Raw genomic sequence first — 288358 nt, 5'->3', positions numbered from 1 at the left:
TAGATGCGTTATTTTAGGTTAGAGCTGTTTTAGGTACTCAGATACTGCCTGATACTGATTCAGTACATGCTTCCATACTTTGCCTGATATCAGCGCTCACTCAGCAGCTGTACATCATTTCCATTGCCTGGTATCCCAGCATGCTCTGAGCAGTGAAGCTGCTAGTGAGGTTATGTTGTCAAAGACGTGCTTAAAAGGACACTTTGATTATTATTATTATTATTATTATTATTATTATTTATCAAATAAATCTTGGAGGCTAGTTAGATTGAAATGACAACTCAGTCCACGACCACAAGTAACAGGAGATTTGGGATGTATCATTCATGGACAAGCTGGCTCTAAGAGCTGGCTCCTGTTGTGAATGACAGGAACTGGCTCTCATTTCAGAGATGCAAGAATCTGGGCAGATTTAAAAGAGGTAGATAGGATGATTTAAGATAGTTGATAAATGTGCACATGAGGTCAGGCATTTGACTGAAGCACTAGACGCCGATGCTCATACAAGACTGTCTCTCTGTTATGTTTGAGGATTAAGGATTAACACTTGGTTTCTGAATGGCCAAAATTGGATATAAGTAAGGGTTAATGCCTGACAAGGTGTCCAGATATGGAGGCCTCCACTGTCCAATGCGCAGTGAGGTCACTTACCAACGAAAATAATTAATAAAACTACTAATTTATTATTTCATTCATTTTGTGATCAAAATAAAGTTTTACTAAAGCAACAATTCCTTTCCCCCAGCAACACCTGGGGGCTTGACTAATAACTGGAATAGCCATTCCAATCCCATAGTGTTCTTAGGGAATGTAAACATTATTCAGTACTCCAGTAAACAGGGCGGGCCATAGATATGAAGACACAACTGAACAAAAAAACCAGCCCGCTCAGCGCACTTTCTGAAAGGATTTATCAATGAAAAGGCATGAAGACGAGTGAGATGGAGAGTCATCTGTGATCAGAGTATAAACCTGTACGTTAACATGAACAGTCATCTGATAGAAAGCTTAGTTTTATCAGACCAGCTGTTTGAATAAACAGAATAATTCCTCCCTCTGCACTGCGAGGTCACAGACGTGAAACGGCGCTGTCCACGCCCTGCAGGTGTGGATTCTCCTTCAGACACGTCAATATTTATCAGATATTATCAGAAGTGTTTCCTTTGGCTCTACAAAGAAATAATGGCTTCTATTTTCTTTTGTTTATATTATTTGAATCTTCTGACTATAGTTTATAGCAGGAGGGAAGTGAGTTTTTTTGCGACACTCACTTCTCAGAGTAAAGGTGAGCCTGGAAACAAGACGTACATCGGATATAGAAGATAAGACTGTCTTATGGTGCTTTCACATTAGGGGCCCAGTCCAGGGTCTGAGTACACTTGAGCCCAAAGTTCAGTTTGTTTTGGTAGTGTGAATGCTAACGAACCTTAAAAACCTGTCCCCTCAAAAACTGCTGTATATGCGCAGCACGAGTCCATTTAATCCTCTGAGTTGTAGTAGATGTGCAGATACGAAGAGCAAAGTTACTGGCATCCTAAATAGGGATTTTAATCATCCATGGCTGCAGGATGGACTTTTTGCCGGGTCAGAACAAAAACAATCTTCGCTCAGGTAATGACCCCAGTGGTTGCCATGGTAGCTTCTTCTTCTTTCTCCTCCTTGGCGGGGTTGTAAACCAGCTACGTGCATACTGCCACCTGCTGTTTTGGACTGAGTAAATACGCAAGTGGGCCCAGTTATGGATTGATGTTGCCAGCGGTGCTAGTGGTTCGAAACAACTGGGCCAATATGAAATCACCGTAACGTTACTGGTCGTAAACCTGGAGTCTGTGATTTTATTTATGTCCGTTAAAGAGGGGGTATTATGCCTTTTTTCAAGGCTTTACACCATCTCTCTGATACCCACGTAGTAGCTTCACATGGTTTACAGCTCAAAAAACTCCTGGTTCTCACACTGGCGTCCTGAAAAAGCCTTATTTTAACCTCCGTCTTAAATGCTTGGTTTTCACTGCTGTCTCTTTAACACCCCCTCTCCACGGACCTGCTTTCCTCCGATTGACCGATTTTCCGGAGGCTGGCCGGCGGCAGGACTCAATGTTTTGTGCCCGCCCCCTCCAATGTGACTATGTTGCTGTGCTAGTGCTTGTAAACTTTGAATGAACCGGTCCGACTGAGTAAAATATGGCGAATTTTGATATACGTCCATACGTGTTAGACCCGGAGTCTGACCCTGATAGTTTGGAGAGAGCGGGGAAGAAAACCAGCAGCAGCGAAGGATAGAGCAGGACGTATCTGTTTGGTAAGTGTTTAATTACTGTGTTACTAAATGGCTTTGAGAATGGTGGACTTATCCCTCGCCGCACTTAGCGGTGTTATTTATTCATCTCTATTCATCTTGTGGGGGCGGTCTGTTCCGCTTTGCCGGCAGCACGGACGAACCAGTCAGGAGATCCTATTGTGATGACCTCATCAGTTCGCGACATATTTATGTTTTAAAAATCGGAAAAGCATAGTACCCCCTCTTTAAGTGACGGTTGATGCCGGTCTGCAGGCTCCTTAGGCTGGCAGCGCTACACTCCCTGCTCAAGTAATGGAGTTCGAACAGTGTCCATATATCAGAAGTTAATGGACACCAATGGAATTTCCAGAGCCAATCAGAATCGAGTATTCACAGAGACCAAGGTATAAATCCCTGTTCATGCACTGTCAGCTCTGTGACTGTCTGGTGACAGTCCAGTGTACCCCACCTCTTGCCCACTAACAGTTAGGATCGGCTCCAGCTCTCCTGAACGGGACAGGCAGTCCTGACAGGTCCTGTTCAGGCAGTTTATGGATGGATGTCCATGGAGCGAGTGTCACATCTAGGTGGTGAGATTAAGGAAGCATTAAGAAGGGTAAATTCGGTTTCTGTTGCATTGAAACAGCTTCTTACCTGAAGTCTGCCTGCTAACATTATTGCTTCAGGTTTGGTTATATCATGCTTTAATCCACTTTTACAGGAAACAGCATGTTACATTATTAGATTGGAATACCATTATGATCTCAAATGTGCATCAATATAAAATTCTATAGTTGTTATTGTCCTTATCTTTTCCTGCTTTGTGCAATTTTATTGTGTGGAGAGAGTGAAGCACTTTTCCCACCTCTTCTAATCCAAACCCTTCCCAGAATCGAAGTCTTATTAAAACAGATCTTTAGACAGCTGCCGACTAATAAATACGGCGTTCATGTTCCTCCCCTGAGAAAATAAAAACATTTCCAGTGTCCTCTGTGTTTAAAGTGACGGTTAACTAGAGCGCTGTAATCATTCATAGAAGAATAATGGCGGTGTCTGACATGTGTTGCGACAGCTTGAATCTCTGTAAACTCTTTCCATGTGTAGAGACTAAACCACATATCCATTTCACTCGCAACATTAATTGTCTGTGTGAGTGTTGTGTTACAATTTCCACTTCCAATTAATCACACGTACGAGATGTGGAGCCACGAGGAAGCAGGCGGAGGCTGGACGTCAGGAACACTTTATGAAATGTGCTCTCTGCTGTTGTAGCTCACTTATGAAAATATCCTGATTGTTTTAATTTCCTTGCAGAGCTCTCAGTGTGACAGAAGTGTTAGATGATTTTAAGACAAGGCTACAACAAACTTAATAAACAGAGATATGTCTCTGTAGCCTGGTGCAGCAGCTTAGTTATAAGTTCTAGAGTAAACTGAAAAAATCAACGCTAATATACCTCCTGGTTTCTAATGTTGGCTGGAAAATATGGTGCCCATAAAAAAGAATAACCCCCTTGGATGTTTTACCATTGCTGGTTAATTAGTATTTCTTGCTACCATTACATCACGAAGACAAAAGAACACCCCAAGCAACTCAGAGAAAATGTGATTGAAAAGTCTAATTCAAGGGATGGAGACGAAAACATTTCCAGGTCTCTGAACATCCCCCAGAGTTCAGTTAAATCCATCACGAAGAAATGAAGGAATATGTCACACGTGTAAATCTGCCTAGATCAGACCGTCCTCACAAACTGAGTGAGCGTGCTAGAAGGAGACTAGTGAGAGAGTCCACCAAGACACCTATGACTACTCTGAAGGAGTTCCAAGCTTCAGCAGCTGAGATGGAGAGACTCTGCAGACAACAACTGTTGGCCGGGTTCTTCACCAGTCAGAGCTTTATGGGAGAGTGGCAAAGAGAAAGACACTGTTGAAGAAAACTCAGATTCAGTCTGGACTAGAGTTCACCTAGTCCAGGCATGTGGGAGACTCCATGGTCAAGAGGAAGAAAGTTCTTTGACACTATGTTCGACATTAAACTCTGTGCATCGCCACAAACACACTGTGGAGCACAGTGGTGGCAGCATCATGCTGTGGGGATGCTTCTCAGCAGCCGGCCCTGGTAAAATGAATGCTGCAAAATAGGAAAATTCTGGAGGATTTATTATTTAGTTTAACAGAAGTACAGCTTGGGAGGATTTGTTTTCCAGTAAGACAATGAGGAAAAGCATACAGAGAAAGCTACACAGAAATGGGAATGTTCTGGAGTGGCCGAGTCAAAGACCAGACCTCAATCCAATACGGAATTTGTGACTGGGTTGAAAAGGGCTGTTCACACCTGATCCCCGTGCAACCTGACAGAGCTTGAGCAGTTTATCAAAGAAGAATGGAGTAAAATATCAGAGTCCAGATGTTTGAGCCTGACTGAGATTTATCCACACAGACTCAGAGCTGTGACTGCAGCCAAAGGTGACTCTGCTAGTCACTTACTTACATTACAGACTTATATTCAGTTGACATTACTTTGCAGAAATCTCACTTTTTTAAATCAAAAAAAGCCAAATTATATTGACCATGATTGATTTATCAAATGATAAATGGGTGAAATAATCAAGGAGGTGAATACATTTTAAAGGCACTACACTTACACAGCAGGCTTTAATTGTCAAACTCTGTTTTTTGTCTGCATATTTCAAATGCCCTCATTTGCAATTTTTGCTACTTTAATTCCATACTTTAATTCCTTTACAATTAAATGCCACTATTCTCCATTTTGCCACTCTTTCATGCTTTTTGCCACTTTATCCCCACCTTTTTTCAGATTTTTGCCCATTTTAGTCACTTTTCACTCATTTTTCTCCACCTTCATGCACCTTTAAATTATTATTTTTGCCCATTTTCACCCATTTTGCCACTTTGACATTTTTTCCTTTTTTTCCCTTTTTTTCACTTTTCCCCCTTTTGACACCTTTATCCTGCTTTTTTGTTCAGATTTTGCCCATTTTAGTCACTTTCCACTCATTTTTCTCCACCTTTTTCCATTTTTTGACCATTTTTGCCCCTGTAACTCATTATTTTTTCCAATTTTCCCCCATTTTGCCACTTTCTGCCCTTTTTAGCCACTTTTCTACCAGTGTTTGCCGCTTTAAGCCCATTTTTGCCACTTCTTTTTGCCACTTTTCCCCCTTTTTGACATTTTTATCCTCCTTCTTTTCAGATTTTTGCCCATTTTAGTCACTTTCCATACATTTTTCTCCACCTTTTTGCCACTTTTCGACCATTTTTGCCACCTTTAACTCATTATTTTTTGCCAATTTTCACCCATTTTGCCACTTTCTGCCCATTTTTGCCACTTTTCTCCCAGTGTTTGCCACTTTTTGACCATTTCTGCCTTCTTAAACTTATTTTAATTGCCACATTCACCACTTAGATTGTGGCTCCTGCAAAGGTATTTTTCAACAATTTGGCTCTTTGGTTGAGCACGGTTGAGTAACACTGCTCTACATAGTCGAGTGTTGGCTGGCATATACTGAGATTGGTTGTGACTTGGAGTAACTTTCTGAAAATGCTGGAGGAAAACCTGGTTTGTCATATTTTGGGCCTCAGGCATGCACCTTTATGCATTTCTGGTCCAAGCTGTGGAAACACACAGTAACAATAGAGGGCGCCATCAGCTCTAGAGTGTACGGTTGGTTTTAGATGTTTCTTTGAGGAATCTCAGCTAGTGCAATGCCTAAAACTAGAGTAGTGGTTTAAATCCATCCTTAATTAGAAACGAGACTCAAACTAGGCTCCGTTTTAACTCTGAGCTGGCGCTGATGTCAAACCAAGATGAAGCACCTGCCTCTTCAGAGCGTTCCAGAGACAGCGTCTTTGCTTTAGCATGACTACATGTAACCTACTTTTCCTCCACGTAGCAGCTGTGTGAAGGAGGAGGAAGCAGCTCTATTTCTGTGTTTTTCAGAGTCTCTAGTTGACTCGCGCTGCTGTTGGCTGCTCCGTCTCTGTCGTCATCTGGCAGGTGACTGACAAGAGCAAACACTCCGGCAGCCTGGGCTTTGTTCGTGGGAGGGAAACCTCCTGGGAACCCCTCAGCAGACTCCACACTCCCACATTCACAAGGCCAGGATTGTCTCCCATTAGTTAGTATTCATTTCTCCCTCGCTGTGACTGTCAGGCCCGGGGTCGCCATTGTTGGGGCTGTGTAGTGTGGTTTTACATGTTGTGTAATGTGACAGTTATGGTTAGGAGAGCTGACTGCAGCCTGGCAATGAGCTTGTTATGATGGAAATGAAAGCACATTTTGTTTGAATCTGTAATAAAATGTTGGCGTGTCATGGGAGTTTAGCACCAGGCGAGGCATTCAACAGTTTATGAGTGAAAAAGCTTCGTCGGTGTTTTATCTGCGGCGCTCCTGTGTGCACCGCTTTTATAATTAACCTTTAGTCACACGTGTGAGCCAATGCACAGAGCAGCAGAACAATCCCACGTCCTAATGCTCACAAACACAAACGCGTCTCCAATGAAATGAAGACGAGTGGAAAGATCTTGGCAGGAGAGCTAATGTGATTATGGAGGGACTCTCAGGTGTAACATTTTCAATTACGGCTACTTGGAGTTTAATCAAACCACAACCACCCCGAGCACGGCTGCGTTTACATGGACGGCTGCACAGCTTCTTAATATTTCTCTTTGTGAGGCAAAAATAATTAAAATAGTTTCTAATCAGAGTTAAATTAATCCTCCTATGTCTACAAATATCTACATTTAGCTTTTCATTCTGGCGTTTCCATGAATTTGGAGGATAGAAAGGTGTGATAAAGAGCTTGGTGGTGGTTGCTGTGAGCGTTTGGCAACCCAAAAACTGAGATTATTCCAAAGCCAAGATTTAGAACAATGGAAACCGTTAACATCCATGGAAAGATGCCAAAAACTTTCAGAGAGAAATGAGGAAGAAAAAGCTGTTTTCAGGATTCTCTCTGGTGTTTTTACTCTGACACTAAAAAAAATCTATTTACAACTTAAAGATAATGAATAAACTCTTTAAGACTGAGAGCTGTTGTTTACATTTGACAAAACAGAAAGTATATTCAATGTGTCCAAAAAGGTCCCAATTCCCAAAAAAGTTGGGACACTGTCCCAGGAAAAAGGCGCTACAAATCAGAGGAGAAGAAAGGCCTAAGATCTACAATAGCACCTTTCTGCAGACAAGATGGCCGACATACATCCAGTCCATAACAGAAGTCTCAACCGGAAGTCTGTACGTCTAAGGTTAGGCTTAGGCATTAAAACCAGAGTGGTTAGGTTCAGGGTGAGGCAGTGGGGAAGGTGATATATTGAGAGGGACCCAACTGCAGTCAAGATGGCCGACACAGGCGTCGCTATACATCCAATCCATGCCGGAAGTCCCAAGCGGAAGTTTCTTCTTTGTGTTGGACTCAGCTGCCAGGGTTTGTCAGTCTTTTTCACGCCTAAGCCTAACCCTTAGTGCTGGATCTCAAATATATATATATATTAGGGCTGTCAAAGTTAACGCGTTAAAATTGCGTTAACTCAAATTACTTTTAACGCCATTTTTTTTTTGTCGTATGATTAACGCATGCGCATTCTGTGTGACCCTCGACCCACCCCGTAGTTTGCCTAATCAGGAAGTGACGCCATCGTGATGCAATACAAGCAAGCATAAATGGATAAAGGACACTTTTGAATGACAGGTTCAGCTTTCATATCATGCCAGATAAGACTGAAGTTATTTTCTGTTACTGTCGACATGAACGGAGTTATCAGGAGTTTGTACTAGTAGAGTCTTAAACACCCCGTACCACTCGCTAGCCGAGCACACCACTAAAGCAGAGCGCCGCCCCCCTCACCATGCTGGATTGTTTACGCTCAGACAACTGCAAGCAGTGATGGACTCACTCAGCTCCTGCTTGAAAGTGGAAGTATGCGGACAAAACGAAACTTACTGAAACGATCGACTGGAACAGTAAATGAATGCCAAATTAAAAAAAAAAAAAAAAAAAAACAATCAAGATGCTGCAAAAGTGTAAAAGACTGCAGTCCCTATAGGAGGGTCTGACGCTGGTGAATATAGGCCTACAGCTGCTTCTTGAGGAGGAGGAGACAGAGCAGCAGAGGCTGGTGTGTAACAGGGGAGCAGAGGTTACAGGTGAGCCTGAGAGTGAAGAAGCTCTGTAGAGTATCATAATATAAGCTAAAAGGTATTATTAGACTGTGGGTCCCCTTTATTTATGAAAAAAAAATAGTTGAGTAATCTGTAGTGTAATTCCCTGACTGTATTTAGTCTTTTTGTATCATCCTGTTGTGAGTCCTGTTGAGGGATGATTGTGAGCCTTTATTTCCCCCATGTGAGACCAAAATTCTCTGCTTTAGTGTGAAGGATCCAGGAATGATCTTTAAGTGATTTGAACTTCACTGACCATGCTCTTTATGTCAATGTGTGATGATTAGATCTGTTATTCTGTGTTAAGCTGCTGAGAACAGAGGAGTTAACTTCTACAAGTCTGTGGTATTATTCAGTAATGTTACATTAAGGTCAGTATTTCATCTATTGTGGCTTGGTGGGCTTGGAGTTTACCATGTTATGCTCCCAGAAGATTTTTAGAGCATTCAGTATCTTTGAGATTAGACTAGAAAATTTTCTGGACATTATCTGTTGTGTTTTTTGGGTTGTTAGGGGGTTAGGGTTAACAAAGATGAACAAAGATTTGCATAAAAAAGTACTGTTGTCCACTCATGTTGATAAGGGTATTTAAATCTTGAGAAATCTTGAAAAATGTCCTGTAAGAGGCATTTAGAACAGACAAGGAAAGTGTGATTAATTTGTGATTAATCGCGAGTTAACTATGGAATTTGTAAGATTAATCATGATTAAAAATTTTAATCTATTGACAGCCCTAATGTATATATAAAAGGCATCAGGCATCCTAAACAAAAGACATGAGGTCAGTATAAATGTGTCAGGATAAATGCCTAAGGTCTCAGAAAATAAGGTCTCAGACTTCAGATAAAGTAGTCTCAGGAAAAAAAGAAATCAGTCCTCAGGGGAAACGGCATCAGGTTTCAGATGAAGAAGGTCTCTGGAAAAAAGTACCAGGTTTGGACAAAATAGAATCAGAAAGGAAATTTTATTCAGAGGGATAAGGCGCGATTCATCATTAATATAAACGTCTCTTTACAGGACTTTAGCCATGTTTGGAGGAACTCTGTCAAAGACTGTAGTCTTAATAACCATTAAACTGTACCATTTTCCCATTATTAGCTTTTAAACTCCATCTTTTTCATTTGCCACCATTCATTTTGATGGAAAGTTAATTGGATGGGTATGAGATTATGGCTAAAGTTTAAATCTGCAAAAGAAGCACGGACTAAATGATGTTGCAGAAAAAAGTGAGCTGGTTTGTGTTATCCCCCTCCCTCCAGCTCACGTCATGACATTTTAAAGTCATTTTTTGAGATTCCAGGGTAGATGAATCTCAGCTGAAACTCTTGGGTTCAGTAACTCTTCAAACTTTTGTGTCATGGTTTAGGAAAACCCATCCTTTAAACATGCATGTCTCTCAGTTGCTCTATTAAATTGTCTTAATGGCTGGCGATTTCAAAAGCCAACATTATGACTGAATGTGTCCATGAATGACAGGAAAATGCTCTCCATCAGACCATCTGCTGCAGGCTGACTGAAAGGAGGATTGTAAAGTTTCAACCTCGCCAAAAGGAAAAAGCCTCTCCATGCCAGAAGAGCTCACGCCGTGTTCTGTTGCCGCAGCACAGAAATGAAGTCATACTGTGAATTTTAAAAGAAATCTCTGAGTGGCCAAAACTTGATTGGATCTCAAGAAAATACTCTCAGCTTGCCTGCCAATCCATCTCTCTGCACAACAGCAGAAAGCAGAGTGACGGTGAGGCCAGCAGTTATCATCAGCGAAGCAGTTCCTCCATCTCTTCACAAGCTCTGATGCTTTCACGCTCCCATTCTTCACCAGGATTGATACTTAGTAGGAGGAGAGGCAAACCAGCAGCTTGGCGATTCCATTAGCATAATTGCATCATTAATTGTGAATCCCTTTCAGTGGGAGAAAGAGTAGCTGGTACTGGGTGCAGCTCCCAGTCCAGAGAAAAGCTTCAGACACAGCGGTTTGTAACGCGCCAGAGAAATGCCTGCTGCCTCATTAGTGCGAGATCCCTGCAGGCCCCTCTCTCTCTGTGCAGGGGGGTCTGACGCCTGTGAATGACAAACCCATGGTGTTTGGTAGAGTGGAGGCATTCAGGTGAAAGTTATTACACTTTTCTTCCCACACTCGGCTGCATAACTCAGCTTTAGAGTTTCTCCCACAGGGACACTCCAGGGTCGATTGTATCTCTTCGAGTAAAGCAGCAACCAAACTGGTGTTTGAAGACGATTCTCAATCTGCCGTCTCCTCCATAATGAGGACGCTCTCCCAGCATTCCTGCATGCTTCTGCAGAGAAACAGAGTGGGAGAAAGAGAGTGTGAAGAGGATGAATGAGTGAGTAATTAGCAGTGTGAGGCTGATCTTGAATTAGCAAAGGAATGACAAGAGTGAAAGCAGGCTCTTTCTTTGAGCACAGAGAGAAACCTAGTGAGGGGCAGAGCAGGATTCACAACAGCCTAGGAAACAAAGGATGAGAGCCCAGTGAAACCAGTTAACGCTCTCTCACTTCACTGCTGTATGATGATCATTAGTTCCTCTGATTGGTGCACATTCAGACCATTTCAAGTGGTTTAAGTGTTTGCAAAAATGCACTTTATCTGCTTTTGCAGAGTTAGATGGGAGATCAATACCAATCTGATGTATTTACAGAAAACTGGAGGCCAATGTCTAACAGCTGCGCAGGGCTGTACTCAAGGAACGCTTCTAGTTCCAGGGGGAGTCCGAGGGATTTGGGGGTTTGGATCAGTCAAGTGGGATTCTCTGTTTCCTTTTTTCCTTTTGACCCAAACAGCAGGAAACAGGAGCTAGCATCAGCTTCAAAATCAGCTTGATTTCACTGATTCCTATAGAAGAATCCTGACAGAATGTGAGTGATGCACAATGCAGCATTTCCTCTATGTTCCTTTTGTTTACATAGTTAAGGAACAAGGCAAGAAGGAGATGACAAGGCACCAGGCCTCACTAGGCCCATGCCTCATCTCTCTAGGTATCCTCAACTGTTACACCATCCTCAATCTCCTGAGCACATGAGCATCAGACACACGGTCTCGCCAACGATACCCAAAGATGCACTGAAACAAAGACGTCACAAAGAAGTCCAGTTGGCACCTCTGGCCATCACTAAACATTCAAACCTCACAAGTATATAGTAAGACTGGAAGGACCAAGTACTGAAAGACTTGTCTGCAAGCTCAGATACCAGAAACAACACACCGTCTTGCTCAGTGAACCCATCCCTCCATGACTGAGTCAAAGTCTGTGGTTGATCTTAGCCATGCAGTCAGGATTGATGATGGCAAATGCCTGGATCTTTGTTTTGTCCCAGGAGACGTGCATTCCCAATGCTTCAGCTTCCTCATACAATAATACCGCTTTTCCACTAAAATCAGAGTGTAAACGCAGGTTTATTAAACGCGAGTAAACCCGCTAACAATTGGAAAGTGACTCCTTTCCCATTGCTAGCAGACTTGAGTCTGATCGCCAGCAGACGAGCTGCGTGGCTGATTTTTTTTTCCCCCTCTGGTGTGTCATACGCACGCCGATGTTGTGCGTGTTGTATATAGTTGTGTCTTGCACAGTCCCTGTGACCTGGCGCCGAACCTGCTCTACTCCACGGATCAATAGAAGCTCTCTGATCTCGCTGTCCTGCAAGTGCATAGTCATCTTGCAAATATAGATCTCACAGGCTGAGTCCAAAAAATAACACTGCTCGTCCCTCAGCTGCTGGCATCCTTTTGTTGCCCCAAGTTACAGGCGCGATAGTATGGTGTAGGCACTTTATGCCAAAGTCATCCCGTGTTCACCGAGCCGATAAAAACCCATGTCCATTGCAGGGTCAGTCAACATGGGTCTGAATTCCGATTAGAGCCTTTCCCACTGCCGGCAGGAGCTGATTGTTACCATGTTTAAACACGTTTTTCGGCCAGTGGGAAAGGGTTATAATTTAAGAGCCCCCAAAAGGACATCTACCATCTCCACTAGGATCTCCATAAGGACCAAGATCAGTGATCTGGACATCACCAAATGACACTCCACAGTTCGCTATTCCTGTCATCAGTCCCATTATCCCGCCCATACAGGTACTGAAGAGCACAGGGGTTAAAATGCATCTCTGCTTCACCCCAGAATCAACTGGGAAGAAGTCAGAGGTGGAGCCAACACACTTTCCAGCATCTGGGATCCAGCTGAGCTCCAGAATCCTCCTGAGTCAACATAGGCTGCAAGCAACCCTCTATGAATCCTGAAAGTGCAGAGTGAGGACCCAAAGTGCCAGGACGCGATCTTCTGTAGACCTCTTAGGTGTAAAGCCCAAGCATTCAGGCTGCTGGTGTTGGAGCAGTGGATCCTGTTCAGCAGTATCACTGAAGGATACCACTGAACAGGTGGCTCTGAGAGAAGTGTAATACCCCTGCAGTTGGTACACTGAGAGAGCAGAGGGGGGGTTTCACCACCCGCCTTGAGCCTCTTCAGCAGGATAGCATTAATTGCTATTGCCTTCCCGCCATACCCATAGAGACCACCTCTTTCTCCTCAAATAACACTGATTGGTCAGGTTCATTTTCAGACCTGGCATTATCAAGCTTTGCAAAATGGATCTGCCTAAAAGCACACATGGAAACAGGCCAATTAATCTGCTTTGCAAGTTTAAGGTTTGGTATTTGGACAACAGACATTAAAGAGTCAACCCTGCTTAATCTGTAAGTGTTTTGTCCACATCTGCATCTAAATGCATTGTGGAAAACATTATTTTCAATATGCATGACGGTGCAAGGATTAGCGCTGTTGCCTCACAGCAAGAAGGTTCCTGGTTTGCTTCCAGGTCAGGGTCTTTCTTGTGTAGAGTTTGTGTGCTCTCCCTGGGTTCTCCAGCTTCCTTCCACCACCAAAAACATGCTTGTTAAGTTACTTGGTGACTCTAAATTGGCCGTGAGTGTGAGCGTCCATGTTGTCTGTCTCTATATGTCAGCCACGTGATTGACTGGCGACCAGTCCAGGGTAAACCCGCCTCTTGCCCCATGACAGCTAAGATAGGCTCCAGCTCTCTACAACCCCCAGTGGGATAAGCGGTGTAGAAAATGGATGGATGGATTATTTTCAACACCTCTAATGTCCATGTTTGAAAAGTTATATCCTGACCTTTGTAAGAAAAGAGGCAAAGCTATGAAGCTCACAGCAGTCAAAGGCTTGTCAATTATTCTCTGGTCCTCCACATTTTAAATAAAATGCAAGATGGCATTTTTTTACAAGGAGAAAATGTGATGATGTGATGATGTGCCATGTGAAGGACATGGTGCCATTCAGTCGATCCTGGTTCCCCAAAGCCAAGGTGCGAGCCGAACCATGACATCTTAAGTAGTCTGGCATTAAAACCGAATAAAGGATGTAGCTCTTACTCTAAGAAAGTTGCTGGTCACCAATCATCAGAATGTCGCAGTAGAAGGAAGACAAATGGTAGCATAGCCGCTCACAAAACTGGATTTGGACGTTTCCTTTCAGCCGTTCTAACTTTTCCATTTCCTCTTTGGACTAAATGAACTGTGGTGAACGAAGAAGCTAATTATCATGGTGGAGCTGCTGAGCAGTCCACATCCTGAAACATTCGGTGATTCCCAGAAGAAAACAAGCCGACAGAATGAGTGTAAGCTGGTTGAAAACTGGTCTTTCTTGGAGGCATAAATGGTTTCTTTCAAAGGCAATTAGTGGCTACATTTCCTGCATGATTGATTAATTATTCAGCAGCAGATTCGGAAAAATGCCTAAGTGAGATGCAAATGGAGAAACCCATGAGGGGAAAGTTCAGAAACCAGCATGAAGTTCAACATTGTTTTCTGCATACAGACCTTGTTTTCCTGCAGCTTAATGCAACAAAACTGATCATCATCATGCTTAAAAATGCACTAAAGTTTCTATCTGCTGTCTCACTGGGGTGTTTAGGGCTGTTTTGATGTACAGTTAAATATTAATGAATGATAAATAATGCAGTAAATGTCAAATAGGTCAGATGCACGGATGCTTGTATTTTCAGGGGAACATGGATGATTTAACGTGGTGTGCATTTTAAATGTAAAGTAGCTTCCAGCGTTTGATCTGCTGAGAAATAATTCAGATTTCTCTGACCTTTCTCGCTGATGTGGAACTTCAAAATGCTCATAATGAACAACGGCCTCAGGGGAATGTGGTCTGAAATGGTGAAAAAACAAACATACTAAAAGGCCGGGCTGTTTCTGTTGGATGGTGGCGTCTGGGATAAATGACAGAGGAAAGATCCCAAACCCCAACATGTATTCAACATTTACAATTAGTTATTCTTTATTTGTGCTAACATTCCTTTTTCTTAGCAGCATGCATAAAGCCAAAACTCTATAGCTTAGCTTTTTAAATGTCTTATGCTAAAAATTTTGTATCTCTTTTTTAATTGGTCACATGATTTGGTTCATTTTCAATTTTCTCAAGCTGTCTGAAAATACAACTGCTATTAATTCAAGGAGAAAAAGGAATACTGAAACCTTCCAAAGCCGATGGATAGTCTAGATTCCATGTATGACACCGGGCAGATCCATTTTGCAGAGCTTCTAGCTTTATTTGCACACTCCCGGTCAAAGAATGACAGGACCAATCAGCAGTCGGGGCAGCCCTGTTAAAAATTAAAATGATTTTTTTTTCCATAATTGAAAAGTTATTCTGAAATGTGCATGGAATCAGTCACTGTACAGAAATTTCCTATGTCCTAAACACGTCACTGCTCCTTTCCGGGGTCCAGCGGTCGTTACATTTCAAGCCTTGAATTGAAGCTGGGAGTTACTGTTGGGGATCCAACGTTGAGTGACAGTGTCATCAGCCAATCACATTTTGATGTGCAATTGACAGAAAGCCCTAAGGACCAGCGAAGTTTCCTGTGCTGGTCTGGGTGTTCCCATTCAAATGAATTGAGGAGATTGGCCCATGGGCAGGTGTAACGTGATGACTCATTGTTAGTTAGATAATTTGGGTAAGGCGGTGGATTTGACGGTGAGCGTTCAATCAGTTGTTGACCTACAAAGACAAACTTGCACTGTTGGCAAAGCATGACATATTTAGCTAGGGCTTCCAGGTAATGACAAGAGTCCCTGAATGCAACCGAGACGTTCACACCGGAAGTTTGAAAATCGCTGCCATATCTCGTCTTCTAATACCAGAAGTAACTTGAACTGAACATCTTCTTCGTGGTTTTCTCCATGCAACGCCACCATATTAACTCATTGAGTGCCATTAACGTATATATACGTCAAAGTGTTTTTTTGGCGTCTGGAACAAGGGGGTGCTCTCACACTCCCTGTGAGTAATTTTGGGGCTTCTGGGATACGTAGTTGGAACACGGAAGAGATGGTAAAGCAAAGCCCCTGAGATCAGAGCAGGAAGTGGAGATGCAGGGATGGAGGTAATCTAAGCTAAAAGTTCCAAAATATTCAGTATCGGCACAAAATTCCCCCAAAAACGGAGGGATCAAGTGGCCAGTTTCGCCAGCGGACACTGGAAGAAACTTTAAACCTTTGCGTGAGAAATCGGTTACTCACTGAAACTGACAGTGAATTCATGGATCAGTACGTTCATTGATCTGCCTCGGCCGGCCAAGAGGCAAAAGAATGCCGCCAGGTCTCCCCCAGAGAGAAGCCATCTGCTTGCCAGCTTGATACATACAGCGACAACATATCAGAGACAGACTTTTCTGACCCAGACTCTGAGGAATGGCTGCGGAGTGAGCGGAGCGGATCTTGTTCTCTGTCCCAGAGCGATGGAGGTAAGTTAACATTAGGAACCCACTGATTATTCAGCCAGATTTATCGAATGAAACCATCACTCATGCTCCTGTGATTTCAGAAGCAGACTTGAGAGAAGAGCAAGCCCCATGCAGTTCTACAATACCATCTGTTGGCAGTGAAAGAGGTAAGAACAAAAATAAATTCTATTATAGATTATATATTATATAAATAATATATATAACATATTATATATTATACTACTTCTATAATTTACAGGCAGTGCCAGGGGACACACAAGCAGGACAGGACGTGGGCGCAAAGAAGGTCCCGTGGTGGCCGTCCAGTTGTATTGTGCTGTATTTTGTATTTATTTTCATTTATTTTATTTATTTTACAATAAAATAACATTTGTGATACAATTTTCAGATGTCTTTTATGTCATTGAAGGCAAAATTATAACATTCAAATCACTGTTTTGCTTGACCGACTCTCTTTCACAAAAATGCATTTTTCTCAGCGTTCTAGAAAAAAAGTGGTCTTTTTGGTGAAACTAGCCTCTATTCAACTTCAGATAAATCAAGAACGGAACAAGCTGCAAACAAACTTTTTTTTCCATGATGAAATAGAGTTTCTTCTTTCATTTGGTGTTTTCAGAGTCATAGCACAAAATATTCTGTAGGTCTTGAAAGATGACACAAAATGGCCAAAAACACTGGCACAAGCCACATTCCATTTTATGAAAGGGCTGGCACTCAATGAGTTAATTGAGGCAGGTCTGCCACATAAGGAAATACAAGTAGACAAGTTTTTGGGTTAACAACCACAGCGATAACGTTACATTAATTTTCATGACTCGCTTTATGATCCAAATTCAGGTATCACTGAGCACAGACATAATATCCAACGAGAGATTGGCTGGCTGGCCAGACAGTGACATCACCACCATGTTGCCAGAGGCAAGTCGCTACATCATTCAATACAGTAGATAATAATTGTGCAGGTTTCCGGAATAAAAAGCTCAAACAACGAGATTGCATGGATTTGAATGAATCATTTATAACAAATGATCCATGTTAAAATAAGAACTGATAGTGAAACATAAAAGCAGAATCTGCTTTCTTGTATTTTCTCAGTTTAATTAAAAGGTGTACTCCATGATTTAAAATAAAATAATTTTATATATAATACAATTTCATATATGTAAAGATATTTTTTATTTTGAATTCATTTATATACAGTGCTTAACAAATTTATTAGACCACCTGTCATATTTGTCTCGGAGACCATCCAGCATCATGAAGTGCTTTAATGCAGACTCTTTCATTTTCAGTCAGCTCTCCATGTTTTACCATTTTGAAGAGGAATGAGGGATTTCAAACTGAATTCACCCAAATTTGAGCCAGCTCACTGGGCTTCTCTGAGAAGTCAGAAATTTATCAAGCATAACATTCAACCACTAAAACTCATTTTTCTGTTCAGGAATGCAAGTAAAATACTATAATTTGACATATTAATCAAGAAGTATTAATGTGCTTTACTATTTTTTCTGTTTTTTTTGTAAATCAGTAAATTTGAAAATTCATGGATAACAATAATAATTAGATTTTAGCATTAAAAATATCATTCGAGCCTCTACATATTGGTGTATTAGCCATTGCAGAAACATAAATGATTTTGGTAATTACCAATACTGTTAATTCAGGGCAGCTGTGGCATAAACCTTACATTGGGTGGTGGTCTAATAAATTTGTTAAGCACTGTATCTTAATCTGATTGAGCTTTTTATTCTGAAAACATGCACAGTCCTTGTCTACTGTATTGAATGACGTAGCAACTTGCCTCTGGCAACATGGCAACGGCGTCCAGCCAGCCAGCCAATCTCCGGTCACATATTATGTCTGTGCTCAGTCATACGTGAATTTGGATCATAAATTGATTTATTAACTATTTAAAGCTTGCATATTTTTCGTCTTCTTGTATTTTCTTATGTGGCGGACTTGCCTCCATTAATATGGTGGCGATGCACAAAAAAAACCCCAACGAAGTTCAAGTGACTTCCGGTATTAGAAGATGGGATATGGCGGTGATTTTCCAACTTCCCGTGTGAGGCCCTCGGCTGCATCCAGGTCCCTCTCGGTAATGATGGCAAATCTATGCTGCTAAAACAAAGACAAGTTTGAACGAGCTATACCTCACCCTCGGCTAGACCTGAGTCACAGTGGGTATGAGTGAGAGAGCAACTTTAGCTACCTCCTGCAGGAGGAGATAGGTTTTATAGTTTTAATGATATATTTTAATGTGTCAGTGTTTTTGGTGATGGATGGAGGGCTTAAATATTTCTATCTGTCAAAGGGGGGGCCTGGCAGAAAAAAGGTTGGTAATTGCTGCTCTAATGATGGCGACCACGCCACAGGGGTTTATGGACAGAAAGCTGGAGTAATTGTGGTTGCAGAAGAAAGGACAGACATTCACAGAGTTACAGTCTCATTAAGGAGACATTTTCAACCAAAGCAACGTACGGCTGAGAGTAAATACAGCCACTATGCTTAAGTTTACTGTGGTATTTAGTGCTATAAATTCATACTTTGCCTTTGAGACACATAAATACATATGATCTGGCTGATCCTCTCTCTAATACACTCACCACACATCGTGGGCTGAACTCTGGCAAATATCAGCATGATGAAACAGGAGGATCTATCATATCGGATTCTCCAGCCTCTGTCTCCACTGTCATACCGTGGCATGACAAATAGGCCCCTGTCAGCCATGAAAACCGTCTCTACTTTTTCATGTTCAGAACAAATGGAGCATCCTGCCCAGCGGGAGCCTTTTAAGTGATAAGCTGTATTTATTCCCCAAATGTTTCCCCGTCCCGGTACAAAAGCCGTGGACATCTGCTGAGGCTGATCACCAAAGCAGACGTGTTTCATGCGTTCCTGTGTTTTCTCCCTGCACGCCGACCTTTGGGATTGTTTATTGAAAAAAATTACGAGCGGTGAAAGGAGCCATCCCGGGTAAGGACGCATATGATGAAACACAGATGTGGGAGCATCCGAGTCTTGATGATGTCATTTTGAAAAGAGCAGACAAGTGAGCTCTGCAGAGTGAGGAGGACAGGGACTGAGAGGTAATATATGTGATTAATGTCGGGGGACGCAGCAGGCAATCTGTGCAGAGTCAAAGTCAGTCTTCATTATAATCAGGAGGGTGAACCTGTTTATTATACTCTCATTTTTAAGCAACAAAGGAGAAATGTCACTGTTAAATAATAGTTAAAAGTTGATCTAAATGTACAGTACTGTGTAACTTTAGGTGCTACTCCACACATCAGCCTTCAGCTTAAAAGAAGCTCATCTGTTTGACTTGAAGCCTAAGGGTGCACTGACACTCTGCAATCCTTACCACACCCAAGACTGTTTGGCACCAAAAGCCCGGTGTGTATAACTGGACTTAATACTTCCTCGGCCCTGGCATGGGTGCTTGGGTACACAGCACGGCGTAGCAAATTGGTGCTTCTGCCCCGTAAAGATGGACCAGAGCCTGTGCTGTAGAACTGAACAGATTGACCAGAAAAAAAGCTAACAATTTGCTACAGAGCTTGATTTGCATCTTCTCAGGTGAAATATGTGGAATTTGAGGGTCAGAGACAGAAGAGGACAGTAATGTACACAGATAACCTGACACGCCAACCTTCAATTCTAAGTGTTTGGGAAAGGGCAGAGGCTTTGAAAAAAAAAAAACTCTGAGTATGATTGGATGAATGTTCTGTCTGTCACATCTTTACAGACCAATCAGAGCAAAAAAAAAAAAAAAAAAAAAGTGACATAGGCGACAGAGGTGCGCGTGCACAGCTACTAAGGCATAACGCAAACCATGACAACTGTAGACATGTCAGTACACGACTTTTGTCATTTTGAAAAGAAAACAACTCACTGCTGTTCTTTTAACAAAAAAATGTTGTCAAGTTCTGATAAAGCTGGTGCTTTAGCAGCATCCACGCTAATATCTTCAGCCATAATTGCACCAGCCTCTTGTTGCTGCTTGTTTACGTCACGACTCTGCTGTGCATGAAAGTACTGCCCCTCTTCACTGATTGGTCCTGTCACTTTCTAACCGGGCCCAAACGGTTCAGACGGGAGCTGGAGTATCCATCTGCTTTGCAAGCTTAGCAAGTTGGTGCTTCTGCCCCGTAAAGATGGACCAGAGCCTGTGCTGTCGAACTGAACAGATTGACTAGAAAAAAGGCAATAATTTGCCACAGAGTTTGCTTTGCTTCTTCTCAGGTGGAATATGTGGAATTTGAGGGTCAGAGACAGAAGAGGACAATAATGTACACAGACACATGTACAACAAACTAAAATCCATTAACACCAAAAAGTTTCTTTTGAAGTTTGAAACAATGCAAACCTATGTCATCTATCCATCCATGCATTTGCTACACCGCTTATCCCGGGGCTGGAGCTACCCCAGCTGTCCTTGGGAGAGGTGTGGTACACCCTGGACTGGCTCTATCTCAGCTAGCATGTGAAAATTTAACCTCTGCAATCCAGGCTGTAGAAATGATACAGGGCTTCTCCATGACAAGGAGCGGCTCGACTCTACTTGGTTTGACTCGGCACGGCAGCCCAGCACGGCAGTGGCTTTGCTTTTCCACCACAGTGGAGCAGTCCGTTTGTGGGCGGGTTTGGAGCTAATGATGCGTTTTTCTGAGTCCCCCTCAATCTCTCTACAACAGTGCTACTCAACCCTGCTGGACCAAAGAGCCAATTTGTTCAAGATACCTTTGCAAGAGCCGCAATCAAAGCTGGAAATTTCTTTTCCATCAATTTCTTTATCAACGGTAAAGTAAGATGATTAGTTATGTGGGCCAAAACTCAAGTTTGAGCTGTTAATTTTTTATTGTTAACTCTGTCAGAAGCTGGTTTTGTTCATTTTATTCTGCTTAGTTATAAAATGGTTAATATTCAAGATAAAGTTAGGAAATCACAAAAATTCAGAGATCATTCAGATGAGTTGAAAAAGAAGTGAAAATAATGCATTTTATTACTAAATATCATCCCTGAATACCAGTGGAGAGCTGAAGCTGAGCTCTTTCCACATTCCCTCTCTCTCTTTCCGTGATCAATAAACAAACAATAATTCACACTTATCATCAACAATAGAGAATTTTCCTCCATAGAATTTTGAGAACAGTCTTCTGATTGTTGATTTTTGGGTTTCTAGATAACAGAAAATGAACACAATCATATTTCTGGACTGGGCGATAACAACGACATGCTTTAGCACCAATTAATAAATTAAAGACTGACTCTGTCATGGGCCAAATGTTTCAAACATCTCCAGCATTTTATTTTTTAAAAGAGGAGGATTTATTTGTCTGTAAGAAGGTAAAAGGGTCAAACTTTTGTTATTAGTAGGTGCAGAAAAAGTTGGAATCCTGGATCAGCACCTGGTCCGTCCTGATCTCTCTCTTCAGTGTGAGAACTCCAGCAGTGTGCAACTGTCGGACCATAGTAAGGGCTTGAAAATCTCACGTTTTGGTTATGTGTCATAAATGCAAATCGCACCCTGTGCACCGCTGTGACGTAGGGGGGCGTGCTTGGAGGCGGGGCTAGCTCACTTTGGCCTAGCTCATGAGCAGGAACATTCTGGCACGGCACGGCTAAGTGTGGCCAAACTTGTGATGGTAAAGCAAATTAGCACAGCTTGGTTTGGCTTGGCATGGCCAGTGGAAAAGCCCCAATAGTAACAGCTGAACACTCCCCACATGCTAACAGTCAGGAAGTGACAGGCTGCAGACACTAGTGGAGTTATATCTACACAAAATCTGATATTTCTTTGTCGGTGGTCACCAAAGTGCTTCAAACTTCAGTCCTCCATGCTGTTGCCTTTAGCTCATACTTTGACAGAAAGTGTGAGGCCTTTAGAGAAGGCAAGATGCAAAAGAAGGAGATTCTGTGAAAGCATTTCATAACCAACATAAACATCCTTGAAGCTGGAGAAACTATTGAGTTTTCCCCTGTTTTCATTTTTACTGTAACAACACCTAATATGATTTCCTCGTTTACTCCAAAATATTCTCCTTTAAACTCTTTTAACCCAAACAAATCAAGATGAGGTAGTTTCTGCTTTTGCTTTCATTCTTGAAGGAGAACGGCTCATAACCATCAGCTACCTTGCAGCATTTACTTCTGCTCAGAGCTCCAGCTGCTCATACATCGAAATGCTCCTGATATGCATAAACACAACTGAAGGTCACATTTCTGGATTTCTTAAAACTCCACATTTGACCAGAGAGTTAGTCTCATTGTGCACAAGAACAATGCCTAAGGTAGAGAGGTCTTAAATGTTCTGTTCCTGCATGTTTTGTAGGAATGATGCACGCTGAAAATGCCTGATTATTTAGTTTAAGGTGTGCACACCAGCAGAATTTATGCTGCACATCTCTGAGTATTTCAAATGCTGGTTTTCCTCTCCTGTGATAACTGAAGCCTCATGCAAAACACAGCAGAAGTAAAAATGGAGGCTTTGCTCTGCAGACAATATGTGCAAAAGATGATCTATTCAAGCATTTTTAACAGCAAAAATCTTCATATTTGGCATGCTTTACCTCCTGCTTACTCTTCTCTCTGGCTCTGCAGCCTATCAGAGAGGAGCAGCTCTGCAGAATGTTTGTGTTTACCTTACAGATTTACACTGAAATCTGTTCTACAAGATCCGAGCCGTTTAAGATGGATTGTGAAGAGAACATGCTTTGGATCATGTTTAAATGGTTGAAATGTTTTGCTTCCATAAAGCAAACACTATGGACACATACCATTCACAAGCAGCGCTGGTGTTTATGAAACCAGGCCTGGGAGTGATTTCAGCATTACTCTCACTAAACATGACGTCTCAACCCTGGAGGAGCACAAGAAAAGGAGCTTGGACGGATCTGCTTCAGCCTGAAATACGCCCTTTGACAAAGAGTTTTATTGTCTGACATTTTTAAAGTTCTCTCTTTTAAGGTCAAAAATTGGGGCCACACAAACTTGGGATGCTCTCATCCAAAATTATGTGTGCTGTTGGCCTTTATCAGAGCACACTTATGCCCAAAGTCCAGTTAGTGTGGCTGCAAACATGCCGTACCTGGGCCACAGACCTCAGTCCACTTGGAGATGTGGTCTCCAGTGCATGAGGTGTGAATGCAGCCATGTCATGTTCAGCCACAAAACTGAACATGACTTTGACCTATGACCTTCAAAATCTAATCACATCACCCTCCAGTCCAAATGTAAGTTTGAGCCAAATTAGACTAAAATCCCTTCATGCATTCTTGAAATATTGAGGTCACATTGACTTTGACCTCCAGGGTCTAACCATGTCATCATTTCTTTCAAAGCTTGAAGAAAACCGCTCAAAGCATTCTTAAGATACTGGGTTTTCAAGCAATGGATGAACATAAGGCCCATCACCTTGACCTTTGAACTCCAACAAGCCAGTCAGTGTAACCCTGAGTCGGGGCGGACATTAGTGCAAACTCTGAATAAATCCCACAATGTGTTCTGAATATACGATGTTCCAAAGAATGGCAGAGAACGCACTTAATGAACACAAGGCCCAGTGACCTTTGACCTCCACAATCTAATCAGTTCTTCCTCCAGTTGGTGTTGGTGTATAGGCCAAGTCTGGAGGAAATCTGTCCAAGCATTTTTGAAATATTGCGTTCACAAGAAAGGCTCCAGTATGAACATATGGATGAAGACATTGGCTCTGCAGCAGAATGTTAATCTACAGTATATGACGTGTTCAATACTGGCTCCAGCCTGCCCACTGTGCCTTTAATTCATGAAAACCCATCTGTTCATGCTGGATAGCTGGAGAGAGTACAGACGGAGAGCCTCCTTTTGAAGACCATGTTATTTTCTGTCTAATTACCGTTCATCTTTGAGCTTCAGCTCTCGTGTCAGACAGAAACTGTTCCCCAGATATCTCCAAACAGCCTAATAGAACTCCTCTCTGACAAAAACATGAATAAAGCCTCCACAAATCTGAAAAAACAAACTCTAATTCATGCAAAAGAGGATGCTTACATTTCCAAAACAACAGTTAAATTAGAGTGTGGGAGAAGCTGATCACAGAGCAGCGATTATTCACTGAGAATCATTCAGAGCCTATTAGAGCTCAGCGGTTCAGGCTCATTATCAGTGGGACCGCTGGAAAAGTGACGGGCTAATGGCTGTGAACGGGCGTCGTTAACCACCAGCTGCTTCACTTCCATGTGAGACTCAGAGTGAAGTTAACGTCTTTTTTACCAAATACGTAAAAATGTTGGTGATTCTCCAAGAACTCAGAGTCACAGACAAACTCAACCAGCGGCTCTGGAGACACATGTGGCTCTTTTCTGATGATTTGTGGCTCTTTTCTGTCTTAATTTAAAATACTATTCCCCCAGAAAACCTTAAAAATGGGGAACTTTGACCTTAGAAATTTTCCATTGCAAGTCATTTTGAGCTGTTTGTTTCCAGCACCTATAAGTAGGATTTGTGTCAACCTTTATTTTTTTGTCTGCATATTTCTATCGCCCTTATTTGCAATCTTCACCCCTTTTCTCTTTTTCTGCCATTTTTTATCCATTTTTTCCACTTATTTTGTCACTTTTAACCCAATGTTGCCACTTTTCCACCATTTAAGCTGCCTTTTGCCATTAGATTCAATTGTTGCCAGTTGAACTAATTTTTTGCATAACACTTCTTCAGCTGATTTTTTTTAGTACCACTTACTTTTCCAGCCTTCTGTTGCCCTGTCCCTACTTTTTCAAGATGAGTTGCTGCCATCAAATTCAAAATGAGCTCATATTTTAATGAAATGGTAAAGTATATCAGTTTGAACATCTGACATGTTGTTTACATCTACTGTGAATAAAATATGAGTTTATGAGCTTTTCAGATCAATGTAATCTGTTTTTATACACAGTGCCCCAACTTTTTTGGAATTGGGGCTGTAAATATGTTAATAGGGGCTTCTTGTTGTGCAGACAGTGAACACAGGTGAAGTGTTATCATTTGTGTTGAAGTTGGAAATCCGATTGCTGCTTCTGTGTCTCTTACTCTGCAGGAAATATCGACGGCCTGCTGGATTTATAAGCAGTGATTTTCAGAGGGATTTATTCTTTATTTGAACATTTACAAACCCAATTCATGCTTCAGTTGAATGAAGAGATGCATTATGAGCGCTGCTTTAGAGGGAAAAAGGTTCGGTTTGAGTCACACAGCGGCTCTTTGTGTGACGGACACCTGGAGGAAACGCCGAAGGAGGAGCAGACGCAGGAGCGTGTGCTTCAAAGACCTGGTTCCGTTTGATTTACTGTGTGACTCGGAGCTTTGTAAATACGATCAATCACGCTCTCTTCAGTTAAATAATCTAAATAACTAATGAAAGTGGTAGCATCACGGACATCCATCAGTCTCTCTCTGACACTGGTGCCTCTCTGGCTTCCAGACTTTGGACCAAACTCTGATGTCCACTGAACTTCAAGGAGCCTCAAACGTTTGCCTGTAATTACACGTTTACCACAGCTTCCTCAGATTCCCAGGAGATCATCAGTCACTGCTGCAGCGGTCAGCTAAAACACTTGTGTTAATACAACATCAACAGCAAATGAGCCTTTAAATGAACATCTGCAGGCCACGCTAGGACCAGCCTCCCTTTAGCTCTGAGAGCAGCAGACCACATGTGGAAGGTGTTGCTGATTCACAGTCAGGCAAACACAGAGTTACAGGTGAGATTTAGAAAAAACACAGGCTTTTATATCCAGCCGCAGCGGGGGGAGGCGACCCCGGGGCGGTGCTGTAAAAGTTGCTGAAAGAGGTAGAGGGAGGTAGAGCCCTCTGTGTTGTTTTTCTTGCCCTTTTCTTTCTTTATTGAGGGAATTTATGCACTGACCTTTAGTTCACACCTCAGTTTGGTAACCTTAGAGCCAGCATCGGCTCAGTCAGCCAATTTACAGAGAATATATGAGTGAAATGTTCAGCTTTGAAAGCCGTGTGTTTACTAGAAAGAAGCACCAAGCTCTGCAGGATAATGAATTTCTTCTGGGGTTCAGTGCTGCAGGAGGAGGTGAAATTATGAAACGTGTTTATGAGCAGCACTGACTAAAGCTCAGCTTTCACGGAAAGGTTATGTGAGCAAAAAACTGAGCTGTGATGATGCAGATGCTGCATTTGCGATAAAGTGAGAGACCTTAGACCAGGGGTTCTCAACGTTGGAGTCAGGACCCCATTGGGGGTCACGAGACACTGAAAGGGGGTCGCCAGATGCCTTTAAAAAACTAGGAATATTTTTGAATCTACACTGTTGCTACGTTACAGCAATTTTACCAGATTTCAACCCGTTGTCATCGCTTTTTTTACCACCACTTTTACCACTTAAAACCCTTTTTTTTGTCAGTTTTAAACCCTTTCCACCACTTTTTTTCTGCCACTTCTAAATCAAATCTTGCCACTCTGTCTATCATTGGCTCTGTTGACCCATTATTGACATTATTAACCCTTCTTTACAACTTTTCACGCCACATTTCATAATTAAATGCCCATTTTTCCCAGTTTAACCCATTTCTGACTATTTCTACCTCAACAAACCCATTTTGCCAGTTAATATCAATTTTTCATCCCATTCCACCAAATTCCCCCTTTTTTGGCTACTTTAACGCCATTTCAGCCACTTTTTTTATCCCCTTTTACCACTTTAACCAATTTTTGCCATTTTTTGTTACTTTTTGCCACTTTTATCCAATGTTTGGCACTTCTAACCCATTTCTGCTACTTTTTAACTCCAATTTCACCAACTTTCCCAGAATTTTTTCGCCATTTTTAAAGTATTTTAATTCTGTTTAAAACAAAGGATTAACATTTTAAAGAGGACTACTACACAAATGAATTAAAAAGATATTTCTTTCTTTGATGAGAGCGGTTATGATTTAGGTGAAATATAAAATACCACAGCTTGCTGCTGGTGCCTCTGGAGTCCCACCAACCTCAAGGTGTAGGATCCTCCAGAGGCTTGCAGTCTTGCATAATGTGAGGAAGATCGGCCTGGTAACTCACTGTCCCAATCCCAATGTCCACACTCACTCACTGACTTTGAGGCGCGCTCCCACTAAAGGCCGGCTCAGACTACACGAATTCAGCCAGATTTAAGCCCGACGCCGCAGCTTGTCTTCAAAACTCGGGCCCGATTTTGAGAGGCGGGAACGACAAAGCGTCTTGTAGTGTGACATAATCAACAACGCGTCCAACACTCTTCACGATTCAACAAGACTAGCAGAAAGTCCGAATTTTTCGTACGTCGTCGGCTAGTTTGACACCCTGACCTGACGTCAACGACATGAATCCTGACGTCTAACTACAGAAGAACCTTTACTAATTATCTTTGCATCATCATTTACAAGATTTACCACTTTTATCCCTTTTATTCCCGAACACCAATGTGTACATTTCATTTTATTTACGTTATCATGCATACCTTAAGTTCCATCTGAAGGAGCCAGTCCATACTGTCCTCCTTTTGATACATCCATACTTACATCCATAATCCAATCCATATGTTGTTTCTTAATTTCTATTTTATTTTATTTTATTAGCAAAAGACCGCTACGGTCACACAGAGCGCTTCTGTTGTGGAGTGATTGATACTCTTTGGCCCGCCCCCAACAACCTGTGAACTCGCACTCAGTCGCAGAGACAGTGGTGACGTCAGCATACGCTGAGCGGTCCGGACCACTCTTGTAGTGTGGCCAGGCTGTCGGCCAAGACAGGACAACATTTTAGTCGCATAGTCTGACATGGTGCCATCATGAACGACCAAAAGAATCGTGTAGTCTGGGCCAGCCTCAAGTCCGTGAGGGTTTAGGGCTGTGAGTGGGCATCTGTGCAGACTTTATGTGAGGGAATTACCCATAGTTCATTGTATCGTGACGTATGACGGGGATTCTTGGGGGATGCCCACTGGTGAACGCTACAAAAGTGAAGTGAAAAGAGCGAAATTATGAACAAACAACATGGAAGGTGCAAAAAGGGGTGGATGTTGCAAAAAATAAGCATTTTTTCCTGTAAGTATACTATATAAAAACAGCCTTTATCCACTGAGAAAATGGGTCTATAAGCGAGGCACGCTTGTTTCTATATTTGTGTAAGGCTCTGCAAGATGCCGACTATCAATAGAAAACAAAGGGCTGTCCCATTCCTGTTTCTGCCACTTTGAGCCCTTGCAGCTTTGTGCACTCAATCATTTTCCAGGTGCAGTCAGTTAAGACGATGAGGGCTGCGGGCTCAGGGTTTAGGGAGGAGTTTGAGATTCAGCCACTGAGTGTGTATCAATCAGAGCATAGCCAGGTGTGTGTCAATCAGAGGAGTGCCAGGTGTGTGTCAATCAGAGGAGTGCCAGGTGTGTGTCAATCAGAGCAGTGCCAGGTGTGTGTCAATCAGAGCAGTGCCAGGTGTGTGTCAATCAGAGCATAGCCAGGTGTGTGTCAATCAGAGCAGTGCCAGGTGTGTGTCAATCAGAGCAGTGCCAGGTGTGTGTCAATCAGAGCATAGCCAGGTGTGTGTGGCTGTTTGTCTGATTGGGTCCAGGTGTAGCAAACTTAAATGTCCTCCTGGGCTGCAGCACTCTGTGCTGACTCATCATCTCATCTTCAGAGATCTGAGAGCTTCTCCCTGGGTTTTCTTGTGTGTGTGCACGTGCATTTTTATGTGTGTGTGTGTGTGCGTATTCACGAATGAGGTTGCCGAACCATATCTGACATTTTCCATTAGAATCCTTACTTGAAGACCATTGTGTGTCAATGCTGAGGGTTATAACTCAGACATTTTTGTTTTCTCTTTTCTAACTGGTCTAGTTGCCTTTGCATTTCATTTTTGAGTTTTCTCAGTCTCCTAAATTGTTTCAGTTTGTTGTCAGCTGCGTGGCATAAGAAAAGAAACTTTTATTGATCCCCCATCAGGAGAAATTTGGTCATTACAACAGCTCAACAAGAGAGAAGTAGAAAATAAGTGAGCAATACAATTCTTAAATACAGTATAACTAAAATTAAAATGTTTGCAGTAGGAGAGTAAAAGCCAACACAAATAATGTGAGATATTTAAATGTAAAAGAAACCACCTCCACCACTAAAGCACTGATTCTCATTAAACCACCGTCAAAGATTGTGCTGAGCACAGAAAAGTCTCCACTGACCGCCCGTTAGTCCAGCAGTAGAGAGTGTGGGGTTCAGACGGTTCAGGAAATTAATCAGAGGGATTTAGATGAATGAAACCATCCTCAGGGCATGTCGAGCCAAATAATTAGCGGTCACACGTGGAAGTGGGTTTCCTCTCCATTTGCTACATAAACATGGAAACGGCCCGTTTCTGTCGTGGTCAGGCAAAGGTCAGGTATGAGTCGAGTTAAACGTCTTTAACGCCTTCAGTCCAAGCACAGTTGAAGAAGAAGAGCGCTGCAGAGCTCTGGTCGACTTCCTTGAGTCAAAGAATCTGTTAGATGGAGAGGATGCATTGATGTCACTGTAGCCTGCTGTCTGCTCGATGGGGAACAGATAAAAACAGGAGAAAAACAGACTAAAATCTGTTTTAAATGAAGGATATTTAGACTGGACAGAGATCCTTAAAGTTTCCTAAAGACCTTGTGGACCGTTAGCATTGATGTGTGGTCATATATCAAGTTTCCTGACATTTATAATGGACTTCAGGCAGTTCAGAGGCTGAAGGCCAACATCAGCCTGGTATCAGTGATGGATGGAGGCTCTAGCTCACTTGTTTCTCTGTATTTCAGGGTTTAATTGACTTCTTTAGCTAATCTTTAAAAAGATTGCTCTGTGGTTCTTAAATATGTTTGCAGAAATTCGGGATGTTCAAAACAAGATCTATGAAGCCTACCTCACCTAATCTCTTAATTTAGTTCAATTTTACCACCAGTTAAACCTTTTTATTATCTTAAATGTAGAAAACTCACACAGTGCAGCTCTAAACTTTTATATTTTGTCAAATTTGTTTGCGTCAGACGTTCCCTCATGGAACAGTCTCAGAAAAAACTTCAAAGGGGACTGTTAAAGGGGACATATTATGCATAAATCACTTTTCCAGGTTTTTCTAACTAAAGTATGTCACCTGGCCTGTCCACAATCCCCGCCCAAGAATCAGCAAAATCAATTCCCTCCCCCCTCTTTTTCTCAACGTTTCAGAAAATGTGTACAGAGATGAGCCATTCTCAGATTTTCCCCTCATGATGTCATGTGGGGAGTTAGCCCCGCCCCCAGGTTTGCTTGGTCCTCTCCGCTTGGAAGAAGTTCCACCTTCCTCTCCTGATCCTCCTCCCAGATCAGGAGAGCCACGTCCATTAAGCCACATCCGTGGCGGGTGCGGTCAGGGGCGGAGTCAGACGGCTCAGAAATATTTAAAGCCAAAGACACAGAAACAGCTCACCTGAGCAGGGCTGAAACAGAGGGGTTATTAGACAAGCAAAAATCCAATACTGGATTTTTTCTTCAGCAACAAACTTCACAGGCATGTTCTGGGGACTTCTGAGACCAAAATAAACTTGTCTTATAAGGGTCAAATATGTCCACTTTAAGCAGCCAGAATCCAACTGCAGATAAAATGGGACAGCATTCCTCTCCCAAAACTCCAGCAACTGGTCTCCTCACTTCCCAGATGTTTAAAGGACTGTTGTCAAAAGAAGAGGGGATCTTACACAATGGTAGGAATGGCCCTGTCCCTTCTTTTTTGGGATGTGTTGCTTCCATCTAATTCAAAATAAGCTATATTTTTCCTGAAAGGGTAAAAAGTCTTAGTTTCAACATCTGATATGTTGTTTATGTTCTATTGGTAATCAGTGCATTGTTTTTGTCACATTTTACACAGCGTCCCAACTTTTTTAGAATTGGGGCTCTTCAACATACGCTATAAAACATACCACAATCCAATTGACAAGGAGATAAGTTTGACTGATGCTGCTTCCACACCAGACTCCAGGTCTTATCTGATAAATGCAAAAGCCCCAAAATAATCTTTCAAACTAATCGAGGTGAAATACAGAGGACAACATGCTCACACACAAACCTACGGGCAATTTAGATTTGCCAATCAAGGTACCATGCATGGTTTTGGGAAGCAGGAGTCCCTGCAGAGAAGAATGCATGCACAGGAGAACATGCTAACTCCACACAGAAAAGCCCTGTCCAACAGGAACCAGCAAAACCTGCTGCAGCTGTGCAGCCCTCCCAAAACTGGATTCTTCTTAATAAACTGCTGAGCGTACATGCCAATTTCTGCTCAGAATTACCCTAAAAATGAGTATCACATTTGTAAAAGTACCAAAAGGCTGAATCATTCTGTTTCTATCAGAGAAACTACTCCACAGGATTCATGTAAAGCCCCATCAGGCCAGCTGGTAGTTGTCCAAACCACAGCAATGAGAGATTTTCCACTAGAGTCAGTATCAGAGCTGTCAGGGGGCCTTTAGGCAGGAATCCTGGTGTGATGCATCCTGAAACCTCTTTGCAAATGACCTCCTTCAACAGAGCGGAGGGTAGAATAACACAGCAGCCGGCTGTCTGTCCAGCTACCTGAGTCAGCTACTGCAGGGAGCAGAGATACGGGGCGAGACGGGGGCGAGGGGGGTTAGTGTCAAAGCTGGCTACTCAAACCGGGCTGATATGAGACCTGTTGCTCCTTCCATGCTCACTCACCGGTGTCCCATTTCTCTTATTCTGGGAGTTTTTTTAAGGAAGTGTCCAGAGTTGTTAGTAGCAGAGCTTTTACTGGTTTTGGACATGAGGGGATAATAAAGCTGACTGTGGTGGACCTGAGCGTGCTGTTCATGGTCCAGATTTGCATGATGGATGGTGGCGTTGGCTAAGCGGGACAGGTTGCCGACTCTAATGGGTCTCTGAGGATCTTAATCAGCCATTCCCACAGCGCTATGGGTAAATAAAGAAACCGGACAACTCTACTGCTGTAAGAAAGTCAGGCCAAAACAGAGCCCAGACGGATGGCACTCCTGCAGATAACAGCTAGATAATGGACTTAATCAAGACTGAAGGCTGCTGGAGATAGTCTCTTTGGATTTGTCTTCATTTCAGACATCTGAGGCCACGTCCCATCACTCCTAGCCTTGCTTCCCTATGGAAAGAGGGTTAGAGCCACTGAAAACTTTGCTTTAAATGCAACTTTTTTCTTCCAGTTCTTCCCTTTTTCACATACATCTGCATGCAACGTTTGCAACATTTGGTAACCAGCTTCCTGTCTTGATTCAAGCCGTGACGACTCAGGTCAGACATCTGCAACCTTTGCAAGCGACAATCTCAAATGGTTAAGCTGTGCCGCAAATCTTTGGTCCTTAATGGGCTTAAAGATTCCTTTGACATGGTTTCTTCATTTTGAGTGCCTAAGCATGCTCAAAAAACTCACCAAACTTGGCAGGCACATGAGGCCTAGTTAAATATGTGACCAAAGCCAGATAAAGTTTCTGCAAGTCGGCATTCCGGTGGTTGAGAAAAAATGGGTACAAAGTCGTTTTCTTCAAAATGATCATTTCTTGTTTTTTTCTCTATGCCCTGTTTTCAGAGTTGCTGCGGGGAGATTGAGGGGAGGGGAAAGCGAAACTGCTTGGTGATAACTGGCCACTCACCCTGCCATTGTTCCCAGTTTCGCCCATTGAGATGGACAATAACAAACACCACATGGCTCAAATGCCACCGCTCTAGTTATCACCTTTATCAACACGCCTCAAGATGCACCCTGCAGTGAAGAAAAGTAGAAGAGACGATGAAGAAGCGGCAAGAATTATCAACAGACTTGGGACAACTTCAGGGTCACTCGACAGTGAAAGTTTGATGAAGCGGATTTCCTATGGGAATATTTTGATGAGCGTCACCAGTCCGATTCAGAAGCTTGGTTTGGGTGGGCTTTATGTAAATGTGGTCCTATTGTTCACGCCCATTACCTAGGAGAAGTAGGAGAAGTAGGAGAAGTCCTGAAACTTTGAGCCTGGTTTTCTCAGAACAAACAGAAACTAGAAGTTAACATTCAAACAAGCATATCTTTGTAAAATCTGCTCAGATTAAGGTTTATGATACACCATTTGAAAGCTTAGAATCTACACTTTCATAATGTGTAAAATCTCAAAAATGACCTCGGACGACTTGCAGGAGTTTTTACCAGCTTTGGTCACAAATGTGATATCCTATGGGTCGCCAGTAGAAGTGGGAAAAAGTGTCTCAATAGTGCTCGCTAACTGCTGTCAAAGTGGAAGCTTCCAGAGCAAGTTCCACCAGTGAAGACGAAATGTGGTAGGCATATCCAGCATCATGAGACCTAAACAAGTCTACTGTCATCATGGAGAACTCAGAACAGGAGGTCTGCCACATCAGAAAACTTCGCCTAATTTGGAGGGGTTTGTTTTAGGGCCATTTCCAGGGGGTTCAACTCCTCATAGGGGGTTAATCCACAAACTAAGCTTTGGTAGAAAAAAGGAGACCTCAGTAATGAAAACTGATTCATTTCTAACATGGTTGTGGTTGTGTATTTTTTTTTACGTGAATAGGAAGTAGTTTATAGCCGTTTTTACACAGAGATTCTACAATAAAGGCGAAAAGGAATGCCTGTCTTTGTCCCACAACAAGCAATTCACACAAAGGTGTAACAGAGCTGTGCACGCCTGAGCTTACACACACACCCCGGCGTCCCATCATCAGATGGCAGCCACTGCCAGAGCTGTTGCTTTTTAATGAAACTCGAAACTCTGGATTTCTTGTTCAAAACTTTGTATTTTCTAAATGAAATACGGGTAAAATACCATGAACATTAATTTTGATCAATTAGATCCAATAGACTTTTTGTCCTCCATGTTTCTGAGTTGGAGGTCCGACTTTAAGCAGTGTCACAGCACATGTATTAACGTCAGAGGTCAGAAACTTCAGAGTACTGAGCTCACTTGAACACATCATAGAACTTTTCAGATGCTGCTGTGAGCAGAGATGTGTCCGCTCTCTCCTCTCCTGTGCAGAGTGTGATCAGCTCTCTAACCTCGCAGTCTCTCCAGTTAATCCACATTATTCTTTGTTTTATCCCGCTGTTGTTTTCTCAGATGAAATGCCGCTCTATTAAACCGCGCTGGTTTTTAAATCTCCCGTTTATGGAGACAGCAGCGCACACTCGCTGTTGCAGAATGCCGTGACGTCCTTTCACACTCGTTCCCTTCTCATATAATATTTTTAACTCTAAGATTCCCAATTCTAGTTTTTAAGTCATATTTTGACCTTTTTAACCAATTATTTTGTATTTAACCTCATATTTTCCAACTCTAGACTTTGACTTCATAATCTCATAGTTTGAACTTATATACTCACAATTTAAAATTTGGAATCATATTTTGACTTTTAATTTCATGATTGCTAATTTTATTTCATATTTTGAACTTTTAAACTCATAATTTTGAGTTCTTTCTAATATATTTGCCATTAAAAAACTTTTTTTTTTTTCAATTTCATTTTTTAACCTTTTTGAACTAACAAATTTACTTTTTCAGATTTGAGCCCTTAAATTTATCTTTTTAACTTTTTAAATGTCGAAATCGTTTATCATCAGTGCTGTTTTATTTCCATATTTTATTACTGGTGAAATGAGGTTGACAGTTTCTGGTTAAAAAGGTGACCCTGTTAGTCCCTCAGGTTAGTCCTGAATCCAGAATCCGGCCCCTGCTGTGATTGAGCTGGACACCCCTGCTCTAAGGTTTTGGCCTGTCTTTTTGTGCAGACATGTTTTCTTTCTCTCAAGGTCCAAACTAACATTTTTCATTATATCAATTTCCAAAACTTCAGAAACTTGGGTCTCAGTTCACATTACGGAAGTGGAGGTGGGTCCTGGACCCCTTGAGAACCACTATCCTAGACAATCCTATCAGAGTGAATAAGTCTGTATAGGAGGGATGCACTGCCCTGATATTTTGGCTCTGGACTCTGATACCACGGTGCTCATGTTCAGAGGAAACACGGGTGCTTTAAAGCCGGGTTAACCGTACTTAACACAGCGGAGTGTAGCACCCAGAGACAGCTGAACACACTGACATCCAGGTCACACGTTACTGAAGTACATGCTGTTCTGGAGAGAGATACGTACAGTAACATGATTAGGAACAAGAGCTAAGCTGTGGCTAGTTGAAAGAAAAGGCAACAGCTGTCAGAAATTGATGGAGTGTTTAGAATTTATTCTCCAACAGATGGTTGGAAACAGGGAGGGAAGGAAGCACAGCAGACTGGATCTACGGGCTAATGAACGCACAGCAGTCAGGAGGAGGATGTGTAGTATGAGATTTTACTCAGGAAAGAAGTTTAAGTGTTTAATATAAAAAACATTTGACTGAGAAGTTTTTGTTTTAAAGCAGCAACATGAATGTCCTTTTGTGCACAAACAACTCCAAACACTTTCTCTCTACTTGTGCTTTTTTCATTGTTTTAGGGATTATTTCAACACATTCTGCTCTGTAATCCTTCAGGATTGGATGAATGCACAGAACGTGTAACAGGAAGATAAAACAGAGGCAGCGCGGGCCGTTTCAGAGAGGTGGCTGCTCGCCATCAACACGGCCACCGCAGCAGACTCATGGAAACCTGCCCAGACTTACAGCTGCGTCATGAATCCCCCTGATGGATGGAGCTTTTGATAAAAATAGACTCTGTCCAAAAATACAACAGCAAAAGTGTTTCATGAAAGAGGCAAAGACTAAGAAGCAGGATAGACACACACAGTCAGAACGGTAGATCACTGCCAACGTTAACGTTAGCTTCACCTGCTGATGGTCGGTCATAGATCAAGATATCTCCAAACACGTCAACCCCAGGTCCCACAGCAGTTTGTCTCTGTATTCTATTGCCAAATAATTGTTTTTTAGTACTCCTGTTTTAAGGAACACCATATCTGTACAGAAAGGCCTTTTTGAAATATGTTACAGTAAGATGAGCCTTATTTCAAGCAGTCCACAAGTCCAGCACTGCTATATACTTGAGATCAGCTGATCTCACGCAAGCCCTCATCAGCTGACGGCCAGCTGATTTGCTTTTAAGCATGCTATTGGCTAATCCCACTCATGCTGCCATATTTAAACTGCTCCAACCTGGCTGTGCTTTGCTGCTGTGTGGTTTAGCATTGTCTTGCTGAAATAGCCAAAAGAAAGAGATGTTGCTCTCAAACCTCTCTCTACTTTCCAGCATTGATAGTTCCTTTCCAGACGTTAGAGCTGCCCACGCCATAGGCACTAATGCAACCCCATACCATCAGGGATGCAGGCTTTAGAGCTGAGCCAGGAGAACAAGCTGGATGCTCCCTCTCCTCTTTAGTCCACAGGACACGGCGTCTGTGGTTTCCTCTGACCACAGAACAGTTTTCCATGTCTCCTCTGTCCATGTTAAATGAGCTTTGGTCCAGAGAAGACGGCGGTGTTTATGGATCCTGTTCACATATGGCTCCTTCTCTCCATGATCCAGCTTTAACTGTCATTGGTGGATGGCACGGCCAACTGTGACAGACAATGATTTCTGGAATGTTCCTGAGCCCATGCAGGGATTTCACTACAGAATCATGCCTGTTTTTAATGCAATGGCCCCTGAGGGATGCTGACCTTCAGACTTGTACCTTTCATACAATTTTTTTTCTAGATTTCTGCATCTTTTATGATACTATGGACTGTATGTGGTGGTAGATTCTCAGTCTTCACAATTTTACTTTGAGAAACATTATACTGAAATTGTTTGACAAATTTTATATGCAATTTCTCACAGATTGGTGAACCTCTGCCCATCTTTACTTCTGAGAGACTCTGCCTTTCTGCGAGAGGTGGGGTACACCCTGGACTGGTTGCCAATCAATCCAGGGCTGACAAGTGGAGACAGACAACCAGGCACGCTCAGACTCACAACTACGGGCAGTTTAGAGTCACCAATTAACCTAACGAGTATGCCTTTGGTCGTGGGAGGAAGCCGGAGTACCCGAAGTAAACCCACACATGCATGGGGAACCAGGGACCTTCTTGCTGTGAGGAAACAGTGCTAACCCCTATGCCACTGTGCAGCCCCATACCCATTCATATTACTAACTTACTGCTAATTAACCTAATTAGCGCCAAAGTTAGCTGTTTTTGATAAGTACTGTTTTTGCAATTTTTCTCTGTTGCTGGTGAACAAAAGAAATATTGGACAGTCTGCTGGCCGACAAAAAGGTTTATTCTTGCAAGGTCAATCAACACATACAGCGGTCAGTATGCAGCAAAAAACAGAGAGATAGAGACAGATGGAAAGACAGAGAGATGGAGAGATTGAGAGAGTGCAAGAGAGCAGAGACAGAGAGAGAAACCCCTGAGAGAAGAGACTAGAACATTTTATGCTTGAGCTACGCCCCCTCCCCAAGTTATGCTTGACACCCCTCTGTCTGGGAAGAATCCACACCCGCACAGGGCTTTGTTTCCAGGCAGTGTGGACATCACAATTTAAAAGACATCACAATTTAAATGATTCAGTTATGGGCTCCAGGTTTAACACTTCATCAGGAAACCTGCAGAGTCACCTTTTGTTTCTTTGTATTTACACATACAGTAAAAGTCGACACTTTCCTAGCCCTATCGTTTCCCCATGTCTGTGAGAGGATAGGCTTCATAGAAAGAGAACAGTGGGGGGTGTTGAGGCAAAGGAGCTAAAACCCCATTACAGTACAGTAGCATGACTTAAATTAACAGGAATCATCTTTCTGTAGGTCAGACATCTTCTAATGTTCTATCAAACAGTAAACATCTCACCTTAAATCTCATCACATGGAGTCAACATACACTGAACATGCCTGCAGCTCATGTGATGCTGTCCAGCTGTTTACACCCCTGCCTGCTGTTCTGACTGTAAGTCCACAGCCTCCACAGGCCATGTGATACCAGGCCTTTTCCTAGGTATTAGAAATCCAACAGTGCCCCAGCACATCCACACTCATACGTGCTCCTACTCTCACATAGCTCAGTCCCAGCTTCACCGCCTCTCTACCTCAGTGACAGCAGGAGGAAGACAAAGTCCACTCTGTCTATGCAGACTTAAAAAACTAGACCTGTTTCCTGAGGAGTGGAGGCTAGAGCCTCCAAAGTACACACCGAACTGTGTGTTGAGAAGGCCTCGAGGGCTCGGCTGTTATTAGCGCTCTGTAAATCCTCGGGGGTGGCCCTTTAGGGGAGACGGGGATCTGGGTTGTGTCTCTAACTCCCTCTACATTCTAACATCGTACACCTGCACAAGCACACATGACCGCCCGTGAATATCACACACAGGAGCCTGTGGTAGCATGCAGGGAGAAAATCAAAGCTAAAAACAGAGCAGACCATCTTTCACTATCAATTAGTCAGAGGCTATAATTGGTTTTGGAGGATTCCTGCATGTCTGGGCGAGTGCTGGCACTGAAACTGTACATTTAAGCTCAGGGAATCACACACATCAGCAGCTTCAGCCTCAGACTTTCATGGAGGACATTTTCCAAGCACGTATTCCTCAACGTTCACCTGTCAGTGGGCTGGTGTGAAGGCTGCAGAGCTGCAGTGTTGAAGAGAAGATTAATGGCACGGCTGATGGAGAAATATCGACTGTTCATATCCTGGAGCCAGCCAAGCTCCTTCCCTCTCTACACTCACGTAAGCATATGCACACTAATTTCAGTGATAATATCAAAAACTCATTCCACTCGGCTGTTATTATTATCCTTATCTGCACATGCATGTTATCCTGAAAGCTGAGGGTTTGACATTATCGTCTTGATGAATGTGTTTTCATTTTGCAGCAATAAATTTAATTTGGTCTGGAGTCTTGATTCTTTATAAGTTTTATAAGCGCGGTATAATATTCTTTAAACTGACACTCCCAAAGACACGAGCACAATGGAAAGAAAGCTCTCAAACGTTTGCCCTCATGGGAGAAAGTCTAGCCCTGCAAAGCCAGTGGACCGGCTAGATTCCACATCTGGATCCATCTTCCAAAGCTTAGTCTGATGGTCTTGTTCCAGGGCAGAGAATGACCGGACCAATCAGGCGGTGGTTTTGGAAGTTGTTTAGTTGAAGAGACTGCAAGCCTTTAAACAATGGCAGCCAATGAAAAGTTTAAGATGCTGTAAAGTGAAGATAAATCTGTATTGAGGTTTGTTGCATGACAGGTCACTATTTTATGAACCACCAGGTCAAGTTTCAGTCAAATAAAACATCTTTAAGTTGATAAAATAAGCTTCAAAATCATGAAAAATGAGGCAGTAAAATCTGCTCCAGGATGGTGTGGGCGTGTCTGTTGAATGAGCTGAAGCCACACCCACTCAGGAAAAATACCATCCTCTCAAATTAAAAAATGAGAAAAGCACTCACATCTTTATCCTTCCCCTTAACCTTTCGTTGACCTTAGAGGAAGAGAGACAGTCTGTTTTCAAGCTCAAATCTCTGTTATGATGCTTTAAATCAGTTACTCAACCAAAGAGCCAAACTGTTCAAAAATATCTTTGCAAGAACCGCAATCTAAGTGCTAAGTAACATGGCAATAAAGGGTTAAAGTCAGTGGTGTGCACAGACTTTTTCAAGGGCAGGGGTGACCAGAAAAAAAAGGGCACATACACTGAAGAGGGCACTAAGTTTGGCATGTTTTTGAGGGCACTTTAACATGTTTATGTTCTACAAATGGCACATTATATAGCCTTAAACAGACTAATTAGACAGACTACTCAAGTTAGTTTGTAGTTAGGATCAGCATCCACAAGAACTGTGTAGATTCAACGCTGGACTGTGAAGAACACACAGAAATAAATAAATAAATCCCTAGGGGGTATAAATTGGAAAAATAGGCATAAGTTGACAAAATCTGGGTGAAAATTGGCAAAAATCTAGAGAAAAGTGGCAAAAAGAGCAGAAGTAGCAAAAATGGGTGAGACGTGACAAAAATATTAGTTACAGGTGGAAAAATGGTCAAAAAGTGGAAAATATGTAGCAAAAATGAAAAAGTGACTAAAATTGGTGGAAGAATGGGCAAAGGGGAATTTAAATGGGCAAAAAGGGGGAATAAAATTACACATCGCTGCTCTGATTGGCTCATGGTGACACAGATAAACTTGAAAAGCTTTTATAATGGAGAATATCGGATAGTTGGATTTTGCTTCATCTGAATAACATTTTTACTTTTTGAACAAGATTCCAGTGATAAACTTTTCACACAGTATTAAAATATCTCCAGATGATTTTTGATATGCTGCCATCAACTGGGTTGATCAGTCCTGACTCTAAAGATATACAACATGGACAAAAGTATTTGGCCACATCTAAAATCATTGATTTCAGGTGTTTCATTCAGACCTGTTGTCACAGGCAGATAAAATCATCATCCCGCCAACGATTGGGATCCTAAACAGGTCATTCTGAAGAGCTCAGTGGCTAGTACTGGTACTGCGATGGATGCCACCTTTGCAATAAGACAGTTCATGCTGGATATTCCACAGTTGAGTGTTAGTGATATTATCAGAAAGTGGAAGAGTTTAGGAACAACGGCCACAAAGGGAAAGACCACCTAAAATCACAGAGGAGGGTCAGTGACTACTAAGATGCAGGAGCTTCATGGTATGAGTTTCCCTCGCCAATCAGCTGCATGCAAGTCTTACATCACCAAGCCTAGTATCATCTCTAATTATGAGTGTCTGACATGTTTGATATTCATGGTCAGGGATGCTCTGATAGGGTAGGGAGCACATTTGGGAATTATTCATAAAAACTAAATAGCTTCAATGAAGAACCCTGACTCTAAACGTGCCCAGAGGGGGCAAATCTGGTCTAAAGTCCGGCTCAACACTGCCTGGTTTGTGGATTTGAATGAAATAAAGAAAACAGCTGACCAGCTTAAACCTGAGGCTATCGTTTAAGCTAGATCACATCTTATGTTGATTGCGGATGCTAAAGTCCAAAGCTTGCAGGTCCACTAAAGTGTGTTTCTCCACAAGACAAAGGCTCAGACACCCTCACATTGTGACCTCTGCCATGACCTTACGACACTTCCTTAAAGTGGTTTCTGATGTTACAGTAGTAGAAGATATTGCACAGTAACAAACGCCAGAGAGAGACAATTTCCTCTGTGAACATCAAAACATGTCAGTAATGTGAAGCAGGGTCTCATCTTAATGCTTCTTCTATCAAGGAATAACAGAGGATATTAGATCCAGAGGGGTGGACTTCTCAGCGTCACGCAGAGCTGAACGCCTCCAAAGAGGCGGCGAGTGCTTGGCTAAGACTCTGCAGATCACAGAGCTGATAGCTCATCACACATGCTAGGAAGCATGTGCTCCATGACAGCGGGAAGGTGGAAAAGTATGGAGGAATTCCCATAAACAAGGGAAAAACATTCACAGTGGTTTTAAGGGAGTGGATGGAAGCTGGATTCTGACCACAGATGAGACAAAGATTTTCTAGACTAATCAGACAGTTAAAGGTGCAGATACATAAGGAAATTTAAGATTGAGTCATGAGTGTATCAAAAAGGCAGAGTGAAGCATAACTGAACACAATGCATGTTTCCCTCCCCCCTCTCTTTTTCAACCTTTCAGAAAATGTGTACTGAAACAAGCCGTTCTCAGATTTTTCCCTCATGATGTCATGTGGGGAGTAAGTCCCGCCCCCAGGTTCAATTGGCCCTCCCAGCTTGGAGGAAAGTTCCACCCTCCATTCCTGGACCAGGAGAGCCACATTTATTAAGCCACACCCATTTCCTGGGTCAGGTGGAGTTAGGGGCGGAGTCAGACAGCTCAGTAACATTTAAAGCCACAGACACGTTCTGAGCAGGTTTTTGTAGTGCCGTAAATCCTGTTTTTCCTGTAAGATCTACTTTGAAATGAGTATTCTAAGTAACCTGACATGAGAAAAAGGCTGATTCATTTTTCCGATGGGGGTGACCTCCCTTAGAAGGTGTTTGGTAAGGGCGGGACTTGTCACAAAATTCTCAGAGGCTGATTGGACGAACATTCTATCTCAGCTTCGGTGTCTCTTTGTTCTTGTTTTAATAAAGATGTGGTCCAATCCTGGTAAAACTCCCGATATACTAAGGTGGCTTTCACACCAGGGTCCCGGTCCCGGATCTGAGTGCACTTGAGCCCAAAGTCCAGTTCGTTTTGGGAGTGTGAATGCAAACGAACCGCGACTGGGCACCAGGCCCGGGCCCACTTGGGGAGGTGGTCTCGGGCTTGATTCAAGTGGACTATGGCTCAGTTCGGATGAGATGTGAATGCAACCGTGCTCAGATATGGGACAGAGTGTCTATCAGCTTTATGACATCATCGTAAAAACTAAACTTCTTTCAACAGCGTGGCAATTTATTCACATTTTCCTCAATAAAGGGCGGAAATCATCAGAATCCAGTCAATAAACGGTCTGTTGTGACTCACCTTACAGATGAACACGAGTTGGAGTCAGTGAGAGGAGGTGCAAAGGCAGAAAAAGTCTCCTGTCACCTCAAAAACCGCTGTATCTGCGCAGCGCGAGTCCATTTAATCCTCTGAGCTGTAGTAGATAGCCGATACGAAGAGCAAAGTTGCTGGCATCTTAAAAAGTGATTTTAATCATCCATGGCTGCAGGATGGACTTTTTGCCAGGTCAAAACAAAAGAGTCTTTGCTCAGGTCATGACCCTTGTGGTTGCCATGGTAGCTTCTTTGTCTTTCTCCTCCTTTGCGGGGTTGTAAACCAACTACGTGCATACTGCCACCTGCTGTTTCAGACCGAGTAAATATGCAAGTGCGCCCGGTCACGGTTCGATGTTGCTAGTGTCAAAGCAAGCAAGGGGGGGAATTGCGCCGCAGCTCGGTTCGAAACAACTGGGCCTAATGTGAAAGCATCCTAAAGCTACATATGAGCTAATGCTACACAGGTGGCAGCCAATGCTATCAACTACCTCTGCAGGGGCCGCCTCTTTCTCCTCTGATGATCCGGACTGGTTTGAACCATTTTCAGTGTTGCAGATTGGAGCTATGGATCTGTCTGCTTTGCATGGTTGTATCTCAAGGTGACAAAGCTAAAAAAACACCAAGAATTTAACCTAACCAGGATCAGAGTGCACAGAGAGGTTTTTCTTTGTGACGGACCAAATGAGTTAACAAAGACAAACTAATCAATCAAACTGTCTTGTCTTCTCTTGCAGGCTTTTAAAGTTTTAACACGTAAAGTTTGAACAGTTCTTTTTCGTCAAACCACTGCAGTATTTCAGGATTTCAACAGGCCATCTCATAAAGCAATAACTCTCTTATATCATCATATTTTGTACCATGCAAAAGAAACTGGGACTCACTCTCCACTTCAGCGAAATTACACAACTCACAAAGTCTGTTTTCTTTGGAGTATTTTTGAATTGACTGACCTCAGTGACCAGAGGAAGAATGCCAGATTTTAATGGTGCAACCGAGGATCTTTGCCTTCTACTTAAATGAGATGTTACGTATAATTCAGCCATAAAATTCTGTTTAATCTGAACATGAGTTCTCAGCTTTGGTTTGGACAAAATGTTTTTCATGCAGCCATTCTTTTGAGTGCATCTCTTCCAAATGCTGTCCTCGAACTTTGCACAAGTTTGTCTTAACTCAAGGAAAAACTGCGTGCATTTTGGAGGCCAAAGGTCAAGTTCATGGGGCCTGTGTGCATACCTTGCTTTTATATCTTTTTTTGTCAAGCTTTGCATGTATGATGATGCTTTTGACATTTTGCACCTTAAAAAATATTTCATTGTTCTGCATTTAGAAACTTCGAGGAGGCTTAGACCTGCCAGGGTCTGCACCAGCTGACTCTGCATTGTTGATGCATTTGCAGCTCTTGCAATTGATCTGTGGCACTCCTTCTGTGGTAGCTCATGTCCAGAGCTGCCAGGGTCTTTGAATCTTGTTTCTGCCTCTGCTGCATGCTTTCTAGTGTTACGTTTGCTTTTGTTTAGCACCATGTTGTTGACACGCAACATCATTCTGTAATTCCTCATAAAACTTCATTCATGGTCTCTCAGCTCTACACAAGAAAAACTGGAAAAAGGATCTGTAATTGTCTTCATCATCAGCACTATAATTAAAGCTGTGCATTGCTAATAACATCTGCCAAATTATAGGCTTTCATCAACACTCCAGTCCTCAGAGGTTTAAATGTAAATGAGAGTGTTAGAGCAGAAGACTGGCTGTTTGTTTAAACAGAGATCTGAATCAACAGACCCTGTGTTTACCTGCTGGGTTCATTTAAAGAAGCTAACAGAAGTGTTACTGCTGCAGAATCATATCACAGATATTTATGAGAAGAGCATCTAAACAGCACGTGGTGCAGCTGCACGGCCTTGAATATGTCTGCATTCAGAGCAGAGAGCAGGTGGATAAATGTGCGGGTTTTCTACCAGATTGGCTTATCTTTAAACTGCAGATGCATGCAGAGAAGGCCGATTTAACAGACTTGTTCTGTGACCAGTGTGGACGCATGTCAGCTGTCCATACGTTTGATGATCCAAAACATTTAAGTGTGATAAATCAGCAAAAAACTCAGGAATCAGAAAGGGTGCAAATACTTTTTCACACCTCTGTATATATTTTTTTGTGTCTCATTTGATTCAATATGTGTTTTTGGTAACTCATAATCCATTTGAGAGCATTTTTATCATTTTTTTAGATTGTATTCAGAAGTTTTTTGAGTAATTTATTGATCATATTGATTAGATAGAAGTATCATAAAAGTATGTATCAAATATGCCATGACAGGTTTTAAGGAGTTAAAAAAGTCAACATGAGAAGTCTAAAGGCTCAAAATCTGAGATGAAAAGGTCAAACTTATTGGTTTAAAAGGTAAAAACATGATATGTAAAGACAAAATAATGTATTTAAAAGGCAAATATATGAGATAGAAAGTTGATATCATTATTTTTTTTGATAGTGAACATATAAAAGTCAAAATCATGAATTTAAAAGGTCAAATATGGGATAAAATTCATGATTGGGAGTTTTAAAGGTCAAAATATGAGATAAAACAAAATACAATAGTTGTAAAGGTCAGAAAATGAGATCAAATAAAAAACCATGAGTTTAAAAGGTCAAAATATAAGATAAAATTATAAAATCATGAGTTTCAAAGGTCAATATTTGAGATTAAACAAAAACCATAGTTTTAAAGGTCAAAAAATGAGATAAAATTAAAAAATCATGAGTTCAAAGGTCAAAATATGAGATAAAATTATAAAATTATGAGTTTAAAGGTCAAAATATGGGATAAAATTAAAAAATCACGAGTTTAAAGGTAAAAATATGAGATAAAATTAAAAAATCATGAGTTTAAAGGTCAAAATATGAGATAAAATTAAGAAATCATGAGTTTAAAGGTTAAAATATGAGATAAAATTATATAATTATGAGTTCTAGAGGTCAAAATATATGTAAAAAAAGTATAAAATCATGAGTTTAAAGGTTAAAATTTGAGATAAAACAAAAAACAATAGTTTTAAAGGTCAAAAAATTGAAAACATTATAAATCATGACATTAAAGGTCAATATATGAGATAAAATAAAAACATCAATATTTTTAAAGGTCAAAAATGGAATAAAATAAAAAAATCCTGAGTTAAAAATGTCGAAATATGAGCTAACACAAAATTATGAGTTTAAAAGGTCAAAAGATAAGATAAAAAAATTAACAATTTGAATCGAAAAAGGTCAGTACTGGGGATTAAAAGTCATAATTAGGAGTTGAAAAGGTCAAGATATGGGAAATAATTCTAAATCAAAAGTTTAAAAGGTGAGGATATAAGATAAAATTCAAAATACAAACGAGTTATGAAGGTCCAAATATGAGATAAAATTGTACGATTTCAAATCAAAAAGGTTAATATTTGGGATTAAAATTCAAAGTTAGGAGTTGAAAATGTCAAAATGTAAGATAAAATTCTAATTCATGAGTTTAAAAGGTCAAAATGTGACTTGGAAATTAAAATAGTGAGTCTAAATGTTCAAAATATGAGATTAAAGTCAGAACCATAACTTTAAGTCGTTATTGTGAGACGCAAAATACAAAATAGAAAATAAAAAATCAAGTTTCTTTTCCCACATTCCTGACGTTTATCAAATCATTCTCACTCTTTCTTATTCTAACTTTCTTTCTTATTCTTATGACTTAAAATGGATATTTTCAATGGCATGGTTAAGTTCACATTGTTATACTGGAGGAAATTTGCAGCCCTCATACTGGTGGGCCAGTTATAATTGAAATATATGATCTGGTGGGCCAGGTATAACCCCGGCCCCCGGGCCTGGAGTTTGACACCCCTGATCTAAGCTGACTGCCTACGTTTGCTACTAGTAAAACAGTCTAGTCTTAATCTTTACAGACTCTGCATATACGTTTTGAGTCTGTAGACAATCTACGGGGTTTTAGGTGAGAGAGGCAGCATTGCTTTGTTGCCATCATTTCTGCAGACACGGTCTGCAGGCTGCAGGAAGAAGATATTCATAACCTTTCAAAACGTGGAGCATGAACCAAACACATGCTGTAGTGCATCAGCGGTAGACTGTAGTTTATAACTATCCACATAGTGCAGGTGCAGATTTCCTCCTGACTCTTGTTCACACCTGCCTCTGCCCTGTGATGTTTTTCATCCAGGTGAAGGAAAAGTAAGGACTTTAAAGTAAGGGTGTTATTTTTTTAAACTTTATTAATGAACCCATAAGGACGACCTTAGCCGGACTCCAGTGGACTTTTGTTTTCCTACCTGGATTTATATCCTTGTATCTATTTTTTCTGTGAAGCTGTTTGAACCTGCTCTGATCCATGGACCTGGGTTTGTTCTGCCACAAAATCATGGAAATATTATATCAGAAGAAAGCCCCAGGTTCCCCTGAGAAGAAATAAAGGCATACTGTCTTTATAACACATCTCCACTAACCAAGCGTGCATGCTTTGCCCTTTGCCATTGTTTGCACTGATAATGGAGGTGCACCTGTGTTATGAGAAGAATCAAAGTGGAGCAGACAGCGTGGGCAGCGTCTCTGCATTCCAGTTCAATAAGTCCAGTCTGGGCACCCTGCTGGGCCCTGATCATGGGAGCATGTGAGAAACATCACAGGGCAGACTGCGTGGTTCTCAGGAGGGGCTTTCTGCATGTCAGCGGGGTCTGACTTGAGGGGGCGTTTGTAGCCGCATGCAGACACAATGCTAGCCTTTCCATATGGGAATATTTACGACTGCTTTGTCGAGCAAACTTCAAAGTAGAGGAGATGCATTTGGGTTGGTTTTATGACCTCTTTGGGCAGGTTTGCAGGGGGCGACTTTAAATGCCAGTAAAAAGCAGTTTCACATCATGCAGGAGCGACCCATAAAGCCCCATACAGTGTTAGAATATAAAGGCAATCATGGTTGGCACTGAAACACTAAAGGAAATGTATTTTGTTTTAAGAAGGAGTTTTTTATATATGCATGAATGATAAAACACAATCACAGACCAATCTGACAGATATAAGGTTTTGAGACTCATCAGCCCCAAAAGTGGTTTTATTCTGGGTACTGTGGGATCAAAGACAGCTGAGGCAATATCTGGAAACCTCCTGACCTCTCACGTGAGATTTTTTTCTCTCATCAGCAAAGGTGATCGATGTAGAGTCACAAATGTGAGCTGGAGAAATGGTGAATGACGAAGCTGGTGCTACAAGATGTATCTCTGAGATTGAGGAGAGGTTTGTTGAGCTCTGCCTAAATGATGTTTAGTTGAGGGAATACCATGACTGAAAAAAATCCTGGAGAGAAACAGCTGACGCCTTCAGCAGTGAGGTGTGTAACTGTTGTCACTTACAAACCAAGGCTAGCTCAATACTCGATGACTTTAAGCCCGACTTTAGATCAGATTTGACCCCCATTTTAAATCTTGAAATAACTGTGATTAAAAATGAGACGGACAGCCAAGTTTGGTTTCGCTAAAGACACCCAGACCTGATTACTGCTAGACCTGTTGAATCCTGAAGTCCCTGAAATAGAACTGGTCTAACAAAGTAGGCTGAAAGATCTCAGTCATGAAAGGGTTACTATGCAATATCTAAGGCTTTGGGACTCCAGAGAACCTCTGTGAGAGCCATTATCCACAAGTGAAGAAAACTTGGAACAGCAGTATATCTTCCCAGGCTTACCAAAATGACTGCAAGAGCACATTAGTGACTCATCCAGGAGGTCCCAAAAGGACCTAGAATGACATGAAGTCCTCCTAAAATCTCCCATCAGGCGGCTGACTGTGTTGATTCTGGACTTGATAAAACACAGTGGACCAACACCAGCAGGTGGACTTCAGGCACCTTGGATTCTGTGACTTTCAGATCTTCCCCCAAACTCTGGGACCTTGGTTTCCAAATGAAATGCAACCAGGACTTTGGACCACAGAGCAACAGACCAGTTCTTTTTTCTCCTTAGCCCAGGTGAGAAGCTTCTCTGGTTCAGAAGTGGGTCAACAGTAGGAACACGACACTTGTAGTCCATCTCCTGGACCCGACTGTGTGGTGGCTCTTGATCCACTGACTACAGTCTCAGTCCTTGTGAAGCTCTGCTTTGTTTGACAATCCTCTGCAGGCTGAGCTGATCCCTGTTGGTTGTGCTCCTTCTCTCACTTTTCCATGAATCTGCTTTGATGGAGCCTCTGAGAACAGCCTGGCCTTTCAGCAGTGACCTTCTGTGGCTTATCCTCCACGTGGAGAGAGTCTGTGATTGTCCTCTTGCACATCTGTCCAGTCAGCAGTCTTCCCCATGATTGTGGTTGTGTGAACTGAACCAGTGTGAGAGAGTGAAGACTCAGGAGAACTTTGCATATTGGACTTTTTCTGCAATATTCTAATATTGTGAGATAGTGATATTTTTCTGTGAGCTGTAATGAAGTCAAAAAAGTCTAAATATTTCACTAAATATTTCAATCGTACAAGTGGACTTGTTCACTTGTCTGCATGTCCATAGACCTTTATACCTAAGGTGTAGCTCTAAAATGACTGCACAGGAAACCAAATAAAAGCGGAACACCATAAATTTATTGTGGAAAAAAAGCAACATTGGGAAGAAAAAAAGTCTATTCTGGCACATTGTTCATCTTTATTTTACAAAAAAGGAGAAAAAGGCTACAAATCTTGATAATTTATACAAATACAACAACTTTCAAAAATAAATCTTTAATTTAGTAAACGCTCTGTGTACAAGTTTCTGCAACAACCCACTGCTGAAGATCCCTGAGCAGAGACACAGAGTGAAACACTTTTTTTTTTACATCTTCACTCGAGCAATACCGATTCTCAGTGTTTGTTCAGAAACACGTTATATACACACAAGACATTATCAGGAGGCTGTGGCTGTGAGACAAGTGGGACGGGGATGAGTGAGATCTGTGATTTCTGACTGCACACATCACTGGTGATCATCACATTAAAACACAGAACAGTGTTAACACTGATGTGACCAACGAGTGACTTATGACACACCGACCGCTTCATTAGGTACACCTGTTCATGTGCTTGTTAACTCATCAGCCAATTACATGGCAGCAGCTGCATTCAGGCATGCAGACATGGTCAAACCAAGATCATCTACATGCCTGATAGCTGCCAGGTGTACCTAATAAAGTGGCCAGTGAGTGTATATTTAATTTCTAACCCTCACTAACTTCATATATCTACTCTGCACTGACTATAACGGCCCACTCACTGTACTTGGACATCAACTCCACCTTCATTTAACATTAAAACACAGTGCCAGCTGGTTCTGTTGCTATGACAACACAAAGCAATAACTTACAATGCTCTGAAAACTAAGGACACAAATATTTCAGGAGGTTCGTGGCCTAAAAAAAGAACAAAAGATCACAAATGATGTACATACTCAGACTCCCTGGAAGGTGCTGTTTCACGTACGGTATGCTGACGACAACAAAAAGGTGTTAATAACACAGAATATATACAAAAACGAGACCTTTAAGACTAACAGGGAAACACTTCATGTAACAGACTAAACTGGCTCAGAGTCTGAGCTTCCTCTTTTAGCCTGGCTACTTTTTTGCTGCACGATTTTCTGTACACGATGTAAGTATATATTAAAATTCATTTATACAAACACAACGAAAATTAGTCTGATTCCAACAAAAACATAGGCATTACACCGTTTCCCTCGTGTCTTTGCATTGTTCTGTGGTGATAAAAAAATGTGGTGTAGGCATAGCGTCTGTATTTGGTTTGAACTCCTTCGTCTGCACTGCAAAAATGCACATTTAATAAGTGTATTTGTCTTATTCTACATTATAAATATCTAATTTCTTTTATTTTTAGCCACATTGGTCTGACAAGCCCAGATAAAAATCTTATTTCAAGATATACGAAGACAAAATAAGGAATGAATTTAGTTATAATAAGTAAAAATATCTACCAGAGCCATGCACCTTTTACTCATGAAGTGTCTTAATAAAGCACGTCAGCGTTGTTGAGCAAACTGAACAAAAATGCAGCACAGTAGATTGATAGTCTGCTGCTGCTGGGGTCAGTCATCCTTCATGCAAAGCAGCCATGGTAAAATCAGCCAAATTCAACAAGTAAGTAAAAAATATAAATCTGATGTTCAAATGCTGGCAGCATCAAAGCTGTTTAGCTGACTAAATCTGATATCTGAGCTGCTGATGTTACATACATGCTTCTGCTGAAATGCCTGGGTTCACATCTGGTGCTTTTAGCTCATGATTTCAGTTTCGGGGTGTTCTCAGCGGTGATTATTTTTGATAGGTTACAAAAATTGATTTCTGCTTTTCTCAGTCGAATCTGCAACATCTTTAAACGGCTCTGTGTGTTTCATATTTCCCTATTTTTGAAGGAAATATCACAAAGAAAAGGAAAACAGAAGAGAGAAATCTTGTCCTGACATCAGAGCAGCTGTGGACCGAAGAAACTTTACCATCAAAAAGTACGCCTGCAGTCAACCAAAGAAAAACCTGGTAGAGAAAAATTATGCCCAGGTACCAACCATCAAAATTACGCCTGAATACCAACCAGTTGAAATTACGCCCAGGCACCAGCTAATCAAAATTACGCCCAGGCGCCAACCAATCAAAATTATGCCTGAATACCAACCTGTCGAAATTACGCCCAGGCACCAACCAATCAAAATTACACCTAGATACCAACAAGTGGAAATTACACCCAGACACCAACCAGTAAAAATTACGCCCAGGCACCAACCAGTAAAAATTACGCCCAGGCATCAACCAATCCAAATTAGCCCAGGCACCAACCAATCCAAATTACACCCAGGCACAAACCAATCAGTCGTTCGGGTTAAAAAAACAAAACAAAACAAAACAAAAAAAATACACACCTGGTTGGGGACCAGTCAAATCAATGATAGGCTCCTTACTGCATCCGTTTGGTAAATACGTCTGGCAGGTGATCTTGAAAAAAGCTTTCCGACCAAACAATCGACCAACCAGAATGAAGCTGTCAGTCTTACAAAAAAGGTAAGTGGGATCAGCGTCTCTCTGAGAGGGGTCTGGCTGCAGACCGTAGATCTCAGACGCCCCCTCTTGCAGACGGTTACTGTTAGATGCCACACCTGCCAGAACAGAGATACAGGCTGAAACGTAGGGTTCACTTTTTAACCGGTTTTCTTCCTTGTCCAGTCGTAAGGAAGAAGGAAAATGAACAGTGCAGTGCAGTTGTCCCTAATGTTGGACATTTGTAGCACTGCTTCTCTGAAGGGTTTCATTCTAATCTGTTGAACAACGGAAGTAAAAGCATGTTGTTGAGTGAATAATCAGGCTGTGCTGCCACCTATAGGAAGTTTTGGTACACTACAAAGCTCAGTAGACTGACCAACTGCAGAACTAGCTGACATATGAAAACATAAAACATGGTCATTTTTGGTATCTCTCTACTGTATGACTGGTAATTGAAGTGATAGTATAATGGGGGTGCTGGTTGAGTCCAGTCTTAGTGCAGGTGGCCCTAGAGCGGCTACAGCTCTTGGTGCACTGGTTGCTGGTTTAAATCCCTACCCTAGGCATTGTTTAGTGAAAGTCGTCTCCTACTCTCTTTTCTTACATCTCTTCTCCAAAAATAAGTCCATACTAATGTGATATAGGCAGGTAAATGACTTACTAACATTTCTAGTGATGCAGATCTGATTTTATGCTTTTAATATCTTGAATTTGGATTTGTCAGTTGAATGTGGCTTATAGGAGTGTCAGGAGGTATTTCTGACTAGAAAAAAGGACAAATACACTTGTGAAGAGCTTTTGCAGTGTGCTCCCCACACTGGTTTGTTAAACTTTCTGGTGTGTAGAGAGGGCGTAACAAAATCAAACGTACCTGCCTCTTTGTTCTACGGTTCCTCCGCAGGAAGATAGCTTAATATTTCCTTTTATAGCTTCTTATGTTTGCCAAAAAAGCATGTTACCATGGGGACTCGGCTTTTTCTTCCCCCAGCAGCGTTGCCACATTTCTGCTCCTCTGCTCTGCTTTAGAAGATTCACACCTTTGATTTAGTAAGGCATTACACTGTGAGAGGATTGGGGTGTCGTTGCTGAAACATCCAGCCTTTGTCAAGCTTTTAGAGGCTGCTGTCTCGCTGACATGGCTACCAATTTCAATTCCCTTTTATGTTCAAGTGTTTACACCAAATATCACAACTTCTGCTACACATGGCTTCTAATGATGGTGCTAATTTTCTTCATTATCGACTGAAATCTCATTTGCAAAACAAAGAGAGGATGTAAAAGGAGATAGAACTTAATTAAAACTGTTAATCTGGTGCTTTAGGATGGTCGCCAATTCTGCAAATTCCATCTGATCAAACAAAAACTTCATTAGAACACCCTCACTGCAGTCTCATGAGATTCTCTTTATATATTATCTGATAAGAGGCTAGTTTTACCCCTTTGAAGTACAAATTCTTGTTTTGAGAACTTAATTTATCGCAAATGTTGAGGGATGTACCTTTCTGGATTCAAGTTTAAGTGCTGTAGTATAAAAGAAAAAAAAAGCAGAGGATAAAAAGTGGTTCCTGTGAGAGAACTAATAATGAAGAAAGTTCTGAAGAGTCCAAACACCATGCAGCGCCCGCCAAACTGAGCGTGTGCGGAGAGCTGCTGGCCTGAGGTGTATGCAGAGCCCAGGAGTTATTAGGAGGGCTTCGGCACAGAGTCACGGCCTCTCTGAGCAAACATCCTCCCCGAGCCTCTCCTGAATGAGACCAGAGAAAATGAGGAGCACGCGGGCCGTCCTTTGACCCAGATCTGGCGTGCAGATGGCAGGTAGGCAGGCGGTCAGGCGGAGCTCAGGGGCTCGTGGTCCTCAGGCCCTGTTTCTCCATGATGTTCCACAGCTTACGCAGGTTCGACTGGGTGATGGAGTCATCGGGTTTCAGCTGAAGAGCTCGGAGGTAATTGGCTTCAGCTTCGTGCAGCTTCCCGTTGAGGTGGAGGATCGCTCCCAGGTTCATCAAGGCTGCCGGGTACTGAAACAGGAGAAGAGGTGGATTTTAGGATGAGGTTCACGCTGATAACACACCTCAGGGTGGATTCAAGCTTTTCTGCAAAGATTAACTTTAATTTGTTTCAATCAAAGCCACAAAACACTTTTGTCTTTTACTGAAAAGAAACTGTGCTAGGTGTCAGATGTTTGTGAAACTTTATTTTTAGAAAGACAGATCCAGAAAAGAGCAGTAGGTAGTGCTGCTGAAATACAAACACACTCAGGCTGATTATTTACAGTATTTACATTTAGAAGTGCCACACATGGGTGTTAAATATTGACCACACCAAATGATATCATATCAGGAAAAAAGGCCGACCAGCTGTTGAAAAATTAAACAGTTTGATCTCAAAACTAAAGCAACAAACAGCAGAAAGAGACTGATCCATGCCTCATAATTACTAGGAATTAATAAGACTATGGCAGACTATCCATGCCTTTAAATTCTCATGGAAGCTTTTCTAGCGAGCCTAGAACTTTGGTGACTTTTCATGGCCTGTAAAGATTAAATCCACACTGGTAAATCTTATATTGAACATCTTTTTTATCATTTTTTAAGCCACTTTTCATCCATTTCTATCATTTCTGCCGCTAGCGGCTAATGCTCAAACTCATTGTTTGCTTTCAACCAATGGCAGGCTGTTCCATCGTCATGCTGTGTCAAACTGCACATGCCTTAACACTTAAAGGTCGTTTCCACCAAGCAGTCCGGCTCAGTTCGGTGCAGAACGGCATGCATTTTTTTTTCCTTTCCATAGAGAAAAAGTTGGAAAGGGTCCCAAAAAATCCACCCGTCCCACTTTTCGGCCCTTCCATGGTAGTACCAATCTCACCTACCCGTACCAAAAAGGTGGAGCTACACACAACAATAGGGGGTTGTACTGACATCACCCAGCGGGGGACACAGCTGCTCAGCTTCGGGCTGCAAAACACGGAAGTCTGCTCTGTGAGGAGCAGCGAAAACAGGAGAAAAATGTCTGCATTTATCTGGGATATTTGGACTCAACAGAGATCCAAACTGTTTCCTAATCTGTGGATATTGGTATGTGGCCACAAATCAAGTTTCCTGATCTTTATCTGGACTTGATTTAAGAACACAAAGCAGAGCCTAAAGGCTCACATCAGCCTGGTGGATGTGAAACTAAATTAATGCTGAAGTTTTTCTGAATACAAAGCTTTAGATCAGCTGATTCTCTGTACTGTAACTGGTTATTATTCATCTATTTCTTACTTTAGGTAACCTGTGAAAACATCACTCTGTGGTTGTTGAACGTGTTTGTAAAACTTGGGGCTGCAGCCTATTTTAAAATCAGACCAGTGCACCCCGGATTTTTGACTTAATCTAGTTTGATTTTAACACCAGCTGAACTTCTGTTTTATTTTTAAAGTGGTGAATTCTCACAGTACAGCTCTAAACTTTCATATTTTATCGTATAAACTGTTTTAGACTAAAAATATTCACATATTAACAAACCATTATGGTTCGTCATTGTACATGTATACCATCAGGTGAGGATCTGTACTGACAGCAGTTAACATCATTAAGAGGTATTTATTTTTTTCAAAGTACTTTCAGCTTAAATAAAGCTGTTTAATGCTTATTCCCTACTGATTTCTGTCACTCAACCTTTCAATAACTTTGCTGCTGGACCAGCAGACTCGCGCTGACTGTGGCGTCACATGCATAGCCTTTACAGTCCGCCCACTAAGTGAGGGCATGGGTGTCTGTCGAAACGCAAACTATCTTTGGGTTTAGCGTTAACAAACCATATCAAACCGTACTAAATCAAACTGGACCCCCTGATGGAAACACGGCTTTAGATCCTGCAGGAGATGGCCTGGATAACTCATAATAGAGAGAAAGAGACACAGAGAGGCTGTGATGTGTCCCTCTGTGTCTCTGCAGACAGGAACTGCTTTGAATGATGGCATGAATACAGCCAATGCATAAAAGTGAAAGGAATTCTTTTAGTCAAAATGTGAAGATTTTAAAGGACTTTTTTTGTCACAGATTTTCTTTTTTTTTTTTTTTTTACTTTTTGGTCTCCAAGAGATGGGGGAACATGTGTGTCATACATAAAAAATAATTAAATTTATTTTCTATTTAGTTTGTCTTTATACTCCCACAACTTTTTAAAAATCCCAGTGACTTCACAGCAGCACACATATTCTTAAAGCCCAGGTTGGCCTGGAGAAAAGGATGTTTAGAGTTTGACTGTGCACTAGGGTTGAAGTTTTACAAGCTTTTAAAGACAAAAAGTCCAGAGGAGACAAAAAGGTAAAGAAATAGTTAAAAGGCTTGAAGGGTTAAACTGTTTCACCTGAATGTACCACTACTCTCAGGACTTAAAAGCAGATTTTCTTTTGTCAGTATAAAACTTGATAACAATTTTCTATGCAGAAATCCTTCTGGAGTTCTTGTGGATTTTCTAAAAAGGGAGTAAAGTCAAACCACATCTGGGTTTGTTGTTATCAGCTCAGTGTTCACACACTGAAAGGAAGGAGAGAGCTTTGTTTGTTTTTCTCAGCAGCTCAAACATGTCTCCAACATATTATTTTAGATATGGCCCTGCCCACCGTGCAGGATGTTTACGTGGCATAATGGTGAAGTTTCACTGCAAGAGAACAAACAAAAGAACCAGCAGACTCTCAAGTTAAAGTAAAGGTTTTCTTTGGCCTTAAAAATCAAACAAGTCCCAACCATATGAAATGGGGTCTGGGTATCTTGTCCCATAGATGTTGGCACTGTCCTCTAATTTTAAAACCATGACTGTTAAACAAATGGACAAAGCATCAGCTGCCTGGGAGTGAAGCCACAATCTTATAGCTGTCACTGTTGACAGGTACGCTACAACCATCAACTGGTGTTGGTTACCAGTTCAACCAAGCGCAACAAGAAACAATGGAAAAAAATGTATTTTTAAGAGGAAGAAGAAGGTGCATGAATGCACAGATTTTTCATAAGCTAATGTCTACTTAAATGTTCTTAAATCATGATCAGTCCTTTGGAATTATAGCGGTGTTTTGGAAAATATAAAGTACAATTTAAGACAAATTCCTCCATTTGTGTCATAGGAACACTCAGATGTGGGTTCATATGTTCTTGAATGTTGGTAGTTTTTTTGTTTCTACTGGAGCATCAGGATCAGTCCCATCTTTTGGAGAGTTTTAAGCAGAAATGTCCCCCTAAAACAGTCGGTGAACGCGGCCCAGTGAGTCTAAGTACGGTGTGTGTGCTGCAGACAAAAACAGTTATTTACACACACGGACGGTCTGTTAGGAGGAAAGCATTATTTGATCAATATTCATGTTTTAAACATCAGAGGCCACCAGAGCATGTTTGCAGAGATGAATAATGCAAATAAACTTTATCTATTCACACTTTGGGGTATACATAATTTAGGAAGGAATGGGACTCTGAGCAGAAATGTTCTGCATCACTGAACCACATCCAATTCAATTCGACCCAAACTGTGGAGTCAGAACAGACAAACTTTGATCTGATTCTGGGCCTGAAAATGAGAAAAGGATTAAAACCCTAAAGAGGCTGTCCAAGTGAGTCGATAGGAAAGTTCTGGAGTAAATACACTGGAATCATCACAGTTCAGTGGATTTAGCATGAATAACCTTTCCACCTGCTGTTCTTAAGCTTCTACGTGACCGCACACTTTAGAAATCAGAGGTATGATCAGTGCTTTTTCATTTTGCATTGTCTTACTTTGCTCTTTTTTAATATTTAATCCACTATAGACCGTACCAACGATCACAGAAAGCTTGAAACCAGACAAGATTAAAAACTGGAACTATCTCTACTGCCAACTCAAACTAATAAACAAGACAAACAAGGACATATGCATCCATGACTCCTTGTTGCTTTTGTCCTGTTGAATCGCACCTGCACCAAACAGTGATCCAAAACTGTAGCTGTCCAACACAGGAACCAGAGTCAAACAGAGAGTAAAGCAGAGGAGCAAGAAAATCTTTTGGAAGACGACCCAGACCTCAGACACGTAATAGGCGGAGCACATGACACAGAAATGTAACAAATGTGTTGAATTTTTAAACAGAGCATTCAGAAAGTATTATGACCTCCATCATTTTTTCACTGATGTTCTGTTGCAGTCTGATACTACAATAAAAAAACCTTTTCCACTCATTAATGCAAGACAAAAAAAGTGAAAACAGAGTTTTAGCAATTTTTGCTAATTTATTAAAAATAAAAAACTGAAATATTACACTGACATAAGTTTTCAGACCCATTGCAAAAAGTGCATCCCATTTCTCTGAGCTTTGCTGAGATGTTTCTAATCTTGATTGGAGTCCACCTGGGCTAAATTAAACTGATTGGACATGATTAAGAAATGCTCACACTTCTCTATAGAAGCCCTCACAGCTGACAGAGATATCAGAGCAAAAACCAAGCCATGAGGTCAAAGGAGCTGCAGAGCTCAGAGACAGGATTGCTGCATCAACCAGGACTCTACCAAGAGCTGGTCACCCGGCTAAACTGAGCCATTGGCGAAGGGCCTTGGTAAGAGAGGAGACTAAGAACCTGATGGCCACTCTGGGCTCCAGAGATCCTGAGTGGAGACAGGACAAAGATCCAACCATCACTGCAGCCCTCCACTGATCTGTGCTTATGGCAGAGCAGCCAGATGGAAGCTTCTCCTCAGTGCAAAACACATGTAAGCCTGCTTGGCTCCGGAGTTGTTGGGAAAGTCCAACTAGGATTTCATGTGATTTTTTTTAACTGTAGCATCAGGATGCAAGTAACAAACTTGAAAGAAGTGAGGGGGGTTTGATGGTCTGAATGTTGCTCACAGCAAGAAGGTTCCTGGTTCATATTTCTGTGCAGCTTTTGCATTTTCTTCCTGTGCATGCATGGGTTCTCTCCGGCTTCCTTTCACCCCCAAAGATATGCTTGCTGAGTTGATTGGTGACTCTAAATTGCCCGTAAGTGTGAGTGAGAGCATGCCTGGTTGTTTGTCTCTATATCTCAGCCCTGTGATTGACTGGTGACCAGTCCAGGGTGTGCCTGCCTCTTGCCCAGTGACAGCTGGGATAGGCTCCGGCACCCGTGACCCCTAACGAGATAAGCAATGTAGAAATTGGTTGCATGGCTGGAGGGAGATCTGAATACTTCTGAATGCACTGAGTTTATTTATGACCTTTTTGGTAAAATCAGGTCAACATGACTCACTTTAAAACCTCTTTTATTCATCTAAAAAGTTTATCTACATAGTGTTGCAGCTGACACACCTTTAAAAATATTGAGACATGCTAATATATGCAGGGGTTGTCATTTCTGTTGATGCAGATATCATGCATCCTTAACAAATATATAAACCTGCTGGAGTGTAACCTTGCAAATCTAACCTCAGGTGGGAGGTGTCGGTGTGGCTTAGTTGAAACGACTACAAGCCTGTAAACCAGTGTTACTCAACCCTACTCAACCAAAGAGCCAAACTGTTGAAAATTACATTTGAAAGAGTCACAATCTAAGTGGTGAAAAGTGGCAATTAAAATAAGTTAAAGGTGGCAAAAATGGACAAAATGCAGCAAACACTGGGAGAAAAGTGGCAAAAATGAGTGGAAAGGGACCAAAAAATGAGTTATAAGTGAGCGAAATGAGGGAAAAGTGACTAAAGTGGGCAAAAAGTGGCATTTAATTGCAAAAGGCAGCTTAAATGGACAAATAATGGCAAAAAGCAGGATAAAAATGTCAAGAAGAGGTGAAAAGTAACAAAAAGAAGTGGCAAAAATGGGCTTAAAGTGCCAAACACTGGGAGAAAAGTGGCAAGAAGGGCAAAAAATGTCAAAAAATGGGTGAAAAGTGGACAAGAAATTGAGTTACAGGTGGCAAATGGTCCAAAAATGGCAAAAAGGTGGAGAAAAATGTGTGAAAAGTGACTAAAATGGGCAAAAATCTGAAAAAAGGTGAGAAAAATGGGCAAAAATCAACAAAGAGTGTCAAAATGGGAAAAGGTGGCATTTAATTGCAAAAGGCAGCTTAAATGGGTGAAAAGTGGCAAAAAAGGGGCCAAAGGTTGCAAAGAGTTGGATAAAAGCATTAAAAATTGGCTAAAAGCAGTAAAAATAGAATTAAAGTAGCAAAAAATTTCTAAATAAGGGTGATGGAAATATGCAGACAAAAAATAGAGGCTGACAATTAAAGCCTTCTGTGTAAGAGTAGGAAACAAACTGATTAATGTTACTTGCAATGGATAATTTCTAAGGTAAAATTTTCCTTTTTAAAGTTTTCTGGGGGAAAATGATTCAAATGAAGACATAAAATACAATACAATACAAGAACTTTATTTATCCCTGAAGGGAACTTAAATCGTCTGGGAGTCTCATCTGTCTACTGTAGAATTATACAGTCTAATAGCTGATGGTATGAAAGATTTTCTAAATCTTTCTGTCCTGCAGCGCAGGTATAGGAGCCGTCCACCACCGTTGTTTCTTTGCTCACTGAGGGAGATATGAAGTGGATGATCCATGTTTCTCAGAATGGCCTCCACCTTGCTCAGTGCGCGTCTCTCCACCTCATCCTCCAATGAGTTCAAAGAGCCACAAATCATCACAAAAGAGCCACACGTTGAGTATCACTGCTGTAAACAGTGGTGACCAGTGTAGAAATGATTTTGGATGCAGCTTTGTCAGGAGTTTAATCTGCCTACTGGCTCCACTGACAGTGAACAATGATAATGGATGCCTGTGAGGTTGTGATATGTATAAATGCCCAACCAAGTCAGATGTTTTATTGCGTAATGTCCATCCAATCACCTTCTAGGTTTCTGCTCTAACAGTCTTCATGGTGTGTTAGGTAAGTGGAGTGATGGTTTGATTGAAAACACCGTGTTAAAGCGAGCAGAGATGCAGAAACAGGCGTTTCTGACAGAGCTACACTGATCTCTGTTAACTACAAGCAATGGAAATCATCACACAAGAAGAGAATTCAACCCTTCCCCCTCTACAGGGGCCCAAAACTGTGGTCTTTATACTATTTTTCCTTTTGAGCGATAAAGTTAATCTAATGAGGCTGCAGGACAGATTACAAACATGCTTCTTCTTCTTGTTTTTGTGTTTTTGAGACGCTGACCCAGCTTCTCAGGCTGTCCCGGCGTCGTGGCCTCCGCTGTCACAGCGAGCACATCTTTGAAGTGGCTCTAGATAAATATTCCGTCGATTCCTGCCGCCGCCGAGGGGCAAAATCATCATCAGCGGGCCGGGCGGTGAGTCATGAGGACACGAGTGGAGGAAAAAGTCCAGGGTGCAATCACTTCTAGACCGTGGAGTAACCAGACCATGAGAGAGGAACAACATCTGATCTCCATTTTGGTTCAAAGTGTGGAAAAGACGTCTGTGCCGTATGAAGCTACTGTTTTACTGGTTTAGACGTTCACCATGTTTGTAATCAGAGTCCTAGGAGACCGGGAATGTTGGAATAAAACAGCGTCTGTAGAAAAGGTCCAGGATGTTCTTTTACTGGCCTAAATGTGGCTTTTTCCTGTGATTATCACCTCATAAATCACTGTCACATCACATGGCACATGATTATGGCTTCTTGATGATTTGTTATGTATTCTACCACAGGCCTAATGTTTTTTTCATGGCCTATTAACTAATCACGAGCAATTCTTGAAGAAAAATGCTCTGAATGAGACAATAGGGATTTTTTTCTCTCAGAAATGTTGAAGGCATGTGATATGCTCTGAGAAAATGAAACGGAGAAACACAGGAAACACTGAGCATATTTACAACCACCAAAGAAAAAATATTAATATTGTCTTCTCAACATTTGAATCAGAGCAGTCAACATTTCTGCTTTAATTGGGATCAATTAAGCTCCACAATTACAGAATCATTTTTAATTGTGATTAACTGCATGTTTTATTGTCCATCGTTTCTCTGTCCTCCTGGTCTTACTGTACCCTTCTGAGGCCTTGATGCTGGACTCCTCTGTGACCACTGCTCTTCTGGGCATTTTGGGCCCTTAGAAAGAATATCACACAGGGCTCCCCTTAGCTGGCTAGCAAAGCAACAAACATTGCATAATTTTTACAAATATATATGCATGGTAATGTATTGTTTAACCATGATTTCCCAATTTATGAGCAATTTTTTTTTAACTATGGCTAAATTAAATTTACTTGCATTATTTTGTAGTGCTGGACCACACTGTTTAGACATTTTTAAAAGAGGGCCCCCAACAACTGTATTTCACTCTATTTGATAAAAATTTCAGTCTGTTGACTGATTCATTTAGTCATTTTTGATACAATAATGACACTAATTATTAAGAAAAATTAAATAAAAACACACTATTCATTGTATGCATATGGAGGCCCATTTCCACCACTTTAAAAAGAAAAATGTGGAACTTAGGAAATAAAAAAGAAATCCAAAGTCATAATTATAAGATTAGAATTTAAAATAAGATGAAAAAAAAATAATCGAAAAATAAAAAGTTGAAATTATGAGATTAAAAAGTCAATTATAACTTTTTAGCTCATAATTTTGACCTTTTATCTCATAATTTTGACCTTTTATCTCATAATTATAACTTTTTATCTCATACTTTTGACTTTTTAGCTCATACGTTTGACCTTTTATCTCATAATAATAACTTTTTATCTCATACTTTTGACTTTTTGTATCATAATTTTGACTTTTTAGCTCATACTTTTGACCTTTTATCTCATAATTATAACTTTTTATCTCATACTTTTGACTTTTTGTATCATAATTTTGACTTTTTAGCTCATGATTATAACTTTTTATCTCATACTTTTGACTTTTTATCTCATACTTTTGACTTTTTGTATCATAATTTCAACTTTTTATCTCATAATTTTGACTTTTTAGCTCATACTTTTGACTTTTTAGCTCATAATTTTGACTTTTTAGCTCATAATTATAACTTTTTAGCTCAAAATTTTGACTTTTTATCTCTTACTTTTGACTTTTTGTATCATAATTATAACTTTTTATCTCATAATTTTGACTTTTTAGCTCATACTTTTGAATTTTTAGCTCATAATTTTGACTTTTTATCTCATACTTTTGACTTTTTGTATCATAATTAGAACTTTTTATCTCATAATTTTGACTTTTTAGCTCATACTTTTGAATTTTTAGGTCATAATTTTGAATTTTTAGCTCATAATTTCTGACTTTTTAGCTCATACTTTTGAATTTTTAGCTTATATTTCTGACCTTTAACTCTCATTATCTTGACTTTTTTTTCTCATAATCATGATTTTTTTAATCTTATAATTAATGACCTTTTTTCATAATTATGACTTAGAATTTGTTTTCAAGAATTTCTGTACTTTCATATTTTTTTCTTTTTTATTTGACCCAGGTCCTTCCATACAGGCATCACAAGGGCCCCTCCCTACCGTGGGCTTGGGGAATCAGTACCCTTTCCCCCCTGTGCTACGCCCATGATTTTGGGTATTGCATGAAGACGATGTGTATGATGCTGACGTGCTCGGAGAGTGGGGATGAGAAGGGTCAGCTGCCTGATCGACGCCGTAAATGGGCTTCCAAGCAGTGTTTATTTCATCAACTAAAACTATGATTAAAAATGTTTGTCGACAGCCTTTTTTCCCCTAAGAATAACTAGACTAAGACTAATACAAATAGATCTGTGATGACTATAACTACAGCAGCCGACCTCAGTGGTTCTCAACACTGGGGTTGAGACCCATGAGACACTAAGAGGGGTCAGATGCCTTAAAAAAATGGAGAATATCTTTAAATGATGTCTGTGTATTTTAGCCATTTTAATGAAAAAATATGCATGAAATTGGTTAAATGTAAAATAACAAAGTTTTCAGTAGCATCCTGCCTGTTTCCTCATTTGGGAGCTGAAAAGCGTGTCTAACTGTTATGAGTTTTCTGATATATTAAAATTTATATCAGTGCCACTGTTTAACCACTTCCCCAACCCAGTTTTGCCACTATCATTGGCAACCTATCATCAATTTTTGCTCAGGTTGGACCCTTTTAGCCACTTTTACCCACTTTTGCCACTTTGCCTGATTTTAACCGCTTTTCCTCACTTTTTCCCACCAATTTTAACACATTGTTTACACTTCTTTGTTATTTTTTTCCTGTTGTTTCTTCTGTTGATCCATTATTAGAATTATTTGCCCCTTTTACCACTTTTGACACCCATTTTTGGTCATTTTAACCACATTTCACTGTTGGTGATGCCTATTTTTGCCAGTTTGACCCATTTCTGACAATTTTGCCTATTTTCTGCTTCAGTTAACCCATTTTTGCCCTAATCCAACCACTTTTTTCCACTTTTAAATCCCATTTCACCAAATTTGACACCTGTTTTTGCCACTTCTAACCCATTTCTGCTACTTTTAAAATCCCATTTCATCACTTTTTCCAAAATTTTTGGCTATTTTTAACCCACTTTAATTCTGTTTTTAGGAAAATGGGTTTAGATTTTTTAAAAGGCTATATACTATGGCACAAATGAATAAGAAAATATATTTGGGATATTTGTTGCTTTGATAGGAGTGGTTATTATTCAGGTTAAATGTATGGATATCACAGCTTCACTTAAACACGGGCCCCAGAAAGCTCCCCCCTTATGAGCGGCCTTGTCTGCACATGACTGGTCTTGAATGTGCATGGCTGTGATCAGCCACCTTCAGGTACAATGGGGGTCCCCGGTCTCTGGAGGTTTTATTTTGGGGGTTGCGGGCTGAAAAGGTTGAGGACCTACCTGACCTGAACGACTGACCTATGAAATATTATGAATGTGCACAGAGCTTGATTTTAGAAGCATTGTCTGAACTTTTCTGAAAGGGAAATTTAAAAATGATTCTGTTGTCAGTGGATCGTGACCTGGTTGGTGATTCACTATCTCTTGTTGTTTTTTGTACATGCTAAATGAGTTACCCTCCTTTTAAATCTACTAGATTAGATTAATAGAACAGGACTGTTTCTCCCGCTTAAGTAATTCTAAATCAATGTGACTGTACCGTTTCTAGGGTAGAACATTCTTTTACTCTTTCCAGACTTTAGATTTTGTCCAGCAGAGATCCTAAAGAGTAAAAGAGCCTTCACAGCATAGATGTCTGGTTTGAAAATCACCCATCTGTGCAGCTGTAGGATGGTTTCACAACCATCTTTACTCTTTGTCCATGCAGAACTGATCAAATCCTGCGTTTTGTTTCCTTCCTCCTCTCTCCCCCAAAGACTCCCACCTCTCCTCACCTCACTCTCATACACCTTAGGCTTTAGTGATTTATATCCCACTCATAACACTCTGTGAAATGTTCCCTTGTCAGAAGCTTTGGTTTTTTCCCCCTCATTTCCTGCTGCTCTGTAACCTCTCTGCCTTCATACCCGTCCTAAAACTGGCATGTAGCAGCCGAGAGGAGGCCAGATGTGGAGGATATTAACCCAGGCCGTAAAGCAACATATGCTACAAAGACTGTGAAAGTCAGGACTGAAAAAAGAGCTGACCGTGGTGGCTTCAGATTCGGACAAAAAGAATCAGCATGGAGTGAGAATTTGCAGATAAAGGACAGATATGAAGAGCACAGGTTGACCACCAAACCAAGCATCCAATGGGATTACGCTCGTCCAGATAGGGAACTGCAGGACGAAAAGGACTTAATCCTCTGAATGGAGCCAGTTGTCCTCTCTCACTCAGTGAGCACACATGTGCTTAATATAAAACATCGGAGTCTTTGGAGAGTTAAGAGTCAGGCCGCAGTAAAGCATGAAACGACAAATGAAGATGGACAGGGTACATGGCTTCAGTCAAGTCATATCGGAGAGAACAAAGAGGAACAGTAAAGAAGATGGATGAAGATGCTAAATTACAATCATGCCTCAGCTGTAAGCAATATTAATGGCAAAAGACATCCAAGCAAAGTGACCAAGTAGGGGCATGAGGGCCTGAGAGTTTGGACAATAAATGCCTGTTTGTATAACAACTGAAGCCAAGAATACGTCTTATGAAAATGAAACAAATCTGGCCATGAATAGAAACGCTAAGACCTCAAACATCCTTAAAACTTTTAGAAGAAGTCGGTTTGTATCAGAGGGAGACGTGACAGAGATCTGTTGGATTCGGAATTTTGCAAGGATACAGGAAGTAGGGGTGCTGAAATGATCCATTTCTGTCAAAATTCATCATCGATTTTAGTCGTCTAATTCAGTCAAGAACAGTTATGTGCAGACAAGGCCGCCCACTCCTATCAAAGCAACAAATATCCCAAATATCTTTTCTTATTCATGTGTGCCGTAGTATATAGCCTTCTTAAAAATATAAACCCATTTCCAAGTAGCCAAAATTGGTGGAAAAAGTGGTGAAATGGGATTTTAAAAGTAGCAGAAATGGGTTAGAAGTGGCAAAAATAAGAAAAGAATGGCAATAATGGGTTAAAGCGGCCAAAACAGGTGGTAAATTTGGTGAAATGGGATTTAAAAGTGGAAAACAGTGGTTGGAACGGGTAAAAATGGGTTAACTGAAGCAGAAAAACAGGCAAAATTGTCAAAATTGGGTTGACACTGGTAAAAATGGGCATCACCAATAATGAAATGTGGTTAAAATCAGCAAAAATGGTGGAAAAAGTGGTGAAATTGGATTTTAAGAGAAGCAGAAATGGGTTAGAAGTGGCAAAAATAAGAAAAGAATGGCAATAATGGGTTAAAGTGGCAAAAACAGGTGAAAAATTTGGTGAAATGGGATCTAAAAGAGGAAAACAGTGGTTGGATTGGGCAAAAATGGGTTAACTGAGGCAGAAAAATAGGCAAAAATTGTCAGAAATGGGTTAAACTGGCAAAAATGGGAATCACAAATAGTGAAATGTGATTAAAATGAGCAAAAATGGGTGTCAAAAGTGGTAAAAGGGGCTAATAATGCTAATAATGGATCAACAGAAGCAACAACAGGAAAAAAATTAACAAAAAAGTGTAAACAATGTGTTAAAATTGATGTGAAAAGGTGATAAAAAGTGGTTAAAATCAGGCAAAGTTGGTGTAAAGTGGCAGAAATGTGAATAAGTTGCAAAAAGTGTCCAAATTGATGATAAGTTTCCAATGATAGTGGCAAAAATTAGGTTGGGAAAGTGGTTAAACAGTGGCACTAATAGAAATTCTAATATTAAAAAAACATTACATATTATATATATTTTTGTAATCACCCACAGGTCTAATCATGACAGAGCAAATCTTTGGTTATTTTCAGGATTTTGATTAAGTAAACATCATAATTTAATCAACTAATGAACTAAACAAATACATTTTGAGTGCCTCATTGACAGAGAGTCACTGCTTCATTTTCACAAGTGAGTGTGAAGTGCCAACCCTCAAATCTAACATGCAAAACCCAAGTTTATATTTATATCAACACCCACAGACATTTTTTATTTCATTTCTTTAGGCCTTTATTTCACAGAGCTATAGAAATTCCCACTGTAAGTGTGCCTTTTAAGTGCCCTACGGATACATGCTAGGCCCAAAAAGGATAATGGCGCCATCTAGTTGTTGGTAGTAAAAATAGTAAGTCTAAGGTCCCCATTCAAAATTGCATCACAGATAATGGCGGTAACAGTGATACATGGTATTGTGAATTTTCAATCAAAATAATCAATTATAATGGGTTTAAATGGGAAAGTTTTGTCCCTAAGGAATATATGTGAGTATTTTTGCTATGCACAATACCAAACAGGTCAAAGTAATGATTTGGCCATGCCAGTCCATGCCAGTGGCATTAATAGAAGACAAATTGGTTCAAGAATTTCAAAACAGAATGCAAAGAATGTGCCTGCGTATAGCTAAGGGTTAAAGTAATGAGCTGGTGAAGGAGAGAAGAGATAACTGAGTCCTGTTCGGATGTTGTTGGATGAAACTTAAGAACTATTTTACATGCATTTTTCTAAAACTATGAGAAAAATTACTTTCCTTTCATCTGGGTTAAATTAAATGTTTAAAATACACAATTTATTGGCAAAAGTTTGAAGTGTACATCTGCAGAGAGGAAAACAGTGGATGGGAGCTTAGGCTCATGTTTCTACGGACATCTTAAATTTTATCCTTTTGTTATAGTCTCCAGCGTTTGTTTGTCCTTGTTTGTATATATAATAGTTCACTGTGTTCACACAGAACCAAACTTCATTGTCTTTATAACCTGCTCCAGATATATTCTGATCATTAATCCTGGACCCATTTCTGCTAATCAAAACACAGAACAAACACGCTGACCACATGCCAAACGCATTTTTCTCCCTCCATGACCCGTGTTTAAACAAACCGACCCCTCCTGCCAAAGCTCAAAAGACTGGGGCCCATTCATTTTCAGGATGTCAACGTCCTGAGCGAGTGTTATTATCATTATTCTTCTCAATCCACTCACCCTTTGAAGTTGGTGATGGACACTGCGTAAACAAACCTCCCCTCAGTAGAAACCAAACCTGTTTCCTCAGCCCGCTGACAATGAGGGCCGTTGTAGAGCAGGCGGTGGTATTATTGGAAAGTCACCCAGACTGCGATTGCCTAAGTGTCCTCTGAGGTAATAGGGATGATTATCTAGCCGTGGTGGTACTCACATTAGGTCTCAGGCTCGCCGCGTGTCCGTAGTACTTCTCGGCTGCTTCATTTAGGCTGGCTTGTCTGCAAGAGAAACACAAGGAGAGAGAGGGGCGATCATTACTCATCTTTATTGCTGCTGGCTCAGGATGAGGCCTTGAACTCTGCGTGTTTACCGGCACTCAGGGGTCACTGAGAAAACAACATGAAGGAAAAGCATGAGAGATGACAGAAGCCCATCCAATCTCCATCAGGTCCTCGTCTCTTGAAAGCATCTATCACTCGATAACATCTGCGCCGAGCGCTGCAGAGCAAGCACTTTCTGCTCTAATGGAACCTTGAGGTCAGGACTTTTGGTGATTTCAGAAACATCATCGACAAACAGAGGAACATTCACGGTGCATTTCTGTTCAGGGGCATCACCACCCAAATTCCTGGATCATTCTGCTGCAACCTGCTATCTTTGGTGCTGTCAGACTGAGGAGGAAAGGAGGAGTTAAAACATGCAAATGTTTCTGATGGGCCACTCAAAAAGCATGTCAGTCCAAACTGATTACTGCCAGACCTGCTGAATCCAGAAACCTCTCATATAGAACCTGTCCAACAAAGTGGAGTAGGCTAAAACAGGGGTTCTCAACCTTTTCAGCCCGCGACCCCCCAAATAAAGCCGCCAGAGACCGGGGACCCCCACTGTACCTGAAGGTGGCTGAACACAGCCATGCACATTAGAAACAGAATTTAAATATGTTAAAAATAGCTAAAATTGGTTAATAATGGCACAAAAATGCTGGGAAAGGTGGTGAAATTTTATTTTAAAAGTAGCAGAAATGGGTTAGAAATGACAAAAATTAGATAAAAGTGGCAAAAAATAACCAAAAAAATTGAAAAAATTGGTTAAAGTGGCAAAAAATGGGCATATTAATTGGTAAAAGGGGATTCAAAAATGGCTGAAATGGCGTTAAAGTGGCAAAAATAGGTGGACACTTGGTGAAATGGGATGAAAATTGATATAGACTGGCAAGAAAGGGTTAGCTGAGGCAGAAATAATCAGAATTGGGCAAAAATGTGGCTTAAAAAGTGGTAAAAGGGGTTAATAGTGGCAATAATGCAGCAACAGAGCCAGCAAAAGGCAGAGAGTTGCAAGAAGTGGTTTGGAAGCGGCCAAAATAGGCAGAAAAAAAGTGGTGGAAAGGGTTTAAAATTGACAAAAATTGGGCTTTGAGTTGCAAAAATATGTTAAAATTGGCAAAATTGGTGAGAAAAGTGTTAAAACATGGGTTACAATTAGGCAAAATTGGTGAAAAGTGGCAACAGTGTAATTCAAAAATGTTCTTAGTTTTTTAAAAGACCCCCTCTCAGTGTTATGCGACCCCAAATGGGGTCCCAGATTAGAAACAAAGTCACTGACATCTATCAGTCTGGAAAGTTACAAAGACCTGCTAGGGCTTTAAGATGCAAGCCAACCACAGTGAGAGCCATTATCCACAAATGGGGAAAACTTGGAACAGTGGCGAACCTTCCCAGCAGTGGCTGACCTACCAAAAATACTCCAAATTTTAATCGAGGACTCTCTTCAACACAAATTACACTTCATGAAGTTTATTCACTAAACAGAAAACTGATGTTTTGTTTTCATTCATACATTTCTCATAGTGGCTGAATTCAAACAATTCTGCGAAGAAGAAAGGGTCACATGGAAGATGTGCTACATGGAGGTGAAAATATTGTGTAAATACAACTAGTGTAAGTTCTTTATTCAAATCAAACATTAATATTTGAATAATATGGCAGGTATTTCCAAATCTCTGATAACCTCTTTCATACTGAAGCTAAATAGGTTTTGTAACTGAAGTATCCCGACATGAATCGAAATATCGAATGTAATCCAGTCCTGACTGGGACCTTCTGGATCCAGGCTGCACCCATCTCTGTTTATATCTGGTTGAGGAGACTGTGGTTTAAAACGCTGGATGAATCCAAACAGAGGAAAAAACAAATTTATTGCTATAAACCAGGACAGCTGAGGAGATGGCACAGATGCACCAAAACAAGCTGAATCTGCCAAACTGCGACAAAAAGGCTCTAAGGGCAGATGGCTTGTCCGCATGGGTCCCTGGAACCAGGACTACTTTCTGCTCCTGAGGACATAAAACCTGCAGCCACACAGGAATGCTCTATATTTTCATTCAGCCGATGCTCTGCCTACTGTTGTCCTCAGACCCGTGGCTCCTCAGTGACAGAGCCTTTCTGTTATTCCTTCATCTCAGAATCACCTTTACGGCCTGCAGCTGCGTGCTTTTCACCGATGGTAACAATCGTCTCATTGCAAACTGCTTAACTCTGATGAAGTCAAGGGCAGAACCAGTGACGGCGGGCTGTGGAGCCCTTTAAGTCGTAACGATCAAAGAGAGAGAGGTCTGTGGAGCCGCAGTTTCATTTAGGCTGTCGCAGTCTATTAAGGGATCATCGTCCACACGGGGCCACATGAAAGGCAGAGCCAGGAGTCAGCGGATCAGGGGCCAACGTAAATACATGGCATTCATGTTAGGCTGAGAGACACCGTCTTATTCTCTTTAATGGTTTTGTTGAATAGTCTTCTAATAATGTTTTATTTAAATATAACACGGTAGAGCTACAGGAGCTTCAAAGAGGAAGCATGAATATTTAACTGATTTCTTCTAAGAAAAGACAGATTATAACACCATCAGGCATGCTTATTTTACAGACTAGATTCTGTAACCCTAATTCCCAAAAAGCAAATGATGTTTGTATAAACAGAAGGCCTGATTTACAAAAGACTGCAGCTTTTGCTCCTGCAAAAACCTGCAAATGAGTCAAAAGACAGAATGCAATTAAAAAATACTCAGGCCAGAGAGAAAGAATTATCTCCATGTGCTGGAGTTTTTGTGGATATTCAAAGAATCATTATACTGTGGAAAAATCAGCCCCTCCCTGTGAATATTATCCTCATTGGCTTGAACAATTTGCAAAAATCAATCAATCAATCAATCAACCTTTATTTATACTCGAGAAATCATTGAGGGGCACCCTCATTTACAATGTTGTTGAGTAAATTACAGAAAAAATTTCAGAGAATACAAACCAATAGAAACAGAGGAGAGACTGACAAAAGGGCATTAAAATCATCAGACTGGTGATGATAAAATGACAATAAAATTCACACTTCCATAAAACAATTACAGACATAAGGTTGGAGGTTTAAAATAACATTTCTAAAAAGCCCAAAAGGTAAATGCTCGGTAATCTTGAGCAGCTCCTGTAGCCTGTTCCACAGGAGCAGAATAGGAAAAGGCAGTCTTTCCCAGTTCAGACCTGACTCGTGGAACATGCAGAAGCAGCTGGCCAGAGGAGTGTGTGTGATGTTGATTATTAAGAGACAGATGGAGAAGCTCAGTGAGGTAAGATGGTACTTCTTCTAAAAGGGCTTTATAAATAAAAAGGTGCCAGTGAAAATTCCGTCTCATCTGTAGCGAAGACCAGCCAGCCTTACTATACAGAATACAATGATGTGTGCTTAAAAGGACCTTAAAAGAATATTAATGCAGAGTGATAAACGAAGTCAAGCCGTTTAAAGGTTGTAGGAGCTGCATGTCTGTAAATAACATCCCCATAGTCAAGGACTGACATAAAAACAGCCTCTGCTACCCTCTTTCTACTAAACATAGGGAAGTTTAACTTATTCCTGTAGAAAAACTCGATCTTTGCTGAAGTCAGCCAACAAGATCATTGATATGACAATTGAAAGTCATTTTATCATCAATCCAAATACCTAAATATTTGTAAGAATTTACTCTTTCAATCATTACTCCATTTCTCGCTACAACTGTCAAATCATTTTGGTCGACTGCTTTGGATCTGGAGAAGAGCACTAATATTTTTTTCTCTGCATTAAGGACCAGGTTAAGATCACTGAAATTATCTTGTAATATGTTAAACGACTGCTGCAGCATATTACAAGCAGACAGTACATTTTCTGCAAAACAATACAGAACTGTATCATCTGCATACAGATGAGCATGACAGTTAAAAAGAGAACTGACAACATTGTTAATATAAATAGTAAATAGAACAGGACCTAAGATGGAACCTTGTGGAACACCTTTAGTAACACTTAAAAAAATCAGAAAAGTGATTTCCTAATTTCACAGACTGTTGTCTGTCTGATAAATAGCACCTGAAACAATCACAAGCATGATTATCAAACCCAGTATTCTGTAGCCTCTGCAGCAGCAGGCAATGGTCAACAGTATCAACAGTATAAATCAACAGAAAGTGCTACACAGTGTTGCTTTTTATCCAGAGCTGACGTAATGTCATTCACAACTTTAGTGACAGCAGTTATGGTACTGTGCCCTGGTCTAAAACCAGACTGGCAAGGGCTCAGGGTATTAGCTCTTGATAAAAAGCTTTTTAATTGATTATTTATTAGTGATTTAAGGATCTTGGCTAAACAAGGCAGTTTGAAATTGGTCTGTAGTTATTAATATTTTTCTTGTCCCCGCCTTTATAAAGGGGTATGACGTGCCATTTTCCAGACCTTAGGAACACTACCAGATGTGACTGAGGAGTTAAAAATGCTTGTGATTGGACCTGAGATGAGTGGAGCAGACAGCTTGAGAAAGAAAGGATCCAGATGATCTCCTCCAGTGGATTTTTTGGGGTCAATAGCAAGCAGAGCATCTCTGACCATGCTTAAGGAGACCGGGTGTGTGCTAAACAGTGGAGAGGATGGGGAACACAGTAGGCTGCTGTCAGAGTGAGTTTTTGGATTATTCTAGAAAAGGTAACCCGTGGCAACAAAGTGTTCATTCTAATCTGTTCGTGGTCAGAGATTACGTGATCGTTGACCAGAATCTGAGTGGGGATGGAGGAATTGTTATTTTTATTTGAATTAATCACTTTCCAGAATTTTACAGGATCAGGATAAGAGTTAGAAACTAGGTTAACAAAATAATCTGATTTGGCTTCCCTCACCATTGTTGTACATCTGTTTCTCAGTTTTCTAAATGACAACCAATGTGAATGATCCCCAGACTGTCTGGCTAAGACCCAAGCAAGACCCAAATAATCTAATTCCAATTTTTTCCCCCAAATATTGCAATTGCAATTTAATATTTGATTATTCTTGGGTTAATCTTATTTATTTTTCAACAAAGTCAAGCTATAAATATTTCCATAAATAAGACCATGTGTATTGAAAACAAGTATTATTAGAAGAGACTTTGGTATGAACCTAATTCCAACAACCTAATAGCAGACCCCAGGTTGGGATCATAGTACTGCAGAAAGAACTGGACAAAGCCCGTGTGACGTCGGTCGTCTGCTTACAATAGGCAGACTCAAACGGCTCTTGAAGCCAATCCGCGGCGGCCTCCATATTGAAATCACGGTCTCAACTGAACTCTGGATCAATCTAACGGCCCGCCCACTAAACTCGACTTCCTGTCAGCTAGCTAGCTAGCATTCTGGTTGACAGAAACGCAGCTCCTGCTTGTTGAGCTATCTGTCAATCAAATGAGATGCACCAATCAGTGCGCAGTGAGGTTTATCCTAAATATAATCGAAAAGATTGTGGTACAAAAAAATTTACCCCCCCCCAACAGTGAGAGCACATGAAGACACTAGCTTAGGAGAAACATATGGTTTGTTAACCAGGCTGTAAACCAGTTTATTTCTAGTGCAAAAACTGCTTTTTAACAGGTCCAGACAGACTTTCAGTGTTCTTGCAGCCAGCCTCAAGTGGACACTCATTTTTTGCACTTCCACTTTGGCTTCATTTTTCAGAACCAGAGGTTGCCGCTTGGTTGGGAACCAAGGGTCTAGTTTGAACATCCAGTAAGTTCTTCCCTGTGATGAAGTTTACGCTCTACTAACATTTCAGGTGTTGCCCCAGCTGAGATAGTCTCAACGTAGGCTTAAGCTGTAACTTAAATCTTACACCTACCTCCTACCAGGTGTTAAAACCTCCATAGGCCGTTTTTACACCTGAGGGTCCAGGACTCGGTTGGGTTCAGGGCTTGAACTGCGACATTGTTAGACTCAGTGTTGTGCCTGAATGAGTTCATGAACTCATTCATATTTTGGGCAACAGCGGTTACACTTATCTATAGTTTGTTCCTCATTCACATTGCACCTGCTCCGTCTGGATAACATAAAGCAGTTTTACATTTGTGGTGCTGATGTCCCAAACAAAGAGAAGAGAAGAAAAAAGGAGATGTAGAAGAAGACGAAACCAGAAATCCATCTTCTTCTGCCAGTCCAGCACATCCAATGAATGAAATGAATGAACCGGTGCAGAAGAAAAAGGCGAGCCAACATGTGAGTGAGAGACCACGACGTGTTGCCATGGCTACACAGATGAAAAGCGAGGTACTGACATGTATTTGAGTGTATTAAATCACATGCATAAATCTGTTAATCGTTAGGTTTTTTTCCAGCCGTTAGCTTGTTTAGAGACTAACACATGAGAGGCAGTGCTGGAACAAACACTGGGTTAGAAAATGCTTTTCACTGATTGGTTAGATTGAAAAAAGTCATATCTATATATTTTGGTTAGTTTGGATGTTATTCCACTAGTTAGCATCAACCTCGTCTCCATGGTGCAGCCAATCAGTGACACAACCTCAGTTTAACCTTCTCTTGTTTCAGTGTAGGGCTGAGGACCTCTGTGCCAAAACTTCAGACAGAACCCTCACACTGAAAAATCTGCAAGAGGATTTTAGCAGGTATACTCCTCCTTTCATGCAAAAATCCCTAATATTTCAAGTATTTGTGCGTCACTCCTCACATATTTCTGATCCAGAGGAACATGCCTCTGCTGTTTATTTTCTCAGCATCAGAGTTTGTCCAGCTCTCTTCCAAAAAAGCCTCTCACATTCCAGAGGAGATCCAGACTCAGACTCTTGTTGCTGAATTTGTCCGGAGATTATGAATGTGGGTTTCATGTCCAACCACAACTCCATGTTTGTTTGCCAGAATAATATTTAGAAAGCATGACCTTCCGGCTAAAAAAAACAAGGCTCAATTCTAATTCTATAACATCATTATCACATTTATAAACTCATTATCAGGGCAGGACTGGAGAGCTGCCACGCCGCGACCTCCGAGGGCCGTCTGACTGTGGATTTTCAAACAAAGGAGGCCAAGCATGTGAACCACCAGCTGGGTCTGAGAGTGTGAGGTAGAAAGAGCACGGGGAAGGAGAAGAGAGAGAGAAATAGATGAGGAAGCATTCCCCAGAGGAGGAAAAATATTTCAGATCAGCGACTCAACCACTGATCTTTGTACGAGGACGTGCTGTTGTCTGGAGATGCTTTATTAACCCCAGACGAGCACAAATCACAGCTCTGACAGCTCGGCTTGTGAGCATGACATCGGTGGATACTAATGATGAAAGGAACAAATCGCACTTTTAACAACAGCTACATTTTTCTGTGGAAACCACACCGCTCATCTGTCCAAAGGGTTTTTCACAGTGAGATTCTCTGTTTTATAAAGCTACACTGAACACAGATATGGACCCTGATGGGAGAACTGTATGTGCACAACAACTGATGAGACCTGCTTTTATTTTTTTACCTGCTATAATTCTAAGATGATCAATTTAAAAGATTTCATCCATGGATGCTGTTAGGTCATTTTTGGGTGGGCTGAAGCCACCCTGAATGTTCCTAAGCCCCCCTAACCATAGTTACAGTAAAAACAGTGGCATTAAAAAAAGAATGCACATGCCTGGATAACTTAATATGAAGTTAAACTTGTGCAAACGTTGGTGTTTCATCAGATCTTTAATGTTCTACTGATAATAAAAACAAATGAGCAGAAACATAAAACCAAAGCTGAAGGAGGCGGGGCTGAACCACGTGTCTGGGACAGCTGCATGTGTGAGGCAGGGCCGGTGTAGGTACCAGATCTGTCCAGGGGCTGTGCCTGCTGATGACGTCACACATTTTTATTGGCTGGAAACTCACACTGTCTGATAGCGAACCCGTTAGCATTCTACGACGCTAACGTTGAAAGCTAACTTATGTGTCGTAACGTAATTTATACCTAGACGTTCTCTTTACCTCCGAATTACCTGCTTTAAACCCTCTGTGTGTTTGACGATGATGCTGAGCGTGTGAGAATTTAATTTTGAATTAAATGTTTTAAACATTTACTGTGTCTGAAATGGTCATGACTTACTGTTTGCTTTTGCTGTTTATCAGAGGGATGATCTGTGATCGATGTCTTTGCTCACGTTAAGTAAAAAACAAGAATATTTATCTTAAAATGAATGTTTACAATATTAATCTGCACTGTGGTTTGTCCACATTGAGTTGCCGTAGTCAACAAAGCTCGTCTTTTTGTTAAACAGCAAAAGCAAACATTCAAATTTAAGTTTCCCACACCTTCAGCATCACCGCCAAACACACAGAGGATTTAAAGCAGGTAATTCGGAGGTAAAGAGAATGTTTAGGTATAAATTACGACACTTAAGTTAGCTTTCAACGTTAGCGTTGTAGAATGCTAACGGGTTCGCTAGGTTCGCTATCAGACAGCGTGAGCTTCCAGCCAATAAAAATGTGCGACGCCATCACAGCCAATCACAATGTGTGACGTCATCAGCGGGCGCAGCCCCCGGACAGATCTGGCAGCCCGGACACATCTAGTACCTATGCCGGTTTTAGTCATTCTGAGGGCTAGTGCAAAGACCAGTATGAGGCCCCCTTTAGCTAAAAACATCAATACTGATTAAAAAAAAAAAGAAAAAATCTCTTTTAAGTTAACAGAGCCACAGAAGGACAGTAAATGTCCAAAAAGCCAGCCATAAGTCCTTAGGCTCGGTGGAACTTACATAAATAAAAAAATAAATGCTCATTATATGCCCTTTCTCATGACACTATCATTTTTATGTGGTCTATTGCATCTCATTAATCCACAATAATCCACTTTTTAATTTAATTTCAACTCTGGATTAGCTGATCTATGGATCTGCCTCACATTCCCAGTTTTGGATTGTGGCTCTCGCTCAAGTATTTCTGAGACTATCCACCTTATTCCAAGTTCCCATGATTCTTTGCGTGAAATATGGGCACAACTTCCGGTCCCTTCTATCTAAATGGGACTTTGCATTGAGTACTAGATGTGAAACGCGATTTTTTGGGGAATTTGGACATTAAAATATGTAACTTTCGACTGCTTCACCTCAATCGGGACAATATTATTATTTCTCCGCCCTCTACTAGAGTACAAAGTGACGACATTACCTCAGATAACCTGGACAAGCATATTTAGCTAACTTTATTAGCTTCATATCAGTACAGAAAGAGACGATCACGTTTTGTTAAATGAGTTCTGACACCACCTTCAGGTAACATTTCTAGTTTTAGGAGTTGCTGAAATCCTTATTCCACCAACTAATCCCTCTTAAATGTGGCAATTATATTAAAAAAAATTACCCATGACTGAAGTTGTCAGCTCTTCAGTTTGGTAAATGTCAAGTTTTGAATTAATGATGAATTAATATTGAAAGAATTACATCCCAAATGCATTTAAACAGTGAACGGCATTTTTAAACACTGTTGTTAAAGACATATATTTAACTTTGTCACGTAATTAGTACCACAGCCGAAGCAACAGGTACTGAGCATTACAGAAAATATTATTTAAACATTCAGCTCATTCAACTTTACTGAGTTAACAAAAATGAAGCAGTATTTATTGCAGCAAATATTTATTTTGGAACAAACACTGTTGACGCTAAATCACTTTAATAATCCATTGGAAGAATCGTGTTTTGCTATTATTGCTACTGTACGGGAAGTTCCAACCACATTTATAGCAGGAGACGCCCAGGAATAATGTAGTATCCACCTTCTTTACTTACTAACAGCTTACAAAACAAACAATGTGAACATGTGAGTTCAAAACTATATCAATATTTACAAATTCGCAGTGAACTTCTATCAAACTGTCGTTGGTAGTTAGCATCTATCGCTAGCTGCTGTATTAAAATACATGTATTTATGTACTTCCGTCTTAGCACCTGAAGTTTGGCCCATATTCAGATTTACAGTAGCGGCTCCAGGAATAAGGTGGATATGGCTCCTGGGTAGAACAAGGTTGAGTATTGACTGTCTTTAGACAGAGAAATATCAGAATCAAAAAAAGAGTTTGATTTAAAAATCCAAAGAGGAGTAATTTTTTAGACCTGACCCACAGGGGGCGTAGCGGGGGATTTAGAATATTACACAGGCCCCCCTTTAATCGGCTAGCCAAGCCACAAATGTTTTGTCATTTTCACAAATATTCATGCATTTTTATGTATTTTTGACCCATAATCACTCCATTTATGAACAATATTTTTACTATGGTTAAATTACATTTACTTGCATTATTTCCAATGCTGGACTATACCATTTGGACATTTTTAAGGGAGGAGCACTCCTTTTTTCTACCAACATTCTAGTCTCCTGAGTCTGATGGCATGTGAGAACATGGTGAAGCATGCAGACCAGCAAGAGTCTGCTGGGCCTGCAGCCTTGTCCTGGAGCTCCTGTGCATTTCCATCTGGGACAGACCTTTCCTGCTGGTTTGGCTCAGTCTCCTGCCACTCAGTGTTTTTCTCTTTCTCAGCTCTGAGCTCTGGGATCTTTTTCTTTCTCCTCCTTGGCGGGTTTGTAAACCAGTTAAGTGCATACCGCCACCTGCTGTTTCAGAGTGAGTACAGACGCAAGTGGGCCCAGGCACGGATCGATGTTGCGCACGTGAAAGCATGCCTGAGCCAAGATTGATAAGACCATCCTCCAGGATTTTCCTATATTTTGCCGCTTTCATTTTACCCTCAACCTTTACAAGCCTCCCAGGACCAGCTGCTGAGAAACACCCCCACAGCATGATGCTGCCACCACCTTGCTCCACAGTGTGGATGGAGGCTCCCACATGCCTTTAGGTGAACTCTAGTCCAGATTGAATCTGAGTTTTCTCCAACAGTGTCTATCTCGTTGCCACTCTCCCATAAAGCTCTGACTGGTGAAGAACCCGGCCAGCAGTTGTTGTCTGCAGAGTCTCTCCCATCTCAGCTGCTGAAGCTTGGAACTCCTTCACACAAAGCGTGCTTTCTCCTGTCTGTTGAGTTTATTTGACATAAATTAGAATTTTCCTCTCTCACTGATATTTGACACATTAAGGAGAAGTAATAGGCCCATCCCATGAGGCCTCACCGTTAAACAGCCTTTCCTGTCTGATGTTCCCACTATAAATCAGAAAAAGTTCAGATTTCTTCAAAGGAAGTCAATGAAAATTATTAGTTTGGAAGCAAAATGGTCAAAACCACCAGCCCAAGAGAGCAATACAGGACATTTGAACGTCTGAGCGTGTCTTCCCCTCCTCTTAATCGCTTCCTTTCCCTTGTGTAGAATCACTCGGTCCCCTCCCACAGAGGGTCTTTCCACATTTGTGTCCAAGACAAACATATAAAGAACATGAGCTTTGGAGGAGGGGGACCCCATGCCAAGCAGGCGGAGAAAAGTTCACAATGAGCGCTGCATGAAGCTCTCTGTGGCTGCCAAGGGTCTGGACCTGGAAGACGCTCTGTGTGCCTGGAGCAGCTGGTGGTGGAGATCCAGAGTGATCCGACGGCGGGGGGCGGAGATTATAGAAAACAGCAGCTGGGAGGAAAACTTGATGATTATGAATATAGAGGTATAGGTGAGTTTTTTAAAGCTGTTAAAGGTTTATAAGTACAGCAGATATCAAACATATCCTAACTGTTTAACAAATACTTTCTTAAATGAGAGTGAAATCAAATTCCCTCTGTGTTTGTTGCTCTCAGCTCTGCGTTCACACTGACACTTCTGCACCTCTTAAGCTTGTTTATGTTTCCGTCTGAGACTCAAACACAGTTCATAGAAGCTCCCACTAAGGCCCAGTCCACATGTAGGAGGGTGATTGTGAAACCTGAGGTTTTTCTGCGCATTTTTGGCTCTTGGACACAAAAATGGCGTCTAAGATCACTGAAAAAGCACCTTTTAAAACTCATTTCACTGTGAAGAGTTTCAGAAACTCTGTCTACAGCTTTTATGACTTTTGCTAATAGGTTTTTGCAGATGATTCCAGGTAACAGTGAAGAACTCCAGATAGGACAGAGGAAGGGATTTTTGCATAGAGAAGTGCTTTACCAGAGGTTTGTGCTGTTTTTGGCTCTGCAGAGCTAATTGGAGTTACTTTTGGGTCCAGAAAGTGCTGACATATTCAGACAGAGTTTGAAAAGCTCACAGAGAAACTGCTGCAGAGTTGGAGGAAGCTTTTCTCTAAATCAGTGATACTCAACATGTGGCTCTTTTATGTCTTAATTTGAAATATTATTCCCCAGAAAACCTTAAAAATGGAAACTTTTACCTCAGAAATGACCCATTAATCATCACATTAATCAGTTTTCCCCACAATTATACAGTTATTGTCAACCATTATTTTTCTCTATTTCCATTGCCATTATTTGCAATTTTTTGTCCCTTTTTTTTTTTTTTTTTACATTTTTTGCTACTTTTAATCCATTTCTGCTGCTATTAGCCCATTTTTACCACTTCTTGTAGCAACTTTTCAACCATTATTACCAATTTTATCAATTTTTTTTCCCATTTTCCTTCAGTTTTAGCCTCTTTTATCCTGCTTCTTTGCAATTTTTTGCCCATATAAGCTACCTTTAGCCATTAAATGCTATTTTTTTCTCAATGTTTCCACCTTTTTACAGCTTTTTGCCCGTTTTAAACATGCTTCACTCATTTTTGCAGCTTTTTGACCAACTGTGACTCAATTTTTTGTGACTTTGCACCCATTTTTGCTCCGTTTTAATTCAGTTTTCTTCATCGTATGCCTATTTTGCCCCTTTTCCCCTCATTTTTTGCCACTTTTTTGCTGCTATTTGACCATTTTCGCCACCTTCCACTATTTAGATTGTGGCATTATTTCAACAGTTTGGCTCTTTGGTTGAGTAACACTGCTCTAAACTCTGAAGCAGCGGAGTCAGACAGCGCTTGGTCGTTTCAACCGAGCAGTCCAGTTTTGTTCAGTCCGGTTTGGCATGGGAAACCCTAATCTCTCCTGTGTTTCTACGGCTGATGTCCATCCAACCTCACTTAGTGCTCGATCCAGATCAGTATTAAGAGCCGGTCTTGTGGCCCCCTCATAACTCTTCGTTTGGTACCAGTTTGGCTTTTAAAAATGTTTTAAATAGGACAAAAATGGAAGAAAGGAAACTGCCTTTCAACCGGGAGCCAGTCTCCTGACTGCTGGCTCATTCATGTACAACACACCATTACTCAGTCGCTCCTTAACACTACATAGGGTTTGCATTCATAACAGTTTTATGAGAAAACAAAGGAGAAAAGCTGTTAAAGAGTCACAGCTAGCCTGTTAGCTCAGTCCAAAACTCTTGTTTCCGTTCATCTGGCTAGACATGTAGTTGGACGTCTTCAGGACTAAGAAAAAAAAAAAACCCTGCTTTTTTTTTGTAAAGTGTGGGGATCACAGCCATATTTGTGGAATATCTTTGCAGGTCCTCCTGGAGCAGGGGGGCCAAATCCAGCCTGTGGTACAGCTTTACCTGACCCTCAAGATCACATGATATTTCTATTATAACTGGCCCACCAGTATGAAGTCTGCAGGCTTCCTCCAGCATAAAAGTACCTTAACTTTGATGATTTAAAATATTCTTGTTACTCATAGATATTTGAAAAGTAAAGAATAAAACATTGGATAAAAAGTCAGAAATGTGGGAAAAGGAACTAATTTGTGTTTTCATTTCATATTTCAATTTTGCATCTCAGAATTACAACTTCAAATCCTAATTCACATTTTTATTTAATATTTTGTCCTTTTCAATTCATACGTTTGGCTTTTATTTTTGATGTTTTATCTTTTAGATTCACGAGTTTGAATTCTAATCATATTTTGACCTTTAAAACTCATGATTTTGATTTTTTTCCTTACGTTTAGACCTTTCAACTCCTAACTTCTACTTTTGATCCCACATTTTGACGTTCTAGAACCCCAACGAAAAATTTAAAATCATGTTTTGACCTTTTTAATAAATGATTTCTTATTATTTCATATTTCTAAACTAAAGATCTTGAACTTGAACTCACATTTTGACCTTTAAAACTCTTAATTTCAACTTTCTATCGCATATGTTTGCCTTTTAAAAACATTATTTTGATTTAATTTTGTGTTTCAACCTTTTGAAATGACAAGTTTGACTTTTTGTTTCAGATATTGAGCCTCTAAACCACTGATCATCAACTGGCGACATGTGGGCCACATCAGCCCCCCAAAGCTTCCTGTCCGGCCCCCGAAAGATTGTTAAATTCAGAAAAGGAGGAAAAGAAGATTTTAAGAGTATCTTTAGGCTTTAAATGTCTGCAGCTGTTAAATCCATTCCACAAAAAATTACATTGAAATATTTTTTGAACGACTTAACATTTGATCTGTTTTTTTTCAGGGATTTACTGTCATCATTAGTAAGTATTTTAAAAAGCATTAAGGTTGGCAGAAGTGCTGCAAAAATGACCAGATAAAGTGGTGAAAAGAGGTTAAATGTGGCAAAAAAAGGTAAAAGAGGAAAAAAGGCACAAAAGGTATCAAAAATTGGCTACAAATGACAAAAAAGTAGAGCAAGAAAGTAATGAAATGGCGTTAAAAGTGGAAAAATTGATAAGAGTGGCACAAAGTGAATAAAACATGCAGGAAAAGTGGTTTAAAGGGAGTTAAAATCTTTCAAAAATTGTGAGGCAACAATGGGCAAAAAGTATCAACAATGGGTTAAAAGTGGGAAAAATAGAAAAGTGGCAAAAATTGATGAGTGTCACAAAGGGGATAAAACATGCATGATTGTTTTAAATTGGACTAAAAACCTTTCAAAATTGGGTTAAAGAGGCAAAAAGTATCAACAATGGGTTAAAAGTGGGAAAAACTGGTTTTAAAGTTGCAAAAATTGTTGGAAAAATTGAATGAAAAGGGGTTAAAAAGTGGCAAAAATAGAAGAAGAGTGGCAAAAATCTGAGTGTCACAAAGGGGATAAAACATGCATGAAAAGTGATTTAAATGGGGTTAAAATCTTTCAAAAATTTTGTTAAAGAGGCAAAAGGGGGCAAAAAGTATCAAAAAGGGTTAAAAGTGTCAAAAGGTGCTAACTGACAACTGGGGAGGGCCCATTCTCTGTGGTTTTCAGGGGTCTGGCCTATTCTGTTGTCAGGCCTGTCTCCTTGTGGCCTGCAGTGTTATAGATAACAGGGATAGATCTCACTGGTGATGGCTAAAATAATATAAAACATTTCTTTAATTTTTGTGTATTTGAAAGTCCGGCCCCCAGAGTTTCTGTTGAGACCAAATCCGGCCCTTGTGCAGATGTACTTGATGACTCCTGCTCTAAACGTATCATTGAGAAGTATGTCCTATTAAAATACACCGCTGTGTTGCAAAGAAGAGCTGTGATTGGCTGTGGTTGCTGGGAGACATCAGCTGATCACAGCTATGCATCTTGCACGAGCTAATGCGAAGCTTCATTTTGGCTAAAGCTTGTCATAACAATCAGGGTCACGCAACTTCAAACAACCAGCATAAAACTTAAGTGTCTCCACTGGGGGATCCTGGACCCCAGATTGGGAACAAATGACTCAGATTGGAGGTTCTCAACTGGGGGGTCAGGACCCAAAAGTAGAGCCAAAACACAATACAAATTTCTGGTCCTGTAGTTAAAAAGCATTGATGTAGATTAGAATGTTGCAGCTTAAATGTGCATGATTGAATGTATATGTAAATTAACCTACTGTATATTTCATGATATTATTATTTGACTTATTTACTTTATGCTCATGCACACTGAGATGGATGAGTGTTTGCAGACATCACTGTATCTTTTCTTGCTCTTTTCTAAAGAGTTATTTCAAGGACGTTATTGCTGTCTGAGAATGAGCTGCAGCACCTGCAGAAAACTGTCTGATCTGGGAAAGCTGTGGCAGATTGTCTTAGTTATATTCTAAATCCAGGGCCTATCTTTTTGCATTTTATACCATAAAATAAGACGTTTGTCTGGACTTTGTTAGTGTCTTTCTGCAGTATAAGAATGAAATCTCCACTCTTGGGCAAACTGTAAAACTGTAGGTTAACTCATTCAGTGGGATGGCCTACTGTAAGCTGGCACATGGCTGTATTTACTAATTTCTACTCATGGCTCGTGTTCAGAAACACAACAGCTTGTGGGCTGCTAAAGCTCTGCCGCTCAGGCTCATCAGCTCAAGCGAGCACTGATTTGGAAGCAGACTTTCAAGCAAGAGCCAGAGCCGACAAAGAGAGAGAGTGAGACGGAGAGGGAGCGAGAGAGAGAGCATATGAAGATGCATAGCTGCACAGCATGCTAAGACAAACCAGCAGCTCTGGGGCTGGCACTGCAGCAGGAGCAGAGGATTACAAAGAACAGCCAAGTAAATCACAGCAGCTGAGGAGAAGTGTAAGCCTGCGGATAAAACCCTGCAGACAGGAGAGCTCAAACACAGCCTCCTTTCTGCTCAGCCATGGAAAACTGCAGCCCACCCATCTCCTCCACAAAGAATGCCATTTATTTAGGGTGACTGTGCGCAGGGTGGGCAGTGGAAACCAGAAATTTAAAATGTGTATCTCTGAACCTCCTTTTTGAGGGGATCACTGCAGACGTTCTGTTCTTTCAGGGGAGACTCACTCTTTCACACTTTGAGCACTCCTGGTCTAACCCAGTAACAGCAGCCAGGGAGGGCGGAGCTTAACGTAGAGCCAATTATCCCCGTATCTCTCACACTCACCTGAGCATGTGTGCTGCGCTGAAGACCACATCAAACTCCCCGCTGTCGAGGCGTGCCGCCTTCTCCGCCATCTCTGCAGCTTCCAGCAGCCGCGACTCTTCCAATAAAAACTGACCTGTGAGGGCGGAGAGAGAACAGCAGCGGAGTTAAAACGCTGAGGGATCCACAGTCTAAGAGTGTTACTTTTGGCCCAGACCGGGGACAGCCTCGTCTGGCCCTGAAATAATCTGCTGAAACACGAGATACGAGTGCAGCATACCATCATCTTTGGCTGCCTCTCAGGCTCATTTGTTCAGATTAGCCAACTTTGATTTATCTGTCTCTTTAAAAATGAAAATCCTCGTCTCACTAGAGCTTCGAGTCTTATTTCGGGCGCGGCCGTGCTGGCGGTTAACCTCAGCGGACCTGCTGAAGACGACGGAGGAGGCCATGAACTAAGGGTGGACCCCTCAGTGAGGGCCAGGTTTGGGGAGGAATTAAGTCCCTGTTGACTTTGGTTAGACCCGCTGCTGCTCCAGGATGTACACCTCTATATGAAGAGAAGACTATTTTCCTTAATAACTGTGGATGAAACTGAAACTGTGAGTACAAGCCTGAGGGGAGAGACGTGTGTAAAATGAGACCTCAACCATGAATAAAAATAGCCCCTGGATACAAACACCACGGCAGAATGAAGGGTTGATGTCATGTAGAAAAGCAAATCAATGAGTTATTATTAAAGAAAGACGACGGTCCCTGAATTAATAACTCCTCCGTCCTTCTATGTTTCAGTATATCATCAACATTTCACTAAGGTGGTCCCTCTACACTGACTTGGATATTATTATTCTTTTCATGAGTGTGAATTTAACTGGAAAATGTAAGTCTGAACACTGTGGGAAACCCAAACTCCAGAGCTTCAGAGCTAACTCACTATAAGAAAACATAAAAAAATCTTCCATTAAAATCTTATTGTGGATGTCCAGTCATATAATCTCAACATGTTTAGGACTGAGCTGAACTTTTAGGCATGTTTGGGCCAAAACTTGAGGCTGATGTTAGGCGTAAATGTGGCGGGTAAGTGAGGATCTACAAAACACTGGTAATGCTCTGGATGTCCTTGCATACTACCAGGGGCGTGGGGGAAATAATTCCATAAAACACCAAGTCCACAGCTTTAGGGCGGAGTAAGGGGCGACTGAGTGCTGCTTAGGGCAGTGCTTCTCAATGTTGAGGTCAGGACCCCCATGGGGGTCGCGAGACACTGAGAGGGGGGTCGCAAGATGCCCTAAAAGAACTAAGAATACTTTTTCAAATTAAAGTGTTGTCACTTTACATCAATTTTGCTAAATTTTAACCTGTTATTATCACTTTTTCCCACCAATTTTAACACATTTTTGCCACTTAAAACCCATTTTTGCCCATTTCAAACCCTTTCCAACACTTTTTCTGCTGGCTTTTACCACTTCTAAACCAAGTATTGCCACTTTACACCTATTGTTGCCTCTGTTGACCCGTTATTGTCTCTTTTAACCACTTTTTACCAACTTTAACGCCCATTTCAACTACATTTCACTATTTGATATGCTCACTTTTGTCAGATTAACCCACTTCTCCCATTTTCTGTTTCAGTTAACCCTTTTTGCCAATTTCTATTAATTTTCATCCCATTTCACCAAATTTTCCTCCAATTTTTGCCAATTTAAAGTCATTCCAGCCACTTTGTAATTCCTCTTACCACTAACTAGGCCCGTTTTTGTGACTTTAACTAATTTTTGCCACTTTTTGCTGATTTTTTTTTGCCAATTTTATCAAATTTTTGCCACTTCTAACCAATTTCTGCTACTTTTTAAATACAATTTCATCACCTTTTTTTTAACGTTTTTGCCAATATTTACCTATTCTAGCCATTTTTTAACCCATTTTATTTCAGTTTTTAATAACAGGGAATTTAACCCATTTTTAAGAAGGCTATCTATCACACAAATGAACAAAAAATATACTTGCTTCTTTGGTAATATGTCACTTACATTTATCCCTACAGTGCATCCTGATCTCAGCCTCTGCAGTGACACTCTTTTCTTTTAATAATCAGTACTGTTTATCTACAGAAACAGTGTATGCCAAATAAAATGCAGGAATCCTCCTTTAACCCTGAGTATTGATCTCTTTAAATTCCACATACAGTACCGTTTGTGCAGTGGTAGTGAGCTGACTCATCAGCTCATCTTTTAAAGCTTTTTCAGAGAAAAAAGCTCTCAGACTTCCTGAGTAATGAAGTAATGAAGTGTTCAGCTCAGTCCCACTGTGACGGCGTTTGTATCAGTGAGGTAACTCCTGCAGACGTGAGAGCCTCATGGAAATAACAACAGAGCAGAGATGCTGGAACTGTCACGTTCCATATTTTCATCAACAGAACAATATGAGGAAATCTCTGCTAGAATTCCTCCTGCTGCACGTACAGACCAACGCTGTGGCTCATCAGAGGGAGAGGTGACACAAGGGTCAGAAACGCTGTTGTCCAAACAGCCTCGGATACAGCTTCAGCTAACGTATGTTCAACACCAGTCTGGTTCTGGTCAAAGCTTCTGCATGTTAGAGGAAAACCATACAGCTTTGCTGAATGTTGCATGGATTAATGCTAGAGCTGGAAATACTGGATTTTTTTTGCAAATATCTATGCCTAACGTCCATCTAATGGTTCTGCTTAAAACTCTGTAAACCTAAAGTGTTTCCGTGTAAGGTTAAGGTTGAGGATGAGTTTCAGAAACAGTACTGACATGGCACTGGTACCAATGCATCAATACATACAGGACTTCATTCTGATATCCTGCCACACAATGAAAGGCAAGAAATATGCCATGGAATTTGTGTGATTTATGTCCAAAGTTACACCGGTTTCATTTTCCAGGGTTGCACGGCAGTGCAGGGGTTACTGCTGTTTCTTCACAGCTAGAAGGTCCCTGGTTCCAGAGTTTGCATCTCTCCAGGTAATCCAGCTTCCTCCCACTACCAAAAAACAAGCTCATTAGGTTAATTGAGCACTCTAAATAGGCCGCGGGTGTGAGTGTGAGTGTGCCTGGTTGTCTGTCTCTAAGGCCTTGTCCACACGGAGACGAATTCAGAGACGAATTATACGCAAAAGTTTTTTTGCTGTATCGGCGTTTCATTCACACGGAAACTGTGTTTTGGGTTACCGTAAATGATATTTTTTGAAAACAGGTCCAAGAGTGCATAAATCCGTAAACGACTACTGTTAGGTCTCCGTGTGGACAGAGAAACGATTATGTCACATACAGCGTAGCTCCCTTAAGGCGCCTGCGCGGGTCCGACCAAAACAATAATGGCGGACTACACGGTTGTGTTTGTGCTGCAGAAGCTACTGAGCTTGTCATGGCTTTTACAGAAAAAACTGATGCTCCTTTACCAAAATGGCGAAACGCACACACCATATGTTCTTAAATCCAACGTGGAGAACAACCAGAAGGGCAACTAGAAGACAGTTTGTGTCAGTTTTCTGTGATGTTCTTCTTTTCTTTTGGCACATTTCTGTGGCAGCAACACAGCGCCACAAACAGGCTTGGCATATGCACTACAGCACTTTCAGTCGTTTCCAGTGGTTTCATGCTTACGCGGATGTTTCCTGAAACGATCCCGTCTTTACAGAAAACTTTTTCAAAATGAAACGGCAATATATCCTTTCCGTCTCCATGTGGACAGGGCTTAATGTCAGCCCTGTGACTGGGTGTACCTCGCCTCTTGCCCATTGACAGCTTGGATAGCCTCAGGCTATCCAAGCTGTGGCTTGGCTTAGTTGGTAAAGCAGGCCACACAGAGGCCAGAGTCCACAATGCACTGGTCACTGGTTGGACTCTTGATGCATGTCTTACCTCACTCCTCTCCTCATATTTACTGTCTCTAGTCATTTTTACTGTCAAATACAGACAAAAAAGCCCAAAAAAGGTACCTTATAATCTTTAATGCTATTATCTTACAATATCATAATCATGCTGATAATACTGTGCATCCCTGATTTATTCATGTTGGGTCTTTGCTGATCAAAAAAGAGAATGGTCTAGGTCTGCTCTCCTTGTGTAGTGTCTTTATGCTTTATAGCGGCCCTTTAGCACTGATTAAATATAAAAAACACAGTGCTGCCCCGTGTGTGATCTAAATAAGGAAGGACCTGACTTTGAAATGAGTTTTACTGCTAAATGTTATACATGAAGACTCCAGAGTAAAGCCAGGAAATGTCACATTTATGTTAAAAATAAAGAACCGTTACTCACCATAGTGCATGTAACAATTTCCTTTAGTGGGGTCGAGCTGGATGGCCTTCAGGAAGTACCTCTCTGCTTCTGTTTTCTGCCCCTGAGGGATTAAACAGAGACATTATTGTTCAAACCGCTCCTCCAAACGGCTCATTATAAAACACCACACTGAGCTTTGGGGCCAAAATACCTCTGAGTGAAGCTAATGTCCCCGTTCAGACCACAGGCCCACTTTTACAATAAATCTCAATAAACAGACACGAAACGTGGCTTTTCTGTCGTTCTCCAGCGTCGTCCTGTCAGAGCACACACTGTCAGCCTTGGCACAGCCAGCAGACAGTGCCGAGGCTCGCTCATTACACACTTTATCTGAGCAATAACACTTCCAGAGGAGAACCGCAGAGTGTCGGTGTGTGTGGCCCGACCACGGAGAAACAAGAGGAGGAGCGGTGGAGCCAGAGAGGGACAGGATTACAGAGAGAACTGTGAAAACACTGAGCTTCATCATTTATCTACAGGGATGATTCATGAATAAAATCAGGATTAATCACACTCTTAATCATGCATTTAAACACCCCTGCATTTTAAAGTGGCTGTTTATGGACAGCATGCAGCAGTTTTTACCACGGTGCTGACTTATGAGTCAAATAAAGTCAAAAAGAAGGGTTTTAATGATGTTGAATTTTAGCTTGGTGGTCTAAATGAGTGCTGCACAGCTACCCAAGTGGTCTAAAACCAGGATTAAACTATGAGACAGCTTCACACTGCTTATTCTGTCACATACACTGTTTAAGGGCCTGTTCTTTAGCACTGGCAGCACTCAAACCCTCTGTTTCAGAGCGTTTCTCACTCTTCATCGCCGCTAGGCTCTGAAAGTTAACTTCTTCTTCCAGCTACGTCGTTTTTTTAACAGCTGTGTGCTGCACATTTTCTCTATTCAAGGAAAAAAATCACCAAGAAAACATGACAACAATGTAATCCTGTCCTGACAGGCAGCAGCTGCAGACCTGCAAGCTTTATCCTTGAAAAGACAAGCTGGATTGTGGTAGGAAACGAGGCAGACATTGCTCGGTATAGCAAAATGATGAAGACCTTCATGCTCTGCTGAAAGGACACAAATTCCATGATGTTTGTGCCTTTCATTTGGATTGCCCAGGCATGACGTCAGGGTGGTGGAGTATTTGAGGACGCAACAGAATCTGTGTTGTAATTTAGTCTGGTAGGCATAGATGGCTGGCACCAGTAACCCTCTGAGCCCCCAGCTATTGTTTTTTTGTACCATTTGGTCTCGCCTGAACTTACTGTCTTCAAAAGCTTGTAAAACATCAACTATGTGTTTGACAGTCAAACTCTAAACATCCTTTTATCAAGGACAACTGGGGCTTTAGGAATAAGTGTGCTGCAGTAATACCGCTGGAATTTTACAACAGCTATGGGACTCTAAAGACAAAGGAAAAAAGTAACCAGAGATTAAAAGTCAAGGATTATTCAGTGTGACACACAGTTAACTTTAATGCTAAAGAATGACGACAGTTTTTTTTTTTCACAAACTTGTTCTCCCACATATTAGGGACAAAAAAGTAAAAGAAAAAACAATTTTGTGACAAAAAAAGACTTTAAAATATCCATATATTTACAAAAAGTTGCTGCTTTTTTTTTAATTGGCTGATTGTGAGCCATTAATCAAAGCAGTTTCTGTCTGCAGAGACACAGAGAGACACGTCACGGCCGCCCTGTGTCTTTTTCTCTCTATTATCAGCTGTTCAAGCTCTCTGCTTCATTTTTTTGTTTTGTTTTTTAAAGATTTAATTTTGGGCCTTTTCATGCCTTTATTAGATAGACCAGTGATCCTCAACGTGTGGCTCTGGAGCCACATGTGGCTATCTTGTCATGATTTGTGGCTCTTTAATGTCCTAATTTGAAACATTATTCCCCAGAAAACCTTTAAGAGGAAAATTTAACCTCAGAAATACTCCATTGCAAGTCACATTAATCAGTTTGTTTCCCACACGTACACAGTAGGCTTTAATTGTCAGACTTTATTGTCAAACTGTATTTTTTCTGTATATTTCCATTGCCCTTATTTGCAATTTTTTGTTACTTTAATGAAATTTTTACTGCTTTAAGCCCATTTTGCCACTTCTTTTTGTCACTTTTAGCCCATTTTTTTTACTTTTTTCTTGCTTTTTGCAATTTTTTGCCTCTTTTTTGCCTTTTTTTTTTGCCACTTTCGTCCATTTAAGCTACCTTTCGCAATTAAATGCCACTTATTTTCCATTTTGCCACTCTTTGATGCTGTTTTTGTCCAATTTAGTCCCTTTTAACTCTTTTTTTTTGCCATGTTTTTGCCACTTTGGGACCATTTTTGCCCCCTTTAACTCAATTTTTGGTCACTCTCCCGCCATTTTGGTCATTTTGTCACTTTTCACCCATTTTTGACACTCTTCTCCTGCTTTTTGCTTCTTGCCCACTTAAGCCACCTTTTGCGATTAGATGCCACTTTTGGCCCACTTTCTCACCTTTTTTCTGATTTTTGCCCAGTTTGGTCACTTTTCACTCATTTTTTGCCATGTTTTTGCCATCTTAGGACCATTTTGCCCCCTTTAACTCATATTTTTGGTCACTTCCCATCCATTTTTGCCACTTATCTCCCAGTGTTTGGTGTTATTTGATCATTTTTGCCGCCTTTAACTTATTTATATTGCCACTTTTCACCACTTAGATTGTGGCTCTTTCAAATGTATTTTTCAACAATTTGGTTCTCTGGTTGACCAGGATTGAGGAGCATTGAGATAGAGGAAGGACAGTAGATAGACTCAGAAATGAGGAGTGGGTAGAGACATGTGGTACAGGGCCACAGGCCGGATTCGAACCCGGGCCGCCTGCATGCATGGGTAGCTCCTTAAACCACTTGACCATCTGCATGCTCCCCATCTTCTTTATTTTCTAAAGTGTTTACACATGAAACTGTTCTGCAAACCATGATGTGACGACAGAACAGCCTGTTATTGGTTGTCACAGCCCATGTGACATGTGTTTTGAGAATGCTATATGGTGGCTAATGCTAAACTAGTGGAAGAAACGATTGAAAATGGATTAAAAAGTGGATAAAAGGACATTCAGTATCAGGGTTAATGGTGTGAATTTAATCTTTAAAGACCCCAGAGAGTCACCCAAGTTCCAGGCTTGCTTAAAAAGCTACTCTAAGAGCTTTGAAGGTTTGGATAGCGTCATCAGAAACGGTGAAACAGCAGGCTTCCAGAGGAAAGAAAAACAAGAGGGTACGACTGAAGGTTCAAAAGTGATCTAACTTTAATAACACGTGTCTCATCTTGTTGTATTCAATATTGTTGGTCTGAGGAGTGCATGTACAAAATGACTCACTGATGCCCAATGATTTCTGGTTTATCTGACAGCATTTACACTTTTTAGTAGTTTATGTTTTGTTGTTTTAACGGTGGAAGCAACACAGTTACGGTTAATAATTAGGATAAGAGATGTCTGTCCTTTGTTTGGCTTTTATTTTCCTGCTTTTATTTTGAAAGAAAACAACGGACCTCTGTTAGATCAAACTAAGGCTGAACGATTTTGGAAAATAATCTAATTGCAATTTTTTTCCCCAATATTGCAACTGCGATTTGATATGTGATTATTCCTTAACTTTCTTTTATACCTAAACAAGGGCTGAACAATTCTTGGAAAGTGTCCAATTCTGATGATTTTGACTCGTATTGCACATTGGATATGAATTGTTGCATTAAAGAGGTTTTTTGTCATTCTCATATTTAATAAGAAAACAGTACAAAAATGAAGGTAGGACATTTTTTAAAGACTATTTTTTTAAAATGGCACCTAGATGATTGTATGATATGTCATGCATAACAACTGCGCTGCTGCTGCAAAAAGTTTAAACTGGTATTTGACACAAATCTCAGGTCAAAGAAGTATTGCACCTGTTGCAATTTGATAATTGCAGCAGGCCATATTGCCATTTTATCTTATTTTCGATTAACTGTCCAGCCCTAGATCAAATGTTACAATATTAGCTTAGCCACAAAACAGGAACATGCTATAGATAGAGGATAGATGAAGCGAGCAGGTAAATGTTTCATGATTCAGGTACAGATGACTTTGACCCGTCCATCGAGCTGTTTGTACATTTTTCAAAATAAAATATGACATTAAGGAGCAGTGGTGGACTTCTACATCCCTGTTAGAGGAGGACGACACTACAGGAAGACAAAACAGCCTGAGATTATGAGATTTTAAATGTTTTAATTTTGGACCTTTATGAAATCCTGCAGCTCTGGTATTTGGGTTAGTATAGTCAGGCACAGGTGCACTGCACTAAAAGGCTCTGGATCTATCTGTGAAAGTTCCTGAAGCCTGCAGAGAGATAAATGAATCAGTGATGGCAGGGTGAGCAGAGCATGATGAGGACAAGGATCACCGAGGACCCTCACAGCTCCCTCAGGTCCTTTAGACAGCGACACGTAACCAATCACGGCTCAGACGGGAGCGAGCAGCTGGCCAATAGAAGTGCCAGCTGGGACTGTAACACATCCCTGCACTCACAGATGTCATCTCTTTAACAATTAACAATGTGCAGTCATCTGTGCAGCTGATGTTGTAGCATTAACTATGCAGCCATTAGGGTGTTTATAATGACACACTGTTTTCACATGCTGACATGTTGTTGCACCAAGGTTACAGAGACAAAAAGAAAACACAAGCTGATAATAAAAGGTCAACAACAAAAAAAAAGAAAGTGCATTAGCCAGAACAAACAGCGCTCATGAACTTGGTGTGAACATCAGTGAGTGACTTCAGTTAATTCAAACAGAGCAGTGGGCTCAGATCCAAACACCACAGCGCTGCATTAATGAATGTTTACTCAGCGAAGCGGACACGTTTACAGACTTGTAGATTCAATAAATACACCATTTCTACTGTAAATATCTGAGCCGTGTTTCCTTTCTGGATGCAGAAAATCAGGCCTGTGCTGAGTGCATGTTTGATAGAGCTGATGGTGCCAAGCTATGATCACAGCTTCAGTACCAACAGCTTGAGCTCGCTGTGTTTTTATACTCAGATTCACAGATGTAGGAATGTATATCTTAGAGGGCCAGATGGTTTTAGAATCACAGTATGGCACTGATCATCAACTGGCAGCCCGCGGGCCAAATCAGGCCCCCCAAGGCTTTCTGTCTGGCCCCCAGAAGATCATTAAGTTCAGAAAAGGAGGAAAAGAAGATGTTCTGGTTTTAGGAGTGTCTTTTGGCTTCAAATGTCTGCAGCTGTTAAATCCATCCAAAAAAAATTACTATTGAAATAGTTTAAGAATGATCTGATTTTGACCTGTTTTTACAGAAATTCACTCGTCATTCATATTAGTAAATACATTTTTAAAAATGGGTTAAGACTGGCAGAAATGTTGCAAAAATGGCCTAAGTGATGAAAAGTGGTTAGAAAGTGGCAAAATGGGTGGTGAAGAGACACAAAGGGGCAAAAATGTGCAGGAAAAGAGGTAAAAATGTGACAGAAAATCAGTAAAAGAGGAAAAAGGAGTCAAAAGGTTAAAAAAAATGAGTTATTAGTGGCAAAAATGTTGCAAAAAAGTAATGAAAAAGGGTGAAAAAGTAGCAAAAATGGATACTAGAGTGGCACAAAGGGGCAAAAATGTGCAGAAAAAGAGGTTAAAATGTGGCAAAAAAACTGGTAAAAGAGGAAAAAATTAAAAAATGGGTTGTTAGTGGCAAAAATGGTGCAAAAAAAGTAATGAAAAGGGGCTCAAAAGTGGCATAAATGGATGCTTATGTGGCACAATGGCAAAAATGTGCAGGAAAATTGGTTCAAAAGGGGTTAGAGAAAAGGAAAATTTTTTAAAGAGGCAAAAAGGTATCAAAAATGAGTTAAAAGTGGCAAAAATGTTGAAAAAAATAACCTGGCAAAGTAGTGAAAAGCAGTTAAAGAGCGGGATACAGGAACAGTAATTGGCAGGAAAGTTGCAAAAATGGGTTAAAGAGTGTCAAAATAAGCAAAAGTGGCAAAAATGGTTTTAAAAGTGGCAAAAATGATCAAAAATAGGTAGAGGAGCAGAAAATGTTGCAGAAATGTCCAAATGAAGTAATGAAAGGGGTTAAAAGTGTCAAAAATTAATTAATATTAGTGCTTAATCACAACTGGGGAGGGCTCATTATTTGGGATTTTCAGGGGTTCGGACAGTTCTGTGGGCCAGCCTGTCTCCTTGTGTCCCGCTGCATTATAGATAATAGGGATAGATCTTATTGTAATACCTAAAAATTTCCTGCGTTTTGAAAAGAAATACAAACACTAATACAATAATATTTTAATCAGACCAGAATATTTATTGAATTTTTGTTTATTTGAAAGTCCGGCACCCAGAGTCTCTGTGGAGACTAAGGTCGTGTTCACCCCTGATAGTCCGGGGACTCGGTCCGTTTTGGAACAGAAATGGCAACATTGTTGCACTTTCCTTTGGTCTGGTTTACACTCACACTGCTCTCTTGGTCAAGCTGACCAAGCCGTCTGAACACCTACAACCTCTGCCCACTAGGGGCACTGTCGCCACAAACAAACGGCGACCAAGAAGAAAAGAAGGCGTAGAAAAAGAAACTCCTTCTGCCGGTCTTTTCTTCCACATAAAACAATGAAAAAACACAGAATTTACGCTGTCTTGTGGTTTCTGCCCTTGCATTTCGGCATTATAAGCAGCTGGCAAAGTGGTGAGCTGTCCAGCATGTCGTTCTTTACACGAGACAAATAAATCAGCACGGACTACGACGTGCTGCCATGGCTACCCAGACGCCAAGGGAGGTACTGACATGTATTTGAGCGTATTAAATCACATAAAAATCTGTGTATCATTACGGTTTATGCCTCATCCTGCCTTTGGTTCACACGTTGGTCTGCTTTGCGTTCACACCTCCAACGAACCGCACCAGGGTTCTGTTTCAGGTGGTCCAGAGTCCGCTTGTTTGGTCTGCACCAGAGTTTGTGTGAGCGTTCACACTACTCAAAACGAACCGGACTATCCGGGAAAATGGACCAGAGTTCGGTTAAAGCGGACCAAACAGCTCTGGTGTGAACGCACCCTGAATCTGGCCCTTGTGCAAACGTGGTTGATGACCCCTGCAGTCTGGACCCACTGAATCAGTCACAGATGCGTATGTCACAAAAGGTTTGCATGGAAATAGTTATGTTTAGATTACAATGTTAAAAAAGACATGATGAACTGAAATGAAATAATAGAGGGCTTGGATTTTGACATGTCTTTAATTTAACAGATACAGTACTGAATAAGCCTGAGGCAGTCAGGAGCTAATAATAAGGAACACCAGTCTCATTCCTCATTACTCAGCCTAGAAGAAATGTTGTTACAGTCCTTATTAATCCCCAGAGAATCAATTTGTTACACCACTTGTTATATTAATACTCTGCTGAACCTCCTCAAAGCATCAACTCAATTCACTTTCATGTTCAAATTTCTGGATTAGAACTCATTTACCTCACCTCCATGTCTGTGAGAGAGAAGCGCGGCCGGCACTGATGCTTCATTTACCTCCTCTTCCTCTGCAGACTCATGGCTGTGATTCCAGCTCCACATGGGCCTACTTTTCTAATACTAGTCTACTTTTCTGTGGCTGTGTGAAACGTGCCGACGGCCATCCTCTCTGCAACAGCTCCATTAACTTTATCCACTTCTGATCCCGCCAGCTCATCGTGTTGACATCACATCCTCCTCTTTCTCACACATGCAGAGCTTATTGTTGCACGCCTCAAACATTTAAATCTGCTAAAAAGCATCAGATAAACTGCAGATGGAGCTCAGATATATACGCTGAAGTGATTACAGATGCAGCCTGCGTTGTATTAGCAGAGGAAATGATGAGAAAATGAAAAAAAAGCATGAGAGCGGCCGTGTCCATCTCTGACCTGTGGTGTGTCCAGAGATCCTGAAACACATCCTGATCCCCTGAGATGTCAGCAGAGGTGTGGAGGGGTCAGCACACCAGGGGGTGTTGATACTGATCTGTTTTATTACCTCTCTTCTTCCTCTTTTTGGTCCTTCCCTCATCTTCAAACCGCAGCAGCTCTCTGCTCTGTAAGCCTCAGCTACCAGCTCGGCTTCATCCCTCTCCTCTCACCCGTCTCTGACCTCGGGAGCCAAACCTTATCTCACAGTCTGTGCACCTCTCCTGCAGGGATCTGAACCTTAAATCCCCAGACAGCATATGAAGCGTCTTCATCACTCACATCAGTGCAACAAGGAGAGCAGAGGGAGAGAGGCTGGGGCTGCTGGGTAGGTTATCTAACCGCTGGGTTTAAAGGGGAAAAATGTTCAATCTTTGCACTGCAAATGTCTACATCATTATCAGAACAACTGAACCTGTGATTTGGATGATATTTTAGTCGATTACATTACATATTTCCAACCATTTTAAAAGCCAGAGAAATCCTTGATTTTCATAGCTGTAATTGTCCTTTTTGCTACAGGAAGCTGCCGCTCTGTTGCTGTATCTCATTCATACCCCCAAAAGTGATGGTTTGGGCAGAATAAAAAAAACTCTTATCAGTTGAGTACCCTTTTCCCATAAGGGCAAAGGCATTAGGTCTCAGGAAATAAAGTCTCAGGAAAAGAAGGCGTCCAGGTCTCAGGAAAAAAAAGTTTCAGAAAAAAAGGCATCGGGTCTCAGGAAAAAGGCATAAGAAAAAAGGTGTCAGGTCTCATGCAAAAAGGCATCAGGAAAAAGGCATCAGGTCTCATCCGAAAACGCATTAGAAAAAGGCGTCAGGTCTCAGGAAGAAAGGCGTCAGGTCTCAGGAAAAAAAGGCGTCAGGAAAAAAGATGTCAGGTTTCAGGAAAAAGGCACCAGGTCTCAAGAAAAAAGGCATCAAGGAAAAAGGCGTCAGGTGTCATGCAAAAAGGCTTTAGAAAAAAGGCGTCTTTTAACTGATGCCTTTTATCCTGAGATCTGCTGCTTTTTTATGTAACACACTCTGAGACCTGAGGATGTCCTAAAATGTTATGTATAAAATCCTTTATGATAACAACACATCAACAACCAGAGAAGCACACGCTGAATGCTTCCTGACCCAGAATTCAATTTTTAAAACTTTCCAACACATCTTTAATCAAAGTTCTAGTGACTTTCTTCTTTTCTTGTGGATAAATGAGCCCTAAGGCGTCTAAGCCTGCCCACACTCTGATGGCATTGTTTGCCCTCAAAGGATCATGGGGGCTCTAAACCCCTCTATCATCCATCATCGTCAGCAGGTATTCATCCCTGCGGGTTTGATCTCCACTTTCCTGCAGAATCAATAACACTTTCTTAAATAAAATTAGTTTCTCTTCACAGCTCGCTGAGTGCACTTACCAAAGTCCAAACAGTCTCCTCTGAAGATTTGTGTTCTTCTCCAGCACTCTCCTCACTGACAGTTCAGTTTCACTTGTTTTCTGATGTCCAGTGGTGTTTGGACAGGAGGGAAATCATGTCAGCTTAACAAGCGCCGTCTCAGGATGAAGTCAGCTGTAGTATTTTCTGAACTGACCATCAATCTGATGGAAAAACCAGTCCAGTGTGGCGCTGAGAGCTGTGTGATGGAGACACATCGGTGATCCACAACTACAGGAATCCTCCGTGGAGGAGTCTGAGCGCGTATTTTCAGGACACTGATGCAGACAACATGCACTATTTCTGTCAGTCCTGTAGACATATATGGTGAAATTCAGAGGGTCTGATTCACAAAAGAATTGCACTACTTTTGTTTCTGCTGAATCTGCACACAAGAGAAAGATGGTCCATAGTGACTTGTTTAGAGAGGGGCACATCGCCACCCACAGCTGAGGAGACAGAGATGCTGTACAGTAGACCAGTTCTCCCACAGGTGCTTCTATACTGGGAAAAGAGAACTGGTCCAGCTTAATGAGTAGACCGAACTGTAGACCAGCTAGACGTAACCATGAGTGTTAACACACACCTATCCTGTTGTCTTCTCTCTTTCTTTTATATCTCCATCTTCTTCTTTTGTGTATCTATCTCTTCAGTCTTTAAATTCCTCCCTCCTCTCTTTTCAGCATTCCCCACTTCTCTTTAAAGCATCTCCTTTTTTCCTTTCCTTAATCTCCCTACTTCTGGCTGTACCTCTGTCTCTGTATCTTCTGCCACATTTTTCTTTTTCTGTATTTCCCACTTTAAATCCTCTGCATCTTCCTCTTCATCTCTCTTTTTTCCTTCTGCAAGTCCTTCTTTTCTTCCCTAGAGTCCCCCTCTTGAATTCATCTGCATCTCCCACTTCTTTTCCTCTGCATCCTCCTTTTATTTCCCTCCATCTTTGTCTCTTTTCCATCCATTTCCCTCCTCTTTTTCTCTACATCTTGATTGTCTTTGTCTCTGTATCTCCATCTTCTTTTCCCTGCATCTCCCTCTTCTTTTTTCTGCATTTCCCTCATCTTCCTTTCTCTGCTTCTCAATCTCTGTCTCTGCATCTCAATCCTCTTTTTTCTCTCTCTCTTTCTTTCCTTTCTCTGGTTCTCCATGTTCTTCTCTGCATCCCAATCACCTTTCATCTCTCCATCTCAGTCTATTTTTTTTCTCTGCAATGCTATCTTCCGTTTCCCTGCATTTCCCTCCTTTTCTTTTTCTGCATCTCCATCCTCTTTTTGCAATTCCCTGCTCTGTCTTTTTCTCCATCTCCATCTTCTTTTTCTGTATCTTCTTTTTTTAAATTCCCCTCCTCTTCCTTTCTCTTCTTCTCCATGTTCTTTTTTTGCATCTTCATCTTATTTTATCCTGGCGTCCCTGTCCTCTTTTTTCTCTGCAACACCATCTTCCTTTTCCCTGTAACTCCCTCCTTATTTTTTTTCTGCATCTCAATCTTTGTCTCACATCTCCACCTTCTTTTTTTTGTCTCTATCTCCCTCCAATTCTTTTTATCTACATCTTCCTCTTCTTTTTTTACATCTTTTTTCTCCTCCATCACTATCTACATTATTCTGCATCTCCCTCCTCTTCTTTTTTCTGCATCTCCATCTTCAGTGCATCTCTATCCTTTCGTTTCCCTGCATATCCCTCTTCTTTTTTCTGCATTTTCCTCTTCTTCCTTTTTCTGCTTCTCAATCTCTGTCTCTGCATCTCAATCCTCTTTTTCTCTGCCTCTTTCTTTCTTTTCTCTGCATCCCCATCACCTTTCATCTCTGCATCTTGGTCCGCTTCTTTCTCTGCAATGCTATCTTCCATTTCCCTGCATCTCCCTCCATTTCTTTTTTCTGCATCTCCATCCTCTTTTTGCAATGCCCTTCTCTGTCTTTTTCTCCATCCTCTTTTTCTGAATCTCCATCTTCCTTTTTCCTGCATCTCCCTTTATCTTTTTGTGCATCTCCCCTCTTTTTATCTTCTTCTTTTTCTGTATCTTGTTTTTTAAATTCCCCTCCTCTTCCTTTCTCTTCTTCTCCATGTTCTTTTTTGCATCTTCATCTTGTTTTATCCCTGCCTCCCCCTCCTCTTTTTTCTCTGCAACACCATCTTCCTTTTCCCCTGCATCTCCCTCCTTCTCTTTTTCTGGATCTCGATCTTTGTCTCCACATCTCTGCCTTCTTTTTTGTCTCTACCTCCCTCCGATTCTTTTTTCTGCATCTTCCTCTTCTTTTCTTTGCATCCTTCCCCGCCATCACTATCTACCCTTTTCTGCATCTACCTTCTCTTTCTCTTTGCTATTTCACATCTCCATCCTCAGTTTTCTCTTTGAAGCTCTCTCTTTTCTCTTTCTGCATCTTCCTTCTCCTGCCCCTGCCTCTACCTTCTGCTTGAGGTTTCTGATTGTTAAAGGAAGTTTTCCTCTCTACTGTAACTTTGCTGAGTGTTTCTTAGTTCTGAGCTCAGGGGATAAATGTGAAGTACAACAGAGAGTATGGCTCTTTGTTAAAGTCTTGAGATAACTTTGGTTATGTATCGGCGCCATACAAATAAAGACTGACTGTGCTGCTGCCTTTTTGGCCAGGCCACTCTTGGGTAAAGAGGCATTCTCCTGGTTGGATAAAGATTAAATGAGAGGAACTTGTTAGTGAAAGTAAGAAAAGTAACCTTGTTTCTCTTTCAAACAGCAGACAGAGCCTGTCTGTGTCCTTTCAGATACTCTTGGAGAGACGGGGTCAGCTGCAGAGAGCCTCCACCCTTCTCCTGACCCTCTGCTCCACTCTTTCCTAATCTGTTTATTTCTCTTGTGACAGTCCTATTCAGTGATAACCAATCCTCCCGCTCAGCTTGACTCGTCTATCTCGCTGTGATCTGTAATGGATGACCGCGTGACCCGACCACATGACCACCTCCTCGTAAACTCGAGACTCTGAAAACTGCCCCGGCCCCTGAGAGCGCGCCGCACAGACGGATGTCTCTTTGGATATTCAGACTCGGGTCAGCTGTGTCCCCGTCAGAGGATGTTATCTCTGCTGTCCTGGAAAACTCTGCAGATGTAGACTTATCTCCTTCACACATGCGGCTCAGCCAGAGTTGTGACATCAACTTTTTTAGTTAGACTGATAAAAAAGGGCAGAGAGGACGGATGTTTTAATCAAAAGTCTTATTCCAGTGTGAGACGGGAGCATCATGACTCCCATCTCTCTCTCTCCCCTCTCTGTTTCACCCACACACTATTGATTGAGCGTAGAGACTGCAGGAGAACGTTACGACCATCAGTAAAAGCTGGGGAGAGCTGATGAAAGCCAGTGGTGATGAAAGGGGGAGCAATAAAAAGTGAGTGTAAGAAGTGAGTGAGTGCAGGTACAGAGTGGAAAGAGGAGTAAAAAGTTTGCTGACCTGAGGTCAGACTCGTAGGAGGCAGAGAGAACAATCCCTGATTTAATACAGCACAGATTTCTCTGAATGGGGCATGCATGACTAACATTCAGGTTGAATGATTTCTGGATTAACTCAGAGCTAAACACTGTTAGAATCACAACCTAATCTGGCCATTAAAGGAGCAGTCTGTAAGATTTACATTCAAATTAGCTACATCTAATGGTCAGATTCTGGACTGTAATGCTAGCATCTGGAGATTAACATGGCACCCAGAGGAGCTGAAAAAGAAACAGTTATCTGATCCTCTGTATGGAAGAGGATAAGGGCCACAAATATGAATAACAAACCCTTTCTTTTCAAGTTCTGAGAAAAAAGTCAGAATTCTTAGAACAAGTCAGAATTATGAGATGAAAATCTCATAATCAAAACTCGATTATAGTCAGAAAACTGAGATTAACATTTATAATGTAGGAAAAAAAGACTGAATTCTGAGATTGGAGTCATAATTCTGACTTCAAACTCAGAATCCATCCATCCATCAATCCATCAACCATCCATCTATCCATCCAACCATTCATCCATCTACCCATCCATCCATCCATCCATCCATCCATCCATCCATTAACCATCCAACTATCCATCAACCATTCATCCATCTACCCATCCATCCATCCATCAACCACCCATCCATCCATCCATCCATCAACCATCCAACTATCCATCCAACCATTCATCCATCCATCCATCTACCGATCCATCCATCCAACCATCCATCAACCACCCATCCATCCATCCATCCATCAACCATCCAACTATCCATCCAACCATTCATCCATCTACCCATCCATCCATCCATCCATCCATCCATCCATCCATCCATCCATTAACCATCCAACTATCCATCAACCATTCATCCATCTACCCATCCATCCATCCATCAACCACCCATCCATCCATCCATCCATCAACCATCCAACTATCCATCCAACCATTCATCCATCCATCCATCTACCGATCCATCCATCCAACCATCCATCAACCACCCATCCATCCATCCATCCATCTACCCATCCAACCATCCATCAATCCATCCATCCATCCATCCACCCATCCATTCATCCATCCATCCTTCTACCCATCCAACCATCAATCAACCATCCATCCATCCATCCATCCATCCAACCATCCATCAATCCATCCATCCATCCCTCCATCCATCCATCCATCCATCCAACCATCCATCCATCCATCCATCCATCCATCCATCCCTCCATCCATCCATCCATCATCCCTCCATCTAATCTTAGATTTCTGACTTTAATCTCAAAATCTTGAGGTTATCCCAGAATTTTGAGTTTAATCACACAATTCTGACCTTAATCTGAGAATTCTGACCTTAATCTGAGAATTCTGATCTTAATCTGAGAATTCTGTCTTAAATCTCAAGATCTTGAAGTTAATCTCAGAATTCTGACTTCTATCACACAATTTTGACATCAATTCTGAATTGTTGTTAATCTCATAATTCTAAGGTTAATCTGGAAACTCTGACTTTAATCTCTTTAATCTGATTTTGATCTCAGAATTCTTTTTTTAGAATTCTGACTTTGCTGTCTGAATTCTGAATTTTCTTCTAGAAATCTTACTTTCATCTTGAAAATCTGATTTTTTTCTCCCATAGTTCTCCTCTGTACTTCTGTGTTACTGTAGGAACTGTACTGCAAAAATCCAAGATTGAGTTGATGGGTTTATCCTAGCTATGTGTAAATCAAATGTTTGTTATTTAAAAAATCTGATACATTCAGGTTATCAAACCCTAATTTAGGTAGGCCTACTAATTAATATTATTTTCCATTCTTACCAAGTTTGTTCCACTAAATGCTACCAGGCCAATCATGACCACTGTACTTTAATCTATAAAAACTCAGAAATAATGCATCCTCTAAAGAAATCTGGATCAGGGTTGTTCGCTCTAGCTCAGGTGGACAGAGATGCTTTTCTGCACCTCCATGCAGCATCAACAAAACAAACCATGACATTCACTCATGATCCTTCTTCACCAGGGCTTCCTCATACTCTATAACCGTCATCAGCTCTTACCGTCGTAGCCAGCAGCTTCCCGTAGGTCAGATGTGCAGGGATGTGGTCGGGCTTGGCTCTCAGAGACTCTCTGTACCAGTGTTCAGCTTCAGGCAGCTTGTTCAGTCTCATGTAGGCCTCTCCTGTGGGAGCAGAAGGGGGTCAGGTCAGAAGTCAGAGGTCAGAGGAAGCTGGCAGAGGTTAACACATCACATGTCTTTATGTTCAGCTGCAGGATGGCTTCCATGAAGCAGATCTCAGAGCAGACGGGAACAATAACAGCCTCATCAGGGCTGGGAGACACGGCCAGACTCCCAGATATGTCCACGTGTTTTCAAACAACATATAAAAATAAGGTAAACAGATATTAGAAGGGTTTGATTTCTCTAGAATCCTGCCATTTTTTATTTCTAGTAGTATAAATGCATGTTTTTAACATATAAAACCTGAAATAAGGAGCGGTAATTGTTTAAAGTCCAATAAAAGGATGTAACTACTCTGACTCTTCCTCATTCTAACAGTCCAGTAACATCGGCCCCCCTCCCCCAGACGTGGCCCTCAGCCCACTCACACCTGAATCAACAACGCCCTCCCCCTTACAGCCGTCTAATAACACCCGTATTATTACAAGAATCTGACAACACGGGCTGGTTATTGGACACAACACAGTTAAGATCAACATTATAACATGCAGAGAATGAATGTAACCCAGTTGTTAAAATCTCATCAGAACCTTGGGTCCGATTTCAGACCAGACGACAGGTCACTTAGATCAGAGCAGACCGAGAGTTTAAATCAGCAGGGATCTAAACTAATCACTTCACTGATCAGAGAGTGTGATAAGCAGCAGGTGGACACACGTAATCGCAACTCAGGGACCCTTAAAGTGGTTTAGGACACGCGATAACACTGTAAGAGATCCCTCTGAAGCACGCTGTAAAGACTTTCTGATGGAAAAATTAAAGTTCCAGGCTGAAACGTTTCCCTCGAGACGTAAAGTAATACATAAGAATATATATTCAAGATATTATCAATCAGTGCAGCCTGATGTTTCATGGAAATCCAGAACATATCAGCAACATGATCAGAAATGTTTCTGTCAACAGTTTAAATCAAAGCTCAGAGGAGAGATCAGTAAGCGTCTCCAGTCCTATTTCCAAAATAGAAATACGACTTTTATAAGATGCATGCATTTCTGCAGCCAGCTTGTCATCTTTATAAAATCCGACAAGAGTTGGGAGCAGTGAGGTTTTAAAGTTGGAGGGCTTGATTTCAGCTTAACAAAACAAATATTTGTTGGATTACGGCAAACTTTTGTGAGATGCCCCCACTGGAAGGGGGAAATTTCCATCTCCTCACTCAACAAAGCGGCTATCAGAGCCAACATGAGTGTATTTTGTTTTCCGAAGATGCTCCGTTGGTAGAGAAACAAAAACATCTTCACATAGAAAGCTTTCAGTGTGGTTCTTTGCTCTTCTGTAATACAGAAATGTTCCAGTTATGGCTAATCTCTTCACTAGCTGCCTTTGTTTACAGGCTTGCAGTTTAGTCAACTAAACCATGTCTGCAGCCGCAGCATCTTTCTCCTCCAATGATACACACTGGGCCGGTCATTCTCTGACCAGGAACAGTCGCTCAGATTGAAGCTTTGCAAGACGGATCCACCTGATGACAGACCCGCAGTCTGGACAATCCGTTTGCCTTGCAAGGTTTGATCTCGATCAGAACAACAACATATGATGTTAAGGGGAGTAAAGAATCATGGGAGTGTTTCCTTCTACTCCATCACCAACCCCTGATGTAGACCAACTCTGAATAAATCATGGCAAAAAAACATGAGAAGAGCAAAACAGATAATCCTGGTTCATTCCAAGTAAAGGGTTTGCACACCAAAAGCAACATGAATAAACGGCACAAAAATGTGAATAATTTGGAGACAAATTTTACTGCAACTTTCTGTGTATAATATCAGGAGCAGTGTGATTGCCAAAATAAATTTTCCACGCTTTAAAAAAAACATTTGCACTTTTAAAGTCTCCATCATGTTTTGCACTATTGTGATGCATTATGGTCTGCATCTAATGAAACTGTTACGCATGGACCAGGGGCTCAGTGCTTTTTTATTTCACTGTCATGGTCAGCACTGCTACTTATTGTCATCTGAGTTGGCTGAGAAGAGGGTCCAGCTTTTCCTTCATTCTATAAATCAAATAATATTATTAGTAAAAATGATGCACTTGAAGGTTCAAGTGCATGTTTGTGTTACAGAGCGGTCAAAAATGTGATTTCTGGAGGCTTGCTCTGATGTCTGGTGTGCAAAAGCAGCGAAAACAAGAATGGAATACAGCAACAGAACAGCAGCTTCTAGTAGCAGTTCACTCTTCCTTCTGCAGCAGTCTCTGACAAACATCTGCATTCACCACAGCAAAAATATAATATCTGCTAAACTTCTAATCTTAACATTTGGAGCTCTCAGCTGTTTTTAACCATTGTGTCTCGCCTAGACGTTTTGTCTTTAAAAGGCTGTGAAACAACAACCCGGTCTTGCTCTAAACATTTTTTTTTTTTCAGACCAGTCTGGACTTTAAGAATATGTGTGCTGCATCAATGTGGGACTACAAGACATAAGAAAAACGCTAATCAGAAATTAAAACGCAAAGGTTTTTATGTATTAAACATAGTAAAAATGAATGACTATGCTTTTTGTGCACAAACTTGTTCTCCCATCTCTTTGGAACTAACGAATTAAAAAAAAAACATAATTTTGTGACTTAAAGTCTTCAAAATATTCACAATAAAAAAAGTCCTTGCATTTTTGGGAATTTGAGTCATTATTTTAAGTGCAGAGACTCTGAGGGACACGTCACGGCCTATCTGTGTCTTTTTCTCTCTGAGTCATTCAGGCTCTCTTCTTCAGTTCATAAGTCTGCACACATGCTCTGTTCAGCAAAGCATGACGTGACGACAGAAAAGCCTCTGATTGGTTGTCACAGCCCGGTTGCAATGCATTCTGGGAAACAAATAGACAATATGGCGGTGGGCTGACCGACTAACTGCAGGAACGATGGAAAAATGGAGTATAAATGGGTAAAAAGACGGAGTAACTGGTGTGGATTTAATCTTTAAAGACCCCAAAAGGTCAGCCGAGTTCCAGACTCGCTGGAAAATAGAGAATACCATCAGAATGGCACAACAGAGAGCTTTCAGAGGAAAAACAAGTAAGTGCCTACAATTTAAGGTTCAAACGTTATTGAACTTTGAAGTAGACGTGTCTCTTGTCGTGTACAACGCCGTCCTCAGAGTTAAAAAAAAGTATGCAATATAAGCTCAATCATAACTTTGATTTAATAACACATAAGAAGACAAAAATGCATGTTGTAAAGCCTGAAGATGTGACCTATAAATACACACCCCCAGGATGTCCATATAAGGAGTGGTGCATTATTCCCACGACAATTAACCAAGGGGGTTCCTGCGGGACGGATCCGTGCCGTGTGAATAGAACGCTACCAACAGCCTGTTGCAGCACAGTCCAAAGACTAGTTTCTGAGTCTTTCCCCTGACAAAACCATGAGTGAACCACTGTGTAGGACTAAGAATGGCAGCCTGGTTAGCCAATAAGATTTCAAGATTCCAGACCACCTCTAAAACTGCTGAAAATAAGCGGATATGGCTCCATAAATTTTACCTTATTTTCATCATTAACGTTCAATGTTTTCGTGAGATCTCTTCTTTCTTATCCCATCATCCCTTTCAAATAATGAGTTAATTTCATGCAATGCTAAAAGAAAAGGCTGAAATTAACTTATTATCATGGGAAAACCAAAGCTGCTCTCCTGAGATAACAGGATAATAAATGAACATCTAAAGAAAACAACCTGACTGAGCTGTTTTTCATGGGAAACACGGAAACATTAAATGTATTGAGGCATTTCAGCTCAGCCCATTTGTATTTAGTCGACAGGGTTTTCTGGATTACTGATATTTCCCACCAACTATTAAGAAGTCTAACATAATAAATATCAAAATAAATTATTAGGGGGCCTGTTTTGACATGACCTTTTTATTCGCTGGGTTTAAAGCAGCCAGAAAACTCGTCTGGCCTTCCTGGCAGCGGAGCTCTGCATGAGGTTTGCACAAACATCAACGTGCAATTAGAAGTGACGTCGAACCCAAGGAGCTGAAAAGCGTCTCCTCTGAGTGGAACATTCCTCGGCCCACCAGAGAGCGTTGGAGTGAGACCAGCGGGGTGCAGATAACCGCCTCTGATGAAAGCCTGCGCTCCACGGCGTCTGACGAACAGCATGAGAGCGGCACGCCGACTCAGGGTGGAAATCTGCACGAGCAGGTGTGCCAAGTGTGCAAATCAGTTCAGAGAGGAAACAACGCTAAGCTGCAGAAATCACAGATCTGCAGCGGAGAGGCTCGGTTCTAGACGCAGAGCTGCTCCTGACGCTGACTGAAGCTTTCATCAACATTTTGACATTGGCTCAGCCGCTCTGTCAGATCACATTTTACAAACTTATGAGTAAACCTGTGGCATTACTGAGATTACAGGCAGCACAGGCTTCTGTGAGGGCTGGTAGCTGCTGGTGTATGAGGGGGAAGGAGAGCAGCAGGGCGACGGAGAGGAAAAGCAAAGTGAAAGGAGCGATAATGAGTCTGAGAGCAGCTGTTCTCCAGCTGTAATCTAACAAGCCCGGTTGTTCTTGTAGTGAAAAGCAAATCAGCTCTAATTAACAGGATATAGTAAACCTCACAGAAGTCTGCTCAAAACACTGCCTGACAGTCAAACAGAGTTTCTGAACACTGAGTTCACTGGTAAAACAAGATTTAGAGGGTGATTTTAAAAGAGCTTCTGCAGATAAGTGACTACTGTGTCATCACTAACCTTGGTGGGTGGTGGAAGAAACGCTGCTGACATCAGGCTGTTATGCATTTTAGTCAATAACTATACTCAAGGTGTATTTGAGAGCCTTAACAGCTGCTAAAAGTAACATTACAGCATTATCCTACTAAACACAAACCTCAGTGACTCTGTCCAATGAGCGGAGTCCCTTTGAGGGCGCTCACAAACAGGAAACCAAACTGAACGAGGCGTTTAAGCATGCACGGACAGTTATCTTAGAGCAGGGGTGTCAAACTCAAGGCATGGGGCCAAATCCAGCCCATGGATCGATTATATCCGGCCCGCAAGATCATATCATTTGTATTCTAACTGGCCCACCAGTATGAGGTCTGCAGATTTCCCCCAGTGTAAGTTGTTAAGCCATAAAAACCTGAAAAAGTAAAGAGTAAAACGTTTTCATAAAAAGTCGAGAATGTGAGGAAAGATATTAATTAGTGTTTTTTTTCATATTTTCAATTTTGCATCTCAAGATTACGACTCAAACTTATTATTTGACTTTTAATTTCATGCTTTGACCTTTTCAACTCATAATTTGGATTTTATGTCACATTTTTATCTTTTAGAGTCCCAATTTTAAATCTTAAGTAATAGTTTTACCTTTTCAACTCCTTACTTTAGTTTTTAGTCCCATATTTTGACTTTTAAACTCATGGTTTCACATTCAGTTCTAATATTTTGACTTTTTTTTTATAAGATTTATTTTTGGACATTTTTGTGCCTTTATTAGATAGAGGAGGACAGTGGATAGAGTCAGAAACAGGGTCAAGAGTCGGGGAGAGACATGCAGTGGAGGGACTCAGGCCGGATTCGAACCCAGACCTCCTGTGTTCATGGGGAGCGCCTTTAACCACTAGGCCACCTGCTCCCCATATTTTGACACTTTAAATGAATAATTTTTACTTTTATATATATATATATATATATATATATATATATATATATATATATATATGTATATATACAGAGAGAGAGAGAGAGAGAGAGAGAGAGAGAGAGAGAGAGACCTTTTACACCACCAATTTTAAATTTAAGTCATTTTGTTCTTTACTTTTTAGGTCATCATTTTTAATGCTCATATTTTGACATTTTCAACACCTAATTTTGGCTTTTTAATCACATATTTTGACTTTTAAACTCATGATTTCACATTTTGTTCTAATATTTTGACATTTTAAATGAATAGTTTTTACTTTTTATATCATATTTTGACCATCTATACTACCAATTTTAAATTTAACTGTTTAGGTCATCATTTTGAATGTTATCTCGTATTTTAAACCTAATTTTGGCTTTTTAATCACATATTTTGACCCATAAAACTCAAAATTTAAAATACTAAGTCATATTTTGACTTTAAACTCATGATTTCAAATCTGGTCTCATATTTTGACCTTTCAAACCTATGATTTCAACTTTCTCCTCATATATTTGCTCTTTTAAAAACATTTCTCTATTTTTAATATTGCAAAAATGGGATAAAAGTGGCAAAAATAAGTGGCGAAATATGGGATAAAAGCGGTAATTAATGGCAAAAGGTAGTTTAAATGGGCAAAAAGTGGCCAAAAACGTTTAAAAATGGCAAAAATGAGATAAAAGTGGCAGAAAGCAGTGGCAAAAATGGGCAAAAAAATAGGAAAAACAGTGGTGTTTCATGTCAAACGTAGCTTAAATAGGTGAAAGTGGGAAACGTTTTTGAAAAGGGGCAAAAAGCGTCCCTTTTGTAATGTTTTCTGGGTGAATAATATTTAAAATTAAGACATAAAAGAACCACACGTTCAGTATCACTGACCTAAATGGACCTTTATGTAATATTCAATTTTTTTTTAAAACACATATATTTATTTGAATCCTCACTGCTGAAATCTGCAGAAATCATTATCAGTAAAATATAAAAAAAATCAGTCTTATTTTTCAGAATTCAAAGGGAAAAAATTTAAATTGGAGAGCTGGAAAAGATACGGTAGAAAAAGTGTAAATGCACATGTATTGTATAGTTACATTGTATGTATTAAAATCTAAATGCACGGCTTTTGTGACACAAAAATTAGGTGTTTCTCTCTTGTAAATTTGCAGGCATCAACTTAATATTTTAAGATTAATTCATCATTTTATTGCATTTATTTTCTTAAAAGGAACCCTGCATCAACAGACACGTTCATGTTGTTGGATAGATATTTGTACCTCTCAAATGTGTATTGAACTAAAAAAGTTATTAAATATCCCAGATATCTGCATTTTGAGTAAATTTGAGCTCATAAACTCACCGGGAGGCCGCCATGTTTTGGTCTGCACTGGTAGTGTGACATCACAGTGTCGCAGCGCTCCCTATGACCTCCTCACCGTTGCCAGCAGAAACTTTTTTCTGACGATTTTGCTGCTTGCAGCTGTTGCTGACATGAGTTCGCAGCGTGTTGGTTTTGTCTCCCTGCTGTCATTCCTCCTACGTTTTACCTCACTAAACTCCCTACAAGTGACTGGATTCAGTGGATAGTGGAAGTGTGCCGGGAGCTTTTCAAAATAAAAGCAGCATGTGCATATGAATGGAGTTTCTCCAAAGAAATGCTAAAGTGGGCTTTTACTTTGTAAACTGCAAACCAGAAGTGCTTTTGTACTGTGCTTATCTTTACCTGACCCGCGTGGACACGGAAAGCTTCATAAAGAGTAGAAGTTCGGGGAACAACTTTAATAAACAGACACATTTTAGCTCGTGGTCTTCATCTGGTTCATCAAGAAACAGATTCAAACATTTTCTAGCGATATGGATTTAAATATTTGATATCATTTTCCTGTCCAGATGGACAGATAATCGCTCGTGGTGAAAATAAAAAAATAGAAGAGACCTCAAATTTTAAAATTCATGGCGTCCTCCTGGTGAGTTTATAAACTCAAATTACTCAAAATGCAGATATCTGGTGAGATTTTTAGTTCAATATAAATACAAGATCAGGTCATCAAGTACATCTGCACAAGGGCCAGATTTAGTCTCCACAGAAACTCTGAGGGCCGGACTTTAAAACAAACAAATATTAAATAAATATTTTGGTCTGATTAATTTATCATTGCAGGAGTATTTGTATGTCATTTCAGAGAGGGGGTGATTTAGTACCAGTTTTTTTTTTTTTTTTTAACACTTTTAACCCCTTTTTTTAATACTGTTTGCCCCTTTTTTCCTCTTCTATGAATTTTTGCAAGATTTTAACCCCTCTTGAACCACTTTCCCTGCATGTTTTCCCCTCTCTTTCATCCATGATGGCCACTTTTAACTCCTTTTCATTACATTTTTTTTAACAATAGTTGCAACTTTTAAATCAATGTTTGCCACTTTTCACCCATTCTTGAAACTTTCCTGCCAATTATTGCCCCTGTGTGCCACTCTCTTACACCTTTCACTAATTTGTCAGACTATTTTTGCCACATTTTTGGCACTTTTAATCCATTTTTTGCCCCTCTTTAACCCCTTGTTGCAACATTCCTGCCTATTATTGCCCCTGTGTGCCAGTCTTTAACCCTTTCCACTACTTTGCCAGGCTGTTTCTGCAGTTTTTGCCACTTTTAACCCATTTTTGATACTTTTTGCCTCTTTAACTCAATTTTTTTTCAATTCTTTGGCCCCTTTCAAACCAGTTTCCTGCATGTTTTATCCACTTTGTGCCACTCTTTTATCTTATTTTTACCACTTTTCTTCTACTTGCACTATTTTTGCCATTGTTAACCAATTTTTGATACCTTTTGCCCCTTATTTCCACTTTTACCATTTATTTTGGCCACATTTTAACCTCTTTTTACCACATTTTCTGCCAGTTTTTGTCCCTTTGTGCCACTCCCAATTATGACCCATCATTTTTATAACACTTTTGCCAGCGTTACCCCTTTTTCTAAAAATCCAATAAGTATGAATGAAAAGCACATTTCAGTAAAAACAGATCAAATGTTGAGTCATTCGAAAACTATTTCAATCTTAATTGTTTGTGGTAGGAATTTAACAGCTGCAGACGTTTAAAGCCAAAGGATATTCTTTAAACCACAACATCTTCTTTTCCTCCTTTTCTGAATTTAATGATCTTTCAGGGGCCGGACAGGAAGCTTCGGGGGGCCTGATACGGCCCCTGGGCCTCCAGTTGATGATCAGTGTACTAGAGATACAAATATCTATCCAACAACATGAACTTGTCCGATCATGCAGGGTTCCTTTAAAGGGTGGCAGTCTGGGTCCCGGGGAGAGCTCAGACTTTTTATTTTGGTCTTAAGCTGAGCCCCTGGTCCACAGTGAGCACTGAAAACCATGAGAAGCTCTCCTCGTGTCTCTTTGGTCAACCATGTTTTTAAAATTGATGAAGATCTGAAAAATGTAGGCGAGCTAAGAGAGAAAATCCAAACAATTACTACCTATTTACATAAGGGCCCCTTCCCCTGCTGGGGCCCGGGGTGTCACTCTCATTTTTCCCTGCTATGACACATGCGGCTGTCTCACTGGTAACTTTTCTCCTTCTCTCTGTTTAGTTTAGATAAGAGGCTCTGGTCCAGAAAAAACAGCAGCTGTTTGCTGTAGGCGACCCAGAACAACTAAGACAAACTAAAATACATGATGAATTACATCCATTTGTTCCAGAAATAGTCTGAAATAACCCCTAACCCTGGCTCCAGAGCCTGAACAGCAGCAGATATTGTCCTTTAGAAACAAAAGCAGCTCTTACCCATCATGTTGTAGAGGCTCTGTGGGGCAAATTGTCTTGGCATTTTCTGTATTGCTTCTTTAAACACTGTGAGGGCCTCCTGTGAACGAAACAAACAGAGAGGGAAGGTGGGGGATGTTTGCATTAGTGAGCGTAGAGACCCTGTAAGAGAAGCTGGCACTGCACTAACAGCTCATTCCTCCCCTGCAGCCGGGGGCCCCGGCGCTGTGAATACACGCTGTGGAATCGGGGGCTGGTTCATGCACGGCGGCTTGTAGAAGGGTCTGCCGTCAGTGTCACGGCTGTTAGCGGTGTCACTACTGACTCTGCTGTGTGTTCGAGTGAAGGGCCAGTGATTTACCTCAGAGTCTTACAGCAGAATGAGCTCAAACCACTTCATGTCTGAAGCAAATGTTGTGGTTGGAGGTTAGAGGAAGTGGAACTGTTTCTGCAGCACGCCAACGATTTATAAAAACCTTTATTGAATCTGCAGCACCGCTGCTCCCGCCCTGATTGAATCAGCAGCATCAGTGCTTGTGTATAATATAAATGCACGGCATCGGAAAATCAGTTAGTTTAGCCAGCTCTGCAGGTCTGTAGGGGCTGAGAGGAGAGAGAATGTGCTAGAAAGAGCCCGAGGATAATCTGCACAAAACACTCGGCCCCTTCTGACACTCCTGGAACATGTCCATAAAGAAGTGAGTATTTTCTCAGTGTCCCCCAAAGGCTCTTTAGGGAAAGGCACACATTTAATCTCAATTCACCCTGTTTTTAACATTTCCAGCATGTTCTCAGAGTACTGGAGGACTCTCTGAGCTCTAATGATAGCAGTGTGGGTGATTGAAGGACAAAATATGATAGCAGATACGTTTGAAAGTGCACAAAAATGAGCCAAAAGATACTGGAGCCAATCTGCTGAGCACACCTGTGCATTTCACTGCAGTTAGACTGAGCAGCCTGGGATTCTTCATAACGAGAGCAGGGATGTCAGTGTTAATGCGATGACTGCAAAACATTTAAGGTCAGATATTAAAACACTTAACTTTTTATTGCCTTTTTTTGCAAGCTATTTTGTTATTTCACCACAGTGGTTATGTCTGCATGCCTCATGTGCAGAGTCTGCTGTCTGCAGCCAGGTGGCCCACGTAAACATCCAATCCATGGCTCCTTTTCCACGTCACCCCCTGCTCTATGTCTGCCCAGTTTCCAACTGTCCTATCTACATTTAAGGCTTAAAGCCTTAATAAATCTATAACATAAAAACTAACATGCATCTTGTGATATTACACGTTTGCTTTTAATTGTTCATTCTAGCTATTTTTTACTCTTCTATCTGCAGCCAATTCATTTTTTCCGTGGTTAAACTCGTTTGTTTACTGACACTCATCCTGAAGTTTCTTATTTTCTTTCAAAATAAAAGCAGTTTTTATCTGGATAAAAGTTAAGAACCTTTAACTAAAGAAAGAACAAGTTACAGCAGTGGCAGGATACTGCTCATCTGTGCAGGTCCTGATTTAACCAGGTCATGGTTTTCCAAAGACCAATCCAAGAGGGACAGCTAGACATGGTTAAGGTTCTTGATTAACCCTTAAGAGATCCTATAGGGGCGTTTTGTGCCGTTCAGTTTCATATTTTCAAGCCATTTTGGCTGTGTTGAATCAAAACAGCTCAAATTTGCCAGAGGATATTCATTTTATTTTTATTTAGAATTGTCTTATCTTAAATTAGCCCAAAATGACTAAGCTACACAAAAACTGACACATTGGTTCCTAAGAACAAAAAATGTCCCATTGAAAACCATTTAAAATTCCATTTTTGATCCCAAATTTATCTTAACTTAATGAGTGCATGACTTTGTGTTCAGACTTCCTTTTGGACAACTAGCTTTCAATTTTAAATTTTTATATTTGTCCACCAGGTGGCGCCACTTTTTCCTATTCAAAGCATGCCACAAAATTTCCCACTTTTTACTGTTTTCTGCAAGGGTGCTTTTACTGGAATGATAAGTGTGTGTTGCTATTGATGTTGGATAATGATGTGTGAGTAAAGAAAAAGGTGTGTGTGTTTAATTTGAGTTTTTGTGATTTTGTTCTATTAAAAACAGTGGAGGTGTGTAAGCAAAATGGCATTTACAGGGTTAAAATTCCACAAATATAATTAATATTTGATATGCATACTTCAGGCTGAAGTAGCTTTAAAAGACTGACCCATTTAAAGTGGAAAAAAATGTCACATATATTTTTATGGCAGTTTTTGGGAAGCAGACATTTTTGGTCCTTAGGACCATGAGTGTAAGTTTTTTTTTTTTTTTTTCAATCTGATTTTGCAAAAAAATAACAACAAAAATAACAATGCCTCAGAATCAAAGTTGCTACCAGTAGTCCCAGGCCCTGATAATGATGAAAAGCAAATACTCCTTTAAATGCATTTTATGAAAATTATATTTTTTTTGTTTATTTAAAAAACTGTGAAGTTATGTAAACATACTTACCTGTAAAGGGTAAAACCCAGAAATATATTTAATATTTGATGTCTACATTTCAGGCTGAAGTCGTTCTAAAAGACTCATTTAAAGTGGAAAAAAATACTGGTAAATTATTTTACAGAAGTTTTTGGGAAGCAGACATTTTTTATCATTAGGGACAAATGCTTTAGGATTTTAAAGGAACTCTTTAGGGTTAAGGACCTAAACCAAGTCCAGTTACCTCATTTTGGACCAAGCTTTGGATACTACTCACTGTAGCGTCTTCCTGCTCTCACAGTGATGTAAATAAGTCCACCACTGCTCCTTAATGTCTCATTTTACCTAAAAACTCACGGAGAGCTCAGTGGATGAGTCAGACGTCATCTGCAGCTTGTGTTATCAAAGATTTAGCTTTTTAAAGATCCCTTCAGCTATCTTTAATTACTTTTATCTCCAGTTAATTATTTCAGCCATGTTTAAACGAATAAAATAACCTCCTATCTACCAGATGTTTAAATTCTTATCTTAATAACTGCAGACTTATCTAACTTATCTAACTAACTTCCTTTATCAGAACAGGAGGAGAAATACGATTAGTTTCAGACAGGACAAATTACAAAATAAAAGCATAAAAGAAATCAGTTTGTTGAGAAAATCTCTTCATTCTTAACCTTAGCTGCAATAAAAAGAGAAATCAGGGTTAATATGAACCCCAGAGCTTGTAAATGTTGTCACACTAACCAGGGATCATCAGTGGGTCATTTTGTACATGCGCCCCTGCTCCTGAAATCAAAACACTGGGAAAGTCTATTAACATTGACAGAGAATTTAGTTTGGATATGAGGGAGTTATAAAAATGGGATTCATTTTTTCTTTGAATTGATGGTTTGAAAAGCACAATTAGAGTTCTTTTTAAGAAAACCGCTATGACCGTGGTGCTAAAATGCATGAGAAATATATATTTTTAATCCATTTGAGTAGAAATTCTTATATTCCCATTCATATATGCTTAATAAATATCCTTTTATCTGTTTTCCATATTAGAAAGTTCCCTGCTTTTAATGTCATTATCTATGGAAGACTACTGCAGTTTCTGAGAAGTTAATGTCAGAAATTATTCTCCAGATCTAGAAACTTCTACCGTGTTTCATTGGAAAACTAGCATCATATTCTAGAGATAACTGCATAGATATGCCCAGATCTCAAGGAAACATCCAGTTTAGTCAAATATAAAGTGTAGATGGAGTAGAATATAAGATAAGGAAGTGTGTTTGCATGGGGCTTAGCATTTTAAATTCTGCTTTAAAGGAACAACATACACACAAATCCTCTCCATGTGGTGCATTTTATGGTTTTCAGAATAAATGTTGAACATATAATTCCCAGATCTAACTGGGTAACCCAGCACTCTGCTCACTCTTTTCTCCAGAAGCTGAAGAGTAAATATAATCTCACAGATCCTTATGTCCATAATCTAGTGTTTAGAAGCACACATGTATCTCCTGTAGTTTATTGGTTCAGTGTGGAATATTTCTGTTACCTCCTGGTGTCCCTGTTCATGGAGCAGTTTGCCCAGGTTGTACAGGCAGCTGGTGACGGAGCTCTTGTGGGCGTGAGGGTCCTTCAGGTTCTCATCCGGGATATCAGCGCAGGTCAGGAAGGTACGCTTCGCCTCATCAAGGCGACCCTGGTTCATCAGGATGATTCCTGTGTTCAAGTAGGCCGCTGTTGGAGAGGAGACGGGGGTTAATGTCAGAACAACACTTTTTTATTGTTTATTGTCTGACTTTTATCAGGTTTTCTGATTTAGATCCTGTTTCAACTGTTACATATAGAAATTGTCTGAATATGACCATGCTTTATTTGTTTTTTTTTTGTTTTTTTTTTTTTGATGGAGAAGCTTGTCCAAAAAATTTGCATCTTGAGCAGTGATACTCAACATGAGGCTCTGGAGCCACATGTGGCTCTTTTATGTCTTCATTTGAAATATTATTCCCCCAGAAAACATTAAAAAGGAAACACTGGCATCAGAAATTATCCATTGAAAGTAATATTAATCAGTTCCATTAATATCATTATATATATAATATTAATATAATATTTCCATTGCCCTTATTTGCAATTTCTTTTTGCTACTTTTTATTCCATTTTTATTGCTTTTAGCCCATTTTTGCCACTTTTTTGTCACTTTTTGCCCATTCTTGACACTTTTATCCTGCTTTTTGCAATTTTTAGCCCCTTTTTGCCTTTTTTTGCAGCTTCCCTGCCCATTTAAGCTTCCTTTTGCAATAAAATGCCACGTTTTGCCCATTTTCCCTCATTTTTGCTGCTTTATTCCCATTTATCCTACCTTTTTGCTAATTTTTGCCCATTCTAGTCACTTTTCACTCACTTGTCATTTTTTGCTACTTTTTGATAATTTTTGCCACGTGTAGCTCATGTTTTTGCCACTTATCACCCATTTTTGCCACTTTTTCTCCCCTTTTTGCCACATTTTTTCATCACTTTCACCCATTTTTGACACTTTAGTCCTGCTTTTTGCAAATTTTTGCCTCTTTTTGCCATTTCTTGCCCATTTAAGCTGCCTCTTGCAATTGACTGACACTTTTTGTCCATTTTCCCACCTTTCTGCTGATTTTTGCCCATTTTAGTCCCTTTTCACCCATTTTTTGCCATTTTTTTTCCACATTTAAACCATTTTTACCACATGTAGTTCATTCTTTGGTCACTTTTTATCAACTGTTGCCACATTCTGCCTTTCATTGCCACTTTTCTCCCAGTGTTTGCTGCTTTTTGACCATTTTTGCCACCTTTAACTTATTTTAATTGGAACCTTTCACCACTGAGATTGTGGCTCTTGCAAATGTTTTTTTCAACATTTGGCTCTTTGGTTGAGCAGGGTTGAGTAACACTGATCTAGAGGGATTTATAAAGCTGACTGAAATTAGCTGGAATGAAACTGTGAGGAAGGACATGATGGTGTTGCATGTTTTGTTTTTGGGCCCCTGCATGGTGCAACCTTCAGCAAAGATAGTGAGGATGCAAGATGGCTCACTCCTCCTAAATTTCCACACCAGGAAATGATGCCATGTACATGCACATCATGGAAACATATGCGCAATGGTGACACCACATACATATGTTGCACAATAAACCACATGTTGATCATCTCCATGCATCCATATATTGTCTGTGTTTTGCATGGATCATGCTGATGCTTCTTAAACTTTCTCTTGACGGTTTCAGTCAGAATCTATGGATCAATACGGAGCTGGAGAGTAATTAGTCTCTGCAGAGCTGCCCATCTAAACACTCCTCTCTACACTCAGACTGTTGAAATAAATCAACCCGATACACCAGGTCAATAAAAGATGGAGGCTGGATTCAGAACATGATTTTTTTCTCCTCCTCTGCCCCTGAAAAGACACATCTTTAATGCTCACATTATTTCACTTCATGTCCTGAAACCTCAAAGTCCCATTTGTCCTTCATGGTATTTCTTAAATGGTTAAAACTTTTCCATTTTATAGATGTGCACTGAAAGCAAAACAGATAAGACAGACAAAAGAAACTTTTCCAATTTCATCAGCGTTCTTATCTGATTTTTCTGATGCAAGAAATGTGACAGGAATCAATAGAGCTCCATCCCAACGGAGGGACAGAGCTGCATGTTAAATAAAGAGAAAAAACCTCCACATTTTGCAGGTTTGCTCTGAAACTAGGCAGTGAGTGATGGCATAACCTTGAACAACACTTTCTAATTCTGCCTTCAACATGTGTGCTGCTGGAGGTAATTAATTAACCCCGTTATCAGAGGAACCGGATTGAATAATTGCATGCTGAATGGAAATTTTCTTGTCTTACTGGGATCTTGATTGGGTCTATAATTAATGCAGGGACCAAACGAAGAGACGTTTAGGGATTCTCTGTTTGTCTGTCATTGACTGATGCCTTAAACATCAGGGAGCTAATTTAGAGCATGATCAGAGGAGATGGTGAGTAATTTGTACCGATCAGGAGGCAAAGCATCTGACAATGACAATGTGGAATATTTCAGACCCAGGGGAGGAGGAGAATGTGGAGGATTTGCATGGAAAGGTAGAGGAAGAGTGAGGCTGCACACTGAGGAGCTGGATCAGACTGGATGTGTGGCGGCTGTGTCACGGCTGCGTCACGATGTGAGTTATATTTTGGAATGCATGTTAACAAGAGAGTGACCTTGTACTATACTCTAGCCCAGAGTTACTCAACCCTGCTCAACCAAAGAGCCAAACTGTTGAAAAATACCTTTGCAAGAGCCATAATCTAAGTGGTGAAAAGTGGCAAAAATGGGTTAAAGTGGCAATAAAAATAAGTTAAAGGTGGCAAAAATGGTCAAAAAGCAGCAAAAATGGATTAAATGGGGCGAAAATGGGGAGAAAAGTGGAAAAAGAGTCAGAAAGTAGCTAAATGGGTGAGAAGTTACAAAAAAGAGTTACAGGTGGCAAAAAATGGTCCAAAAGTGGCAAAAACATGGCAAAAAAGAGTGAACAGTGACTAAAATGGGCAAAAAGCAGTCAAGACTGGCAAAAATGGGCAAAAAATAGGAAACAATGGGTGTTTAATGGCAAAAGGTAGCTTAAATGGGCGAAAAGTGGCAAAAAAAATTGTAAAAAGGGGCAAAAATGGGAAAAAACTTGTAAAAAGAAGAGGCAAAAATTGGGATAACAGGAAACAAGTGGTATTTCATGGCAAAAGGTAGCTTATTTGGGTGAAAAGTGGCAAAAAATGGTGAAAAGGGGTAAAAATGGGAAAAAAAAGTGGCAAGAAGAAGAGGCAAAAAAGGGGAAAAAAGGAAACAAGTGATATTTAATGACAAAAGGTAGGCGAAATAGGCAAAAAGTAGCAAAAAACCTTTGAGGAAAGGCAAAAATTGGAAAGAAGTGTGAAAAATGGGCAAATAGTAGGAAAAAATGTGGTATTTAAAGACAAAAAGTAGCTTAAATGGGTGAAAAGTGGCATACAAATGGTAAAAAGGGGCAACAAAATGTCCCTTTTTTAAGGCTTTCTGGGGGAATGATATTTAAAATTAAGACATAAAAGAGCCACATGTTGAGTATCACGGCTCTTGCCTCTTAAGAGATATACATTCTTTAAGAATAATTTCTGTTTTAATATTGCATGCTCTTAAGTTACACACATAAACCCCTATTCCAAAAAAAGTTGGGACATTGTGTAAAATGGGAAGAAAAAAACAATACAGTCAATTGTAAGACACAAAGACAAACTGTTACACTCGTTTTCTGTAAATATACACACATTCTGTATCTGATGCTTGCAGCACGTTCCAAAAAAGCTGGTACTGGGAAAGTTGTCGTTGCTTGAAAAACACCTGGGACATTCCACAGGTAAGTAGCTTTACTGGTTACTGTTGATAGAACTTAACTTTGCAAAGCAGATGGATTCACCCATTTCTGTGTTTCTCACTGGTGAATCCATCTTGCAAAGCTCCCGTTTGATCAGTTTGGGCCCGCTTAGAAAGTGACAGGACCAATCAGTGATGAGGGGCAGTTCTTTCAGGCACGGCAGAGTCGTGGTGTAAGCAAGCAGCAACAAGAGGCTGGTGCAGTTATGGCGGAAGAGATTAGCGTGGATGCTGCTACAGCGCCAGTTTTATCAGAACTTGACGACATTTATTCATTTTTTCAAACTCTGCCCTTTCCCAGACGCTGTGTATGAGAGGTTTACCAGATGGATGTGTTTCTCACATCCATCTGGCATGTCAGGTTAGGCTGTTGGTGCAGGTGTTATGCTTTTTGCATGAAGAGGTACATTTTCTCTCAAATGAGTGACTAAATTCTCATCTTAAGTCTATAAAACAGCACTTTCTTTTTGATTTATTCACAGAAGTTGATCAGGTGCAAAAGCTGCACAATCCTTTTGTGAATCAAGCCTGAAAAAAGAAGAAGTAGTCCAATGACACACGGGGGCTGTGCTGGTTTGATAGTAAATGACATCATGCAGTTATACACTTGGTTTGGTTTTTAAAGTCAGACTGCTTCGTCAAACGCTGGATTCGGCTTTACACCCGCTGCCCTTTGCCACCTTTCCCTCTCCCTCCTCATAACCACAGTGTGTGTTCACTGTTGCCTGGACACAGCACAGCCACAACCACAAGAGCTGAGACTGTCAATAAAAAAGAAGAGCTGTACTTACAAGCCAGAGTTGGCCGGCTCCCAATGGCCAGCTTATAATAGTGGAGTGCTTCTGAGAACTTGTTGCTCTCCTGTAGCAGCAAACCGCTGGAACAGACAAAAGGACAGACGGGTTAGAGCTGAGGAGACGTTAGAGCTGCACGTTGGATTAGAACATGCAGCTGATAGAATCCAGCAGAGAGATTTAGATGTGAGCAAACCGCAGACATGTGAGGACTCTGTGAGTGTTGGCTGAGGATGCTTGTGTTTCCCCCTCCAGGCTAAAACAGCATCATTAATAACCCTGTCAGACAGACGGCTCTCTGGAGAATACAACACAAGACGGCGGCTCTTCCTCTGAGAGGACAGCGCTGATCAATGGGCGCACATGTAAGAGGAGAGCTCCTTCATTTGTTCACAGACACACGAGTCATTGAACCATCTCTAAAAGGAAATCTGGCACATCAGTTCAAGCAGAGATGCAACAAAAGAAGAAAGCGGCAGACTCACAGGTTATACAGCATGTCCGCCATGTTGCTGCGGTAATAGAGGGCATTTCTGTACGCCTGCTCGGCCTCCTCCATCTTTCCCTGGCTCTTCAGGACGTTTCCAAGGTTGCCCCATGCTGACAGGACACAAAAGAAAAGGTTAATACAACAGAAACTGTACTTTCACCCTGTGACATACTACTCTTTCAGAGGCTTTTGGATTAAAGCAGCAGCAGGAGAGGGCATTTCTGCGGCTAAGTCATTATTTTCTTTTGTTATTCACAGCCACTTACTGACATGTTCGCTGTTTTTAATCTCTAAGTGAGCGTTACTCTGCTGCACCTGGTGCACCGAGACATTATGGGTAAAAAGAGATGACACCCCAGGGGAGGACTGTGCCAAAACCAGCAGTCATTATGACAGAGGGCATGAAAAGAGGACCACCACAGCGCTGCAGCGCTGCTAATAGCATTAGAGATGAATGGCACAAAGTGACAGGTGAAACAGGCTGCTAAAAGCTTTGGCACATTTATGCAGAGGCTGTAGAGTGTGAGGGTTCATGTTGAGGGGGTGTCCGGACACGGACACAAAAACTGGACTAAATAAACACAAATAGGACTGTTTTTTTTTTTTTTTGTTTTTTTGAGATATTACAAAAAAATCCAATTTCTGACTTTTATCCCTACATTTAGATTTCAAGTTCCCCTCTGACCCTTGCAAAAGCAGCAATCCAAACAGAGAAAAAGGCAGACTGCGGACGTGTTTCTTTATAAGAATGAAGGAGCTATAATTCCACTATCCAGTGATGTTTTGTGTTTTCATTAAGGACAGTTTTTCAAACTTTTAAACCATGCATTTATATGTTTTTTTATATTTACTTTTATTATATTGTGTATGCTTTAAGTGTTAATGCTGTGATATATCATAGTTTACATATATTTTGCTTCATTCTATTGGTGGTGTAACAGACATTTCCATGGTTACTGCAGACTCAACCAATCAGAGGCATCCCTGTGACACTCTAGGATCGTGGGTACTGTGGGGTTTTTGGCTGAGATAATGGATAAAAAATGTTTTTGTTTTCTAGATCTGAAAATGATGCCTCACTAACTTTTTTATTAACCCTCTGGTATCCCTACAAGTTGCTGCCTCATTTTCCTCCTAGTGTGCAAAAAATGCACAGGGGGGTTATTAATGTAAATAAAAAAGTTATATTAGTTTATTTTTAATTAAATAAATATAAATAAATAAAATAAATTTTTTCCTTGTTTCATCAACTTGTGCCATTAACAAAAATACCAAATACTCAATAATTGTCATATCTTTTAACCCTTTGATTTCCATGTTTGTAATGTAAACAAATACAATTTTTTGATGAAAAAAAACACAATATGATTTTTTTTGCAGATACTACACTGAAAGTGAATAACTTATTCATGGATGACTGCAGCCTGACAAATGTCATTGATTAGTAGCATCATTGGTTTAAATGCATTATTATTTTTTTGTGAGGTCACTTATTCTCAAATACTCACATTTTTCACCCTTCTGTGCCAAAAATGCACACCTTTAAATCATTTTATAAATATCACACATTTCAAAACTGTTTTACTGTTATTGAATTATATTTTTCTCATTTAAGGTCAGCCCTAACCATAAATGTCAAACAGGCACTCATTTTAATTTTTTAACCCTTTAAATGCCATGGTTTATTGAGGATGTCACTGCATTTTTAGATGCAAAATACACCAAAAATGTGACATCACAGGGTAAAAAAATGGTCCAGGTGCAAATGTAAAGCCCTGACTCTCAAATAAAGGCCAGAAACCAGAAAATGCATGATTCATGCCTTAATGGCAGATGGATAAAAAGAAGTGGTTTGAATGGGTTTCAATGTGCTTTTTCTGCACATCAGGGATATCAACGTCATAAAAAAGGTTTACTTTATTTATGTTGGGCTGATTGTTGTGGCTGGGACAGAATTTTGAAAACTGTGCAAAAATGAACAAAAAATAAAATACATGATAATATTAATTGTGAAAGAGGATGAACTTTTTTTTTTTTTTTAAATATGAACTAAGTGTGCATTTTTGGCACAGAGGGTACCAGAGGGTTAAAGGAGCTCAAACCGTCATTTCAAACTTTTATAGCTTGATTAGCCAAACTCCAGACGGACTGGCAGTTTGACAATTCTGTTATTCGATACAATTTTATTGTGATCAATTTTTTTAATGTTTTGCATTTTTGTAAAAAGTACATTTTTTCTTGGTAAGGATGCTTCTTCTTTTTACAACTCCCTCAGTCAAACAGGAATGTAAAATCATGGCTAATGCTGATTTTCTTAGAGGTTTTTAAAGTGCTAGAATATTCAGTGAACCTTGAAGGAGTGTGTTTAAGTTATGTTGATGTTTAGAATTGCATTAGTGGAAAAAAAAAAAACACTTTTCATTTGTGCTGCCTCCAGTGAGGAGCAGGGACATTTATGAAGCTCTTGTTTTGATAAGAGCTGATTTAGAGTGTTGCAGCTCAGATGAACAGGCCAGCGTGTCTTCTGCTCTGATTTCATATACGTGATATTGAATGTGAGCGGGGGACATGGCTGCAGCTCTGTGGGGCTGACTGCCTGCCAAAACAAACAGCTGTCATGCCTCAGCTCCACTGCAGAATCTGAAAGGGAAATTAGCTAACACAACATGTCCCCGTGTTGCCCTGAGAGTTCCTCCTCTCCCGCTTCTCTCCTCAGCTGCTCGGACAACTTTACTTTGGACTCAGATCCACGCCCGTTGACCTTGAATTTGAAGGCTGCTGAATATTTTATTTGTTGTCAAAGCTGCCAATTCAGAGAGGGTGATGGTGTGAGATGGGGCTTCTGGGGAGGTTAGCCTGAATGCTGGGGAGGAGGAAAAACCTGCCTTACACTAAAGCAAAATCAAAATGCTTTTAGGAATGCATTTAACCTTGAATCATACACGTCAAAGCTACGTCTGAGTTCATTCTGCACATAAAACATTTGGAGCTTTCTGCTGAATTATAAAGGGTGCCAGCTGAGAGAAAGTGCTGCAGTCAAAACACTAATGTTTTATATCAAATCGAGCGTTCAGGTGTGTTTAAGCCAAGCACAGGTGGGTGAATTTTTAACCTGAGTTTGAAAAATAAAATAAGTTTTCTGTCAGAAACTAATCAGTTTGAAAGCTAACATACCGATGTTGTTTGATACTGTAGCAAAAACCAACAGTAGCACACTTTCACAAGCTCAAGCTCTGTAGCTGCAGCAGGTCTTTGTGGTGTTCATGGATCTGTACAGTACTTCTCTACTTACGTGTTGATTTTTAGTCATTCCTGTTGATTTAATATATGCTGATTTGACAGTAGAGAGGGTTCAGTGTGTTCACTGCTGTCCCAGACTGATTTTCCCATTGGACAATAAAGGAAATCATATACTCTAGTGCAGTGGTGGGCTCACTAGTGTGCCTTAAGGCAAGTCTAGGTGTGCCATGGGAATCTGTACCATAGAACTGTAACCACGCCTGACCACAGATCAGGCTGGACCCCTGAAAAACCCCAGAGGATGGGACCTCCCCAGCTGGGATTTATTGATGGTATCAGTGCAGGTGTGTTGGATCAGTAGCATTGGCACTAGCATTGTGGCTAACAGTTACCTCATAAAAAAATGGCAAGCTATTGTTGGGTTAAAAATGGTGTTGAAATTATTAATTTGTGCCATTTTTCTGACCAAGTTAAACCATTTTTCTTTTCATTTTTGCCACTTCTTACTACTTTTAACTCATTTTTGCCACTGTTTTGGAACTTTTTGCCACATTTAACCCATTTTTGTTACCTTTTTGCCACTTTTTGCACAATTTTGCTATTGTTCGGCCATTTTTTCCCATCACCTCTAACGCCTTTTAGCAACTTTAACCCTTTTTTGCCACTTTTCTGCCACTTGTGTTTCCTTTTGCCACCTTTTTGACACTTTCAACCCATTAATGCCACCTTTTAACAACATTTAATCCTTTAGGCCCACTGTAACCCATTTTTGCCACTACTTTGACACTTTCAACAAGTTTTTGCCAATTTCAACTCATCGCTTGGCCACATTTTTACCAATTTTCACCCATTTCTAACTCTGTTTTGCCCCTTTTTGTCCAATTTTATTAGTTATTTCACCACCTTTAAACCACTTTTGCCATCTCCATGATCCCCCAGTTGGCTGGGCCCCAGAAAGCTCTCCCAGTTATCTCCCCTTATAGGCCACCTTGACTGTAACATTATTTAAAAAGTCTATTATGTGTCAATTTAAATATTACGTGCCTTGAGATTTTGGCTTAACCTTAGGTGTGCCTTGGTGAAAAAAGTTTGAAAACCACTAGGGGTGGGTAAAAATATCGATTAATTGATGCATTGCAATATTTTCCCCCCAATTCAGTATCCATCCAGCAAATCCTCTGATCGATTCACCTCCTGGCCTGTGGGGGTCGCTGTGTGTGTGATTCGCGTTGTATGGATGGAGGTTGCACTCAACCAAACACCAACCAACCATAAACATGTTATGTGAGGTTTTTTCACAATTTCCAAGAGGACAGAAATATTATTTAAGTTTACATGCACTTTACTTTTTCAGTGTTTCTACAGAACTGTCATGTTTTTTACTTTTATACTCCATATGCACGAATAAGTTATTATTGTGCAAATTTTTATTTTCAGATGTTTTATTGCTCAAAAATGTGAGATGGCTTACCAAATATGTTCACATGGGCATGAAAATAATTATCAAAAATTGTCAACAGGTTATTTGTGTATTTCTACTTCTTACTGAATTGACATTGAAGCACTTAAATCAATATCAAATCGAATCGAAACAATATCGAATCAAATCACAACCTAAAGAATCGAAATTGAATTGAACTGTGAGCCCTAAAACCACTGGTAAGCAGACGGCTTGCGTCGAGCGAAAAGAGCAGAGCGAAAGCATCTTTTCTGTCACAGAAAACTTTCAGCGTCGCTCTTTGAGCTTCTTTCAATAAAGTGACGTTGTCCAGCTTAGACAAAACCACCACCGGGGCTAAGTCTGAGCTAGTCACTCCACTGGCAGGCTTTGTTTATAACTACTAACAACTAACCTTATCCCCCTTAACTATCACTAACTCATGGCGAAGCAGGTCAGCAGAAGAGAGAAAACCTCTTTCCCAACATGAAAAGTTTTTAGGGTTGTTTTTATTCTTCATTTCATTCAGAGGTCTAGTTTTAGTTGCTAAAGCTACCAGAGGTTGCCGCTTGCTCACATCATATCCGTTCATCTCATATCCTCATGCTTCTTATTGTATCTTAAAGCCTTATAAGTAATATCATATTGTTTCATACCAGCTAGTGTACTGTTGCATTGTCTCAGATTGTCTCTTTTGATGATATCACCTATTTCAGTATGATCTTGCATCATATCACATCGTATTATATTGAATCATTGCGTCGCATTGTGCTGTATTGGAAAGTATCCTACTGCACTGTATGACGTCTAACCGTCTCATCTTGTCTCACAGAGTTGAACTGTCCAAAACAGTAACATCCTACACCGGACATTCACTGTGGCTCTGCATTTACGGGGTTTTTATGAGAAGGTCCCTTCTTGTGAGTCTGATTTTGAAACCACAGAGAGGACTGAAAATAGCTCTGATTCCATTGTTTGTTGAGAGGGTGATGCATTAATAGCTGTAGGCTGTTTCTCACTCATCATTAGAAAAAGGAAATATAAAACGACAGGCAATAGCACAGTCTAATTGAATTTTTATGACCCTGTCCATCAAAGACAAACAACGACATAGCCTAACCCAACCTCTGCATGATGCTGACAGCTAAATGGTGCATGCATGAACCGGATTTAACCCTTACCTTTAGCAGGATTGACATAAATCCCTGACTTGTAGAGCATCTCCTCATTCTGCCAGTCCCGGTTCCTCAGGACTGTTTTGACCCCAAACAGAAGCACCAGAGCAGCGCTGCAGTACACCAGCATGGTCCTGAAGGACCTGCGTCTCAGACGGATGTACAGAGATCTCATCCCCACGGCCACCAGCAGGCAGAAGCCCATGCTGGGGATGTACAGTACTCTCTCTGCTATCACAAAGCCCACGTAGAAAAAGAGGTTAGTGGCGGGGAGGAAAGGGACGGCCAGCAGACCCAGAGAGAACACCACCACGTTCTCAGTGGTGGGCAGTGGAGTCCTGCTCTCATAGTGCTTTTTGGTTCCGTTTTGAGCACTGCTACTCTGAGCGTCTGTGTGGGAATTGTTCAAATGTTCGTGGTTGTACTGGTAACTGTGGCCGTTACTGTTCCCGTTCTTGCCGTTGGTGTAATGATGAGCTTTGCCATTGGTGTCCTTCCCTTTAGCAGCGAGAGGCGTCCACAGGCTGAACCAGGCTAGCAAAAACAATCCGAGGTAAAAGACGGCCGTGTGTAAATTCCTCCAGTCAGCAAAGCTCCTGACCAGAGGCAGGGCGTCCATCGACCAATCAAAGCTGAGCATATCTGGGCAAAGGAGAAGCCAGAAGTTGATGGCGGGCAGGTAGAAAAATGTCAGCGTCCTAGTGAGGAGGGAGGGCGAGTCTGCTGCCGGGTTGTCAGAGTTGGAGAAGTTTGGAGGTTTGTTTCCCATCCAGTAGAAACGTCCCGCCAACAGGATGGCTCCCCAGGCCGCCAGCACGAACACATTCAGCAGCAGGTGGAGGTTCTTCCTCTGTGGGAGAGAGGAAACACTGATCAAACACTCAAATCCATGTCAAAGAGAAGAAGAGAGAGAGATGCTGCCTGGTGGTTTAATGCCTCAGTGAGAAATACAGCAGACAGGATTAATTCATCCTTAACCCTTTAGAACCCAACTGGAGCCGGCGCTACGATAAGCATACCCATATTTGATTGGCAGTAGATTTGAAACCAGATAAGATAGATCGATCATTCTTTTTGCATATAAATTCTGGGGAGTTATACTATCATTTCACACATTCACCATGTTTCAGAGCACTTTTTCGTTGCAGTGATGGGTTTGTAAAAATACACAATAAAATGCACATAAAAATCTTTATAAATGAGACCACGGGTATTTGCAGCACTTCCTACATTGAAATAAACGTCATCACGCTGTGGGCATGACCTGTCACATGATTCTTAAGTGTCCCTACCTCATTGGCTCCCCACCCCAATAACAGGAAGTGGCATATTTTCCCAGGAGTTGTATTTTTTCCACAGAATACATTAAAGAACTTAGCCTGCACACATACTTGCCCTCGCTCTCATTTCACTCCTACTTTTTTACAAAAACACTCAGACACACAACCAACACGCCAGACATCCATCACACACACCTTTGACACACTTCCACACATGTGTAGTTATGGATTCACAAAACCCCGGTCGCGCCAAACAGTTTTAGAGCTGGTGCGAAGCTTTTGAACTACTTATAGCATCAGATGAAGAGTCCAACTACTCATCTGGCTCAGTTTTTCTACAGGTTACAAAAAGGAACTTATGTACAGACTCCAAATAAATTTCCTGTGATTCCAAAGGATATTGTGCAACTTTTTTACATTTACAAATTTGAGGGATACAGCAGTGCAATTTCTGTTTTTTTGAAATATATGTGAAAAAAACAAAAATTTTCTTTTTTTTTAAGGTTTATTGCATTTTTAAGCAAGTTATTTTAGTAGTTAAGACATAAGTCAATACATATTATTAAAACTTGGGATATAAGGGTTATATTGATGTAAAGCAAATAAAAATACTGCAAAAAATGACACTACAGTATGTAAAAATGTAAGAATATGTCCTGGCGGACTTGCACAATGGTAGATTTTAAAGGGTTAAATCAGGGTGGACATTCATGCAAGGTTTGGAGAAATCCCTCGACACACTGCACTTCCCTATCTAAGGCAGAACCAGTGTAACAAAACGAAGTGTACATTAGAAGAAGTGTGGTTTCCTGGGCAGCTGTAATATTTACGAGTGTTGGTCCTTCACATTTCTTCTGACCAAGGCTGTAGCCTGGACACCGATCAGAGAAAAGCTCCTTCTTACATCACTTTAACTCTCCAGAATAAATCGGCCTCGACAGTCCAGCTGCGTAATGCCATCTGGAACCAAACGAGTGCTCAAGGACGATCTAGAACGTGTCGACTGCTGAGAGAAGCTTTGATATGTGTTTCATCAGAAACTGGTGTTCTGGCTGGTGGAAGGTTTTTGGAAAGCCATGCAGGAAGAACAAACCGCCTCAGTGTCATGTTTTTCTTTTCTATTAGGGACTCTTTAAAGCTCGATTTGAGCCTAATCTAGAGGAAAAGCTGGCCTGCTGGTTGTTATTCAAGCCAGATCCTGAGCACTGAGCCACTGCTTGTGTCTAAATGAAGGTGAACGATCGATATGTCAATCCAGGCACATTTTTCCCTCCGATGCCTCCAGTGACACGTCAAACCAACAACGTGAGCTTCATTCATCATGTTACAGACTTGATATCAAACAATTTCCAAAATGCTGCATGAAATATTAATAGGCTGTTTGGTTATTTTATACTTTGTTGGCAGAGCAGCTGACCCTTCTCTCTGCACTCTTTGTGGGAAAGCATTTCTTATCCAACACAGAAGTCTGAGTGAGCCGCAGCATTAACCTTTACACTGCTGCGGCCGTTAACAGCTGGTTTGTTGCAGCTTTTTCACACAGTTGCAATGCTTTGAGACACTGAAGAAGTATGTGCATTGTAAGATTACTCTGTTTATGCTGTTCTTGATCTTTAAAATGTATAATTACTGTATTAATAAGTGCAGCATGGTTGAAATCTGGTCACCACAGTCTAAGATAGTGTTACTCAACCCTGCTCAACCAAAGAGCCAAATTGTTGAAAAACACATTTGCAAGAGCCACAATCTAAGCCAATCAAACGGTGGCAAAAATGGTCTAAAAGCAGCAAACACTGGGAGAAAAGTGGCAAAAAAGGGCAGAAAGTGGCAAAAGTTGTTGAAAAGTGACCAAAAAAAATGAGTTACAGGTGGCAAAAATGGATAAAATGTTGCCAAAACATGGCAAAAAATGGGTGAAAACGGATTAAAATGGGCAAAAACCTGCAAAAAGGTGGGAAAAATGGGCAAAAAGCAGAAAGAAGGTAGGGAAATGGAAAAAAAAAGGAGCAGTCAATTGCAAAAGGCAGCTAAATGGGGGGGGGGGGGGGCTAAGGGGCTAGACGTTGAAAAAATGGTCAAAAAGTGGCAAAAAAATGGCAAAATTGAGTGAAAAGTGACGAGAATGGGGAAAAATTAGCAAAAAGAAAAATGGGAAAACAGCAGGCAATTCTGTGCCTCTCCACTCCTCCTCCAGACTCTGGGACCTAGAAGAGTCGAGAGGCACAGAATCCACGTTGCTTGAATTCCAGTGTGAAGTTTCCAGTCAGTGATGATTTGGGCTGCCATGGCATCTGCTGGTGTTGGTCCACTGTGTTTTCTGAAGTCCACAGTCAACGCAGCCATCTACCAGGACATTTTAGAGACCTTCATGCTGCTGACAAGCTTTATGGAGATGTTGATTTCATTTTCCAGCAGGACTTGGCACCTGCCCACACTGCCAAAGGTACCAAAAGCTGCTTCAAAGACCATGGTGTTACTGAGCTTGATTCTGACCTGAACCCCATAGAGAATCTATGGGGGTACTGTCAAGAGGAAGATGAGAAACACCAGAACCAACAATGCAGATGACCTGAAGGCCGCTATCAAAGCAACCAGGGCTTCCGTTACACCTGAGCAGTGCCACAGGCTGATCGCCTCCATGCCACGCTACATTGATGCAGGAATTCATGCAAATGGAGGCCCAACTAAGTATTGATGCATAGAAATGAACATACTTTTCAGAAGTCTGACATTTCTGTTTAAAATATCCTGTTTTTAATTGATCTTATGTAATATTCAAATTTTTTAAGACACTGAATTTTGGGTTTTCTTATCTGTAAGCCATAATAGTAAAAAAATTAAAGAAATAAAGGTTTTAAATATTTCACTCTATGTGTAATGAGTTTATATAATATTTGGGTTTCACTTTCAGAAAAGAGTGACAAAAAATATTAAAATTTTTCATGATATTCTAATTTTTTGAGATGCACATGTAGAAATAAACTACAATAGAAGAAATAAAGTGCTGGCACCCAAAATTTCCTGGGAGAGAATCCCTAAAACTCCAAATATGGCATTATCTAATGTCATTATTTAGCTTCCTTTCCATGTAACTTTTAGAAATGTAAACTGGCATCAGAACTTAATTGCACTTTGTGAAATATATTGTCTTTAGAGAACCTGTAAATACCAATCTGTAATACAGAAGTAGTTCATTTAAGGGACCCAGCTTCTTTTCTCATTTGTCGAGTACTACTTCTCTTAAAAAAGCAAAAGTGATAGGTTAAAAAAAAGCAATATTTCTTAATAGAGTACTCGATTAATCACCTGAAGAATCGATAGAATACTCGATTACATAATGGATCGATTACTGCAGCCTTAATCCAGAGTAAATGAAGTATTAGCTCAGAGTTAGTGTTTAACTAAACAGTCTACAGAAGACGTGCTCTTTAATGGAGTAAACTGTTTATAAAGCCCATCAGCATGTTCACGCTCTGATCTGAGGGTTGGTTTTATGGCTGGAGAACGTCACAGACGAGTCAGGGTAAAATATTCATGGCAGATACAAACGTATAAGGTCAGCTCTGTCAAAAGCTTCTGGGCGATTCAGAAACAGCCGGGGTGCTTCAGGATTTCAGGAGGATTTTCCTCTGATGAAGAAGATCTTCAGTTCTTTGGTATCAAAAGGTCATGGCTTCAACCCACGCCATCGCGCTCATTAATAGAAAGAGATGGAGTCAGCTCTGCATACATTTCAGAGGAAGATAGAGACAGGAATGGCAAAGATTGGTAGCTTGTTATAAGGAATATATGCTGTAAAAGGCTCTGGAATAATGAGGTTCAGAATCACACTGATAAAGATGCATAAAGTAGAACTCATTCAGCCAATAAGGAGACAATATTTTTTAGCGACTGATACCAAAGTAAAGGCGTGTCTGCAGAAATAAGTTTGTTTCATATTTTATCAATCAGAAAGCATGAACTCATTCTACAGAGCTTACAGTGAAATCTAACTTCAGAAGAATGAGCGTTATTAAAAGTCAGCAGCTGTCCACAATTAGTGCTCTCTCTCTCCTGAAGCTCAAAGTGAAACTCTTTCATCTGAACTTCACATGAACTCCTGGGATAGATGGATGGTTATCATCCTCTTCAAATCTCACACACCAGGTCTCAATGTGCACCTTCCATCCTTAAACTCACTGGAGTGCTGAGACAAAGATCCTGTGGCTACTTTTTAATCAAAGCAGGTGAGCAGAGACTCTACAAAGAGCTGAAGTGGACTGAAGTGGTCTGAGAGGCCCCGGGGCCGTGCTTTGTGCAGACTTTACCACAGAGGCTGGCTGAGCGGTGTTAATACATCTCAATCGCTGCTTCAGGGAGATCCAGCCCAGATTTACGGGGCTCCTCTACGGGCTCTCTCTGGCCCGAGTATGGGCTTCGGAGACACCAGCTCAAAGAGGACTCAGAGGGCCGCGTGGAGGGAAGATTTGGAGAGAAGCTTCGGCTATTTTCGGAGAGAACCGCTCGTCTAATATGAATGTTTTGTTAAAGAGGCACTGAGCCAGGATCCGCTCATTCATCCCCCTGTGAGGATTTTTTCTCTTCTTTGCACCTCATCATGCTTTGTTCCTGCCGTCATGTGACCAGCGTCTCCAGGCTGCTGATTTTTATATTTTTGTGCAAAAACCTCTGAAGGCCTGAATGTGCTGACAACGACAACAACTCAGCTCTGCTCTCATTTATTCTCATAGCAGGCTCTATGACAAACAAATATGTCATTCTGACTCTTTACAGACACAGCCAACACTCACTCACACACTGGGAGGAAACATGGATCCACGTCACAGTCTAGATCAGTAGTTCCCAGCCTTTTCCTTCAGGGACCCCCCGACTCATATATAAGGAAAGCCAAACCCCCCTAGGACCCACATGGAAATATTAACATCAATTTTAATTGTTTTTATTGACAAAATACCACCATTATGGACCTACATACACATTTTATTGATAAAAGATGTATGTATACATCATCCATTATTACAGCAGGGCCACTCTAAAAATCATCTGTTGATTTTCAAGAAGAACTTATGAAAAAAAATGTTTTTTGACTTTAAAAGTTGTAAATGTGCTTAAACTAAAATATAGAATTTTGAAGACTATAAGGTCGAAAATCCTACCACTGTTTTTAGTTTGCTGTACACTGTTGCAAATTTATGATTCTAAAAACCTTACATTTCTGAGTTTCTATCATCAAAATCTGAGACTTCTGGAATTTGGAAATGTCAGGATTTTTCATGTAAATTTCCAAGTTTCCAAACTCTGTCCAGAGTATGATTTCTTGTAAATGTACAAATTCATAATCCTAAAAAAATGTTAGTTTTTTCCTCTTAAAATTTTAGCTTTTGTGCGAAATTAAAAGATTAATTTTATTGTTTCATCTCTGAGGTTGGCTTTAACATATTATGGTTTAAATCATGGTTTTAAAATACACTATATTGCCAAAAGTATTCACTCACCTATCCAAATAATTGAAATCAGGTGTTCCAATCATTTCCATGTCCACAGGTGTTTAAAATCAAGCACCTAGGCATGCAGACTGTTTCTACAAACATTTGTGAAAGAATGGCTCGCTCTCAGTGAATTCCAGTGTGGTACTGTGATAGGATGCCACCTGTGCAACAAGTCCAGAGGGGAAATGTCCTCGCTCCTAAATATTCCACAGTCAACTGTCAGTGGTATTATAACAATGTGGAAGCGACTGGGAATGACAGCAACTTAACCACCAAGTGGTAGACCACGTAAATGACGCCATACATCACCAAGTGCAATGTAAAGCACTGGATGCAGTGGTGTAAAGCACGCCACCACTGGACTCTAGAGCAGTGGAGACGCCTTCTCTGGAGGGGCGAATTGTGCTTCTCCATCTGGCAATCTGATGGACCAGTCTGGGTTTGGCAGGAGCCAGGAGAACGGTACTTGTCTGACTGCATTGTGCCAAGTGTAAAGTTTGGTGGAGGGGGGATTATGGTGTGGGCTTGCTCTTCAGGAGCTGGGCTTAGCCCCTTAGTTCCAGTCAAAGGAACTCTGAATGCTTCAGCATACCAAGAGATTTTGGACAATTTCATGCTCCCAACTTTGTAGGAACAGTTTGGGAATGACCCCTTCCTGTTCCAACATGACTGTGCACCAGTGCACAAAGCAAGGTCCATAAAGACATGGATGAGAGAGTTTGGTGTGGATCAACTTGACTGGCCTGCACAGAGTCCTGACCTCAACCCCATAGAACACCTTTGGGATGAATTAGAGCAGAGACTGAGAGCCAGGCCTTCTCGTTCAAAGTCAGTGTGTGACCTCACAAATGTGCTTCCGGGAGAATGGTCAAAAATTCCCATAAACACACTCCTAAACCTTGTGGAAAGCCTTCCCAGAAAAGTTGAAGCTGTTGTAGCTGCAAAGGGTGGACCGACGTCATATTAAACCCTATGGATTAAGGATGGGATGTCAATGAAGTTCATATGCGAGTTAAGGCGTATAATATCATTTGATATTTACTTCAAATGACACAGAGGTTATGTATAAAGTATATATATCACAATATATTGATATTGGCACCCCTGTATCATCATACAGAATAATGCCCATGTGCATGGTTCTACCCTTCTACCTGCATAAACCCCATGGAGAGATGAAACAGTCTGTTCGGTTAGTGCAAAGTAGAAATAAGCATCCCTTTGTAAAGGGACTATACTGTCGATCAATTTTGAGTTGAATTGTGACCCCCAGAATTTAATCCGAGTCCTGCGATGAGACACTGAGATTCCCCCTCCTATTAACCTCCTCCATGCTCGGCTGCTCAGGACGGCGCCCCTGTTTCATTTACATTCCTCACGCTGCACTTGCACAATGAAATTTCCTCTCTCCTGTAAGAAAAGTGTCTTTGGGGCCGCTCTGAGAGCATAAAACAAACCTTTGACTGAACTTCACACATTTGTCACCCTGCTGCTTCTCCTCTTGGCCTACTTTGCCGACTCCTCCGACTGTCTAAGAAAATAAATGTGGAAGCAGAGACACGTAGAGGCAGGAAGTCCTCTGGAGGACACATTACAGGCAGGGACGGCGCAAACCCTCTCCTGAATAAACAAACATGGATTTCCTCTAATATGCTTGCGGTTAACTCGTCCATTGGAAAGCATAAGTTCAATTACCAGCTGGGCAACGGCTCCCTGGGTGCTCTGACTCCATTCTGTAGGAAAAGCACGGCATTCCAGCCTTTCTCTTTAGTCTATAATCCAGTTTGGTTTGAAATAAGTGGTTTAGCTAAACCCCTTAGGAGGTAAAAGGGCAGGCTTTTTTTTCTTCTCTTGTGTTGGAGGTGTGATCAGCTCAGAATTGAAACAATTTAGCCTTTATAAGGCAGGCGTGTGAATAACAGATCCTTGGAGATGAAATGCAAAACAGGCCAATTACAGAACCCCTATTACAGCCTGGGCCTGCCTACAACTGACAGAGGAAACGCTATCTACAGTGTTTTATTTTAAACCACGAGGGTCCTGGAATAAATTATAGTAAAAAAACAAGAGAGCGCAGGGAGAAATGCAATTAATCAGTGTGGAGTAGGGATGGGACAAATATTAGGTTAGAGAGATATAATGGAATATTTTCTGACAAGAAAGAGGGAAAGACAAGATGATTTATGTGGAGTTTATGCTAATTTATAGGGAAATAGCTAGCAGGTCTAATGCTCAGTAAACCCTCAGGTGTCCCCAGATGTGTATTTCCTGTAGGCGTCAAATAATTCAACATTTGCTCTTGAATATGTCATAAATATGGAGTTTTCTGGGTTTGCTGAATAAAGAATTGTGTCATCTGCTTATAGAGATATCTCAGCCAGGGCTTTTCCCACTGGCAATGCTCTTTTCCAAGCCATAGCCAGTAGGGACGTTCTGATGATACCATTTTTCCTTCCCGATACGATACCGATACCGAGGTGTTGGGTATCGGCCGATACCGAGTATGGATCAAATACCAGCATGACCTTTCTGGACTGACTGTGCAGACTAGCAAATTATTTTAGACCTATATTTGACTCAGAACATGGCTCAACAAATACAGCCTGCTACTGGCTGACAGACCCAAAAAAATATGGCGGTTAGCATTCGAGTTAGCATTCAGGCTAGCGGTAATAAATGATGGTAATTTGATTAAAGTGGATAAAAAGACTTTCAATATCCGGTTAATGTGTGCAGATTTAATCATTAAAGTCCCCAGAAGTCACACAAGTTCCAAGCTCACTGAAAAACTGCTGCAAATGATTCAGAGGCATCGATAGCATCAATGAGATGACACAACGGCTAGCTTCAGGAGGAAAAACAAGTAAGAAGTTATTGTCATGTACCACAGCGCCAGTCTGAAAGGTATTTTAACAATCACATTCAGAGAAAAACTGTCACACAGCTTCCATTCTCTGCTGCAGTGGGCCCTTCGATTCTTCTATGCTAACAGTAGCCCGTGCATGACGTGCTTTCTGGCAGCGAAGAAGAACGATTTCCAGTTCGTAGTGCTAACATTTGGCATGGCTAAATCAGCTGTAGTATATCAGCTGTCAGTATCGGCCTGCATGGGTTGTAATCTCGGCCTTTATCACTTGTAAACATTGACTGTACGTATGAATACACCAGAGGAACTTTCATCCTCATTCCTTGTCATTAAAGTGTTTTTTAGGGATGAAAGTTTTAGGTCTTAACTACATTTGCATATTGGTAGCTGAAATGAAACTAGTATTGTGTCTATTATCACTCCTTTCTTCTGGTTGATAAAAATCAAGAACGGGCAGAACTCAAAAAACAATCTGACTTATCTTTCAGGGGTGAATTTTCCAGGTCTAGGACAGGATTCCTCTATGTTGTTTCATGATTTTCTGGTCATATTTCCTTGAATAAAGGAAATGTGAAGCACATAGATTAGACAGTTTAGCCTAGCTGGTTGATCAAGTGCCTGAATGGTGAGGCTGTAATCCTTGACGCACTGGTTGTGGGGTCTTTTCCCAGTCTTGGAGCATGCATGGTGCTGTCCTATCAAAATAAAAGCACACCCCAAATCTTTAAAGAAAAAGAGAAAGCAGAAGTCAACTTCTATAACCTAACCATAACCTAACTCTCTCATTCTTAAAGAATGACACCGATTGATTCAGGATTGCCTTTACTAGAGCTGTTCTCATTCCAGCACCAGTATCAGTATAATGCTGTGGCACCAAACAAGTTTCAAAATTCATTTCCTTTTTAAAAATATCAAAATATGCACAATACTTCACTATCCATTAAAAAGATATGCCTTCTGGTCCTCATCACCCAGCCCTAGCCCAGAGAAAGGAGTCCATTTGCAGTCTGTTTGCATAATTGTCTGATGCCACGCCATTTTTCAGGAGCGTTTTAAAAACAATCCATCACACAGCTCGTCTAACTAGCCCATCAAACGGCGACGCCGTGGCTCGCTCACACTCCAGCGAGCAGCTCGGAGAAAATCCAGTAAAAAAGGAGTGGCATGTCTCTCCTTCCCCCTCCTCTTCATCATTACCGAGATCAATTGTCTGCAGAGGGCCTTTCATCAAGCTGCTGCTTCACATTGATGGACTTGTAATGGAAGTGAAAATGAGCTCAGGGTACCAATCAGAGAGTAAAACCACCTTCAAAGCCTTTGGAGACACACTCACACTGCTGAGAGAGAAACCTCAAATTTAGGAGACGACCACAATCTTTAGAAAAGTGCGTATTTTTCCTTTAAGCGTGATGGATGAGGATACTCTCTGCCTAATCAAGCTGGAGGTTGATGAACCACAAACTCTCCTCTCTCTCTCTCTCTGTCTTATCGGCTGCAGCTGTTGCGATCGCCTCCCCCGAGACATTAAAGAGTCTTTGGGTGTAAAATCCTGATTGTGAGCTCGCAAAACAAGATAAGAGCTGACGATTACACTTCCTAACAACGTGTTATGGATCACCAACAGCTGGCTCATGTTTCAAAATGTGATTAAGCCCATGGCTGACGATTTTCTCTCCAACGACAGGACGAGAAAACTGCTGCCTTTTGTTTGGCTGATTTCACAGCCTGTTCTGTTTCATTAACAAAGGAATGTTGGGGAAATGATCTGCTGCTGTGATATGAGGAAAATAAAATCAGAAGTTTGCTGCAGTATGTACAGACTGAGACAGCTGTTGAATCATTATTGTTTATTAAGTGGCATGGGCACATGAAGCGCTATTTAACTACGGCTCCAGTTTCCTTTAAAGATCTCATTTTTGGCTTTTTGCTTTTCTTTGAGGGACGGGACTCAGAATAGAGCCAGAAATCAGCGAGAATACGGGTTAGAGTGGGGAAAAACAAGAGTAAAAGAGGTTGGATTTGAAGTCTGGCTATAACCTTGCAAAGCCAGTGGATTAGACAGACTCCATGTCAGTCATTGGGCAGATCCATCAAGCTGATACAGATACAGTTTGTTTCCAGTCAGAGAAGAAACAGACCAATCAGCGTGCTTTGAGGAGAAAGAGGTGGAGCTACAGGTATGGTTTAGTTGAAGTGACTGCAAGCTTGAATAATAATAATAATAATAATAATAATAATAATTATAATAATAATAATCTTTATTTATAGAGCACTTTTCAAAACAAAGTTACAAAGTGCATCACAAGAAAAATAAATACAATGCAAATAAAATAAAAAAACAGTAATCAGGCAGCAAAGTTGGTACAGGTAAAAAGATCTAGACATGTCAAACTCAAATAAAATCAGGTAAATAAAAGGAGTTAAAATTTAAGAAAAAATCCAGAAAGGCTCTTCGATAAAAGTATGTCTTAAGAAGAGATTTAAAAGAAGTCACTGACTCAGCCAATCTGATTTCCTCAGGCGGAAGTTCCAGAGCCCTGGGGCCCTGACTGAAAAAGCCCTGTCCCCTTCAGATTTCAGCCGGGCCCCTGGGACAACTAGAAGACCCCTGCCTGAGGATCTCAGGGTATGTGCTGGCTCATAAAGGGTTAAAAGATCGAAGATGTAGGTAGGAGCCAGGCCATTAAGAGCTTTAAAAGTTATTAGTAAAATCTTAAAATCAAGTCTAAAACATACTGGGAGCCAATGAAGAGAAGATAAAATGCAGCAACATTGTAACCTGACACGTCAGATGGATTTGTTCCACGCATCCATCTGGTAAATCTCCCATAGACGGTGTTTGGGAAAGGGCAGAGGCTTAAAAAAAAAAAAAAAAAAAAAACTCGGAGGGTGATTGGTTCGGTCTGCCACATCTTTATGGGCCAATCAGATGTAGCCACTACCGAGGAGTAAACTCCGTAAAGAACTGCATAAAGTGAACCATGGCAACTGCAGACATGTCAGTACACGACTTTTGTGGTTTTTGAAAAGAAAACAACTCACTGCTGTTTTTCATTCTTCTTTTAACAGAGAAATGTTGCTTCAGCAGCATCCATGCTAATCTCTTCTGCCATAATTGCACCGGCCTATTGTTGCTGGTTGCATACATCACGACTCTGCCGCGCCCAATAGCACTGCCCCTCGTCGCTGATTGGTCCTGTCACTTTCTAACCAGGCCCAAATGGTTCAGCGAATCCATCTGCTTTGCAGGGTTATCAGACAACAAGACAAGAGCAAGATTTTCAAGAATGAGGCGACACAGAGGCGACACCGAGGCCATAAAAAATCAGTTTAAATAAAACCACGACAAGGTTGAACAGTTGAAGAGCATTCTCTCTCTTTAGCTTTAGTTTTCTTTCTAATAAATCTGACAGATTAAAAACAAGGCAACTCTTTTAAAGCACAACATGCAAAAATGCAAATCTTAACAAATTTGTTCAACTAATTTCTTGTGAAAAATAAATCCTTGTATGTATTTAAAAGCAACTGACAAGTCCAGAATTATTTTAAATACCTGAAAATTAGATCTAGATTTGTCAGGTGAATGAAGCCTAGAGTAAACGTTCAGAGGTATTTCTGACTGAGATAAGATGAACTGATGTCTGAGTTGGTGCAGGTGTAGCTATTGTTGTTTTAGTGAGTGCTTCTCCTTATTATCACATTAATGAAGTCGAAGAATAGCAGATCAGTGCTGATCTAGACTGGTTTTGATAGAAAATCCCAAGTCTGGCCAGTCCAAGACTGAGACAAGACCAAGTAAAAACGCTCTCGAGTCTGAGACAAGACCATGACATTCAAAATGTGGTCTTGAGATCAGCCTTAAGTTTCAAGTACTACAACATTAATGGACAGGTTACAAAAGGCTGGAAAAAGAAGTGGTACCAATGAAAAACAGCTGGATGAGCATCTTGTAACTGATTAGGTTAACTGTCAACAGGTTAGTAACATGAAAAAAAAATTAAAAGAGCATTTTAAAGAGGCAGAGTCTCTCAGAAGTAAAGATGGGCAGAGGTTCACAAATCTGCAAAAAAAGGTCAAAATATTGTGGAAAATTTTCAAAAAAATCTTCTTGAATGTTGAATTTCCCTCCATCTACAGCCCATAATATCATCAAAAGATTCAGAGAATCTGGAGAAATCTCTGTGAGCAAGGGACAAGGCTGAAGGGGCCCTCAGGGGCCACTGCATTAAAAACAGGCATGATTCTGGACTGAAATCCCTGCATGGGCTCAGGAACATTCCAGAAATCATCGTCTGTCAACACAGTTGGCCGTGACATCCACAAATGACAGTTAGAGCTGGATCATGGAGAGAAGAAGCCATGTGTGAACAGGATCCAGAAACACCCCTGTCTTCTCTGGACCAAAGCTACTTTAATATGGACTGAGGAAACATGGAAAACTGTTCTGTGGTCAGATGAAACCACAGGGGCCATGTCCTGTGGACTAAAGAAGAGAGGGAGCATCCAGCTTGTTCTCCTGGCTCAGGTCTAAAGCCTGCATCGCTGATGGTATGGGGTTGCATTAGTGCCTATGGCGTGGGCAGCTCTAACGTCTGGAAAGGAACTATCAATGCTGAGAAGCAGAGAGAGGTTTTAGAGCAACATATGCTCCCATCCAGACAACGTCTCTGTCAGGAAAGGCCTTGACTATTTCCGCAGGACAACCACATACCACATCCATCACAACAGCATGGCTTCACAGGAGAAGAGTCCGGGTCCTGAAGTGGCCTGCATGCAGTCTAGACCTTTCACCAACGGCGAACATTTGGAGCAAAGTAGACCCAGAGCTGTTGAGCAGCATTCAGACAAGAATGGGACAACATTCCTCTCCATAAACTCCAAAAACTGGTCTCCTCACTTCCCAGATGGTTTTTAGATTTTTCAGTTTGACATCAAATATGTTGTTTTTGTTCTATTGTGAATCAAATCTGGGTTTATGAGATCTGACAATCATTGCATTCTGCTTTTATTAGATTTTGCACAGTGCTTTTTTGAATATTTACCAAAGCATGAAACACTGAGAGTGAACTTAAACACACCAGAGTTTCAGTGTTTTCAGTCTGCTGTCTAAAAAGATTTCAAGTAGATCAGACTGTGAATCATCTGGAGGAGCATGCAGTAATCCAGCATTCCTCAATCTGTCACGTACTCAGATTAGCCACATGAGCCCTGTCATCACTCTAGTGCCGATGACCCTCAATAAACATCTGTGTGAGTCCATGGAAAACGGTTTACTTAAAGTCAAGCGGACCACTGCTGGATCTCAGACCACATGGTGCGAGGGGTCATGGAGTCACACCCCGCGGTAGACCTGCCTCGCCGTGCTCCTGATTGAAGCTTTTAACCTCTGTGAACCAATCAGAAAACCCTCAGAGTCAGCTGGTCTGCGCTATAGACGGACAGCAGAGATTGGAGAGGGGAGAGGAGCGGTCCCAGAAACATTAAGGCATGAAAAAACAGACTGGGATGAGCTTAAAACCAGAATCATGTGAGATAAAGGGACTAAACCGTGCAGAGACGTGTGAGACTTAATCTGCGTCCAGTTTGAGTGAAAGGCCTTGATTGGCGGAGTAAATCTTCTGCAATCCTCCAAAGACTGGCTGAAAAAATGGTGCTGGGCTACATGGTGAAAGAAAATAAATCAGAGCAAGAAAATTTCCAACCATGACCTCGTAAAAAACAAGCCAACGCATGCTCTCTTGGTCAGCTTTTATTAACCATAATCATTGAACCAACATGGGATCCATTTCTCCTGAAACCTTCACTCAACATTCCCGCTGGTCTCACATTAAACACACTTACTCTAAATGTTCCCATCATGCCACAAATCGTCTGCTTTGTATTCTTAAGCCAGGTGATCCCTGCTTTAAGGTCAGAGGGTCTGTCTCCCCGCTGCAGCAATCAAAGAGCATTTATTTTGTCATCAGCGGCGGTGGGGCATCTATGGATTTAAGGGAAGATATATCTCCGTCTGACTGCCAGCGAAGGATGAAATCCGAACTTCTACTGGAGTTTTAATAGAGAAGTGTGCTATAGGAGGCAGGAAGAAGATAAATTAGGCTCTGAGGCAAGGATCCATAAACAGATAATCAATGGAAACTCCTCCAGTTTGCCAAATCCTCAGTGGTTTCTGAAACTCCAGTTGATAAAATGCAATCAAAGCAACAAACTCTCTCAAAACTTTTTCCCTAAGTCTGCTTCTGGTTCAACTTCTGCACCAACCTGACCTATTGATTTAAAGTTTTAGGACAAACATCACGCTGCTTTTTCCACTGATTTACCAGCAACGCATTCAGGCATGAAGATTCAGTCAGGGCGACGAGCTGGAGTTCAAACTGAGCAGCAGAATGGAGAAGAAGAGGAGAAACCATCCAGTGAGCAGCAGATCTCTGAGATGTTTTAACTTTCAGGTAGGGTTAGAATTAGGTGTGAAGATGATGAAGATTTGTTTAGACATTAAATTAAAAAAAAAGGACTGAAAATGAGGACGTAGCTGAAGACATACACAACCATTTCCTTTGTATGACAGAGCCTGACTCAACACAGCATGCACACAACACATGACAAACCCAAACAAACCCAAACAAAGCCAGCAAACAGGGCTGCAACACACTGGAAGCTTTGGAGGTTCTGTCTGCATAGGTGCTATTGGACAAGCTGAGGAATAAATGTCAAAGATCAGCATCAGCATGAATGCAGATGAGTCAGGCGTGCCCAGAACTGGTCTAGGTTTTTAAGGGTTAAATTGTGTGTTTTTAAGACTGTTTTAGGTCTGAACTTCATTTAAATATCAGTATTAATATTGGCAAAAAATCCAATATGGTGTGTCCAAAGTGCTGTTTAACCATCAAATCAAAGAAAACAGTCATGCACTTTTTAGTAAAAGAACTTTGTGAGGCACTGATTGGACTGAGAAGATTCCAGCAGAGTAGGGCAGGTGCACAGGTGTGATGCTACTTTGCAAAACTCACCTTTCCAGAAGCGTTCACCTGAACATGCATGATAGACCTGGTGCAGCTTTAACTTTTCTATGCTTAACTTGTTCCACTTGGCCCCAGATTTAAATCCAATAGAGCACCTTTGGGATGCAGAACAGGGGTCATCAAGTACATTTGAAGCGCCAGATTTAGTCTTGACAGAGTCTCTGAGGGACAGACTTCCGAATAAAGATATGAAATCAATATTTTGTTCTGATTAACATATTATTTTATCAGTATTTTCTTTCAAAACGAAGGACATTTTTAGGCATTACCAGTGAGATCTATAATGTCGTAGACCGACAGACTTGGCCGGGCTCCTAAAAATGCCAGAGAATGGGCCTTCAACAACTGTGATTTAGCACCAAAATGAACTCATGTTTCACACTTTTCACTTCGTCACGCTTCATTCTGCTATTTCTGCAACATTTTGTGCCACTTTTAACCCATTTTTGACACTTTTGTAAAATTCTATCACTCTTTAACCCACTTTCCTGCCTTTTCACTACTTTGCCATGGGCTTTTTTTGCACCATTTTTCCCCTTTTAACCCATTTTGGCCATTCTTTAACACCTTTAACCCTTTGGGCGCCACAGTTTCTTCAAGAAAATATTCCATTTTGATAACAAGATTTCAAAAGGCTGTAGCTTGAAAGTGGTTAGAGATAAAGTCATACTGTAAATGAGAAAACTGTTCAGTATGACCCAAAGTTTGTGGTGGAAGTGAATTCACTCATCTAATTTGCATATTCTGACATCACCAGGCGGCCCCCACCGCCACTGCTTCAACCATGTCTGCCCCTACCTCTGCTGTGTTTTTTTTTTATACCTCCTACCTCCATCAATATTTGTGTTTTGACCACCCCTGAAACCCCCACCACGTCCCCTCATCAGCATTCGCAGATTACTCCCATCCCAGCCCTGGTGAGGAAAAGCATCAGCTTCGGTACGTGCTGCTTGTGGACTCCCATGGCGCACAGAGTTAGTGTGGCTCCGATGTCTCGGTCTCACCGGACGACTGAACGTCATCGTCACAGGGGTGAATATTCCACTATTCCTCCTGAAATTGTGAGTATTCTCACTAAAATTTGCTCTCTTTTTCTCTGTTACGCACCAACTACAACCACTTCTACCACTTCCTCATCTCCTTGACCGGTGGTGCATCTTCAAACTCTCTCTCTCCAAAACTTTGAATAGAAACACGCTCACAAATGCTGCTGGGATTGAAGTTACTCATGTCCCCCATCTCCTGGTGTAAAGTAGTAACAACATTAGGCACCATGTTTGCAGCTACAGCCTGTTTAAATCAGCAATGTTGCTTGTTGCAATTTTGCAACCTTGGCGCTTAAAGGGTGAAACCACTTTTCTTTCCCGTCTTATCCCTGTTGTGCCACTCCTTTATCCATTTTGCTACTTTACATTACTTTTTTTACCATTTTTGCCACTTTTAATCCACTTTTGCTATACGTTTTGCCCCTTTTTTCCTTTTAAACTAATGATTTGCTAATTTTAACCTCTTTTCACCATTTTTCCTGCAAGTTTTTGCATGTTTCAACACTTTTTTGATACTTACTAATAATGGCTGACAAGTGAATTTCTGGAATAACAGATCAAATGTGAAGTCATTCTAAAACTATTTGAATATCAGTTGCTTTTGGGGTGGATTTAACAGCTGCAGACACGTTCCTGCTTTTCTGAATTTGATCTGAATGATCTTCTGGGGGCCAGACAGGAAACTTCGGGGCCTGATTTGGCCCCTGGGCCACCAGTTGATAATCAGTGATGTAGAGGAATGGCGTATTCTCACCATGTGTAGCAAATGCATACTGCTACCACACCGATGTGGACCAAACTCTCTGAGGAATGCTTCCAGCACAATGTTGAATCCATGCAACAAAGAATGAGGAGGTGCAACCTAGTCCTAGTGCAGTGTACCTAATAAAATGGCTGGTGTGTTTTTAACAGCACTTGGTTCATCTTCATCAGAGCTCAGTAAAACACACAGTTATGGTCAGAGGAAGTACAATCACCAAGCCGACAGACTGTAGAGGACATAATGACAATGGAAACCAAGTCGACTCAAAGCCCTTAACGTTTCATACCAGATATTTATTGAATGAAACCACAGAAATGGTTTGAAAAATAAACGGACTGTTCCTGATTTCTGCTCTTTAGTTTCCCATATTTATTTTTGCTGCGCGGGCCAATGAGACTATGTGACCACTACTGCAAATTTCTTCTGACAAGATGCTGATTCAAGCTCTGCAGAGACAGATGTGTGGGTTGGAGGGAAGTGCTTTTGTGCTGTTCATAGAGGACTTTGGTGATAAATGGAAACTAATATGTACAGAAAAAGACGGCAGAATGGACATTTTCTACTTCCACGTCTATCCAAACCAGATTAGTCCTGCCCGTGCATGGATTTCCAGTCATTACTCTGCATTTGGGAGCTCAGAGTCATTGTACTGCAGGGTTTAGAGAGGCGGTAAGCTGCTGCATGAATGAGAAACACACAGCCACAGCTCGGGTCCAGAGCCAAGCAGATAAACTGTCACAGGGATGTCAGGAGCTGGATGTAGAAATTGCTCCGATTGCATATTTTCCTCTGAAGCACTTTTTGAAAATAGCTCTCTGGTGTGTCACGTTACCATCGACCACATTTCAGTGACAGCGTGCCATTTGCTGCTGTTTATACTGGCCGGTCACAAGCACGAGAGCAGCTCGTAAGACGATGAAGAGTGGTGTGGGATGATGACGAACAGCAGGAACAAGAATTACCCATAATGCAATCATGACTTCCACTTTTCACCAGTGGAAAATTAAATGTGGTCTGGTACAGTGGTTCTCAACGTTGGGGTTGGGACCCCACTGGGGGTCGCGAGACACTGAGAGGGGGTCTCCAGATGCCTGATAAAACTAGGAATATTTTTAATCTACACTGTTGCCACTTTACACCAATTTTGCCAACTTCAACACACTTTTGCCACTTTAAACCCGTTTTTTTTTTTTATCAGTTTTAAACCCTTTCCACCACTTTTTTCTGCCTGTTTTTGCCACTTCTAAACCAAATCTGGCCACTCTCTGCCTATCGATGGCTCTGTTGATCCATTATTGCCACTATTAACCCCTCTTTACCACTTTATACGCTGCATGTCACAATTTAATGTGCCAATTTTTGCCAGTTTAACCCATTCCCTACTATTTCTGCCCCAGCTAACCCTATTTTTCCAGTTAATATAAAATTTTCATTCCATTTCACCAAATTTCCACCCATTTTTGTTACTTTGACACCATTTCTGCCACTTTATCAATCCCCTTTTACCACTTAATATGCCTGTTTTGTCACTTTAACCAATTTTTGCAATTTTTGGTTATTCTTTTAGCCACTTTTATCCAGTGTTATCACTTCTAACCCATTTCTGCTACTTTTAAACTCCAATTTAACCAACTTTCCCAGCATTTTTTTTTTTTTGCCATTATCAACCCATTTCAGCTATTTTCAAGTATTTTAATTTTGTTTTAAAACAAAAGGATTAACATTTTTAGGAGGGCTTCTTACTGCACAAATGAATTAAAAAGATATTTGTTTCTTTGATTAGAGTGGTTATTATTCAGGTTAAATATAAAATACCACAGCTTAACTTTACAACGGACCATGATTTTGCTGGCCCCCAGTTTGGCTGGGCCATTTTCCCCCCTAATGGGCAGTCTTGTCTCCACATGACTATTCTTGAATGTTCATGGCTGTGTTCAGCCACCGTCAGGTACAGTGGGGGGGTCGTGGGCTGAAAGGTTGAGAACTACTGGTCTAGAGAAAGACTGAGATAAAAAATAACTTTATTCTGCCAGATAAATGACCATACATTCCACTAAGGCACTGATCATCAACTGGCGGCCCGGGGGCCATATCAGGCCCCCGAAAGATCGTTTAATTTAGAAAGATGCTATGGTTTTAAGAGTGTCCTTTGGCTTTAAATGTCTGCATCTGTTAAATCCATCCCACAAACAATGAATATTGAAATAGTTTGAGAATAAATTCACATTTAATCTGTTTTACAGACATTTACTGTCATAATCAGTAGATATTTAAAATTAGGGCTAAGGTTGGCAGAAGTGCTGCAAAAATGACCAGGTAAAGTAGTGAAAAGAGGTTAAAATGTTGCAAAAATTGGTTCAAAAGGGAAAAAAGGGACAGAAAGTGTCATAAATTGGTTACAAATTACAAAACTAGTTCAATAAAGCAATGAAAATAGGTTAAAAAATGGCAAAAATATAAGAAAGGTGGCAAAAATGGATAAAATAGTGGCACAAAGGGGGTAAAACATGCAGGAAAAGTGGCTTAAAATGGTTAAAGAATGGCTAAAATTGGGTTAAATAGGCAAAAAGGGTTTAAAATGAGTTAATACTGGTATTAAATCATAATTGTGGAGGGCCCATTCTCTGGGATTTTCAGGGGCCCAGCCAGTTCTGTTGTCAGGCCTGTCTCATTGTGGCCCGCTGCTTTATAGATAATGGGGATAGATCTCACTGGTAATGCCTAAAAATGTCCTGCATTTTGAAAGAAAATACAAATACTACTGTAATGATTTGTAAGCCAGACCAAAAGATTTATTTAATTTTTGTGTACTTGAAAGTCCGGCCCCCAGAGTTTCTGTTGAGAGTAAATCTGGCCCTTGTGCACATGTACTTGATGACCCCTTCTCGAAGGCAATGGTGGAGACCAAAACAGAGCTAATAGAGAGAAAAATACAGACTGATACTCACCAGTTAGCTCACAATGTACTTGATAATGTGATGCATTTCCTTTACAAATGTAGTTCTTCATTGCTTATTCTGATAGGAACTCTAATAAGAAATCGGACAGAGTGTGAATCTGGGAGGAAAGGTGAGTTTTGAACATAGACTAAAAAAGAAGCCTGCCAGACGTCAGCTGGTTGATTACAAGAGGCTGACTCAAACAGCTTTCGAAGCCAATCCATGGAGGCCTCACTGTTGAAATCGCTGTCTCAACTGAACTTTGGATCTACCTAACAGCAGACAAGATCCCGCCCACTGAGATGGACTTCCTGTCAGCTAAGCTAGCTCTAAAGCTAGCCTTCTGGAGGTAGCGTCTGCCTGTCAAGCTATCTGCCAATCAAATGAGATGTGCCAATCAGTCCGCAGTGAGGTTTGTCCTAATATAATCCAAACGATCGTGGTACAAGAAGAATACACGCCCTGTACAGTGAGAGCACATGGAGACACTAGCTAATGAGACATGTTTGGTTTTTGAACCAGGCTGTAAAACAGTTTATTTCTAGTGGAAAAAAGTGACTTTTTTCTGGTGTTCCTGCAGTCAGCCTCAAGTGGACACTCGCCATATTGCAATTTTAGCACTCCTGAATTGACTTCATCTTTCAGCGCTGGACGTTGCTGCTTAGGTTGGACATGCAGCAAAGAGCCACAGGTTGGATTTGGACCTGCCTGGAGGACTATAGCCTCTGTCTATGGGGCATCACAAAACCACTAGGCCATCAGTGCATCAATAAGATGAACTTTTAATCCCAGTTTTGTCAACTTAAAAGTGACCTGCATTCTTCTGACCAGTATAAACAACAGGGAAGTATATTTTTGCTGCTATAATCTACCTTAAGCTTTGGCTTGGACATGAACCACAAGTGCAGCCTGCACCATAACCCAACAAACGTGACCTGAAGCTACTTCAATTTTGCCTTCTGTGGTTTTAAGCTCTTGCTTTGCTGCACCAATGTGCTAGCACACAAAGCCATGCAGACCACTTGTTTTAGACCATGCAACTTCTATTCAAACATCAGCTTCACTGTGCTTCTCTGCTCTTCTTAAAGATGTCCCGTTCTGATGAACCTGCTGACAAAGCTGCAGCTACACTGATCTTTTCACCAGCCACCCTTGGTTACAGGCTTGACACCTAAACCTCACCTGTGGCTACCATCTCCTCAAATGGCCCTGATTGGTCAGGTATTCTTTGAGGTTGAAGCCTTGCAAGATGACCGACATGGAATCTGGATGCCAGCTTTGCAAGCTCCATGTGAATCCTTTTGCTTGATGTACACTAAAGCAAAAGTTCGCTAACAGGTTTGCAGTATCACCGTTAAATATGAAAGTGCTGGTAGAAGAATGGGATGCCATGCCGCAGCAGTGTGTGACCAGCAGGAGGAGGAGGAGCCAGGCTGTTGAGGCTGTGTTTGGTTCTTCCACATGCAACTGAGGCTCCTGTTTATTAAATGGATAAACTGTTAAACTGCCAATATGTCTTCAGAATTCAATCATCCAACCCAACAAAAAAGAGCCAATAGCAACAGTAAAATAAGCTGTTTGGCACTGGCAGACAACCCACACACTCAGCTCTGCTGCTCATCCCACAAATGTATGCTCCTTACTAATGTGGCACCATTTAAAAGGGAAATAACCAGGCTGTCTTAGTTTTAGAAGCATTGTTACAACAAAGAAAAAATCTACCAAACTCAAACTGACGTACTCTTGTGCTGAGTTTAGTTTTCAGCTGAATCTTGTAACAAAAATGGCCTCAGAGAGAAAACATAAAGCATCGCTCTGGAGGGAACGCCAGAAACCAAACAAAGGAGGAGGAGGTGAAATAAAAATGGAGACATGCAGAGATCCCGCTGAACGTCTCTGAGCCTCTGGAAGTCTGTGTACCGGTGTGAACTCAGACGGGTATAAAAACTCAATTCTACAGCGCTTTGCCTCCAGATTACCAATGAATCCAGGGATCCAGAGAAGAATTCCCAGATGTGCTGGCACAGAAATAAAGCACCTGTATGTCTCTTTGTGGTGCAACACTGTGAGAAGATGGCAACAGGCAGCGCTCGGGTTTTTCTACATTTACTCAACATGATTCCTTCAACTCAACCAGGAGAGTTTATATATTTTTAAACATCCTGCAGCAAAAATCCGCAAGATATAAAGAGGGACTAAACGGATTGACTTGCACATCTCTTAAATAAGACTAGCTAAGTTGATTAACTGGACAGGAGTCAGGTGGTCCGGTTTCCCACCACAGATCTTCAGGTTTCTGGTGGAGAATTCTTTCCACTGTTTGCATCCCTGTTTACTACCGCCGTTATTGTCCTGTTTGGCGTCGCCTTACTGCTGTGATAATCATTCCAGTGTTTCACTGAAGAAAAATTAGACCTGGGCGTGGGCCAGAGACCGTTTAGTCCACACGGTCTGCTGAATGTTTAAGGACAGAAAGTGCAGCTCAGCAGCAAAACGGGAAAGAATGGAGGACAATTAGAGAGGACTGTAAGAGCAGAACGATGAGACCACAGCGGAGGAGCGGGGCTCTGTATGCGCTCAGTAACAAAGGGGTTTTAATCAGGGGATTTCATGGGAGCTGCCGCTTATTTTTCACTTTGTTCAAATACAAACTGACTGTCTTAGAGAGGATATACTGTTGGGGAGAACTGCAAAACTGGAGGAACACTGGGTTTGACTGGAATTAAAAAAAGTAGAAAAGATTTTAAAAGGAGGGAGCTGAAAAATGTTTGGACTGAAGGCCTTTGCACACCAGATGAGTTTAATTTGTGTCTTTAATTTGTATGTAATTCTAACATTTTTACAACCTTGATAAGTGAGAGCTACACACACCTTTTTGTGGGGTAATAGTTTTCACCAGCACTGTCAACATTTAAGATTCTATACTTTACAACACAGGTGTCAAACTCAAGGCCCGGGGGCCAAATCTGGCCCATGGAACGATTATATCCGGCCCCCGAGATCATATTTGTATTATAACTGGTCTACCAGTATGAGGTCTGCAGATTTACCCCAGTATAATAATGTAAACTTCAACTTGATTATTTAAAATATCCTTGTAAACCATAGAAATCTGAAAAAGTAAAGGGTAAGAAAAACTAGATTAAAAAGTCAAGAATGTGGTGGAAAAAAAAGTGTTTTATTTCATATTTTCAATTTTGCATGTCAAGATTACAACTCAAACTTATGTTTTTGACTTTTCATTTCATAATTTGACATTTTCAACTCAAAATTTGGACTTTATATGTCACATTTTTATCTTTTAGATTCACAAATTTAAATTTTAACTCATATTTTGACCTTTTCAACTCCTTACTTTGGCTTTTAATCCCATATTTTGACTTTTAAACACATGGTTTCATTTTTCCTCTCATATTTTGACATTTAAAATTCACAATTTTTACTTTCCTATCATATTTTGACCTTTTACGCTGCCAATTTTGAATTAAAATTGTATTTTTTAACTTTTTAAGTCATCTTTTTGAATTCTAGCTCATATTTTGACATTTTAACACCTAATTTTGGCTTTTTAATCTCATATTTAGAACTATCAGACTCACAATTTAACACTTTAAGACATAATTGACTTTTAAACTCCTGAGTTCAAATTTGATCTCATATTTTGACCTTTCAAACTTATGATTTCAACTTTCTCCTTGTATATTTGCTCTTTAAAAACATTATTTTTCTATTTTTAATATCGTGTTCTGATCTTTTGAACTAATAAATTGAAATTTTTATCTCAGATTTGAGCCTTTTAAACTTGTTATTTATTTACTTTTTTGAATTTCCAAATGATTTATCATCAGTGCTGTTTATTATATTTCATTACTGGTGAAAATGAGGTTGACAGTTTAAGGTTCTGTTAACCCTTTTAGGCCCTCAGGTTAGACCTAAATCCAGTTTGCACTGTAATCATGAGTACTGTTAAGGAAGGTAGTATGGGCATCGTCACTACCTGGAGCCTGGGTCTGTTGAAGGTGGCATGCTGTGGAGGCTGTGTGGGCCATGTGGTAAGATAGGTAAGATGATGTCTGCGTGTTGGCATGGTGGGTGGTGGGAGCCGGCATGGAGGGGGGTGGCTCTGGGACGCTGGAGATCACTGTTCATCCCTCTGGAGGTGTCGTGGGACTAACTGGACAAAACACTGAAGAAGGAGGGCTCCCACTTGACAACCCCTGTGAAGTGCGGGTTCCTTACTACCCATGGGTCTGCACGGTTGACTTGTGGAGGCAATAGCAATGGAGTAGGGATTTCTTATTGAGCGCTGATCCTCTTTATAGGGCACAAGTATCTTGTGTTTCATTCAAATAATAATTCAGTGCATAATTCAGAGAAAATACTTGATTATAGGTGGGCTGTGCACATTATTTTTTAGGAAAAACTTATTTCTTACACCTTTATCGCTGTAAAAAGTGGGTCAAATTATGGTATGTTCTCTCTGGTTAGTAAACCTTTCTAATATTCAGATTAAAATAAAGAATAAATAAATAAATTAAGCCATTTTGAGTCTCCAGGAGGTAGTCTTTGTTGTCGTAGTATTGAAGAAGGTACCAGTATGAATAATTCTGGTACTGTGAGTTCAAACTGGTGATGATGACAGTACTGAAACTGTTTTATCCAGGTAGCACACTTTGAGGAAGCCTCTGACTGCCGTACAGCCAGGGAATATTCTCCAGACTGATATCTGAACTAACACATGAATACATGAAATCAGCTGCCACTGAGGCTTTCCAAAAATCTCCAAGAGGAACCTCCACATCAGAATCTTATGTTTTAATAAAATCCTTTAACATCAGAGTTTGAATGTAGGAATCCTAAAATAGAAGCTGAAGGTTCATGGGAAGCGACAGGCCGTCTGACACCAGCATTGCCTGCTGAAAATGTCTCCAGCAGCCTCCCCCTCTCTCTCCGTGTCCTTTGGCTGGCCCTCCATTAACGTCTCTCTGCCTCCTCTTCAACACGCTCCTTCACACATGTCCTGTTTCTCCTCAGGTCCTCCGCTCTGTTCAGGGGAGCACCCACGGTGATGACAGAGCTCTCCTGGAAACTACAGCACCTACAAGTGGACCGTCTGCAGGGACTGGACCTCTTCTAGTGATAGTCTGGACCGCTGTGAGTGACGCTTACAGGACGTGATGACAGGATGCAGCAGTGAGTCTGCAGACATGTTTCTCTCTCTGCTGCTTGTTGAACATGGCCGCATGCCCGTCCAGCATCTGAATGATTTCACTGCTCTTATCCATGGGAGAGATCCTGGCAGCAGCTGAGACTTTATTGGATATTTGGTTGTGCTTGTTTGGATTAGGATTCCCGAACGCTGTATTTACTGTCTTAAACATACAAACAATTCACATGAGAAAACCCTAACCTGCCACAAGGCTGTGAGGCCTTCCAGCTTGTACATTCATCTCTGGATAGCTTTACATAACTTACAAAGAAGGGCCAGGAAGTTATAGAGCTGGTAAACAACGGAGACTTCAGAGTGGGAAATGAAATGAAGAAGTCTTCTGAGCTGAATGGAACTGGAAAAAACAGGGAAATGAGATTGATTGTAAGATTACACGACATGAACATGAGAGCAAACAAAGGCTTTCATATTTCATTTCTCTGGAAAGAGCTGAAGTCCACAGTAATGCACTTCTGGCTGACTGATTTAACATGCCACTTTAACTGCTGAGACCATAGAAAGGAGCTAGAAATAGAAGCTTTGGTCAGCAGCTCGAACAAAGACGCTAACTATTCCAGCAGTGTTTCGGCTCTGAAAGTATTCTGAGAAGATTTAGATGTTCAAATATGATGAAAGAGTTAGTTTGGGTTTGCTCTGGAATAAGGGAAACATGAATTAAAACATGTATTAGTTGGAGTACAAGATGACCCTAAACCCGTTTTTCCAAGACTGCTGAAAAACAGGGTTTCAAAAATCTACTTGAAGTTTTATTGCAAAAACTCCAAGTGGATTATGCATCTATCCACTCGTCTATTTTATGTCTATGTTAGATTTTACATCTATGTTAGATTTTACGTCTATCCACTCTGCCATTAAGCCCAGATAAGTGCAGGGCTGCCATGATGGCTGTCCATCTGGAGGCAGCTTCATCAGACAGTCCCATCCAAGCTGCAGCAGCTCAGTCCAGACCGCTGCAACTGTTGCCAGCGGTGTTCTAAAACCAACTTGGGAATCTTTGGTCTGAATCAGCCTTTACACAACAAGTTTACACAAGAGCATCATCTTGGATACCTCTTGGAAACAGCGCCGTCTGTTGTGTTAACTGGAAATAAGGAATACCTCTGAAAACAGAGACTTTGTCAATATGGCCTGAGTCCATTTTTCCATCCATTCATCCATTTTCTATACTGCTTATCCCAGCCAATCCCAGCTGTCACTGGGGGAGAGGCAGGGCGCACCCTGGACTGGTCGCCAGTCAATCTTACACTCACACCTACGGGCAATATAGAGTCACCAATTAACATGTTTTTGGTGGTAGGAGGAAGCCAGAGTACCTGAAGAGAACCCACACATGCAGGGGGAGAACATACAAACTCCACACAGAAAGGCCCTGAACGGGAAGCGAACCAGGAACCATCTTCCTGTGAGGCAACAGCGTTAACCCCTGTGCCACCGTGCAGCCCCAAGTCCATTTTTCATGCAATGGCAATGCTCATGTTCAATGCAAATCCAGTTTCCAGCATTCAGCATTCTGAGTTCATAGCTTTTATGAGAAGAAATGTTGTTATTGCTCAAGAAGTTTTGATTTGACATTTGAAATGTGAACCTATACATGTTTAGAACAATCAGCAGTCATTTTTGGAGTCTAGGACTCTGGGTGTGCAAAACACAGTGCAAAAGATAACTGTATACAAAGGCCACAATTAGTGCAAATAAAGGTGGAAACATGCATTCTCAACATTCTCAGTAACATATTGTTATTGCACATGACAGACACACACAAATGCCACTATCTAACGCTATTTTTTGAAAACAAAACACCACTCTCGCTCGCTCTCCTTTTACTCTCTTCCTTCAGTCTCCTTTCTCACTCGTCTTCTGCCAAAGCTGCCGTTTTCGCAGTGCTGTTGGACATTACTATAATATATATACCACACATCACATATTGCCAGAAAGCACAGATTCTCAGCTCTCTGTCAGCGTTTTAGATTGAGCAAACTTTCGAGGCGTTACAGTGTTGAGAATACGTGTAGCGGTCTCACAATACTTCTGGTGTTTTGCTATGAATGCCCATGTCATATGGTTGTAAGTACTGTAATGAACCATATATGTGCACATGCCACAATTCTCAGTTTTCCAACGCCGTTGGAATTTTTCTGATCGGACAAACTTTGACAGAGTTACGGTAATAATACTCCGGACATATAAAACACAGCGCCGGCGCCAGCTCAGTAGGTAAAGGGTTAAACAAGTTCATCCTTTGGGCTCGAGCCACACTTGATAATATCACTTCTCTGTCACTGACCAATCAAAACAAGGGATGAGACTTAGGATCCAAGCATTGAGAACAGAGACAGTGGAGGAGAAACTGATCTGACCTCTTTTTAGTGGTAAAGTTTCCAGCAGCTACTTCAGGACTGGAATCCTTTACACGTATTCACTTTGTGTTGGTGAGGTTTAATCAAAGACGGAAAATTCTAGGTGCAAGGAGCTATTCAAAAGCTTTATCAATACAATCAAGGAAAGCAGGCATTGACTTTTTGATACCTTGCAACAATGAATGCTGGTGCCAAGCCCTTTAATACTGAGGTTATGCAAACAAACATCAGCCATGGACTCAGCCCCTTGCACAGGCTGCCATTCATAATGTTGGTGAGCTTGTATCAAATCCAGCCTGTGACACCTTTCCTCCATGTCATTCCCATCTCTCTCTCTCTCTCTCTCTCATGGTTCCAGCTCTACCTGCTGTCCTGTCTACACTACAGCCTCTTATATTTGGGTGAATATGGTGAAACAGACATTTAGGCCATCTTTCCTGTTAGTCTGCTATTCCTGGACATCTGAGTGAATCCCTTGTGAAAGCTAAATGATTTCAGGGATAGAGACTAATCAATAAATCTATTTGTGTCTCCATTAAGAGAATCTGATGTATGTGTTATCCTGATTCTGCTGCTGAGGGACATCACTCTCCAGGATGGAGGGATTCTGTACCATGCCACCATCGGTTCATGAACACGCCGGCTGTAGAAAGAACAAAATATGTCATCATTCTCTACAAGAAGTGAAGCTGGAGCTAGAGTGCATTTCAGTTTTATTTCCACACCAGCACCAGGCAGTTTTTATTCTCCTTCTTCTATTCCATCTCCTCACAGCAGACAAAGTCAGGGTCACAGCTCTGGCTCCCTGCCTGTCAGCTTCACTTATCCCTGATGAACAGTAGGCCGTAGCTAACCCAGCTCCAGTCACTTTCTATCACTGCAGCCGTACTTTCCTCATTTTACCCCAAAGCAACACATAAAGCATCACAAAGACCCGTCCAGCCGTCCGGGTTTGAAATATCTCTAGTATTACCCTGCTGCTGTGGAGCTGCAGCTCTGAAGGAAGGACAAGGAGGAACATAAACTTTTAGAGAAAGATGCAAAGTTATATTAAAGGGACAGGCTGACACTATGGGAATGTACAGGTCCTGGACGTGGACTTGAGTGTCCCGGATAAGAGCCTTATCTCTGTTTTGATCGTACCCAGGATACTGAGTTCACATGCACTCAGATTAACCTGGGTATCCCTGTATACATGAGGAATACTAGTACCCTGGTTACTCTATCTGACCTGGAATGGCATCTGTGATGTTTATTATAGAAACACAAAATTTGCCAAATTAGAAATTTGAGAAAAATGAGCCACAGTGGATTATTTCATGTTCAACTCTTTTAATCCTGTTGCAGGTGCAGTATATTCACTTAATTCAAATAAATGGAAGAAGAGAGATTGTGCAGGCTTACCTTCAGCTGGTTTTTGTGCAGATTGTTCTTTAAAATAAGCTACATTTAGGGCTCAGCTTATACAGATATATTCATATTCAGGTCAGGTCACTAAATTGCCAAAAGTATTCACTCACCCATCCAAATAATTGTAATCAGGTATTCCAATCACTTCCATGGCCACAGGTGTATAAAATCAAGCACCTAGGCATGCAGACTGTTTCTACAAACATTTGTGAAAGAATGGCTCGCTCTCAGGAGCTCAGTGAATTCCAGTGTGGTACTGTGATAGGATTCCACCTGTGCAACAAGTCCAAGTGAAATTTCCAAACTCCTGAATATTCCACAGTCAACTGTCAGTGGTGTTATAACAAAGTGGAAGCCACTGGGAATGACAGCAACTCAGCCACCAAGTGGTAGGCCATGTAAAATGACAGAGCGGGGTCAGCGGATGCTGAGGAGCATAGTGTGCAGAGGTCACCAACTTTCTGCAGAGTCAGTCTCTACAGTCCTCCAAACTTCATGTGGCCTTCAGATTAGCTCAAGATCAGTGGTAGAGATCTTCATGGAATGGGTTTCCATGGCCGAGCAGCTGCATCCAAGCCATACATCACCAAGTGCAATGCAAAGCGTCGGATGCAGTGGTGTAAAGCACGCCGCCACTGGACTCTAGAGCAGTGGAGACGCCTTCTCTGGAGTGACCAATAGCACTTCTCCATATGGCAATCTGATGGACGAGTCTGGGTTTGGTGGTTACCAGGAGAACGGTACTTGTCTGACTGCATTGTGCCAAGTGTAAAGTTTGGTGGAGGGGGGATTATGGTGTGGGCTTGTTCTTCAGAAGCTGGGCTTGGCCCCTTAGTTCCAGTCAAAGGAACTCTGAATGCTTCAGCATACCAAGAGATTTTGGACGATTCCATGCTCCCAACTTTGTAGGAACAGTTTGGGGATGGCCCCTTCCTGTTCCAACATGACTGTGCACCAGTGCACAAAGCAAGGTCCATGAAGACATGGAGGAGAGAGTTTGGTGTGGATCAACTTGACTGGCCTGCACAGAGTGCTGACCTCAACCCCATAGAACACCTTTGGGATGAATTAGAGCGGAGACTGAGAGCCAGGCCTTCTGGTCCAACATCAGTGTGTGACCTCACAAATGCGCTTCTGGAAGAATGGTCAAAAATTCCCATAAACACTCCTAAACCTTGTGGAAAACCTTCCTAGAAGAGCTGAAGCTGTTATAGCTGCAAAGGGTGGACCGACGTCATATTAAACCCTATGGATTAAGAATGGGATGTCAATGAAGTTCATATGCAAGTCAAGGCAGGTGAGCGAATACTTTTGGTAACATTGTGTATAAAAACTAATATAATCGTACTTTCAGTCTACATTTTTATTTGTTTCCCTTTCTTTCTCCCTGTAAGCAATTAAATTGCAAATAAGGGAAATCCTCATCTTCAGACTGAACAAAGATAGTTGTGATGCTGAGTGCTGCAGGGCTGTATTTTTTTAAGTATTATTGTACTGGATATCTGCAAAATCCAAGATGACGCATCCCTAAAATTTAGATTCAGACATTTCAAAACAGTTAACAAGCCACATTTGGTAACAATAGTAGTCAACATTTTTACCTATTAGAAGCAGAGATTCAATGATTCCTCGCCGTTATGACAATAATCGATGATGACATCCATTGCCGACAAATTTTCAAGTCCATGATTTGTTTGTTGTGTCCGCACACCTTTTCTTCATGCAGCGTGTTGCAAATTGTGTTTGCAAAACATTGTTTTCTCAAGCTAAGATGCTTGGGAGTGAGTCATCTGTCATTCATACTATCTCTGTCCAGAGTTGCACATGCTCAGCAGTGATCAACAGGAAAAGACAGAGTAAAACGGCGCCGCCTGATGCAACAACTGCACGTCCTAAAACTTGAAATAGGAATAGTTGTTAGTTGCATCTCTAACTGGAAGCAGCAGGTCTTATTTTTGTGTTTATATGTTGAAATGAATAATTTTGGCCACAAATACTGTACACTTGCTCATACTTGAGCTTGTTACACAGATATAAGAGGATCATCTCCTTTAACTCTAAGTAGGAAAGCAGTTTGTCGTTGATAAAGTTCTCTCTAAGCGTTATTTGTTTTTCCATTAGTTTGTTTCCATTATTCATGCCCCTCACTGCCCACCTCCATACCCCGCCCAGAGGCGGCGGTGTGTATCCCCATGTGAGAGGCAGGTGGGTAAGGGCAGGGAGCCCACCAGGCCCGATCCATCACACGGTGACAGGAGTCATTAGAGCATGGAGCAGCATCTGTGGAGCCCCAGGTAAGACTGTATCAGCCGGGCAGAGTTTGCCTTTACCTCGTCTGGTACACAGAGAGGCTTTGTGTGGACGTCACCAACACACACCCTGGCACAAAACCAGCAACCGCACTCCTACATATGTTTAGAGACAACCTCCCTGCTCACATTTACCCTCCTTGTCCTCCACATGTGACATCACTGAGGTCATCTCCCTACACCTGAGTGCCGTCATCCTCAGGACATCCTCAGCATGAACGCTGACCTTGTGCTAATAGCCAAAGTGTGAAAAAAAAAAAAATGGAGGTGTGAAAAGACAGGGTGTTAAAGCCTGACATTCACTAAGGGCCAGCTGGGTCACGTCCCACATTTGGACATCATTTTCTACTCACTTTGTCGCCCCAGCATGGACCCGAAAAAAGGCGACTGCAGAGGAAGGTCTCAGGTTTCTCTGGAGGAAAATCTGAGCCTGTTTGTTCCCTGAAGGTCCTGATGGATGTTCAGCATCGACACGACCGCACTGAGGTGATTCCTCTTCATCCAGTTTTCACTTTCAAAGACTCTCATTTCTGTACCGGGTTTTCAAAGGCTGGTTCTCTTGAGTGTCGGCCCCTCAGGGACCGTGGCTCCTGCTCTACCTGTGTGAGCCATCAGGACTGTGTCTGAAGGAAAGAAGTCATAAACATCTCCTATTTCATGTTGAAATTTGCCAAAGAAAGCAGCACAACATCTTTGGAGCCAAACAGGGCTGGACAATTTAAAGATGTATCAGTGGGTTTTCTGCATGATTTACATCCTTGCAGTGGAGATTTCTGCAGATATTTCTAATCACCCAACCAATTTTACATCTTTATTTATCCAAACATTTATTCTACTGGTTAGCAAACAAAGAAAGAAGCCCTCAGGATAGACAGTTTACTGCATTACGCTATGGAATAAACACCATGAGTCCACATTTAAAAACATTCCCTCCTATACTTCATTAAGACCTTTAATTATGCTCCAGTGTCTGTTTCTAAAAATGAGCCTATTAACTAATGCAGGGCTGCAGAAACTCTTGTTAAAAGCATGCTTTTCCACATAAATGCCAATTACGACACATGCACTTAGACTTTTTGCCAGCTCTGTTAGATTTGCTGCTATAAACTCATTGTTTGGAGTAGCTCCGAACAGAAGAACACATGGCTATAAATGCTCCAGTCAGGCTCTGAAAGGCTGATGAGGAGAGAATAAGACCACTGTAAAGGTCAGAGTGAGTAAACACTTTAATTACAGCCTTGTTTTCTTAAAGACGACGCATGTGTTGGAGAGAAATGAATACACACGATACAAGCTGCAGAGACACGCTGGTGTGAGGGGTGTACCACGAAGCCAGTTCAACATAGTCAGAGTTTCTTTAAGAGAGCTGGCTCCACAAAGCCTGAAGGTGCAGTCAGAGATATCAGGTAGCAGGCAGCTTGTCATGAACTCAGACTCTCTGCATCAGACTGTCAGCATGTTAACATAAAAGCGGGCAATGATGAGCATCTGTTTACACTTCTTCTGCATAAAAAAGACTGATTACCATCTGTTAGGAAAATCAAAGGTAAAAAATTTAAAAGCTGAGACAAACATCCCTGCTGCTGCCCTGGAGGCAAAGACAGGCTGCAGAAAATCAGTGATTTTGTTGGTTTTGCTCTACTGTGTTCAGTAAACTGGTCTAAAGTTTAAAAAACTCAGGAATCCTTATAAATTGATTACGACAGAAAGGGTTAAAATGGCAGTGTGGTAAAACGATACAAAGTTGGCTTGCAGAATGTGGCTAAAGTTAGCACTGCTAGCACTACCAGACTCCAATTCTCTTGGCAGGTTTAAACATCCACATTTCTGAATGTCGTCACAATGCTTAAGATGCTACTGATTTCACTGTTGTTTACTTTGGCTAGAGAGCATGATAACGGCATGACAGTGGACATTAACCGGAGCTACAGTGGCTACTAGCGGCAGAAAATGTGAAAATGTTGACAAAAATGTACAAGAAATTCTACAAATTACATTCACTGAGTCATTCAATTTGACTCTTAATCGACGCTTTGTTTGGATTTGATTGTTTGGCAAAAAATGGGTTAACTGAGGCTGAAAAATAAGCAGAAATTTGTTAAACGGGCAAAAATGGTCGTTGCAAATAGTGAAATGTGGTTGAAATGGGCAAAAATGACGTACAGGGGTAAAAATTGGTTAAAAGTGGAAATGATGTGTAAGACAAAAGGCAGAAAGTTGTGAGAATTGGTTTAGAAGGGGCCAAAAAAGGCAGAAAAAGGTGCTGGAAAAGGTTTAAGATAAAAAAAAAAAATGGGTTTAAAGTGGCAAAATTGTGTTAAAATAAGCAAACATTGGTGTCAAAAAGTGATGAAAATGGGTTAAATTTGGCCAAATTGATGTCAAGTGGCAAAAGTTGGTAAAAAGAGGCAAAAAATTCTAAAAATTTGATGAAAAGTGGAACAATCATAGTGGTAAGTTTTGGTGCGAAAAGTGGTTAAAAAGTGGAACAAATGGATGCTTTCAACATCGGAATTCTCTGCGTTTATCAGGGGCCATTCTCTGGGTTTATCAGGGGCCATTCTCTGGGTTTATCAGGGGCCATTCTCTGGGTTTATCAGGGGCCATTCTCTGCGTTTATCAGGGGCCATTCTCTGGGTTTATCAGGGGCCATTCTCTGGGTTTATCAGGGGCCATTCTCTGGGTTTATCAGGGGCCATTCTCTGGGTCTTTCAGGGGCCATTCTCTGGGTTTATCAAGGTCCATTCTCTGGGTTTATCAGGGGCCATTCTCTGCATTTATCAGGGGCCTTTCTCTGGGTTTATCAGGGGCCATTCTCTGCATTTATCAGGGGCCATTCTCTGGGTTTATCAGGGGCCATTCTCTGCATTTATCAGGGGCCATTCTCTGGGTTTATCAGGGGCCATTCTCTGCATTTATCAGGGGCCATTCTCTGGGTTTATCAGGGGCCATTCTCTGCATTTATCAGGGGCCATTATCTGGGTTTACCAGGGGCCATTCTCTGCGTTTATCAGGGGCCCAGCCAAATCTGTATGCACACTTATTTTTATTATTTGACATTTTACTTACTTTACTCTTTTATCTTCGAAAAACACACAATTTGAAATCGATTAAGAAAATATTTGTACTATTTTTTAAGGCATCTGGCGACCCCCTCCTGGTGTCTTGCAACCCCCATGGGGGTCCCGACCCCCAGGTTGAGAACCACGGCAGTAGAGAAGGATTCTCCTGTTCCAGGATGCAAATTTCCCGTTATGCAACATGAAGCCGGTAAACCCAGATAATATCCACGCATTACCTCTCTCCTCTGATTTGTATGCAGACAGACTTCAGCTACAGTCTTGATGCTTTGACTTATGAGCCCACATGGATTTACGGCAAAGCCTCCCGGTCTGCGCTGCCTCCAACCATCAAACCGCACACAGGAGCAGTAACGACACAAAGGAGATTTTCAGCAGATATAAAGCTCTAATGTAATTGACTGTGCGCCACGATCAGATAAGCAGGCCCATTTCGCCATTTCCATCGTTAAATGTCAGACGGCTGCAGCTGAGTGGAGAGCTCCGGGATCGGGACGGCCTGTTGTGGTCTGTCAGTCATGCGACGTGCCGCTCTTTAGTCTGACTGAAGGATGGGTTTTTAATACTGAAACAAGGACGGAGCCGGGACAGTTCTGTTAGCGTGCTTTATGCCTTGTTTCCCTCTTATCTCACATTCACGTCCCATTTATTCTCCTCTGTGTGGGGATCTGGTTTGCTGAGTTTCACTCCTGACTGATGTGAGGCTTTAAGTGTAGAGACTATATTCATCTGTACTTTGATTATTTTCAGCTCTAAACTAATGTCTTTGTGGGCTGCTAAAGGCTCAAGCTGCCAAGAGGAGTAACTCCTTTAACTTCTCGTCAGTTAAAGCAGGGGTTCTCAACCTTTTCAGCCTGCGACCCCCAAAATAAAGGTGCCAGAGACTGGGGACCCCACTGGACCTGAAGGTGGTTAAACAGCCAGGAACATTCAAGAGTAGTTGTGTGGAGATAAGGCTGCCCAAAAAAGAGTTATTAAGGGGGAGGACTCTGAGACCCAGCCAAACTGGGGGCCCATGGAGGTCAGCAAAACCATGGTCTATTGTGACGTTAAGCTGTGAAAACCATACTTTATATTTGACCTGAATAATAACCACTCTTATCAAAGAAACAAATATCTTTATTTATTCATTTAGCCTTCTTTAGATGAAAAAAACTTTTGTTAAAAACAAATTTTAAATGGGTTAAAAATTGCTAAAATCTGTTCATGATGGCTAAAAATTGTGAAAAGGTGGTGAAATTGAATTTTTTAAAGAACATAAATAGTCAAAATTAGATAGAAGTGGAAAAAATGACCAAAAAAATGGTTAAAATGGCAAAAATGGGCACGGAAAGTGGTAAAAGGTGATTAGAAAGTGGCTGCAATGGCTATAAAGTGCAAAAAATGCACTTAACAGCCTGTTATCATTTGGTTTTATGGGGGAAACTAATGTCAGTTGTTTGTGTATGTTGTACTTGGTACACAAATGTTTAACTAAGAAAAGTGAACTATAGTAACAGTTATAAAGTCAGAATAGTTCTTTGTTTTTTGAAAAACATGAGTGATATTAGTTAAAATTAGTTATAAATATCTTTGCTCACTACATATTAACCCCTTCTTACCCCCAGATGTGCATAAACACATCAATTAAACTTCTTTTGTTAAATCAACAATTGAGAAAAAAATATCGGCTATTATTGGTTATCAGCCATCAGGAGTAGGAAATTATCGGTTATGGGTATCGGTTCAGAAAAATAGTTATCGTGCATCACTAGATAGAGGCAGTATTGGGTCAACAGAGGAAACAACAGGCAGATAGTGGCATGAATTGGTTTAGAAGTGACAAAAACAGGCAGAAAAAGGTGATCGAAAGGGTTTCAAATTGCAAAAAAATTAGTTGTAAGTGGAAAAAAATGTGCCAAAAATGGCAACATTGGTGTAAAAAGTGATGAAAAAGGGTTAATATTTAGTAAAATTGGTGTAAATAGGCAACAGCGTAATTAAAAAAAAAAAATCTTCATTTTCTTAAGGTATCTTGTGACCCCCTCTCGGTGTCTTGCGACCCCAAGGTTGAGAAACACTGGGTTAAAGCAACAGCCTCCCTCCACAGAGACGGAGAGATTCAGACATACCCGCTGCTCTGGCTGCCATCAGAGGGACTATGATGGCAGCCAGAGCAGTGGGTATGATGAACTATGATGAACTATGCTCCTATGAATGCACATGAATCCATTATAGCAGAGCAATGACATTAAAGACAGAACTCAAACCTCCGCAGTCAGAGTGATTCAGTGATAATGTCTGCTCTCTGTGTTTACTCCGCTTCTGTTGTCTGCTGTGTGACTTAATTATATGCAGCTAAAGTGACAATTGTCAGCTCAACGGCAGCAAAATGAAGCAGTGATGGCGGCCAGCCTTAGTAAAATGTGCTTTATAAAGTCTGTGAGAACACACACAGCGCTGCCTGGTAGAAGAGGAACACAGAGAGCTGCAGCTTCACTGTTCTTCAGCTGGAACCTGGAGCTCATCGTGACACAAGACTTTAGTCGGTGCACTTTTCAAACACCGCGGAACGTTCCTGAGCAGATAAGACATCAGACTTAAAATAAAAATATTATCATCTAACACCAGTGAGAACCAAACACAAGGGCTGAAGGGACGAATTAGGACATACAGAGTCAAAAAATATGATGTGCACCCTTCCTGATTTCTTTTGCATGTTTATCACACTTACATGTTTCAGATCAGCCCTACATCTACAGAATCAGACTAGAAAAAAAACAAACATTAGAGGCAGGAGCCACTCTGGATGGGCTGCGATGCATATTTTCCCCTTGAAGAAGCACGCCAAGTTTGTTTACCATGATGGCAAACTATAAAAGGAAATCTGCTGGGGGAAGTTAACCTTTAGCCAGTGCCTTTTGTTCCAAAGACAATTGGATCAGTCGGATTTCTGGATGTTAAATCACAAAGCTGGGAAAAACTGTCAGCGATGAGGCTTCATTTCCTCCAGCCCTTTGGCCTTATTTCCTCTCCGGTCCAACCACGCCTGATGAGCCTTTAGAGGGCCCGTCTGCAGCGATGGATGGGCCATTCTCCAGAGGACACGGAGAGTCAGATCAGGCTTAAATCATGAGAGGACAGCGTAGAGGAGGCTGCAGCAGAGGCTCTCTAACCTCAACACTGCAGAGGGTAAAGAAAAGAAGGTAGTTTGGTTTCTTCCTCCATGTTTGTCTGCTTTAATTTTGAGTCCATCACTCTTTCTTTCCCTCTTCACCACAAACATTTCCAAGCGTTGTTCTCTGCTGGGGCGAGCCTTTAAGCTACCCTCCCATTGGCTGCTCCTCCAGCCCTTTGTCATGTCCGTGCACACGTCTCGTTGAATTTGTTGTGATGGTAGAGAGTCATGGGTGTCACATGGACTAGACGGCAAACAGTAAACACTTCTGACAGGAGCTGTTTGGGCAGAGGGCTACCAATATCTGAGTGCTTTCAAAGCAGCAAGAATACATAGAAAACAGCCTCTGTTTATCTTATCTCAGCACTTTCTTTTATGAAAGTCTTCTCTTTTTCTATCAGAGTTTAATACAGGAAACTCAGCTCACAAATGCACATGCAGAAATAGAATTCATTTAGTCCACACAAAAGCAGGGAATCTCCAGAGACTTTTAATTTACTCCAATGCTACTGAGTAATGTGCAGCAATTCATCATACTGTTGCATAAAGACATCATCTATTTACACAGAATAAACACTAATGAGTCAATAAGCTGTTTGCCATTCATCATCACATAGGTTTAGATTAATGGACTTTCAATTAGTTTAATTTGACTTAATTTGATGATTGGTAATATCCTCCAAGAAGGTTAGTGTATGCGGGGCAATATAAGGGAAAAATCTTTATAAACCGGCATCATGAGGAAGTCAGAGCCTTAAAAAAGCACATGGTCAGGCTGAAATGTGTGCAAACTAAAACAAAATTCAGTGCATATGAAGCACTTTAAACGGCCTATATTTTCAGGCATTTATGCACCAATATACTAGAGTGAAATGCTGAAAAATGCATGCCATGAGTGCAGCTGCCATCATACACATTATGCAATGTGAAGGGACTGAAAATCCATCGGTTCACTGTGTGTTGCAGGACGCTGCTTTGCTGCATAAAGCATTCAATTCTTGCCAATAACAACATCATTCATCCCTCATCAGGCCATGATTATACATGTAAAGGAAACAATGGTATTGATTTATACTTTGGTAAGATATAGCCTTTTTAAAAATGCAGTCTCCTTAAAGAGAATTACCTTTTTAACGGTAATGTTAACAATGTTGATGTAGACACTGAACTAAATGATAAGGAAAGTAATGTCGACTTCCTAGCTGAAGGTCATAATGTGAAGAAACATCAGGATGCTGGAAAATAAAGTAGAGGATACAGAGACAACTTTAATAAAGAAGACCAGAATAATTGTGAAAAGTGACAACAAACAGGTTGGTGTGGCAAATTTGGGCAAAGTGGCAAAAATAGGTTAAAGCAATTAAAAAAAAAGTGGCCAAAGTGGGCAAAAGGTGGGTACAAGATAGCAAAAAATTAGTTAAAATTGATGACAAAAACATTGCAATAATAGGAAAAAAGGTGCCAAGCAAACTCAAAAATGGGTTAGAAGTGGCAAAACTGTGTTAAAAGTGTCATAAAGGTAAAAAGGGGTTAAAAGTGTTTAAAAAATGTGGCAACACTTGGGGAGATGGTGGTCAAACAAAAGCAAAAGTGAGCTAAAATTGGAAAAAAGTGGGGAAAAAAAGGGTTGAAAGTGCCAAAAATGGGTTGAAAGAGTCAAGAAAGTGGCAAAAATAGGTTACAGGTGGCAAAAAAGCAGTCAATAGTTGCAAAAAGGTGGTAAAAAGGGGTTAAAGTGAATTTTAAAAAAATGGTCAAACAATAGCAAAAGTGGCAATAATGGGTCAAAAGTACCCAAAAGAAGAAGCAAAATGCCAAAAAAGTAGCAAAATGGTTTAAAAAATGGTAGAGAAAGTGGTTAACTTGGTTAAAAGTAGCATGAATAAATAATTTCAGCACATGAACCCAATAATAGCTTGCCATGCTTTTCAGCTCTAAATGATGTAACTGTTAGCCAGGATGCTAACACCAGTACTACTGATCCAGCACACATGCACTGATATTAATCAGTCACAACTGAGAAGGGCTCATTCTCTGTTTTTTAGGGGCCCAGTCAGATCTGTGGGCAGGCCTGGTTACAGTACTTGGCATATAGTTGCAGTAATGACGTATGGTTGTACAAATTCCCAAGGCACACCTAGACCTCCCTAGCCTTGCCACATGATTTAATTTAATGAAGCCAAAAGCTACTAAATGACGAGCTATTTAAGCACCAATGGAAAAAGTTCTTGCTACAGCCACTGTTTTTTGTGCTGCCAGCGCTCTTATTCCATAAATGTATTCCAGTCATCCTTGACATCAGCTGTTCGTTGTCACAGCTCTCTAAGTGCTCTCAGTTGAAAATACTTCAAATTTTAAAACACTGTTGCTCCAATCAGTGCCACTTCTCTTGTACTGAGTGGTCACAATCAGACGAGACTTCTTGAAGGTCTTCCAGGTCTACAGCTGCTGCAAATGCCAGAAATTCACCTTCATTTCTTCTTTTGGTGGAACACTACACCAACATTTTCTAGTACGTATGAACATGAAGACATATCGGAGTTTGTCCAGGACATCACATCTCTGCCCAATAACACATCACTCTGAATCAGCTCTCAGGTGTGCTAACGCCAGTATTAAACTGACACAAAACTACAGATAAACATCTGCTTCTGACAGTAACTCATGCCTATATCATTTGCCAATGGCCGATGTCAAAAAGGGCTGATTTTGACTGGTACTGATGTTAACCTAATGCATCTGTGAATCCATGCATACATGCCTGGGCTTAGCTTAAAACATTTGTGGATACTACCAAAGGAAGCTGGTGAGAAGCGCTCTAAACCAGCGGCTGTGGTTACACAGGCCTTACTAAGATGAGCCATAATAATCTGGAATGGTAAAATAAGACAAAATTCCCCTAAAAAATCCAAAACTTACGGTGTCTTATAAACTGCTGTGATTACATCCTGATTCCAAGAAAGTATTTTGAAAATGAAAAAAATAAGGCATCAACAGGGTCACTCTTTTCATACCCATGGATTACTCTCAGATTATCCTTCAGCATAAAGGAGCATGGGTGTTTGTGTCTTCTGCACAGATCCAGAGAAACTCTACTTCCTGTTTCCTGTCCTAACGTGTGTTTCCTTATATTTAATAGAAAACACCACAGCCTGGCCTCAGTGACACAGCTGTGCATACTCTGGTAAATGTTTCCCCCATAATATTTTCATGTAAAGCATGCACACAGAGGCAGACTCTCATAGAAGTATATGAAAGTGTGCAGGGTGTTTAGAGATCTTTAAGAGTGATAAAGCTGCAGCGCGGCATGAGAACAAACTGTTTACCTTGTAAAGAAGCGTGATGATCTGTCTCAGTTTGAGTCTGTGGAAAACGCAGACGTCATACAGCGCTGATATCGCCAGGACGGTCACTCCCAGCTCCTTCCACAGCATGCTGCAGGCGGCACAGCCCAGGCTGCTCAGGAGCCAGGCCACCAGCCTCCAGGGCCCGGCGTGGCCCCGCAGCGTACAGTGACGAATGTAACACAGCAGGGAGAGCAGGAAGAAGAAGGCGGCGCCTTCATCGGCCCGGCCCACCACCCCGGCCACCGCCTCAGTGTGGATGGGATGAGAGGCAAAGAGCAGGCCAGCAAGCAGGCTCCACAAGCCGCCACCCAGCAGCAGGCGAGCCAGAGAGGTGAACAGGCCCGTCACGGCGCCGTGGACGGCTACATTCACCAGGTGGTAACCCCACGGCTCCAGACCGCCCACGGCGTGGTTAAGACGGAAGGAGAGGGTGCAGAGAGGTCGGTAAGACTTGTGACTCCCGCTGTGAGTGAGTAAGGTGCCCCAGAAGTCATCATAGAAGATATTAGTCCAGGGCGTCTCTGGGAGCAGGTCCTGATTGGTCTTGATTGCACGGCTGCAAAGAGAGAAGAAAAATTGATTAGACACAGAAAAACCTGATGTCTAAACTGTGGAGGGGAAGATCAGATTAATATTGGACACAGCGCTGAATGCTGACGTTTTTGTCGATTCCATTAGAGTCACTCTGCCTCGCTGCCCTACCACTTTACCACCCTGCCACATTCGATAGAAGAGCTGAGACTCTATGCCGTGCACTATTTCTGCAGAGGAGGATGCACATCTATTCTTTACCCGTGCAGGCGCAGCACAAAGTACAGGCTGCTATGAAATGAAGCATTCTCAACAGCTCCGGCCTACAGCTCTGCCCTGACTGTGTGGTCATGTGGCATTCACAAAAGAAACCCAGAGGCCGAGTTCGGAGCTCGGGGCAGCTTTGCCACCAGCGCCACAGCTCTTACAGATGCGGACTCAGGGATTAAGCAAAAGCACCCCACCCTTCACCACAAACAAATACTGGCACACAGTAGGGGAATGCCATGTAGGCAGAAGGCAGCTTAGAGAGGGTACGACCTGCGGCGGTAATCGACATGGCAGCCAGGGGAGGCCTGGGATGATAATTCAGGCCAGGAGTTTGACTCCATCCCAGGCCACCATGTCACAATTATGTGATTAAGGTAGCTGTGTCACAAAGCGGCATTATAATGACATTAAGTATTCCTGCAGATGCTCCGGCATACAAGTTTCATTCTCCAGATGTAGTAAAGAATGAGAGCTTTTTAAAGACACCAACAAAATGTCCCAACATGGTGATTTTACATCATTTATTCTAACTGTATGCAAAATTTCATCAACCTCTCTGAGAAATAGCTCAATCACAATATCTGCTAAAATAAGTGCAATATGAGTTTTATGACTGTATCGTGCAGCCATCATACATGCTGCGCACAATGCTAACAACCTGAACTGATGATCGAAATTAAAACTAGAGATGTAACATGAAAAAAAAGTGGTTATCATTGAAAAATCGAAGAAATTTGAGTTATGATTTGATGTTACACAGGTGGTGGTGGATCCTTTTGCTATACCAGCTAAGAACCACATTTTTTAACCCCATAATATCAATTATTTTTTACATTTGAATGGACAGAAAAGTACCAAAGACAGATTAACCAGTCATATTCTTGATGCCAAGCTTCTTATTAAAACTACTAATAATACTTTACTGTTGTTTGGTGGAAAAAGAACATATTCTAACAGAAACGGTCTAACCCAGTGGTTCTCAAATGATGTGACAAGACACACTAGAGTGCCTCAAGGCAAGTCTAGGTGTGCCGTGGGAATTTGTACCACATGTTATTAACGCAACTTTAAGGCAAGAACAGTAACCAGGCCCGACCACAGATCTGGACCCCTGAAAAACCCCAGAGGATGGGACCTAGCTGGGATTTATTGATGGTATCAGTGCAGGTGTGTTCGATCAGTAGCATTGGCACTAGCATTCTGGCTAACAGTTACCTCATTAAAGCATGGCAAGCTATTATTGGGTTGAAAATGGTGTTGAAATTAATAATTTGTGCAATTTTTAACGAAGTTAACCAATTTTTATTTTCATTTTTGCCACTTCTTTTGACAACTTAAAACTATTTTGCTGCATTTTTTTTCACATTTTTGCCACTTCTTACTACCTTTGACTCATTTTTGCCACTGTTTTGGAACTTTTTGCCACATTTAACCCATTTTTGCTACTTATTTGCTACTTTTCGCATAATTTTGCTATTGTTCAGCCATTATTTCCCATCACTTCTAACGCCTTTCTACCACCTTTTAGCAACTAACCCTTTTTTGCCACTTTTCTGCCACTTGTGTTTCATTTTGCCACCTTTTTGACACTTTCAACCCATTAATGCCACCTTTTTACAACATTTAATCCTTTTAGGCCAATTGTAATCCATTTTTGCCACGACTTTGACACTTTCAACAAGTTTTTGCCAATTTCAACTTATTGCTTGGCCACGTTTTTACCAATTTTCATCCATTTCTGACTTTGTTTTGCTACTTTTTGCCCAATTTTGTTATTTTTTTTATCACCTTTAACCCATTTTGTTACCTTTTGCCCACTTTTGCTATCTCCCAGTTGGCTGGGCCCCAGAAAGCTCTCCCAGTTATCTCCCCTTATAGGTCACCTTGACTGTAACATTATTTAAAAAGTCTATTATGTATTAATTTAAATATGGTGTGCCTTGAGATTTTGGCTTAACCTTAGGTGTGCCTTGGTGAAAAAAGTTGAAAAACAACTGGTCTTACTTGATTAAAGCTCCTGTTAAAACTATTTTAAACTGCAGTTGAAAGACACATTTCTCATCCCCTAAACTTTTTATTACTTTTTATTTAAATTCTTGTTTACATCATGTTTTTTATCTATCTCAGCTGCCATTGGATGAGAGGTGTGAGCAGACTGCTCTCCAGTCAATCACAGGGCTGACATTCAGAGACAAATGCCTTCTCACACTCACACCTACGGCCAATTTAGAGTCACCAATTAACCTAATGAGCACGTCTTTGGTGGTGGGAGGAAGCCACGTGTGCACAGGGGAAACATGCCACGCACGTTCTGACCAGAGAGCGGACCAGGAACGCTCTTGCTGTGAGGCAGCAGCGCTAACCCCATTTCTGCTGAAAGATATCAGTGATGTACAAATTAAAATAAAAAAAGTGAAAACAATCAAAATACTTTGAAATACTTCAGTAGATCTAAAGTGAAATCCGTGCAGCTGCACTGGCACTAAAAAAAAGAAAGATTTAATTCTATTTTGAGCACCAGTAGTGGGTATTAAATATATACTAATGGTAACCTGACATGCCAGATGGATTTGTTTCACACACCCTTTTGTTAAACCTCTCATAGACAATGTTTAGGAAAGGGCAGAGCCTTTGAAAAAAAAACTCGGAGGGTGATTGGATGAATGTTCTGTCTGTCACATCTTTACGGGCCAATCAGAGCAACTAAACACGCGATGTAGCCACTACCGAAGGAGTAAACTCCATTAGAGCTGCATAAAGTGAACCATGGCGACTGTAGACATGTCAGTACACGACTTTTGTCGTTTTTGAAAAGAAAACAACTCACTGCTGTTCTTTGTTCTTCTTTTAACCAAGAAATGTCGTCAAGTTCTGATAAAACTGACACTTTTAGCAGCATCCACGCTAACGTCTTCATAATTGCACTGGCCTCTTGTTGCTGCTCGCTTCCGTCACGACTCCACCGCACCCAAAGTACTGCCCCTTGACACTGATTGGTCCCGTCATTTTCTAATCGGGCCCAAACAGTTCAGATGGGAGCTTTGCAAGATGGATTCGCCAGTGAGAAACACGGAAACGGTTGAATCCATCTGCTTTGCAAGGTTATGCTAATGGTGCTTTCATCAGTAATGACACATCATGCTGTTACAAGAGGAAAGTCAATGTTTAGGTCATCATAATGAGTCTGATTTAATTATATTGTACATTTATTCTAAAATATGGCTCTTTAAAATGATGGAACATCATTAAAATGTGTTTAAATGCTTTTTTGTGAAGAGGTTTCTATTCTTACAGATAGGCTTCTAATGATAAAACTCCTAAACGTGCAAAATTTGTTTGAATTTTATCATTTTGCAGCCAAGATTAAGTAGCACAACGTTAAATAAATACTGGACCACGTTTAAGTCATGCATCTGTGCAGATTATTTTACATTAAAGTGTTTAATACAAAATAATATGATTATGATTATGATTTTCAATGATATGCACTCTTATTGTACTTTTGTTAATCTAGCATGTTTGAGCGCTGATGAAATTGATGATTTTATCCTGTCATATCAGAGTACTCTGGAGTGTTCTTAGATTTGGTCCATAGCGTCCAAGCCAATCACAGATGAGAAAACATTTGTCAAACTCAGAATAAGGCCCATTTTTTAATTTTTTGTATAAATCAGACTTTCTGTAAAGTTTGGGATTGCTTTTGGGGCTTTTTCAGGGAAAATGAGGGGCTGCTGAAGCCAGCAAGCGTATGCTACTCCCACAGTGAGCTGACAGTCAAAGATATGGCTTTTTGGTTTAGTTTGGTTCATAATGCTCATGTGCTTTGAGTTTCTGAATTGATAAGTCTACTGCCAAGATGCTCTTCAGACCTACTTGTGTCTGCAGGCACTCACAACAAACAAACAGATGGTAAATCTTGCAGGCAAATGAGCAGAGAAGAGGAAAAGCAAAATATGAACACTATAACAACCATGCAAAAATGTTGTCCAACTAATCATTAAGACTAGTAACATCTTTAATCTCTAAGTAGCACTATAAAATATTCCACCTCTGAGTAAGAAAAGATATTTAAAGTGATGTGGAGGAGGGGTGCAGAACAGACATAAACCCAAATGAAAGGACATTTCTGAACACCAAATGTGCACTCTCAGCCCGCCTTGGCGTACCTACCCACTAAGCAAGGTGCAATTTCAACTACTACTCTGCCAGGGATGAGCCTGTGTGACCTAACTAATGCTGCTACACCAGCCACAAGCTGTGTGTGTCAAAGAGGCGGGTGGCGGTGGCCCTCAGAGGTCAAAGGAGGAAAAAAAAAGGACATGTTCCTCCTCCTTAAATATCTTTTCTGCCACGTTTCGAGGTGTCTGACACAGCGCCGTGCTCGGCTGCTCTCAGCGGGACACAGAGGTGCTGATGATTCAAAGGCAAAAGTCCACAGAGAGACGGTGGTAGGCACCAGTGGAGCAGAGGCATCGCAATTAAAGGTGTGACGAATGGGACATGGCACGTGATAACCAGGCGAGTGCAGCAGGTTGTGATGTGTCCTCACAGCAGTCACATTAGTGTACTCATTTAGGTCAGAGAGAGACGGGGGAGGGAGCGGCAGACTGGGAGTAAATCAGGATCAGTCTGTGGGTTAGCCAGAAGATATCTGGGCCTTAATAAAGGGATTAGAGCATAGTAAAGAGGCTTTTTATGTTAATTATGTCACTTTATGAGCTCTTACAGCCACATGGCCCTGAGCTGACCATGCAGCTCTCAAAGCATTGCCTCCTTCCTTAGATCCACGCTCCGTACATGCATGTTCCAGGTGATGATGCTGATGCTATCAACCCATTACATTGGCCCAAATTCCAAGATGCTATCTATCCAAACACTCCACATGCTTACTTCCTATCAAAAGGAGATTTTAAGTCCACATTTACTATTTCTCTGCCTGCAGCATCCTCAAATGGGCTGCAAGAAACCTCAAGACGGCCTGATCTGAGCTGCAGCGGCTCAGTTTAGAGAGCTGCAACTGTCGCCAGTGCCACTCTAAAAGTCTGGTTGGGCTGTGAATCTTTGGCCTGAACTGAGCTTAACTCTCAGCCCTAACCAGATGAGGCTGTTGCTCTCCTCCTCTCTGATGAAGATGAGGGAAGAAGAGAAAAACTGTTATCTCCTTGACTGCCCCTGCATCTGCAGTTTCCCCCACACTGAGACTGCAGCTAAACACCAGATCCCACACCTACTGTGGAAACTACACCTTACCAACCATGCTGTTAAAATTCTGCCCCTAAATCTGCAAATAAAAACTTTTTATAAGCTTCCCCCACAGAATTCTCCCAGGGCAGCAGCCAGTTTTATAAAACAAACTATCCGCTGACTCGCAGCATCATGTCAAGCCTCAGGTTGGTAATGACTTTTCCTGTGGCACGGCGAGTTTTCTGCTCCAATCTACCAACAGTGAGCACCCTTTAGATCAGTGGCTCTCAACGTGGGGGTTGGGACCCCATTGGGGGTCGCAAGACACTGAAAGGGGGTCTCCAGATGCCTTAAAAAAAACCTAGGAATATTTTTCAGTTCACACTGTTGCCCCGTTACACCAATTTTGCCAGACTTCGGCCTGTTGTCGTCACTTTTTTACCAACAATTTTGCCAATTTTAACAAATTCGTCTGCTTAAAATCAATTTTTTGTCAGTTTTAAACCATTCCCACCACTTTTTTCTGCCTGTTTTTGCCACTTCTAAACCAAATCTTGCCACTCGCTACCTGTTGTTGGCTCTGTTGACACACTATTGCCAGTATTAACCCCTCTTCACCATTTTATACGCCACAGTTCACAATTTAATATGCCCATTTTTGCCAGTTTTACCCATTTCCACCTATTTCTATCTCAGCTAGCCATTTGTTGCCAGTTTATACCAATTTTTTCATCTCATTTCAGCAAATTTCCACCTCTTTTTGCTACTTTAACACCATTTCAGCCACTTTTAATCCCCCTTGAAAATTTAATATCCCTTTTTTTTCACTGTTTTACTCTCAAGGAGGTTCCGAACCCCCTTGAGGGTCTGAGACACTGAAAGGGGGTCTGCAGATGCTTTGAAAAAGTAAGAATAATTTTCAGATTACACATTTGCCACTTTATATCAATTTTGCCAATTTTAAACCCATTCCACCACCTTTTTTGCCTTTTTTTTTTTTTTGCAATTTCTAAGGCAATTCTTGCCACTTTTCAGCTATTGTTGCCTCTGTTGACCCATTGTTGCCCCTATTAACCACTCTCACCACCTTTTGCCCACTTTAACCTCATTTCTCTACTTGTTATGCCCATTTTTGTCATTTTAACCAAATTCTCTCAGTTTCTGCCTATTTCTTCCATTTTTGCCAGTTTAAATCAAGTTTTTATCCCATTTCTCCAGATTTTCCATCCATTACTACCACTTTAAACCCCATTTAGGTCACTTTTTGATCCCCTTTTACCATTTTTATGCCTGTTTTTGTCACTTTATCCCATTTTTGCCTTTTTTTTTTGCTTATTTGTTGCCACTTCTATCCCATTTCTGCTACTTTTTAAAATCCCATTTCACCACCTTTCCCACCATTTTTTTTTTGCCATTTTAACCCATTTTAATCCTGTTTTTAAGAAAAGGGATTTACATTTTTAAGAAGGCTATTTACTACAGCACACACAAAAAATGTTTATTTAAATAAGAGTGGTTATTTTATGGTTTAAATATAATTTATGGATATCACAGCTTAACTTTACAACCAACCATGATTTTGCTGGCCTCCATGGCCCCCAGTTCGGCTGGGCCCCAGAAAGCTCCCCCGTTTTCCCACCCTCATGGACAGCCTTATCTGCACATGGCTATTCTTGAATGTGCATGACTTGGTCCAACCACCTTCACGCACAGCAGGGGTCCCCGGTCTCTGGCACCTTTATTTGTGGGGTCACGGGATTGGAAAAATTGAGAACGCCTGATTTCAAGCAGGGGTTCTCAACCTTTTCAGCCCGCGACCCCAAAATAAAGGTGCCAGAGACCGGGGACCCCCACTGTACATTCACCACGCACATTCATGAACCATTCTGGGACCCAGCCAAACTGGGGGCCCACGGAGGTCAACAAAACCATGGTGAAGTAAAGCTGTGAAAACCATATATTATATTTGACCTGAATAATAACCACTCTAATCAAAGAAAAAATATCTCTTTCTTTTCATTTGTGTGGTAAATAGCCTTCTTAAAAGAAAATAACTTTTGTTAAAAACATATTTAAAATGGGTGAAAATTTATTTAAATTGGTGAACAATGGCAAAACATGGTGGAAAAGGTGCTGAAATTGGATTTTTAAAGAACAAAAATGGGTTAAAACTGGCTAAAATTAGAAAACATGGCAGAAAATAACCAAAAAAATGACTAAATTGGCATGAATGGGCACAGAAAGTGGTAAAAGTAGAGCATAAAGTGGCTGAAATGGCTTTAAAGTGCAAAAAAATTGAGGGAAATTAAGTGGATTGGGATGAAAAATTGATATTAACTGGCAGAAATGGGATAACTGGTTAAAATTGGCAAAAAGGGGTGTAAAAAGTGGTTAATATTGGCAATAATGGGTCAAAAACAGGGAAAAGGTGGCAAGAATTGGTCTAGAAGTGACAAAAACAGGCAGAAAAACGTGGTGGAAAGGGTTTAAAATGGACAGTAATGGGTTTTAAGTGGCGAAAATGTGCTAAAATTGGCAAAATGGTGTTAAAAAGTGATGAAAAGGGGTTAAAATATGGTAAAATTGGTGTTAAGTGTCAACAGTGTAATTTAAAAAACATTCTTAGTTTTTTAAGGCATCTGGAGACCCCCTGTCAGTGTCTCGTGACCCTCAATGGGGTCCTGACCCCAAGGTTGAGAACCACTGATTTAAAGGATGCAGAGTGGATAGTAAGGAGCCAATGCTGTGAAATGCAAATTGTGCTTTTAGGACAGGTTGTCGTGCACAAACTGAACAACCACTGATTACTTCCTGGATTCATACGACTTCAATTCCAGCTGCTTAACTTCTAAAAATAATGTACTGTAAATAAAATAGGGATTAACCTTGGATAAAAAGATGGGCCAAAACTGAACGTCACTCTAACAAAATGAACGGCTCCCTGGCCTGCTCTGAAGCTCTCAGAAATAACACTTTACCCTGGCAGCTCCACTTCTCAATACCCAGAAGCTCACAGGGTCTTTGGTGCGGTGCAGCAGGGATTGCAGCATTCATCAAACCCCAAAATGAACTGGCTTATTCTCAGAAGGGTGAGCAGACATGATGGATCTAAGGGAAATGAAAACTACCTGCCTGGCCCGGGGATGTTGGAAGGGGCAGGGAAATAATCAGCTGGGATTTAATAGAAAAGTCTTGGATGTCAGGGCACAGATGATTGGGTTTCTCTGGCTCTGACGGAGGCTCCAGCCCTCCACCAGCAGGCCTCAGTCGGTAGCCCAACTCTCCTCTTCATGACTCAGATATGCCAGGTTATTTTCTCTGGCCCATTTGTCAAGCCAGATCTTCATTCCACCGCGAGATGCTCACATAAGAGGCATTATGGTTCAATTACATCTCAAAGCAATTTTGGAGACAAGTGTTCTCTTTTTCCAGAGCGCAGTGCGGTGGAGCAAAGTGAGCCCAGATACTTTATATATTGCCTCAAAACCACACTAGATTTTCTGGCAGTGGTGCAGAGAAAGCCGCCAGTGCCAGTCGCTCAGCAGCCCGCTGTGTTAACAGCTTTGGCTGCCTGAGCTGCCGTGCAGGAGGGTCTCATCTCAGATCATCTCCTGATTATTCGTCAAAGAAAAGTCGAGCATCCAGTGCACATGACAAGCAGAGAAAGAGAAAATAGGAGCTTAAAGTCAGCTCAATCTATAGCGAATTATTAATCCTCTGCAGGCCTCCGTCATCATCAGAGCCAAAAGGCCAGCTGGGGAGGGAGATTGAGTTTCTGTGGCCGAGCAGACCCGTTTTTCAGTGCGGCTGGCAGCAGGAAAGACCTTTGTGTGCACTACAAAACCTTCACCAGCCGGGAGCACATTCCTCCCACCACCGCGCGCCTGCACGCCGACTCCCACAGGAACGAGGGGGATCATGTGGCAACTAACAAGAGAAGCCCCTGAAGAAGTTTTCAACCTCCCTTTACTCCGTCTCCATCGTCTCACTTCCTGCTGCCAGCCTCCATCCGTCCACAGCTTGTCTGGATCGCAGTCGTACGCCTCAATCTGTCACAATCTGTTTGCTTGTCAGGAGTTGGACTGAAACAGAAGGTGAAGTTGGAATCTGCAGTTTTACCCCAGTTTTAGTGAGGAGTGAAGCTCCTATGGAAGCCTGACTGGCCTGTGAAAGATTGGACACTCGGGCTGCACAATAAATCAGTTTACCATTAACACAAAATTAGCCTTCACAGCTAACACATCCTAAAAGTCTGAATTCAATGCAACTAATTTTATGCAAAAAAACTTCTTTCTTAGTCAGTATGCATACATTTTTACATGCTTTCACACGGTTTCCATAAAAGTCAAACCAGCTCTGAGCTTATCACTGCAAAAAACCTGCACACTTGGAGGTAGAAAAATGCCTGCTTGATGCACAGTTCACACTTAGGCATGCAGCCATGCAAACAGTGCCAGTTCAAGGCCTTGAACCAGAGCTGCCTGCAAACATGGGGGTGCAACCTAACCACTAGGCCATATGAGCCCTCCAATAAGATATTTCTAATAAATCAAACAAATGTAACTGTTTGCATTTTGCAGTGCAAGGCCCCTTGATGTGATAGCAGCCACTCCTTTGTTTGCTGTTTTAAGGAATCAATCTCTTTCACTCCAACATCCCTCATGCATGTTCCAAGAGAGTCTATCAGCTGTCTTTGTGATCTGACAGGCTTTTCTTTATCACCATGAGAGAGGAAAGGAGCTTTGCATTTATAAGTCATATTTCTGTATTATTTGCATGATTTTGCCTCTGTCAAAGAGACCATATAATCATAAAACCATTCTAAACAATACCCAAAGTGGGCTTTTCTCGAGCCCTTTCTGCTTAGCTCAAAGCATTTCCATGAAACCGCTCCCGCTATCTCCTCATCTCCTTAGAGGAGGAATAATCATGAGCGTTAACCTCTCTGGCCCTGGATCTGTCCCTCTTCTACTGTGAATAAACCATCAGAGGAGACAAATATAAATGTTCAATGACTGCAGAATCCCTCATAGAGATGCTACCTCCAGCTGGAGATTGATTGGCTTTACGCCGCAGAGTCTCGGCACAGAAGATGAGTCTGGATATTATAAAGGAGATTGAAAACCAAGGACATGTCATCAGGATTTTCCTGCTACTACTATTCAATGAATTTGAGATGAAGCTGTGAGGGAAATAGAGCTGTCTGACCCAAGAGAAACCTTCAAAATAAAGCCGCTAAAGCCCGACGACAGTACAAATAAAATATCCGCACTGATAGATGCATAAAGAGCGAGGCCTTCGGGTCATACATGGGGCTCAGAGAGAGGAGGAAGACGCTTGTATGGCTGAAGGACACTCTAGGAGAGAAAGGAGTTAACAAACAAGTTTGTCCTCGAGACTTTTACAGCAGTTCTGTGAATGCAGGCCTTGGGATAATAACCCAGCTGACGGAGGGGAGGGGGATAAAATTCACTATATTTTCAAATAAGATGTAAGATAAGATTGAATCTCTAATAATGATGTAATTCATGTTGATTTAATAATTCTAAACAATGCCAAGCATAATGCAAGAATCACCTGCAGTAATATGTTTGGGTTTTTGTTGTAATGTTGTCTCTTCTAAGCCTGCAGTTCCAAACAGAGCATCAGCGTCCTGCAGGCGGAGGAACACACCAGTTACATGTGCAAGAGTAGCCCCCCCCCCCCCTGCAGTAATGTGCCGTATGGATCATACGGCACATTACTGACCCTGCCCGGGGGGGCTTTCTGGGGCCTATGGAGGACCATGGACGTCAGCAAAATCATGGTCCATTTTCAAATTAAGCTGTGATATCCATATTTTATATTTAACCTGAATAATAGCCTCTCTTATCAAATAAACATTTTTTTTAAATGCCATAATGAATAGCCTTCTTAAAATAGGTTAAAATGGCAAAAATTGGTAGAAAAGGTAGTGAAATTGGATTTTGAAAGTAGCAGAAATGGGCTAGAAGTGGCAAGAAATGGCAAAAATGAGATAAAGTAAGATAAACAGGCATAAAAATGGGTAAAAGGGGATTAAAAAGTGGCCAAACAGGTTTAAAATGGCAAAAATTGATCAAATCTGGTTAAATGGGATGAAAAATTGGATTAAACTGGCAAAAATTTGCATAACAAATAGAAAAAAGTGGTTAAAATGGGCATAGAATTGGTAAAAAGTGTTAAATAGAGGCACTAATGGGTCGACAGGGGCAACAATGGGTGGAAAGTTGCAAGAATGGTTTAGAATTGGAAAAAACAGGCAAAAAAAAGTGGTAGAATGTGTTTAAAATGGACAAAAATGGATTTTAAGCAGCAAAAATGTGCTAAAATTGGCAAAAATTGTGGGACAGAGTTGTTGAGATCAGGCTAAAATTTGCCAAAATAGGTGATGGCAAATGGCAAATGTGTAATCTGAAAAACATTCTTAGTTTTTTTAAGGCATCTGCAGACCCCCTCTCAGTGTCTCACCCCCCGACCCCCACACTGAGAGCCACTGCTTTAAATAACTTGCTCTCTGCCCAGTAACAGTATCACATCTGTTCATCTGAGTGAAGAGAAATGGAACTTTAGTGTTTTTTATTGTCAAAAAAACAATAAAAAAATTACTTGAAATGGCAAAAAAATGGTGGAAAAGGTGGCGAAAGGAAATTTTAAAAGTAGCAGAAATGGGTTAGAAGTGAAAAAAAAAGAGATAAAAGTGGCAAAAGTGGGTTAAAATGACAAAAATGAGCACAGAAAGTGGTAAAGAGGGTTTAATATTGGCAGTAATGGGTCAACAGAGGGAACAACAGGCAGAAAGTGGCAAGAATTGGTTTAAAAGTGGCAAAACAGGCAAAAAAAATAATGTTAATAATAACCTTTTTGTATGGTACTTTCAAAAACATGGGTTTGAAAGTGCTTTGACATGTGGAGAAGCAACAGAAGAGCAAAACAACAAAACCCAAATAAGGACAAAGAAGACTGAGAATGACAGCAGAAGCCAAAACACTTATAGAATCGAACCAAAGTTATGATCAAAAATCAAAATACATCAAAACCCAGACCATGTGATGCCAGGCAAACTATGACATCAATCAGAGTGCAGACATCAAACCAAACTACACCACTAAGACATCGTGGACATCATCAGGATGCAGGCAGGACACTGACATCAATTACCATAAAAACAATAGAACCAAGATGGAACCCAGGCAATGCAATGCAAAAAGTGGTGGAAATGGTTTAAAACTGACAAAAATTGAGTTTAAAGTGGCAAAAAGTGTTAAAACTGGCAAAAACTACTGAAAGAAAGTGATGAAAATGGGTTAAAATTTGGCAAAAAATTGTAAAAAGTGGCAAAAGTTGGTGAAAAAGATGTAAAATGGGTCCAAATTGTGCAAAACTGATGAAAAGTGGCAAACAGTGGCAAAATTGGGTGTGAAAAACAGTTAAAAGGCGGCACAAATAGTGCTTTCAGCATCAGACCAAATATTAGTTTGGCTCACGTTTGAGGGAACTGTTACTCAGGACGCTGGCACCAACACTGATAAAACACATGCATTAATCCTATGGAGTAATCATGGCAGCGGCGGCGGACCCATCCACTGTATTGTTGGGGACCAGCCGACTGTGCGGGCGGGCCTGCAGCCTGGAAGGAGAAACTCTGCAGAGAAGGAGATTCCTTTAAAGTCTGAGCCATTGAAAGTTTTCCATCGATGACAGCATGAGAGCAGAAAACTAACTCTGCTGGGATTTTGAGGAAAGTGATCGAAGGTCTGCCAGCTACATGTCATCAGCCAGCTTTAATATCAGAAAGAGGCACGCTGGTATTTATAGACTGCCCACAGAGACAGAGGGAGTCCACTCAGTGTTTCCGGCAGGTTCTTGTCTAATGTTTCCTCCCATGGGTGAGCTAACAGCTCATTAATGGCATACCTTCACTGCACTTATGGCACCAATACAGAGGAAAATGTCTGTTTTTATGGCCTAGAGCGTGGGCTCTAGTGCTGTCTTAGCAGGATACTAATGAAAATAATGACTGAATATGATTCTAATAGACTATTAACACAATATCTCAGCTCTCCTAATTGAAAGATAAACCCTGTCCTATGCTGTGCCTTTTCATTCATGTATTCAGAGACAAAAAAGCAATCAAGTGAATGTGAATGCATCAATTATTAACACAGAGTGATGGAGATTCAGTGAATTAAAAAAGAGGATAATTATTATTGTGGGTTCATTGTTGCACAGATTTGAAGGCCTTAGGGGCGTTTCAAAGCTTAAAATTGATAAGACCCACAAAGGGCAGGCAGACGCCAAACAAGAAATAATATAATGAAGCACTGACATTTAAAGGCTGCATTATCAAGGAGACAAAACACGACTTTTCCTGCAAATTCTCTCTCTGTTTCTGATGTTTTTAGCCTGATTATCTTTAAAATTCTGACACTTTAGTGACACTGAATAACTGATATTTTAGCTCCAACATGAGGCGAGTATAGAGGGTGAAAACCGAGGAAAGCTGCAGAGAACGTCCAGAGAAAGAGACTGTCGGAGAGCTCACCAACGCACACCCACAGAGGACGCCAGAAAATCTCCTTTGTTGAGAATGAATGGCTGCTTTCTCTCATTTGACACATGTGATTAGTACACCCCATAATAAAGCTCTTCATAAAAGCAAACAGCCACAGGGAGCGTTCAAGAGCGTTTTTATGCAAAGAACACAATCTTTGGTGCATAACTTTTCCTCTTTTTAAAGCAATAAAATCTGGAGCTGACTGCAGATGTTCCCAGGAGGTCGAATTGAGAGTTATCTTGCAAACAACTGAAAAAAGTGAGGTGTGAAGGAGAGGAATGGAAAGCAAAATTCACATGCAAATTCTTGCAAATAATGTATCAGTGCATTTTAGACAGCTGGGACACCTGGAAGAGTGGAATAATAGGAAAAACCACTCAGATCAGGTAAGATAAAAAATAAAACTACTTTAACAGCACCAGTTTAAACAAGAGGACTCTAAAGTGCTGCAACAACTCAGGGAAGAAACTGGAGAATCAAAGAAAACCGGCAAATTCAAACGTGCAAATGCTGCATCATGCAACCAAACCATCTAATCTACATCAGCAAAATGCATCAAAGTGCAGACACTTCAACAAATGTAAAACGCTCCAGCTGCACTGATTTCCCACCTGATCATCATAATCCAATAACCTAACATACTTGAACCCAGTTTGGTGGTCTATGTCAGGGGTTCTCAACCTTTTCAGCCCGCGACCCCTAAAATAAAGGCCGAGACCGAGACCAGGGACCCCCACTGGACCTGAAGGTGGCTGAACACAGCCATGAACATTCAGGAATAGTCATGTGCAGACAAGGCCGTCCATTAGGGGGGGAAATGGCCCAGCAGAACTGGGGGCCAGCAAAATCCTGGTCCATTGTAAAGTAAAGCTGTGGTATTTTATATTGAACCTGAATCATAATCACTCTTATCAAAGAAACAAATTTCTTTTTGATTCATTTGTGCAGTAAGAAGCCCTCTTAAAAATGTTAATCCTTTTGTTTAAAACAGAATTAAAATACTTTAAAAAACAGCCAAAACGGGTTAATATTGGCAAAATTGTGAAAGTTGGTGAAATTGGAGTTTAAAAGTAGCAGAAATGGGTTAGAAGTGCCAAAAATTTGATAAAAGTGGCTAAAAAAAAAACAAAAAAGGCAAAAAGTGGTTAAAGTGGCAAAACAGGCATATTAAGTGGTAAAAGGTGATTGAAAACGTGGCTGAAATGGCGTTAAAGTAGCAAAAATTGTTGGAAATTTGTTGAAATGGGATGAAAAATTGATATAAACTATCAAAAAAGGGTTAGCTGAGGCAGAAATTGTTGGAAATTGGTTAAACTAGCAAAAATGGGCATATTAAATTCTGAAATTTGGTATAAAAAGTGGTAAAGAGGAGTTAACAGTGGCAATAATGTGTCAACAGAGCCAACAATAGGCAGAGAGTAGCAAAAAAAGGTTAAAAAAAAGTGGTGGAAAGCATTTAAAACTGACAAAAAATGGGTTTTGAGTGGCAAAAATGTGTTAAAGTTGGCAAAACTGTTGGTAAAAAAGAGATGACAACGGGTTGAAATCTGGCAAAATTGGTGTGAAGTGGCAACAGTGTAAATTAAAAAATATTCCTTGTTTTTTTAAGATATCTGGAGACCCCCTCTCAGTGTCTCACGACCCCAAATGGGGTCCCGACCCCAACGTTGAGAACCACTGGTCCATGTCAGCACCAAGAGTTCCAGGGTAGGAGAAGGGTCTGTGAGGACTGGTGGACTGGACCGAGCCATCATTTAGGATCACTGCAGCAGTATTTCATTCCTTAAGGACTGAAACACTGTCGTAAAGACAGCCATGGAGGCCGCAGCCCTGGGAAGTTCAGATGACAGAGGCTTAGAGGCAGACACAGAGCTTTAGTTTGTGCTGCAAAGAGAAGAGTTAGTGCCTGAGAAGGAGAGGGATGTGAGAGAAGGAGGCCTACTGGGCGATCCAGCAGCTCTTTGCTGTCCCGCCACAGCCGTGCACATGCTGACAGATTTACTGGATGGAATAATCAGAGTGTATATCACGCCGCTCTGCTCTGCACAGGAAGCTCCTGTAATTGGCTGCTGCACCTGGAACTGGCTATAAACATCAAACTTTACACTCACGCCCTAAAAATGGGACTCAGGCGTTTGGTGATTTGTTCGCAGCGCTCTGAGTTTGGACGGGGATAAAGATATTTCTGCATCCAGCAGCAGAAGCACACCCATCCACAGTGAGGCCAGATCAGTGCTCTTTTTGAAATAAACCAGCTGAAAATGGTTTAACTGTCCAGTTGGTGAGGGAGGGATAGAGACAGAGTCACAGACAGCTTGATCAAACAGGGGCAGGACCCTCAGGCCGGTGCTGGACATCAGAAGATGGATCAGGACTCATTCAGGCCCCTGGCAGCTTCACACTGTGGGATTTTAATGCCAGGATTCCTGCTCAGCCAGCCCGGTTGGCCCGACAGAAGCGTGGCTCGCTGGTTGGTTGGTTTGCTGGCAGGTTGCTCGGCTCTGAGGATCATCATTCAGGTCATGGCCTACAGTGCCCCCCCAAGCACAGCACAACGGTCTGATCAGGGATGCTAAACAGCAGGTTCACTGAGCTACAACACCAACCAGCCTGCCCCCCTTCACACTCACTGTCCCAGTGTGTGCTGTGCCATGAAATGAAGTGTTTGTGATGAGCCAGAGGAGCAACACAAATAAACACAGCAGAGGAGAGGACCCCTGACACTCCTCCATGAAAGGGACGTGGATAGACTGGATGGAGTGTTGCATGGTTCTGGAAAACACTGAACTGTTTAGGCAAGCATGCAGTGAGATCTCTCTGTGTGCATGCAGATTTGGACAAAGAATTAGACCAGTGATTACCAAAGGGTGGGCCACACTCCTCTCAGCGGCCCCGAAGGTACTGCAGCCGGGACATCCATCCATTTTCTGTACCGCTTATGTCATAATGGATGCGGTAGGGGGGTACACCCTGGACTGGTCCCAGTCAATCACAGGACCGACATATAGAGACAGACATCCCAGCACACTCACACCTGCGGGCAATTTAGAGTCACCAATTAACCTAACAAGCATGTCTTAGGTGGCGGGAGGAAGCCGGAGTACCCGGAGAGAAGCCACGTATGCACGGGAAGAACATGCAAACTCCACACAGAGAGGCCCTGAACAGGAAGTGAACCAGGGACCTTCACAATAAAATAGAAAAAAAAAAAAGATAAAATCAATTTCCAAACTGAAATCATGTTTGAAATGATTGTAAAAACCTCATTACTTGTTAATTATTCCAAATAAAAGTCCCATTTAAAAAAAAATAAAAACAACACAGCCAGGAGACTTAACTTGCATGCCAACTTCTTATCATTTATTTCCCCTGCAGAGAATCGGTGTCATGGTTCAGCTGGTGTTGGATTATCTAGTGACACACCTCCAACATTCTAACTAGCTAATGATAAAGACATTGTTGCTACAAGGTAACAGGCTTTTCCTCTTTTTAGGATATTTAGTTCCCCCTTTAACACTTCAAGGCTGGATTTTTACACTCCTGATACACCTTGTTGTCGTGTTATTGTTATGCAGCTTTACACAGCGGTATCTAAGCTAGGGCTGGGGTCAGAATTTCTAACATCCAATTAGTCAAAAAATGTAAACTTATTATTGGTGATTTAAGATATCCTTTTTAAGTCACAAAATCGGAAAAAGTAAGGAGAAAAACATTTAGATAAAGAGTCAGGAATGTGGAAAAAGAAATTAATTTGTGCTTTAATTTTACATTTTCAATTTAGCGTCTCAGAATTAGGACTCAAATTTAGGATTTTAACCTGTAATTTCATACTTTGAGCATTTCAACTCATAATTTTGACTTCTAATATGATATTTTGAGCTTAAAGATTCATAATTCTGATTTTAAAGTCACATTTTAACCTTTTCAACCAACTATCTTCTATTTTACCTCTTATTTTCATCTCCTAACTTTGACTTCATAATCCCAAAGTTTGTCCTTTTAGACTCACAATTTAAAATTTTGAATCATATTTTGACTTTTAACTTCATGATTACAAATTTTATTTTATATTTTGACCTTTTAAACTCGTGATTTTGACTCTTAATATATTTGACTTTAAAAAATATGGTTTTTCAATTTCAATTTCATGTTTTGACCTTTTTGAACTCATGAATGTACTTTTCCTTAGTTTCTGAGTCTTTAAACTTATCTTTTTAACTTTTTAAATGTAAAAATGGTTTATATCTTCAGTGCTAAGCTTTTTTTTTTTTTTTTTTTTTTTTTAATATTTCATTTCTGGTGAAACAAAGTTGACAGTTTATGGTTAAAAAGGTGACCCTGTTAGGCCCTCAGCTTAGTCCTGAATCCAGAGTCCGGCCCCTGCTGTGATTGAGTTTGACACCCCTGGAATAAATAATCTCTGTTTGTGCAGAAATAGCAAAAAAATCCTTCCTATCTGTCATATTTATACCCATTCCTTACTCATTCTGGATGTTTTTCTATGCAACAAAGGGAAGAATTATATAAAAATTGTCCATCTTTCAGTCAAAATAATTGCAATTCTATATTTTTTGCGAACTCCTTCAGCCATTGTTCAGTCAAGTATTACAGTTAATCAGCCTGGTTCATGACCTTTACCCTGATTTCATCATGAATGCCTCATCTGTCTTCACTCTCTAACATTTCATCAGTGTCAGTGATGGAGGCGGGCATCGGGAGTCTGCAGGAATAGTTTTTTGTGACAGTTTTTGTAAGGAACAGAATTCTCTAAGTATAATATGAACTTTAAACTGAGCAATCTTTATAACGTTACGGTCCTCATAACGGACTCAGAATGGTGACTAAATAGAAAAATCCCATTCTTCAGTGCCTCTTTAACCAACACAGCTCTAACCTGGAAAATCAACCAAACAGATTTGTACTAAATTAACGTCACAGCCCAATAAAAAGAAGAAAAAGCTTTTTGTTCTAGCTTTAGCTCCATGCTTCCCCTCAGCCTGACCCATGTCTAATGCTGCGGTCCTCACACAGACTCTGTTTAAAGGAGGGGGGGCCCTCCACGGCACTCCTCCTCACAACAGGAGGCCTTTTGTCACGCTCTGACCTTTGCAGCCCTGTGGTAATAAATTTGTTTGATTTGTTCCTGCCCTGCTTTGGAGCTCTTCCCGTTCGCATGGAGAGGCCGATCGATGCAGGGGAGGCTACTGTGTCTGTACCCGCGTTAGCGTGAGAGACCCATCCAGCCTGGCCCCTCGACTTTACGCTCTCTGGTTTGGGCTCGGAAGATGTTGACCCACGGAGGGGTTCAGCAGCAGATGGTGGGGACTGGAAGAGGGAGATGGAAAAACCCTGTGCATGCCAGAGCGCCGGCAAATGAGTGAATGGCTCATCTGTCCAGCATCCTTCCTGAAGCTTTGTGCACGGCTTTACGAGGCACAGCAGCCCCGCAGAACGAGCCTGAATCATGGCACATCAGCGCGGAGGCCTCCACACACTGATGTTTATTGCATGAGGGCTTCGGCGCAGGAAGAGCCTTTGAGTGGGCCAGCAGAGCAGAAAGGAGAAGACATGTTTAGTGCCCCGACTGTCTTATATGTTCACATTTGAAACAGCTGCACCTTGTCCCACTTCTCCTCCGGGCCATAAGGCTCTTCTGTTTAAATATGAAGGAGCTGCCTGAATGCATGACGGCTCGCCGAGCTCTTCTCCCTGCAGGCGTGTGACTATTTCACAAAAGCAATGTGCAATCAATCAATCAAAAGTAAATGTGAGAGAACAAATCAACTTAAGGCACTAACAGCGCATGCTAAAGTCAGCAGAGAGCTATTGATTACTCTGCTTTTTGCTGGGCTCGTACGCTCATTAACCTTTTATAAACCTCACAGCAGACTTCTCCCAGACTCTCCCTGCAACCACAACACAGCAAGAGGGCTAATTTAAGGAATCTGAAGCCACGAACACACACATGAAGAATCATTACATTAATGAACGGCAGCGCTGGAGGATGCAGCTCTGAGTGATCTCATTAGATGTGATCACAACAGGCCAGTGTTCTCGGCCCGGCCTTCTCTCACTCTGCCATTCAAACGCACACCCTAATTGAAGGCACATGTAGGCTGACTCATAGAGATCAGATCCCCCGATGAGAGCCACGAGAGCGCAGGGAGGCTGTCAGCGTTAGCAGGGAGGGGTTGGTGGTCCTCTGTCGGTGCATTCATTCAAAAACATCCAGAAATTTGCAGGCGGATCAGTCTTTATCACACCAGAATTACCTGGAACTTTTCCTTCAAGCCTCATGGTTTGCTATCAGCTGAATATCTGCATCCTGGGAATGCACATGTGACTGGTTTGATCTCAATGCAGTATGTTTTTCTGTTCCCCATGTCCCTCCATTAACTAGGGCTCAACGATTTACAAAAATAATATGACTGCGATTGTCTCCCCAAATATTGCGATTGTGATTTAATATGTGACTATTCTTGGGTTAATCTTATGTATTATTATTCGACAAATTCAAGCTATAAATAATTCCATAAATAAGACCATGTGTATCGAAAACAACAAAATTATTTTCGAAGCAATTAATCCACAATAGCATGAATCTGAATATGGGGGTTCAACAAGCTTTAAGCTGTAAAGGAGGCGGCTGGGGTGGAGGAGGTGAGGCTGGCTACCAGCTGATCACTGCTGGGGTATGAGTTTCATGAAGTAACGCTGAGCTTCATCAGTTTTAGATAGAATGAGCTAACTATTTTTGCCCTTATTGCAAATGTGTCATTTGCTTTGTTTAACCCATAAGAGCCCACACCCATTTCTCCTCATGGCAAAATTATGGCGGGGCATTACGCAGACTCAGTAGAGCATGTAACACATTCTGACTTAAAAACATACATCTGTCACTAATGTAAAGGAAATGAATTGTTATTTATATGTCATGTTGGGCTTTTGTGGTTAATTCATTATCATCTACTATTGGAAAATACATTTACTCTCCAGTCTTGACTGCAAAGTGGCATACTTTCGCCTTTTTATTTGTATTTTTAAAACATAAGCCTAGCTCAATTAGATTCAACAACAAAAAACATTTTCAGGGGCTTTTTCAACACAAAAATCCAGTGAATTGGCTCTCCACAGTCATAGTTTATTGATGACATCAATGTGTGTGTGCTGGATCTGTGAAAAGGGGGCTTTTTAACCCCTTTCCATCGCTGTTTCTGTTCATTTATGCAAATATTTCCCACTCAGTGCTCATTTTTTTCCACTTTAAATTCACTTTTGAACATTTCCCTGCTTCATCTAGCCATTTTTGCAACTTTATTTCCACTTTAAACCTTTGATGACACTTTTTAACAGCTTTTCACCATTTTCCACCCATTTTGGCACCCTTTTAGCATTTCTGTAACCCATTTTTGACACTCTTCCCCTTTTTTACCTATTTAAAAAAATCTGCTACTGTATTTTAGTTTTAGCTATTTGTTCTAACTTTGAACTTATTTTGCCAGTTTAGTTTTTGACCTGTTTTTACAAGTTTATCTGGATTTTTTTACCTGTTTTTTGCCTCTTTAAACCATTTTTGTCACTTTTTACCACTGTTCACAGTTTTCTTCACGTTTCTATATATACAGTGCTTAACAAATGTATTAGACCACCTGTCATATCTGTCTCAGAGACCATCCAGCATCATGAAGTGCTTTAATGCGGACTCTTTCAATTTCAGTCAGCTCTCCACATTTTACCATTTTGAACAGGAATGAGGGATTTCAAACTGAATTCACCCAAATTTGAGCCAGCTCACTGGGCTTCTCTGAGAAGTCAGAAATGAATCAAGCATAACATTCAACCACTAAAACTCATTTTTCTCTTCAGGAATGCAAGTAAATAACTATAATTTGACATATTAATCAAGAAATATTAATGTGCTTTACTATTTTTCAGGTTTTTTTGTAAATCAGTCAATTTGAAAATTCATGGATAACAATAATAATTATATTTTAGCATTAAAATATCATTTGGGGTAAAGAGCTTCTAAGTATTGGTGTATTAACCATTGCAGAAACATAAAAAATGATTTTGGTAATTACCAATGCTGTTAATTTAGGGCAGCTGTGGCATAAACCTTACTTTGGGTTGTGATCTAATGAATTTATTAAGCACTGTAGGTCCGGGTCCAGGTCCATATCTGGGTCCAGACACGAACCCTGGTCCGCCAGTTACGGACCCCTGCTCTAGAAAATTCACAATTCACAAAACCAGATGCCTGATCACCTTTACTGTTGAATAAAAATCAAAGAAGCATGCAAACAAGTTCAGGCAAACAGTTCAAGCTATGCAGACATGCATCATGAAATAACCTCTTAAACATTCTCACATTGGTTTTCCATTTAAGCTGCAAGATTCCTGGTGTTATCGCTCTCTCTTGCGTTCTTGCTTTACACCCTCTGTAGGCGCTGATGTTGGCTTTCAGACTTTATCTCTTTAAATTCTGCATGGTGAATAAATCTGCGAGGCGTGATGAGTCCTGAGGCTGACGCCAAACTCAAACATGTTTTAGATGAATTGCAAACATGAATTGCCTCCTCCGGGTCTATGCCGACTTCCTGAAGCCTGCTCTGAACGCAGATCTCCCCAGCGCTGCTCGTCCACCCTCGCGTGAGACATGGCTGCCTCGCAAACCCATAAACTTACCCAAGAAGAACCCAAATAGCCTCTTACGTGTTTTTAAATGCTTTGTCTTCCACATGGTGGCAATTTGCATTTTTGTGAAGGAGCTCATTTACGTGTTCAACTTTTATGGCCACCAAATCCCAGAAACCACAACGCCTCCGTAACCAGCGCCTGTGCTTTTTACACACTTTGACTTTTCCTCCCCAAAGTTTCCATTTGGAAAGAATCTCTCACATGCATAGGTCCGGTAAACGTATCGATCAGGAAACGCTGATCCAAGTGGTTAAAAAGCTTTAATGCTGCAGAAGTCAACCAGAGCTTTTCCTTTATTTTTAACTTTAACTGTTGCAGCATCTTCTGACCCAGCGTAAGACTCACACTGCTGAGGTGTTAAATCAATAATCAGAAAGGAGAGAAATGCTCTGACATCCTGAAACAGACACCTAAATGAGACATGTCACTGCCTCCGTGCACGTGTTTCCAATAAAATGTCTTTGTGCTGTGAAATGGAGCAAATTGGAAAAGCTCCTCCATTAACAGTTATGTGTTCTCCTGTGGTTGGTGTTTTTGCTGTATTGTATTATCACTCCACAAAAGACTTCCCCCTGGTGAATCCCTCGCTCCGAGTCAATAACATTCACAGGCAATTTTCTTCTGTTCCCATTGTCGGCCTAAATTGAATTCCAAACTTAGATACAACATAAACTGCAGCAGTCAGCGCTATGCGATGGTCTGAAACCATCCCAGCAACACTCGGCTTATGAAAAAGCCTTCATAACAGAGTAAGAGTCAAAGAGATGAATAATAAACTCATGCAGACGTGTTTGGGAGGCTTTTTTGTTGAGCAGAGAATCAATGTGATAAAACAGGCAGTAATCGATGTGTTTGCTGGTATCACACTCACTGATCTATACTTTTATTGTCCCGAGGGCAGACTGGCTGTTAAACAGACACCTCCTTTTGTCTGACTCTTCTAATTGGCTGGTGTTAATGATCCGAGCTGTAACTCCCAGAGAGAGGTGAGTTAGAATTGAGTAGTAGCCCCTGGTACTGGTGAAATAATGAGTGTACTCGCTATTTTCTGCTGTTTTTGTGGTGCAAGTCTGTGTCTAAAAATGTGGGAGCCAGGGCGGTACACCTGCCTCCAGGGCTGAGCTCAGAAAATCAATAAGGCAATATTTCCTCACATATTTCCAGCCAATATGTGCAGATGTTGCAGAGCTGATATGGCAGCATGTGATGGCAGTTTTATGAGACAAATCACCAGAAGTAAAGTTCACATAAAAGTCAATAGGTGGCATTTGGAGCCAAACTACATGATGCGAAACACGTTTGAATTCAGCACGGATGACAAACTCCATCCACCAGCAGGAAAACTGGCAGCAAAGCTGCAGGAGCGTTTTGGACTTATGCAAACACCATGAAGTGCAGAGTTGGTCATGCAATATGCAAAAAAACAAGGTAAATTCTGCAGCAATTAGGCAGCAGCCTCCAGAGCAAGGGTGTCAAACTAAATCACAGAAGGGGCCTGATTCTGGTCTAACCTGAGGGCCTAACTGGGTCCACGTTAAACCAAACTGTCAACCTCATTTCGCTGGTAACACATTATGGGGGAAAAAAGTAATGATAATAAATGATTTTGAGATTAAAAAAGGCAAAATGACAAGTTAAAAGGTTCAAAAGCTGAGATAAAAGTCAAAATCATTAGTGCTAAAGGTCAAAATTAGATGTTCAGATCATGCTTTTAAAAGGCAAATATATGTAAAAAAAAAAAAAGTCATAGCCATGTTTTCAAGGCCAAAATATAACTTGAAATTTAAATCTGGTCAAAATATGACATAAAAAGTGAAAATTAAAAATTGCAAAGGTCAAAATATGAGATAAAAAGTCAAATATAAACAGAAAAAAACCCAAAATATTAGACAAAAATCAAAATAATAAATTGACAAAGTCAAAATATAAGATTAAAAAAAATCAAAATAATGAATAGAAAAAGCACAAATATTAGCTAAAAGTCCAAATAATAAATTTAAAAGGTCCAAATATGGGATAAAAAGTTTAAATAATAATTTTAAAAGGTCAAAACATAAGATAAAAATCCAAATAATAAATAGTAGTTATTATTTTGTTATGCAAAATTGAAAATATGAAATGAAAACACAAATGAATTTCCCACATTTCTTTTTATCTAATTATTTTTCCTCTTTAAGTTTTTCAAAATTTTATGACTTAAGGATATTTGATATAATCCTGGTTAAGTTTACATTTTTATACTGAAGGAAATCTGCAGACCTCATATTTTAGGGCCAGTTATAATAAAAATATGAAATTAACTTGTGGGCCGGGTATAACTGTACCACGGGCCAGATTCGGCCCCCCGGGCCTTGAGTTTGACACCCACGCTCCAGAGGAAAATAAAGCCAAAGTGAAGGAGCAAAACCTGCAGCTTCCTCAGCGACTACCAGAGGCGGCCTGCAGAAGTCGCAAACACAACCCAGGTTAGCATGTCCACTTTTCAGCAGAAATGAACATGTTTAAAAGGAAATCTGGTCTGAAAAGTTCATGGCTTTATGAGCACACACTGTAGAAAGAGGGAATTCTTTAATGATCGGTTTTAAGAGGGGCACAAGTTATGCAGAATGACGGCATGGCTGATAAGACAATTAGACCCGCCTCAGCTCCATCTCTTTCTCTGTTTCTAGGTTGACTAAAGTTTAGATTGGCCACACACTGCATGGTTTTAATCCTGACATTAGGCCAGATCCATCCCCTCTGACATCTGGGAGGGAGGGGGGTTCCAAGTCCATGTGTGTTGCAAATGATTAGGTGATGGATCAGCTTCAAAATATGACTTCAGGGATGACGTAGCTCACTGTTTCCCAATTCTTCAGTCAATGGCAGCATCATTTAAACTATCCATCCACAGTAAGGCTGAAGGATTTTGAAAAGATATCTAATTATGATAATTTTGACTCGTTTTGCATACAAACATCCATGTTTTTGTGTTTTTATTTTATTGTATCGGCTTAATTTCCTCTAGGCCTTCAAACTATTCTAAAATATGACAGCCTCTGCAATTTGAAGATCAGTTTCTAAAAGTTGAGGATGTCAGTGAGCATAAGCTCCAAAGCTCTCAATTGCATTTCTCCATGGACGTGTGCCCAAATGGTCATATTTTGCTATAAGACAGCACCAAAGTGGGCACTTTGTCAAATTTTACCCACTTAAAGAGTATCCTAGAGGGCATTTGGTCAACATCTTCCCATCAGGAAGGCAGAAAAGAAGTCACATGGAGGGCACCAGAGAGGGCACTTTGTTAACATTTCTCCATTGAGAGTGCACTTAATGACTCGAAAGGGTAGTACATTTTAAATCAGATGCTACACAAAAACTAATAATGCATCAAAGTCAATATTTTGGCTAATCATGGACATGTCCAAGCCGGATTTAGAAATAACACCCCAGCCATCCAACATTTGGTTTAAGGAGGATATCACATTGTTTTGCTTTTTTTTCATAAAAAACAACATTGACTTTAAGTCAGGGGTGTCAACTCATACTGAGTCCAGGGCCAGATTTCCTCCGATGAGAAGTCCTAAGGGCCAGACTGTTTAGGACAGGATTGTAAAAGTCAACCGTGGATTCTGAATTTAGGCCTTCCCTAAGAGCCTAAGAAGGTCAAAATTTAAACATAAACTGTCAACATCATTTTCAACATTAGTAAAATATGAAAAAAAATAAATAACACTGATAATAAATCATTCTGAGATGAAAAAAGGAAAAATGATAACTTTAGAGGCTTAAAGTCTGAGATAAAAAGTCAAACTTATTAGTTCAAAAGGTCAAACATGAGATGGAAAATCAAAATCACAAGTTTAAAAGGTAAAAATATGACTTAGAACAAGGGTGTCAAACTCAATCCCAGCAGGGGCCGGATTCTGGATTCAGGACTAACCTGAGGGCCTAACAGGGTCACATTTTAAACCATAAACTGTCGACCTTGTTTCACCAGTAATAAAATATGAAAAAAGAAAAACTTATCACTGCTGGTAAACAGTTTTGAAACTTAAAAAGTTAGAAAGATAAGTTTAAAGGCTCACAATCTGAGAAAAGAAAATTTATTAGTTCAAAAAGGTAAAACATGAAATTGAAAACAATGTTTTTTTAATGCTAAATATATTATAAAGAAGTCAAAATCATGAGTTTAAAAGGTCAAAATATGAAATTAAATTCATAATCATGAAATCAAAAGTCTAAATATGATTCAAATTTAAATTGTGAGTCTAAAAGGTCAAACTATGGGATTATGAAGTCAAAGTTTGGAGTTGAAATTGAGATAAAATACAAAATAATTGGTTTAAAAGGTCAAAATATCAGAAAAATTAGAGTTATGAATCTTAAAGCTCAAAATATTAAATGAGAAGTCAAAATTATGAGTTGAAATGCTCAAAGTATGAAATTAAAAGTCAAAATCCTAATTGTGAGATCCTTTTTTCAGATTTTGTTACTTAACAAGGATATCTTAAATCATCAGGATAAATTTACATTTTTATACTGGAGGAAATCTGCAGACCTCAGACTGATGGGCCAGCAAGAACAGACATATGAGATCATTTTGTGGGCTGGATTTAATGGTTCCACGTGCCGGATTTGGCCCCCAGGCCTTGAGTTTGACACTTGTGCTTTAAGTAATCACGCTGGCATTTAAAGGGTTAAAATCCTCAAAATGATTGAATGTTTGGTAGTTTTGAGCACAGCTGAAGTTGTTTAAGAGATTTATGTGAAAAAGCAGAGAAAATATTAATCTGTTCAGTTTTTATGGCAGTTTTTAGAAGTGGACATTTCTGTCCTTGTTGACTTAAAATGGTGGAGCAATTACAATTTGAATGTGAAAATTTGCCAAGAAAGAAACTTTGTTACAAAATTAGACCATAAGGACTAACACAGCCAAATGTCCGTAGGGATGCCTGAGGGTCAACAATAAATAAAGTCTGCTGATGTGAGGAGCCCAGCCCTAACGTCCTCATCCGTTTTAGAGCTCGTATTTTTTTGATTGGGTAATAAAAGTTTGTCATGACTGAGATCTGATGTTACCGTGAGTCAGTGGTAATAAAAGACGGCTCGGTGGACCCAGGAGGAAACTTCTAACAGGTCAGATGGATATTATGAAATCTAGATGGATGTTTTCCAGCCCACTGATACCTCAAATATTCCCAAACTGTGTCAAATACCACCGGCAGCATGGTGACCGGAGTGATGGAGCCACGTAAAGAAAAAAGGATTTATTTCAAGGCTTCAGCCCCGGCTACCAGGGAGGGTTGTTCTCTTTGAAGTTTCCTGTATTACATTAGTGGTTAGGGCAAAACAACAAAGGAGCATGTGCTGCAGAGGACTTATTACTTCAATGGGCCACGATAATAACTTCAATCCTGCAGATCTGAGCAGGCAGCTCCAACAAATCAATGCTACTGTTACTAAACCAGAACAAACTGGTGAGTGATTCCACTGGGAAACAGAAAACGACGTCTCTTTTACAGATTAGAAGGCTACAGAGAAATCCCGGTTGATGCAGGATGACCATTTCATTAAATCAACATTAAAATCCCTCATACCTCATGTTAGCTGCCTCAGGTTTGACTGAGGCTTTCTAAATTGGCCCGGCCACAGTTTAATGAAAGAAACCTCACTGCCAGGATGTTTAACGTCAACCAGCCCCACTCTACAGATGCAAGGAGAAAGGAACTTAATAAAGCTCAGATTTTAAGATTTATGGATGCAAAGTCAGACATTTTTGTGGATGTGGAGACAGAGGGACATACACTATGTTGCCAAAAGTATTCACTCACCCACCCAAATAATGTAAATCAGGTGTTCCAATCATTTCCATGTCCACAGGTGTATAAAATCAAGCACCTAGGCATGCAGACTGTTTCTGCAAACATTTGTGAAAGAATGGCTCGCTCTCAGGAGCTCAGTGAATTCAAGCGTGGTACTGTGATAGGATGCCACCTGTGCAACAAGTCCAGTGGTGAAATTTCCTCACTCCTAAATATCCCACAGTCAACTGTCAGTGGGATTATAACAAAGTGGAAGCCACTGGGAACGACAGCAACTCAGCCACCAAGTGGTAGGCCACGTAAAATGACGGAGCAGGGTCAGCAGATGCTGAGGTGCACAGAGGTGGCCAACTTTCTGCAGAGTCAATCTCTACAGACCTCCAAACTTCATGTAGCCTTCAGATTAGCTCAAGAACAGTGGTAGAGAGTTTCATGAATGGGTTTCCATGGCCGAGCAGCTGCATCCAAGCCATGCATCCCCAAGTGCAATGCAAAGCGTCAGATGCAGTGGTGTAAAGCACGCCACCGCTGGACTCTAGGGCAGTGGAGACGTGTTCTCTCGAGTGACCAATCGCACTTCTCCATCTGGCAATCTGATGGATGAGTCTGGGTTTGACGGTTGCCAGGAGAACGGTACTTGTCTGACTGCATTGCGCAAATTCCATGCTCCCAACTTTGTGGGAACAGTTTGGGGATGGCCCCTTCCTGTTCCAACATGACTGTGCACCAGTGCACAAAGCAAGGTCCATAAAGACATGGAGGAGAGAGTTTGGTGTGGATCAACTTGACTGGCCTGCACAGAGTCCTGACCTCAACCCCATAGAACACCTTTGGGATGAATTAGAGTGGAGACTGAGAGCCAGGCCTTCTGGTCCAACATCAGTGCGTGACCTCACAAATGTGCTTCTGGAAGAATGGTCAAAAATTCCCATAAACACACTCCTGAATCTTGTGGAAAGCCTTCCCACAACAGCTGAAGCTGTTATAGCTGCAAAGGGTGGACTGATGTCATATTAAACCCTATGGATGGGATGTCACTTAAGTCATCACTACACCATTGTTTCTGATTCATAAAACAAGCAAACAAGCTCTGTTAAGAGGGAAAAGTGAAGGAAAGTTATAAAAAGTTTCCCGTTTGGCTCTCAAGCACCTTGTCAATCTTGCCTGGTCCTCATTCCTCATCCATGAGTGACAGAAAGGAAACTAGAAACAAGGCAAAGGAGTGAAAACAGCTCTACATCACTCACAGGCTGTAAGGACAACAGAAAATTAACAATGAAGTTAAGCTGTGCTTGCTGATGCCCCATGCTGTCTGGAAAGACTATGCATGGGTTTAATCTAACATTAAAATAGTTGTGTCTTATTTAGATCAGATTTAACAAACTCCAGTGTGTAAACAGCAATTCATCACTCTAGAAAGATGTTTATTAAACTCTTCAGAGCAGGAATCTAATTCAACTCAGCCCAAATCATCAGCAGAACATCCAGAACAAGATGAAATCTAAACCTCCTTTTCTCCTCTTTACTGAGGAACATTCACGCTGACAGAAAGACTGGCATTCATCGCGTTTCTAGAATACTTGTTGGTGCCATATTGTAGGTGGAGTTGACAAAGCTGAGGGAGGGGACGCTGAGGCTCTGGGCCCCCAGTTAGAGGGACAAAGCAGGGCTCAGGCTGAGTGAAAGGCCCGCACAAAAGACTGAGAAGAAGAGGAGAGCGAGGCGGCCTGTGCCCACGCACCGAGACCCCAGATCCTGGAGAGGCGCTGGAGGCCGACCATGTGTGGTCCCAGCAAGCCAAGAGCACCACGCCTCCATCAATTGGAAGACGGATGCTCCCTCGCTGATTGCCCCAAAAACCCAGCGAGAAAAGCCGGAGGAACAAAAGCACCAGCCTGGTTAGGAGAGGGTCGCAGGAAAGGTCAGCTGTACGGGGCTGCTCGTCTTCAGGGGAGGATAATGGAGCTGACAGGTGCTGACGGACGACACACAAGAGGACTGAGCAGAGAAAGGAGATGGATCGGTTTGAGTGGGGAGGTGGGCCATGAGCTGAGAGACAGGAAAGATGCTCTTAAAGGGACGTGCTATGAAGTTTGTGTTGTATAAGCTCGGCAATAGTAGTGGCATTAGCATCCGGAGACTCCAGTGAGAGAGGAGAGTGCCGGGGTCACCCGTAATGAAGCTGAGCTATGCAGTGCTACAGAAGGGTACAGTTTCTCAGAGTAATTTAGCGAGTTTTAGGCGAAAATGGGCCAAGTTCTGTCTCTGTGTGTCTGCCTGCAGAACTGCAGGGAGACAAGAGAGTAAAGGAGCGTTGTACTCCACTCAGAGGCCGGCTGAGCCACTTTAACATATAAAAAATGTCTTGTTTTGCCACAAAAATGCTTTTAATTGGAACAATGACGTACTATCAGCTGAAATACCTGTGGAAAAGAGAGTGATGAGCCTGTGCTATCCAATGGCTCTGTTATGTGAGCCACAGCTAGTTCCTGACTGAGTGCCAGTTTCCTTTCCCCTACCTTTAGTCGTTGTTTAATCCAGAGGTTCTCAACCTTTTCAGCCTGCAACCCCAAAATAAAGGTGACAGAGACTGGGGACCCCCCTGTGCCTGAAGCCATGCACATTCAAGAATAGTCATGTGGAGGCAAGGCCTCCCATTAGGGGGGGGGGTGGGAGAGCTTTCTGGGGCCCAGCCAAACCGGAGGCCAGCAAAATCATGATCCATTGTTCAGTTAAGCTGTGGTATTTTATATTTAACCTGAATAATAACCACTCTTATCAAAGAAACAAATTTTAATTCATTTGTGTAGTAAGCAGCCCTCTTAAAAATGCCAATCATTTTGTTGAAAACAGAAATAAAAGACAATAAAAATAGATAAAATGGGTTACTAATGGCATAAAAATGGTGGGAAAGTGGTGAAAATGGATTTCAAAAGTAGCAGAAATGGGTTAGAAATGCCAAAAATTAGATAAAAGTGGCAAAATAACAAAAAAGGCCAAAAATTGGTTAAAGTGGCAATAATGGGCATGTTAAGAGGTAAAAAGGACTGAAAAATAGCTGAAATGGTGTTAAAGTGCCAAAAATAGGTGGACATTTGGTGAAATGGGATGAAAATTGATATAAACTGGCAAAAAAAGGTTAGCTGAGGCAGAAAAAGTCAGAAACTGGCTAAAGCTCATACTCAGACTCATGCAACTATAGATTAATTGCTTCTGAACTAATTTTATTTTCTAGTATGCATTGTCATAAATGTATCTATCCATGTAGGGGTTTCTATCCTCGCACTCCCGTGAAAGTCAGAGCATGCTGCTTGACTATTCAAGGCAGCATCTTTACAGCAGAGCCGTCTCCACCAAGTAAAACTGTGGATCCACTTTGCAATTAAATACTTAAATGTGTGACGAGTGGTCCTGTCTGACTGAAACTCCAAGAGCAGAAACACGCTGCGTACACACGGAAAGAAATGTAGGTCTGCAGAGGAAGTTTCATACACCTGCAGAGAAAATTCATAAAAGGGACAGTTTCACAACCATCTCTACTTAAGGACGCTAAAGAGGGCACTTTATAAAACTTGGTCTACTTAAGGACGCTAAAGAGGGCACTTTATAAGACTTTATCTACTTAGGGACACTAAAGAGGGCACTTTATAAGAGTTTATCTACTTAGGGACACTAAAGAGGGCACTTTATAAGAGTTTGTCTACTTAAGGACTCTAAAGAGGGCACTTAATAAAACCATCATTACTTAGGGACACTAAAGAGGGCACTTTATAAGACTTTATCTACTTAGGGACACTAAAGAGGGCACTTTATAAGACTTTATCTACTTAGGGACACTAAAGAGGGCACTTTATAAAACTTTGTCTACTTAGGGACACTAAAGAGGGCACTTTATAAGACTTTATCTACTTAGGGACACTAAAGAGGGCACTTTATAAAACCATATCTATTTAAGGATGTTAAAGAGGGCACTTTATAAAACCATGTCTACTTAAGGACACTAAAGAGGGCACTTTTGGGCTTATATTTTAAAGAAAAATGTAAGCCCTGGATGCCAAACAGGGCAGTTTATAAAACCTTCTCTACTTAAGGAAGCTAAAGAGGACACTGTAAGAGTTTGTCTACTTAAAGGATGCTAAAGAGGGCACTCTTTAGTTTGCAACAATAATGACTCCATAACTTAAACTTAAAAGAAAAAATGCTACTTTATGAAGTGAATGGACTCTTGCAGAGAAAACAAAAGCTATTTATGTCCCGTGTTTTTACGCCGGCTTGTTTATTTACGGAGCAAACACAGGAGTAAACATGGAGATGTAGGAGTAAACAGTTATAGACTGAGTGTGTACGTATTTATAATGATGCCTGACACACAACCAGCCTCACAGTCATTTGACAAACATGTCAATATTTCCAGCCTTACGCGCACAAGCAGAAGGACTTGTCACAACAGGCATATAAAGCCGTGACTCATCTCCCCGTTTATTCATTTGTCTTCATGCGACGTGACTGAGAATGCCGCGGCCCTCGGGAGCAGGAAACAGATGGAGCCACGTCCTTCATCCTATCAAAAGAGCAGAGAGGCAGTTCAGATCCCACAGCGCCGTCATCTGCAGCTTCTTCACTGCCTCTCCACGCCGTTTCCAGGTCAGCAGAGCACACGGGAACTTCGCTCAGGAAACCTTCCCTTAAAGAATTAGGGTCAAGATCAGAGATCAGAGACGGACGGAGGAGCAACCGGAGGACGCTTACGTCACTCCCTGTCCTCTCGTGTCCTGTCTTTGGTGATCGGCTCTCTTACACAAGAGGCTTTATAGCTGCGTTATCCGCTCCAATGAGACCGGGTTCAGAGAGCAGCCGGCTGGTGATGCAGCTCATCAGACGCTACAATCCCTGCCCTGGATATCCGGCAGGCCGTATCTCACAACTGCCACTATGGATCTGTCAGCGCAGAGCACGCCTGGCGCATAAACACGCACGCTTTACACGGCAGCATGTTCCAGTCTGTGTTCCAGAGTCCTTACAGTGTTTGAAACCAGCTAAGAAAAGGTTAAACAAACGCCACCCCAGTTATTTTGGTTCTAGTACAAAGTCTCTATTGTCTAGATTTATAGAGATGTCCCCGGCTGTAAGAACATTTAAGAAACAGGCTTCTCTCATGGTAGCATTCAGGTAATTAAATGAACAAGTGTTGGTTCATGCCGTGAGTAACAAGATCAACAAGTCACCAGAGGGCCATTCATTACTTAGAAAGAGCAGAGAGAGCAGACGTGTGAGAAGCCTGCAGGCTGAGAGGAAAGAGCAGAGCTGCAGAAACATTAGCATGAGCCTCATGATTCAAAGAAATATAAGAAACAGAAAAGTCAAGCTGATAAGAGATCCTGATTAAACTTTGTTCTTGATGTCCATGATGTCTGCAGAAATATCAGCTTCATGTAACATGGTGCAACGCAACAGTAAACATGGCTGACATTGAGACACAATATCAGTTGCATGGATTGCCAACTGTGCAGCACTAAGAACAAGATATTTACACAATTTACATTCCTTTTGGTCTGTTTCTTGCAACTTTTTGTACAATTTTTTGGCTTTTTTGCAATGTTTAAAAGGAAATATGCGGAGAACAAGTTGGGAAAGACATTCAACCAACAGTGCCAGAGCCGGACTTGATCCTACAACCAGGCATGCAGCCTCTGTATCTGGATGCATGCTCTAGAAACTCAGCCAAATCAAGCCCACATTGCAAAGTTAAAGAAATGAATAAATAAAAAGTAAATGGTGTCAAAATGTTTGTCTATGCCGCAGTGGGCTGCACGGTGGTGCAGGGCGTCATCTCACAGTAAGAAGGTTCCTGGTTCACTTCCTGGTCAGGGCCTTTCTGTGCAGAGTTTACATGTTCTCCCCACACATGTGGATTCTCTCCAGGAACCCCGGCTTCCCCCCACCAAAATGTTTTGCCACTTTTCACCCACTTAAGCTGGTTTTGCTATTAAATGCCACTTTTTTTTTCAAATTTTGCTATGTTTTTTGTCTCACTGCTGCATTTTTGTCACTTGTCACCTAGTTTTTGCCATGTTTTTGATGCTTTTGGACCATTTTTGCCACCTGAAAGGCATTTTTTGTCACTTATCATTGCTTTTTTCAATTTATGCTCCTTTTTTACTTTTTCTCCCAATTTTTGCGACTTTTACGTCTTTTTCTTGCCATTATTCACCATTTTTTGCCACTTTTTACCCATGAATGGTGTTTTGCTATTAAATGCCACTTTTCACCCAGTTTTTCCACTTTTTGATATTTTTTGCCCAATTGTTGTCACTTTTCACTCATTTTTTGCAATGTTTTTGACGCTTTTGGACCATTTTTGCCACCTGTAAAACATTTTTTTGTCACTCATCACTCATTTTTCCAATTCATGTCCCTTTTTCCACTTTTTCTCCCCAGTTGTGACACTTTTTACCCAGTTTTTGCCCTTTCATGGCTAATTTGCCCCTTGTCACCCCTTTGTCTCCCTATTCTGGCCACTTTTCACCCAGTTTTTCCACTTGCTGGCCGCTTTTTGCCCATCTTTGCCATGCATTGCTCATTTTTATTGCCACTTTTCACCACTTAGACTGTGGCTCTTGCAAACATATTTTCAACCATCTGGCTCTTTGGTGGAACAGGGTTGAGTAACACTGCTTGAAAGATTACATGCGATTGGACATAGTGGTACTGTGCAGCATACCCAGGACTTCACCATGAAATTTGATGAGTCTGGGTGAAAAAAATTGAGCAGTTTGCATTTGCACAAAGCAGTTCACAATGTGTCCTTTGTCATATTTGCAGTGTAAAATCCTCTTAACTTCCTCTTCAGCCTGTTTGACAACACAACATGTTCCTGATGCATGCCGTTCCTCCAGACTAAGACCAGCAAAGCCCATCTGTGTCCTATTGTGAGCACATTGTTGGAATATGGGCTGATTAAGACGTCATTAAATCATCTGAAACAGGAAATGTCGCTGTGACAGTGTGGTGGATTTGTCTCAAACTTTTGTGGTTGACACTTTAAACAGGCCTGGCGTGCTGGCTGCACTTTTCTAAAACAAGGAAAACAGGAACAATATTTGGTTAACACGTTGCAGGCCGTAAACAGGGATTGTGCAACACTGCTATGGGTGTGACCACCCAGGTCCAGCATCTGGAAATGAGTCAAACCCGATCCAGCGCTGTGCAGCACGCCGACGTCCCACATGTTCTTCCTGTGGTGTAAAATCAAAGCTCTTCCTTCTCAGATAAACATCAGCAGATCTTTCATCATTAGGACCAACGTGGAGGGGAAACAATTCTTTTACAGGACGTGCTAACACGCAGGCTCATTTACAAATATCTGGGGAGTCTGAGGAGGAACAATAACGTGATCCCAGCCAAGCAGATTTGACTGTATCTGTTTCCAGCCACACAGAGAGCAGAAAATCCCTCCACTTATTTCTCTGTGGACCGCTGGAATTAAGAAGTATCACACCATCAAAACAGGAACATACGAACCCAGCCAGCTCTCCCTCTACACAATCAATCCAACCAGAGACAAGGTGACAAGTTCATCTTTATTCAGCCTCCTTTACTCCCACCTCACCAGCAGATTAAGTCTCCACGTCCGGATACAAAGTGTAAGAAAAGTGCAGAGACATTTGGGGAAAGCTGGCCAGAAATACCATCCGGAGGGGAAAGTTGCCGTCTAAGCATTTGTCCAAGTAACAAACTGTCAGTCCTGGAATGTGCTACTGAATATAATTGGCTGGAGAGCCCTTCACAATGGTGCATTTTTTATTCTTGCAACACCTCCAGCTATATTTCATGAACAGCCCTCAGGAATATGCAGAAAATTAATAAATCAGGACAAAAATCATCCAGAGTGCTGCTTTTGGATGTTTCCTGCACACTAGGGAGTAATTTGTTATTGCAGGTGGCTCCGAACAGACCTGGTCCTCCTTCTCAAGTATCTCAGATCACTAAAACACAGAGTCTTAGTTTAAGACTGCAAACATTCTTTTCTTTGCTCTGCACAGGAAAGGGAGAATGTTAATGACGTAGAAAAGTTAGGCGAGCTACTTTCTGCAACCTGGGAGACCACAAACATTATTTGATATTAGGATGCTCAGAAATCACACCCTAGATTCATCCGGACCATGAGACCATACACCCCTCATCTTTAGTAACAATTTTAGGCAATTCCGCAGACATGAGAGCGTGCAAAAACTCCTGCAGCTTCAATACGCTTCAGGAGAAACACAAATATGGAGGACGACCAACATCATCAGCTGGATTGACTGAGGTATGCCTTGCATGAGAAATTAAGAAGACCTGATGTTGCTGTCTGCAGAAGCTCCAGTTTTTCTATTTTAATATTCCACACATAGGACAAACTGGAGCCTAAAGTCTTTGCCTGAGCCTGTGTGCCCCTGATCCTCTCCAGCTTAGGCTGGGTCGGGCTTGAGGGGAGTCGAAGACATCCTGTCAGACATGTACCAATATTTTATCCTGGATTTTTTTTTTTTTTTTTTTTTTTACTTTTCTCTTGTTATAACTTCAAAACAACTTCCTTCAGTGCAGAACCCCTGCACAAATAATGACATTTGCCTGAAAATAAGACGTCTTTCAATAAAAGCACACTCTAAAACAGTGATACTCAAGGTGTGGCTCTTTTGTGTTGATTTGTGGCTCTTACCAATGGAAAAAGGATCTTGTTATGGATTAAAAATAAAAATTAAGGAATAATGAAAAGGTAAATGTTAGATAACACAAGGTTAAGATGACCTTTGCCCTTGTCCACTGAGCTTTTAAACTGAAATTCGGCATTAAGAGGCAGTGGTGGACTTATTTTACATCACTGTGGCTGCAGGGAGACACTGCAGTAGCTGAACAAAGTTTGCTCAAGGGACAACAAAGCATGTAATTTTACGTGATTAAAAAAATAGAGCACTAATTGTGGACTTTATAGAGAAATGAATGCATTAGTTCTGGAAACCCTGGACATAATCAAACTAATAATCTGATGCCACAGGCCTCAAATCAGCGCTTGGGTTGGGTGCTCTGAATGATCTAGTGCAGTGTTACTCAACCAAAGAGCCAAATGGTTGAAAAATACCTTTGCAAGAGCCACAATCTAAATGGTGAAAAGTGGCAAAAACGGCTTGAGGTAGCAATAAAAATAAGTTAAAGGTGGCAAAAATGGTCAAAATGCAGCAAAAATGTGTGAAAAGGGGTGAACATGTGGAGAAAATGTGGAAAAAGAGTCAGAAAGTAGCAAAAATGGGTAAGAAGTGACAAAAAATGAGTTACATGAGGCAAAAAATGGTCCAAAAGTGGAAAAATTTAGTAAAAAAATGAGTGAAAACTGATTAAAAAGGGTTAAAAGCAGTCGAGAGTGGCAAAAATGGGCTAAAAAATGTATGTATAGCATGTATATATATAGCAAAAGGTAGCATATCTGGACAAAAAGTGGGCCAAAAAAAGGTTAAAAAACAAGGGCAAAAATGGGATAAAAGGGACAAAAAAGGGGAAAAAATTGGAAAACATGGGATATTTAATGGCAAAAGGCAGTGTAAATGGGCAAAGAAAAGGTGAAAAGGGCAAAAATCGGATAAAAGTGGAAAAATGGGGAAAAGAAAGAAGCAGAAAAATATAATTTTCAAAATGGCCAAAAAATTGTCAAAAAAAAAAAAAGAAAAAAGGATTTTTAATGGCAAAAGATAATTTAAATGGTTGAAAAGTGGCAAAATGGGGAAAAGGTGTCATAAAGAAGTTGCAAAAATGGGGAAAAATTGGACAAAAAGGGGTACTTAATGGCAAAAGGTAGCTTAAATGGGTGAAAAGTGGCAAAAAAATGGTGAAATGGCAAAAAGTTTCCCCTTTTTAAGGTTTTCTGGGGATTAATATTTCAAATGAAGACACAAAGAGCCGCATGTGGCTCCAGAGCCACAGGTTGAGTATCACTGATCCAGTGTGTACCCAGTCTAGATTCATACTTCTCTCTATTCTCTGAGGTTAAACTGCTGCCAGGGCGTGCAGTGCAAACACTTTGCATAGGTAAATTCACAGAAGTAGATTAGTCTGTTTCTCCCATAATCCCTTTGTTAGCCAGAGGAAGGGATTTGTGGGTCAGGCCGAGGGGGGGGCGGCGGGGTCCACCCTGTGTCCACCTACAGCGGAGTGTAAAGAGAGGCTGCGATGCTTCGACCAGACACGCAGCCAAAGCCTTGGTGCCTCACTGCCCCTCCCCCACAGACATAAACCCAGACTCGCTCACACATGCATACATCTTCCCTCAGACAGCCTAGGAACACACCATAATGGTATGATGACCTACAAACCCCAGCCCCGCAGGAATTATTCACAAGCTTCTGAATCAGATTCCATTAAAAGTCAGCTGCCGGGGGGGGGGTACCCCACATCACCCCACCCTAACACGACCCCATGCATTCTAACACACCAGCATATAATGAGCTCCAACTAAACAAAGACCTTCATGGGGAACATGCTGCTTTGTTACAGATGTACTGTACACTGGCCACACACCAGTGGGTAAATATGTTCATTAGAGGGAGCAGGAGGAAACTAAATAAGGCAGGTTACATGGAAGAAATGTTAACAAACTGATGTTTTCTCATTTTGAAAACTTCAAGCTTGGACCAGAGAAGTTGGTTCTTGCATTTAGGTGCACCTGCAAATCACAGCAAGAGACTCCCCCTGTCAGACAAGGATGTCTAAAGCTGCCACACATAAGCTAATGTGGCTAGCTGTTACATGCATTCATCGTGGTAGCAGGATCCTGATTAGTCGCCTGAACCACCTCCACTGACTCCCTTCAACTTCGAGCTCCTCACTTAATCACTAAGGCTGAGCCCACCCTGAGGAGTCTCATCCAACTTCTATCTAATTCTTTCAGTCATTACCCAGAGCTCATGACCATAAATGAGGTTTGGATCGACTGGTAAATCCAAAGCCTTCCCTTCCAGCGTGGCTCCCTTTTCACCACAATGGCTCGGTACAACACCTGCTGATGCTCCACCGATCCATCTCTCAGTCTGTTCTACCCTCACTGGGGAATAAGATCCCGAGATACTTGAACTCCCTCGATTAGGGTAAAAACTAAAGCTGCACTTTAATTGGAATTGCAGTTGGGCCTCCTGCAACCCTCCAGTACCATTTTAACTGAAATATTCTACAGCAGATATTTCCTCATGCACATCTTATACACAGATGTGCATGCCTTTTTTCACCCTTTTCTGCAGAACCTGCAAAAGAACCTCATCAATCATATTTGTACTCTTTCAATTAGTGATGCACCAATTGTGAAAATCTGGTCAGTCAGGTCTAGTCTCCTCTAATAAAGTATTCTTTACCTTTTTAAACCCATGATCAGTGGCTGCCTCATTGTGTCGAAGATGCTTCAGGGCTCACCGAAGGGATCACGTCAACAGCCGATGAATTAGGTGTGCTGACTTCTCTTGTCAGCTGAGAGAAGTGTGATAAAGTTTAAACTCCCTGCTGTGCATTTAAAGCTGCAGGGCATCATGGTCTGCTGCATAATTTGTGAGTGTATTTTTGTTCCAAGATAGTTTGCATCATGTAAAGCCCGGTTGCCATGTCTGGGGTTCAAATCATAAATTTTGAGTCTAACAGGTAAAAATATGAGATTAAAAGTGCAAGTTAGGAATTTGAAAGGTCAAAACGTGATAAAATTTGAAACATTTAGATAAAATGGTCAAAATATCACTTAGAATTTGAAATTGTGAATCAAAAAGGTCAAAAGTTGAAATTATGAGCTGAAAAGGCTAAGATATGAAATAAAAAGTCAAAATCATAGGTTTAAATTGTGATTCAGAGTTGCAATATTGAAAGTATGAAATGAAAACACAAAATAATTTTACCTTTGTTCCTGACTTTTTAATCCAACAAATTTTACTCTTCAGTTTGTTCAATTTATTACAATACAATACAATACAAGAACTTTATCCCCGAAGGGAAATTCAATTGTCTGGGAGGCTCATCTGTTTACTTTAGAAATATACAGTCTAATTATAGTCTGTTATAGAGTACAGTCTTAATACAGTCTATTAGGATTTAACAAGGATTATTTGAATCATTGAGGTTAAATTTACATTTTTATAGTGAAGATAATCTGCAGACCTCATATCGGTTGGCCAATTGAAATAAGAATATGATGTGATCCTGCAGGCCAGGTATAACTGTACTACGGGCCAGGTTTGGCCCCCGGGCCTTGAATTTGACGCCCATGCCTAGTCCCTCAAGTGTCCCACTATTTTTTTGGCTGATTGCAACCACATCCAAGATACATGGGCTGCAAATATGGCTGATCTGAACAGCCAGTTGGAGCGTGTTCGTAGCAAAATTTTGTCAGACAGCCGTTGATCAATGCTTTTGTCAAATTTCGGCATTTCCTCTCACAGCAGCATGCACATCAGATCCATCTATTTTCCATATTTGACACGCACCAGCTACTTCCATCAGCGCATGTCACATTATCTGTTGATGTGCCGTTAACAGGACAACCTCAGCTAATGTCAGATTGAAGCATTTGTGCATCAGGTACCAATCTATAATATTATAGCAAAGAACTCTGGTCTTGACCTTGGAGGTTCTGGACCCATCCCAATTGCTTCACATTCAGCCAAACCGACCCAGTGCCTTCTGGAGGTTCCATCTGTTAGAAACCTACAGAACAACATCATCTGCAAAAAGTGGAAATCTGTGAAATCTGAGCTCCCAAAAAGAGTCGGGAACACAAAGTCAAAACAAAGTCTGGAACATTCCTGGAGAAAGCTGGCCCCTTGTCACTGGTTCTGTTGTGATTTTCATGGATGGGCTCTCAAAGCACAGAGAGGGGGAGGAGGGTTTCCGGTCCAGTGATTTTAAAAATTTTAATTTGAAATACAAAAAAACTGAATGGCTGCCAAAACTGGTTTCTCAATCATCACACCAAAAACCACTTAATATTTCACAAATTCTCCTTACAAACAGGGTCATTAAGAATATTGTGTGCATTAAATTAAATGAAAGTGCATCTGGAAAGGATTAACAGCTCTCACTGTATAAATCGCACCATTTTATAAGTTCTTTAGTGGCATCATGAAACCGAGCAGCTTGTTCACAGCAGAATTTTATGAAACGTCAACAACCATAAACAGTGCATAAACGGCGACTAGCTCTCAGGTTTACTGGAAACGTTTGATCATTTCAACAACTCTGCTGAACGTCTCAGGCTGCCAATCGCTGAACCAAGAAAATACGTGTTTATGATTCCATTTGTTCACTGGATGAGAAGAAAGGAGCTACTACGAGGATAAAAAAGCCTCTTCACACAGAAAAGAAGCCCCTCACATCCAAACAGTGCGATCCGTCTTATTGTTGTTGCTCTGATGGACCACCTGTTAGACGTGGCGCTCATTAGGATGGAGGCTGGGAGGCCGCCATGGGGCCGCTCCATCAAACAGTCAGACTCATCCTGGAGGAATCCGGCTGTAAAACGCACTCTCACTGGGAAATCACTCAGACGAGCTCGTAAAAGACACACACGGGCGTTTACTCACACACTCTGCTCATACAAACACTCTCTGCTGCTCACAGATCAACACAGACGTCCTGAAGGATGCAAAAGAGCGTTATCCAGCAGGTCGCTGTTTGGTTTTCTCCTCTGATGGCTCCAGTGTGACAAGGAGGAGGTGAAGGGAGATCATCTTTTAGCGAACAATGAATGACAGCCTGTAAACACTTTAATCCCATTCCTCTGAGTATGCTGTCAGCGTTTACCCTGTTTGGAGCTCTGTGGTAACTCTCAGCCTTAGCTAGGATTATTGATTCTTCTATTGTTCGCAAAACCACGTGTTTTAAATGATGCTAAATCTATGACAGCATCAAAAAGTGCAGAGACTCAGGAGAGGATTAAACCCATCAAATATTGCAGGCAAACTCCTGCGCACACTGCAACTTTTGAGCACTGATACTGGGGCATTATTAGATGTATTGATCTGATATCATCGTTACTCAATAAGCTATTTATTTTACTGTGAGAAAGTGATCACTTGTTTTATCATCCCTCACCGTCTGCCTTCACAACCTTTTTTGACATCAAGGTAAGCTGTTTCTGCAAAGCATGCAAAAGATTTAGCAATGAAATTTACAGCTTTTTCGTCCATTATGTGTGCCTGTGAGGCCAGGCAGGGTGTCTTTACAAAATTATATATGTGAACAACTGTACTGTGGCTCTAAAGACCAATTCTCAAAAGAACTGTGCAGCTTGTGCAGCTGATAACCCGTGCAATCAAGAGCAAAAAGTAACACTTCTGTTGGTGGTGTGTTGTGCAATCCACATCACACCACCAAGGGTGAAATGCATGCAAAGTAAGAATGCATGATACTGGATATTTGCAGATATCCATGATGCAGATTTTTCCAAAGTGATTTTAGACTTTGAGGATGGAGTCTCTTGTGCTACAGCTCCTCCACAAAGGAGGTCGGTGCTTTCAGAGAGCATCGGTAACATACAAAAGATTCACTGGAAACTTTCTCACGGGCAAATCCAAAGAACAAATTGGAGTCCCTCACTGCAATTTTGGATGTACATCCTGAACATGGTTGAACCATGAGGAGGGTATTTAAATTTTTCATATTGAACCACTACTGTCTGATGGAGACGCTGTGTGCAATGAGACATTAGTCCTCTGCAACTTATGAAACTGCAGGGAGTGACTCGTGCTTCAGTTTCTTCTGGATTTGCCTGTGAGAAAGAATGCGTTGAACCCTCTCTTGATTTTAGACTTTACTGATATATAAACATCTCTCCAGACTCTCCAGTGCAAAGAGAAGCTGAGTGAAGAAGAGCTGAGAGAGGAGCAGGAAAGTAGACAGGCTGGTTTGGGGCTTTGTTCGAAATGTTAAGGGATCACTGAGGGCCCCTTTGAGTGTGTAGCATCCTCGGAAACCAGCTATACCTGATGGTACACTTGTGTATTTTACCAGTATTAAAGGCAGATATATGATATATTCTGCTAAAATGTGCAGCTGATTTAACCCTTTAAAACCTACCACTGTGCAAGTCCGCCAGGACCAACTCAGGGTTGGCCAGGACATCTTCTTACATTTTTACTCACTGTAGTGCCATTTTTGGGAGTATGTTTATTTGCTTTACATCAATATAACCCTTATATCCCAAGTTTTAATAATATGTATTGATGTATATCTTAACTACTACAATAAATTGCTTAAAAGTGCAATAAACCTAAAAAAAAAAATGAAAATTGTTTTTGTTTTTTCACATATATTTCAAAAAACAGAAATTGCACAGCTGTATCCCTCAAATTTGTAAATGTAAAAAAAGTTGCACAATATCCTTTGGAATCACAGGAAATTTAGTTGGAGTCTGTACATAACTTGCTTTTTCAGATATAGTCAATTTTGTAACCTGTAAAAAAACGAGCCAGATGAGTAGCTGGACTTTTCATCCAAAACTGTAATTAGTTTTAAAGCTTAGCGCCAGCTCTGAAACTGTTTGGCGCGACCGGCGTTTTGCGAATCCATAACTACACATGTGTGGAAGTGTGTCAAAGGTGTGTGTGATGGATGTCTGGTGTGTGTGGGTTGTGTGTCTGAGTGTTTTTGTAAAAAAGTAGGAGTGAAATGAGAGCGAGGGCAAGTATGTGTGCAGGGTAAGGTCTTCAAAAAAATACAACTTCAAGGAAAATACGTCACTTCCTGTTGTTGGGGTGGGGAGCCTATGAGGTAGGGACACTTAAGAATTATGTGACAGGTCATGCCCACAACGTGATGACGTTTATTTCAACGTAGGAAGTGCTGCAAATACCTGTGGTCTCATTTACAAAGATTTTTGTTGTGTGCTTTATTGTGTATTTTTACAAACCCATCACTGCAACGAAAAAGCGCTCTGAAACATGGTGAATGTGTGAAATGCTAGTGTAACTCCTCGGGTTTTATATGCAAAAAGAATGATCGATCTATCTTATCTGGTTTCAAATCTACTACCAATCAAAAATGGATCTGCTTATTGTAGTGCCGGCCCTACGCTGGGTTCTAAAGGTGAAGGGCTACAAGTATCTGCAGGAATTGTAATATCTGCCCATACTGATATCCAGTCAGTTAAATCATGCATCCCTGATGCAAACTGCACTTGCCAAGCAGACAGTGTCCTGGGTACAAATGTCCTATTTGAATAGAAAAACCCTGATTCCAAAAAACTTGGGACAATCAGTAAAAAACAAGTAAAAACTGAAAAAGTACTTACAAATCCGTTTTAGCCTATGTCCAAATGAGTACAGCCCCAAGGCAAGATATTCAATGCCCAAACTTTTATGTTCTTGGAAATATTCACATGCTAAGAGTTTAATACCTGCTACACATTCCAAAGGAGTTGGGACGGGGGCAAGAAAATTGTCAGAAAACACCTGGAAACCACAGGTGATAGCACCATGATTGGGCGTAAAAGGAGCACTTCAGCTGCTAAAATGGAGCAAATTACGGCACAGACTTTGCCCCACTGAGACATTGCTTGCGTCTTTGCAAAAAAATGCATGTGATTGGTTTCATTTTTCTGCTTTCTCTGTCAAAACAAGTCATTGAACAACCCATGAAACATGAGTTTGCAGATTCTGCAAGTTTCCGTTCAAGATTTTGGTGTAAAACACGACCAAACAGCTTGGCTTCTAAATTAGCAACTATACCTGTAAACGTTAGAGACCAAGCATGCCCACATGCTTTTCTAACCAGAACAGCACAGATCTGAATTGCACACATCGGCCCATCATCTCTGATCTGTGATAACCAATGTCAGCCTGAGAGTTTGCAGGAGCTTTCCAACATTTTTGAAGAATAAAACAAGAAATGGACCATGATGGGGTGTCTAGGACTTTTATTTGTGTGGTATCATAACAGTTATCAGTTCAAATAAAAATAAAGTCTAAAACTCTGGAATGATCCAATCACAAGCCAATAAAGGAAAGACTCTAACAGATATTTATGATTTATTTCCTCTCCTCTCTGCCCACTCCAGAGGACCCAGTAAAGGGAGAGTGGTCATAGCGTTATCAAACACAGCTGATATAACACCGCCCTGCATGTCTTTTTGTCTCCTGTAATTACCCAGAATTCCTCTCACCAGATAATGTAAACCTCACCTCGGGTATTAATAGATGTTAAATGAGCACACGCTGTTTCTTTAGATCATCCGCTGGGCCGTTTTCTATTTCTGTGACTCCTCCACCAGATCCTACTGGATGTGGAGTCTCCAGCAGAACTATTTGGAGTCTCGGGATCAGGTTTCAGTGTTTTACATGAACAGGGGAAGTTTTTCCAGAGGTAATGAGAATCTGTGCCAGCCAGGAAAAGTGCAAAGCGCACTCAGCGGGCCCCAGGGGCAGACAAAACAGCATTAAGTATTAAGGCTGCTTAAATGGAAAGAAATTCACTGTGTCAACCCAATTTCCTCGTGAAGGAGCGGGGAAGCCATAATCGGAAGAATAACATGTTGACAGAAGGTGTGTGTTCGCCGTGGTTGGAATGACCAGAGCGGTGTGGCGTGGAGAAATTACAGCGGCCCCTCCGGTCTGTGATCCTCTGACTCTCAGCGGCAGATTAGGGATGAAATATGGAACACTGCTGAGGGGATTAAGGAACATTTATCCATGTTTACCTGCTGAAGAAGCTCAGAACATTAACTTTAGGTATGAGATGAAAGAAAAAAGCAACCAGCCAATCTACAGCAGAGCTTTTTAATGCACGAAAAAAATATAGAATTTCACTACTCAGGATGTCAGATTTTGCAGCTTTTTAAAATATTTCATATGCATTAGGAATAACTTTAGAATTCAGACCACAATCTGGACATATCAAACATAAAGTGCTTGACAGCAAAAGTTAAAAGCAAATGTGAACACAGATGTTTACATGTTGATGCCATGTGCAGACTGAAACATCTGTATTATAAACCACAGTTTAGAATAGGGCTAAATCTTTATCTTAAGTCCAATTATTTCAACTCGTATCACAACGTTGCTATGAATTGCTGTATTGATCATACATTTGAAATAAGGGAATCATATCTTAAAGATTTTGCAAACAACAAAAAAGAGAATTTAATGCATTAGCAAAATATCTGTGTTGCTAAAAAATGTGTGAAAATTGTTTTGAAACTCATCTCAGCTTAAAGAAATATTGCACCTTTTGCAATCTGGCAATTGTAGTCCGACAAAGCAGTTTAGTCAACAGTTCAATTTAATATTCTGCCTTACTTTAGAAGGCCCAGTCTGTTTTGGAGGCTCTTTCCTAGTAGAAAAGTTTTACTTCATACATGGAAATGCATTCAGTCAGTAAATTCCATAATTTGCAGTTTTTGTGCAGCCATATAGCTCCAGGTACCATTTGTTTTCACCTTAACTTTGCCCTCCTGGCAGCAGTAACACAGCACTTAAGTTGAGAGCATCTCTGTCTGTTTTAATACATTTAAAATCGACTCAAACTGAGGCTGACAAATCTGAAACACAAACATAAAAAGGCAGTATTTAAAGGTCTTGCATGGTTTGATTATTTTCAATCATCCTCATACCTACTCTCTGACCGAAGGCCATTGCCCTTCATGATCCATCCCTCCCTCTCTCTGCTATAAATAGTCTGTAAACCAATAACTCTATCAACATCATCAAAAGAGAGAATCTACTAAAACAGAATCAGAACGACACAATCAGTTCTATTTTTGCACCATAAGAGCAGCATGCTGTAGTCTACTGGCAACTAGAAGCTGTTTCTGTATCATAATTGTTTGAGAGGAACACACTATATGGACAAAAGTGTTCAGCCACACCTGTTAATGATTGAACTCAGGTGTTTCAATCAGGCCTGTTGCCACAGGTGAATAAAATCAAGCAACTAACCGTGCAGTCTACAGCTGCAAACACTTGTGACGGGTCATCCCAAAGAGCTCAGTGACTTCAAGCGTGATGCAGGGATGGCTGCTACCTTTACAATAAGACGGTTGGTGAAATTTCATCCCTGCTGGATATTTCACAGTCAGCTGTCAGTGGTATTATTAGAAAGTGGAAGCATTTAGGAACAACAGCAACTCAGCCAAAAAGCATAAGTCCACGTAAAATCATGGAGTGGAGTAAATGACTGCTGAGGCGCATGGTGCGTTAAAGTCTCCAACACTCCGCTGGTTCCATAGCTGAAGAGTTCTGAACCTCTACTGGCATTGGTGTAAACACTAAAACTGTAGCATGAATGGGTTTCCATGCCAAGCAACCAAGCCAAGCTTTAGATAGAGTGGCATAAAGCACAACAACACTGGACTGTGGAGCAGTGGACACGTGTTCTGTGGAGTGACCAATCACACAGCTGTTCACAGTCAGATGGGTGAGCCTGGGTTTGGAGCATGCTGGGAGAACATTACCTGCCAACTGTGAAGTTTGGTGGAGGAGGGATAATGGTCCATCCATCCATCCATCTTCTTCCGCTTATCCGAGGTCGGGTCGCGGGGGCAGCAACCTAAGCAGGTAAGCCCTGACTTCCCTCTCCCCGGCCACTCCGTCCAGCTCTTCCCAGGGGATCCCAAGGTGTTCCCAGGCCAGCAGAGAGACATAGTCTCTCCAGCGTGTCCTGGGTCTTCCCCAGGGCCCCTTCCCAGTGGGACCTCTCGATGTGGAAGAGCAGCAGCTCTACTCCGAGGCTCTCCTGGATGGCCGAGCTTCTCACCCTATCTCTAAGGGAGAGCCCAGACCCCCTGCAGAGGAAACTCATTTCAGCCGCCTGTATCCACAATCTCGTTCTTTTGGTCACTAAGACCGTGACCATAGGTGAGGGTAGGAACGTAGATCAGCCGGTAAATCGAGAGCTTCGCCTTTTGACTCAGCTCTGTCTTCACCACGACAGACCGATGCAGAGACCGCATCACAAAAAGCAAAAAAGCAAAAGGAGGCAACTCCATATTACAGTCCTTGTTTGAGAAATGGTCAGGTGGCTGAATATTTTTGTCCAAATGTTGTGTTTTGACAGATTTACCCAGAGTGCAACACATTCATGGACTTTGAAAGTTGAATGAAAGCTAAATGATGTTTTAGTCTCTTTGGTTGAAACTAAAACCCCCAAAAAATCACACTGATTGATAAATGTGAAGATAATAATGAATAATTCTCATTTTTTCTCTCATCTAGTTTTCATAGAGCCTTGTTTTCCTCCAGAACAACATTTCCTGTGATGTTCCTACTTCCTGCACTTCTCCGTCTCTCTCCCTCACTGAGCGCCGTCTCTTTAAAGTCTTCAGTGTCAGTTCATCAGCCCGAGGAAGCGGCGTAGGCGCGAGTTGATGTTTACATTCTGTATCTGTTTATGAGCGAGACGCGCTGACAGCTCGAACATACTGCCAGAACAAATCAGTCCCAGGAATCCTCTCATTCACAGATGAACTTAATTAGAGCAAACGGCACGCTTAGTGATATAAAAGAGGGAGGGAGGAGCACCATGAAACAGAGACGGGCCGTGTGAGGCGCAGATGAACCTGTTAGCGTGTCAGAGTCATGCTAACAGGGTTCAGAGGAGGACAGGCTCAGAGATTTACCTGCAGCTCTGACCTGGATAGAGTAAGTCAATTAAGAGCAGGAGGAAGGATTTATGAGAGCGTCCTAGCAGGTGAACGATACACTATACAATTAAGGTCAATTTCTGCTACTTAGATCTTAAAATAAAACAGGAGCAGAGCTGCACATCTATCTTACACGGCTAACACTTCACTCTGTTTAGCATGCATGCTATCAGCCTGGCTCTATCGCAGGTTTTATACCGGCTTACCATTCCTGTGTGATGCACTTTTCACACTCTGGTGTCTGTCCTTTAATATCTCGTCCAATCGCGTGCCTCATATAGAAACAGCTTCAGCTACCATGACATGACATTTATCTTTGCAGAGTCTCCTGACCTTTTGTCTGTTTCTTTAATTTATCTGCTGCAGTTTGTGAGCACAAACAAGCAAACTCATGACGTTCCCAGCCTAAGCATTGCAATGAAAGCGTGTCAGTAAACGCAAAACCACAAAGCTACTTTAGTCAATTTGACCCTGTAAACATCAGACTGCATGCAAACTTATACAAGCATGCTAGCATGAGAATGTAAGCATTAAACCCACAGCAATGCAGCTAATTAGAGCCTGGGTGTAGCTGCAGAATCTTACTCCACATTTAAACGGCTTCAGATAAACAGCTGAGAGACAACTCCATCAGGATGAGGAGAAACTGAGGGGAAAAAGGGGAGTGCAAAAGAATTACTGTCCTATTCAACACCCTTCTCAGACAGACCAGTGGACAAGTCAGAGGTCATGTGAACTGTCTGTTAGCAAACATACCTTTTACTGTTCCATTATTTCCTTTTTTAACCCATTACAAGTTCCTTTTTCCAGGTTCATGTCATAATCTGAAATGTACCCATAAAGCAGGTCTGTATCCAAACAGGAAGTCCATTACCCTCAGTTTAAGACATTAAAATCTAGGGATGGGACGATCCGATCCAATATCGGCATCGGGTCCAATATGGACGTAATTAATAGATCAGATATCTGACTGATGGCGCCGATCCAAGTGACCGATCCAAACCCATCCTACAGTTTGTGGTAGACCATGAACACACCGCAGTCTAACACGAGACAGTCTGTGTGTCTGAGCTAGTATTAGGATGTTCTTAGCGGTATAATTACCTAGTAGATTAAACGTAAATCTATATTTAGAATAGTCAAAACTAGTCTAAAGATGAGAGAACACAGAGAAGAGTGGGTGTGACGTTAGTCTGATGATGGGCGGGGCTAGCATTGAGAGTGCCGGTTTCCCCGTTTACACGGAGACGGAGATGGGGGCGTTTCGAAAAACTTCCACTCTGGAGCCCGTTTCCAAAACGTTCCGTTTTCAGGCACCAAAACACCGTTGCCGAGTAAACGGACAGCCAAAACGCTACAGAACTTTTGCATTTTCACTCGAAAACGTCGTGTAAACCGGGTCTTAATCTCATGGCATCTTAATGCTACAAGTACTCTGTCTACCTCACTTTATGTTTCAATTTTCTCTTTTTCTGACAAAATCCATGCACAAAAACCTTGATGTTATATTTACCCAATAAACAAAACTGCTCTCAGTAGACTCTCAATGACCACTTCATTGGCAGATCATTTCAGCAATAAATCCAAGCTACTTCTGGAACATTAAGATCAACCTTCCACCATTAAATCCTATAAATGTCAGCTTATTCTGGTCTTAGGATTTAGTCCAAGTTCAAAACAGGAGAGCACTTGTTTCAGGATTTGTTCAATCGATATGATGACTGTCCTCTGACATCTATTTCCACCCCAGTGAAAAATGACTTTGACCACATGGCTCGGATCAATACAGCGGCTACATATCTGTGTGAAACAAAGAGCTCAGCCGTCAGTTCATCCACTCATAATTCTTCCACTGCAGTTTAGTGAGAGCTCAGTATCGTATCATCGCCCTAAAGTAGCAGTGAGTGTGGCTGAACCGCTGTAGGATCATGAATTCACCCAGAGCAGAGGGAATGGAAACCCCGCTCTCTGCCAGCCTGTTATTTTAGAGCAAGAGAGAGCATTCCTGGAGCTTATATTAAAAATTTAACTCACGCAAACTGGGTTAAAACACACCGCAGTGCACACATTAAGCTCAGCTCAGTAGCCATGGGTTCAGGCCAGATTCCTGCACTCGTGGCAAAGAAAAACACACTTTAGCACTGCAGAGTGTCGACTGGCAGCTGTGGCAGGAAAACGCTGCTTAACAATCACTCAATAAAAGAAAAAATCCACGCAGTCGTGATCTTATATCACACTGAAACTGTGGTTGACGGTGAAGGATTCGCTGAAGAGGGCTAAAGACACACATCAACACAGCGTGGGTGGACATTTCCCTCCACACTACCCCCTCATCGCTTCTATAATCCTGGAGGATTTCTGTGAGGAGAGCAAAGTGAGGGACCTTCAGTGTGAGGCCTTCAGCAGCACCAGGTTTTTACGAGGTGCAAAGTGAGCCGTTATTCCCTCCAACCTTCAGCTGCCTCACCTGAGGGCGAGGAATTCTGCCTTAACCCAGAAGAAAAACACTTGTATATGGATTTTTATGACTTGAAAAGTGTTCTTGAACCTGACCTATCCCCTCTTCTGGCTGAGAAAGAACTTTGCTGAAAGTTGAAGCTGCCAAAAACTGCCCTGAAAGGTTGGACTATGTACTGTACATGCAAGCAGATGAATGCAGAACGACTGGTTCCAGAGAAGAAGCCACGACCCAGGGAAAAAATAACAGCTCAAACCTTTAGACATCAGTATGCCTTTATTTCTGTCTAACCTGCAGAAAGGTTGGAATTAGAGCCGGGGATATGGACCCAAAAACAACTTTTCTGTGTACCAAGGTAGTCAAAAATGTTCTACCCTCTTCATAACCTTCTGTTACAAAACGATAAAATCTCCTTTATCTAAATGATTAGTGGGCGGGTTGATACATTTATCGCTTTACAGTTCTGATGGTGATGTTTGCATGCATAGTAGTCACATTATTGGGCGTGCAATGTTAGTCACATGACTTAAAGCATCTGATATCACCAGAGCTCTAACAGCTGTGCAGGCAGAGTCTGTCAGACTTTAGCATGTCTGTTCTCTGCTGCTGTCACAGATACACCGGCATGACTCTCCAGGCAGACGCTCAATAACACAAGGCTGATCTAAAGTGGGTATTTTCTATAGACACAAATATTAATTTCTGTAATTTTAAATTAATTTAAAATGTCCATAAATACATATTTTTAAACATACCCTGTTTGGACTGGGATGGAGCAAACATCACTGGGACAGAGGACAACAAACATCGTCACTGGATTAAGGAGGCAATCGAAATACAGAAACGCGCCCACAGGACTATAAACCGGGATGAGGTGGCCTTTTTACTCTCACACACCTGGGACACTGTCCTGAAGAAGTTGGACTGCAGATGGTGCTGTCATCCTGCCTCTACCGCTAGGAAGACAGCGCCAAAACCTGTGTAAATCAGCTGACAAGACATGTCACAGCAACATCACGTGGCCACTCTGAGGAAGACTGTGAGTGAGCAGTCGAAACTGTCAGGTATGAGAAAAAACTCTGGTCTGTAAAAAGAATCGATCAGAATGAGGGCTAAATGATTTTCCCCGCAATATTCGATTTAATATCCGATTATTCCTCAACCTCCTCATCTTATGTATTTTCTAACAAACACAAGCAATAAATACTTTTATATTATAACCAACACAATATTAGAACATGAACAACTTTGAAAAAAATACCTAATTGGGATGATTTTCACTCATTTTGCAAATTGGATAGGAATTATTCTATTGGAGGGAATGATCATTTTTATGTCATCCTCATATTTTATCAGAAAAATGCACAAAAATTAAGAAAGTAGGATTTTTTTTTGTAGACTACCCTAAAAAAAAACAGGTCCTGAATGTTTGCATATGTTATGCATAACATCTCTGTTATGCGTTTAGTCGAATGGGGAAAAAGATGCTTAGGAACATCCTGAGAAAAAAGAAGCATGCTGCTGCTGTGATTCATGGTCAAAGTAAACGCTGCAAACACTGCAACACCCTCCTGCCCACTATTTGGATGAGTTTATCCAATGATTAACACTTTTATTTCTGGCAGATTCTAAGAGTAAAGTCCCTGTTTGCTATGTAGTTAAAATGCATTTATTATGAAGCAGCCATATCAAGAACCGTGTTGTTTTCAGAAGCTGCTTTACACCGTTCCACAGGAGAGAAACTTCAAACACACCATTGATTTAAAATAGATGAAAAGGATCAATTCACAGGCTACAAAGACACTGAAAACAGGCTGAAGAATAAAGAGTGTCATTCACACTTTCAGATCATCAGCCAGTCTAAAGGGGAGAAGGCAGTCGTGGTGTGAAGCTGCTTTTAAATGCCAAATCATTTTACATTTTTGACACTACAGTGTTACACCGGAGTATAAATTTAAGGTCATATTCTCCACCTTCATTTGTAAGTGCTGACATTATTCTATAACATGTTTGTTTCTCTGTGGTGGAACTCCACAGTACAGAAGCTCTGTTTTAGACCCATGTTGTATTTCACGTCTTTGATATCACTTTCAGGGATGGGCAGTATTCCCTGGCTGCTAAAATTGAAAGTCCTGCATCAGTGAGAAATGTTTTTTCTATAACATCGCTATTTCATGCCACCGAACGCTCGGTGTGCTGGTCTGAATGTGAACAAAGAGCAGCAGCAGCATTTCCACAGCCTCATCATGTCGTATTGATCTTCCTGTGGGTCATGGTGCTTTTTTCCCCTCATCACTCCCTCCGCTCAACTACGCCCCAGGACTGTACTTGTCATCTCATTTCACCGAGTCAGGAGGAGGAGGAGGAGGAGGAGGGAGGGAGGAGGGGTTAACAAATCAATTACCAGCCTCTGCTGGTGAGCTCGATTAGAGCCACCATCAGCTCCTGGTTTCAGGGCAAACAAGTTCGATTCATTCAGCCACTACTGCAAGATGTTTGATTCTTTCAGGCCAAACTGAAAAAATAAAACTCTACAGTGTAAACTTGTAGTTTACACAGGGATGCAGTTCATCCATGATTTTGTGATCCCAAGTATCAAGCTCATCAGTGCTGCCCTGCGCTACATTGTGCTGCATTTCTGACATGCTTCTAGTGTACAAGGTTGCTTGCCCTCAGAAAACTGCAGCCAGTTTATGTGAAATTTATATGTAAATTAGCAGTTAACTGAACTGAAGGCAAGTTTTAAATTGATGCAGCACAAAATTTAAACATTAGCAACAGACATCTGTTCATGCCAATAGGCCAGTCTATCTAAAGGGCAGAGATATGGAGTGATAACAATCCCCATTCCTCATGTTAGGGGTAATATGAGCAGGGTAATGTGGCCTGATAATCACAATTATTTTGATTGATATTGAAATCATGCTTAATAAACACGATTATTCATTGATTTCAAAATTTGAGCATTTATTGAACCACAACTTAAAAAAACAATCAAAAATAAATTAGTAACAAGCAAAATAATAACAATATATTAAATAATAGCAATAAAAAACAATAAATAAAAATAAATATCCAATCTACATGCACTCCTGTAAAACTTGCAAAATTTGCATAATGAAAAAACATCAATAACACAGCCAAAAACACAACCCAGAAGTACTCTTTGAAGCACACATGAATCGCTTTTGATTATAATGTCTTTATAATCATGAGAAACCAAAATTGAAATCACGATCAAAATTCAATTAATTGTCCAGCCCTAGTTCTAAGTCTCCCTGTGTTCACTTCTTTGTAAGTGCAGCTGTAGTTTGAAGTTTCATTTCTCCCCTGCTGAGGTGTGTCAAGCTGCTACTAAAACACCACATTTCCTGACGTGGTGTCAGCTGACATACAATGATTCGCTACAGCGCTGACATGGAGACAAACCAAGTCAATCCATTGCAGATCTCAGCTTGCATTAACCCTTTAAGCCCCAAAGTCGCAAAATGCGACAAGCAACATTGCTGAATTAAACAGGCTGTAGCTGCAAATATGGTGCCTAATGTTGTTACTACTTTACACCAGGAGATGGCAGACATGAGTAACTTCAATCCCAGCAGCGTGTTTCCATTCAAAGTTTTGGAGTGAGAGAGTTTGAAGACGCACCGCCGGTCGAGGAGACAAAAAGTGGTAGAAGTGGTTGGCGTCGGAGCGTAAAAGAGAGTGAATTATAGCGAGAATGCTCACAATGCTGGGAAGAATAGTGGAATATTCACCCCTGTGACAATGACGTTCAGTTGTCTGGTGAGACCGAGACCAGCGCTGCGTCTGAGCCACAGTGACACCGTGCACCATGAGAGCCCACCAGCAGCACATACTGAAGCGGATGCTTTTCCTCATTGGGGCCGGGGTGGGAGTAATCGGCGAATGCCAATGAGGGGACACGGTAGAGGTTTCAGGGGTGGTCAATATACGATGTTCAGTTGTCTGGTGAGACCGAAACTGCCGTGCATCTGTGAGCAGCCACCGCAAGTCTGTGCGCCATGAGAGTCTACAAAGTAGCACATACCGAAGCCGGAATGGAGACATGGTGGGGGTTGCAGGGGTGGTCAAAACACGAATATTGAAGGAGGTAGCAGGAATTTAAAAAAACACCGCGGAGGTAGGGGCAGATGTGGTAGAAGCAGTGGCGGTGGAGGCGGTGGAGGCGGCCTGGTGACGTCAGAGTATGCAAATTAGATAAGTGAATTCACTCCCACCCCAAACTTTGGTCAAACTGCAGGTTTTTCTCATTTACAGTATGCCTTTATCTCTAAACGCTTTCAAGCTACAGCCTTTTAAAATCTTGATATCAGAATTGAATATTTTCTTGAAAAAATTGTGGCGCCAAAAGAGTTAAAGCCCAAGACAGGCCGACAGAGACGCTCTGCAAAGCATCACACTTACTGCATGTACTGGTCTTGATGCTGCTTTTCATTTTCTTTCTGATTCACTGATTGGTAGTTTGAACCAACTGTAGTAAAAAAAATCAGTTTAAACCAGAAAAAACGGTGTTGCAAAGATCAATCTTGTGGTTGATACAAAATATTGATGTTACTGATAGCATTTTAGCACCCACCACTAGGAGAAATGCTCAAGGCCAATCAAGCACATCATTCCTTTGTCTAAAAGAAACAGATTATTGCTCTCACTGACTAAATCCAAAGAATAGGAAACCAATAGTGTATTGATCCCACTGACAAACATAGTGCACGTAGCCTAAGCCAGGCATCTATCAGCTGTTTGACTGTGCAGTAATTAAATGGTAAAAACACACGAGTGAGTCATACTGTTACTCTGCCTGACTTCTTCCATCATTACCAAACATGTTGGCCTGAACTTTAGTTTATTTCCAATCCTGCTGCTATTTTAAGCCGCCACATTCAGATTTAATTCCTGTGATGAAAACAGTCCTCAATAAGTGCACTATTTACTCTGGTTTAAGTCCTGTTTACCAACACGTTGGTGCTTTCTTAAGAGGGATATACTCGCTTGTTCCAAGATTAACGTCTTCAGTATTGAAGAATGGATTTAAAGCTCAGTCCCAAAGAGTTCAGAGAGGAGGGGGTCACCAAAACCTGATCCTTTAGACCAGGGGTTCTCAACCTTTTCAGCCCTAAAATAAAGGTGCCTGAGAGCAGGGACCCCCACTGTACCTGAAGATGGCTGAACATAGTCATGCACAATCAAGAATAGTCATGTGCAGTAGACCCCCACTTTGAGAACTACTGCTTTAGACTCTGATTAGACCACAGCAGATTCAGGACTCAGTGATGATTATCAGGGTTTAACACTCATATTTACTCCTCTTGAATAATGCATTCTCCTGCATATATTATTCGTCTGTTTGTTTTCAGCAGCAGGATAATTCCTCCATCATATCTACAGATCCTAACAATCAAAGAGCATTCTGGGTAAATTAGCAGGTATTTTCGGGCTAAATCATTTCAGGTTACAGACTAGGAAGCAAACGCACTTAAACTGTGGAGGTAAACACTGAGCTGATTGTTTTTATCCAACTCATAAATGGAACCATTATTAGAGCCAGGCTGCTGTATATAACTGAGGCTGGTCCATAATAAACAGCCTTAACCCCCCTCAAATAAACACAGCCCTAGCAGCCATAAACACATCCCCATCTGGGCTAATAACCAACCAAAGCAGCAGAGAATCATACTAGTGCAGGCCATGTAGATATTTACTGTATGAAGGAATCATGAGGACAAAATCCCTGATTGTTACAGTGGAGGGCATTTCAAACCAAAATAACGCTCCAGAGTCAGAGGACTAGTCAAAGATTATTCAAGGATTAGTTTCTGTGCTTCCAAAGCTCACAGCAACGGGTGCTAACGCCTTTTCTTACCCTGTTTCTCTGCATTCTTCTGCTTTCATTACTTCATATGGAGAGCAAACAGCTCACACATGTGCTACAGCCACCTGGTAATGATAATAATACATCTATACATAGGTGCCTTCAGGACACTCACAAATACAGGAACAACAAACTAATATGACTTCACATACAGTGGGGCTAAAGACATTTGAAAAAAGTGTACTTGTAAGAAGAGAAATAAGTCAAATTAATTCTTATTTTTAAAATGAATCCATCAATTTCCTCCATTTTTCATCCAGGGCTGATTTGTGATGGCAGCAGGCTAAAGCTTGGCATGATAATCGTGCCAATTTGCCGCCCTATTCTCCCCTTCCAATCAAAGTCAGCAAAAGCTTGATTATGAATGTTTCTGGAGATTATCTCGCCAGACCTCCCTGTGGTCAGAGGTCGTGTTTGACCCTGTGAGATTTGAAGTTTTGAGAATGGAGTCTCTGGTCTCCGCAAACTATTGGGCAGGATTTATATTTAAATTCTATTTAACCTTCCCAACATTTCCCTACAGTATACGGTACTACCGCCGGCGGTTCTGCTCACTGTGCTTGTGCATGCATGTGCAAGCATGGTGAGCAGAACTACAGCACTACAGGTGTTTCATTCAGTCCTTTAACCCTCCTAGCCCCCAGCTATTTTTTTAACCATCGTGTCTCTCCTGAAATTTTTGTCTTAAAAAGCTTGTAAAACATTAACACTGTGGTGCACAGTAGAACTCTAAACAGCCTTTTATCCAGGACAACCTGGGCTTTAAGAATGTGTCAGCTGTAGGCCGGGGTTATATGGCCTAAAAATCTTATCACTGTATTTTTCTTGCCTTTGACGATAATGATATTATATCACGGTATTACAAAATTAAAAAGAGATAATGCTTTTTAATCCAAATTCAAGTGTTATGAACCCCCTTCTCCCCTTAAAACAAGCCTTTGATGGCATACTCAATTTATCTCTAAGTACAGGAACACAGAAAACATGTTTTATTTTTTTAAGTCTCTCTAGGTTTACTTCTAACTGCACTCCAACTTTAACATTTCAGCTCTAACATGATGAGGTGTGTTAAGCTGCTAATGACTTGAAAACGCTTCCTAGTGAAGGCGTTCACAATAAAAGCGTCTCAGAAAAATAACAGCCGCGGACTTTTATTTTGAAGAGCTTGAGTATTGTGTTTAGCATTGAGTTAGCTTAGCTAGTTTACAGCAGCTTTTCTGACCTCACTGAACATCGCAGCCTGGATCTTTGACCATAAGTTAAAATAGACTTTTAAACGGTTGTTTAAGCCGTTGTAAGAGGAAAAGCTGCAGACCAGCCAAAGCAGCACTTAGCTCGTGTTAGCCCCAGGCAGGCTGACAGAGACAGCACACTGACTTAGTTGCGGTACAGCCGTCAGACTTTGAGAGAACAAAACACGGGGTTTTACCTGCTAATTCACACTGAGGCAGATACGATGACATCATTAACAAGCGTTATCGTGGTTGGTCGGTAGAGTCCAAATCTCTACCGTAGGCCAAATTTATATCATTTATACCGTCTACCGCACATACTGCACAACCCTAGTCAGCTGGAGAAATGTCACTGGAATTTAAAAAAAAGTCATATAGCTTTAAGACAAATTTTAAAAATCAGAAACTGAAACTCGAAGACTTGTATGTATTAAACATTGTAAACATTTATCACTACATTTTTTTTTCACAAGCTTGTTCTCCCATCACCTCGGGGCCAAAGAATAAAAATATAATCATTCTGTGACAAAAAAATCTTCAAAATATTCACAAATTTACAAAAAATGTTCTTGTACTTTTGGGAATTTGATTATTTAAAGCAGTTCCTGTCTGCAGAGACTCTGAGGGACACGTCACGGCCTCTCTTTGTCACTTTCTCTCTGAGTCATTCAGGCTGTCTTTTTCAGTTTCTAAGTCTGTGCACATGTGCTGTTCAGCACAGCATGATGTGATGAGGCCAGTTGCAATGTATTGTGGGATACAAACAGACAATATGGCAGCATGCTAACCAGCTAACTGCAGGAACTATCGAAAAATGGTTTAGAAATGGGTAAAAAGACGTTCAATATCAGAGTTACTGGAGTGGATTTAATCTTTAAAGACAAGCCAAGTTCCAAGCTTGCAAGAAAACATTCTTTAAGAGCTATGAAGGCGTGGATAGTGTCATTAGAAAGCCACAATAGAGAAAACACAAGTAAATGTCAGTGATTTATGGTTCAAAAGTTATCAAACTTTGAATAATAATTAAAAAAATGTGTGATTTAAAATTCATCATAATTTTAAGACAACAACACATAAGAAGGAAAAAATGCATCTTGTAAAGCCTGAAGATATGGCCTGTAAACACACCCACAGGATGCCCATATAAGGAGTTGTGCATTATTCCCACAGCAGGTTTTTACCAAGGGTGTGCCATTCACTCTGTCTACATTTTGGTCCAAACATATTTTCTTTAAGTATTTTTTTAATCTTGACAAAAACTAAACATACTTTTAGTCAGAGTTGTATCACCAAAGGTTAGTATTAATCATTCTCATGAATAAAAAGTAGCTGACGGATCATCCCCACTCCCACAGCTCCCTGTTAAAGTATCTAAATATCCAGAAATCCTGATCCATGTAAAACACTCATCCACAGCCCTGGTCCAGATCTGGATGTTTAAAATCCTGTTAAAGTACTGAGATATGGCGTATAGTTTCTGCATGCTTGTACTTTTTCTTTGTAAACACCACAGGGCCTTTGAGAGTTTGTATTTTTTTTTAGCTTTTATTCATCAAACTGTGAGTTCTCTCTGTTGAAACGGGTTGACCTCGTAAGTATTTGCTAATGAGAGCTTTAGGAAAGAGTCCAATATGTTTTAGTAGAATAAAGAAGGAGAATAAAAGTGGATAACGAGGAAAGCAGCTCAACGTATCAAATGTTAATGAAGTCTCGTCTTGATAAGCCAACAGCAGTTTCACAGTAAAACTATCGCTGGCCACTGCTCACAGCTGAGCGACGGATCAGCCAAAGGTTTCACAACAATTCCACTTGCATCATGACCACTTCGTAAGATTGACAAGGTGAAGGATCAGAGCGCAGTGTTTAGATGAATGTTGTTTATTTGAGCGCTCGGTCTACCACGGTGCGTTTGTGTGATTCTCTTTTTCCATTACCATCGTTATTTATCCTTCACAATGCAAGAGCGCCTCAAACATCAAGGTGGACATGGGGTCGGCAGGTTTATGAATGCGAAAGTGGAGTCCACCTCAAGGTCCAGAGCTGTCAGAGAGAATAACTGTGCAGACATGAAAACATTGTGCATGCATTCTGAGCACAACTGGGTTTTATCGGCATCTGAGGTCAGTGCAAAATGTTGATTCTTTGATCCATTTTGAAATTAGATCAAGATGCTCTGATACACTTTGATCCCAACCATGCATTCTTGTGTGAAATCTGCGATCAACATCAAATGTTTTTTTCTTTTTTTATATTTTGGCTGAAAACAGCTCAGCTGTGAATCTTTATGTTCTGATTCTTTTTAATATTCTCGAGCTTAAACGCCTTTCTGCATGCACACACGCCCCCCTCCTGCAAATACAGAGAAGTTTAACAGCCTTTCGACCAGGGACTAAAAGGTTTAAACTCTTAATCTGGTTTAGACCGAGGGCGTCCACGCTGCAGCAGCTGACTCACCCTGGGAGTCCACTGACAGTCACGCAGAAAGCCCCCTAAGTCAGACAAATCTGCAAATAATTACAGCGTTTGCAGGATCCACTATTAATTAATTTATTCTTAATCTGTTCTCAGGCTAGATGGGAAGTCAAATAAGCAATGCCTGCGTCATTTAGCAGCACATGAACAAACCTGTGGAGCCTCACTAACGCCAATGCCAGACTGCATGTTTTACCTGCAAATTACACATACTCCACATCTGCAGAGTTGCATGCACACTGCATGTTTGCTCTGACATATTTGCTCTCGCCCACTGGATGCATGTCTGAAGCAATGAACGATGCAGAGCAGCTGGAAACAAGAGATTACAAGATCACACTTGATCTGTGAGATCATGCAACGACATCAGGCTCAACGTGAGAGCAGCAACAGGTCACTCTGCCTTTCTGAGGTTAAGTCACATTGATTTTTTTAATGATTTTTGTGCTTTAGTGCATTGGGAAATTAAAGGCTAAAGTTTCCTATAAAGGATGTCTGGTATCATATAAAATCCTGTGGTCACAAAATGTTAAAATCAGTGGATCTGTGGCTCTTCTCCTGCTCCTCTCAGGTTTCTACATCTCACAGCGTCCCACTCATTCATGCTCTAGCCAAGGATTCCCCTGCTGTCACTGATCAAGGATGCATGAATGGAAATGAACAGGTTACAAGCTGGAAAAGCAATACAGTGAAAACAAACCTTTGATAATGTCTGAGTAATTTTCTCAATCAGTCAGAAAATGGACATGATACAAGCAGGTCCGGCCTCCTGAAGAAAACCAGAAGTCTTTCTAGAAGCCATGAGTTCATTCATGATGATGATTATGCGATTATGGCACCGCTACAAATGACTCCTTCCATGGAGACTCAATCTGATCGTATGCTGTAAAACTATTAGGACTTAAAGGCAGAATGATTGTCCAGACAAGGTATGCACTACAGAGAATACAGTTTCACTAAAGCATTTCCATTTAAACATACGTTTGTAAGTGCAACAGCAGACTTCGCCTTGAGGAGAGCAGGTTTTGGGTTTAATCAGGGCTCAGATTAGAGTTAGTGATTGCGCAGGATGAAAGCCAGATTTTCAATTTAGTGTGAAACGCAAACTACCCATGAAAATAACAGCCAATTACACTGGAAAACAAATGTGTTAGCAAAGCCAAACTGAAAACAGGGGACCATTTTTGTGCGTTAGACAAAAAGAAATACACCGAGGATTAATTAACGAGCAACGGAGGGAAGTGTGAACTGTGTTTAACGAAGCTGAGGCGGAAAATCACATCCACATAACTGAAGAAAGGAGGCTAACAGCGGTTAATGCCTCATGTCAAGGTGGTTTTTAAACTTATCTGTGTGCTGCATGAAAAGCAAAGCTCCATTGATGATAAATTCTGACTTTTTAAGCATCAGTGTCTAAAATCAACCATCAACTTTATGAATATAAGTCAGTGCAGTTTAAACCCTCTCCTGTGTTCCAGTAAAGCTGAATCACACTGGATGGATTGATGCTTTACTGGATATCATCACTGCTGTGATTCAGCAGAGAGCTGAAGAAAATCACTGCAGTGACCATAACTACTGCTACAGGTCAACTTTGAGTGTGATGCTGCACTTTCACATGCAGAGACAAGCAAAAGATGACTTTTAAGCTCCAACAATTCAACATTTTGAGTTGAAGTCCAGTTCAGATGAAGGATTCATGACGACACGTCTCAACTGCATCGTTCTAAATGCCTGTCAATTCACACTAGGGATGGCACGATTACCCATTTTAACGATTAATTGCGGTATTAAACTTTACGATTATTTAATCGTAATGTTTCCTAAATACCGTCAATTTCCAGAAAAGATTATGCCGGGAACCATATTGGTACGACAGTGCAACTCGCCCGGAACAAAAACAAAGTTACACAACATCCGCGTGTCACCGCCTCCTGTTGCTTCGTGCAGTTGCAGGCGGAGGCGTGTCACAGTCTCAAACACGCTACAGCATGGAAGAGGAAGAGCTGTTCCCTCCAAATAAACGGTTGAAGTCAGCCATGTGGGATATTTTTTTGGATTAAAAAAAAAATGACCAGGGTGTCATTGTGGAAGATGGCCATTCTAAATATAAAACATGCCACAAAAAAGTTGCCGTGAAAACAGGCAATACATCAGCACCTGCAGGATAACCACCCGGCGTTGTACGCCAAAGTAAAGGTAAATAGTGCCTGGGTTAAGTCATGTCAATGTTAGGGATGGGGATCAAAACCCGGGCCCATAAGGACCTGGTTCTGTGTTTTTGAAATAACCGAAATCAATAACGGTTTAGCTTATTGATACTGCTATCGAGTCTCACAGGCTCTGTGACGTCATTTTAAGATAAGACTGGTGTAAAAACATACGTCAGTTCTTTCAAGGGGAACATAAACTAGAAGCGTCATGCATCACATCAAAAAGAATGTACCTTAAACTGACGGCTTGAGGAAAAAGACGCTGCCTGTGAGGCAGGCAGGCTCACATATCCCTCACTTCAGCTGCTTCAGGGCAGTTTTCTTCTTCAGCTGCTCAGATAAATGCTGATAAATGCTCCAAAACTTTGAGGCAGTCCTGTTTGTTAACAAGATTAATCCATGTAGAAATCTGTGGTGGAATCAGCAGAATTGAAGTTAAGTAGGGAACTTTAGAGCTGAAGACGGAAAATATGATGCGTTCAGGTAACCTCAGTAAATTAGACGACTGTATTATATATGTTAAATGGGAAAATGTAGTTTTTGATGAGAAACTTTAAAAAATACAGTTGTGAATATGAAGAATGTGTTTATATTTGAGGGATATAAAATAGATGTGACTGAATTATAGCTTTTTAACTCAAACACTACTCAGCTAAGACCACTCAGATGGTCCATCCAAATAGGATTATTATCATTTTTCTTGTAATTTTTGGTTACTTTACATTGTTGATATATTATTTTGTTATGAGAGCATCCTAAGATGGAAATGAATTAAAATACAAGACCTATAAGGAGTGTTGATGTGATTTTACTTATTCATGGTAGTGTGAAATTAATGAATGCAAAAACATAATATGATAGATGTGATAATCGTAAAATCGGAATTATTTCTCTGACAATAATTGCACCAAGACAATCTGTAATCATGACATCCCTAGTTCACAGCACTGCAACTGACTTTAAAATAGTTATAAATTTAGACTTTGTGCATTAAATTTGTCTTCTCAAGAAGGACAGTGCCGCACATTAACGGCTTCTTTCTGTATTTTTATAATCACAATAATCCACATGAAGCTGTATGACTCAATAGAAAAAACACCAGAAGGCTTCGCTAGCTCAGACGGCCTCACAAGGGTAAAAAATCTGTGGTCTGAACTGGGCCAAAATTTGACCTATGCTGTCTGAAAGGCCTCCCCACATGCAAATGAGTCTGACATCTGATAGAGTTAACAAATTAACAACCAGATAATTATTTAAGAAACTGTTTATTGTAACATATTACATATTTATAATAGGTAAGATTATGTATTTTGGTAAATGTTCTTTACGATGATTGATTGTCCTCCACCGACTTCATCTGCTCGTGTTGTCTCTCTTCACTATTACTATTTACACACGTGCATGTCTCTGTTTCCTGGTATCTCTATTCTGTGTGATCTTTTGTCAACACTCCTACGTTTATAAAGGTTGAAGAGGTTCTGTCGTAATCTACATGTGGACGAGGTTTATTTACGAGTGTAAATAACGGTCATAAATAACGTCAAAAGCACCAAGCGCTATGAGAAACATGCAGGAACTAAAAGACAGCAGGTATTGTCCACCAGTTTATTGCTCCCTGATGATTAAATGTTAATCCCCCACACACCTGTGAGGGACCACGCATATTTCTGCCTGCTGTGGTGAGAAGATCAAGAGGGAGTTGTCCGGACATGAGCCCAACAGTCGCTGATTTTTAACCACTTTTCCCAGCAGTCTGTCAGTTTGCAGCGTGATATACGGGGGACTGCAGGATTTTCCTGCTGGCAAAGTGTCAGACTTGTTGCAAAATTTAATAAATTGTGCGCAATTGCTGCAATCTTGCACCGAAATCCAGCCCTCATTTAACTATCTCTGACGTAAAACAAGTGGGGCAGCAGTTCATGCACAACTTTAAAGAAAAAAAAATCAGAAAACCAGGACTCAGAAATTAAATACATTCATGTTAACAAGATAAATAACATAAGGATATTTAGTTTGTTTAATAAAGGGACCAGGTAGAGACCTGCTCTATAGGACAGGTATCCTTAAATGACTTCTGTTGTGATCTGACGCTATATAAAACTGACTTGAATTCTAAGGGGGGCGGGGGTTGCCGCTGGGGGTGTGGGGCGCCCCCCCTTAGAATGGTAGGGGAAACATTGCAGAACCAGCTGATGTACTCAGAACTGCAGAAGAAGAGCGGTTCATCCATGCCACCCCAGATTCAATGATGCAGTTCAAGTCCAAGGCATGTGTTTGGATTGGAGCTGCTGGGCTGGAGAGCCCTGACCACACTTCTCACTTATGCAACAGCCCTCCTGTGTGAGATACGTTACTCTGCTGTTGCCTCAGTCGAAACAAAACACAGATTAAAACTGGACTTTGAAAATGAACTTAGAGCGGGAGTGTCTGCACCAGAGGTCATCATCATTTCTAATACTAGAGACTGCTCGCACCATGATTAGTGTATGACTGTTTCCTGCTCTAAATTTTACAGTGAATGTTATAAAAACATCCTTTTTTCTTCCAAATGACTTGATTTTCTGATCTCCAAGGATCCCTTGTTTTTGTAACTGAATGTCGTCAACAGCAGAGTGTGAAATGAGTCACATTCCCCAGCAATAATCCTGATAGTTGTTCAAATCAAAGTACTCAGCCCAATCAATGACACCAATCAGTGCAACAGATAATATATGTGAAGTCTAAATGTATCTGCAGACAACAGACATATCTATTATGAATCCACACTTCATTTGATGAATAAGAGTTCTGCAGGGGCTGCAGGACAGAACAAATGAAATCCTTATTCACGTCGTCTGGATGAGACATCTGCGTGCTGCTGGGAAACTGTGGTGGATTACTCCCTCTAAAAAATCAATACCCTCTCAATGAGCTGCCGGTGGTCGCTGCTAGCTCCTGATGAAAATGAGAATAGGAGCTGCAGGATGTGCACTTTAGGAGGCGGCGTAATCACAGCGACAATCAGCGCCTATTGTCTCCGAACATCACGCCTCAGTCTCCAGGGGGGGCGAGTCCGCACGGCCGGTACCCGGAGCCGGCCTGCTTCACCTCAGCTGTCACGTTGGAGAGCTGTCAGCTCCATCAATCATGCAGAGCGATGGAGTCGCTCATTTAGCTAATGTGCTAAACGAGGAGCAGAGGCAGAGCTGCACGAGTTGTTATAAATCTAGGGTTTAGCTGATAATGTATTTCTCTATAAAAAAGAGATGGAAATCTCTCTACTCCACATCTGCTCAAGAGTTTTCTTGATGAAGTGTCATTCTCTTTATTGCAGGATTTGTCTTCTTCCAGGAAAAATGGGGCTTGTTTTTAGAAAATACAAAATGAAGCCTGTGAATGAGAGTTAACCTGGCTTCACACTACATGGTCAATGTGGGAAACCACAGACACATGGACAGGTTTGCCTGATTTTTAACATTATAATCCTCCAAAAACATAAACTAGATGGTTTAGCAGGAGAACGAACACCTGGAGGTCGTACGTCTCTATAAAGGTAAAGAAGAAGAGCTAGGTTTGCCTCTGCAGTAGCATGACTTGAAGGAGTCTTGTCAGCAATGGATGCATGTGAGGTCCAGTGCCTTTGACCTTTGACCTTTGGCGGCCTGGACAGATGCACAGATGTATGAATGAACTTAGAGTTTTGAATTTGATGGCATGGGATTTATTTCACACCTCAGAGACCTTTCAAACATGAATTATTTGAAGGGTGATTAGATGAATGTCCTCTCTGTCCCACAGAATTGGGAAGTATTAATTTTTAAATAAATAAAATGGGATCTGCTCGCAGCAAGAAGGTCTCTGGTCCACTTCAGGGCCATTCTGTGCAGAGATTGCATGTTCTCCCTGTGCATGCGTGGCTTCTCTCCGGGTACTCCGGCTTCCTCCCACCACCAAAGGCATGCTCGTTAGGTTAATAGGTGACTCTAAAGTGGCTGTAGGTGTGAGCATGCCTGGTTGTCTGTCTTTATATGTCAGCCTTCTGGTTGACTGGCGACCAGTCCAGGGTAGGGCTGAATGATTTGCAAAAATAATCTAATTGCGGTTATTTTTCCCTATATTGCGATTTAATGTGCTATTGTTATTAGGTTCCCAATCTTATGTGTTGTTTAACAAACACAAGCAATAAATCACTCTTTATTAAAAAGAGCACCATATTAGATAAATAAAACTAGAAATAAATATCTTTAAAAAAAAGACATTTTGATTCATATCTTTTCTTGTTATTCTCTTTTTGAATTAGAAAAACACATACATGAGGGAGAAAAGTAGGATTTTTGTTTAAAAAATACACAAAAGAAAATGTTTGCATATAGTGTAGAGCAGTGATACTCAACATGTGGCTCTTTTATGTTTTAATCTGAAATATTATTACCCCAGAAAACCTTAAAAACCTTTTATGCCATTTTCACCATTTTTTTTTGCCACTTTTACCCAGTTAAGCTACCTTTCGTGATTAAATACCACTTGTTTAATTTTTTTCCCCGAATTTTTGCCCCTTCTTTTTGCCCAATTAAGCTACCTTTTGCCATTAAATACCACCTTTTTTCTAATTTTTGCCCATTTTTGCCACTTAAGACTGCTTTTTGACCATTTTTTAATCACTTTACACTTGTTTTTTTTGCCACTTTTTCATGGCCGTTCTGAGTATCCCACCACAGACAGTCTTGTCTGGAATTCAAGACCTGGGAGCTGTGAAGCCATCACAGTGACACCACACACTTGTGGGCCAATTAATCTGCTGGGACAAGCCCAAATCAAGCCTTACATGCCCATTTAATCAGGCCCAGAATCATCCGATCTGAGGCCAGATTTAAAGGCACGCTGATATCATCAGCAGACTGGTTTAGGTCTCTGAGTGACACTTCATTTGAAAACTCTTGAGCCTCCTGTGTCTGAGGGTCCGGGTCTTCGTTGATGATCCCAGCAGTCACTCATACCAACGAAAACAAAGCTGACGAGCCAACGAGGCCGAGGACGGATTTCCTTTAAACTGCCTGCTAATTAAAACAGCGGCTGATGTTTCCACCATGTGGTGGAGAGAAACTGTCCACTGTTCGGCCTCGGACCCGTTTGGACGAGCCACTTGGGGGATCTGCTGCGGTTTTGAGCCCTCTTAACATCTCATCAGGTAAATGCTGTAAGACTCATAAGCAGCTGGAGTTCAGAGTCAGGACACGGCGTGCTCGCCGCAGACTGATCGCCTCGAGGCCTTCACAATCGCTCTTAACCCATCCAGGATCAGACCTTGTAACACCACAATGCTCCATCACTCTCTCTCTTTTCTGCCAGCTAAGCTCTTTTCTCTTATGCACACCCTCACTCTATCTCAGATGAAACATTTATTTTATGTTGAGAGTGCGTTTAAGGAGTCTCATTATTCTGTCAGAGCAGCTGACAGCGCTTCTCCCCAGATCATCAGACCTCTCAGGCTGGTGGAGGAGAAACAGTGGTGCACACTTAACTTCCCCCCAGGACGAAAAAACAAACTCAGACCAACCGCGTGTGTCAATGTTGAAGAGGAAGATCTCAAAGGGAGAGAAAAACAAGACAAAGGTCAAAGAGGAGGAGAAACATCACGGCCACAGACACTCAGGTCAGCCAAAATAAACCACCAAAATCCAGCCTGTAAACCATCACGATTCCATCAATCTGCCGCCAGCGTGATTTTATTCATGATGACAGAGAGAAAGAGGGAGAGAGGAGAGCGAGGGAGCTGGCTCTGCAAGTGAAACCCAATACAACACAAGCTGTTCTCCATCTGGAGACGTCAGACTCGTCTGACTCACCAAGTCATGACAAGTTACATTACAAGCAGTCAATTTACACCTCGTTTGATTGGATTTGGTTAACTGCTCACGTATATGCTCACAAAGATGGCACTGAACTACAGAGGCTGAGGAATACGGAGTAAAAATCAAAGCTAGATTAGGGGTGTGGCAAGGAACAATGCCGATTTGTCAAACTTTGTGCAGACGCTGCAAATAATCACGTTTAGTGCCCTGGCTGTTTAGTCTCATGTAGTCGATGTAGCTCTTTTAAAGGGCTTCAACTTAAATTTAGTTTTAAACCACGCTCTGTCAGAGAGCAGAAGGAGAAGGCTGAGTGAGCGGGCTGCAAAGCTAGAAAACCAAAAAGGTCATTTCTGTGCTTTGGCTGTCGATGCATTCTGTTTTCACAATCTAAGATCGTCCTACTGCACGCTACTTGAATGGTGATAAACGATATCTATCAGAGTACATCTGTAAAAAAAATTAGAGATGCATCTACTGTAAAAATCAGGGCCCGTGCCATGTTTAAATAACAATTTAGCAAATTGCTTTTGGAGCAAGACTCCAGAAATGTCTGAATTTTCTCTCATATTTGACCACAAGAAACAGATCAGATTTTCTGCCAAGTAAAAAGTTATCTTTACCAGATTCCAACATCTAACTGATTGCACACTACAGATAGACACTGGCAATTTTTGTGAAAAAAGCCGATACTGGCTGGTGCTAAACTGATGCATCAGTACTTCCCTCAAAGAATAAACGCACTCCATTCACTGGTTTTTATGCACATTTTACCATTTGCACATAAAAAACCTGACTGGAAATGCTGCAAACTTCAAAAGACACATAATAAATCTCACAAAAATATTTTCATGCTTGGGGAAAGTTGACAAGTTACCGTTAAAGTATAACAGACAGAAAAGTCCCAACACGCACATCCAAGCCAAGCTGTGCAGGTGTTAGGCTGAAAAAACGACATAGAGTGAACAGAAAAGCTGAAGTTCTCCAAAGGTCCAAATCATTTATTTCACCAGTGACATGGTGTTTGAAGCACTGCTGCTCCTCCTCAGACTAAAGTGACAAATACATACCACCTCATATACACAGGTGAAGAACAGTCACATGATAACACCTCCTAATGACTGTCTAAGTCAGTGGTTCTCAAATGATGTGACAAGGCACACTAGTGTGCCTCAAGGCAAGTCTAAGTGGGCCGTGGGAATTTGTACCATACACTATTAATACAACTTTAAAGCAAGAACTGTAACCATGCCTGACCACAGACCAGGCTGGACCCCTGGAAAACCCCAGAGGATGGGACCTCCAAAGCTGGGATTAATTGATGGTATCAGTGCATGTGTGTTGGATCAGAAGCATCCTGGCTAACAGTTATCTCATTAAAGCAAGGCAAGCTGTTACTAGGTTGAAATTGGTGTTGAAATGATTAATTTGTGCAATTTTTTACCAAGTTAAACAATTTTTATTTTCATTTTTGCCACTTCTTTTGACAACTCAAACTATTTTGCTGCTTTTTTTCACATTTTTGCCACTTCTTACTACTTTTGACTCATTTTTGCCACTGTTTTGGAACTTTTTGCCACATTCAACCCATTTTTGTTACCTTTTTGCCACTTTTCGCACAATTTTGCTATTGTTCGGCCATTTTTTCCCATCACTTCTAACTCCTTTCAGCAACTTTAACCCTTTTTTGCCACTTTTCTGCCACTTGTAATCCATTTTGCCACCTTTTTGACACTTTCAACCCATTAATGCCACCTTTTTTCACTGTAACCCATTTTTGCCACGACTTTCACACTTTCAACAAGTTTTTGCCAATTTCCACTCATTGCTTGGCCACGTTTTTACCAATTTTCGCCCATTTCTGACTCTGTTTAGCCACTTTTTGCCCAATTTTGTTAATTAATTCATCACCTTTGCCCACTTTTGCCATCTCCATGATCCCCCAGTTGGCTGGGCCCCAGAAAGCTCTCCCCTCATAGGCCACCTTGACTGTAACATTATTTAAAAAGTCTATTATGTATCAATTTAAATATGGTGCGCCTTGAGATTTTGGCTTAACCTTAGGTGTGCCTTGGTGAAAAAAGTTTGAAAACCACTGGTCTAAGTTATACAAAAACACTGAAACAATTATCTAAACTCTTAAAATAATCTTTTTTTCAATGAACTTTATATCTTTAAAACTCAATCTACTGCCCACTCAGAAATCCCTTATTACTCAGCTCCACTCTTCAGCTGTAGCAGAGGAGCTAAAGTACGAGCAGAAACAGAGGCTAGCACCAGGACCAGAGAGAGGCTAACCTACATACAGTATCTGCTTTCATTCTTTAAAAAAAACACCCAACTATTTAGTGAAAAGCCCCCTAAAGCTGAGATTACAACTCTGGATTGGATTCAACTCTTGCCCTCTCTCAGCGCTGCTGTTTGATGAAAGCCTTGGCAAGCTTCACACCCAAGTGTGGTTGCTGTTTTTTTTTTTTTTTTTTCTAAACTTACTTAACTGAAACTATACGAGAACCTGGGCCAGACGGCTTGTCTGCTTGCAAATAACCTGTGGTGTCCCAGAGGGTGGCACACTGCAGGCTGCTGTGCTTTGCACGCATTTTGGAGAGCGCTGAAACCACGCGCTGAGTTCCCAGGGCTCAACGGTATCAATTAAAGGCAGCTTGAGAAAAGATGTGCTTCCTCTGGTGCTGTGGTCGACCAGAGGAAAGAAAGACGAGGAGGGGAAGACACTGAGCAGCTCCACAAGGAGATCTTCTTCAGTTTGCTCTGCAGGATGGTCCACAAACAGGGGTCCAGAACTTTACCATGTGAAGGGCCTCCATGCAGCATCAGTACAATAAACCCCTGAATAATCAAATGGCAAATATCAAAAATAAAAGGTTGGGATAACTAAAAATAAGCAGAAGTTATCACATTATATTTTTGATATAATTATTACCTCCACGAAGGAGGTTATGTGACCGGTAGGGTTTGTTAGTTTGTTCGTTAGTTTGTTAGCAACATAACTCAAAAAGTTGTGGACGGATTTTGATGAAAGTTTCAGGAAATGTCAGAAATGGCATAAGGAAGAACTGATTAGATTTTGGGAGTGATCCAGATCACCGTCTGGATCCAAAATTTCCTGCAGCATACAGTTTTACCACTAGGTGTGTAAAGCCAAAGTATTCAGGTCTGTCAGGCACTTCCCAGCATGCACATGCACACAGTGAGCGACGACACACCTGTACAGAATTTTCATTTAATCCTTTAACAAAATGCTTTGAGTATAAAAAATGGGGGTGTTGTTGATGTTGCTGCTTCACCCCCAGAAACAGAAGTATTGCTTTTCCTAAACTTACATTGTTGTGATGACATTAACGTTACGTTGTAAGTGTTAGCTGCAGTGTTAAAGGAATGGTGGGTGAATTTAAAAATGCATACATGCACTAAAAGACACTGCATCCATTCAGTTTAGTTTGAGGTTTTCATTTAAAAATGACAATACATTTTGCAGAAAGAGAAATAGCAATGCAATGCCAGTTTTTCCAGAATTGTTCGGCTCTACTGCAGACATACTGAGTGTCTAACCGCGGCTGGAGTGGATCTCTATTTTCTTCACTCCAGCCTCCAGCAGACAGCCAATCAGACAGAAACTGTTGCTATTCCTCTGGCCAGAATCTCAGAATCAGCCAGGCTGCAGAATTCATTTCAGAGAGCACCGTCTATGAGAGTTTGTGATATGTTTGTGAGCAGCTTTACTTCCACACTAAACCGTACAGAATTACTTAGAGCATCACGGATAAAGAGAGTTCAGATTTGGGTCAGTAGGAAACAGCTGACTCCATATGATGCTCTTTTCTCCCTGCTGTCATCGGGCTCACTAGAAGACCTCATTATACCATATTTCAGTTATTAAATTTCACCTTCTTCAGTTCATTTAGAAATGCTGGATGTTTGTCGGTATTCCCTGCAGCGGGAGCAGAAAGGAAAAACCTGAAATCCCGGCATATTTGGAAAAAGTGCCAGAGATTAAATTTGAGAACGTGTTCAAGTGGTTCTCTTCCTAACAGTAAAACTGCAGCAGAAGGCTGGACTTCTGTAGCCTCACTGCACACTTCCTTACCTATCCTTAGTGGGTCAGCGGGTTTCTCCACGACTGTCTAAACAGAGAAATTAGCTCCTCACACTGTGTGATAGTGGGCGACAGCTTCTGCAGAAGAGATGGGCACACTGCAGTGAACTTTATCTTTCCTGCAGCTCTTTTCAAAGCTGAAATGTTCATAAAGTTCATCTTTAAAGGCACAAATTATTTAATCCTGCAAACTATGCAATATGTTGAATCATTAAAGGAATTGATGCACTGAAGTGCAGACCAAAATGTTTCAATAAATGTCTGATTCACTAACGTTAAACTTTGCACAGAAATGTATGATCCATGGGGGTGAATCCTGATCAGTTTTCTCCTGTTCAAACAGTTAAAAAGATATTTTTCCCAATGCATTTAAGACAGGGATGTTTAGTCCAACCTAAAATACCCTAGGATGGTCACTGGGAACTATTCCACAACTATTCAAACCCCACGCTCCCCCACTAACTGGATGTTTGTGTATCCTGTTAATGGTCCATTCAAATGGCTCCAGCATTAATGAGGAGCACTGAAAAGATGTTGGTTAATTATGTCTGAGTGACCCCGGCATCAACCAGCATCGAGCGAAGTTGCTGCTGATTGCATAAAGATATTAACTGAAAATCCTCTTGGCAGAACTGACAACAGCGTCAGGCTTCATGCCAGTTTCTCTGTATTGCAGCTTGATGTGCTTGTCTGCAATGCATTTTCATGTAGACTGCACATGGAAAGTCTTTGAGGCCGGAGCTAGGGATTCCAACTTCTTTTGTTTTTTAATGTAATTAGCAAACTGCTTTCAGATGCATTGCAGCTTTTACTGCAGCGTAACAGGCCAGAACATGTAAAACAGGTGGCATATTAAAAAAAAACTAAAAGAGATGCATGCATTTTGAAATTTTGAGGCAATTAGTTGTATCTTAAAAGATCCTGACTGATCCCTAGTTAATGATTATAGAAAAATCCTGCACAATTGACAGCCCAGCTCAAATATTAATCATCTGGTGTCTGCATGATAATAGTTAAAGTTGAACCAGGATGTACAGGAGGTCCAACTAGTAGTGTTGTAGTCTTCAAGAACGGTCTTTATCTTGAGACGGGTCTCAAAAACTTTTTGACTCGGTCTCAGACTGGCCGGACTTGGGATTTCCCATGAAGACCGGTCTAGCCCAGCACTGATCTGCAATTCTTCGATGTCATTAATGTGATGATAAGGAGAAGCACTCGCTAAAACAACAAACAGCTACACCTGCAAAAATTTAGACATCAGTCCATCTTATTTCTAGTCAGAAATACCTCTGAACACTTACTTAAGGCCTCATTCACCTGACAAATCCAGATAAACATCTCATTTTTGGATATTTTGAATAATTCTCAAGGAGGATTTTTTACAAGAAGTTATTTGAACAAATTTAAGATTTGAGATTTTTGCACCTTGTGCTTTGAAAGAGTTGCAGACACCTTGTTTTACCTGTCAAATTTATTAAAAAGAAAACTAAAATTACAGAGAGAATGCTCTTTAACTGTTCAACCTTGTCATGGTTTTTAAAATTAATTTTTATGGTCCTGGTCTTGACTCGGTCCTGACCCCCAAAAGTCTTGTCTCAGTGCACTTTGGTCCTGGGAAGGGCTGAACGATGTGCAAAAATAATCTAATTGTGATATTGTTTCCCGATGTTGCGATTGTGATAAATTATGCGATTATTGTTAGATTACTCAATAAATAAATTATTATTATAACCAACATTCAGTCAGGAAAACTCAAACATTTTACTATTTTATTGCAAAATGAAGCTGACGGTTTTACTTGTCAGATAAGGCTCTGCTCAAAAGACGCTACCTGGGTTAGTCAAACAGCATGCTTTGACTTTCCACACATGGCTAAAAAGCCCATATGGATGGACACATAACAATGTGTATTGACAAAAATTAATTTATTTTAGAATCCATTCATCCATAGTAGCATGAATCTGAATATGAGGATGCAACAAGCTTTAAGCTATAAAGGAGGCGGCTGGGGTGGAGGAGCTTAAGCTTGTAAAGCTGCTGCTGCAAAAAATGAATATATTAAGCTGCTATTTTGCCGTATTTCAAGTTTAAGAAATATTGCAACTTCTGCGATTTGTAAATTGCAGCAAGCCATATTGCAATTTAATCTAATTTGCAATTAATTGCCCAGCCCTAGTCTCGGGCCAGTCTTGGTCTCAGATAGTGTGGTCTTGATTACAACACTACAGACTAGCGCTGAGCCCTTTTCAAACAAAGTGTGATTGGTCCATCTGGTAGCAAAAGGGGACAGCTTTCCACGGTCATATAGTGGCTGCAAACAACGATTCAACAAGTCACATCTTCTTGCCGGCTTCTGACTTGCATTTCTACATCAAAGCCTCTCTCAGGGGCTGGACAGGTGTGCAGCTGATTCAGGAGTCATGCTTTCCACCATCTCTGATTTTTTTCTTCATAAGTATAATCAACTATTGTTCACTATCACCTACAACTCCAATATTCTACTTAGTTCCAGCTGCTGTGGATTCCTGCAAGCAAACAAACAGGAAATGTAGTGGCAGGACCAGGAACTGGCAGAACATTTGCTCTGCAATTGCAATTTTTCTGCCAGTTTGGATGGAGTATTGCAGAGCAATGCAGACACACTAACATACCAGTATGCATTGCTGGCAGCAGAGAAGATCACAGTTTAGATTTGATGCATAAATAAATATACATCAGGCTTTATAGGGCTGTTGGCATGTTTGCATCGTTCATCTCTCAGGTATGTTTGTGTATTTTTAGCGGTGTTTGCTTTACCAAAGCTGGCGCTCCTCCTAAAAAGGATATGATATGCTGCATTTTCAGCATCATTGTTTCTAGATCTGATTAGTGTGTGAACAGAAACAGGCTGCAGCAGTGAGCATTGAAGCCTCACTAAGCTGCACTCCAAGTGTTTTACTTCGTCACAGTAATCCTGAGTGACATCTCACAAAGTGAACGTGCTCCTTTCAGCCACCGGACGCCCACGGCCTTCAGATCCAGATGATGTCTGGTCTCTGCAGAAACCTGACCCACACAGGAGTCTTAAATACTTGTGATAACCTGATGTGGAGCTGATCCCACAGCGTACCTGCCTGTGATCGCTGGAGCTGACTGCTATCTGCCCGTGGATGAAACTGGATCTACGTGGCGGGTCGTAGGAGGCTGAATAAGCCCTCTGATTCGTTGTGAGCAGTCACCGTGTCCATTGTTTCTTTAAACCCTCGCTGTGCTCTTGCCTGGCCAGAATAAGCCTCTTCAAAGCTGCATTAATCAGGCTCTAATGCCTTTAAATCACACGACTTGTATGCAGCGGGATGAGAAACGGGCCATATGTGGATGTCGGGTTGCTGCCTGGCGCTGCTGGATGGAGGCATTAGAGATTGTCTTCGCTGCACGCCACGGCACACGAAGTTAACCTGAGTCCTCGTGAGGTATCCTCACTGCACCTCGTCTGGCTTTTTAATTAAAGCCTGCAGATTATCTCTCCTAATGCATCATGGGGTAACAGTATAAGACAGACAAACAGACAAACAGCATTAATCATCTTAAGTGGAAATAATTGGTTACACCAGAATGAATCAGCCAATAAACAAATCCCTCATGGGGGACAATTCTACAGAAGATTTTGACTACAGCAGCGTAAATCTAATAATACAACATGAGCAAGCATCTAGAAAGGAAGAAACAACATTTATAAGTGCTAATAAAAGTCCAGTCAGACAGCCGCTAACAGGAAGTGCACAGGGGCAGAGAACAGATTACATAAAATAGAGGGTTTTCAATCAGCTGCATCGTTGATACATCAAGAAAGACCCATGTTTGATGTCTGAGTGTCTCTATGGACCTTAACTCCAGCTATGTGCTGCAGCAGAGCAACACAGTTTATCTTCAGCTCAGAGCTGCAGCGATTCATCTCACAACAGCAGAAAAAACTGTCTAAAGAGGTGTTTTAACTCATGAATCTCTTGTTTTAAGTTTGTGATGATTCAAAGAAGCAGGTCATGTCAGTAGAGGTGGTCAGAGAAGAAGCTGTAATCACCATAGCTCCGTACGCTAGCCTGCTGGCTCAGCTTCATGTTCTAAAAATCAGGAGCAAATGAACATCAGGAAACTCGATATGTGCCCACATGTCAGTATCCACGGACTAGGAAACAGTGTGGATCTCTGCTGAATTCAAATATCCCAGATTTATGCAGATATTAGTCACTTTTTTCCAGTTTTCCCCTCGGCTGAGCAGTCATGTTGCACGCTTAGAGTAACTGCGCTTGCCTTCGTTTTTCACAAAATAAAAGCGATATTTCTTAAATTTCGACTTAGTACAATTGCACTTTGTATCTGTTTCCATCGAAGGGAGTTTTGGGCATGAGCCTTGCAATTCTCAAAAAATCTCATCTTGCAAGGCTCTGCTGCAAAGAAGCTGGATGCTCAAAACCTGTAGCATGTTGGCAACGGATGATAGTTCAGAGGCAAAGTCCGTATGTTTGGCAAAAGCCACTTAAAAGGGTGCAAGTATGATGCTAAGGAAAGTCAAATCTCCACTTCTGTCCACACGCACCACGCCATGTTGTCTCGGAGTTAACTGGTCACGTGACACCGTACGTTACGTCCTGTAAATGTGGAAAAGTGTTTCCATTGCACTTTTATGTTTCTATATTGAAACTAGGGCTGAACGATATGCAAAAATAATCTAATTGCAATTTTTTCCTGCAATATTGCGATTTGAAATGCGACTATGTAGGTTCCTCATTTTTTCTGTTGTTCAACAAACATCAGCAAGAAATCACTCTATATATAACAAGCTAAATTTAGCCCTAGCTAAACTAGGGCTAAATTTAGAATAAAATATCTTTCTGCCATTTTGGCTCATATAGAAATTTTGATATCAATTGCTATATGAAGGGGATGAACATTTCTCAGATTCTCCTCATTTTAAAAAATGAATGCATTAGCAAGAAAAGTAAGATCTTTTTAAAATAAAATAAAAAAGATACTTGAAGGTTTAAATAACATATAAAGTAGTGACACTCAACGTGTGGCTCTAGAGGCACATGTGGCTCCTTTATGTCTGAATCTTAAATATTATCCCCCCCAGAAAACCTTAAAAAGGGAAACTTTTTTTGCACTTTTTCACCCTTTTTTCATTTTTCACTCATTTGAGCTACCTTTTGCCATTGAATACCACTTTTTTCCTACTTTTTTGCCCATTTTTGCCACTTCTATCCCATTTTTGCCAATAAGGGCTATCTTTTGCCATTGAATACCACTTTTCCCTACTTTTTTACCCATTTTTTTGCCACTTTTATCCCATTTTTGTCCCTTTTCACCCTTTGTTCTCCATATTTTCACCCATTTAAGCTAGCTATTGTCATTTAATACCACTTTTTTCCTAGTGTTTTGCCCATTTTAGCCAATCTTGACTGCTTTTTGCCCATTTAAGTCCCGTTTTACTCCTTTTTCACGGTTTTGCCACTTTTAGACCATTTCTTGCAAACAGTAACTCATTTTTTGTTACTTCTCACCCATTTTTGCTACTTTCTGACCCTTTTTCCAACTCTCTACTCATTTTCACCCATTTTTGTTGCTTTCTGACCATTTTTTCCACCTTTAACTTATTGTTATTGCTACTTAAGCTGTTTCTGCCACTTTTCATCACTTGGATTGTGGCTCTTGCAAAGGTATTTTTCAACTAATTGGCTCTTTAGTTGAGCAGGGTTGAGTAACACTGGTATAAAGCATAAAAAAAGAAAAAAAGATTGTATCAAACTGGTATTTTGACACTTTTCAGGTTAAAGAAATATTGCACTGTCGATAGCGATTCAGTCTAATTTGCGATTAACTGCCCAGCCCTAATTGAAACATCTGAAAACCTCCTCAAGAGAGCCTTAAAACGTTTGAGTGATATTTGAGAGGTTTTTTTGAAAATTCAGGTGTTTCCAATTGCCAGTTCTTTACTGCACTATTTAGATTTTGTGCATTTCTAAGGGTAATGGAAACGCAGCTTGTGACGTCACTGCAAACACCTACTGTTGTGTGCAGCTCCACCTTTTCGGGATGGGTAGGTAGGATTGGCACCCCTACGGAAGGGTGGGTTTTTTTTTCAGTATTTTGAGTATCAATAGGGTATGATTATCAATAAAAATGAATGATCGCCATCCCTACTGGTAGACTTTTTACCCTTTTTTATTCTATTCTCTCCTACTCTCCAACATCCCGAGTCCTCCATGTCTCAGTGAGTCTCCTTTACTGATGACTTTATGAATTTGTGCCCTCCAAACATTTTAAAAATCCCTGTTGAGATGTTCTGGTTGAGCTGACCGTGTTGTTTATGTTTTGGGAGCTTCCTTTCCATGGTTACAATAAAACTGTGGTCCTGGTTTGGGAACGATGGTGGCTAAGCTTAAAAAAGGAGAGTCGGTTTAAAACAGGAAATAAACAGCTGTCTGCTGACTTCAGCTCTCATGTTTTCTGACCCCAACTATCCGCTCTGACCTCCTACATACTCAGACGTAGCTCTGTAGCATCAGATTGGTTTTGTCATGATAACTTTAGTTTAAATGCTCTGTCACATCAGCCAAGCATGTGTTATTGTTAAGGGCTTGTTTCACTGACAGCTCCCGTTGTTTTGTGGGAGAATGATGGAAAAAGGCGGCAGCGTTTGGCACCAATTGTTGAGGCCTTTATTTATTAGGTTTAGCCATTCTGTGTTTTACCTTTTCATTATTATTGTGATCAAATCTGACTTTAACTGCTCTGATTACAGATGACTGAAGTATGGCAACCATTCTGGCAGCTGGCACCCAGAAGCCGAAGGCTGCTTTCCATCCTGGCATCAGCTCTCAAACCTACTGGCTGCGTTTGAAGAGTGCAGCATCTTTCCAGCTAATACCAATGCCATGTAAAACTAACAAATTAAGCTGGAATATTCACACACAAAGAGGCTTTTGTTAGCTTCCTAGCTGAGGATTCTGCTCTCCTTCTCCTTGAAAACGTTAACCAGAGCACGTACGGCCGTAATGAGCTCACTCGATTGGTTCTGACAGGTTTGGCTGCAAAGCTGCAGCAGTTTTCTGCTCTGTTCAAACACTGAGGTCTTGCCTCTTTGTCCTTCATAAACAACACAACCAGGGCTTAATTCCTCGCTGTTTGGGCACAAACGGCCTCCTTCATCGGGCCCAGGGAGAACACAGGGACCACACAGCCTCCTCTTCTCACAATGGACAAAGGCACTGCCCTGAACCGGCCAACTTGTGTCATAACCTTATCGAAAGCAGCCAGTGGTCCTCGTCGGAGAATAAGGCCACCGAGACGGAGGGGCCCGGTGAGGAGGGGTATCTTTCTCCTCTTCCTCAGTGAAGCGGGGGGGACTATAGCATCCCTGTAGGGTACAGGGGACAGGGACGTTTTTGTTTCTAATGGATTGGGTTTCTCTGCTTACACGTCGCGCCCCCTCTCATCCACAGTCCTGTTAATCCCATTAATATGAAGAGGGCCAAAAGCCCGAGAGTGGCCACAGCTTAAGAGCCATCAGCCAGCATTAGCCCTCCAAATCCAAACCCTTGTCTAGACCCATTAACAACCCGGCCCGGAGGAGTCAAATCATTTAACTCCATGTTAAACGAAGGGAACATGACCTATGGCCAGCATTCATAGATCACTACACCCACTCAGGTCTGTTTTAAAGGAGGCATGAAGATGACACAGCACATGCATCCTCTCATTCCACAACCACAGCTACAAAAAAGTTGGGACGCTGTGTAAAATATAAATAAAAACAGAAAGCAATGATTGTCAAATGCTAACTGCACCATTTCATGAAAATATTAGCTCATTTTGAATTTGATGGCAGCAACACATCTCAAAAAAGTAGGGACTAGGGCTGAAAAAGGAGGCAGCTGGGGTGGGAGTGACGCTTTGCCAGCAGCAGTGTGTTGCATTTTTGATGCAAGGAGGAGGAGGCAAACATTGGTATTCCCTGGCTATCAGCTGATCGTGGTTGGGGGTATTGCTTCCCGAAACTAACAATAAAATAACAATAAGTTAAACAATATCTAATTGCAATTATTTTTGCACATATTGCAAATTTGGCATCCATTGCTTTATTGAAGGGGATGATCATTTTTATGTCACTTGTTTTGAGTAAGAAAACACATAAAATGTGTGAATGTTTGCATAATGTGCATAAAATCTCTGCTGCTGCAAAATGTGAATGCATTAAACTGATATTTTGACACATTTCAAGTTAAATAAATATTGCATCACCTGCGGTTTGTAAATTGCTGCAGGCCATACTGCAAGCTAATCTAATTTGCAGTTAATTGCCCAGCCCTAGTAGGGACAGGACCATGTTTACCATCGTGTAGCATCCTCTCTTCTTTTAACAGCAGTCTGTAAACATCTGGGAAGTGAGGAAACCAGTTTCTGGAGTTTTCAGGACCCAGAGTCTTCACCTGTGAAGCCATGCTGTTGTGATGGATGTGGTATGTGGTGCAGCATTGTCTTGCTGAAATAGTCAAGGCCTTCCCTGAAAGAGACGTTGTCTGGATGGGAGCATATGTTGCTCTAAAACCTCTCTCTATTTTTCAGCACTGATAGTTCCTTTCCAGATGTTAGAGCTGCCCACGCCATAGGCACTAATGCAACCCCATACCATCAGAGATGCAGGCTTTTTCGCCTGTGTGCAGGACACGGCGTCTGTGGTCAAAATGACGTTACATCACAGAGCCTGTGAGACTCGATAGCAGTATCGATAAGCTGAAATGTTACTGATTTTTGGGTATTGGAAAAATACAGAACTGGGTCCTTACGGACCCGGGTTTGGATCCCCACCCCTAATGCACAGAGATCCATTCTCCAACTGCTGATGACGATATCAGACTCCAAGAGTAGAAATCGGAAAACTGATCGTTTTTGGTTTCCTGCATGTGCACATTGGTAAAAGGCTCAACTCAGCTTAGAAAATGTGGAGCATGCTCAGAACACCTACACAAATTTGGTTTGGTTCAGGTTTTTACATGCAAGAGTAAATCAGTCCCTAACAGCATTCTCTGGACGTGCTGAGAAATCTGAATTACTGAATTAAAACAGTTCTAAGCATTTTAAAAAGTCCAGTTTTAGTTGGACTTTCTGTAGCTGCATGTACTGAGTGAGGTGATCTTCCTTGGATGTAAAGCTTCAGTTAAAATGGTCAAAAAGTTGGAATATTATAATGAATCTATGTTTCTAAGCAAGGACCGGCTGGCAGATTAGATGTCTGTACGATTCCAGTCTTGGGAGAAACTGGAATGAAAAATCAAAAATATTCCATCCATGTTTGTTGGTGCTCAGCTACTGTCCCTGGAATAATGAGAGTCCCACGCTGGCAAACTGTAACTGTGAATAATCCGTCGGAGAAATCTACGGGGGAAAACGGGAGGCCAAAAAGATTGGGCAGGATGCCTCCCACAGATCTGCTTCCTCTCCTGCCAACAGCCTGAACTCTCTGGTGGTTTGAGGGAGGAAATGAAGGAACATCAAAACCCCCTCCTCCAGGCACCGGATCCACCGAACATTCACATCAGCAATTACCACCAGTTCACAGTCATTTTCACCATTTGATTGTATTTGAATTAAATTGACTGTTATTTAAAATTCCAAGTTAGAAAAGAACCACTTAGCAGCTTTAAAGCTGCTTTAAATAAGAAAATTATTTCCTATCTGTAAATCTGGGTCTTCAACCACAACATTAGCATTCAATCTGGCTTTTAAATTCTTTTAGACTTTGATTTTGATCCTCCAGTTGACCACTATATTTCCAGTTGGACTAACAAGCTTACCTGTTAGAGGTGTGATGGTGGTGTTGGCTTCCATGTGGAATCCACCCCAATCCAGAAGGAGGAAATGCTCATAACTATTCGCTAATTACTAATTTAGCAGTAATTAGTACTAGAACAGGGGTGTCAAACTCAATCCCAGCGGGGGCCAGAATCTGGATTTAGGTCCAACCTGAGGGTCGAACAGTGTCAAAATTTAACCAAAAACTGTAATTTTCACCAGTGATGAATTATGGGAAATAAAAAACAACTTATCTCTGATGATAAACACCATAAACACCAACATAAAAAAGTCAAAATGATAAGTTTAAAGGCTCAAAATCTGAAGTAAAAGGCAAACTTATTAGTTAAAAGGTTAAAACACAAAATAAAAGAAAAATAGACCAGAAAAAATAATATATGAGGAAGAAATATGAGAGTGAAAGTCAAAATCATGAATGTAAAAGATCAAAATATGAGACAAAATTCACAGCTGTGAGTTTAAAAGGTGAAATATGAGAATATGAAATCAAAGGTTCTGAGTTTAGAAGGCCAAATTATGAGAAACAATTCAAAATCGTAAGTTTTAAAGCTCAAAATATGAGGTAAAATTCAAAATCATGATTTTAAAGGCCAAAATATGAGGTAAAATTAACCCTTTAGGCACCAGAGTTTTCTCAAGAAAATATTCAATTCTGTTGTCAAGATTTCAAAAGGCTGTAGCTTGAAATGGTTAGAGATAAAGGCATACTGTAAATGAGAAAAATCTTCAGTATGACCCAAAGACTGTGATGGGAGTACATTCACTCTAGGGCTGAGCAATTAATCACAAATTAGATTATATCGCGATATGGCCTGCTGCAATTTTCAAATCGCATACAGTGCAATATTTCTTAAATCTGAAATGCTTCAAAATATCAGTTTGATCAATTTTTGCATATTCTGACATCACCAGGCGGCGGCCAGCTACAGCCTGTTTAATTCAGCAACGATGCTTGTAGCAATTTTAATATTTATGAATTTAAAATGTTAAATATGAGATGAAATTAAAAGTTGTGTGTTAAAAAGGCCAAAACTGTTCATTGAAAAGGTCAAATATGAAATAAAAATGTGAAAGTTTAAGTTGTAATTGTAAGATGCATAACTGAAAATTGGAAATGAAAACACAAATTAATTTTATCTAACTGTTTTTACTCTTGACTCTAATTTTGATGACTTAAGGATATTTTAATCATCAGGGTTAAGTTTACATTTTTATACTGGAGGAAATCTGCAGACCTCATACTGGTGGGCCAGTTATGGTTAAAATGTGATACGATCTGGTGGGCCAGGTATAACTGCACCACAGGCCAGATTTGGCCCCCAGGCCTAGAGTTTAACACCCTGGTAGTAGAAGGAGGCATAGCAAAAGACACGAAGAAGAGTTACATGCCACAGCAACTAGCAAGAAGTGTGCCAAGCATGTGCAATGTTTTGAAAACTCCAATCATGCTTTCATGTGTTTTGCACTGATGAGTCTTTCATCTATCCTCTCTGCCAGAAAGCCCAGATCAGTGGAGGGCTGCAGTGATGGTTGACCTTCTAGAACTTGGTCCCATCTCCACTCAGGATCTCTGGAGCTCAGTCAGAGTGACCATCAGGTTCTTGGTCTCCTCTCTTACTAAGGTCATTCTCCCCTGATTGCTCAGTTTGGTCAGGTGACCAGCTCTAGAAGTGTCCTGGTTGTGCCAAACTTCTTCCATGTGAGAAATCTGGAGGCCACTGTGCTCTTGGGAACCTTCAGATCAGCAGAACATTTTTGTAGCCTTCCCCAGATCTGTGCTTGTCAACAGTCCTGTCTCTGAACTCTGACGCTCTGCAGCTCCTTTGACCTCATGGCCTGGTTTTTGCTCTGATATCATTGCCAGAGATCCATCTGGAAAACCTCTGATAGACAGCGTTTGGGAAAGAGGGTGATTGGATGAGCTTTCTGTCTGTCACATCTTTACGGGCCAATCAGAGCAAAAAACATGTGACGTAGCCATTACCGAGGAGTAAACTCCATAGAGAGCTGCATAACGTGAACCATGGCGACTGTAGACATGTAAGTACATGACTTTTGTCGTTTTTGTAAAGAGAACAACTCACTGCTGGTCTTTGTTCTTCTTTTAACAAAGAAATGTCAAGTTCTGATAAAATTGGCGCTTTAGCAGCATCCACGCTAATGTCTTCCGCCATAACTGCACCGGCCTACGTCACGACTTACGCCACGACTCCACCGCGCCAGAAAGTCCTGCCCCTCATTGCTGATTAGTCCTGTCACTTTCTAACTGGGCTCAAACTGTTCAGACGGGAGCTTTGCAAGATGGATTCGCCAGTGAGAAACACGGAAAAGGGCGAATCTATCTGCTTTGCAAGGTTAGCAACCAGCTGGCTCTGATCTGAATCGAAGGCGACTGGATCAGATGGCTAGATTCAAGCAGCAACGGCTCGGCTCAGACTGCTGCGACGGTTGCCAGTGAAGTTCTGAAACAGTTTTGTCATGCTGCAAATTTTTTTTCTGAACTAGGCTTTAAAAACACAAGATAGCACAAACTGGAACTGTCACTACTGGCAGCTCTAAATAACCAATCAGACACACCCAGAAATGTGCAGCTGGGACTTCTTGTTGCTTTTTTTCTTTCAAATGGCTGATAGAAACTCATTTTTATAAACAGTGTCTGAGTTTGAGAATGCATGCATTGGTTGGAGGTTTCTTACATGCATTTATGTTTGGTGCTTAGATATCTGTCATGAATCTGGAGTATCAGTGACTTCTGTCCGTTTGACCCATACTAAATCCAGAACATATATGGACCAAAACCAGAATAAGTATCTAGATCAGTGGTTCTCAAATGGTGTGGCGAGGCAGAGACAAGTCTAGGTGTGTCTTGGGAATCTGGCTGGACCCCCGAAGAAACCCAGAGAATGGACCCTCCCCAGTTATGATTTATTGATGAGTATGTGTGTTGGATCAGTAGCATTGGTGCTAGCATCCTGGCTAACAGTTACCTCATTTGGCAAGCTATTATTGAGATGAAAATGGTGTTGAAGTGATCATTATTCATGCTACTTTTAAACAAGTTAACCAATTTTTCTACCCATTTTGCCACTAATTTTGTCAACTTAAACCATTTTTGCTGCTTTTTTTGTAGTTTTGCCACATTTAACCCATTTTTGCTACCTTTTCGACATTTTTGGCCTACTTTTGCTATTATTTGGCCTTTTTTTTGGCCAATTTTTTCATCACTTTTTTGCCACTTTTCTGCCACTTGTAACCTATATTGTCACCTTTTTGACAATTTCAACCCATTTTTGCCACCTTCTTGCTAATTTTCACTCACTTTGCCTTTGTTTGTCCACTTTTTGCCTAATGTTTCCCATTTTTTAATAACTTTAAACTATTTTAACCACCTTTTTACAATATTTAACTCCTTTGTCCACTTGTAACCCATTTTGCCACCTTTTTGACACTTTCAACATGTTTTGCCACTATTAACCAATTTTTTGGCCCCTTATGCCAATTGTTAACCATTTTTGACTTTGTCTTGCCACTTTTGACCCAATTTTGCCATGTTTTATCATCACTTTAACTATTTTTGCCACCTTTCAGGTACCTTTTGCCCACTTTTGCCACCCCCAGAAACCTCTCCCCTTTATCCCCCCTCATGGGCCGCCTTGACTGTTACATTGTTTAAAAAGTCTATTTTGTATTGATATGAATATGGTGTGCCTTGAGATCTTGGCTTAACCTTAGGTGTGCCTTGGGCAAAAAAAGTTTGAAAACCACTGATCTAACATATTCCTTAAAGCTCCAGAGGTGAGAGGAACTGTGCAGTCTAGAGATTATTTGGGACTACTATCAGACGACAGAAGGCCATTTAATGATCAGTATGATGTTAAAGCCTGGTTGTGCTTTTGTCCCAATGCCATCCTCACTGACTCTATTACCCACTCAACTTTGATGTCCCCATCCTGGCAACTGTGGGAAAACACACCATCCTCCATTTCAATCCACTTCAAACCCCAAAACTGCACAGAGAGAGAGAATCCCGCTCACCAAACAGGACCATCTGGAGGCAGCCGTTGGATGATGGGAGCTGAATGGCTTTTTTGGAGGGGGGTTGTCGAAGGGAAAGCAGACAGAAAAAGAGGGAGAGGAGAAGCTACGTCTACCACGCCATGCCGTGAGTCCTTCTCTGCAGACAGGATGGTAATTACAGGGCGCAGATGGAGAAAGTCTGACTGGGGAAAAGTGGAGATACTCAAAGTGCTGGGTTGCCGCCCTCGACATTACCACAAGCAGCCCATCCTAGAGTTAAGAGGAAGGTTCCAGATCAGTGAACCAGCAGACGGAGCCAAGGACGAGTCCGCCATGGGAGCAGACGGCGTCTTATCAGAACAGGTAGGTCAACGAAGGAACCACACAGCGCCATCTGACTGTCAACAATATGTCGATGATGACTGGGTTTATCTTTGCAGAATAAAACATGATAAATACGGATTATCACTGAGGAATAAAGAAAAAGAAATCCATAAATAAAGCTTCATTTCATTCTGTTTGTGTAGTCGGGTTGGTATGATCATCAGACATGAGTCACAGCCCGGAGCGTCGTGTGGCTGCTTCGCCGTCATCGACTCTGAGCTCACTTCAAACCGCATCAGCGTGAACTGTCCGTCCCTGCTATCCTGACTCCACTAATAAAGCTCTCAGGGCGGCAAGCAGAGCAGCGACTCGCCTTCGCCCAACTGTCTGAGCTTCATAAATCACCGCCATGCCCGGGAAGGCTGCGTCCTTCAGCGTGACCCGCAACCTTCACACATCCTCACACAGCCAAACGCAAGCGGCCAGAGGAATGAGCCGGGTGCACTTCATCACATCCGTCAAGCTCTTGACAGTCAACGGTAATCCATGAGACCAGAGTGTGTGAGCAAGCTGAAATAGACCTCAAAAAACAGCTCAATATTTCAGCTGTTAACAACTCCAGCGCCTGTTCTCACCCTGGTTAACCTGTGGTGTAAAACCTTCAGTAAACCAGAAACTTCCACAACTATGGCATTCATTCAGCCACACTAATACTGCACATGTGCTTCCTCTGGCTTCTCTAGTGTGCAGCTTACCCCTATATTACAGCAGTATTTCTCCTCTGACATTTATCTGGACTCTTCCATGCCTTCACTCAGCCCAAACTGCAGATTAGAGCAGCAGAGATATGAACCAACATGACGCATGATTCCCATTTTCCAGTGCAGGTGTCGAAGCTGTGTATGTGCCGATGATGAGTGTGTCCGCGCGAGGGAGAGGAAAAGCTCTCCAGGGCGATTTGGCACGGCGAACCAGGCCACTCGTTCGGGCTGTCATTTTTTATCCAGGGAGGGGCTGTTACTGCCTCGGGGGTCAGAAAAACTGCCCTGCTTGGCTTTTTTTCTAACAGCCTGGGGGATGAAATTTCTCATAACCCATGTAAACATCTTCAGCTTCACTGTGACCTCATGGTGGCCTCTGTTTCTATGCATGGGCTGCAGAAAGTTTGCTCAAATTAATGTGTAAGCAGTGTCGTCACCTTGCATACGATGTATGAGCATAAAAACACCCAAAAGCAGAGCACACCCAAGATAAATAACAGAAGGAAACAGACCATGAGGAATGAAACAGCCAGCTGATTGCATATCATCATGTGTCAGCTCTGGAGATGCTCTGACTGAGCAGGAACCAGTCATTATCTGCAGGTATTTATCAAAAATATGTGACTGGAAGACCACATGTGGTTAGCACTCATGCTCTCTGCAACTTAGAGAAGAACCAGGTGCAATAAAGAGTTATTATGAATCCACTAGTGATGCCCAAGGCTGGAGGAATTATATGTCAAGTTTGCCCACATTTGCATCGATCCAGACCCTTCTCGTGAACGCTGTATTTCAAGAACCTTTTCACAGATTTGTGATTTGTGTAATGTCCACTTTCACCCAATGATGAAACACTTTGAATTTGGAGGTCATAGGTCAAAGAACAAGGTCATTGGGCGTAATGTTTATTCCTTGCTTTCCAGGCCAGTTTTAAACTCAATATCCCCTGAACAGTTTGAGGAATCTACTCCAAATTTTGCACAATTTTTGCAAATTTTGTCCTGATGCAAGGATGAATCAGTCACATTTTGGAGGTCTAAGGTCAGATGTAAAGGTCATAGGGCCAATGTGCATCCCCTGCTCATAAAAGCAATACCTCATGATCGCTTGGAGGGACTTCTTTTAAACTTCGCAAAAACGATCACTCTAATTCAGTGACAAGATGCACCCAAGCCCTTCTTCTATAGCCGCCACTGCAATTGTAAACTTTGCAGCTGCATACAACTGGAAAGCAGTTTTTCCAGTCTTTTCATTTAATTGCTAGTCAAAAAAATGCAAGCGCATCTGCACTGTGAATCAGATTAAACTGAAATGATTCACCTCTGACTTGAAAAAACTATCAACCCTCTGCTGATGCTTTGGGTCAGTCATCCTCCAATCAAAGCAAGGATGATAAAATTCCACATCTTTTTAAAAACAATAATCCAACGTTAAAATCCATGTTGAAAACAACAAAATAAATGCAAGTCAGCAAGCTAAATCAGGTGATGTAATGTTACTTTTTGATGTGCAAAAACTCTCGCACAACTTGCACAGCCAGCATTTCATTCTTTACAAGGATGAACGTATCAGTGCCGAAGAAAAAGGCCAAGCAAAGTGAGAGCAAGAGACTACGGTGTGTTGCCATGGTTACACAAACGCCAAGCAAGGTATCTTAATGCATTTGAGCATATCAAATTACATAAACACATCCATAAATCATTATGCTTTATGCCACTTCCTTCCTTTGGTTCACAAGTTGGTCCACTTTGCTTTCACACCTCAAACGAACCACATCAGGGTTCAAACCGAGACCCCTCTTCTTAAGCAGACCAGAGTCTGCTTGTTAGGTCTGCACCAAAGATCCTGTGAGCATTCACAGCACTCCAGATGAACCGGACTGCGAGAGGAAATTGACCATAGTTCATTTAAAGTGGACCAAACAGGTCTGGTGTGAATGAGACCGAACAGAGCCGCATGAGCCGAAGGCTTTTATGTGTTTAAATGACTAAAATTTGTATATTTTTTTTATCCTTAATCTTTAAAATGTATGTTAAGGGCTTAAGTTTAAAGGTCACATATTCTGCCCCTTTAAAACAAGTTTATATTGGTCTCAGAGGTCCCCAAAACATGCCTGTGAAGTTTGTTGCTGAAAAAACACTCCAGTATTGGATTTTTGCATGTCTAAACACCCCTCTGTTTCTGTGTCTGTGGCTTTAAATGTTACTGAGCTGTCAGACTCCGCCCCTGACTCCTCCCCTCTCAGGAGATGGATGAGGCTTAATGGATGTGGCTCTCCTGACCCTCCTCTTAGCTGCTAGCCTAGAGGAAGAACAGGGGAGGAGGGCGGAACTTTCTTCCAAGCGGGGAGGGCCAACCAAACCTGTGGGCAGGGCTAACTCCCCACATGACATCATGAGTGGAAAATCTGAGAACGGCTCGTTTCAGCACATATTTTCTTAAAGGTGGTGAATGGGGGGGGGGGTCTTTCTGATTCTTGGGGGGATTGTGGACAGGCCAGCTAAAGCCTTGTGAAGTGATTTTTGCATAATATGTCCCCTTTAAGGTCTGAAATACATACAGTATCTAAATACACTGCCTGGCCAAAAAAAAAAAGTCGCCCCCTGGAATTAATTCGGGGGTTGCTGCAGTTGGTCAGGTCTAGGTTCAACAACATTATGTGCCCAAAGAATGAGGTCAGCTGACTACCTGAATATACTGAATGACCAGGTTATTCCATTAATGGATTTTTTTCTTCCCTAATGGTACGGGCATATTCCAAGATGATAATGCCAGGATTCATCGGGCTTAAATCGTGAAAGAGTGGTTAAGGGAGCATGAGACATCATTTTCACACATGGATTGGCCACCACAGAGTCCAGACCTTAACCCCATTGACAATCTTTGGGATGTGCTGGAGAAGGCTTTGCGCAGTGGTCAGACTCTCCCATCATCAATATTAAAATTAATGCAACACTGGATGGAAATAACTAATGGGACATTGCAGAAGCTTATCGAAACAATGCCACAGCAAATGCGTGCTGTAATCAAAGCTAAAGGTGGTCCAACGAAATATTAGAGTGTGTGACCTTTTTTGGTGGTGACTTTTTTTTGGCCAGGCAGTGTATGTTTATCGATAATGGTATTGGCTTAAATAAATCTGTAAATAGAGCATATTTATTATTGTCAAAATCCAGTAATGTGCCTTAATATCAATAAAATTTAACAATGCATCCCTGATGTGAGCGTACTCCTAAATTACTGTAAGAATAATCGGTGCAGTATTTACAGATATATAGATTTTTAAGGGTGCAGAACATTATTAGTTTGATGTTGGTAACAATCTGCCTGTATCAGCTGTAAATATTAGCCATAAAAACAGATAAGTCAGTGGAGTTAATACAGCTAAAGTCTTTTATTTTATTCATCATCATTCAAAACACTTTAAAGCAGCCTTACTCAACCCTGCTCAACCAAAGAGTCAAATTGTTGAAAAATACCACAATCTAAGAGGTGAAAAGTGGCAAAAAAAAGGGTAAAAAAAAAAAAAGGTAGGCATCAAATGCTAAAACTGGGTGAACAGTGACAAAAATGTGGAGAAAAAGTGGCAAAAAGGGCAGGAAGTGGCAAAATTCGAGTGAGAAGAGATAAAAAAATGAGTTACAGGTAAAATGCAAAAAATGGTCAAAAGGTGGCGAAAACATGACGAAAATTAGTGAAAAGTGACTCAAATGGAAAAAGCAGCAAAGAGTGGAAAAAAGGGAAAAAACTGGCAATAGGCAGCTTACATGGGCGAAAGTGGCAAAAATAGCAAAAAAAAACAGCATAAAGAGTCAAAAACTGGGGAAAAGAGGCGAAACCTGGATAATAGTGGCAAAAATGGGCAAAAGAAAAGACACAAGTGGGCTTAAAGCAGTTACAATGGAGTAAAAATTACAAATAAGGGCAATTAAACAATAAAGTAAAAGTTGATAATTAAATCCAACTGTATAAGTGTAAGAAACAAACTGATTAATGCAATTTGCAATGGATAATTTCTGAGGTCAAAGTTTTCCATTTTTTAAGGTTTTCTGGGGGAATAATATTTAAAATTATGACATAAAAGAGTCACAAATCATCAGAAAAGAACCGCATGTGGCTTTGAGTATCACTGCTTTAAAGTCTGTTTTAAGAACTGTTCATTTATTCATCCTAAAACTTTAAACTGTGTGTTATAAGGACTGAAGTTTTAGCTCTGAATTCAAATCTAGGCTAAAATCAATTTGCAGTTATCAGCATACTGGCATATCGGCATACAGGATACCGTGCATCGCTGTTAATTTTGAAGGGAAAAAAGGTTTTGACCAGAACAAGTGTCTAAAAAAGCTTATTACTGACTAAAACTTAACTAAATTTAAAATAGCTGCCATATTTAACTGTGCCTGAGCAGAGCACTCGCAGGAATAATATGAATTAGAAAACAGAGCACCATGTATCAAACAGCCTATTAATTCTACATCCTAAGTTTGAGCTCTGCAGCCTCCCGGTCATTTTAAACGTCCTTCTATTCTGACTTTTAATCACTTGCTGAGTAAAGTCGATTCATCGGGTTTTAACAGCCGGTGGCAAAAAAGCAGCACAGTCTGTCTTAGCAGAGAGGAATCGATATTCCACTGTGACAAAATATCCATAGTTAATTCTGCTGCTACTATTTATTACAAACACTGGATGGAGAAGACAGAGCTTCATTTTACTTTTAAATGCTCTCTGAATAAGACATCAGCTGTTTTCCTCTCTGAGCTCCAGGCCTCACGTTTGGTAATAATGATGTATTTGGAGTTTCTGAAAAACATTATCAGAATGATCCATAAATTACTGTCAGGCTCAGTTAAAATAAATCCTGTCCACAGGCTGCAGGGCATCGGCTAATGGCTTCCTGTTTGATCTATCGTCATGCACGCGTTACGTCATTTGCATGATGACAGCGTCTCCACCATCAGTGGTTTTTCTCCACATAAACTCAGCATTAGCAAGTGAGATGAGCCTGTTTGACCACGACTGTTTTAGTTAAACCTCTCTCTCAGCCTCCATCCTCCTGTATCTCTGTCCTCCAGTGACGCCTGAGGGGACAAGAGACGGCTGCTAATTACATGCCTGAACCAACACATGGTGTTAAAAACAGATAAGGCTGAATGAAGGATAGCCTGCAATGGAAAAAAACATTTCAGAGGCAGAGCACATAAAAATAACCTTTAAGAACTAAAGATGCTCTGAGTGACTAGTTAACATTTATAATTGGCTGATTCTATGTATATATTATGCAAAATCACTTTTTCAGGCTTTTCTAACAAAAATATGTGCCCCTGGCCTGTCCACAATCCATTCCCTTCCTCCCTCTCTTTCCCCACCTTTCAGAAAATGTGTGCTGAATCAAGCCGTTCTCAGATTTCCCCTCATGATGTCATGTAGGGAGTAAGCCCCCCCCGCCCTCGCTCGGAAGAAAGTTCTGACCTCCTCTCATGATCTTCCTCTCACCTGCCAGCTGCAAGGATCAGGAGAGCCACATCCATTTCCTGAGAGGGGCATGGTCAGGGGCGGAGTCAGAAAGCTTAGTCACATTTAAAGACAAAGACACAGATAAAGCTCGTTCTGAGCAGAGCTGAAACAGAGGGGTCTTTAGATGTAAAAAATACAAAACTGGAGTGTTTTTTCAGCAACAAACTTCACAGGCATGTTTAGGGGACCTCTGAGACCCAAATAAACTTGTCTTAGAAGGGTAAAATATGTGACCTTTAAAGATGACTGGTATCTATCAGCAGTAAAAACATGATCAGGACACTGGACAGCTGTGTCACCCAGGAGTCCTGCACATCTTGGACCCAAACTCTCATGGTAGTGATTAACATGATGTTAACACTTCACAGAATGATCAGGATCTCTGTCTTACATCAAACCATGGAGGCTGGAGGCTCCTGCAGCGACTCTGCAGCAGCGCTAGCCACTCACCTCCACAGCCCCGCTGCTCTCTGACAGGTTTATGGACACTGAACACCATCTATCTCACACAGGAGCACCAGAAGCACCTGAGCATTAAAGACAGAGCCAACTCCACCACAAGCGGAGTATTCCAGCAGAAAAGCCCTGAAGGGAAGCGTTCTGCAGGAAGTGTTGTGTACACATGGAAATAGATAATCAGCGGATGTGTTAATGTACCACTTCCCCGCTTAGCTTTATCCTCCTGCTGTTTTAAAATTAGAACAACACATGTGAATCCATGCTAACTGCTGCTAATCACTGCTGCACAATCTCCCTCTTCAAATCAGAACATGAGCTCATGATTAATAGAGACGCTACATAGAGACAGCATGGAAACCATGATGCCACTGACCTACATCAGGGCATGGATGCTGCATAAATGAGCCCGAGGCACTGTCAGCCATCAACTATCAAAAGGCCAGCTATGAGTAATGCATCGCCCGGCTGAACCCGCGCTCCACGCCTGCTGCTTCAACTCATGGTTTCAAGAACAGGGGTCACAAGTTTCCACATCAGTTTTAAGCTCATTAGATGTGAAATGTTCAACTTTGCAGGAAGTTACAGCAAGCTGGAACATTTTTAATGCACAGTTTGTAAACGCTGCTGTCAGGGAGCGCTCCATGAAAACAACAGATGATGTGGAGGGTGCTGGCTCCCCCATCCCCTCCTCCTCCTCCTCCTCCTCACCACCCCACTGAAATAACAAGTGACACATTAAGTTCCTCTTTCCAGTGACTGGAATACTGTGATATCATCATGTAATGTTGTAATTTAGCACTCTACCCACACTGAAGCCAGCTGTTTACTCTTCTTATCAGTGTCAACACAGAGAGAGGCCCGGTGTACCAGTTCAACTGGTGCTGGATTAACTGGTGACTCGTGTTTACCCTTCAAATAAGGTTAAATGTGCAACAACACCACTCACTTCACTATTAGAACATTTTATTAGTACCTAGAGACATAAATGTCAAAAAGAGAGTCACGAAGTTTTAATCCATAAATATTTGGCAGAAAACACAAGTGACTGTGCAGCTGCCTGTTCAAAATAAACTCCCTGTTTAAGTGGAATACTTTAGTTCAGTATGGTTTTGGTTAGGGATGGGAATAAAGGTTATTATGTCTAACTAAAACTAACCAGATAAATGAAACTAAAATGTAAAAATCTTTTTTTTTAATTGAAATTAAGACAAAAACAATCCTTGGTAAATAGACAAAGACTAAAACTTCAGGGACAAAATCTCTTTAGTTTTAGTCTTTGGCAGCAGCAGACTGAATAATTCATAAATAATCTGGCTAAGCGTGTCAATAAAGACAGAGCCGTGTCTGGAGAAGTCACACCTCTGTGTGCTGTTTATCAATTTCTATATTCTCAATGTTTCTGACCAAGCATATTCAATCAGATAAACCTAGAAAGTTCAGTTACACATGTAATTCAAAATCAGTCTGAATATTACACCGTGTGCACAGTGCACCAGTACTGACGCTGTAGAGTGAAGGGACATGCTCACTGTGTTAACTCCTGATAGAATCTGTGGTTACAGTTTTTACATGTTCAGTCTACATGTCGGCGCCATGGCAGGACACGTCCAGGTACAGCTGTAAATTAGAAGGATATCTCAGGCTCAAGTCTTTTTTAATCAATTTGGACATTTCAGTGCACAAATTTGACATACTGCAGCCTTACATGTGAAACTTTACTGCAAGTTTCAGCAAGTTGGAACAATCTAGCAGAGCTAGCCTCTGCTTCAGAGAGATGCAGACACATATGCATCCTCCAGAGATCAATTATTTCCTCGAGACTTGTAGCAAGCTGCAGCACCTTGCACTGAGGCACAAGAGCATGCTGTATTTGTACTACTGGCTTCAACGCTGATGGAAATAAATGAGGAAAAACATTTACTGAAACATCACACAAGTCAGCGGGAGAGTATGCAACAGAGAGGAAACTCAGACAGCACCAAACTCCACCGATAAACTGACACTTTCCTCTGAGATGTCTGTGCACAGGTGCTTCCTAGAAAGTTAGAATATCGTGGAAAAGTCTTTTTCACTCAGCTTAATTTAAAAGGTGGACCTGCCTACCCACAGTGAAGCTGAAAGTACTACTAACTGGTTTGCTAAGCATGGTATCACTGTGTTTGATTGATCCAAGCTCATACAGAATCTATGGAGTATAAATCAGCAACAAAAACTCCAAGGTAGCTTCTGCAAACAGTTAAACAGTTCCCAGCATGGTCATATAGTCCTTAAAACTGTGATGTGCTTTAGCATCAGGTCTCATCAGAGTAACAGATGCTACTAAACAGTAGCTTCCTTTAAAGTGGTGCTCTATCATTAGGGAATATATCCCCATATTCACGCTAACTATGACAGCTTTAGTGAAGTCTTTCACATGTAAATAACTGCCATCATGTTTCTTTGGCCAAAATCATGATTAGGAATAAGATCCCATTAATTATGCAGCTCTACTTGCGTTTTATTTGCTCCATTTTAGTTGCTGTCTTGAGATTTTTAACACTTTTGAATGTGGGATAATAAAGCTAATTTTCCCTTAATGATGTGTTCTTTCTTAAGATCTCTATGTCCTCGGTTCTCAACTGGTGGGTCGGGACTAAAAACTGGGTTGTGAAGCCATTTTCAGAAGGTCACTGAGGTGTGCCTGGATAACTAAATGCATATCAAAAAGCACGGATGCACTACAGCTCGAACTCATCAGTGAGGTGGTGTTTTTCTTAAGGATTTTGTTGGTGATTGTCTGCATTTATATGTACGTTTTGCTCTTATTTTCCTCTGTTAAACTTGTTGCACAGCACTTAAACTGCCATTATTGTGCCTAAAAGGAAGGTCACTGACTTAACTCGCTGCTGCAGACGTGGCAGAATGGCTGTCAACTCTGATGTTGAGCGCGCTGCACTTATATACGTACATAGGGCTCATATCACTATATTATCTGCATATAATAGCTTTAAAAGTTTGTATAATCAAAAATATTGCACCTTGGACTTAAATCAAACAATGCAACCGGACTAAAGAAGCATGTTTAACCCTGTACCTACTGAGCCGGAGCCAGCGTTGTGTTTTATATGTCCAGAGTATTATTACCGTAACTCTGTCAAAGTTTGTCTGATCAGAAAAATTCCAACGGCGTTGGAAAGCTGAGAATTGTGGGCATGCGCACATATATGGATCATTATGGTACTCACAACCATATGACGTGGGGGTTCATAACAAAACACCATAGCAAAACACCAGAAGTGTCGCAAGACCGCTACACAGATTCTCAACACTGTAACTCGAAAGTTTGCCCAATCTAAAAAATTCTAATGATGACAGAGAGCTGAGAATCTGTGCTTTCCAGCAATACATGATGTGTGGTATATATATTTCAGTAATGTCCAACAGCACCGCGAAAACGGCAGCTTTGGCAGAAGACGAGTGAAAAGGAGAGTGAAGGAAGAGAGTAAAAGGAGAGCTAGCGAGAGTGGTGTTTTGTTTTCAAAAAATAGTGTTAGATAGTGGCATTTGTGTGTGTCTGTCATGTGCAATAATAATATGTTACTGAGAATGTTGAGAATGCATTTTTCCACCTTTATTTGCACTAATTGTCTCCTATGTATACAGTTATCTTTTGCACTGTTTTGCACACCCAGAGTCCTAGACTCAAAAATGACTGCTGATTGTTCTAAACATGTATAGGTTCACATTTCAAATGTCAAATCAAAACTTCATAAGCAATAACAACATTTCTTCTCATGAAAGTCATGACAAACAAATCTGTTTTTGTGTGTTTCTTCTTTTAAACTGCTGACAATTCCATATAATGTGCAATAATCATTAACCAGATGTTGAAAATTCTGGTTCAAGTACTCCTGGGAAAAGGGACCAAAGCTCTCAGACTTAGGGCATTTCCTGACTATTTTACAGCCATAATAACAAAATATGTCCAAATCGCCATTTTTAGACTCAGTAGTTAAAGGGTTAAAAAGCACATCATTACAGAAGCCTTGCATGCACATGCATGCATTATATTTCACCCAGACTCTCATGATATCACATGCATTTTGGTTGTTTGCAAGAGTAGCTGTTCTCAGCTGGTCAGGGATGCACTTTTATCTGCATTTACTAGCTTTAAAAACTAAATATCAGTATCTGCACACATGAACATTTCTGCTGTTATTTGCAGCCAGCATACCCACTATAAGTACAGCTGCGCTTTCAGGTATCGCACAGCCTGACATTGTGGCTGCAAATGCAATTTGATTAATCTTGCAGCACCATACCTGCAGACAAAAACGTATGGAATAAAACAGGAGTAAACCATCCTGCAGCACAGAATGAGAATCAGAACTAGCTTGATTTGCCAGGTTTGCTCATGAAAACAAGAAGATGGCTCTGGTTTGCTTAGCTCTCACTTTAAAGAACTTAAATGTTAAATATTCAAATTAAAAAAAAAATAAATATGTACAATATGACATTTAACTGCTAAACACAAATTGAAATTGAAACTTGATTTACTGTCCTGTCCTAGTGATTAGTGCCTTTGTCAGTCACCTTTACCTTGTGATACAGCTGCATATTTTACCGATATTTAAGGCTGATATATAAGATACAAAACTGAAATGTACAGCTGACATTTTGGTATTAAATATGACCGGAAATGTACATATCTGCCAGTATAATATTCAACTTTTAAAGCTCTTATCTACCTATGTGATATCATGCAGATAATATCATGCAGCTGCTCCAGAAAGTAGCCAGGATGAACGTGTTCATATGGGAAACTGAGAAAAATACAATTAAAGTATGCATGTCCCTCCAAGGCTTCTGTAGCAATGTGCTTTTTAAGCATGCTTGTTTTGTCTCTTCATTCTTCCATGCAAGGTCAAAACAGCAGCATTTCTCATTAAATGAACCAGAATTTAAGAGATTTTAGTGATTAGGGGTTGAGATTTCTCTTTAAGGAGGTGATGGAGGAGTAAGCATTTAAAATATTGTACACAGGTTAGATAGAAAGGAGAGTCATTTTAATTATACTGAGACTGCTTGTGTATGCTTAGATTTTTGTTTGGGAGCTTAACCTGCCCGTTTGTTCTCAGGTGTCATTGTGTAACTCGGACCATCTTAATCCTCCTTCATATTTTATTTCAAATGACTATGAAACCTCCTGTCATTTACCTGGGAGTTAATGTGGAACACTGATTGCAATAAAACTACAGCTTCTTCCACTAAAGAACCACTGGACTAGGATGTATAAAAGTGTAATTTTCTGAATTGAACTGCAGAAAATAAAGAACTCTCTCACGTTAGTGTAATTTCTTTAGATGCACCTGTAGTTTCTCCAGAGTCTGAGCAAGTCCAGACTTTGCACAGTTCCTGCAGAAGCATGCTGCATTCTGTAGCAACACACAAAACATCACAAAAGTCTGCAACAACACCACAGCCTGTATCTGACAGCTCCAAAGCACCAAACTCCACTGACAAACTGCCACTTTCCTCCAGGATGTGAGTGTAACCAAGCTCAGCTCACAGAGCTGTTCCTGCAGCTCATTCAGAGACACAGCAGCCTTTAATGAAGCCTGTGAAGATGAATGTTGACCAGGACTGCCCATCTGCAGGTGAAGGGTCATCAGACAGTCAGCAGAGTTGGTACCATGAGCTGGAAGTCATCCTACCTGTCATCGTAGCAGAAATCGGCTCCCAGAGTGTTGACATAGAGGACCAGAGCCACGGCGCTGCACAGCAATTCTGCAAACATTTCTCTGTCTCGCTCGCACGCGGGGAAATTTAACAAATAAAAACTAAAAAAAAAAATAGGAAAATAAGAAAACGACAAAGCGAGAAAGAGAGAGGCAGCGGATCTGGATCTCTAGTCCCCCTCAGTCCTCGTCTTTGTCAGCGTGTCTCCGCGAAAACAAGTCCGATCCCCCATCATCCTCTCCGAAGTGCACAAAGTGAGTAATCCATGCGTGGCCGTGGTCCTAACCCATGTTGGAGAGAGCCGGAGAGCTTTAGATCCCGCAGAGAGCCGAAGGAGGAGAGCGGTGTTCGGTGAGCTGACAGCAGACAGCACGCCTTCCTTCCTTCCCTCCACACTCAGCAGATCAGTGAGGGATGCTGCTGAGCCCGCTGCTCACAACCACCGTCGTGATTCACACATGCGCCAAGCACGCGGGGTTACAGCGGCCACTTCCGGTTCACTTACAGAATAAAACGCGCTGATATAAGTCTTCCTTTACGTCGTTGCTTTTATTATGCGATGGTTATGTCTGAGTTTCTGCAAACGGCATGAAGGAAGGAATTTTTTATATTACATTTTGGAGTCCAATTCCAAATTAATAAGGGTATTAAGGTATCTTTACTACATTTTTATTTATTTATTTATTTATTTATTTATTTATTTATCCATTTTAAATGATTAATTTGTTCATTTACCTTTTTCTGATTGTTTTTTTTTTAAATCAACTTCAGTTCTGAACCAAAACTACCAACTATTTGAGTATTTTGTGGGTTTAACCTCTTAAATACCATCATAACTGCAAGAGGTTGTTATTGTTTTTTTTGTTTGTTTGTTTGTTTGTTTGTTTTGTTTTGGGTTGTTAGTTTTATTATAAAATAAATGTCAAGTGGCTGGGGATTTTTTTTTCAAGCATAATTCAGTCAAATATGAAAGAGGAATAGAGTCACTAAAAAAAAAAATAAAAAATTGGTGTAAAAAAAAAAAGAAATCCAATTGTGGGAATAAAAATAGAACCCGGAGACAGAACTTAGAATTCTTTAATCTCTTTAAGTTTTATTGTCACAATTCTGACTTGGAAAAAGAATATTTAACCCCTTAAGACCAAAGATCCAGATTTAAGTCAATAAATAATACATGAATAAATGCATGAATGAAAAAATACAAAATAAAATAAAAATAAATAAATAAATAAATAAGTTTACCCATTTTAAATAATGACAGCCAATAATAAATGACTGATCTAATTTCAGACATCAGAACCAAACAGAAGTCCTGATCTTATCAGATTCACCGTTCCTGATTCTCCTTCCTTTAATGATTTTATTGAGTTTGCAGAGACAAAGTCACATAGGCCACACGTTTGTAAACTCCCCCCGCCGCCCGCTGGGTTCAGGCCGGGATATTGACCCTTTTCTGTGTTAAGTATCCTGGACTAAGGCCAAACTTCAGATCCAGGAACACGCCTGTGCTTATCAGACATTACATACTACTTTAAAATCATTCTAAATAAAATACAGATTTAAAATACCAGCAGATTTATACATCAATATGACAAAGATCACACATTTCCTCCTAGAAAAAGAATCAGTCTGAAACCTAAATACTGGAATTATTGTTGAAAATGAACTTCTCTTTCCTACAAACAAACAAAGTCATAAACAAGCAAATAAATAAATAAATAAACAAATAAATACATGATTATATAGATGATAAATAAACAAACATTAAATAGGGATGGCAGGAATAAAGTGCAGAAATAAAAAGGCTAAATGAGTGGATTCAAACAGATTTAGTTTTGAAAAAGCACAAAATTGTTATTTCGTTCAGTTTTAATCAGTCGTGTGTATAAAGTCTTAGAAAAATAAAAACGTTGGGTTCATCAGATTGGCTGCAGGAGTGAAATCTGACAGGTGGACCCTGGCCATGCTGAGATCAGGATCTGCCTCTTTGTTTTCATTTTGCATGAAAGTGCATGTTTTTATCAGACCAAAATGTTTGAGGGTTTGGTGAAAATAGTTGTAGCTAGTCAGCCCTGGTGACCTCTGTGGTTAAAGAGAACATTAAATATTCACTTACCTCACACTTCAGGTCAAAATGTCCATTTTAAGTCAGGATGAACGTTTTTACAGCGCCCTTTAAAAATGAACTGTTCAAGTCTTTTCAGCACATACTGTACAAGGGTCCATTTATTTATTTATTTATTTATAAAACTAATTATAACTATTATAACTAACTATTAATTAATTAATTAATTCTTTTATTTATTTGTTTGTTTGTTTGTTTGTTTATTTATTCTTTTATTTATTTATCTATTTATTTATTTATTCTTTTACTTATTTATTCTTTTGTTTATTCATGTATTTATTTATCTATTTATTTATTTGTTTATACTTTTATCTATTTATTTATTTATTTGTTTGTCTATTTGTTTTTTTTATTTATTCTTTAATTTATTCTTGTATTTATTAGTTTGTTTGTTTTTTATTTATTCATTTATTTATCTATTTATTTTTCTATCTATTCTTTTATTTATTTATTTTTCTGTTTATTTATTTACTTATAAAACTAAATAATTAATTAATTAATTCTTTTTTGTTTGTTTGTTTGTTTATTTATTTATTCTTTTATTTATTTATCTGTTTATTTATTTATTCTTTTACTTATTCATGTATTTATTTATCTATTTATTTATTTGTTTATACTTTTATTTATTTATTTATTTATTTGTTTGTCTATTTGTTTATTTATTTATTCTTTAATCTATTCTTGTATTTCTTAGTTTGTTTGTTTTTATTAATTCATTTATTTATTCTTTTATTTATTTATTTTTCTGTTTATTTATTTATTTATTTATTCTTTTATTTATTTTTGTTTGTTTGTTTATTTATTCTTTTATTCTTGTATTTATTTGTTTGTTTATTTTTACTTTTTGTTTATTTATTTATTTATTCCCTTATTTATTTATGTGCAGGTAAATTCTGATGTTATAGCTTAAGGAGAAGGATCTTGGTCAATGTCACAAAATAAAAATAAATATAAACTACAAAGTTCTGAGTCATTCTGGATGAGAAAAGGGTTTTTGAGAAACACAAAAAAGATGTTTTCTTAAAAATTATGGTCATTCATAGATTTCCTTTCTCTCTTTTTCTCCACTCCTTTGTTTTCTGTATTTTCCAGTTATTCTCATTCAGTCCTGGAATACTGTATGGAATAATGAATTAAAATATCGACTGTATTTCTTATTTAATCTTAATGCTTGGTGTTTATTTTGCTGTGTTGTGTTCCAGACCAGCTGCAGCTCCTAAACTCCCCTTTATTAATAAAAACCTCTGGTTCTAGTCTGAATATTTTCTGACGTGTGTGAATCTTCTTTATTCATCTGTTTCTAACCGCTGCAGCTCTTAAAGCTCCACTAATACTTGTTCTTGTGCTTTTATTTTGTATGTAATCCGCCTCACTTCCGCTCCTGCTCTCAGTGTTTCTAGCGCATTGACGGAGTCGCCAGCCAAACGCATGTGGTGTGGAGATCTGGCACGCATGCGCAATGGCTGTCCTCGGAGCTGGGGATAAATCACAGTCCATGATGCTGAGAGCCGTCGGTGAGGGTCACTCACTGCCGCTAACAGCACTCAATAACACGGCGGTGGTCCACGGAGGGGCGTTCAGGGACGGCTCGGAGATTTGCAGGGGGGTTCTCCGAGTCTGATCATGAATATTTGATGTTATGTCACTATTTGCTCATTCCCCAGGGGTTATTACCGTAATGACTGGGATAGCAGTGCAATTAGAGCTCTAACTGTAGCCATTAACCTCCAGCTATGCTGTTAGCCCACATATTTCTTATTTACAGGGATGCTTTCATGATCATTCACCCTTCAGGATTCATGAAGCAGCAGAAATATGACTGTAGTGTATTTTGAGCAGTTTTAGTGAATCCCGACACTTCATCAGAAAATACCTGCAGGAAAAATCAATGAGCACGACTGACCTCAGGCAGTCAAGAGACCGAAAGTTAGATTTTATGGAAAGTGGAACGCAGTTATTTTTATTTTTTAATTGAATTTGGTTTGAAACTTTATTTTGAGACCTACAGTAACAGTTGTAGATGCCAGAAAATAGCAATATTAATGAACTATGAAAAAATATAAATTTAAGTAATAACCAAAAATTTGCTGATTAAATTTGTGCATCTAAAAAGGAGTGAGAAGAAGTCTGTAAATGATTACACTTCACTCCTCCACCAGGAGTGATTTATTGATAAGCTTCCTTTTCACATAAATGCAATTAGAGTAAATTCACATATTAATATAAATCAGAATCTTTTCATATGTACATTTGTGATTCTATTCTACATGCACTACTCAAATATAAATCACTCATACTCACAGAGGCGTATGCACTGTACAAAAACATTTGTAAATCCTAAAACCCCCAACCACAGATTTTTATTGTTTTAGTAAAGAAGAAGTAGAAACATCTGCATTTTAATAGCTAACAGGAAATGTCCTCAGAGACTCTCCAGTGGTTGTTTTCTGTTGATTTGACCATCATAACAGAAGGAATCTGTCCCCACAGTGTCCAGTAGAGGGCTCACAGTGATGGTGTCTATGGGAACATCCATACAACACAAACGGTCATTTTTGGGCCTCTTTAAAAGCTAAAAACTTAAAAACCTCATCAGTAACTCAACTAAATTAGAAAAGATGAAATGATCAGTGTCAGTGTTGAAAGGCGGGACCCTGAAAGCCATGATGAATGATCATGATGATATCCAAGAATAAAGAGGCCAGGGTGCACATGTGCACAGAAACACAACCCTTACCCTGATGGATAGAGGGCCTGAGCTGCTGGGGTTTGGAGTCTCGCTCAACAGTACTTCAGCCGTGCTCAGGATCTCCACAGTTCCTGACCCAAGCCCCCGAGCTTTAAGACAAGCTCTGGTTTCATTATTTCATTGTCATTTTTTTCATTACCACTATTTTATCATTCTGAAGTAAATATCAATCATTAGCAAACTCTACAGCTAGTGTTGGTAGATTACTTTTTAAAAGTATCTTGTTACTAGGGCTGTCAAGATTAATCGACATAATCACACTTATAAAAGTCCACCATGAGTGCACTCATTTTTAAGAATCGTGATTAACTGCATGCTTTATGATCCCTTTAATTTCACTTTGGCTAAAGCATGTCAGCGTCTCCCTGCAGCCACAGGGATGTTGAATAAGTCCACCACTGCCCCTTTATGTCTCAATTTACTTTAAAAACTCACAGACAGCTCAGCAGAAGTCAAAGTCCTCTGAAACGTTTTAAGCTTCTCTTAATTCATTTTCAGTCCATGAAAAGTTCCTTTTTTCGTGTCAAGTTAACGTTAAAATCTTCCACTGATAAAAGCAGGTCTGCATCTCAACATTCCATCCTTGCCTCTGAAACATGATGTCATACTTCACAGCTAATAAAACATTCCATCCTTGCCTCTGAAACATGATGTCATACTTCACAGCTAATAAAACATTCCATCCTTGCCTCTGAAACACAATGTCATCCTTTACAGCTAATAAAACATTCCATCCTTGCCTCTGAAATATTATTTCACACATTGAAATGATCAGCTGTAAAGTATGACACACTGTTTCAAAGGCAGGGAAAGAATGTTTTACAAGTTTTAAACGATGGCATTGTGTTTCAGAGGCAAGGACGGAATGTTTTATAAGTTCTAATATGTGAAATTATATTTCAGACAGGGCTGCTTTGCTGCATCTGGCACAGGGGGTCTTGAATCTGTGCAGGGTCTAATGAAATCTCGAAACTACCAAGGCATACTGGGGCCAAATGTGTTGCCCAGGGTCAGAGGGCTCCCAGGTGATGGGTCCTCCAGCAGGATGAGCCCAAACACAGAGCTAAAACCAGCCAAGGACTGCTAAGAACCAAACAGCGGAAGAATCCAAGTACAAAATAAACTTAAACTTTAAAAAATAATGGTGCTGTTGCTTTTGATACTTCAGATTTTGTCCTTGAAATCATCATTCTTATTTCACTGCAGAGCACAACAGTGAATATGTAGTAATGTACGTTAACTGTATGTTAACTAGCTGTCTAAATGTTGAATCTGAATGCTTTATGACAACTGGATCTTTGAAATCTGCTGCTCCTTGAACACATTTTTAGTTTTAAATCAAATCAGTCAGAAAAACCTGACTCTGGTCATAAAGTCAACCAAACTCTCCCTATTTATAAATTAATAGCTAACATTGATGTGACTCATGACTCAGCTCCTGGTGTAAATGTCCCTGTGAAGTGGAAACACATGTAGGTGTGTGTGTGGGGAGGGAGTACGGGGGGGGGTTCATGATGAGTGTGACAGAGGCCGACCTCCCTGCGTGTCTTTGGATCCTGGTTTTAAAACATTACGGGCACACGGCTGGGCTCTTAGATAATTACAGGTTTGCTGAGGGCCGGATCACTTCAGCATGGAAAGAAGAAGGAGAAACGTGAGTGTGGTGAAACAGAAAGTGATGCTTAATGCAGGCTCTCCTCAGTACGGCTTTACATGAGGCCAAGAGGTTTAATCTGCTCTGTGGGTGTTTAGGAGGGACTCACACTCAGCAGAGTAAAAAACAGGACAACAGACAGGAAAAGAGCCTCGCGAAAAGCACTGCACATAGATAAATATATGTGGGATCTGCTTTAACCAGAATTAGGTCATCAGGAAAACTATGACAGCATTATTTTGAGTTCATAGACCAGATACAGAACAGACATAATGGTTCCTAGATGGTAAAGTAATGCAGGTGTATCAGGACCACTCAAAAAAGTGAAGACAATCCATACATTATCAAGAATCAACTTGGAATGTTTGAGACTATAAAGCCATACATTTATGAGACACCAAACCCAGAATGCTTTAGTTTAAACATTCAAGAAGGGCGTAAATCTATAACCTGATAAACACAAAACTTCAAGCATATAAAGTCAGAAATTTACATCATGAAGTTGCAATTTTATAGGAAGATAAACTGAAAACAGTGGTTGGAAAACCTCAGTTCACAGAAATGTCTCTTCCAAGCTTAAGTGGTAATTATTAAGTGATAATTTGATGATTTTGGGCTGAAATCCCAATAATTTCTTTCATGAGACACACAGACCTAAATCTTTGGGATGCCAATAGAAGACTTCATAGCTGAGCCATGATGTGCACAAACGTCAGGATACCAGAGAATCAAGAAGGACTGCATTAACTGTAAGGGAAAATCAATTTAATATCTGCAAAAAGAGGTAAAGAAAAACTGAAGAGTAGCAAAATTTGGCAAATAGAGGTGATGAAAAGTTGTTAAAAAACTGCAAAAATGGTTAAAAGGGGGCAAAAATTGGGTAACATTGGCAATAATCTGTTACACATGTTCAAAAGGAGCTGAAAAATGGGAAAAAAGAAAAGGTTTATAGAAAAAAATAGGCAAAAGTGGCAAAAAAGGGTTAAAAGGAGTAAAAAGTGACAGATAAAAGTGGTGAAAAGTGGTTAAAGAGTGGCAGATATGGGTTAAAAAGTGGCAAAAAATAACAAAAAAAATGGCAGGAATTGGTTACAAATGTTCAAAAAGAAGGAGCTCAAAAATGGCAAAAAATAGGTTTATAGCAACAAAAATAGGCAAAAGCAACTAAAATGTTAAAAGGTGGCAAAAAGGGTTAAAAGAGGTGAAAAGAGAGGGATGAAAGTGGTGAAAACTGATTAAAAAAGGCAAGAATTGGTTAGAAATTTTCAATAAGGAGCTGAAAAATGGCAAAAATTAGGTTAATAGCCACAAAAATAGGTAAAAAGTGGCATTAAAGTTGCAAAGGGCAATAAGTGTAAGATAAAAGTGGTGAAAAGTAGTTAAAGTGTGGTAAAAATGGGATTACAGTGGCAAAAATTGGCAGGAAAATGGCTTTCTTGTGACAAAAAAATGTTAAAAAGTGGCAAAAATTACTTAAAACTGGCAGGAATTGGTAGAAGTGATGAAAAGTTGATAAAGAATGGCAAAAATGTGTTAAGGGGGCAAAAATGTGATAACAGTGTCAATAATCAAATGTTCAAAAAGGACCTGAAAAATGGCAAAAAAATTGGTTTATAGTCTCAAAAACAGGAAAAAGTAGCAAAAAGGTTGTAAAGGGCAAAAAGTGATGGATAAAATGTTGAAAGCGCTTAAAAAGTGGCAAAAATAGGAGTACAGTGGCAAAAAAAATGTCTTGAGAGTGACAAAAATTGGGTAAAAGTGGCAAGAAAGGGTTAAAATTGTTCAGACAGGGGCAGAAAAGTGGAAAAAATAGCAAAAACTTGATTTTACAGTCACAAAAATAGACAAACATGGCAAAAAGGGTTAAAAGGGACAAATAGTGGGAAAAATGGGCATCAGAAGGAGTGAAACAGGGTGCAAAGGTAGATTAATTTGGTTAGACGTGACAAGAATGTGCTACAAGGGGCAAATATGGGTGGTAAAATGGTGAAAAGAGGTCAAAAACTTGCAAAATTTGTTTCAGGTAACAAAAATGGGTTAAAAAGTAGCTAAAATGAGTTAAAAATGGCAAAAATTGGTAATATGAGGCAAAAATGGATGGAAAAATGGTGAAAAGTGGTTAAAAAGTGGCAAAACAGCCCACAACAGTACTGCTACACCTCTGCATGCAGGCAGCAGGTGCACTCCTGTACCTACAACGGCTTTACACTTCCTGTTTTGTCAACAAACACACATACGATAAGATAATAGTTTACTGAAGACATTCAGGGGAGATGAGAGCGTTCTGTGTGTTCTGCAGCAGTGCAGTTGCAGGAACCTTCAGTGTGCACCAGACTGTACCAGACCAGATTCCTCCATGCCGTTCTGAATTAGAATACTAACGGTGACTCAGGGTTTGCTCAGCCTGAACAGACATCCGTGATTGAGTTTAACTCCAGTGTCGACGCTGCAGCCGCAGAGAATGAAACACTGACACACAGATCGATTGGAGTGTGTCCATCAAACAGCTCTGTGGCGTTTTCATTAATATAATTTGTCGTCCTCTTTCATTAGAGAGTTAGTGAGTCAATCCTCAGGCAGGTCCATTATCTGCGGCTGCAGCGGGAGGTTTGATGGACCTTCTGCTGCGTGCACAGAGCAGGTCTGAGGAGATTCTCTCTGGAAGATTACACTGCACCTGCTCCTTCTGTATAAACTCCTTGGAGATAATTACTTCCACACTCATACATATACCAACATCTTCCTGCACCATGTTTCAGAGAGCGATGGAGCGTGCAGGACAACATTTCCAATTTAAAAAGCAATTAAAGGCGTAGCAGAGGGGAGAGCAGAGAATCCAGTGTTATCTGAGCGTTCAGCTGCAGCGATGCTATCGTCTTCAGGATCAACTCGCCTGAATCTGCTCTACATGACCCCGAGGTTTGTGACTGTTTTTAAAATGCTGAAACACTTTTTCTCTTGCAGCAACCATCACCATCCTAGGACTGAGTCTGACTTTGAACCCAGATGCCCCCCCCTGCAGCAGCTGCCATGCTGCTGTTTCTCTCAAGTCTGAGCCGAGAAAGTCTTGATCTTCGGCGAGGAAGAGAACCCCGGCCTTTTCTTTTAAAGTCTAAAGATCTGAGGTTGATTCTTGTTATTTGTCGGGTTAAATAAATCAAGTTGGAGCGGCTCAGGCGAGGCTGGAGAACTTTTACCAGCTGTCAGATAAAACTGTGAAGTTGAAGCAAACAGTTTTCAATTATTTACTCCAATATGAATCACTGTGATCAATAAAACCTAACACACTGCAGGAGAAATGTTAGCAAGGAGACTAAAGGTGTTGTTTGAGTCTATTTGATCAGCTCTCCTTTACCAAAAACTACAGACATGATCAGTGAATTAGAAGCAAATTTGTTAATGCAAATTAAAGGACAATTACTTATAGTTTAACAGGGATGGATGCAGCCACTTTGCTGTGTCAGTGTTGGTCCTGTACTGCTCTGGTCCCCTGATGGCCATCATCCAGCCAGGTGCCTCTAAAAGCACAGCTGTCATTCCTTCACATCCCTGCACTCCTGAGCAAGTCAGCATCAGACACACAGTCGTGCCAACAAACTCTGGCTGCAATCAAAGCACTGAGTCTGTGTGGATAGGTCTCAATCAGGTTCAAACATCTGCATGATGCAATTTCACTCCATTCTTCTTTGCTAAACTGCTCAAGCTCTGTCAGATTGCACGTGTATCAGGTGTGAACAGCCCTTTGAAAGTCCAGCCACAAATCCTCTATTGGACTGAGGTCTGGGCATTGACTCGGTCGCTCCAAGAACATTCCCCTTGCTGTCTTTAAACCATTTCTGTGTAGCTTTCTCTGGATGCTTCGGCTCATTCTCTTACTGGAAAATAAATGTTCTCCCAAGCCGTAGTACTCTGCAGACTAAATAAAATTGTCCTCCAGGATTTTCCTATATTGTGCTGCATTCATTTTACCCTCTACTTTTACAAGCCTTCCAGGGCCAGCTGCTGAGAAGCATCCCCACAGCATGATGCTGCCACCACCGTGCTCCACAGTGGGGATGGTGTGTTAGTGGCAACAGTTGTTGTCTGCAGAGTCTCTCCATCTCAGCTGCTGAAACTTGGAACTCCTTCAGAGTAGTCATAGGTATCTTGGTGTTCTCTCTCACTAGTCTCCTTCTTGCACGCTCACTCAGTTTGTGAGGACGGTCTGATCTAGGCAGATTTACACGTGACATATTCCTTTATTTCTTCATGATGGATTTAACTGAACTCTGGGGGATGTTCAGAGCCATGGAAATGTTTTTGTCTCCATCCCCTGACTTAAACTTTTCCATAACCTTTACTCTGAGTTGCTTGGAGTGTTCTTTTGTCTTCATGATATAATGGTAGCCAGGAATACTGATTAACCAGGTTATCCTCATTTCACCAACTGTGAGACTACTAGCACCTGTTGGCTGGACCTCTGTTGAATAAGGTCAGTCATTTTTTTATAACTTTTTTTTTTTACTTTGTAGAAATCTGCTTTTACTTTAATATTAAATAGTTTTTTTTTTTTTGTTTGTTTAAAAAAGCCAGATTATACTGATGACTGATTCATAAAAACAATAACAGGTTAAAACTCGCATGGTGGTCTGTATGTTTTAAAGGCGCTGTATGTGTGACAGAGTTGTTTCCTAGCCATGTTTTCTGCACGTTTACCTGCTCTGTGGCTGCACATATCTACATTTTTAACTCCTGTTCCCTTGAGTTCATATTGTCTGAACATTAGGCGATGAATCTTGCTGAAATATGCAGAGAAATGTTAAAATGACACACAGAGAATAAGTCTTTAAATCTCTCTATAATGTGCCGTTTCTATTGTGTGCTCTGCAGCTCTTTGCCTGAATCCAGTTTTATGAAATGTCACCTTTAATTCCTGTAACCATTAGCGCAGAAAGGTTCTATAACTTCCTCTTCTTTTTGACGAAACACCAAATTCTCCACAGGATGAATCTGCCAACACAGCAGCTTTCTGCTATAAATAAAAACAAAGATCTTAAAGTGGAGTTAGGCTGCAGTCCAGCAGAGCCAGAACTACCATCTGTTTATGCTATACAGACACAGGCATTTTGGGAGGAATGCAGCCCCTTTTTTCATGATACCATTTTCCCCGTGAACCCAAAGAAAAAGATTTGTGATCAGGAGAGCGCTGCAGAGCTGCTGGTGTCACGCTTCACACCAGTGTTGGAATGACTGAGTGTCCTTTTCTGCTCGGTCACTCTCAGGAGCTCATACTCATCTACATAATGAAATCACCCGGAGCAAGGTCTTCCCAAAGATGAATCAGCGTCTTTACTCTGGGGACAGTCACTGAAACCTCTGTTATTCCTAACCTCTGACTCCACAGCCCACACGACTGGCAACCAGCAGAGTGGAAGCTGCAACACATCAGAGCTGAGTGGATCATACACCCATCTACAGTAACCTTTCAAAGCTGATGGAGTTTAACATTCAGACCAAGGACGTCCACTGGCTTTACTGCAGACAGGCTTGTAGAGATAATGGCCATTTTTTCACTTTACATTAAAGGACCATTTAGGGCAGCCATATGGCGGCCCACGGGCTACGTCGGGCCCGCCAGCAGGTGTCATCTGGCCCCACGAGACATTTGGTGGAAAAAGATGGAAATTTTAAAAAATATATTCATTTTGAATATTTACTTACTTAGGTGTTTCAAATGAAAATTTTCACCCATTTATACTGATCTTTTTATAATAGCAAGGAAAGGATGTAATATGATGCAATAAATGAGTTAAATATGGCACATTGAACTCCCTTTACAGCAGGGAGGGGCATCATAAAAAGATGCATGGCCAAGCGCACAGCAGCACGGCTGCAGCATCACCTCAGCTCTGCAAACATGCTGCCCAAAAATGAGAGGCTGATACAGACTGGATCATTTTTAACTTTTTGGGCGCCAAAGTTTTTGTCAAGAAAATATTCAACTGTGATATCAAGATTTCAAAAGGCTGTAGCTTGAAAGTAGTTAGAGATAAAGGCATACTGTGAATGAGAAAAATCTTCAGTATGATCCAAAGTTTGTGATGGGAGTAAATTCACTCATCTAATTTGCATATTCTGACATCACCAGGTGGCCTCCACCACCATTGGCTTCTCCCACGGCTTCCAACGTGGCTGCCCCTACCTCCGCGTTTTTTTTCATTCCTACCTTCGTCACTTTTGGCGGTGTTTTGACCACCCTTATACCCCCACCACGTCCCCTCTCTCCCCAGCCACGGTGAGGCAAAGCATCAGCCTCGGTATGTGCTGCTTTGGACTATCATGGTGCACGGACTCAGAGATGCACCATCAGTCTCACACATGGTTTCACCAGAAGACTGAATGTCATGTCAGAGGATGGATATTCCTCTATTCCTCCCAGCATTGTGAGTATTCTCGCTACAATTCGCTCTCTTTCTCTCCGTTATGCTCTGACTACAACCACCTCTTCCTTGTCTCCTCGACCAGGGGTGGGTCTTTCAAAACTCTCTCTCCAAAACTTTGAATAGAAACACACCCACAAATGCTGCTGGGATTGAAGTTACTAATGTCTGCCATCTTCTGGTGTAAAGTAGTAACAACATTAGGCACCATATTTGCAGCTAGAGCCTGTTTAATTCAGCAATGTTGCTTGTCGCAATTTTGTGACTTTGGCGCTTAAAGGGTGAAGACTGAAGGAGAAGGATTTATTTTGTCTGCTTTTGATTTTTTTTTTCTTTTTAATGTAGAATTGAACAGCTGTACAACAGTCCCCGTTGGTGTGATGGCCAGGTGTCCGAATACTTTTGTCCATATATTGTAAGCATTTTATGATTAAAATATTCCGGGGTGAAGCCCAGACTCCTGTCTTTTGTGAAACTGTAATCCAGTTCTTAAAAGGGTCACAACACTGGCCAAATGGAGCACATTAAAAACAACAAAGAAACAACAGAAGCAGGAGTCAGTCTCCTGAGACTACAAGAGAACAGGATACGTTTTTATTTTGGGCTGAGAACGGGACAGACCAGGATTATTTCTATGGGTGTGGGATGGGGATGATAAACCACTCCTGTGCCACCCTGCATGTCCGTCTTAATAAACAGTCTACAGTCCTGATACTGTCTGCTGGGATGCTTAAAACATACTGCAAAATGCATCCGCTCCTCTGCAGCCATTGGTACTTTTGATGCAGAAATCTTTCAAACATGCAGACATGATGCTACCTTTAGAAGGACATTCAGAGATATTTTGAAATTTATGCTTCCTCAAAGGGTCTTTTATGAAATTTTATTAATGACAAAGTCTGAAATATTTAACATGCTCACAAAATCAGCATAATTATCTATAAAAGTGAGCTAAAACCTGTTTAATGTGCAGCTTCAACCTGCACAATAAACCCTTAAATGATGATTTAATGAGGCTCACTGGACTGCTCAGGCTTAGCTAGCATATTTCTCACCTGATCCCATAAAAATGTTCAACGAGAGGATGTTTACAGCTTCTTTAATGAACGTTCAGCTGCTTCAATCTGTCCCCGCACCCTCATGAATCTCTGAGCAGTAAAGATACGGTCTGTTTAAAGAGGACAGGTCGTGTCTGTGTGGACATTTCGTGTCTGTTGATAAGAGTTTGTGTTTATACATGAGTCCCGCTGGTGTCTGACGTGAAACATTTGGTGGACAGCCGGAGTGTCTGTGATGAGAAGTGCAGCTGATCTGGGTTAATGTGTTCAGCAGAGGATCGAGGAGGAGTCTAGGGAGTCTTTAAACGTCTGCTCTCAGCCTCTTCTTCTCTGCTCAGGTCACATCAGAGGAGGGTCAGGTTCAAATAAAAGTCTTGTTAATGTGAATGACTTGTATATTCTCAGATGTCATGTCTTGACAGAATTGGCCGGTTGCTGCCAGGTGGCTTTTGTCTCTGTTATAGTTTGGCAGATGTTTAGATGAGCAGCTTTTTCTGCAGATAAAGACAAACAGAAAAAAGGTAGGAAACTTTTCAACCTTGAAAAGTGAAATCTACAGTTTTTGTCTTAACACTCTAGATATGTATATGTATATGGTTGCTGTAAACATGAAAACTTGAGATCTACGTGTGACTGAATTCTGGATTTAGACTGTTCGAAAGTTTCACCTCTTTTCTGGCTGGGTTTCAGGTGGGTGGGGCCAATATGTGGGCTGATGATGTCACCAGCCAACTTTGTGGGGAAAGACCCCGCCCCTCTAACAATACAAGCTAAAATCACAGAGCAGTTCATCTCAGTCCAGTCTGTTGTTAGCTGATGTCACTGCCTTTATTGAAAATTAACAGTCAGTTAAATGCTGTTTTTCTGTTCATTGTGAGATATATTTGCCAAATTTATCAGCCAGAGTAGTCTATGCATCATTAAAAGCAGTGTTACTCAACCCTGCTAAACCAAAGAGCCAAACTGTTGAAAAATACCTCTGTGTCCAAGTGGTGTAAAGTGGCAAAAATGGGTTAAAATAGCAATAAAATATGTTAAAGGTGGCAGGAATGGCCAAAAAAGTGGCAAAAATGGATGGGAAGTGACAGACAACGAGTGAAAAGTGACTAAAATGGGCAAAAGCAGTGTAAAAGTGGCAAAAAATGGGTTAAAGTGGTAAAAAATGAGTAAGAGTGGCAATAAAAATAAGTTTACGGGAGCAAAAAAACGGCCAAAAAGTGGCAAAAAATTGGTGAAAAGGGGCAAAATAGGCACATTGTATGAGTGACACATGTCAGCACTGTCAACAGAGCCACATTATATGTGTGACACATGCCAGCACTGTGGACAGCAGCACATTATATGAGTGACACATGTCAGCACCATGGACAACTCAACATTATGTGAGTGACACATGTCAGCACCATGGACAACTCAACATTATGTGAGTGACACATGTCAGCACCATGGATAGTGCCACATTATATGAATGACACATGTCAGAACCATGGACAGCACTACATTATATGAGTGACACATGTCAGCACTGTCGACAGAGCCACATTATATGACTGACACATGTCAGCACTATGGACAGCTCCACGTTATATGAGTGACACATTTCAGCACCATGGACAGCGCCCCATTATTTGAGTGACAAGTCAGCACTGTGGACAGCACCACATTATATGAGTGACACATGCCAGCACCCTAGACAGCGCTACATCAACATATGGGACATTTACAGCACAAATATCAACAATGTGATCTTTTACAGCACAAACTCACACTCGTACACTGAACCTTACATTCATTACACACCAAAAATTTTTAAATAATCATCAAATGTATCAATCTTCTGAATGATAGTATCGACTTCACAGCAGCAGAATAAAGAATTACAATAAAACATCAGCTTACCTGTTTATTTTACTCGAACAGCCCTCTATTGATCCCTCGGCCTCCTTTCTCCCTTTCTGTACCTGACTGATGCTGTTAAGTTTGAACTTGCCTTAGTTTTTCACGCTGTTATTACCGTTATCAGCGTTCACATTCTCTGATGCTACTTTAGTCTGACAGACGCACCGGTTTAGTATAAAACGTATCAAAGTTGATCATCGTTTTCACATTCAGACCTTCCCTCTTGCTGCTAAACTAGATTTCAGAAATTCAAAACTAGGAGAGCAGGTGGCCTAGTGGTTAAAGGCGCTCCCCATGTACGCGGGTTCGAATCCGGCCTGAGGCCCTTTACCGCACGTCTCTCCCCTACTCTTGACCCAGTTTCCGACTCTATCCACTGTTCTCCTCTAACTAATAAAGGCACAAAAATGCCCAAAAATAAATCTTAAAAAAAAAAAAAAAAAGAAAGAAAGAAATTCAAAACTTAAGTCATGTGATGAAGAGCACAAAACTCCTACCTCAGGTGTCATTTATGACAAGACCGCGTCCAGACCTTTGTTTCCAAGACAGGAAATGGCCAGTATGTGCTGTGCCAGGTGCCCATGCCCAGGTTGAGGCATGATATGAATCATATTTAAGTTGATAAAAAAGGCCTATTTGTAAAGGTTAAAGTGAATGAAAGAGCTACACGTTTTATGGATAAAATATACAAAACTAGCTTTATTTTTATAG

The 288358-nt window shown here is 40.9% G+C and overlaps 1 protein-coding gene across 1 annotated transcript; it reads right to left on the bottom strand.

The window, feature by feature from the left end:
• Nucleotides 1–49273: 49273 nt before the first annotated feature.
• Nucleotides 49274–272121, bottom strand: tmtc2b (transmembrane O-mannosyltransferase targeting cadherins 2b). Its single transcript, XM_041796161.1, has 12 exons — nt 271719–272121; nt 171169–171745; nt 128901–129744; nt 123037–123151; nt 122549–122634; nt 117894–118078; nt 113911–113989; nt 104329–104450; nt 89429–89510; nt 85161–85275; nt 68346–68409; nt 49274–53740 (listed from the first exon to the last, which is right to left on the bottom strand). The coding sequence occupies exons 1-12, from the start codon at nt 271799–271801 to the stop codon at nt 53561–53563; spliced, it is 2532 nt and encodes an 843-aa protein (XP_041652095.1). The 5' UTR covers nt 271802–272121; the 3' UTR covers nt 49274–53560.
• Nucleotides 272122–288358: the final 16237 nt, after the last annotated feature.

This window comes from Cheilinus undulatus, linkage group 9, assembly GCF_018320785.1.
Source record: "Cheilinus undulatus linkage group 9, ASM1832078v1, whole genome shotgun sequence".
In the NCBI taxonomy this organism is placed as follows: Eukaryota; Metazoa; Chordata; class Actinopteri; order Labriformes; family Labridae; genus Cheilinus; species Cheilinus undulatus.
The sequence above is the reverse complement of the archived record's forward strand: the minus strand, read 5'-3'. Positions and strand labels throughout refer to the sequence as shown.

What these genes read in the sequence shown, in the direction of transcription:
- tmtc2b (XM_041796161.1), bottom strand. Translation starts at nt 271,801, where the DNA reads ATGTTTGCAGAATTGCTGTGCAGCGCCGTGGCTCTGGTCCTCTATGTC. An exon ending in TCATCACGCTTCTTTACAAG is followed by an intron (nt 129,745 to 171,168) that starts GTAAACAGTTTG and finishes TCTCTCCCACAG; the next exon opens with AGGAAGAACCTCCACCTGCT. An exon ending in AGCGCAGCACACATGCTCAG is followed by an intron (nt 68,410 to 85,160) that starts GTGAGTGTGAGA and finishes TTTCTCTTGCAG; the next exon opens with ACAAGCCAGCCTAAATGAAG.